The following is a 233,599-nucleotide window of genomic DNA, read 5'->3' as shown; positions in this document are numbered from 1 at the left end:
ATCCAAGTTTCTTGAGGACTAATCACTAACACACTATCCGAGGCTTTGCCACTGCAAGCACAGAGACTTATGCTCAGGAATATTTTCAATATTCATATAACACATTCTTGATTATTGCAAAGAAGACCCTTTGCAGAAATAGAAACAACACAAGGAAATAAATTGCAGTGTGAAATCTTTTGCTGCCCAGATGTTAAATCAAAGCACTTATCTTCCTTATTCAACTTTAAAGACATGTTTGCCAGCATGATTAACTGTTTCAGTGCCATGGTGGAGGCCATGTCAGGGACTGCTGAGGAGTGTGGTATTTCCAGTCTGAGGGAGGGAGGACGCCATTTCAAATGACAAAAATATTCTTGTGGAGCCTGCCCTGGGCCATCACTGCTGGCTGGGGAGGGGCTGCCTGCCTGCCAGAGGCACCCATCCCCCAAAGTAAACATGCTGCAAATGGGAACTAGTCACAAAAAGTTTCCACACCCCCCCCTCCAAACGACCTTTCCTCTCTGCCATCAATGGTGCACTGTGACTTTAAATGTCTTTTAATGTATCTGTGGAAGCGTTTGCAGCCATACTGACAAGCCCCCTGAAGGACTTGTCCTCCTAGGTAACTTGGATTTGGAGGATATTAACAAGGCCACTATGTGGGACAAGTCAGCTGTCAGTTTATAGCCATATCTCTTTTAAAAACACCAGAATTACAGGAAATAGTTAAAGAATGTTTCACATCTACTTAACTGTTTATTATCCTTTTCTGTTCTACCCTTTGCATTTCGTTCAGCCAGCACATTTGAAATAGATTAGTCAGTATCAAATTTTGTTCCTTGTCAATTTCACTTTCGACTTTTCATACACTTTCGCAATGTTGCAATGTTTGTGTTAAACTGATGAGGAGTTTTGCTTTGTTTTTTAATCAGCTGGAATTTAGAAAGGAAGAGATTTAGAAAAATAACATGTCCACTAGAATTAGAAAAAAAATGAAATCTTCTCTATTTGGCTTACGTTTTACAAAAGCTGCTCTTTGCCAATATTTGATCTGTCTCTCTTAACACATTGTACAATGGTAAGAATTATATTGGGTACATAATGATTAAACAAGAGAAAGATTTGACACAATGTGTCAGGGGGTAAGTGCATGTTCCTATTCAGTCTATATTATATTATTTCACATTTACCAGGAGCTTTTCAAACTACAGCTCTGCAATGCAGCCACCCCTGGGAAATGATAGCAGCCAACAGCACACAACACTATCCAAAGATGAGGGTGGGGGAATTCTGGCCATGGTATTGGCAGAAGCCTCCACTATTATGAGAAATGCCATGTATAACATACAGTACTGAAAATCTACATACATATTTCATCTGAAGATCTTGCTACTTAAATTAAACCCCTCAACATCCATGTGAAGTAGCAAGAATTGTTGCATTTTGCAGAGTAGTTAATTGTGACACAGGAAGGTAAATGGACGTGCCCGAGGCTACAAATGGAATCAGCAGCAGAGCGATGGGATTAGCGTCTAAATCCCAGTTTTTTGCTCCTCCGTTCAAATCACTTCGCTATAGATTCTGATCCTGGAAAATGTGAATGGTCAGGGATTTTTCCATATGATTGCCTTCTCCAACCTCCTTCATAATCCATATTTATTTGAGGGGAAGGTGCAAACTGTAAAAGGGCCAGAACAAAATGCTGGATCCAGATACCCTCAAAGTTTGGAAGTTCATATTTAATTGATGAAAATTAACACCCTTAACTTAACTGCCACAATGCAAAAATAGGAAGGGCTTCCAAAAAGCAGATATCTACTTCCTCCTCTTCTAAGAGCCTTATGTGACAGCCACAATTTTGGTTGATACATTAGCAATTGAACCTAGCACCTCTAGCACTAAACACCTTAAGTAGCTACAGCTTGAGTGAAAGAGACAGACTTGCCGCCTTTGTGGATTGGGCACAGAAAGAGATACATAACACACTGACCAGTGGATTTCATCTTCACAACCCCTTATCCAAAGTTTAAATTCTGCACTGCAGATTTCGGAATAACTGAATGAATGACAACATTGAATCTGGCTACATGTGATCCAGGAAGGGGGCATGGATTTCTGTATTTCCTGCCTGCTTTCCAGGTGTGGAGCTGGGCAGGGGCATCACATCCTAAGCAGAGAGGATAGAAAAGATGGAATTTCTCTGGCCTCATCTCTGATCTTCTCTCACACACACCAATCCTGTTTTTTTCACCTTTCCTTTTGGCCTAATCCCTTTTGTCCTCTTGCTGTCCAATAATAACCCCTTTTCTTTCTACCTTCAAAACTGTAATGATTTTATAATTCTCTTGCACTACCTCTCTCTCTCTTTTTGCTGAGCTAGCTTGGTTGGAGGCAGCACTTCACCTCCACAAGTGACAGGTGGTGGCAAGTCCTGAGTCAGCAGGTCAGGAAAACAGCAACATTGGAAATGAGAGCATTAACAAATGAGTGTAGGACCAAGCCGGTGGACTCTGGTATTTTACACTGGAATAAGGTGCTTGCTTCTGACTTGTATCAGACTGGTTTATATATGCACACATTGTGCTTTCTCACCACCATTCAACCTATGTTTGGCTGATCTTTAAAAGGTTTTAAATTCTGCAGAGGAAATAGAATCTAATGATTCAAGCATGGGACTAGGAGGTAGGATTCCTGGGTTCTGCTGCCAACTTGCTATCTAAATTTGGTCAAATTATTTGCTTTACCTGTCTGTACAATTCCATATAATATTTACCTATTTGGCAACAGCATTGTGAAACTCGTTTATAAAGCACTAGGAAGAAAGTCACTCTATAAGTGCAAAGTATTATATGCCATGAAGTTAACTCTTACCTTAGCTAAAGATAAGGAACCTTTATATTGGCCTGTTTGTAAAATGGGAGAGAGTAGCTATTAAATAAATTGGTTAATCTCTTTATACAGCCCCCATCACTATAGTGTCTTAGTACCTCACAATCTTTCGGTGTATTTGTCCTCACCACCCATTATCCCCATTTTAGAGATGGAGCACTGAGGCACACAGAGGCTAAGTGACTTGCCCAACGTCACAAAGGAAATCTGTGGTGGAGCAGGATATTCAGCCTAGGTTTCCCATGTTGTGGGCTAATGTCCTAACCGCTGGACCATCCTTCCTTTAAAATGGGGACTGTATTAATGCAAACTCATTAATAATAGTGTTAATTATTACATGAAGTTGTTAACCAAGCTTTGCTCTATTCAGGGATGTATCCCACCAATATTATCTACAACAATAGTTTTTCTCAGGCTCCCTCCCATTTTTGGGTACCTGTTACATCAGCAAGTATAAAAAGAAATCTGTATTTTTAACTCATGTCTGATCCACTAGATTTTGAATAGTGACCAGAACCTAATCTCTTTGGTATTTGTATTTCTAGAGAATAACTGCAATATTCAGGGCAAGTAAAGTTGCTACTGATAGAATCTTTCAGAGCAGTTTATGGACCGGATTCTGCAGAGATTTTCCCACTGGCTTAAACAGAAGCCAAACTCGGTCCTATAACAATGCAAAAACAAAACAGGAGGAGGTGGTCAAACTGCACTTCATGGCTTTCATGCTGGCTAAAAACAACTTCCAGACATTAAAATCAAGTTTATCCTTGCTCAGCATGGACATTAGTGAGAGTAGCATCAGAGTAGTGCCTAGAAGTCAGTGCCCCATTGTATTAGACACTATACAGACAAAGTCAAAAGATAGATTGTATGCTCATTTAGGTTTGGACTAAAAGACCCCGTTCCAGTTTCTGTAAGAGTAGAAATTTGCCCCAAGATCCTTTGTTAAAATCTCCCCTTCCTACTGGTGACTCTGGATCTCAGCACACCACCACCATGTGTGTGAGTCACACAGAAATCTGCTGCACTAAGACCTCCCTACCCCCAACCTCCCTGACTGTAGTAATTGAGTAAGATGATGTGGGTAGTTGGCTTCCAGGAAAATGTTGCCAGGCCACTCATAGCTCCATTACTGGTGGATATTCCCACTCACTGCCGTGCTATGTGTTGTCCATTGTTTGTTTCACCACAGAACCGCTCTCTCTCCATGTCACACATCTATACACAATTCTATACAGCAGTTGGTGCAGAACTTCAGGATCCACAGCACTGTTTAAATTTAAAAAAAAAAAGGGCAAAATGTTAATAATTCATCCATTCCACGCCCCTGAAAAGTTTGGTTTTCAGACAGCAATTAAATAGAATTTTAACTTAAACAGTAATAAACACAAAAAAAAACAAGCAACAAAACTATAAAACCAGCATAGTCACTAGCATCTTTTAATAAAATGAAAATGGTTAATTAAAACAGATTACATTTGATTAGCAACCTAAAAATAAAACTCAGTGGTTTTCCTGTACACTTTTCTTTATTAGTGGCTTAAATTATGACAGGTGCCAAACTAAAGATAAGATCTTTTAGAATGCATTTAAGTTAACTTAAGAGTCCTTCATATTAGTATTTTACCTCTACCTGTAAACATCTAGTAACAGAAGACAATTAAAAGGAAGTCTAGATTTAAAAATAATCACAAATTCCTGTATGGTATTGTTTGTACACCAAGGTGCAGATTTTTGCCAATAACGAATAACTTTCACTACTGGTCTGATCATCTCAAGCACGTGGCCAGCTGTATAAGTTGAGCCAACAGCTTCCTGAGAGTCTCAGGGTGGCCAGGAAATCCTGGCCTCTTTCAGAGGGTGTATCACCTACATGGACATTCAAATCAACAAGTGTTAATCAGCCTAGTCAACTCCAGCCTCTTCAGTGAGAAAGATCCAGAGAGGCTTAGGGTAACCAGACAGCAAATGTGAAAAATCGGGACCGGGGGGGTAGTAGGAGCCTATATAAGAAAAAGACTCAAAAATCAGGACTGTCCCTATAAAATCAGGACATCTGGTCACCCTAGGCTTGTCAGTGCAATGGGTACAACTTGACCAGCCCCAGCTTGAGTCCTGTCCAGAACTTGCACACACATTATGTACAATCCTTCTCTGTGGTCCCAGCTGCTAAACTACATTAAAAGAAGCACTAAAACTACACTAGTATTTTCTTAATGTTACTTGTTCCCTATAAGCCACTGCTGTACTTGCTGCAGAGATGTTACATGGCTGAGTGGGGAACAGAGGGTTTGTCTGTTCAATCACGTGCTCGGAGGGAGTTGTTCCCAAGACAGTCTCTGGTAGATAAACTATCTTTAGTTCAGCTCTGGACAGAATATGCAAGGAAGAGGTTTAATGATTCATCGCTTCATACAGAGACCACAGCTGCCTACGTGCATGAGGCATCAGCGAAACAGACCCCATGACTTCCTGCTCCTGAAAGACAAGCCTCTACCAGTGAACTTACAGAAGCAACTCCACTGATTTCAGGCACAGAAACTGGCTCTTGAGCAGGTCTGATATATTCCATCCAGCACTGAGTAGCTGCCTGCAGGAGGAGCAGCAGGCCCAGCACCTCAGATGGCATTTTATGAATTCCTTCCCTGCTGAGGAATGGGGTGTGGGAAATGAGGCATCACTCCCCGCTACTCTCCATCAGTCCAACCTCCAAGCTGATTGTCTCTCCTGCAAGTTGGAGAGGCCTGGGCTTTCTTATATCCTTTAGAATCTTTCCCACTACTCTGTCCGTATCCGAGCAGTGAATGCTTCAACGCTCCCTATCCACCTCTCAGTGTCAATCTGTGTTCCTCTGCCCCAAAAAATCCACCTGTGCCCCCTCCAAAAATTAATTTAATCTCCCCTTCTTCCCCCTACCCACCACTGAGGGGAAAAAAAACCAAAAAAAAACCAGTCCCCTCACCCTTTTCTCCCAAACTCACCATGTATTTGGTTCTCTAACTGGCCAGTTCCAGATAGGAATCCTGAGATGCAACACTCCCAGCAGCCTAACAGGACTATCCCATTCCTGCCCTTCTGCTGCTTGCACAGTAAGCCTACGGAGGAACTCAAACTCACACTTTTATCCCAGGACAGCAGGTTCTGGGATGGCTGTTAAAACACAAGCTCCCCCTGACCAAACTGGGATAGGAAGGAACCAGGGGAAAGGCTCAGATCTACAAAGGATTTGATGTCAATGGAAGGTAAAAGCCCCAATATATATCCGGGCCTGGCTGACTTACCCAAGACCATACAACCAGTCAATGGCAGAGCTAAGGTTAGAACCAGTAGTACTTAGCCCTATTAAGCAATAAAGCAAACTGTTTCCAGACAGTCATTTATGGGCTGACTGCTGCTCTTAAGAGTAATAACTATTTGACATTCCCCAAATAGTTCCTGTGATGTTCCATAAGGAGCAAAAGAGCGTCACCTCTTCTTTAAAAAAAAAAAAAAAAAAAAAAAAGCCATGGGTCAAATTCCCTGGACCTAGATACTTTCAAGATGTGGAGTTTGTGGTGTTGGTGATTTTCAAACGGGCCCAGTGAAGTCTTTCTTGCTGGTCCACAGAATGAAATATTTTGAGAGCCAAGCAGTGTTGTGGGGAAGGCAACGGGAGAGGGTGTAGGTCCCTGAGAGGATTTCTTCCCTTTACAGGACGGTCCTCAGAATGACAAGATTGGAGAATCCAATTCAGAGATCCAGACCAGGCTGCTTTCTCAAACACACACATTCCTTTTCATTTTAATGAGGTCCTTACCTTATCTGGAGATATGCACTCTAGCCTGTAGGCATGCGCTCTTCCCCACAACAGCATAATGCTCAGATAGCACCATGAGGACACTGTTAAGATTACAGATCTCAGGTCTCTTTACATGCATGCATGTGCACCCACGCACAAGCCAACACGTCTTCATGTTGACCATAAGCTATTAATGAGGCAATCAGATGGGACACATCCTACCCTCTTTCAACCATAAAAGTCTGCAGACCCTCCGTCTAAAGTAATTTAGAAATGAAGCATAGCTTGAGATTGCTAGGAAGAGCTGCCATCTGGTGGCATTACCATCTTTTTTGATTTTCTCCAGTTCAGAACTGTTTTCAAATAAGCATGCCAACAATTACAGTCATTCTGTCAGTGATAGAATAGTTACCTGCCAGCAAAGAACTTTCTCATGGTTCTTCTCCACAGCTAAAGAATTGCCTGGTTTCTATTCCACATAATTACTGTACTGCCTGTTTGCTCTAACTGTGCCAGTTGGGATTCCACCCTTATCTTTTCTGAGTTTCATGATCTGTGATGTAGGTATTTGCACACTTCAGTCCCACATATTGACAATAACTTGCCCCATCCCCAAAGTAGCTCTTTTCTTGGATCTTCCAGCACAGAGTCATTTTTAAACAAGATTTTTCCTGAGTAACTTCAATAGTAAGTGATAAAAACTCATTTATAGAGCCGGTTGTTTTACAAACATAGGCCCAGGTTGGGCAATTGGATCTGATAACACAGCAGCCCTGTGGAGCCCCATTGCCCCAGTTGCAGGATCAGTTCCATGCGTGAGTTCTGTTCCCTGCTTACAGCCCCCAGAAAAAACATACTTGATTTCAGCATTCCACCTAGCAACCCACTTCTCTTTACTCCTTAGCGGCGCAGTGAATCCTGTCATTTGTTCAGGAGCTGTGCTTTAAAAACTTCTGGGTAACCACCCCACTGTGCTTGTGTCTTGAATACAGAGAGTTGAATGATGCTCTCAGACCTTCAGTTCTTATTTAACTTCCTTCACCCACCACTGTTTTGATTGCAAGTTAAAAACATCAGCTGAAGACAAATGGTATGCAGTTAAAAAGGCAGCTTCACACCCCCTAAACCTTCTTGATCCACAAGTAGGTAAACAGTAAACATTCAGGCAACCCAGACTTTGTTCTGTTTTCCTCACCTTTCCAGATAAAAATCAAGAATGCAGCAGCTGCTTTTTATCTTCAAGAGGATGCAAAATTACCTGAGCCCAGAAGAGACCCACTGAGGTGAAGTAATCCCTGGTTTGCAGAATCAAGGCCTATATAGACACCACGGAATCCACTACAAGAATTATCATTACTTGTGGGGTGAATTGTAGGAACAGCAATGCCATAAAAGAGGGCAGGAAGTGAAGAATGATTTGTCTGCTAAGAGCACAAATTTAACAATATTAAATCACCTAATATTCTTGGCTAAGTAGTTTTAGGATACCTCTACACTGCAGTAAAAACAGCTGTGGCTGGCCTATGTCAGCTGACTTGGGAATACGGGGCTATAAAACTGTGGTGTAGATGTTTGGGCTCAGCCCTGGGTCCCAAAGTCCATTCTCGAGCGTGAGCCCGAACATCTACACTGCAATTTGATAGCCCTGCAGCCTGAGCTCAAGTCAGCTGACACAGGCCACCAGAGTGTTTTATCGCAGTGTAGACATACCCTTAGACTGTACATTATGTAGAATAACTGACCCTAGAGTCACAACCACAATGGGAAGAAAATTGGCTGTGTGGCAGTCAGTGTTCAAATTCCTGCTATGTCATAGGCTTCCTATGTGACTTTGGGCATGTACTTTAATCTCCCAGTGCCTCAGTTTCCCAGCTCCAAAATGCTGTCTTTGTGTTGTCTAATGACACTGTAAGCTTCTGGGGGCAGGAGCTGTTTCTTCCTACATGTACAGCACAAAGCACAATGGGTCCTGGTGACATTTAAGGCCTCTAGACACCACCATAATACAAATGATAACAATGCTATAAATTACCAATGTTTTTCCATGCACGGGGATTTGACACTCTGGAACCCTTTGATTGGATAGCTGAGTTTTTGGTAAAGCTTCACGTATCCTGCAATGCTGTATGTGAGGTTCTATTTTGGCAGAGTTAGCTCAGTTATCCACACAGATCTACAGTTCACATTAATATTTAAAAGGTAATGAGAATAGACAGACAACTTATGTAAAAGTCAAATTTAAAAAAAAAAAGATCTGAAATTCCAACAGAGGCACTAGAAGTTATATCTTTAGAAAATTTAAACCATCTTCTTTCTCAATACATTAATTGTAGTGCAGTACTAAATCTCTTACCAGCCAGTTACATACACTGAAATATATGCTGAAGAATATGTACACATTACAGAAAAAAAAAAAAGACAACTTTTTCCACTTAACAAAAATAAGATGGTGTTAATGCAGTCTTTAAAAGAGCAATAAAAGAGTTACTGCCTGTAGACTTCGTATCTTGATATTGTGGTATCCTTCATCCCATGCACTCTTTATTCCATCTATCTAGCAATTAACCTTCATGTGTGGCAGCTTACATACTTAGTTGTTTCAGAAATGATTGATACTTAGGTGCTTCAGAAAATTTTACTCAATGGATTTTCAAAAGCCTCGAACTCCCACTGTTTTAAAAATTTGGCGTACAGCACTTACATAGCTTCTTTCATTAAAGGATTTGAAGGCACTTTCACGCACATTAATTTTAGTACTGAATTTGGCCTCAGCTCAACTCAGGACAGCAATCTAGTTCAGGACAGCACTGAAATATATGCTTAACTTTAGGCATGTGCTTAAATCCCATTGATTTACATTGTCCCAGCTGAATTAAATACAAAAGTAACAGCATAAATAATGAAAAGGGCATTCAAATGTTAAGTAGTCAGTTTTAGCATCTAAGATACTGTAACACACATATTATTTAAAAAGCGTTTTTTTAACCTGATAAGCGTCCCTTTTAGCCTCTTCATTTCCATTAACTGTGAAATATCGAACATATTCTTGGTACTGGACTTTTCAAGGTAAGTTTCCAGTTCAAATTTTATAAAGTAATACATACCTCCCAAGGGATAAAAATTGATTTTAAAAAAAATACCCAACCTATTATGTGTAGTGTTTGGCTCTCCAAATACCTGTGTGCCCAATCTTGGAGTTGTTGCACAGACTTCTAGAAACTGACACTTAAATTTCATCTTTGCTTTTTAGATTCTTCAGAGGCTTCTTTTGGCATCTGGAAAGCCACTCCACCCCTCCTTGTCTCTCTTATGACCAGTTCAAACAAGCAAGTCTCTCTTGTCTGGAATATAATTAAGGCAAAATGAACAGAACAAGAGGGTGGATTTGAAGCATCATCCAAGTTAATTATGTGCTACTGGTGCCATTACAAATTAAAATTCACAACCCAGTTAAATTAAGGAGCTGGCCAATACCCATAAAAGCAAGGCAATTCAGAGCTATGTCTTTGAAATCCAAGCTGCCTTTATAAGATGAGGTGCTGGGTTTAAAACCACTGCAATACTGAAGCACAAAGAAAAATAAAGCATTAGTCTTAAACCTGAATTTCTTGGCTTTTATACAAGTTAGACCTCTGACATATTAAATATTTATCATTGTACGTTACAAATAAAATGCACCACAGTAAAACACTTGCCAAAAATGTCACAGCATACCCCACACATCTTAAAAACAAAAGTAACTCAGTAAAGAAATAAGTGTAGACTTATTTCTCAGGTGGAAAAAGACAAACATCTACAAATTTATAAAAACAACTACTGGGATAAATCACAACACTAATTTTGATAACACAGGCAATACATTTTATTATGTTTTCACCAACTGTAGCAAAAAATGTTTAACAATTAACGGATAATCAAGGGAACTTAATTATCAACAAGACTTCCAAGAGATATTATTCATGTTTTAAGTTTTAGACGGGAGGGTTTGGGTAGGGAGAAAATAAACCAAATATACACTGGGGTAATAGTCTATTACCAAGTTTTAATGCCTTCTTCAAAAGCATTAAGTATACTGAAGTATCTTATTGCAGGTTATGTATCATTTCCTCTTTGGCAATAAGATGTGTGGTTTTGTTAACTAGGGCCATCAGTGAGTTGAGCTTGTGAGACCAGTCATTGAGTAGGTTATTTGGGTCCTTGGGCCTCTGGAAATTGATAATTCCTGCCAACCTGTCTACTTTTGCAAAGATGGTCTTATTTACTACTAGGTTGGACAGGAATTCCTCCGATTCCTGCAAAGGAGACAAACGGCACTGAATCAGGAGAACAGCATTTGTAATTAACAAAATATTTAACTGGAAATTTGGAAAGAACATTAACACAACAGCAGTGTGATTGAGGTATTACCAATACTAACAGTAATACAGTCTATTAGAATTACAGTACTAATAGTGGCCATAATATTTAATATTAATGCCTCTGGCATTGGAATTATGTTGTAGCTGCTGAACTACCTAGGGTCAACAAGCTTCTGATGTTACCCACACTAAACAGCTAACATCTATTTTCAGATCAAGATGCATCTAAAAACTTTAAAACTGCACAAGTCAAATACACCTGAAAGCCTCTTAACGTACATTGGGAGCACTTGGCTAAACAGCTTCCAGAACATGCTTTCTGCTGCTAAATTCCACACCACTGTACAAACACTGGTCAGGTAAATTATGCTTCTGTGAGGTGGTGTTGTGCAGAGCAGGAGCTGCAATTAAACACCTTAAAGCAAATACTCTGAACTAAACAAGCTGTGAATTTGCCCTCCCCATGCTAGATGCTGCTACGAGTGGATCCACTTGGAAAACTTAAAAATGAAAGACCTATGTTCAAGAAGAGTGACAAATCCATAAATCAGAGAGTTCAAAGGTAAGGAAGAAACCCTATATCATTAGTCAGTTTTAACCAAGTATTGCTGAGGGCCTGAACAGTGGAATATACTATCTAGGTACAGTATAGAACCTGATGCTAACACTCCTTCCGATTTGATTTGCCTTGTGTGTTTATTCTTTGCCTTGTAACAACTTGAGTGCTGTTTTGCGATACAAAATTCTGTTCTAAAACCTTGAATAGGCAAGTGTTCAAAGTGTAGCCTATAAACATATTATCAGAGGCAAAATGAAAAATATTCTATTTAACATCTGCATTATTACTCCTGAGGGATTTCAAACAGTTTCTCAATTATAATCATTGAACCAAAATTAAATTTATGTTACCTGAATCTCTCTGAAATTTAATATTGTTTTTTTTCCCATTTAGTTTCTGATGGTAACAGCTGGAAAGCATTGGTTATACCAGGATGGGCATCAGAGACTAAAGGCAATATTATCAGGGCTGTTGTGAGGATAGATACATTAAAATAAAAGGTTGTGAGGCGCTCAGATACTACAGTGATAGGCATAACTATGAGAGAGAGAGAGAGAGAGAGAGAAAAAAAAATTTCTCCAGGTTCTTTATTCAGAGTGGTATATTTCTGTCTCCTCTTTCTGCACTGGATGCATGGCTGTTCCAAAACACTATTTGTGATAGACTTGTAATATATTTTTCATCTTAAAAAAATACCCAATGCAAATAAATGCAAATTAAGTCCAAGTGCTATTTTGTTGAATACTGAGTTCTCTACCACATGGACTCATCTAAGAAGAATGCTGAGGATATCCTGAGCAACACTTACATCAACAGATAGATCCAGGAGCTGTGCCATCCTCTTCATTGTAATTCTGGTATAATATTTTGCCATTATTCTAATATTCTGGAATAAAAGTGTTCAGAATAGAGGGTTATTTGTAAAAAAATAACTGACACAGGCTGCAAAAATATAACAGTCAATGTTAAAAACGGATTAGGATTTGTGTTGGTATAATGGCATATCCAGAGAAAGGTATGCAAATGAATAAGGGGTCTTTTCTTGGACAAATACAATTCTCCTGCATATACCAAGACAAGCTACTGCCTCTCAAACTAATAACTAATGAAGTCAGTCACTAACTACAGATTTTAACAGCAATCTTTTCAAGTTTTTGCCCTAATTTCAGAGGGCCGAGTCTTACAATTTACCTAAACCCTATTTAAATATTATTTGTTTGCACTTGTGCTATTTTGTTTATAATTCCATTGTTTGCTCAAACAAACTGCTATATTCCAATTTGTTAAAGTGAAAGTAAAAATTAGTTTATGATTTCTGAACCGATGTAGTAGAATGTGCATTACTCTCAGAGTGCTGGATCTACTTTTTTGACACAGCATCAGCTGCTAGCCAAGAGACATACCTACAAAATAAACACATCAGGAATGCAAAAGGAGAATTAGAACATTATGGAAAGAAGAAAAGACAACTTATCAGTTTCTCTCATATCTTCTCTCCTGTCGCTCTCTTTATAAATAAAGTAAGCAAAAGGCATTTCTAGCAATTCCATGCTTAATTTATATCGTAAGAATGGTTAAAAAGCCGGCTGTACTTACGTGCTCCACAACTCTGTTCTTTAAGTCTTTCCATCTCTTTTCACCTTCCTCTGTATAACCAAAGACGTCTGTGGCAGGACTGTCAAGACTTCCTTCTCTTAATTCCTTTCCATATTCCTCAACTAGGACGGTCCAGCGCATCAACTCCATAGTGGTAAATAGTTTTAAAAGATCTCTGTAAATGGTTTAATGTAATCAGTTCACAATTCTATACCAATAAAACTTGTATTTTGTATTTAAAATCCTGCCAACAGACAAATACAAGGCAAACATAATTTTATCACTACTAATCATAACTTTTAATTCTACTCAGCACTTTAAAAATTCATAATCCACAAACAGGAAGTTTTTATATTAACATTTCCTACTGACTGACTGATTCACACACACATTCACTTTATGGCCTCAATTTCCACTTCTTCATACCATATGTTATCTTAGAATTTGGCACAATTTTGCACAGGTGGCTATCAAACCATTTTACACCCACTTTACACAGCTGTAGTTGACTATACAAGCCGCATGGTATGGTTTTGGGAGAGTCAGATACTCAGAGCTAAATTTAAAAGGGGTTGTCATCAACTCAGCTTGTCTTGTCTACCTGCAATTCTGCATGCAAAACTTGTATGTACATTCATGGGTGCAAACAACATTTAAGGATATAAAAGTAATTTATGCTTGATTTGTACTCAGTGTGCTTATGCAAAAAGGGTTTGCATATGTAAATTCTATCACATGCATGTAATAACTGCATATGGACCATATTCTGAACATTAGACTCTCAGTATTATTTAGTGAAGTATTATGGAATAGTAGCTGTTCAGATTATGTCCATAATACAGAACTCTCCATCACAGACACACATTTGTGTTAAGTTACTATTTATAATTCTGACTTACACACACTCAAACATCTTTATAGATTTTTTTTCCACACCACATTGATTGTATAGGAAATACTGACAGTAGACCAGTGGTTCTCAACCCGTGGCCTAATCGGCACAGAGCTGCGGCCCATGGGACATCCTCAGGGCCATACAGGTAGTATTGGATCCAGCCTACATAACACACTGTGGGCCACATATGCGGCCCACAATAGTAAATAGTCTACTGCAGTGGTTCTCAACCTAACAGTAGCTGAATCCCCTCTGCCTTCAAAACACTCCTTAAAGGGCTGGGTTTGGTTTTTTTTTGTTTTTGTCAGAGTGGACTATTCAAAAGATACTTACTTATACTTAGGGATTTCTTCTAGTTTTTTGTCACTGCTTATTCTGTGTACCAAATCAGACTGTTCATTGTCATAAGGTGAAAGGATTACATACAGAACAACGTTCTTCAGTTCCTGTTCAAAGGAAAACATGGTTTGTTTTTTTATTACAGAAAAACAGCCAGAGAAAAACAACACAATACTGATATCAAAGTAAAAGCATTTCTCAGAGTATGAATAAAATCTATGTGAGGCTAGTCTACTGTACATATAACAATATACATTCTGTAAGGCTCAAATTTATTAGGAAACTAAGGTAATAAAACAAAATAAAAATAAATTTAATAATTAAATTTGTAGAAACAAAACTTTTACATTTTGATCACACGGCAAGATGATTCAGGTCAAGTTATTTGTTTTTCTCTTAAATGCTATTATTACAACCTTGAGTTTGCAACATTTGCATTGTGCACATGGTTTCAGAGCTAGCTCCATAAATTAAGAAAAATACTGTTCAGAATTTAATTTCACAAGCTGTTTCTAGGCTTTCACTCATGAAATGGAGAAGTTCAGTCATCCTCAGAATTTAAGACAACATACACTATGTCCTTGATACAAATAATGATTACATAAGGACACTGAATTGCTTTTATTATATTCCTCCTTATGTAGACAGTTTGTTAATGTTCATATAGATGGGCTAAAGGATCCATGTTCATCTAATCAATACAGTAAATATAAAGTAAAATGGATATTTGCCACTGTGAACTCCTGCAGTTCCATTTGCAATGCTTTTACCTGCTGCCATTTTTCACTTTCAGCCTGGATACAAGGAGTATCATAAATGGCTCTGTAGTGCTTACAGATTGAGAGGTAGGAACCTTCATGTTGATCCAGTTGAATCATTAAGTTGTAGTATTTCAGCTTTAATTTCTGAAACAATTTCAAACAAATGTCAACATTAAAAACAGATCCACTAATCTCACAAATTACATCCAATTGAATTCCAAAGACTGATTATACAAAAACTCCTGTGCATGAAGAGAATGCATGCCACAGACTGACAGAAGAAAAAAAATCCCTCCATCAACTTTACCTCTGTGTTTTCTTCCTGGAAAAATTTGGTGTTAATTTTTTTGCTGATAATTTGGGTCCGAACATAGTCTTTTACAGCCAAACAGAGTCTCATCTGCTCCAAGATGAATTCCACCCGCTCTTTCTTTTCCATTGAACCATAGGTTTCCACCTAAAAAGGAAATTGAAGTGTTTAACTCCATGGATCTTTATTTAATAATGTTAAGGAGAGAAGCATGCCCTTCTACCAAAGATTTTCATCATACTTCTTTTATGTGCTTATTATAAAATATTTAGCTTTAAACCAAAGCTGCTATATGTATAATTCTACTGCACACACTCACTGAGCATCATATGTATGTTATAACAGAGGACAAATTAATATGGTCTGACCGTATGCATTAAAATCACCCAAAGAGAATACATATAAGATAAAATTCCCCCAAAACTTGCCTTATATACTTGTTTGTGCATGCATAGCCCAACTTATACAACATGCATACACAAACCCCAAGTGACATGCCTCATTTATGCACAGATACATTTAAACATTTGCCCCTTGTTTTCTGGAAAAGTTTCTTAAGAAAAAACAAACGAGGAGTCCTTCTGGCACCTTAGAGACTAACTAATGTATTTGGGCATAAGCTTTCATGGGCTAAAACCCATTTCATCAGATGCATCTCCACTCCAAGTATCTGATGATGAGGGTTTTAGCCCATGAAAGCTTATGCTCAAATAAATTTGTTAGTCTCTAAGGTGCCACAAGGACTCCTCGTTGTTTTTGCTGATACAGACTAACACGGCTACCACTCTGAAACCTTTCTTAAGGCATGAAAATTAGCTGCTTGCTTATACTCAGAAGTCTCTACCTTGGAACAAAGCACCCACATGCTAGATGACAAAATAATGACGTTCATTAGCTCTGAAAGAAGTGTATCCACCCCTTTCAGCAGAAAAAATGGTGGCTGTTATGTGGCAAACAGATGGGAATTCTCAGGCTCTCAAGAAATAGAGATGTGAAAAAAGTGTAGGGTTCTCTTTGGCTATACCCTCACATCCTTAACTCAGCCCAGTCCTAAGGATTCCTTCTACACAAAGGACCCACACACTACTCTTTTAACAGAAGAAAACATGGGAGGGAATTCCTTCCAGACCCATCAACAGCCAATTCCCTGTGCCAAATTCATGTAAAAAAACCCAACAAAGAACAAGTGGATCCAAGAACTCTTCATTTTGAATGACGGCCTGAGAGAGTTTGAACTCTCCGTTCCAGAAGTCAAAAGATTAACTAGGACTAAACCTTCTGTATCAGCTAATACATGGGAACCCCCTTTCCCAAAAGGGAAATATTCCAAGTAATTTTCAGCATCAGCCAAATTAGCAGAGCTAGAGCATTTTAAATCTAATTACAATTTCACTGAAGATAGTTAATTGGTACCTGGGTAGCTATGCTTGATTAAGCCTCAAATCTCGCTACAAACAACTGTCAGTCATTGAGAAATTGTTGATTTTTGTACGTGAAACACTTATGAACCATATGATGCGTTACCTGTAGTTCTTGCAAAATTGAAGCAGCTTCTTTCACATCACCATTTTGTTCTTTTATTGTTGCAAGTGTATTTGTAAGACGAGCACGCTCAATTTCCACGTATATCTGGAATTAAAATAAAATCCAACATTGAAACTTATTTTACTAAGTAAAAGTGTATTACATCTCAGGCTGTGATATACACATCTGCATAATTTTACCCCCACGAGCAGTCTCACTGAAATCTTTCTACTGTTCTTCAAATGAAGTGAACATAATGTGATGACTTTGTGAGTAAAGCATTAATTTATGTTACACCTTTAGGAAATGTTTCCATAGAAGTTCTCTCTGTGCTACAATAAGAGTTTAATATTTGGAAACTCAAATTACATTTAAGAATAGTGTATAGTCTGTATTTAAAAACCATTACAATAGGAAACACTTCTTTTTAATATTTCGTTAGTCAATCTATTGTTCACGACCAGTGCTGTAGCCCTGGAAATATTCAGATAAGAGATACAGCAGGGGCAGTAACACTGTAAAGCTCCCTCTGTTACTGAGTCTCAGCCCTGATCTGGAAGAACAGCATCTAGGAATAAGATAGTTCATTCACCTCTCTACCAAGATTCTCAGTGAAGCAAACTATGATGGTTCATTTTGTGATGGGAACTGTTATCTGCCGCAAACTGGACAGAGACCATCTCCTTTTACAAGCACTTCTGACCAGCCATCAGTTAACAACTTTGGTTACTAGCTATCTAGGCTTGATTTGAACTGGTAACAGGCATAAGAGTAAATAAACACAGACTTTGCTCAATAGAAAGTACATTTTCCAAGAGGAAGGCTAGGACAACTCAGCCATCGACTCAGTATTCTATGTAACACTTCCTATTTTGTTAATTTTCTATCATACCTAATAAGACTAAGAGTAATATACATGTATAACATAATTTTATAAATATACAATTTGTAACATCACACCTCAGCTGCTGAAAACAGGTGTGTTTTATCATTGCAACTGCATAGGTTCTTCCAGACCATCTGGCACACTAGCATCATCCTCAATGACTTGAAGAAGGGTTTTATTTTGCCTTTCATCAAAAAGGGCAGCAAGGCTGAAGGGAGTAACTACCGAGGTATTATACTGTTGGCAGTCCCAGGAAAAGTCTTTGTTTCCATGTTAATGTCTTGAATCCGTGATGCACTTCACAACAAAGTCTGTGCTGTTTGAGACCTGGTCATTCCACTAACAACCAGATCTTTACCTTGAGACAACCTTTTCTTAAAGTATAGGCCTTTACAGGCAGACCTGCATATATATATATCCTAATACCTACTATGTTGTGTTTAACTCCACGGCTAAGATTTTGGTTCTTGAGGTTCTACTGAGTGCATGATGTTACATAAATGGAGGAGGAGGCTTATACATGGAATAAAGCAGTGATATTCTGACCTGTATGAGTTAGCAGTGAACGAAAGAATTGCTTATCACTGTAGAGAGCGATATGAACCAGAAAAACCCATGGATTTTTTTAATATACATTTGGGCAAAAAATTCTGAGATAGATCAAATAATGCCAGCCTTCCATTCCACCTGACTCTGCTTTTTCCATCCTTGTCCACTTCCCTCGGGTCTCTTCCTTCACTTTTATGTCTATTTGTGTATTCTGTTTTTTGTATAATTTTCCTCACCCTAACATGTTACATCTGTGTAAAATTGTCTGATTTTTTATTGTCCAGTCTTGCAGTGTTGACAAGTTGCATAATTGCATAATTTTATTGCAAATCCTGTGAATTGTGCAGTATTTAGTAACATATAAAAGATGTAAGTCATTTACCTTTTTGTATTTTTTGTTGTTTGATTTTGAAAATTAACAGATATGTTAATCACCAAAAAAGGAATGCTGCTACACTGTCGGCAATCTCATTGTCACCAAAAGCTTCAGTAGTGCAGTAAGACTGCCACTGATGGAAACAGACTGGACATCCAACTAAATTGTCTGAAGAATCAAGCCAGAGATCTATCCAGGGGGTATTCGATGTGCAAGGAAGCTATGTCCCTTCCAAATTTGCCTCGATGATGATGATATGTATACAACTTTAAGTCAACAATAAGTACCGAAAATAAATCTTAAAAAGACATTGTTGGGACTAGTTGAACTCAGCATTTGCATTTTTTAAAAGCAAAGTTTACAAAAGCTGAGGCTAATAGAAATGTTTCCATGAATTATATTTTTGTTCCTTGCTTTTTTTAAATTCCTACATCCAGATTTTTTAACAAAAAAATCACATTTCGTGTTTGGAAAAGAAGCATTCGACAGCATGCTAATCCACCAGAATAAGGAAGTAAAACTGACTAGTCTATTTTTATTTCCCAAAAGGAGAAATGTAAAAAATAAACAACCACTACAAATAGTGACAAATAAATTGAATTTTTAAGAATTCTCAGCTTTAATACTTGAAGGTGTCATTAATATAGAGACTTAAAAAAAAGTTAGTATTCCAACAAGCTCCTTAAATGAGCAATATAGGGAAGTAATTTTCCAAGATATTTTGAATAGAAATATACAGATTTCCTTATCATATTAATTTCAAAATGTATTTTGGCTCTCTCTCTAACCAGAAAAAGGAAACGAGACATGCTTTAAAGAAGGCAAATATCCTTTTTATTACACCACTAGACATCAAAGATTCCAGTCTGAAAACAAAAAGTCTTACCTTTCCTTCTGTTACCATACGCAGTGTGTCTATTAATCGCAGTTTGATTGGTAGGTCTGTAATCTCCTCAACATAGGTACAGCACTGCTGGACCATTTTAGCAACTGCCTGGTATAAACAATGGAAAACAAAATATTACTCTATTTTTAGATTTCTAGAAGTGTGCCAAAAATATAATTTTGGGGCATTTGTAATCAAATGTTAAGATATAAGAACTATTAATATCAAAGTAAATGGACTCTCTCCTAAAATAAGCATGGGGGTGTGTTGGAGGGGCTGTTTTCACTCCTACTAGGCATGAACTTAATAGGGTAAAAGAGAAGGATAAAAGACCCATGGCATGACCATGGCTGGCTTGGGGCAACTGACTTGGGCTTGTGAGGTTACGGCTGCAGGGCAAAAAATTGCTGTGTAGATGTTTGGGCCCACCCTCACAGAGCCTGGGCTCCAGCCTGAGTCCAAACATCTACACAGCAATTTTTCAGCCCGAGCTCCAGGAGTTCGGGTTAGCTGACTCGGGTCAGCCACAAGTTATTTATCCCCTGGTATAACCGAAGTGAGCAGACGCCCTTCCATAGGAAGATATTACTGAGATCAGAGGCTGGCTCAAGTCAAACAGGATGTTTCTGTATCACTTCTCTCAAACTTGTTCTCAATTCACTTGAAGAGCAGAATTGACATTTTCTTCTGCCAAATCAAAATGACTACTTAGCAGGCTGGAAAGAGCTTATCTGCTTGCTACCCAATTTCCATAATATAAAAGGAAATGCTCAGTATGCATTTTACCCTGGTCTAAATCAATAGTGGTGTATACTGTCCCTTCCTTTGTGGTATCTGTACATTTCTTGAAAAATACAAAGTTATTTCTGACTGATGTCAGCATACCAGTTTCAAATGTATGCGTTCTCACATAAAGTGTAGACCATGATAAACCACAACAATTCTGTTTAGCATCACACTTTACATGTAAACCAAAAACTATAATATCAATTTCATTATTCATTTTCTTCTGGAAAAAGTCAGTTTTACCATTATAAGCCAATTACTGCTCTGCCGTACTATTATATTTGTATTCCACTATATGCTAAGTATCTTAGTCCTTTTGTTCCTTCTTCTCAACACAAAAGGGTGAAAAAAAAAGTACAACTAAAGTTTTTGCAAACTCAAAATATATCTCCTTCCACACAGCTCAGTTTGCTCTGCTATCAAGCATAAATAAAAATATCCTCTACATTTACAATCACTAAAATAAAATTAGAACATATCAATCTTCTTAAGTCTGAAGGCAAGAGCTGATCACCAGCAAGGGTCAAGTACAAATCCCCCTATGATATAACATTATTGAATAGCTAGGTGCATTTAAAGAGGTGGAGGTTACAACTTCATCGGAAATATCAGACTTTGCAATCCTCATGTACCTTACATCACTATTAACTGATTAGTTAACTAAGCCTTGTTAAGTAAAGAAGAATGGTTGACAACCCAGGATTTAGTGGGGAAACAAAGTCAACCGTTAGATATACATATAAGTGAAAGCCACTAGTAATCCTGTTTCATATGAGCTAGATCATGCTTGACCAGTGCAGATTACTGTCTTTCATGAGACTTGAATAAACTGAAATTGTAGGCAATCCCAAGCATCAGCAGTTCAGAAACACTTGACATACAAGACTAGCATACTAGTTAAGAACAGCTTAATAACACATTATCTTGGACTGAAAAGGAAGCAGACCTCAGTGATCAGGGCTAAGTATCTCTCGCAGACAACACAGCAGAGAATAGGTAGGCAATACACCATGGGTTATACACTTTGAACTGCTTAATGGAATTTTACATTTCAGGCTGTCCCTTGCTCTGCTTCATCACCACCCCACCCAACACTGGTGTATCATTTCCATAATATATCAGTTGGAGCATATGATAGAGTACTTGCTAATGCTAGTGCATGACAGTGGGGTCCTATTCCAGGGTGCACATTGGCAGAGATCCATCCCCACTAACGATAAATGAGAAAGTCTAAAAAAAGAAATTAATATAAGACCTGTATTGGGTCTCGTATTGTTTATTCTTGATATCACCAACAGGTAACAGGGAGGTGCAGAAATATGAACTATGAAATTGAGTAGGAGTGAACAGATACAAAGAGGACCAAAATGGAATGGGCAAACAAGAAGTCTCTTTATCGTACACGGATTTTTGGCATTTCATGAGGCTTGGGGAAAATATAGTATGACCAATGTATTAAAACAAAACCAGATACAGTGTCATGGTGACAACAGGGTTAAAGATAGCTAAATAGACAGATGAAGAAAAAGGAATTGGTGTTGCTAGTCATCAGAGACCTGAAACCTAGGAGTAGCATGAGGTAGCGACCAAGAAGGTTTAACAAATGCTGGAAATGAGCAAGAAATGGAGGAGATTGGAATTGATACAAAAAGCTGCATAGGATGTTTAAATATTGTGTTTAAAGTGAAAGCTACTGAAGAGGCATAAAGGGAGGAGAACAGGAATCTATGATTACAACTAAGAGGCTAGAAAAAAATATATCAGAAATAAGATTCAAAGACAAGAACTAGAAATGAAGAGACAAAGTCAGCAAAGTTTTTTGAATTGATGTTAAGCTACAGAACAAAGTGACTGAAATTTAACAGAATCCCACATTCACAGCAAATTAAAGATGTGTTCACTCAGAGGAATTAGTGAACAGATTACTGTTGATACAGCAGCAGGGCAATTGGAGCTTTAGAAATATATGAAGACAAAGGGTAACATTTTCAAAAGCAGCTCAGGCACTTAGGAGTCGAAGCCCCATTGACTTGCAGTGAAACTCAGAAGCCTAAATCACTTTTTAAAATTTTACACATAGGCACTGTCCCAAGAATTTGCAGACAACCTAACAAAACAAATGAACAGAAGAGAAAAAACAAAAAAAGCAACATGAGTGAAGGCTGCAGTTAAGCATGCACGAGTGTGTGCATATTAGGGATGTAAATACCATTTTTAAAAGTATCAGTTTTAACTATTAAAATTATATTGATTAACTGTTTAATCTTGAACATGATGGGGGCCCCACCCGGCAAGGGTCCAGGGCTGACGCCTGTCCCCACCCGACGCCTGTCCAGCAGGGATCCGGGGCTGCTGCCAATCTGTTTTAAAAATTAACTGTAATATATTAACGGTAAGGCTAATACTTATTGGTTAACCATTTAATTGTTTAGTATTTTACATCCCTAGTGCATTTTTCAGTAGGTTAATGTGGATGACAGCAGGGTGAATTTAGCACACAAGCCTCCTTAAATAAGCCTATCAGAAGCAGCAACAGAAACTGACATTAGTATATACAGAAGGATATTAAAACACAAACAGCACAGGCACTACACAGAAAGGGAATTAGAAAGGTAACATGGTATCTTTCCTTCCTAAACAGCTGCATTTCTTTGTTTAAAAAAATGTAGTCACCTGTTTTAACTGACTTCTTCTCTTTGACAGAATAATAATATTTTCATTAAGAGCATCCCAATCTTTAGCTTCATAACACATTTTTACTACAGCAACCAAGATACGGGATGTGGAAACCATGTCAGAGGCCTGCAACAAACAAAAAGTGCATTAGTGATTACATATAAAACTTAAACTACTGAGCCACTACCACTGCAGAGCCTTGACAATACAAAGACAGGAGCAATCCATTATAACTCCAGACCCACCATCTTCAAAAGAATGGGGAAATATGGCACAGAGCCAGACCCCTACCCCACCCCCCCCAGCTACACCACCATCAAAGGTAAGGGGGAACATGGCAGAGCCAGACACTCTAATTTCCCACTATACCACTATCTGCCAGAAAAAGGGGAACACCCCAGAAATAAATGTGCAGCACAGCATAATCGACTTACCGTTCGTGTCTGTTTTTCCAAAGAGAGTAAGGTTTCAATGACCTCTTGAAGTCTTCCTTCCTAATATCATGGACAAACACTATTAGGACCAACATTGAAAAAAATATAGTATAGTTTAACCCAAGAATAGCTACATCTGTTATAGAAAAAAAAGCATATAGCAAAGTCGGGGTGAAAGACTAATTTCAACGTAGTTTATTTCTTTGACAAGGAAGATAGGAATAAACATTAATACTTAGCATTTACATATCACTTTTCATCTGTATATCTCAAAGTGCCTTACAAAGGTGGATAAGTATCATTACCCCCATTTTTTTTTTTATGGATGGGGAAACACAGAAATTAAGGAACAAAATTACAGAGTGGCCTTTGGTTTTGAGTGCCTAACTTGGGACAGCTTGGGTCTGATGTTCAGAGATCATGACCACACATTGATCTCATTGACATCATTTGGACCGGTCACAGCTCAGCATTCCTAAAAATCAGGACTTTGTGCGTCTGAAACCCAGCATCCAAACACTGAGATGCACAAAATCAAAAGCCACTTCTGAAAGTATCTGTTAAATAATTCACCCAAAATAACACAGCTAGTTAGTGATGGTGCCAGGAATACAACCAGATCACTTGAGTCACAAACCCATTCCCTCTTTCTCATGTAAAATGTGTCTATGCTTTATTTATGTAAATTTTTAAAAATTCCACCTTCAGATACTGCCTCCTGGAAGCCCAAACATCCCAAAAGTATATTTATCAGAAAGGCATGGCATATTTAAAGTTCCCTCATTTTACACATAATTTAGTTGTTGTAGTACAGGGGTTGGCAACCCTTCAGAAACGGTGTGCCGAGTCTTCATTTATTCACTCCAATTTAAGGTTTTGCGTGCCAGTAATAAATTTTAACATTTTTAGAAGGTCTCTTTCTATAAGTCTACAATATATAACTAAACTATCGTTGTATGTAAAGTAAATAAGGTTTTTAAAATGTTTAAGAAGTTTCATTTAAAATTAAATTAAAATGCAGAGCCCCCTGGACCGGTGGCCAGGACCTGGGCAGTGTGAGTGCCACTGAAAATCAGCTCGCGTGCCCCCTTCGGCACACGTGCCATAGGTTGCCTACCCCTCTTATAGTATATCTCAGCTTTCCTTGAAATTCACAGAACCATTGAGAACTCCACACAGAAGTGATACTCAGTTGCAACAGTACACATTTTCACATTAGGAACCTGGTGTTATGAATAATCTCAGGGCTATCAAACTATGACGATTTGAATGAGAGAATTTCGAAAAGCTGCCAGTTTAAACGTATAGCTGACTATAACACAAAATTAAAAAAAAAAAAGAAAAACAGAACACATTCCCTCACCTAGAAAGTTAGCTTAAGTAACAGTATGGCGAAGGCAGGAATGTAACTATCAATTTGAAAAGAATATAAGTATATTCCTCCTCTCCCAGTATACCCATAAGCCTCCATTCTCACATGACACACAGTAAGGCTGTGTCTTGACAAGGAAATGTGGTCAAGCTTGAACACATGCTAGATAAGCCAGACTTAAATTCCTAAACACAACCTTCTTCCGAATGAAGATGAAAGGTAACACCTGTAATTTGATTTAGTCGGCCAAATTCTAGTCTAGGCTAGAACATGACCACCTGCATTAAACTACTTGCATTTACACTAGGAAAAAAAAGTTGAGTTTGGGTCAGGCTTAGGACTGCTTAACCTAGTCAAGACAAAGTCTAAGTAAATATAAATGTAGTTAAATACTGTAACAAAAACCATTGCTGCTACACATCTCTCTCCTGATATTAAACAGAGCAAGCTAGGAGGTAGGTGACACATGCCTGTGCACTTCATATACATCCTAATCATGGTAGTACAATGCCTGCACTCATTGGATACTGTGGACTATATGTCCTATATTTGTCTATGGGATTTAAAGGCCATTGTAAGGAAGTTTAGATCCAAAAACTGAGATTAAATTTCGAAACAAGTATTATAGCAACACTTAATATTAATAGAAATGTTTGTAACAAACATTGCACCACTGGGCTACTTAAGCTTAAAAACTGGAAGAATTTTTAGAAAGCATTAAGGTATCAGTAATACAGATATGGGAATTTGCTTCCAAAAGTTACTTTTATCCTGACCAAGTCCCTTCAAATTGTGTACCACGGCTTATCTAGTATATGTCCACCTACAATCACAGAATTAAAGTGCACACTGACATATATGGCCTGGCTGACTACAATGCAGGGTAATAGCCTTGGTGTCCTAATTCTTGTACATCACAACTGTACACGTGTCATACCTGGTGTTAGTCCACCTCCTACCTATGCAATTTTGCAGGCTACACCTATTGGGAAAGGCCAAGTGCAGCATAAAGGCCTAGATCTGGCTGCTCCAAAGTGTGGGGGGTGGGGTGAGGTGACGGAATGATGCCTCCAGGATCCCAATGTATGCTGCATTGGGCAGTCTGTGTCTGGCTATGCTGAAGTAGAGGGATTACGAGGAGGTGCAGTTTTGTCACTACACACAATCCATAGCTGCTCTCCTGGGATTCTGCTGTATGTAGGGGCAAACTTGACCCGTGCTTATCTATGCAGAGACAGCCCCCTTTCCCGCACACAAAGGCCTTAAAATGTCAGGTATCAAGGGAACACAATTGTTTGCCACAAGCTGGGAGCAGAGGACAGGGAATGGATCACTGGATGATTGCCTGTTCCGTTCATTCCCTCTGAACCACTTGACACTGGCCACTGTAGGCAGCCAGGATACTGGGCTAGGTGGATCATTAGGCTGACCCAGTATGGTCGTTCTTGTATTCTTACATGGTCCCCATCTTCCCGCCGGGATTCCATCACACAGCGCCGTCTGTGCTTGCCTAGAGCTGCACGCTTGTGGGTATTCTCTCTCCCCAGATCCCTTGTGCACCAGTCACCAGGCTGGTGGCCTTGCGCCTCCTGTCCATCCCATAAGCGGCACACGCCCCTGGAAAGCAGGTCTGTCTATCTCACCGGCAACGGAGCAGCCTGCAGCTAGGACGCGCGACGGGGCGCAAGCTAGAGGAGACGGGGGCCTGTGGCTGGATGAAGCGGGGAGGGGCAGGGCTCTGTCAATAGCAGGAGACGGGTCATGACGCAGCTCTATCAGGCCAGGAGCGCTCCCATCCCATCTCATCCCACGCCGCTTCCACACCCCCGCTGTGCCCCCCAGCACATTTGCCCCTCCTCCCCCCCGTTTCCGAAGGGGGGCGGACCCATGGCGTGCCTGCCCCAGCCGGGAATGGGCACTGACCCCCCCGGCCCTGCCCATCCCCCCGCGCCAGAGAGGGGGCTCTCCCCCACGGCGTCCCTCCCTCAGCCCCCTGGCACCGCTCTGGGGCAGGCGAGCGTCCCCGGCCCGGGCCGTCTCCCCCGCGGGCGGCCTAGCCCGGGCCGCGCCATGACTCAGCCCAGCCGCGGCCGCCGGCTCCCCTTTACCTGGGCCAGCCGCTCGCACTCGGGCAGGCGCTGGTCCACCGTGGCGCTGTAATCCACCTCCATCTTCACGATGCGGCCGTCGGACCGCTCCGCGCCGTCGTCCGCCATCCCCCCGGCTGGGCTCCGCGCGGCGTCCCCGGCCCGGCCTCAAACACACACCGGAAACCAGCAGGGACACCCGCTCAGGCAGCGGCGCGGGCAGACGGCTCGCGGAAGGACCCCGCAGGCACTGGCGGAGACACCCCGCAGCAGCTGCAGGGCCCTGCCTGGCAGGGAGGGGGACGCGGGCAGACCTGGGGGAGAGGAAGTAGAGCACTGGCCTGGGGGGAGGCATCAGTAAGGTCCTAGCAGTGGGGGGGGGGCTGTAGCCAGGCCTTGGCTGGAGTGAGGGGAAGGGGGAGCAGGCAAGCGGGAGGGGCAGGAGCAGGGCTTTGGATGTTAGGGAGGGAGCAGGTGTGGGCAGGAGCAGGGCCCTGGGTGGGGGTAGGGAGCAGGTGTGGGGGAGGGGCAAAACGAATCTGGAGGGGCAACGGTCAGTAAGCTTTTAGCTAAAGGCAGGGGAGAGGTGCTGCTGTTTTTAGGCTTCCCTCTCTCTTCCAAGCCCCCCACCCCCACGTACGTTTTTTGAGTTAGGTAAGTAGTGTTGGCCTGCAGCCTCTCCCCCCTTGCTGTTTCAATCTACTTTAATCACTGGTTACAATAATGTTCCAAAGAGATACACACTGAACCTACGAAACAGTATCGTGCTGAGTAGCACATGAATGTAATGTTACCCTTTTATCATGTGGGATCACTTTGGTGTAACATCAGGTCCCAAGCGGAAGGTACCATCTCACCATGGCACAATGATTCTTGAACATTGTGCTGTCATGATGTAGCAGGATGATAGTATTTGAGTGTGGTGTCAGTTTGCTATGATCTCATCACTAAGGTGGCATGCCAATGTAATGATGCTTTGACATTGTTGTATGGCAGCATGTTTCAACATGATAATGCTTTCATGCAGCACTACTCAGACTGAGACTCATGAACCACAAGTGGCTCTTGTTGTTCCTCCTGTAGTTCTTTGCAGCGCATGATACTACAACACTCTGTGATTTGATTATTAACCAGTCAAGATGCTTTTACTATGTTATTAACCAGTTGTAGTTGATAAAATAATAGTTGGTCAGTCATTTTGCTGTGAGAATAATATATATAAACTAAATATTTCCCCTCTCCTACTGTTTAAATGTGAATATATAGTACTATAGTAAATGAAACAATGAATTCACACTACCGTGGCTCTTTTGGGTTATGTTGATCGCTAATTTTGCTCCTGGAACACTGAGATCTGAGTGTCACTGCTTTCATACAACATGACCACATCACGCAATATCTTTGATGAGATGTGATGATGTTTTAACAGGACAAGTTATATCTCGGCCTGTGTTAATGGAACATAAATCATACTGTAAAGTGGCATGTTGATCTAACACAATGACTGTTTAATGCAATACATTGTTGTGCAGTGTGGTGTCACTTAATCCAGTAATGTTTCACTATATGGTAATGAGATGATGTTTCAGAGCACCAGGATGAAGTTTTTATGAAGTGTTGTAGCATGTTCTGATACATTGTAGTGGCATTTTGTTGCAACACGTTGCACTACATCATACTAACATTGGAACATTTTGATGTAGCATTGTCATATGGTGATAGGATGCCATCATATTGCATTGCAATACTCCAAAATAAGTTTCCACTGTAAACATTGTGTTGTCATACTTTGATCCAGTAGAGAAACTCACAGAATGTGAAGTGTGCGGCCAAACAACAGAGAAAGATCCTGAGTTAAACAATTCCTCATGATTTTGGGTCTTTATTAAGTAGTCCAGGAACAAATAAAAACTAAAAAGTCTATTACTACACAAAATAACAATCTTTATTATAAATCAAGGACAACATTTAGCTGAAAGATACTCTATGCCACATATGTGATAAACTGATAATAAAGGGAAACTTGTATTATTTTCCAATCCTTTGTGACATAAAGCCAGATTTTTATCTCACGTACACTGATGTAAATCCAGAGTTACTCTATTGATTTAATGTGAGTTAATTCAGAATAACACCATCGTATCTTGAGATCAGAACCTGACCCATGCTGTCTTGATAGAAATATAGATTCATATATTATAAAGCTAAAAGGGACATTGTGACCATCTAGTCTGACTCCCTGCATAACACAGGCCATAGGACTTCCCTGAATTAATTCCTGTTTGAACTAGAGCATTTATTTTATAAAATAAAACAAAAAAATCCAAGTTTGATTTAAAAATTTCCTGTAATGGAGAATCCATTACAATCGTTGATAAATTGTTCCAATGGTTGGTTACCCTCACTGTTAAAAATTTTGCCTTATTTCTAGTCTCAATTTGTCAAGCTTAAACTTTCATCTATTGGATAATGTTATACCTTTGTCTGCTAGATTAAAAATCCCTCTATTATAAAATTTCTGCTCCCCATATAGGAGGATATAGCCTGTGATTAAGCCACCCCTTAACCTTTTCTTTGTTAAACAAAACAGATTGAGCTTCTTGAGTCTTTCACTATAATGACATGTTTTCCAATTCTTTAAGCATTCTCGTGGTCCTCACTCAACCCTCTCCAATTTATTAACATCTGTCTTCAATTGTGGACACCCCAACTGAACACAGCCTCATATGCCCTTAAATAAACAGCTATGTTAATTTCAACTCCATCAAAAACAAAATAGTGATTGGCAGTGATTTTAACTAATTCCACAACTTATTTTTATTAATTTATTTGAATTTGTGACTCCAAGTATCTTGAAGCACTAGCACTCCATGGAGGTGCTTTCCACAGGAGAGAAAAAAAATTGATGTTAGTAATGTTGTTCAGTGCTTTAAACTCAAGTTTTTAGGGATAATGTGACATAATGTTTTCCTTTTAATTATTCCTTTCCCTTGCCTTCCTATCAGACAGGCGTATTATCACATTTCCTTCCCCCCCGCACCCCACATTTATGGAAGGATAAGGATTAAAGGGGAACATGAGTACCAAAAGTTGCAAATGTTTGAAAATACATTTTTTAATTTAATCATTGTCTTAGGCTATGTCTACAGTAGAGAGTTTATAATGGTGCAGGTGTACTGATGCAGCTGTGCCGCTATAAGATCTCTTGTGTAGCTGCTCTATGCCGACAGGAGAGAGCTCTTCCATCGACATGATTAAGCTACCCTCAATGAATGGTAGATGAGTAGCTATGTTGGTGGGAGAAGCTCTCCTGCAGACATAGCGTGGGTCACACAAGTGTTTATGATGGCATAATTTATGTCAGTCATCATGGGGGTAGAATATTCACACTCCTGAGTGACATAGGTCTAGTCAACATTAGTGGTAGTGTGGACATAGCCAAAGACTCAATAGATAGGGAGAGAGAGCTTTCAGGGAACCAAGATCCTCATCTAAAGCTAATTAAGTAAATGGAACAGCTCCTATTGACTTCAGGGGCTTTGGATCAGGCCCTAAAGAGGAGAGGGAAGAAAATTAATTCATACTATCAATATCTTCCTCTAGCACAGGGATCGGCAACCTTTGGCATGGGGCCTGCCAGGGTAAGCACCCTAGCAGGCCAGGCCGGCTTGTTTACATGTCACGTCCACAGGTTTGGCTGATCGCAGCTCCCACCTGCTGTGGTTCGCTGCTCCAGACCAATTGGAGCTCCGAGAAGCATTGTGAGCCGAGGGATGTGCTCGCTGCCGCTTCCCGCTACCCCCATTGGCCTGGAGCGGCGAACCACGGCCAGTGGGAGTGGCAAACCATGGCCAGTAGGAGCCACAATTGGCTGAACCCGCGGACACAGCAGGTAAACAAACCAGCCCGGCTTGCCAGGGTGCTTGCTCGGCCCACCAGGATGCTTACCCTGGTGGTTCGTGTGCCAAAGGTTGCCAATCCCTGCTCTAGCACTTGAGGAAGATATCCTATAAAACCTGCAATCCTGAAACCAGAGGATGCAGCTTTTGTCTCCAAATTTGATTGCTTGCATGGATCCAGCAGGCCAGTCCCTTAATTCAGTATTTATTAAACAATAAAATATCTGAAAAGATGGTTTGACTTTTATTGTTAGTTCCATAAGTCCTGGCTGTGTTTGGCATTCAGCAGATTTAACCAATATTTTTTTTTCCTAGAGCATAAATGGAAAATTATGAGGATAAGAAGTTCTTCTCTTATCACACACAGCATGCTGTATTTCAGGATGTGGTTGGTGAACTTAGAGGTAAGTCTGAGTAATATATTTTGACAGCCTGCAAAAAATAAGGGACCAGATTCAGGCTGACACTGCTTCCCAGAAATCGCTGCCCAGTTTCAGGTAGAAGTTTTCTCAGGCCCTCAGAGACAGTAGCAGTAGAGATGTGTTCTGGGGTGGGGCTAGTGGTCAGTAGGTGTGGTTTGTGTGTTTATGTGTAAACATCACATGATCTGAAAATAGTCCTGGCAAAAAGATCTGTTGCTGGCACTAAGCTGAGTATGAGGCTTCTGCTCTCCAGAATATAGGTGTACATTAATGCTACGTTTGCAGTGCGCATGTAGGCCCATGTTGGGGACCGCTTGACATAGTTTTTGAATTTGGCTTACTAAATTGTGAGAATGATTTTCGCTATGGTATATTAAAAGGGACTATAATGTTTGGTTGGTTTGTGGTGGAAGCTAGTAAATTAATTTAGGGCTTGAGCCTAAGGTCATTGAAATCAATGATAAAACTCCCATTGACTGTAGTGGTGCAAGATCAGGGCTTTATGCAGAAACAGCATGTGGTTTTCAATGGGAAACCAGTCTTAACCTAATTTTCCAGCTGGGTCTGAAACACAAAAAGTTTAGGAGCTTAATTCTGCTCCAATTGACACTAATAGCAGAACTTCGATTAACTTCAAAAGGGGTAGGATGCAACCCTAGTTTTAAGATTACATAGTGAGTCTCTTCCAAATTAGAGGTGATGTCCCAGATACTGTCCCCCTGCTCACTGCTCTGCATGCAGTCTTTCTTTGGTTGTTTTGTGTCACATTATGTTTTTCTTTCTGGTATTCTGCAACTTTATAATGCATTTATTTTTATATGACTGGATCCTTTAAACCCATCACTCCGACCCCTCATCCTCTAGGCAATAGGGTTCAGAGTTTGAGGACTGAGCTCTTACTTACTGAAACTTGAAATTGGATGATATGTCTTTGGAACAATCTTCCCTGGGTGTACAATACCAAGGATATAAATAATGACTACAGCCTGATATTTGCACATGGTTTGTTACCAGGTTTGCAATAGCGGACTCATTTGATATGGAGGAAATGCAGTGCATTGTTCATATGTTTAAGCTGAGAATCCAAAGTACTGAGACACAACTCTATGTAAAATTCCTAGAGCCTTGATTCTCCATTGCCTTAAGGCCTTGGCTACACTGACGCTTTACAGTGCTGCAACTTTCTCGCTCAGGGGCGTGAAAAAAACACACCCCTGAGCGCAGCAAGTTACAGCCCTGCAAAACGCCAGTGTAAACAGTGCCCCAGCACTGGGAGCGCGGCTCCCAGCACTGCAAGCTAATCCTCATGGGTAGGTGGAATACCTGCAGCGCTGGGAGAGCTCTCTCCTAGTGCTGGCACTGCGACCACACTCGCACTTCAAAGCGCTGCTGCGGGAGCGCTCCCATGCAGTGCTTTGGAGTTTTGAGTGTAGCCAAGCCCTTAGTTATTTACAACTGTGTGAAGGGAGGGCAAAGTGGATGTATAACTCTATCATCAATGCAAGCAAATAAAGAAGTGTTTTGTTTGCTCCAGTAGATGGCACTATGTTCCCCTTGGGCTAAGTTTACCGATAGGTTCATTGCCAAAAAGGAACTGAGATTTTTCACTCTCTCTCATTATGGCATACCTATTTCATTTTCGAGCTAAATTTATATCCATCCCTATAAACCTGATGTTGCAACACTTTTAAAAATATTGTAAATTATTTAAATTAAAATGCAGAATTGCAGGAATATTACAGTACTATTTACCATTTATACAGCACTTTATATTTTCAAATTATTCTCACAGATAGGTAAGTATTATTATTCCTATTTTAGGGGTGGGGAAACTGAGGTACAGAATTTAAGGCCACACAGTATTTCAGTTTCACAGCCAGCATTAAAAGTCAAGAGATTCTTGTGCATACTAACAACAAGGAGTCTGGTGGCACCTTAAAGACCAACCGGTTTATTTGGCCATAAGCTTTTGTGGGTAAAAGATCACTTCTGAAGACGTATTGGAGTCTGGTGGCACCTTAAATAAATCCGTTAGTCTTTAAGGTGCCACTGGACTCCTTGTTGTTTTTCTGGATACAGACTAACATGGCTACCTCCGATACTTGTGCATACTAACACTATTGTTAATATTAACATATTAATTAATATATTAACATTAGCTTTACACCCTTAAATGTCACTGAAAAACACATTTAAAAAAACCAGGCAAATTAAAGGCTTAACCAGCTGATTGCTGCTTCCCAAGCCTTGGAAAAATTTGCCTATTAAAATTGGATCTGCTATTATGGCTAAAGTAGTACAGAGGCACATGTTTTCACTGACGTTTCTATGCGACTGTTTTAAGTTTGATGACTGACGTGAAAAACTGTTGTAGCCAAGTTGAAAAGCCTGCAAACATATAATGAAGGACTAACCGAAAGGGAAGTAGGTGAGGCTACTACATCCTGTGTTTATTATATCTCCTTTGTGCTCATTGCACCAATTCCTGAAGGCCATCTTGTAGTTCCTTTGATAATAATAGGACCTGATCCTGCAAACCATCATTCAGCAAAGGCAAGGCTGGGCAGTCTCAGTGAAGTCAGGATCCTATGTCTGAAAAGTGTTTTGAAGTTTAAAAAATGCTACGAAAAGGTAAAATGGAATTATTCCATATTTCCGTAACAATACTATGTAAAGCCTAGGAGTTAGAGATTGAACAGATCTTTTAGATAATCATTACTGTTTCCCTGCCAGTGCAGGACTCTACTTACAGAACATTTTCCAGTGTTTTGTACAGTCTTATTTTTAAATATGACAAGCAAAGGGATTTCCTTCACTCCCCTTGGGAGACAATTCCACAGCCTAAATAGCTTTTGCTGATGGGAAATTCCTCCCGATTTCCCAAAGTTCAGTTTCATCCCACTACTCCTAGTTACACATTCCTATGTGACCCAAAATTATTCTGCAATAAAATAAAACCAGTCGTGCCTTTGGATTTCCTTTCTCTCTGCTGTCCACTTGCAAGCTTCCTTCACTTTCCTTGCTGGCTGCTGGCACTCTGGGAGAGACATGCTGTTTTGTTTAAATCCTCCACATTCTTTGCTGTGCCATTTCCCCATTGGCCGGATGGGGCCATCCTTCCTGTTGTGGCTGCTGATGTCAGACACACACTCGGACGGAGCTGAGGCTGCTGCTGCTGCTGCTGCTGCTGCTGCAGAGACTCCTCAGCTCTGCTAGCTACAACTCACACACACTGAGCTGTGGTGGGGGAAACGCAAGCTCCAGGAAGGATCAAAGGTGTGTGTGTGGGGGGAAATATCAGGCAGCAGATCCAGTGTCTCCCCCACAGTGCAGAACTGGTGCGTGCATAATAGCAGCTGTAATACAGAGAGGAAGAGGGAGCCTTGTTTATCAGCCTGTAAAGGAAACGTTATAAAGCCTTTGTCTTGGAAGTAAGCATCTCATCCTTGCTGCTGCCACTGCTCCAATGTGCTGCTGCTGGTGACATTAATATTTTAGTCTGGTTGGTTTTGGGTTTTTTCTTGGTTTCTCCAGGCATGTCTTGATATAGCTGAAAAGGAACTGTCGTTTTAATACATTTCCAGCGGATGTCTTTGACTTTAAAGATCGCATTTGATGTTTGAGACTTCTTTGTGTGTATGTATGTGTGTGAAATTCACATGATCTCAGTTTGAAGGAGGAAGTACTGGAAGAAAGGAGCAGTTGTATTGGTTTTTCTTCTTGCTGGGTCATCTCTCCTGGATGATAGTGTTGGGGTCTTTTGAACACATTGTCACACACTTGACCAGGGGCTTAATTCATTTTTCTGTGGTTTTGTTCTTGCCGTGATCAGAGTGCAGAAATAACCACTCTTCTCTAGCTTTGCTGGTTTGCAGCAGAAATATGCTCTTGAAGGAGTACCGGATCTGTATGCCTTTGACAGTTGAAGAGGTAGGTGCATTCACTAATAATGCTTATAGTACATCAGCTTATTTGTCCTTCCCCACCCTCCTTCGAATGATGGCTTAGAAAAACATTAGTTATTTTGTGTTTATTTTACTGTCATTTTAATCTGTACAGTAAACTCTTTCCTGTTGTGATTGGTGTAGAGAAGCATGTTTCCATTGCAAAATAAGGAAATCTTATGTAAGTGAAAGTAAGTGTAGTGAATTCACTGCCATAGCTGTAATAATTTAGAAATCAAACTTTTTGAAAGGGTCGATGTGTGTTGAGATCTAGAATCTAATAAAGCATTTGTCCAGTAAACCCAACTTCTAAATACATGAAAACCTTCCTTCTTTAGACTTAAAAATCTCCCTTACATTATTGTTAATAAATGGCCTTAAACTTCACAATTGTAGTGTGTAGCTCTCTGATAAAATTATTAATCAATACGCTTTTAGTATTGAAAAAGGTATGTTAAAGTCACGTTGCTTTCTGTCAACCAGACTAAACTCTCTGGGTCATGGACATTGTGTTTTTTATTTGCCTGCAAAATATCATACACATTTATGGCAAGGTATACATATCAAAATATGTATATGTAATAGATTACTTATACCTACATATATAGATACAAACATACACTAACTATATAAGTGTAATAAATAGCTAGACAGCTAAAGGCCGGCTAATGCATACATATATGAGTATATTGGTGATGGAGCTTTCTGTTGCACAATGCCACACACAAATAAAAGGATTAGATGCTGCTTTATTAGTTCTTTATGTTGCTGAGGTCGAAGCTAAAAGAAGAGAGGAAATACTGTTTTGGAAATAGACAATCCTTTGCCTAACAGCCCCAGACATTTGATGGTGCCTCTTCAGGTCAGTCAAAATCTGAATGTGCATAACATATTTCTTTTGCAAACAACCACACTCAGAAAAGTTTCTACTTTTGCTTTTCGTCAGTGTGGCAGATCATTTGGTTTCTAAGACCTTTCAGGGCCACAGGAGGGCGCTTTGAATATGTTTCTTTTCCTGCAGCCTTTCTTTCCCCCATCCCCCTCTCTCCTTGGTGCAGAAATGTATATAAAGGCAATGGGAATACTAATACTATAGTGATTTTATTGCAGTGAATTTGTATTGCATAGTTTAAATGTAGCACTGCATTGTCTCTACATTTCTGGAAATCTGCTAAACTTCAATGATGTATAATGTTTGTGCTTTTGGTATTATGCAGTAAAATGTACAGACAATAGCACATTTGTAGCTAGTCCTGCATTTCTTGCACTCTACAAACTCCCATTGCAGTCAATGAGAGCTTGGGGTAGTCTAGGAATGTAGAATTTAGCCCTTAAAGATAATACCTCTTCGATATCTGAATGCAATATTTGACTATTAAATACTATTACATACAAAGTGTTTTCAAAAAGTATTGTAAGCATTCCATGTTAAAATATAAAAGATGGTCACAAAATACATTTACTTTACAGATCAAGGTGTCCATTATGTTGTTTGTTTAAATGGTTACTTTTAGATGAGTATTTTGCTACCCATTGTATATAACCTTTTTTCCCCAGTGTATACAACTGTGGAGTCCTTGTTATCATGTCAGTAAATACACACATCTGTATACAGGCACTTGGAGATACTCCTATGGATCTACGTAATTGGCAAATTAACGTAATATTTTAAAACTGCTGAATTTCAGATCTGGTTTTTTCATAGGAGTCCAGTCCTGCGCCCATAGAAGTCAGTGGCCAAACTGACTTCTGTGGGACCAGGATCATCAGAAAGCCATATGTATATGTTCCAAGGTAATAATTTTCCTGTTCTCACATACGTGTGTCAGCTGCAACAACTGTTTCAAAGAAGAAATTGATAGAATAAGCTATGATGTTGTACTGTAGCTCTTAACTTGTCCAATCTATTATTTTATTGGAAGAAGCAGTTTGTCAAAGCCAAATTTCTTTGAACTCAAGCTGCCCTCAAAGTGAATCACAGTGAAGTAATAGCAGTTAGTTATGTGTTCAAAAAGGAAACAAGTTCCTTTTCCTTTTAAAAATTAATATTACATAGCATTCTAGGGTGGTGAGAAAATCCAAACCCCTGGTAAAGTTTGTACAGCACATAGCACAAAGGGGTCCTCGTCCATAACTAAGGCTCCTTGGAGCTATGGTAATACAAATAATTAATATAATAAAAATAAGGACGGATCACATTCTGTAGCGGGAGACTCAGATGAGCAAGATTAGGTTGAAATTCTTTTGTCCTCTATAATATGCACAGAATTATTTAGGATGCTCACCCTTGCTGCAGATTATTCTCTGGTGTTAAGTCATCCATTATTTCATCTGATAACCACAGCTGACAGATGTCAGTGACAGAGAAGGGAGATGGGTATGATCTATAGTATTTCACTTGTTAATTACACAATGAACTAGAGCAGTGGTTCCCAAAGTTGGGACGCCACTTGTGCAGGGAAAGCCCCTGGTGCGTCAGGATGGTTTGTTTACCTGCCACATCCTCAGGTTCGGCTGATCGCGGCTCCCAGTGGCCGTGGTTCACTGCTCCAGGCCAATGTGAGCTGCTGGAAACAGTGACCAGTACGTCCTTTCGCCCACACTGCTTCCTGCAGCTCCCATTGGCCTGGAGCAGTGAACATTTCCTTATTCACTTTCTCCACACCATTCATGACTTCTATCAAATTCTGCACCCCGAGCCCCGCATCATCTCTTTTCCAAGCTGAACAGTCCCAGTCTTTTTAATCTCTCCTCATATGGAGATGTTGGAAATGAGAGTTTAGTTGTACGCACACTTAATATTACCATTGTCCATATACATTACTGACAGCATGTCTACTTCCAAACTGATGCATTGTGGATAGGGGCACTCATCTTTTGAGAGCTAAGAAACATCTTGGAGCTAGATTCAGAGAGGTCAAACTACCTTCTGCAAGGTGTTTTTTGCCCTCAAATCCTGTGGGATTCAGTGGAAATTGAGGGAGTGCAGCACCTTGTAGGATTAGGATAACTAATAACTGGTTGAAAAATTAAGCATTTCTTTCTTACACAAAGAGTTTGGTTTTCTCTTTTCTATTCTGTATAGGTTCTTACACCTCTCTCATTACCATAGTATCTGAGCACCATCCTGTAGCATATTAAGCAGTGTGACTGACATCTTTCATGTGTTCATTCTCATAGCCTCTCTCTAGGAAGAGAAGTATGTGCAGTAGAGTGTCTTGTTTTGGTAGGGCTATGTTTTGTTTTGTTTTGTTTTTGTGCCTTTTCCTTACTAAGAATCCTATTGCACTGTTCCTTCCCCCATTTGAAAGTTCTGGCTATGAGGCTGTGCACTTTATACATGAAATCATGAAATGCTCCGTCTCCAAAGAGACTTTTCCGTGGCTGTTATTTTGTTTTGAGGGGGTTTTTTTGTACTGACCTACTAATTATCCATGCATAAAACTCTCACATAACATGAATGAAAAAGAAGACTCCTTCCTTACTATTCAGTGAGGTGTTGGGGTTCGTCTGAGATCTTTTCTACTCAGTTCCCAAGAACCCAGTTCGACTCCAGTCTCGTCACTCAGTTTCCTTTTTTGTCACACAGCAAAGTTACACTGAGTAGATCAAGCACAAGCATAGGAGATGGGTATAAGGCATACCACACGTTCAAAGGTACACAGCAAACCTCTTCCTTTATATAGATTTACACATTGCATTGCATTTAATATACCATTGCTTTACATTTTGAAATTGCCTTGGTTGCTTTGTAGGAGCCAATCCCTATACAGCATGCTTTGTCCATGCATAATTTACTCTTTACGTTGTCTTTGCATTACCATCTTATCATGTCCATTGTAATCTTATCCATTGTAAATGGTTCCCCCTTACTGTAGCTAGTACAGACATTTTGTTTCCAGCCTGCTGATCCATTTACCTTCCTAATCCCGTCTCCCAGAAAATAAAGCCTCACTTATGACAATTACTCATGTCAAGCCAGGCCTACATGTTGTATTGTGGTGATCTCCGAAAAGTGAATTATTCCATAACCATATGTATGGAAAAACCCAGGCACAATAGGTAAATTAAGGGCTGGGTTTTATCCATATTATGTAACCAATTTAATTCAAATGACTTAGAGTCAGATTTTCAAAAACAGCTTCTGCAATCATGTGCATAATTTTGTATGTGCAAATAATTATAATTTGTGTGTGAAAATGGAATTGTATGTTTAAATCAAGTAGTTAAATGTCTATCTGATTTGTACAGAAGTAAATCTGCACAGACGAATGCAGCAGCTCTCTTGATCAGATCAATGCTCTCTTGATCATTAGGTCCTGGATATTATTTCAAGGGAAAATGTCATTTAGACTCAAAAATTGATACATCTCAAAATAACAGGGCAGTGCTAATTTCAGGTTTAGACCTTCTGGTATCAGGTGTGCTGGGGCCAACTCCTGTTGTCCTTTAAAAGGCAAATCTTCCATTGAAGGAACAGTAGTTTCACCAAAGTATAGAATGTAAGAGTTAGCCCCTGAAATTTTATTTTGGAGTCTGAGCCACTGACTGAGTCATGCTGTGTCATATCTAGGTCCTTATGAAGAATGTATTCTGGAAGGACTCTGCCATACAGAGTAGCTTCCCCATAACTACTCCAGCTAGTCTACTTAGACAGTCAGTTGTGTATTGATGCCATTGAAGATTGATGCCCTGGTTCAAAGCAGGTTGAGGTTCATCCTTATGCAAGAAAAAAACACACAGTAATGTCAATGGGAGTTTTTTCTATACATCTGTAGCATTAGTTCCTTAATATTTCTTAGCAATTAAAACATTCCCAAGGATACAATTTAATATTGGTTAATATTGCCATTAACTGAAAGATTACCAAGTATATATTTTGCCTTAAGGGCCAGATTATTCCTGGCTTTTGTGCAAAGATACAAGGTAAAGTCCAGGAGCGAGAAATAGGATGACCAGACAGCAGATGTGAAAAATCGGGACAGAGGGTGGGGGTAATAGGAGCCTATATAAGAAAAAGACCCCAAAATCGTGACTGTCCCTATAAAATCAGGACATCTGGTCACCCTAGAGAGAAGTACATCTTTGCACATTTGCTCTGTATACCACGAAGCTCAATCCTTCCCTGAGTTCTTGCTAGGATACCGTTGCTCCATGCCCTCCTCCACCTTTAAGGCTGTCCGTCGCTAAATGTCACAGTCAAGTCATTACAGGACATGTCCACACTGCAGTTAAACACCTGTGGCTGACCTATGTCAGCTGACACAGACTGGGGCTGCAAAATTGCAGTTTAGATGTTTGGGCTTGGGCTGAAGCCTGGGCTCTGGGACCCTCCCCCTTGTGGTGTCCCAGAGCTTGGGCTCCTGCCTGAGCCCAAATGTCTACATTGCAGTTTTACAGCGCCACAGCCCAAGCCTGAGTCAGCTGAGAAGGACCAATCACGGGTATTTAATTGCAGACATACCCACAGAGAGAACTGCATGTCAGTTGCCATGAGTCTAGGATTGTTTTCAGATATTTCATTGGAAACTGTCTAATTACCTAAGTAATAGTCTGGGAAATGTCTCTTGGACTGCTTTCCCAGGATAAACACAACTACAGGCAAGACTTTGCAAATTTAACCAAAATATAAATGATGTCTGACTAGCCCTCATAATGCAGTTGCCCACCACATGCCAATTCTGTCATCCTGGTTCCTCATCTTGTAGTGCTTGCATGAGGAATTCAAAACCCGTCCCTCTGTTGACAGTCTTAAACCTTGCAAATTACAAAAGTAGTTTCTTTTCAGTAGTACATAAGGAAACTAAAGTCTCATGAAGTAATTGCTTTGAACATATTTCCAATCTTAAAACCAGGCTACAATTAACAAAGCATTCCAGCTCTCAATTTTCTTTCCCATTACATTTTAATTTGTTCATTTTAACTAATAGGAATGTTTATATTACATCATATGAGAAAATACTACAGGATCCTACATAATTTTTTGAAGTACCAAAGTCACTTAGAAAACTGTTGCTAAACAGCTGAAGAGTGTTTTGCCTGCAGATAGTAAAAAGATTCAGAAAGGTTTGTGCTCCATACCAGATCATAGTTCCTGTCTTCTTTCTGTGTAGAAAATATCATGTGACTTTAATACCTTCCAGCTACATTATCTGAAAATGTTGAGCAAACTGGACAATATGGTGGAGGTATGTGTGTGAACATGCATATTGTGAGGAGCTGGGCCAACAGGTGAAGCCTAGGATCTCTGTGATAATTCTCTGAGCGATGTCTGGGGAGAGATTACTCTGCAGGGAAATGGGAGCCAGCAACCATTTCCTTCCAGTTTGGAAGATTGAGTTATTAATTGTATAAAATAATATTAGAAAAATATGATGTCATATCTCGCCAACATTTTGAAGCCAAATGTAAAAAAAATTAAGTCATCCTCAGTATTTTCCAGAGAATGGGCCGACTATCACCAGATCTTAAACTTATTTTGAAGAAACTTCCAGTGAATAAAATAGCACAAATTCTGCTTTTATTTATTCTGGTGCCAATCAAGAATATCTCCACTGAAGTCAGTGGATTTATTCCCTGTTTACCCTGGAATAAATAAGAGCTGAATTTGGCCCTTGCAAAGTATTTTGGAGCAGCCCCATAGTCACAAATACAAACAAGCAATGATTGGCAAGATACTCTCAAATACAACCTGAATTTTTTTTAAGTTTTAGTGAGTCAGGATTTTAGAGCTTCCAAATAGGAGTAATGATGAAAAGTGTCTGTTGTGTTTCAGACATCCAAATATTAGGTCCTCCCTCCCCAAATATGGAGTATTTACATAGAAATATTTGAACAACCAGTTTTGTTTGGTGACATCTAACCCTGAAGAGCAGGCCCGCTGACGGGGGGGCAAAGGGGGCAATTGCTCAGGGGCCTGGGCAATTTAAAAGGGCCTGGGGGCGGCCACTGCTGGCAGTGTAGCAGGGCTAAGGCAGGCTTCCTGTCCTCTCTCGCTCTGCACAGCTCCCAGAAGCAGCCAGCATGTCCCTGCAGCATGCATCCGTGCACTGCCCCCGCCCTGAGTGCCAACTCCACAGCTCCTATTGGCCAGGAACTGTGGCCAATGGGAGCTGTGGGGGAGATGCCTGTGGGCAGCAGTGTGCGGAGACCTCCTGGTTCCCTGCCTAGGAGCCGCTGCTAGAGGGGTGTGCAGGTTGCTTTCGGGAGCTGCCAGAGGTAAGCACTGGTCCCCTACTCCCTCCTGCACCCCAACCCTCTGCCCCAGCTTAGAACCCACATCCCGCACCCAAACTCCCTCCCAGAGCCTGCATCCCCTCCTGCACCCAAATTGCCTCCCAGAGCCCACATCCTGCACCCCCTCCCACATCCAAACTCCCTCCTAGAGCCTGCACTCACACTCCCTCCCACACCCCAACCTCCTGCCCCAACCTGGGGAAAGTGAGTAAGGGTGGAGAAGAGCGAGTGACAGAGGGAGAGGGGATGGAGTGAGCAGGGGTGGGCCCTTGGAGAAGGAGTGAGACAGGGGCATGGTCTCAGGGAAGGGGTGGGACAGAGGCAGAGCAAGGGTCTTTGGGTTTGCATAATTAGACAGTTGGCAACCCTACCGAGCAGGCATGTGGAAGCCCTGGCTGTGCTGGAAGAGGGAGCCCAGCAGCACAGCCAGCAGCTCGCTGGGCACCAGCAGCACAGCCAGCAGCTCGCTGGGCACCAGCAGCGCAGGTGCAGCACCACCCAAATGTCAGGCGGACCATGTCTGTGGCTTGTGCATGCATGTGGGCCCATTGACTGTTCTGCCCTGGGGTCGGAACTGCTATCAGCGGGCCTGCTGAAGAGATTTCCTAGCCTGCTGATTGCTCTGTATACAAAGAGCAAGGGTTTTTTTAGCATGTCAGAGAGAGAGATTTAAGGCTGTAAGAAACTATTTGAGGATGTGTTCGTATGCACAGAGAAGTAGCTGACAGTACTTATGTACGTGCATAATTATTTGCTGGATTGGGAACTTTAGCTCCAAAACCACTGGCTTCTTTCTATTACATGATCTTTCTAAAGGAAAATCTCTTGTTATGATAGTGAAGTACTGTATAGAAGGACACTTTCTTTTTCTCTAAACTACAATCACCCACCAGGGGGCAATACTGTAATCATTACTAATGAATAAAATAATAATTGTTTCGGGGTTTTTTTCAAATATAACATATGCATATGTTTTCAAAGAGACGTAATTAAATAGAACATTTGAATGGATAGCAACAAGTTGTTTGTAAGCAAGAAGAGAGCAAATAAACATTAGATACATGTCAGATTTCCAAATTAGGTTCATTTTTAATGACCTGTAACTCAAAAACAGTCTGACCACATTCTTCAGACTTTGCAGAAAAATTATTCTGATCCTACACAGTAAGACTGGCAGTTTTCATACCAAGTTATAGGGGGCAGAAATCTTGCAGCAGTTTTCGAACTGAAATGGGAAGAGATTTGTTCCCCATCGTTGCTCAACAGAACCTGGCTCACAATTGTTATCTTCTTTCTGCAAATTAATCTGCTGAAGTACTGATGTGCTTGGCAGAAATGAATTAATGGCCAATTACTGATCTAGAAACTCTCCTGGCCTTCACTTTATACATCTTTTTATTCTCCAAAAGAAAGAATTGTAAAAGAATCATTTGGACAAGCAGATCCGATCTGATATTTCATGGTCAGTTATATCTGCCTACATCACAAGGCCTTCATTAGAACATGACCTCTAATTGACCTTAAAGATTACAAGTTAGGGAGAACAGTTGTAACCATATAACATCTAAAGCATGTGAAGCTACTACTATGTAGGTCCTGGAAAAAGCCTGAAATAAATTGACTTCTAGTAATAGCTATAGATGTTTTTGTTATATTTTTATTTATAGTCTAGTAGTTTAGAAGAAATGATTGGAAGCCAGGAGGGATGTGTTTTAAAGGGAGAAGAGAATGACTGGCCTGCTTTATACTGAGCTCTTTATAGCCTCACTCAAGCCACCTATAGAACTGGGGAAAAGTAGAGCAGTGCGGAGCAGATGTCATATTTGAGCTGAACTCTTCTGCAAATAGAAGATCAAAAATAATTCTTCTTTTACACTTCAGCCCCATTTCACACTTCAACCCAATACTGTAAAAGAAAACAAAAGTGTTATTGGAAAATTCTGTGATGATTAATTGAAAAATGTATTCAGGTAAAAAGAACTTGTCATTGGAAAAGATTAGATGTTAGCTGAGCAGCTCTCCCTGTAAACACACACATGTAAATTACAGTAAAAATACACTTGGGATTGACAGAGGACAATGGGTATTTCTTTCAGTGTTGAAGTCCTTTAGCTTTAAAAAGCAAGAAGTTAACACTTACACTTTTGATTGGAAGATCTGATCTGTCATAATTTAGAGCCCAATCCTGCAGTCCCTACACAGGAAGAGCTGCCAATTAATACATTACACTTATAGTACCTTTTATTCACAGAGCTCTAGACCACTCTATACATTTTGGTTTTCTCAAGAGCTTTGTGAGGTAGGTTAGTATTTATTAGACCTGTGTTACAGATGGGGAAACTAAGGCACGGAGAGGGTAAGGACTATATTTTCAAAAGTAGCCTCTAATTTTGAGTGCCTTAATTTAAGGGTTTTAGCCCCTTAGCCCAATTTTCAGAGTGCTGAGCACAGGCAGCTCCTATCTAAGTTAATGGGAATGGCCAATGACCAACACCTCTGAAAATCAGGCCACTCTTATTTAGGTTTCTACCTATGGATGGATGTAGATGCCTAACTTTAAGCTCTGAAGTTTGAAAATTTTGGCCTTGATAAGTACATTCTCTCTTGCTACAGTCTAATTTCCTAATCTGGTTTTGAGCTGTAATGCTGGAAATACCCCACTTTTGGATGCATTTTGTCAGACTCTAGATGATAATCTCAATTCAAAAATAAAATATTAGGCAATTGTAGGCCTTAAAGTGGAGTAAGATCTTTAAGTTTTTGGAGGGAAAAGATTTCTGCAATAGCCATATGAACAGGTTTGCTCCTGGAAACGCTGGCTGGTAAGCCTCTGGGTGAATTAACCAGCACAGAGAGTCCACCGAAGTACCTTCACCGAATGTCTTTATTATTGTTTGTGCACCAGGTACATCACAATATAGCAGCAGATCTGTGAAGCCCTTTTCTGCTCCCCGGATCAGCCTTGTTTTCTTCCCTGGGTTCTCCAGCTGGTAAAGAAAATACCTCATTAGCTCATCAGGTTCTGTAGAGCTGTAAGTGATCCCTTCTGTCCTTCCAAACCCAATCATGCTTCCTAAATCCCTCCTAGTCTTAACTACACCCAGTGCCTGGGCTGATAAGTGACTAGGGTGCTGGCCTCCAAAGGGCTGAGATAGTTGTTTGAAAATTAGCACCTCAGCCTGTATAAGAGAATGTATCCAAGTTGGTCTGGCAGGTTTTAATACAGATAACATCTGTTAGGAATTGTCTTCTCCTTGACAAAATATTCTGCCTAGATGATCATATACCCCTATAACCAATGGTTTTGTCATTGACTGATTCATCCAGCATCCTCTCTGTGACTGGTGGACTGACAAACATGTTCCCCAAGCTGTCTTTCTATAGCTGAGTCAGTTGGGGTTGCTGGAATACATGCAGACATTATAATTAGCTATTCTATCCTGAATATCTGAACACTTAAAACAAAGATTTAGCTCTCATGCTAGACACTAATATACTGTTGGCATGGGAATAGTTGATCTGCATATGCAAACTGGCTCTTTAGTTATATTCCATAATTTTGGATGAGGCACGAACCTTGGCTTTACATCCTTATGCGTGGAAAAGAGAAACTCATTTATTACTATAAGGAAAAAACAAAACAAAAAAAGCAGTAAGCTATTATTTGCAATTTCTCTAGCCCTTTGGGCGTTTACTTTCCTGGTTTACACACAACTCAGCAGCGTTCACGTTGACAAACAGTACAGTTTGTAACATTTGCCACCTTGATCTTGACATTGAGCATCCTTCTTATATCAATGTAAAAAGTCCTATAGAGCAGAATGTGTCATCCATTGCAACTTTGCTGTGATCTAATGGCCCCTTCAGTGTAGACTTAAGAATTCTGTATTAGTTATTGCCCTAAAGCTGTGAAACTGTTTCTCACTGATGTACGCACTGTTGAGACATATTGTCATCTAATTTACATCAGTGTAAAAATCCTGAGTAGCTTCACTTACAGAGAACAGAATACAGCCCCTTTCATTTGACTACAAATGCAATCCATGATAACAACTGTCTTTAGCTGAAGTTAACAGTGCCTACTTAGAGCTAGCCCAGCAGATGGTGAAAGCTGACCATTTTATTGTTTGCTGTACAATGTATTATCGAATTGGGGACACTGGGCCACATCCTCAACTGGTTTAAATCAATGCCTCTTCACTGAACCCAGTGGAGCTATGCTGATTTACACCACTGAATATCTGACTCAGTGTTTTCCAGGATGCCAGTGGAACTATTGTTACTGTCAAGATAAAATAAACTATACAGTGTGTGAACTGGCACGTAACTAGATTTAAATTAGGGATTAACTAGTTAGCAGCTGTTGTACTGGGAGGTTATTTGCCAAGGTATCATATTCTGTATGATTGCTGAAGCCCAGACATATCACGTGAGAGAATAATGTGGTCTAGGCTCAGAACTATAAGCCAGCAGCTCTTTGCTTCTGACCGTAGCTCTGACACTGTCTCTCAGTCTGGCCTTGGACAAATCTCTCAATTTCTCTGTGCCTCACTTTCCCCAACTATAGAATGGGAAGAATAATACTTACAGTGTCCCTGTGAAGTAGGTGACATTTACTTATCAAAGTTTGCAATGGGCTGTTAAGGTGAAAGTTACAATGCAGATGCTAATTATTATTGTGATTAGGACCATCATCTGATCTGAAGTATGTTAAATCTGATTTTTATTTCTAAAATGCTCTTCAATATTTCAGTATAGATGCAGATAAGCACCAAAATACACAAATTTAACTTGGAGCTGTGTCCTCCAGAAAGTTACAAACTCTTACCTCATTTTTATATAGAAGAATTTTCATAAATACTGTGTCAAATCCCCAAATATCTTAAATGCTCAGTCACAGTTTGTTTGGGGGTGGTAGAAAAGCAAAATTCAGTCAGACATATCAACAAAATTTGAAGAAATACAGCAAACATTTAAGGCCTGATTCAAATCCAGTTGAAGTCACTTAAAAGACCCATTTACCTTAGTGGGCTTTGGATCACATTTTTAGAGGCAACATACACCTAATTTCTACTGCAATAAATTTTATAGACAGAACTCTTAATCCAACACTAGATTTCATTCCTTTAAGTCGTCGTCTTGTTTCATTTTTCTCCTTGGTTTCAGTTAACAGGTGACTGACCAATTCTGAATTCCCAGAAATGTACAAAAATGTTGTCTCTACATTTAGAGCATATTCTGAATTTTGCAGGGTACAAAATTACAGAACTGCAGTTTCAGTGATTTTATTAGAAAATCTTTCTCACTTCCTCCAGATCTCTCCTGTGGGATTGTGGCTGAACTTTATTTTTTTATTTTATTTTATTTTATTTTATTTTGTTTTATTTGCATTGCAGCAGCCTCAAAGACCTCAATCAGGAAAATTAAAATTGTTTCCTTCAGATGTTGTCTTTTTTTCCCTTTTCCTTATTCTTGCTAAGATTTTCTTTCTCTCTGATCTGAAACCCTAACAATTGCCATATTTCCTATTTTGTTGTTGTAGCTGAGCCTTTTGTGGGAATCCTATAGAATTTGCCCAACTTTAAGCACGAGTGGCCCATTTGAGGCAAATGGGATTATTCAAGTGCATAAATGTATGCAGGATTGGGGCCTTAATCTAGCAAGAGGTTCATACATATTATCTGCAGAACAATCAAAAGTCTCTAGATGTTTTCCTCTGTTTGTTTTAAGATTGATTGCTCCTCCGTACTGTAATTTGAGAACATTTAGGCCCTATGAAAGTACAGATTGTTTTCTGTACTTAGAAGCAATAATGTAGTAACGCTGAATGTCTTTTGTTTCATTTCCATCATATTAGTTCTTGGTTTTGTTTCAGTATAGGCTAAATGATATTGCACAACTGATGACCTTATGTTGTTGGCTTTGAATAATTATTTTTCACAATACATAACAAAATAATTATCTGACAATGCCAGGTTTTTTAGCCAACATTGTACTCAGTTGCCTGATTGACACTCATTCAGTGAAGACCAGTACATACAGGACTCAGCACTGTGTGTTGTTACACCTATTTTGTTTACATTTTTATATCAACGTTATTTGGAAGTGTCATATTAATCTAAGTTTGAATATACCGCCTTATTTGAAACACTATTACCATGCCACAGTGAAACAAAACATGTTTGCCAGAAATTTTAAAACAATGATAATTGTAGTGTTAAGAATGTTACCTGGTATCATTCTGGGTAACAAACACCTAATCAGATTTTTTGTTGATAATTTGTGAATACAAATCACTTTAAGAACTCAGGTACATTTAAAATAATCTTTCTTGTAGTTAGGCACAGTGAATTGTGTGGTGTGGATATATGTAACCTGACTCGTTCTCAAAGGCACCTTATCATTTATCTTTAATATTGTACTTGATATTGATACTTTAAAAAGTTCCACTGACTTTAATGTCATTTACTTTAATTGGAGCAAGGTCAGACCCACTGTATTAATTTTTTAAGTTAGTTTATTTCCAAGACTTCATGGGCTATACATTGCTATTTATAATTTAACTTTCTCAAGCAACTACACTGTTTATGTTACCATGGTGTTACTTGGGGATGGATATCAGTGTAAAGGCTATTACTGAAAATAGAAACACTCTCCTCCAAATAACAGCGTAACAGGTGGTTACGTTTTTATGAAGTCATAAGACTAGTTAGATACAAGTGAGTTATAGTCTGATACCTCTGACCTGGCCTTTTCACTAGGCAATATTCATGTATCCTTGTACTGCTGTTTTATCTTTTGGTTTTAAGTGCTGTGTAATCTTTCAGTTACAGAAGGACAGAAAGTTCTTGAGCCCAGAATTATTGCGAAGTTGTTGGAGTTGGATTTAGTTCATTCACTGGTGGAATAAAGAACATCAGTGATTTGTGCTGATTTGGTTCAGGGGATGGCAATGGTAATATTGCTGCCTGTTCTCCTTCCCTTGGCAGCAGCTGCCCTGGAAATGCAAGGAAGTACAAATTTCAACAAATTGCACAAGTAGGGATGAATCCAAGAAATAACCCTTCAACCAAGTCAAATCCACACTGACATTTGTATAACACTGTTTGAAATTTAGATGTACAGTAAATTCATTGCAGTTTGTCCAAAAACTTGGAGAAGAGGCATAGGAGAGAGGATGTGACAGGTAGAATTGGACCCCAAAGCCTGGCTTCATTCTACCCCCATGGTCACTAACCCACCAAACTGGACGACAGGGCTGCAGAGGTTAATTCACTGTACTGCTCAGAGATTCAGAACTGGGAGCTAGTCAATTGTAGCTGAGCCTGTTTAGTTTAAAGGGGTTGTGCCAATAGGGAGAGAGATGAGAGTTGTGTTTACCGGGAGCTTGGGAAACTAGTGAAACATAGGTGTGTGTGTATGGTTTGTACTTTCTTTCTTTCTTTCTTTCTTTCTTTCTTTCTTTCTTTCTTTCTTTCTTTTCTGAGTTTACTGCTTGTAAAACTGTGTGCAAGAAATGTACATCCAGAATTTTTTACCAGGCCTGTGTCAGTTTCGGTTAAACTGGAACCCAAGATTTCACAATTCAGGGCGACTGCACCTGTATTTTCCTTCTGTGGCCCAGCAAGTGCACCTACTTTTATGCTCCTGGCTCTTTAGCTGTTAACTCTTTTGGGCAGGGGTGATCCAACCTGCCCAGTTCCCTGCCTCTACTATGACTTCCCCAGCAAATCAGACTAACTAAGGAGGCCTGCTTTGCTTTCCCCTCAGAGGCTATAAACAGCATAATTACTTAGTTATAAGGTACCGTCCAGCTTTCCTAAGCAAACAAGTTTATTCTTAAGGTGAAAGTATTACAGAGAAAACATTAAAACAAAAAAAGAACCTACACTCATCTAATAAGCTTAACAGAGATCACCCCAACTCCCGCAAGGGCCCTGGTAGGAGTCAGTCCTTCAAACCCCAGACAGGGGTTCTTCTCTGGTTACAAGTTCATAACACTTTTTTTCTCAGAACAAGAACACTCATGAATTTATGAGCCCCTCCTTTATACAGATTGGGCCTTTGATCTTATCTTCATATAACAGATAATCATCAGCCAAAGGTTCCTTCCTCACTGTGAAACTTTGAAAGGCTGAGTTGTTGCATAACTGGAGAGGCTACATTTGCATAAACCTTCCCCTAGAGATTTCCTGGAAAACCCGCTTAACTTTAAAAGTTCATGCTTGTCTGGAACATTGTTTAAAATAGTCCTTTGACTCTCATAACACTTCCCCAGGTTTATATTAGTCATGTCTTCCCCTAGAATTGTTACATACAATCCCACAATAAACATAAACATTTGTATCTTTAATACAGTGAACACCTAAGGGCTTGTCTACACTTAAAACTCTAAAGTGGCACAGCTGTACTGCTGTAGTACTTCACTGTAAACACTCTGTATGCCAACAGGAGGGATTCTCCTATCAGCACAGGTAAATCATCTCCCCATGCACTGTCTGCACAGGGACTAAGGTTGGCTTAACTACACCATGAATTTTGCACACCGCTGGTGGACATAATTAAACTGACCTAATTTTCTAGTGTAGGCCAGGTCTGTGATAATTAAGCTTCATTCATCAAAGTTTTGTCAAGGATGTTGTAGGAAATTGTGATATCTGTCACACAAGTAGTAAAGACCTACCGGGAGAAGGGTTTGTGTTCAAACTTGAGCCTCTGCTGGCCTTACTCTTGTCTCCCCTGCCCTAATATATGTGCATGTATGCGCACAGACACACACAGATTTCACTACAGAGGGCAAAATATTTTTGTAGATCCTTATCTTAAGTTCAGGCTTGACAAAGCCCTGGCTGGGATGATTTAGTTGGGATTGGTCCTGCTTTGAGCAGGGGGTTGGACTAGATGACCTCCTGAGGTCCCTTCCAACCCTGATGTTCTATGATCTAATGGATCCTGACAGATCTCATTCGTTTATAATCCCTCATAACAACTTTTCCCTCCTATCTTTTCTTCCTCTTTTTTAATGTTTTCTCCTATAGCTCAGTGGTTTGAGCATTGGCCTGCTAAACCGAGGGTTGTGCGCTCAATCCCTGAGGGAGCCATTTAGGGATCTGGGGCAAAAATCTGTCTGGGGATTGGTTCTGCATTGAGCAGGGGGTTGGACTAGATGATCTCCTGAGGTCCCTTCCAACCCTGATATCTATGATTCCTCCCTCTCTGTCATTCTCTTCCTCCAACCCAAACAGCTTCTCCGTCTATTTTTTTTTCAAGTTCTTCCTCTAAGTCCCAGCTTGATCATGTGCTGCCCTGGGTTCCTGCTGACTTCAAGGATCAGGCATCCAGGGTGTATTCCTACAGACTGCAGTTGCCCTTAGCTCCCATTAAAGTCAGTAAGAGTTTGGGTATGTCTACACTACGGGATTATTCCGATTTTACATAAACCGGTTTTATAAAACAGATTGTATAAAGTCGAGTGCACACGGCCACACTGAGCACATTAATTCGGCGGTGTGCGTCCATGGTCCGAGGCTAGCGTCGATTTCCGGAGCGTTGCACTGTGGGTAGCTATTCCATAGCTATCCCATAGTTCCCGCCCCTTAGAATTCTGGGTTGAGAGCCCAGTGGCTGATGGGGCAAAAATCATTATCGCGGGTGGTTCTGGGTAAATGTCGTCATTTCTTCCTTCCTCCGGGAAAGCAATGGCAGACAATTATTTCGCGCCCTTTTTCCTTGGATTGCCCTGGCAGACGCCATAGCACGGCAACCATGGAGCCCGTTCAGCTTTTTTTTTTTTTACAGTCACCGTATGTGTACTGGATGCCACTGACAGAGGCGATACTCCAGCGCTACAGAGCAGCATTCATTTGCTTTTGCATGATAGCAGAGACGGTTACCAGTCGTTCTGTACCATCTGCTGCCAGTGTAATTTGGCAATGAGATGACGGTTATCTGTCCTTCTGTGCTGTCTGCTCCTATCATGGGTGCCCCTGGCTGAGATCGGCCGGGGGCGCAAAAGCAAAACTGGGAATGACTCCCCGAGTCAATCCCTCCTTTATGGTTTCTAAAAATAGAGTCAGTCCTGCCTAGAATATGGGGCAAATGTACTAGAGAAGCAGTGTATCAGAGAGTACAGTTGCTCTGTGTCAGATCCCGCAGAAATGATGAGCTACATGCCATTCACGGGGGGTGCCCCTGCAACACCCCCACCCGTTGCTTCCCTCCTCCTCCAACCTTCCTGGGCTACCGTGGCAGTGTCCCCCCCATTTGTGTCATGAAGTAATAAAGAATGCAGGAATAAGAAACACTGAGTTTTTAGTGACATAAAATGAGGGGGAGGCAGCCTCCTGGTGCTATGATAGTCCAGGCAGGACATTAAGCAGTGTGGGGGAGAGGAGCCCAGCATCCCACTGCTATGATAGTCCAGGCAGTACAGAATCTTTTCTTTTCACATGAAAGGGAGGGGGCTGATTGAAGCTCTGCCCCCAGTTGCTATGATGAAGACGGTTACCAGCCATTCTGTAACATCTACTGGGAATGACTGGGAGTTCCTATTTTCACCCAGGCGCCCCCGGCCAGCCTCACCTGAAGCCAGCCAGGAGCACTCACGGGTTGATAAGAAGGACGGTTACCAGTCCTACTGCACCATCTGCCACCGGGGAGGGGAGAGGAGAGGAGCGGATACTGCTCTTCACTGCTGCAGCATCGCGTCTACCAGCAGCATTCAGTAGACATAGGGTGACATTGAAAGAAGTCAAGAAACGATTTCTTTCCCTTTTCTTTCACATGATAGGGGGAGGGAGTAAATTGACGAGCTATTTCCTGAGCCACGCCGGACAATATTTTTGAACCTACCGGCATTGGGAGCTCAGCCAAGAATGCAAATACTTTTCAGAGACTGCTGGGGACTGTTGGATAGCTGGAGTCCTCAGTACCCCCTCCCTCCCTCCATGAGCATCCGTTTGAGTCTCTGGCTTCCCGTTACACTTGTCACGCAGCACTGTGTAGCCTGTAGATTTTTTTTTCAAACGCGTTGGCATTTCGTCTTCTGTAATGGAGCTCTGATAGAACAGATTTGTTTCCCTATACAGTGATCAGATTCAGTATCTCCCGTATGGTCCATGCTGGAGCTCTTTTTGGATTTGAGACTGCATTGCCACCTGTGCTGATCAGAGCTCCACGCTGGGCAAACAGGAAATGAAAATCAAAATTTCACGGGGCTTTTCCTGTTTACCTGGCCACTGCATCCGAGCTGAGATTGCTGTCCAGAGCGGTCACAGTGGAGCACTGTGGGATACCGCCCAGAGGCCAATACCGTCGATTTGCGGCCACACTAACCCCAATCCGATATGGTAATACCGATTTTAGCGCTACTCCTCTCGTTGGGGAGGAGTACAGAAATCGATATAAAGAGACCTTTATATCGATATAAAGGGCTCGTAGTGTGGACGGTACAGCGTTAAATTGGTTTAACGCTGCTAAAATCGATTTAAACGTGTAGTGTAGACCAGACCTTTGTTATGTACACAATGGCTGTGGAATCAGCCCTTAACATTGTTTCTACAAACAAATGAAGGGAAGGGTGTAGGCAAGAGGGAAGAGGTAGCTGACCTTTGCTGTAATATCTATAAAACACTTCTTTACTGAAATGAGTTCGCAAGTCTATTATAGTGCTGGCTGCTATGTTTAGCAGGTGGCAATGTAACATTTTAGCAGATTTCTGGAGCCAAACCTTGATTCCATTTCATTTGGCACAGCAGTGAAATTTGTAGAAAGTAAGGGTGCCCTGGAGATATTTCTCATATGTTTGTTTTGAGCTACATAGAGTTGGCTTGATCAAAACTAGTAGGGAAAGTATTTGGTACAGCTTATAATTATAAAATTTGTGGTTTTAAAACATTCTACTGCTGACATCACATTTGGTTTGGAAACCAATTTCTTAAATTCATCACTTCAAGAAATATACAAACATTTAATTGTTGATGAGTGCCTCTACTCAGCCCCTCTTATGCTGTGAGTTCTGATATTTGAGAAATTAATTTGATTTAAGAGTAGTTAACTAGTACCATGAAAAACAGAATGGGGTTTAACCATGTGACTATAGGAATCATATGTTAAAATCCTGCATGGTGCTTCAAAAATCTGAGAGTAAAAGTTTTTTGTTTCTCAGTAGAAGTCTTGCATGCACAATGACTGCAGAGCCTGGCCATCTATGTGGTGGTAGTGACATCCTCAAGTATGCTGCGTAGGACAGGAGAACCTTGCAGGTGAGGCTGTAGTTGGAAAACAGGTTCAGATCTGGCTTCCTGATAATCATTTAGACAGTGGGAGCTCTGCAAGGGCAAAGGGGGGAAATCCCATCTCTCACTTGCACGCTCATAAGCACACACACAGCCAGGATACCAGGGACACTATATGTGGGCTGTGTAGGAAGGAATGGATGATCTGTGTAGTGACTGATAGATCCTCCAGCCCCATTTTGTCTCCAAAGAGTGCTGACCATGATCATGTTAGTAGCTCTAATGAGAGTAAGGACAACATAGTGTACAAGGTTTATGGAATCCCTGAATATGTTCATGGCATCCTGCCTCTCCTAGCGTAGCATTGCTGCAGTGGTTCAGCCATGTCAAACAACCTCTGTGTCTGCAAAGGAGGAATGGGAGTTTGGTCTAGGTGTCCTCTGTCTCTGGTTATTGGTGTAGCTGTTTTGGAAGTCCAAAGTTTTTGCACTAGTGCAGAGAATGATGAAAGAGAATGAATTTCTGTTGTCCCAACCCCAACATCACGCTTAGGGTGATGTGATTTGCATGTTTATTTTTGCATTAAACCCCTTTTCCTATTTTTCTCTTTGTTCCATTATCAGCGATGTTCAGACCACAAGACAGCAAATTTAATTGTAGATTTTTCAGGCACAGATTTGCTAGTATGTGAGATATTAAATCATTCAAACTATCAGTGTTCTCTTCCTCTCCTTGCCGGCAATGAAGAAACATATTCCAGAGTCTAAACTAGCTGTGTAGAGGCACTCAGAAAAGCTAGCTCCACAGGTGAGAAGTCCAGTTATAGGCTGGCTTGAAAGGCATTTGTAAAATATATTTAAATAAAATGAAACAAAACATAATTAATTGACAGGGTTGTGCATACAATAAAATTGACGCAGCGACTCTTGAACAAGTTCTATATATTATTATATGTTTCTGATGGTTTTAGCTTATGACCATCTCTCAGGCTTCAGTATATTCCTTCTGCTGGAATTTTGCCTTAATCAGAGGCTAAGTCAATCTTTTGATTGGCTTTTTTCTTTTTATATGAAGCTCTAGGGTGTAGACTATTGACAGATCTTTGCCACAAGGATAACTTTGTGTGTGTTTATAGCCTTCCTCCTAAATTCACTTCCAGATTATTTCTCATTGCTCCTCCTCTCCATTCTGCCCCCACCCTCTCCGAAAAGCCAACATACTCCTATCTTGACATGCACACTTATATTCAGGCTTTGTCTGAAATTTGTTTTTTAAACTGGTTTTGTTAAACTGGTGCAAAAGGCTGTGTGGGCCCTTTTATTTTGGTTTAAACGAGGGACCAGGTTTATTTCTGATTGGATTTAAACTACAATGAAATTATTGTCCCCACAGCATTGGTTTAACTAACTCCATTTGAAATATTATTACTCTGTATTATTTGTACTAACACTTTGCATTAAAGTAGTGTAATTTTATGACATAGGCAAGGCTGAGGGCCAAGTGAATTGCTAGGAGGTTTTTAAACCTTCTCACAAGGCTGCAGCTACTGCCCTCCTTTCATTGGGTTGCTGTACAATGGTATACGTAGTACACAGTTCCAGAGCCCTTCTGCAGGGGGGAACAGTGTCAGATGTAAGGTGGGATCCTTTATCTTTCTAAGGCTTCCCATCCTGCTGGTCATCATACATGTATATACAAGATCAACTTTATACAAGATCAACTTTACTGTTACAGCAAAGCTCACCCTGTTCCCTGAGGCTGCTAACAAACTGCTAAGTAAGGAGCTGAGCACTAGTTTTGAAATAGTCATGCATATTTAATGATAGGAAAGGAAAGACAATTCCATGTCTTAGCCTCTCAAGACAAGAATAAGAGTAATTCAGCAAAAGGGAAACAAGTCTGCAAGCTGTTTTTAGCCAGCTGGAGTAGGAATTGCAGCATTCTAGCTGACTAGTGTACAATTGTGGGTTTTATATGTTATGTATCATGTTGTGCACACCTCTCCCTGTAGAGGTGCCTGTGTTTCACTAGTGCTCTGTTTTTAAACATTTGGGAATCCTTTGGTAGAAAGGTGCCATAGACTTGTAAAATATTGTTAGCTTAAGAGCTGCATTGGTGAATCTGAGTACAGCATGTCTAATTTTTCCTCCACTAGAAGAACGTTGGCTCCCCTGGAGGTGTGGGATTGGAGAGGACAGTGTAGAAATAGGGTAGTATCTGTCCTGGACACTATACCATAGTAGTGTAAATTGGGGCAAAAATAGATTTTTCTGAAGGTTCTGAATAGGTCATGGGAGATTCCTCAGAGAAAGATATGTTGAAAGGATATTCAGTCCCTTGTGAAGTGACTGATGAAATTCATGTATTCTGTTTGACAAGGGTAAAGGTTTTCATTATCTTTTTAACTGGAAATATAAAGAACTATGCAGTAAAAAATAAGACTCTGTTGCAAAGTGAATAGTTCTGCCAATGCTTTTAAACTGTTTGGTTGTGTAACCTGTGTCATAAAAATGTGCTGAATCATTTGGTCCAGGGAAGTGGGATTTATCATAAAGAAAAAATATGGTTATTAATTTTTTCTGTTCTGTGTATTGATTTCCCCAAATCTTATTTCCATGCCCATAGCACTCTCCCATATATTTCACTCTCCATTCTTGCCTCAGTACTAGTCTCAAATGCATACTATGGGACTTGATAATATCAGTAACTTGGAGGTAGTTATTTTTCTGGCCTTTATAATAGATGACCATGTAATGATACTTTGTGATTAGTAAGGATGTACTCTCATGGGGACTGAGATAGTACTGGTCTTTAGAACAGGTGACTGTTTGCATGGTTCTCTCTGTGGGGTTGCATCTAAGCAACCCCGTTGAAGTCACTAGTATTTCACAGGTATAAATGAGGATAGAATTTTCCCAGCCTATGTGGTATAAGGCCAGTAAAATTATTCCCATAAATGGTTCTGGAGCTACTGGGTCACAATTTCAGCTATAGTTTCTTATTTTATGTGGCCTTATTTTCCAGTTGTGCTTCTATGGCATCTTTCATACAAGAGTTTCAAAGCTAAAGCAGATGTTCACCCACTTTGCATTTGGGTAATGAACTATTGATTGCCCAGATGCCTGATTTGGATGTACAGCTTGCTATTTGCATACACCAAACACATATACATCATGTTGAATGCAAAGGTGAACATGCAACGGTAGCACCTTTAGCTGAAAATTTGGTCCATTGTGCTCTCCATAGACAATTAATCCGCTATGTGTTACTTTGCTGAGAACATATTGGATAAGAGAAAATGGAAAATGTCTACATTATCCCAGCATTGAAATGCTAAATTTGTCACTGTAGACTGATGGAAAGCTTCTGTGGTGACTTTACCAGTTCTCACAGCTTCATACTGATATGCAGTTAGAAACACTTCTCTCCTAGGCATCAAATAGCAAACATTCCCTTTTATATAATTTTTATGCTGGTGGAATGTAAGGATGTTCAATAATGATGAAGTGAGCAAGTTCTCATTGTGTTTGTTTAATGTTCAGCATTTATGATAAATTGGGAAAGATGTATTGATTCCTCCACAAGTGGGCTCTTGCTGAAAAGCAGTGACTCGGCTTGTCTGCCTAATTAAGTTGTTCAGAAGGTTCTGTGGCAGACTAATGAATAAACTGGAGGAGCTTACTTGATGGAGCTGTTGTCCTGAAAGTGCTAAGATTTTTGTTTGACTTTAAGATCATTCTAACATATTTAATAAGGGCTCCTTTGCAAGTAGTCACGGGGATCCAGAGTGGCTTTAAAAATTAATCCTTTAACCCTAATGTAGATTTGTCAGTGTGGCACGCTAGTGCAATTTGCATTATCACTAAGCTGCGAACAGCTGACTAGCCTGGAACCAAAAGCTTATGCATTAAACTATTTATTTTCCTATTTCCAAGTCAGCTGCTAGGGTGCTATATATTGCTACTGTAATTAAGCATTGTTTCTCCATCATAATTCTAATTTTCGAGAGGCTATTATATCTTGTTAGACTGTCTCAGGTCATGACTGCCATCTGGTATGTGTTCATTTTTGTTATAAATCAAAAGAATAAATACAGGTGTTGCCATATAATATGAGACTGCAATGGTTAAATAGGAAGTAATTTTGGTAATGGATTGGTGACTCATCTTTATCTCTAGAAGTTCATGGTGGATACTAAAATTTCAGAACCAAATTCTGCTCCTTTATCACACTCATAAAATCCCACTGAAGTCTGTGCACTTGCAGTGGGGTGTCTGAAGGGGGAATTTGGACTGCAGAGTTTTACTTTCATTCTCTCTTAGAAAAAGGTCCTGTCAGTTTATTTGTATTTATCTGAGGATGACGATATTTTCAGGGGACCATTTCAGGTGGGTGAATAAAACTTTAGTTCTATGTGGAGAGTGCGATGAAAGAGGGGAATGTCTCTCTTCATCTCGTCCTGTACAATGTAAAACTGGTAGCATCCCTCAGCTATGATGGAAGGTCAGCATATGCAGTGCTATTAGGGGAGGAAATTTCGTCTCTGTGCTAGCTGGTGCATATGTCTGCCCAGCAAACACCACTTCATGCATGTAGGCAAAACAATCATTATCTTGAATACGCTTTTTAAAAATAGCACACACACTTCATTATACATACATTACTGTAACTGCTCTCCTCCAAAGCTTAGATGCATACTGATTATAGTGGTCTTTGCCCTTAATATAGATTCCACCACTCTTAAGTGCTTAAAATTAACAGTTTTAACAGTCAATCATAGCTCATGGGGAAGGGGATATGTAATGTAGGTAGGTAGCATCTTGTGAAATGTTAGCATTTGGATACTGCGTATGAATGTAAAAATTTATGACTGACTTAAATGGCTTTCCTTGTAGATACAAGGTCAGACACAGATCCTAATATTATGGAGAACGCATGTTTATTTGTAATAACAGATACTTGTCCTCCTCTAGGTCTGTGAACCCATTTTCCAAACTTGAACATTTAAGTGAGGCTGTCCAATTCCACCTTTCACCAACAGTTTAATAAATTGGCACTTGTGTCACCTTCTCTGATAAATCTCCATTTTAATAATAATAACAACATCAATACCTAGTGCGCTTCATTCGTAGATCTCTAAGGGTATGTCTACACTATGAAATTAGGTTGAATTTATAGAAGTCGGTTTTTCAGAAATCATTTTTATACAGTCGATTGTGTGTGTCCCCACAAAAAATGCTCTAAGTGCATTAAGTCGGTGGACCACGTCCACAGTACCAAGGCTAGCGTCGACTTCTGGAGCATTGCACTGTGGGTAGCTGTGAGTAGCTATCCCGCAGTTCCTGCAGTCTCCCCCACCCATTGGAATTCTGGGTTGAGATCCCAATGCCTGATGGGGCAAAAACAGTGTCGCAGGTGATTCTGGGTACCTGTTGTAAGCCCCCTCCCACTCCCTCCCTCCGTGAAAGCAACGGCAGACAATCGTTTTGTGCCTTTTTTCCTGGGTTATCTGTGCAGACGCCATACCATGGCAAGCATGGAGCCCACACAGCTCACCGTCACTGTAAGTCTCCTGGTGCTGGCAGACGTGGGACTGCATTGCTACACAGCAGCAACTCATTGCCTTTTGGCAGCAGACCGTGCGTTATGACTGGTAGCCATCGTCGTTGTACTCCTGGGTGCTCTTTTAACTGACCTTGGTGAGGTCAGTCAGGGGTGCCTGGGCAGACATGGGAGTGACTCAGCTAGGTCATTCCCATCTTCTGCTGAGCACCCAGGAGATGACGGTGGCTAGTAGTCCTACTGCACCGTCTTCTGGCGAGCAGCCAGGAGATGATGACTAGCAATCGTAATGCAGCATCTTCTGCCAAGCGCCCAGGAGATGATGATGGGTAGCAGTCGAACTGTATCATCTTCTGCCACCCTAAAGATGTAAAAGATAGATGGAGTGGATCAAAACAAGAAATAGACCTGATTTGTTTTGTATTCATTTGCTTCCTCCCTCCTTCCCTCTATGCAATCAACGGCCTGCTAAACCCAGGATTTGAGTTCAATCGTTGAGTGGGCCATTCTGTGTGACAGTTGTTTGTGTTTCTCCTTGATGCAAAGCCACCCCTTTGTGGACTTTAATTCCCTATAAGCCATGTCATCAGTTGCCCCCCCCTCTGTCAGAGCAGACAATCGTTTCGCGCCTTTATTCAGCCCAGACACCATAGCACTGGGATCATGGAGCCCGCTCAGATCACTGTAGCAATTATGAGCACTGTAAACACTACACACATTATCCTGGAGTATATGCAGAACCAAAACCTGCCAAAGCAAAACCAGACAAGGAGGCGATTGCAGCGTGGTGACGAGAGCGATGAGGACATAGACATGGACATAGACTTCTCACAAAGTACAGACCCTGGCACTGTGCACATCATGGTGTTAATGGGGCAGGTTCATGCTGTGGAACGCTGCTTCTGGGCCCGGGAAACAAGCACAGAGTGTTGGGACCACATAGTGTTGCGGGTCTGGGACAATTCCCAGTGGCTGCGAAACTTTTGTATGCCTAAGGGCACTTTCGTGGAACTTTGTGACTTGCTTTCCCCTGCCCTGAAGTGCCAGAATGCTAAGATGAGAGCAGCCCTCACAGTTGAGAAGCAAGTGGCAATAGCCCTGTGGAAGCTTGCAACGCCAGACAGCTACTGGTCAGTTGGGCATCAGTTTGGAGTGGGCAAATCTGCTCTGGAGTCTGCTGTGATCCAAGTAGCCAACGCAATCAAAGAGCTGCTGATATCAAGGGTAGTGACTCTGGGAAATGTGCAGGTCATAGTGGATGGCTTTGCTGCAATGGGATTCCCTAACTGTGGTGGGGCGATAGACGGAACCCATATCCTATCTTGGCACCGGAGCACCAAGCCAGTGAGTACATAAACCGAAAGGGATACTTTTCAATGCTGCTGCAAGCACTGGTGGATCACAAGGGACGTTTCACCAACATCAGTGTGGGATGGCCGGGAAAGGTACATGACACTCGCATCTTCAGGAACTCTGATCTGTTTCAAAAGCTGCAGGAAGGGACTTTCTTCCCAGACCAGAAAATAACCGTTGGGGATGTTGAAATGCCTATAGTTATCCTTGGGGACCCAGCCTACCCCTTAATGCATGGCTCATGAAGCCATACACAGGCAGCCTGGATAGTAGTCAGGAGCTGTTCAACTACAGGCTGAGCAAGTGCAGAATAGTGGTAGAGTGTGCATTTGGACATTTAAAAGCGTGCTAGCGCAGTTTACTGACTCAGATAGACCTCAGAGAAACCAATATTCCCGTTGTTATTACTGCTTCCTCTGCGCTCCACAGTATCTGTGAGAGTAAGGGGGAGACGTTTGTGGTGGGGTGGGAGGTTGAGCCAAATCGCCTGGCCACTGATTACGCACAGCCAGACACCAGGGCAATTAGAAGAGTACAGGAGGGCACGGTGCGCATCAGAGAAGCTTTGAAAACCAGTTTCATGACTGACCAGGCTACGGTGTGAAAGTTCTGTTTGTTTCTCCTTGATGACACCCCCCCCCAGCCTTGGTTCACTCTATTTCCCTGTAAGGTAGCCACCCTCCCCATCCCCTTCAGTCACTGCTTGCAGAGGTAATAAAGTCATCGTTGCTTCACATTCATGCATTCTTTATTAATTCATCACACAAACAGGGGGATAACTGCCAAGGTAGCCTGGGAGGGGTGGGGGAGGAGGGAAGCACCAGGTTGGGTGGGGGAGTAGGGAAGGACAAGGCCACACTGCACTTTAAAACTTTAAAACTTATTGAAGGCCAGCCTTCTGTTGCTTGGGCAATCCTCTGATGTGGGGTAGCTGGGTGGCCGGAGGCCCCCCCTCCCCCGCATTCTTGGGCATCTGGGTGAGGAAGCTATGGAACTTGGGGAGGAGGGCTGTTGGTTACACAGGGGTTGTAGCGGCGTTCTGTGCTCCTGCTGCCTTTCCTATAGCTCAGCCATACACTGGAGCATATGAGTTTGATCTTCCAGCAGCCTGAGCATCGACTCTTGCCTTCTGTCAGCAAGCTGACACTACCTATCATCTTCAGCCCACCACTTACTCTCTTCAGCCCGCCACATCTCCTCGTGTTCATATTGTGCTTTCCTGCACTCTGACATTGTCTGCCTCCACGCATTCTGCTGTGCTCTGTCAGTGTGGGAGGACAGCAGGAGCTCAGAGAACATTTCATCCCGAGTGCGTTTTTTTCACCTTCTAATCTTCGCTAGCCTCTGCGACGGAGAAACGTTTGTAGCTGGTGGAGGAAAAGGGAGAGTGGTAGTTAAAAAGACACATTTTAGAGAACAATGAGTGCACTCTTTTACGTTAAATCTTGCTGTTCACATTACACAGCACGTGTGCTTTCGTTACAAGGTTGCATTTTGCCTCTTGTCTTGAGGGCCTGTTGGTTTGGTGTGAAAGATCACTCACACTTCACCCCTCCCCCCACCACATGGCTAACAGCGGGGAACATTTCTGTTCAGCCACAGCCAAACAACTGAGCAGGAACGGGCACCTCTGAATGTTCCTTTAATAAGAGCACCCTATTTCAACCAGGTGACCATGAATGATATCATTCTTCTGAGGATAACACAGCGAGATAAAGAACGGATGTTGTTTTGAATGCCAGCAAACACCGGGACCATACGCTGCCATGCTTTGTTATGCAATGATTCCCGATTACATGCTACTGGCCTGGCACAATAAAGTGTCCTACCATGGCGGACAGAATATGGCTGCCCTCCCCAGAAACCTTTTGCAAAGGCTTTGGGATTACATCCAGGAGAGCTTTATGGAGATGTCCCTGGAGGATTTCCGCTCCATCCCCGTTAACAGACTTTTCCAGTGGCTGTACTGGCTGCGAATGCCAGGCCTAACTAATCAGTAAACATACTTGCTTTTAAACCACGTATAATATTTACAAAGGTACAGTCACCAAAGGTCCCTTCTTCACCTTCAGGGTCCAAGAGCACGCCTCGGGTGGGTTTGGGGGTTACTGGCTCCAGGTCCAGGGTGAGAAACATACCTTTGCTGTTGGAGAAACCGGTTTCTCCACTTCCTTGCTGTGAGCTATCTTCAATCTCTTCATCATCATCATCTTCCTCATCCCCAAAACCTGCTTCCATGTTGCGTGATTCTCCATTGACGCAGTCAAAGCACAGGGTTGGGGTAGTGGTGGCTGCACCCCGTAGCATGACATGCAGCTCATCATAGAAGCAGCATGTTCGAGGCTCTGATTCGGAGTGGTCGTTTGCCTCTCTGGTTTTTTGACAGGCTTGCCTTAGCTCCTTAATTTTCCCGTGGCACTGCTGTGTTATGGCCTTTGTCCTTCATGCCTTTTGAGACTTTTTCTAATGTTTTGGCATTTCGTTTACTGGAACAGAGTTCAGCTAGCACGGATTCATCTCTCCATAGGACGAGCAGATCCCGTACCTCCCGTTCAGTCCATGCTGGAGCTCTTTTGCGATCCTGGGACTCCATCATGGTCACCTCTGCTGATGAGATATGTACTCACCTGCACTTTGCCATGCTGGCCAAACAGGAAATGAGATTGAGAAGTTCTCAGGCCTTTTCCTGTCTACCTGGCCAGTGCATCTGAGTTGAGAGCACTGTCCAGAGCGGTCACAGTGGAGCACTCTGGGATAGCTCCCAGAAACCAATACTGTCAAATTTCGTCCACACTACCCCAAATTCAACCCGGCAAGGCTGATTTCTGTGCTAATCCCCTTATCGGAGGTGGAGTAAAGAAATCGATTTAAAGAGCCCTTTAAATTGAAAAAAAGGGCTTCGTCGTGTGGGCAGGTCCAGGCTTAAATCGAGGTAACGCTGCTAAATTCGACCTAAAATCGTAGTGTAGACCAGGCCTAAGTGTAAAGGAGGTCAGTATCATTACACCCATTTTACAGATGGGGGAAACTGAAGCACAAAGGTCTCTCTCACCTGGAGTCAGGGCCTATACTTGGAGATGGGGAAGAAGCAGCAATTGAAGCTGTCAGTGTCCAGCACATACCAAAGCAGGGATGGCAGCTCTTCCAGGGGCTCTGGCCCCCAGGACTCCCTGGAACCAGCTCCCCGTTTTCCTAGAATGCCAGGCCACCATCTCTTCTTACTGCTTCCTCCACCTCCTCCACTTCCAGGCCTGCTCTGCATGGAGAAGTGAGGTAATTGGCAGGTAACCCAATCCCCCTCCTTAGGAAGATTCTAGTTGAACCCCAAAGCATTTGCTGGAGAGATGAGAATGGAATAATCACATTATACATGCTGTAGAGATCATTCGATAACTTCCCATTCATTTGGTTCAAGGTGCAACAATTCAGTTAAATCTGCAATATAAGAATTCAAGTAGTTTATTTGCATATATATGAATGAAAATTTTGGGGGTATTTTCTAACTTGAATTATGATTTTAAATAATAAAGATTCTTTGGTACCGGCCTTACAGATTTAAATAACAAAACCAGCAATTTACAAAAAGGACAATGAGTTGTTTCAGATAGATACGTCTGCCATTTCCTGTTTTTGTAATGGTTGTGCTTTGTTAATATTATAATTTTAGTAGATTTTTAAAGTAGAATTTGCTTTCACAGGATGTCACTTACATACATCACCTTTATACCTTAGCCTAAATTATCAAAAATACCTAGTGATTTGGGGATCTCAAATTTTGGTTGCCCAATTTGATACACATTAAAGAGACCTGATTTTCAGAGGGTGTGAGTTCAGCTCTTCTGTAAAATCCAATCTCTTTAAGATGTCTCAAATTTCCAGTCAAGGAGCCGCTTGTGAATTAGAACACTAGCTGGGTTCAAAATCAAGTCACAAATGAAAATTAATTTGGCCTAATCACAAAGACCCTGCATACAGGTCTACATGATTCAAAACCATATTTTTCTCTCCTTCTCTCTCTTTCTCTCTTCTACATGCCTCCCACGCCTTGTTTTAAATCATAGTTGTAGGAGGGTAATTACAGGAATGTAGCTTTCCACGCTTGTTGGGTTTAAGTCATTCCATGTTCTTTTGTAGAATTATTTATTAGTTTTATGTTGTTAACTGTACAAAAATCTATTGATTTTTATAAACAGAGCTGGATTTAAGACAGTTGAATCCTAGAATGTTAGGAATAGATAAAAGGAATGTTAAAAATGTGGTGGTTTTTAAAATAGCTCTGTTAATTACATAATTATGTTGCAAAACAGACATTCCATCCTGCTTTGATAGATTGTTCCGTAAAACTAAGATATTTTGCAGAATACAAGTACACAGCACACTAAGCAGTAGAGTTCATGCACTGTACTGTATGGGAATTTTTCACCTCTTTTATTTGGGTAACATGAATCACCCTAGAAACTGTTCTTTGTTCTCATTTGTTTTCTGTTCAGTGTATCGAGTTAATGTCGGTACATGAAAACTACCTTGTTAATACAAGTGCTGTCCTGTCTGGTAAAATTGTAGAATCTGCTTCTAATTCCAAGATATTGAGATAAATTCATTGGTAGTGTAATTAGGCACAACTCCAATGACTCAAGATGTTTACCAGTGCAACATGGCTACCTGCCACTCCCATGGACACAACTCTTCTACAAGGATTTTAGACAGCTGGGTATTTACGCTTGTCCACTGAAACCATTGGCTGGCTGGTGACCAGTTCTTAAGGAGAATCAGAGAGGGAGAATGTGCAACCTTTGCTGCTCTTGGTGATGATTGCAATTTCCCTCCATTTTTGGCAAACAATGAGGGGTGTGAAACAGCATTTCCATGTTATATTATCAGTTGTTTTGCCAAGCAATGGTTAGCAACATATCACATTCTTCAGCTTTCATTTGATGCTTTGCACATTTATTTTCCTTTATCTCCTAAATGTATTAGCAACATTTGCTGTATTTCAAATACTAGCCCTCTTAGGATGTGTAGCATTTAAGCATAGGATATTATATCATGAGGCATAATTCTTTTGTCTAGACTTTGTCATAATCAGTAGTAAACATTCTGCTGCCATTTCATCGTCACAGTGTTTCTTCATGCCCAATGCACACAGAATTGACGGCCTTGAAAATAAAGGGGGACTCTCCATGTCCATATTTAAATATAATGTCTTCCTTCAGTCTTGCCTACCCCCACTGATTATAAATTAGTAAATGCAAAATACAGTATGTACAATGTCCATCGCCAAACATTTGATTCTGATTTAATTAATTGACTGCATTCCTATAGCATGCTGATAAGCAAGATTAGTGTCTTTCTCAGACCAGATCCTGTTCTTGGTAAAGTCAGTGGCAGTTTTGCTTCTGCCGTGACTGCAGAATTGGAGCCTTAAGGGATAATTCATTCAACAAAAAGCAGTATATGAAATTCAAAACACATTCTATGCTGACTTACGCTCTGGGCATCCCCTTTGACTTCTAGTGCAATGGATGAAAATCCAGTAGTTTTGCTGTAAGGGGAAAAATCAAGGAATCTCTAGAGTTTTGTGAATTTTAACTTTGAAGAGCTTCCTCAGTCATGTTTCCATCTATTCAGAATGGTGCATGCAGTCAGTCTAAAGTGTAATTAATGAACCCATTTATATCAATAATGTTAAAAAAACACTATAACCGACTAGTTAATTTTGTAATAAGAAGACAGTAACCAGAAAAGAGATCTTCTAAGGCAGTATCTATCACAAAAAGGAATTTATTGTTTCTGTGAGTGCCAGCTACAGAAGTGCCATGTGATTTCATAGATCATCACCCTTAATCAACGAAAGCTTCCACGCTAATAGCTTTGTTAAACCAGATTTACCACCTACCCATGCTAAAGTTGCATCTAGGCTCATAGACATATATAGTGGGTATATCTGTGATGCCAGATGATTTTAACAGAGCATATTTGGAAGGGAATAAAAGTGCACGCTCAAAGGCTGGTGGCAACGTTGCAGTTGTTCAGCTTTAAACAGCAATCAGGTACAGCTTTATATTATAGGTTAGAAGAGTTCCCAGAACCCAGAGGAACTCTCTCACTGCTGCTTGTCTAACGCTGTGGCAAAAAATGGCAGGTATGATTTTTCTGACTCAAACAAGTACCAGGCCTTTTCTTTGTCTTTTTCCTTCCATAAAGCATCACAGTGCATCTTAACATGTGGCATTAGCATTCACTGTGTTCTTCTAAGGTCCACATCACTTTGTAACATTCAAACCATTCCTCTGCACAGAATTTCCCTGATTTAAGTCAAATGGTGAAGAAAATGGTGTTCTAAAATAGAAGTAATAAAGACAAAATGGTATTAAGTCATCAGAGATCTTTCATCTAGCAATATGTGGCCAAATTCTTCCTTAGTGTAACTATGTTAAAGACAGTAGACTTACACCAGAAATGAGTCTTGGCCACTAAGCCTAATACACCTCTACCCCGATATAACGCAACCCGCTATAACACCAATTCAGATATAATGTGGTAAAGCAGCACTCCGGGGGGCCAGGGCTGCGCACTCTGGTGGATCAAAGCAAGTTCGATATAACACGGTTTCACCTTTAATGTGCATGAGCAGGGTCTACAATTAATGTGCAGCATGTTATTGCGCTTTAGAAATCACAGCCCTGTAATCTGCATTACTGCTCCATGTAGACAAGCCCTAGATACAAGTAACCATTTCTGGTGTTTTTCTGGTGTTTATTGGATAAACACCAGTTTTGTTTTGTTTTTTTTAATTGGGGTTGTTTTATCATATTTGGGTAAAACCTAAAATCAGAACCCCTAAATATAATAATATTCTAAACTGCTGTAACACATTATTGTAGCCTTTGGTGGGACAGAGTTACAAAATCATGAAAGCACATTTGTGTGAGTGACAGACAGAGTGTGTCACTGTATTTAAATAGGGCATTGCTCAAAATAGTACTATTCTGACTTTCCATGGGAAAGTACTTTCTGTTCAGAGTGAAATATTTTATTTCTCTACCTTCTCTCTGAGAGAATCATTTCCAGCTAAGCAAATCTCTGTGGAACATGAAACCTGTCTTTTTTTACCTTGTTGGAGTTACATACCTTGCTTTCTACTCTGTGAAACCCATTTTCCAAGCTGAAATGTTTCGTGTTTGAAAAAGATCTAATTTTAGGACTGTTTAGCCAAAAAATAATGTTTCTCTAGTTGGTTGCAGGAAAGGTAGACTTTCCATGCCTATTTATTTTGGAGCAACATACTTCAGGGAAGAAAATAAAAATAAATGAGTCTGTTTATTAGCCATGAAATAGAATTCATAATTACAAATAATTCAAAGTTAACCTCCTTCCAATGTTTCTACATGTGTTCTTTGAAATTAATAGAGGATATTATGCAGTGTAATGTTATGATGCAAGTTCAGACATTTATATACTACAATAAAAGCAACAATATGATCATGTTAACAAACTATGAAATAATAGTTATTGAAGTATGACTACTATATTCTTACAACCATGCAAACGTGAATTTCGTGGGGTTAAATTAGTGTAACTGAGCAGAATTAAATCTCCATATACTCGGCCGACTCATGATTTACGGATTAGTTTGCCAAGTGGTGGACCCAATTCTCCTCTCATATCTGGACAGTGAATTTTCCCTTCTCTACATGCCCAGAATTCTCATGGATATTGAAAATCTATGTAGGTAGGTAGAATCAACTTCTTTAAGATGAGCCATTGTGTATAGCTGAGTGGAAAACTTTGCCTTCAGAAGCATTCAAAAGCGTAATCCTCACTTAAATATAGTGTTGCTGTAACACATGCAAAATATTACAACTGTGTTATATAAACCCAACATTTATAATTGTACAGTCTATTCCATATATAGTTTAACATGCACTTTTCTATCTTCTCTTTCTCCAGTTTTTCCTGTAAAATGAAATGTTTGTGTTCTTCTCTACACATTGCTATTTACGTTGCTTCTTTTTTTTATTTAGACCAGACTTTAATGCTGCCAAATCAGTATTAAAAAGACATTCACTAGGATTCTTAGAATGTGTATGTCTTAGTGCATGTGTCCTTCTGAACACCAAATTAGGAGTTTGAGTCAGTGAGACTAAAATGAATTTTAACTGTTGCTCTTAATTAGAACAGACACTAGCATCTTCTGATGCCTCATATCATATTTAAGTAGTGTCCCCATCTATGTTGTGTTATCGCAGTACTCGCTACTGCCTCCGTAATTATGGGCCTGTCAGCATTTCCATTACAAACCCCTATTTTACTGCTGGAAATTTCACTCCTGGGTGAAGTTTGGTATAAAAGCTTTCTGCCTCAAAGCAAGAAGGTTTCAGAAGCTATTCTGTGCTCCTTTAATGTAAAACATGAAGTTTTGAAGCTGCTCACCCAAGTTGTTATTTTCAGAGAATACTATCAAACGGTCAAAATATCGATCCACTTTTCTTACACTGTGAAATGAATTTGACAAGTGCAGGATTGACAGCCCTGCAGGCTGAAGTCCTTGTATTTATACGCAGAACAGGTACAGCACAGGCAGAGAAAGTATCTACTTCTGCAAACTGCCATTCAGAGTGAATACCATTAGATTCTTGACTTGTCTACTGAGATTCCTGACAATATGCCAGTTGCAATGTGTGCATTTGTCTGCTAGAACCTGGACTAAGACCATTTCACAAAGGCTACCAAATAGCCATCAGATGATAATTTCAGCTGCTATCACCTTAGGCTGGCTTTGAACTAACTTTCTAAAAGGGAAAGGTTGCATCTCTTACTAGTGAAGCTATTCAGTCCCCCATCACTCAAAAATACAGTAAAACCTGCCTTAGAGACTATCTCTGAAGAGAGACCACTTGTCACAAGTGACTACTTGCAGAAACCATGGTACACCACCGCTCTCTGTTGTGCAAACCTTTGAAGAGAGACCACCTCTTACAAGAGACGACTTTTGCTAACTTCCGGGAGTGGTCGTGCTTGGCAGATTTTAATGTATTAAGGCCTGAAATATGATGTTGTGTGTGTAATATTCAATTCGTCCTAGATTTTTCACTTTGAAGCCAATATACTGTGTTGTGTGAACAAAGATTAAGTATAGTATAATTGCTTATAATGATACCAAACCCATAGGCAACAAGAAGAAATACTTAGTTTCTTTACTGTATAAGTAACGGGGAATGACATGATTTTGCTTGATAGTTCTGAACCATCACACCCACATGGTATAGGAACTCCTTACATCACACACTTTCATCACAGAGCTTTAAAAAAACAATAGTGCTCACTAATATCAAACACTGTTATCGTTCTTTATCCATAAGTCCAAATGATTGATTCTAAAGGTTAGCATTATTTCTACTGTAAATTGTAAACATAATTCCAGTAACTTAAAAATGTTACTACTTATATACACAATTGTCTGCCTATGTCAATGCTAAAATAAATAGTTGATGGTAACATAAGTTTTGTTTTTGCGTTGCTGGTAATGACCTGCTACAATATCAACAAAATTGCTAGCAATATAAACAGTACAGCTACCAAAATACACAAAACATTCACTAATGTAGTTTCAGTTGGCTTATTGCTAGAGGAGTAATGTTGTTGCTAAAAGTAATATGGTCACTAACTCAATTGAATTGGCAGCAGCTCATGAGATGTTGGGCCTGATTCACCAAGGTGTTGGGCACCTTCAGTTACAATGAAGTCAATGGCAGTTTACGGCATTCAGTACCTTTATGGATCAGGCCTGTTGTAAAGTGGGAAATCCACAGTAGGAAATCAGTTATGTCATTCCAGCTGTGAGCTGGCACTAGGGTGACCACATGTCCTGATTTTCTAGGGACAGTCCCAATAATCGGAGCTATTTCTTATGTAGGTGCGTATTACCCCTCCACCTCCTGTCCTGATTTTTCACACTTGCTATCCGGTCACCCTAGCTGGCACTGGCTGCAGTTTCCTTAGTTCCTAAAAAATAGTAAAACAAATGTAAGCAGGAATTCAGATAGACATAAAAGGGAAGAAAAGGCTTAGGAAAAATATGTTACATCTTCAACGTGAGTTACAGACACTAGCTAATGAATCCATTCACATAGCAATGAGATGGGGTAAATGTTATTATCCCTACTTTAGAGGTAAGGCAATTTGAGACAGGAAATTTTGTCCTAGGCTGCAGAGAGGAGGGGTCAGTTTCAATGCCAGAAGAATTAAAGCTCAGAAGATCCTGATGTCCAGTTCCATGCCCAGACCTCAACCATGTCTCTTTCTTTATTTTTAAAATGATGGATGGTTATGGTCCTTAAATTACTGGGATACTTAGCAGTTTTACTAGTATACCTCTCCAATTATTCATGTAGATCTTGTCAGTCTCTCTCTATATGGTTTTAAATGTATTTAGATTGCAGTAGGACTCACAATATGTTAGGTGCTTTCAAACACATAGGAAGACTCAGTTATTATCTGCAACAGCTTACAACTAAGGCCCCAATCCTGCAATCCATTGCCCATAGGCAGATTGGTGCAACCGCGCAGAGCTTCATTAAAGTCAATCAGTGGGACTCTTCATAGAGGCAACAGTCTGCCCATATACAGCAAATTGCAGGACAGGGCCCTAGGTAGACAGGACATGTGAAGGGAGCAGATATGACATACAGCATATGAGCAAAGTAATCCAGGATGATAATGTTCACATATCTTATCTTTGTTTTGTTTTTTAAAATATCAGCTATCCCCTGGTGTCTTTCTAGTGAGATGTTGTTAGTTTTTCACCAATCTTTGTCCACAAACCCACATGGCTTTAATTTTTATATTTCAAACTCATTAAAGTCCTAGGTAAACACTCTCCAGGCCCAGAACTCCCATCTTCACTCACTGCTCTCTTTCTTTCTATATATCCTTTTCTTTTCTAAATCTAACTTTTCATTTCAAAAGAGTGTAAGATTGTTCCACTTCTTTGAGCTTCTACCATAATAGTTATTCATACCGGTATTTAAACTGATTGTGTCCTCTGAATGTCCTCCCATTTAAGATGGGCTTCATTTATATTTCAGTGACTTTGTGAAAAGGAAAAGTAGAACATAATTCCTTTGATTAATTCATTGGTTTCCCATTCCTGAGGGGCTAATACGCAATTGGAAGCCTAAGAATTTTGCAGGCTAGAAAACGAAGGGACCTAATCTGAACAGTGGTAAAGTGAAACAAGAAAATAATACATCTTTAAAGAGGGATGGGAGATTTGTATTTAGGTATGGATGATGTCTGCAGGATTTTAGATGAATGCTGTGTATTATTTATTATGTGGTAGAGCTCAGGAGAATGAAATGACTTTCCCTAGTCACTTCTACTTGGCACAGTCACAGTTCACAATAGGCATGACCAAGAACACCTTTTTCCTTCCGCCTCTCTATAGAGTGAGGCATCTGTCATCCTCAGTTCAGTTGGCCAGATTCTCTCCACTGCTTCAGAAGCACAAAGGAGCCCCAGACTGGCTGGATCTCCATAACAGTGCTCTAAAGTACACTGGGACCAGTGTCAAACTGGCCCCAATATCAACAAACCACACTGTGGCCTCTTTTGTGGCCTCCTCCCCACACTGTGCCCTGTACACACTGAGGTGCAAAAAAGAATCGTTTTTGAAGCAATTGGAGGAGAGGAAGGTGATCGGGAACAGTCAACATGGATTCACCGCTCTTCCCAACCAACCCCCAAGTGAGGCCTATTACAATCACACTACATTTTCCTAGTGATTTTTGTCTATTTTAAACATTCCAAGCAATTATCCTCATTTTCTCTTCCACAGTGAGAAAGATTCTCCCAAAGGGACACATGAGGGTTACCATTTTATGTGACCATTTTAGGAATTTTCCCAACTTTCTTGGGGCAGTTCCAGAAGTCATCAAATGACTTTTGAGACCACTGTGTAATTTTGACAGGTTGCAGTGTGCTGATGATGTTGTGCAATGCAATTATATATTTTTTAAATGTATATAAAGTCTGCATCATAATGTTATCTTTTCACATAACAGGATGGTATTGCATTGAAATCTTACAGTATGTCATGATATGCTGACTCAGAGGGATGTCTACATTTCAAAGTAAGGTATAATTATAGAGCAGGTAGACATACGCACCCTAGCTTTAATCTAGGTACTATCGGTAGTATAAAAGTGGCATCACAGGCTTCAGAGCAGGCTATATATATTCTAGTACGAGTTACCAAGAACCCAGCTTGATAGCCCACGCTAAAATCTGTGCCACCAATTTTCACTACTACTGTTAACACGACCATGTTGCTGCAGTGCTTAAATTACAGGGTAGACTTGGGGGTGGGAGTGCAGGCCCTCATACTACTTCAATTCTGATTTCCCCCTTGTCATAAACAGATAGCTAAGGGTTAATGTCTCTTTCACCTAAAGCACCTGACCAGAGGACCAATCAGGAAACCGGATTTTTTCAACTTTGGGTGGAGGGAATTGTGTGTCTGAGGTCTTTGTTTTCTGGCTGCCTGCTTTCTCTGAGCTTTGGAGAAGTAGTTCTGTTTTCTAATCTTCTGTTTCTAAGTGTAAGGACCAAGAGATCAGATAGTAAGTTATATGGTTTCTTTTCTTTGGTATTTGCATGAATATAAGTGCTGGAGTGCTTTGATTTGTATTCTTTTTGAATAAGGCTGTTTATTCATATTTCTTTTAAGCAATTGACCCTGTATTGTATCATCTTAATACAGAGAGACCATTTGTATTTTTTCTTTCTTTTTTATATAAAGCTTTCTTTTAAGACCTGTTGGAGTTTTTCTTTACTTCAGGGAAATTGAGTCTGTAATCACCAGGGAATTGGTGGGAGGAAGAAATCAGGGGAGATCGGTGTGTGTTGAATTGGCTAGCCTGATTTTGCATTCCCTCTGGGGGAATAGGAAAGTCCTTTTTGTTCCAGGACCGGGAACGGAGAGGGGGAGTCACTCTGTTTGGATTCACAGAGCTTGTGTCTGTGTATCTCTCCAGGAGCACCTGGAGGGGGGGGGGGAGGGAAAAAGGATTATTTCCCTTTGTTGTGAGACTCAAGGGATTTGGGTCTTGGGGTCCCCAGGGAAGGTTTTTCAGTGGGACCAGAGTGCCCCAAAACACTCTAATTTTTTGGGTGGTGGCAGCAAGTACCAGGTCCAAGCTGGTAGCTAAGCTTGGAGGTTTTCATGCTAACCCCCATATTTTGGACGCTAAGGTCCAAATCTGGGACTAAGGTTATAACACCCCTTATTTCTCATTACTACTGAAATTAAATCAAGCCACTAGAGAGTCATAGCCCTCCCTATTTTTTCCCCATAATTTGAGTCCTGAGTGCTGGCTAAATTAAAGATAACATGGGAATGCCTACCTGTGCTACCATTACACCTTGTTTTGTGGTATAGACATACCCAAAATCACAATGTTATGATAGCCACATTTTTGACACTGGGACATAAGCAACAAATATATCTTAAGTACCATATATACTTGTTCTTAAGCCGAATATTTTTGGTAAAAAAGTGACGCATCGAAAAACAGGGGTTGGCTTATAAACAGGTCTACACCAAAATTTGATGATTTAAAACTCTATGAAATAATTGAATTGAGTATCTAATACATTTTTGTCATTTTGTTTACCTGGAGCATCTGCAGGCATGGAGCCCCTTGGCTCCCTATGGCAGTGGTTCACTATTCCCAGCCAATGGGAGCTGCGGGAAATGGTGCACCACTTCCGGCAGCTCCCATAGGCTGGGAATGGCAAACCGCGGACACTGGGAGCTGAGGGGCTCTGTGCCTGTGAACACTCCAGGTAAACAAAACATCCAGGCCCACTAGCAGCTTACCCTAACAGGCCAGGAGCCAAAGTTTGCCAACCCCTGAAATATAGGGTCGGCTTATGAAAGGGCCATACAGTTTTTGCTATTTTTACCTAACCATCTTGGGGGGTTGGCTTATAAATGAATGGGCTAATGAACGAGTATATATGGTATATTCCTATATATTTATACCCTAGATATATTCCCTCCTAAATTAAATTAAACATGCCATGCAAAATCCCTGTGGTAGGATAATTGGAATTCTTCCAGTGTTATATAGTAGGAGTGTTCTTCTCATCCCAAAGCAACTTTACAGACATGGGTACCAGTACAGCATCTCCATTCATTCCTTCAGTCTGGGTTGTTGCCTGGTCTACTGATTACTTAGGAGCTCCAAATTAGCACACTGAGGTTTGGTGGGTTCTTATCCCAAGATCAGGCCCAGTATTATTAAAATTACCGTTCAGTTGGGAACCCTGCTGTGCATGTTTGCAACACTCAAACCTGCTGTGTTTGTAATAGTTTTATTAACACAGTTAGCAAAGTTGCAACACTCCAACCTAGCAAGGTAGATAGAGATAACACAGAATGTGCATCTGAGCGGCCATATATTCGCACCATCCCTTGCAAAAGACCCGAATCGGTGTTCCCTCATCATCACAGTAGTCATCATCCTGGCATGTCCCAAGGCACACAGGTTGGGATACTACTTTTATAATGTGTTACCCTGATGCCACTATGCCTAATGCTTATTCAGCAGGCATTTCATCCCCTTTTCCTCATTTGTATTTCCTCACCCTGCTACTTTGGGGATCTCCTTCTCCCATAAGTTACTAATCCTCTTAAGCTCAAGTTCATGAGCATATACATCCATTAGTTACCATATTATCCTTGTGGTTGGACATCTGCTGGTGTTCCTAGTTTTAAAATATCTGAAACTGGTATAGACTAGAATCCTGTGGTTACCTCTCAGCAGTTTAGTAATACTTGTGTATGACAGCATTCTATCTTGCGATACCTTATAATCTAGGGTTGTTCTTGGTTATCGCCTTATGCTAAGTCTTTTTGGGCTTTATGCCTTGATTATTTTAGCTAGGCAATAGCTTACAGGTCTTGAGACTTGTAGGCTTATTGCATTACCACCTTGACTCAGGGCCACCGAGAGGATTCAGGGGGCCTAGGGCAAAGCAGGGGAGCGGACATAAAGATGCCACCTGCTGCGGCACTTGTACTCACTGGGCGGCACTCCGAGTCTTTGGCGGCGGCAGGTCCTTCACTCGCTCAGCGAGACCCAGAGCGAGTGAAGGGCCTGCCACTGAAGTGCCGCTGAAGACCTGGACCGCTGCCAGGGGAGTAAAAATTAAAAAGGCACCTCTAGCCAGGGAAGGGATTCTTGGCCAGAGCTCGCGGGGCCCCTGTGGGGCCCAGGGCCTGGGGCAAATTGCCCCACTTGCTCTCCCCACCTCCCCCGGGCGGCCCTGCCTTGACTTATATGGTGCCTTACTTGTAGTCTGCAGGTTTGCTGTACTGTTGCTATAACAAGTGAGTTTCAGATGTAATGGATTGTTAGGCCAGAAGTGGTGGTAGCTCTGAGGCTTAAATCTTTGCCAAAGGAATAAATTTTAAAAGGAACTAAAATGCTGTGAAATCGGAAAGGTTTAAAAAAAAGTTCAAAATCATTGAGTTCCATATTTCTGTTTTATCTTGTTACTTTTAATAAAAAGTGGAAAATCAGCACTCTTGAGCAATCTGCACGGTGCAATGAGTTACTGAATCAGCTTTTCACATCTACAGATCTAAGATCAAATCTTAGCATAAGTGCACAGAGAAAATGATTGGCATTGAGGGTTGGTGAGTATGCATCCTGGTCCCTAGCAGGCACTTGTCCATATGAGAAAATCCATAGACAACTGGTGTTTTCGGCCATCCCCGTTGAAAGGAAACCCTTTAGTGGAATAGCTGTGGGCACATTGCAGGACAAGACAGACGTGTGTTGGCAGGGCCATCTGGGAGACCCAGGATATGAATACCAAAGGGTGTTGAAGATCCAGAATTTGAAAACAGGTCTTCTGTGGTGCAAGCCCAATAACCCATTGTATTTGTTTGATCTTTCTGCATGTTAAGCCCTAGATCTTGAAAAACAATAGGCCCTTTTAAGAAAAGAATGTGGCCACATTAAGACACTGTACAGTGATCCCAATTTTCCTCTCTGTCTGGATTTTGCTTGGAACAGGGGAGCAAGGGGGCCTTCACACAGTCTGTTAGAGCTGTCTGCTCCTGAACCAGCCCAATCCCAGCATCAGAGCAACCTAGAAGGTGCTCTAACTTGTGTTAGTGGAGGATCACCATGATAGAGGTCCAGGCCATCATGCTCCCATCTGACCCCCTATACATCCTTTCCCATCTTAGCATGCACCGTATATTGGGTGTGGGGGGAGCCTGATGCAGGAGCCACTCTGCCAGGTTTATGGTAGCAGGGACCTCTTCTCTCCCAGAGGAATTCTTTCCTGACCATTTACGGTTGGAACCTGGCCCAAGCTGTGCAAAGCAGATAGATGGTATGGGAATATCTGTCCCATACCATCTAAAGCCGATACTCTGACTTCTCCTCTCCTCCAACCGCTAGCCTAAAATGTTATGGTTCTAGATGCTGTAAGGTGAAATGTAAACAGTGTCATGGGTTCTTGCGTTCTCATCAGCTCAAGAGGAGGCTGGGCTGTGGAAACCCTCTGAGTTCTAGGAGAAAAGATCTGACGCTGCACTAGGTTAAGTTGAATTTGTTATGACAAAACTTTCTTTGAAAGCCCGGTTATTTGTCAGATCCAAGAATGTCTATATTCTGGGTTGATGGTTCCTGGTATGTGTGGGGTTTAGAAATCAGTGAACAGAATTAAAAAAATAAAACAAGTTGACTTCCCAATTGCTGTCACTTTAATTCTGTAAGTGCCATTGGAAGATGACATGAAAGTATCATGTTAATGGACTGTCATTCAGTTGCCTTGAATGCAGAGGTTTTCATTTTTCCTCTACTTAATAAGCTTTGTTTTGCAACAGTAAATCCTCTTTCATAGCCAGGTTGTTTCAGAGCTCACTTGAAACATCTTAAATCTTTACAAATATGACTTACTTATTTTCAAGTTCAGTTAAAAATAAATTTACAAGAACAAAGGTCATTTTGTCCCATCTTTTATGTTGGCTTCAATATTTAAAAAAACGCTAAAGCTCAATGAATTATCTACTGCCTTCATCATGCCCTATGGTAGCAGTATTGTGGGTATCTTATTGCAATACCTGGTATGTTGATTGCCTTATAATTCGTATATTCAGATATCCTATAGTCGTGTGGTGTGGCTTGCCTAAACACCTACTCAAATCTTACAGCATCAGGTGGCCAGTGAGAGTCTCAAAGGGCAAGTAGATGATTGGATTCAGCTTTTTTTATTTTAAATCTGTTTTTACTTGATTTTTTCCCCCCACTATTCCAACATATTTGTTTCACAGCATGGTTGCCCACAGCAACGCCAACAGTTGGCTTCACATATTGCGAGGATATCACTGCAGGCTTCTCCCAGTGCCAAATAGATAACTATTAATCAGAGATGACTGTGATCACTCAAGGGAGCAAATGTCTCAGTAATATCTTTTTAACCAGAGAGAAGATTTTTTTTTGTTTGTTTTTAAGATCAGCTGAGTTATCTGGCCTGTACAGAACAGAAAGCTCTCAGAGCACTGCAGTGGTGGGGACAAGGGTGAGTCAGACCCTGAGTAAGTGAGATGCAGCTGAAATGAAGTCCTGTAGCAGTAAATGGTACATCTAGTATATTAACCAATCCCTACTTCAGCAGCATTAATGATTTTAGAAGCATTGTCACTATAATTTGTCCATCTCTTTCACTTTTCATCCAGGGATCTCAAAGAACTTCACTACACTCTTGTAAGGCAGTTTAGTCTCCCCTCCCCTCCACCCACCCAAAACTAGCAAAATAAAAACCTGTTAAAAAGTACATAAGTTGCAAAGTCGGGTACTCAGAAGATAGGAAACGTGTGTGCAACCATAAATCTGATAACCTTAATTCTGCCTGCTTTCACATTTACCCTGAGAATGAGGCATGGACCTGTGGAATGAACAGTGTGTGATCATGTAATTAAAGACTGTATAATAATGTAATCTCCCCACAACAGGCTTGAGAGCTTTTCAAAGAATCCTTTAAAACAGAAAGTATGAAGCCACTTAATATAGGGATCCACTGTCAACTCTCCCTACAATCTATTTTGCAAAGGAGCCCTGAAACACAGATGTTAGATGACTTGCCCAGGGACATGTGGAGGGTCAGGGGCAAGGCTGGAAATGGAACGCCATGGATCATGAGCCTACATGCTATCCACTAGATCACGTTAGTTTATTATGTGGTAAATTCTTTAACCCACTACTTTCCTGTGTTTAAATCTTAACGAAATAAGGCAGAAGATACTCATTCCTATTAAGATGCAGCTCAGTGTGGTTAACAAAATGGATACCTAACACTTAGGATAAAACAATTTCTCTCCTGTAAAAAAAAATGAATTTAAATATATCTACTTGGTTGGAGTAAACTTAAATAAGAACTAAAAATAACGTAAAGACAGTATTAGAACTTTCATGTAAAAACTGTAATGTGTATGCTGGATTCTGAATGTTAAGAGTAGTGCATCTGATCATTTAAGTATTGCCCCCTCAAAGATCTTGGCTATTGAACCACGAGTGCAGCTTTATTTTGGGCATTCTCTTTAATAAGGTTCATTAATATTTTAGTGATTGCTACAGTGCATTTCCTTAATTAAAACTGTTTATGCTAACCGATGAATAATTCACAGCCACACAAACAACACATGTCAAAGGACTCTGCATGAAGTTCCGTTGAATTATTTATTTTTATAAAAAGTAACAGGTTTGTTGAACAAGCACTTAGCAATATAGATGAAGATCAAGGTTTGTCAGCATGCAACAAGTTTGTGTTTTTAGTGCCTGCTCTTTGTGCATGCTAATAAAAGGCATGATACGTATTGAACAATGAGCTTTTATGTGGGTTGACATCACTAAGATAACCACTTGGGTATGGGCTATGAACCAAATGACTTGTTTGGAGTTTGTCCTTGTGGTAGCATAAGGGGAAACGTTGATATGCTTTAATTTCATTTTTATTGTTTTATTAAATTGTAACGTATTTTTAGAGTGAATCTGGTTTTCTCTTGCTCAGTCACTCAGGCCTAGAGGAAAGTCCTCTGAATAAATTTCCTGGCTCTGGAGATCTGGCTTTTTCTAATATATGTCTATGTAAAGTATTCAAGTCACTTCCTGCCCATATTATACATGTATCTTTTGGCAGCAGAATATGGCCTAAAGTCTTACACAAATTATAGTCAAATAATTATTACAGAGCACTTTACTGTAGGACTGGATGAGTGTGGAGGACAAAACAAGGTTATCTCTAAAGGTATCAGACCAATTATGTATATATTTGGCTGTTTTATTTTTCAGCTTTATTCCTCTGGTGCTGCCGTATAACATGAACTGCTGTACCCAAAGGATAACCTTAAAATGAGGCAACTGGTTGTCAGACGCTAATGAGGAAGCAGTTAGCCTGAGTAGAATATTGAACCGGTAGGGTGTGTGCTAAGAAGGGAATTCTTTGTTGCTGGAGGGAAATAATCTTCCCCTAGAACATGGAGCTGTACCTACTCCATTCCACTACCTGTGCTTTGGTCTTACCACTGGATTAATTTACACACTGCCTGCTTTCCCTCCTCCCACTAGAACAGTGGCCTATGGAAGTTGTTGATTCTCCTGCCTCAGCCAACCCCCAGCATGGAAAAATAACTGGGGGGCTCTGTAGCACAGGATAATGGTGTAGAAGCTCCCCAAATCACTCCCCCTTTCATCCCAATCAGTATAATCACACTGGTTCTGCTGTAATTAGAAACCTCTTCACCCATCTAAAGTGGGAATATACCCCTTTTATGTATGTGTTCATAAGTATCCATTTTGGGGTATGAAAACTTTCTGGCTGCATATTTGGAAGGCATAAATGTGTGTGTCTTTTTTTTAATGAACTAAACACAGGCTGGTCTTGTCAACCATTGTTCCTCTAAATTTCTTTGGAGTAATTAAGCTTATACAGTACATAAGTGAACCATGATGTACAATATGCCTTAGCCTGATGTCAGCCTTCAGAGTTTTCAATGGACCCTGCAAAGAACATATGATATGTAAAAGGAGACTGGATTATTTTTTAAGGAGCAGGCTGATGGATTTTTAATACACATTCTGATGCACCGTAAAGATAAAATGCTCTTTTAATGGTGACTTATTCTTTTCATCTCCCCATGTGGGGTGAATTAATGCTTCAGAAGTAACTATTAGAACAAGGCATGTGGAACAACGAAAGATCAGATTTTTTGCAGCCTGCCACAAGGATGTTTTAAATGATACAGGTCCATTTTACACTGTTGTCTTCCAAAGTTACAGGATTCCCCTAGGACCTGATGCTGCACAGTGCAGATGCAAAGTATCTCATGAGGAAGATAAGAAGTGATGAGCATTAATGAAAGTGTTGCTATAAAGAATTTGACAAAAGAGGCCAAATTCCTTCCTTTAGACAAACTCAAGAGATAGCTGACATTCATTGCCTTCCTGAGATCCATTCCACACAACACACACAGACACACACACACACAGATTATCTTCTGCAGTCATCTTTGGGCTTCTTGCCTGAAAGTTGACTTGGCTGCAATTTTGATTTTCCATGTCAAAAGAAAGTAAATAAATTTCCACCCACTCTATAGTTATCAGGTTTGTTAAATACCTGATGCATGTCCAGAAGCCAGCAGTGTCAAGAGAGATTGATACAATCTTTGCACATTTGATATGCCTCTATTTGAGCCACTTATATCTTCTAGGGTTATGATTCTCACATGCAGATTTACAGAATAGAATCTTTGTTCTCAAGGGTTTTTTCCTGAACTGAAATGGCCAACTCTTTTCTCCCTTTACTTGTTCTTCAGGATTTCAACATGTTCTTGTCTTGTTTCATCTTACAGTAATTTTTTTTTGCACTTTTAGATAACACCTTTCATCAAATGATCTCAGAGCACTCTAACACACTGACTAGCCTAGTCTGCCAGTGAGGTACTGAGGCATCTACATGACCTGTATTGTACCCTCTAATATTTGCCAGCACAAAATTGCACCTGCAGTTATTTTCACCTGCAGTTCTACAGGCAAAAAAACAGAGCCCATTTAAAGGTGCATTTAAAACAAAACAGCCTTTTGATTCTTTCATTTTAGTAGCACAGGTTAAATGTCTAGACTCCACTAACTTGATTGTTGCAGAGCATCCAAATATTTAATTTCACTATGGATGTGTACTGCAAAATTCTACCTTGATGCCTCAAAGTGGCACAGCAGTGACCCTGTCTGACAGCGAGGATGGCAGAGTGTATTCTTCAGTAGGTTCAACCATGCTATTAAGGTATCAAACTACCAACCAAGGGAGAGGACAGCTGTCCTCCTTGAGGTGAGGTGTTAACTAAGTTGAGGAGGTAAATGTGCCACTGACAGCATAACCAGTGGGTGGATGAAGAAATGGCCAAAACAATATGAATAAACGGGCCCCAACTCCTTGTGCACTCCTTGATCTGTTCTACAATGGTGGTTGGGAGTTCAGTCAAGGAGACACTGTTAAGAATCTCAGGGGCCAGAAAAAGGACTGCCCTCTCAGTGTGCACCTATAACTGCAGGACACTTACAAGAGACAATTCAATCAACATCTAATGGAGGAGAAGGTAAGGACAGTCTGCGACGTCCTTGGTCACTGCAGAACACGATGAAGAACGGAGATGGAAGTGAAGTAGAGAGACAAAAATACCATCATGCTGAGCAAAGGAGAAGGTGAGAGAACCATTGGAAGAATCAGCTTCATCATCAACAGGGAATGGTCTCCAAAAATCATCTCCTGCAAGTTCAAATCATCATGCATCGGAGTGCTACACCTCCAACTGAACAAGAACAGCACCCTGAACAACACTATTCAGATCTGTGCTCCCATAGGCACAAGTGAAGATGACGATGTGGAAGAATTTTATCAGGAGCTCGAGGAAATCCTTGCTCAAAAATCCACATATATGATCATGATGGGAAACTTCAACGCCAAAGTTGGAAGACGGAAAGAAGGTGAAAAGTTCATTGGAAGATATGGCATCAGCAAACGGAATCCACGAGCAGAGCGACTGGCAACTCTGGCAGACACAAAAGAAATGTTCATTGGCTTAAGAAGAAGGCCAAAAGGAGATGGACATGGCTTGTGCCAATGTGAAGAACAAGAACAAGATTGACTGTGTTCTGATCAATAAGCAGCGCATTGTACAAGACATCTCAGCAGTACCATCATTTAACACTGGTAGTGACCATTGCTTGCTCAAAGCATGGCTCAACTTCAGTGAAAAGGTAGAGAAGAAAGCAATACAGATGGCAAATCACACAGCAGCCAAAAATATTCAAAGATACAATCTTGAAAGTGAACATTTCCATGGAAGGCCAGAGTCTTACAGATAGCTGCAATGAGGATTATAAAAACTTCACAGATAATTTGAGGCAATGCATGAAATTAGCCGAGAAAGAAAGACTGAAAAGAGCAAAGGGAAAAATCTTGGAGGAAACACAGAACTAGAGAAGCGGAGGAATATGAAGCAAAATGATGGTGACAAACTTGAGTACACCCTCCTCTGCAAGTTGATAAGAAGAAGACTAAAGGAGGACTTCAAGAAGTACCTAAATGAAAAGCTCTTAAAGACTGCTTAAGATTGCAGAAGCCTCAAAAAATGCAAAAGGGAATTAACACTGTACAGGTCAACAATAATAGTGCTACAGAACAGGGATGGAAGTGGTCTGCAGAGATTTTTACACCGAACTGTTCGCATCTCAGGTAAATATCCCAGTAGCAATACTTCAACAAACATGTACTTCCATCAAAGTTGAATATGCAGTTCACCAAATGAAGGAAGGAAAAGCCCCAAGTAAAGATTCACTGACAATCAAAATAAGAGCTGGAGGCCAATACCTCTGGGAAATGTTTGCTCAGAGGTTTAGCTATTACTTGGAAATGCAGAAGATACCACCTAGCTGGAAGGAGTCCAACACCCTTTTTCTGTTGTATAAGAAGGGTGATCCTGAAGATCTAAAGAACTCTCCTCCAATATGCCTGCTCTCACATGTCTACAGGCTGTTCACCAAAATAATAACAAACTGACTCTCATGGAGTCTGGACGAGCAGCAGCTGAGAGAGCAGGCAGGCTTTCGGAGGAATTTCAGCACACTGGACTATATTTTCACTATAAGTGAGCCATTGGAATGCTAAAGGCAATACAAATTCCCTTTATTTATTGCCTTCGTTGACTATGAAAAAACATTCGACAGAGTAGAGATCAATGCAGTGTTAAAGGCTCTTGCAGAGCATTGACACCAACTATATCAAATTATTAAAGGAAGCAAATTCTGACTGCATTATAGATATAACATGATTTGATACCTTGCCACCTTTGCATCCCAGTTAAGAAAGATGTGATACAAGGAGTCATGGTTTCACCGAAACTCTTCACAGCCTGCCTTAAAATGGTAATGAGATGGATGGATTGGAAGGATGAGCATCAATGGAGAACAGTTAAACCATCTCAGACTCGTGGATGATACTGCTCTGATCGCTGAAAATACTATCAAACTTCAGAAAATGCTGTGAGAACTCAGCACAAAAAGCGGCCAAGTCAGACTGAAAATTAACCGCTCCAAAACAAAATTTATGTGATCTGATTACCTTACCAAAAGCCCAAATAACAATCAAGGGAGAACAAATAGAAGAAGTTGAGCAATATGTCTATTTGGGCCAAGAAATTAACATAAGCCACAATCAGGAAAGTGAACACTCACGAAGAAACAAAGCAGGTGGGTATGCATTCAGTTCTATCAAGGATGTCCTCCAAGGAAAAATCAACAAGGCAACACGTACCAACTTCTTCAACTCAACGGTACTGCCAACAATGTTGTATGGCAGCGAAACATGGGCACTGACGAAGACAGAGGATCAGCAACTATCTGTCACAAAGAGGGCGATGGAAAGAAGACTTCTGGGAATTTCAGTCCACGATCGAGTCCCGAGTGAAGTGATCGGACGGCAGAGTGGAGTGCAGGACATCGTTGTTGAGAGCAGGCATAGTAAAATGCGATGGGCCTGACATATAGTGAGGCTCACTGACAATCGATGGGCTGCAGGTGTCACCGAATGGTACCCATGGGAACTGAAACAATCATTTGGCCAACCTCCAAAGAGATGGGAATATTTTATCATGAAAAGACATAGCCACACATGGATAAGAAAGGCCAGGATATGAGAAGAATGGAAGACGTGTTGTGATCAATGCAATCTATATGAGGGCTGAAGGACCAATTGATCAAAGTGATGCATGTGTAACAAGTACAATGCAGCTTGGAAACAATATAAAAAATTACCCATTTTACACTGTCTTCTGAATTTATTAAATAAAACCTCAAAATTAGTTTGAATTTTCAGTATGTAAAATAGTTAAATATTAAATCCTGATGGTAGTATTTTTTTCAGTTAATTCTTTGACACCCTAAGAAAGTTGCCTCAGATATGTCATAAGGCACTTTCTTATTTGCCACAAAATGTTATAAATATGTTATTGCTCTGTGTGATTCTAACAAAGCTGATGAAACCCCTCTGAGCCACCTTGGTGCTTGAGCTCAAATTCTTACATGGAGTGTTCTTTCTGAAAACATCAATTACTCTGCTCTGGGAAGGTGACATTTTTGGTGTGAAATGGATTTTATAAATTGCAGAGAATTCTTCATAGTTACTGGAGGTAACTTAAGAAAGGTAGTCTGAATGAAAAGAAGTGCTTTCTCATAAATCAGGTAACTATCATTTGTCATGTAGCATGAGGGAAGTCATATCTGTATGTGTGTTTTGTCCGCCTTGTAATTAGAGATGGGCCTAAATCAGAAACCCAGATCTGCACATCCCTGAATGTTGGAGGATTTTAGAGAGACTCTCAGAGCTGAACTTCCCAGCTGGACTCTGTTTCTAATAAAATGAGCTGAACACAAATTCTGGGTCCAAAGACCCCAGGCTTGTTGGAGAAATTAGGCTTCACCTCCAGATTTCAGTTTATGGATTGGGGCTGTTGATGCTTAAAATTATTTTGTGCAGTGTTCAACAGGACTGCTCACTTCTAGACAACAAGGAAATACATCTTAAAAGAAGACTAACAGCTAGTTTTATTTTCTAAATCTGATTTTAGTTTATTGGGAGAACCATACAGGGGTTTTGGTGCCTGGTTTAATCAAGGCAAACTATTAACCTGCGAAAGATGAGATTAAGACATCTAAAGCCGTCAAGTGCCAGATTCCATGATGACTCAGCTCAAGAAGTCTTTAGTGTCCTTCAGCCCTAAGACCATATGCTCTCACAGTGTTGCTGGTATGAGTTTCACCTACTGACAACTTGATTTAGATGAATTTCCAGAAATCAGTCACGTTTGCTTGTGGAAGCTGTTCTCTGTTGGAGAATGTTACTTTCCACTTCAGGAAAAATGGATTCAAGTGTCACCCTATATATAGGGCCAAAACACACTGCTAATGGATTAGCAACAGTGACCGAGGGAAAGCCTACACTTTTTCCACTCTGACTTTTCCTGGGATATCTTGTCTGGAAATAGCTTTTTCCAGGAACCTCAATTAGAGGTTGGGATTATTAAGAAACTTGAGTAAACTCTTCAAAAAGAATTGCATCCATTGGTTTTCCTTCACTGTACAGCATATTAAATTGAAACATAAAGAGATTTAATAAAAAGGTTTTTGACAGCTGTTGCACTAGATCAGGGGTCAGCATCCTTTCAGAAGTGGTGTGCCAAGTCTTCATTTATTCACTCTAATTTAAAGTTTCGCGTGCCAGTAATACATTTTAATGTTTTTAGAAGGTATCTTTCTATAAGTCTATAATATATAACTGAACTATTGTTGTATATAAGTAAACAAGGTTTTTAAAATGTTTAAGAAGCTTCATTTGAAATTAAATTAAAATGCAGAGCCCCCCTGGACCGGTGGCCAGGACCCAGGCAGTGAGAATACGGCTGAAAATCAGCTTGTGTGCTGCCTTTGGCATGAGTGGCATAGGTTGCCTACCCCTGGACTAGATTAATCAAAAAGATTAGTTTAATGGGTAACAGTTTTCTTATTTTTAAAAAACCAAATAAAATACATCTTTATGTATTAAAGCTTGAAAGTAGATCACTGATACTGTTGTGTGATAATTGCCTAACCTTGTTATTCATTGTAATGCAAAGGGTTATGGCAGTGAAAGGTAATGAGCTGAATCTGAAGCTACACCATGTTTGTGGTTTGATTGGGAGACACGTGCACATAAATATAGCACAAAGGGTGTGAAAAGTAGTACAAGGAATGGAGTGGCGTGAATGCAGAATTGTAACCCAAATAGAGGCACACGTCAAGTGTCCCTGTCTGCATTCTACTCTTCTGAAATTTCATAAATGTAAATACAATGTATTTATAAAATGTCGTCGTCCTTTCATAACACTGGATTTTGTTATTATCCTACATATCGTATGAGCAGGGTATTACACGGGAGAGGCTACAGTATTGGAGATTTCATCACTTAGAGGAAAAGACCGACAAAGGGTCTAGGTCTCTGACTTTCGTAGGGTAGTCGTTTCAATAGCAAAGCTCCCATTATTTCAGTGGAACAAGGAATGACACATCAGTGTCCAAGGCCATGTGTGAAATATTGCTGAGAACACAATGGCTGCCATATTTGCCTTCAGAGTCACATCAATTCACTGTTTGTTTGGAATGATTACTGTAAAATGCATTGGGATACTGTCATCACTGTCTGAGATCAAGCTATAGTCTTGCCCTCCTCCATCTGGGGTCTCCTGTGATCTTTATTTCTCTGAAACAAGAGGCACACAACTGGGGGGTTTTATGATTGTCTGCTGTTGGAACAATCCTACTGGGATGCTGTTTGGCCTTCTTTCTGAGGTTTGCTGTCCCTGTCTGAACTCTGAGGCAAAAGTAGAGACAGACCCATGCATTTTTAGACTTCTCTCTTTAATATTAATTTTTCTGTATTTCCAATATGAATTACTGACATCTTGGTTTTAATTGGTCATCATAGCTTAATAGGGCTATCTCCTCTCTAATCTCTAGAAATTTGTGAATGTAGAAATCTTTTGACAGTCTCTTGAAAAATTATCCTTATCCCCCCATGTGGAAATACCAGTAAACAGAACAGTGTAAACTATTCAAATACAGGCAGCTTACTTAGTGAGAGAATTTGTACTGCAGGATACTGCTCATGAACAGCAGCATTTCTTGAAATTTCATGAGATCCTGCACACTCAAGGTACCCTGCAAGCACTTGTCAGCAGGCATAAATATATCAATAGCTAGCATCAAAATAGGGTGTCGGCTACAGCTAAGAAAACATGTTTGCATGTAAGCTAAGAATTTGCAAGCCAGTTTTCATTTCAATGCAAATTAAAATGTCCTGGGTTCTGAACCCATTAACCAAAGGCCCAACACTGTTGACTTCAGAGTAAGCAGGACTTCGGTATAAGCAGTCCCAAGATCTTTAACCTGGAGGATGCCACTACAATATTTAGAATAGATCAGATATCTGAAGTTGAAAACACTGAAGAAGGGCCCCATTCCTCCTCGATAACCTGATTTCTGGTTTCCATTGATTGAATACACAGGAACCTTAGCAGAATTATGAAATGTACTAATGCTTATTTTCTTCAAGAAAGGCAAAGCAAGCAGCTTCACAGCATGTGAAAGCCAGCTACTCCTGCTGCAACTGTTTATTCATTATGCTAAAAAAAAACATGTTCCCATGAATCTAGGCAATACTAAAGAATGCTGATGATGTAACAAAAAGCCACCAGATGTGTAATGCAGCACAAATTACAGAGGCATGCAGGAATTCATTGAAAAGAAACATTTTGAAGGTCAACTCAAACGTTAAACTAGTCAGGTTCTTTGTTCATGGTCGGGGCAGGTGGTATTTCTGTAGGCTGTTGTAGCAGTAGCCAGAATCCCTGCATTTATGTCAGGATTTCCACTTTAAATCTCAGAGTTCAGGTGTTTATAACTCTGAAATTTTAATATTCTTTGAACTAAAACTTCATGTAAAAATTGTTTATCCAGATGCTTTTTTCCCTCACAAAATGTTACGTTAAGCAGATTGTTTTATGCAAGTTCAGAAAGAGACATTGCTGTCTCAATTATTCATTCTAGATCTCCTACCAGTCATGTAAATTCAATCTTACACCACCTTCCCCCTCATTTAAAGCTTAACTTTACACCAGGGGCTGGATGGTTGAAAATGGGATAGCTATGATCAGCCCCCGCTTTCCAGTGTGCACAAGTAATGGTCTTCCTGTAACTGATTGCTCAATCATTTGCCAAGATTAAGCATTGTATTCTATACAGTCCAGTCTATGTGGGAGGAATTTATACAGCTAACTCTCATCAGCACTAACAGGAGCTACATCCTTGTAAATCATCTGTGCTTCAGAAGAAAAACTAGATCCTCTGAAATCCTCTACTCTCACTCTCACAAATCTTCCACTCCCTGCAGCTCTCCTCCTTCCCCCTCCCTGTAACTGAGAGTGACCTCTATCCTGGTTTCCACATCATGCCTCACATCCACAAATCCTTTTGTCATCTCTGGGTTCTCCTGTGCCTCCTTCTCCTTCAGTCTGGACTCTGGCTACATCCCCATTCTCAATTTCATAGAATCATAGACTATCAGGGTTGGAAGGAACCTCAGGAGGTCATCTAGTCCAACCCCCTGCTCAAAGCAGGACCATCCCCAACTAAATCATCCCAGCCAGGACTTTGTCAAGCCAGCCCTTTAAAACTTCTAAAGATGGAGTTTCTACCACCTCCCTAGGTAACCCATTCCAGTGCTTCACCACCCTCCTAGTGAAAAGGTTTTTCCTAATATCCAACCTAAATCTCCCTCACTGCAACTTGAGACCATTACTCCTTGTTCTGTCACACTATCTTCCACACTATCGCTCCTAACTTTTGCAACTGCATCTCCTTGCCCCTTCTCAATTCCCCTTTTCCCTGGAGATTGGGACTCAGGAATCCATCTAGATAAGAGGTTCTCAAACTGGGGGTTGTGACCCCTGAATGGGTCTAAAGGTTATTACATGAGGTGTTGCGAGTTGTTAGCCTCCACCCCCAAACCCTGCTTTGCCTCCAGCATTTATAATAGTGTTAAATATAAAAATGTTTTTAATGTATAAAGGGGTCACATTTATAGGCTTGCTGTGTGAAAGGGGTCACCAATACAAAGGTTTGAGAACCACTGAAATACGTTCTATTTCTGACTCTGCCTCTGATTTTGTCTTGTGACCATAAGTAAATTGCTGAGACCTGAATTTTCAGAAGTGCTCTCTAACTTGCTTACTTCAGATGTTATGTGCCCAACTTGAGAAACCATCCTGGCATCTGAGATCTGTTGGGATGGTCTGGCACAAAGTTTCCAGGTTTAAACTTTGGTGGTTGGAGACCAATTGTTCTCAAGGGAGTGCCCTCCAGCTGGTACTGCAAACCCTATATTTGTTTAACCTAGAGTATATGTTCCAAGGCCCTTCCAAAGCTAGTGGGTTGAGGATCTTTTGTAAGTTTTTATTTTAGAGTTGATTTTTGTCCTTTTTTGTATAACGCTTTAATATTGTCAGTACACCTTGCAATTATTGATGGGCACATTGGACAAACAAACGTTATCCTGCAAGGTGAGACTACTTAAGATAACAGTATAATTATGTTTCTTTTTTGCACACCATTGGATCCTCTCTGCAGTTGCTTTTGCAAACATGCATGGATTTTGTTCAGAGATTAGGATATGATGATATCTTTGATAAGTGGATTTGATCTTTTAGCTTGTTTTTTTCTGAAGACTGCTTCTCTAATAGGATTCAACCCAAAGATAACCATGTGTGAGACATAAATACACTTCGAACAAATTTAAAAAGCAGCGTAAATAGGAATTATGGTAGGGAGGGATAGAAAATATTTTACATATAATTAACTTCGAGGATTTAACTATGGCATGTCTCACTAATAATCTGTAATTAGATAAAGTCAGACTTGTAGAAAATTTAGTGTTTCTAGATCTTTCTTTTAATGAGTCAATTTCTTGTGCAGTTTCATAAGATTGAGTTTTTTGTGTAGGCAGAAACACCTTTTCTTTCGGAGGGCAGTATTTTGGTAATGTGTTCTTTTTTGTGGAATCTCTTCTTCCTACCTGTGCTATGAGAACAGCCATTCCAAAATAGTCCAACAGCTAATAAGGACTTCTCTGCACATAGTCTTCAGTAGTCTCTGCGCTCTATCCTCACTTTACGTTTTTCCAGCAGCACTCTTCTCACGTCACCTCAATCAATCCACTATGTAGCTTTAGCAACCAAGCATCTAGTTCAGGAGTGTAACTGTTTCTTCCAGGCTGGTAGCTCCCACAGTGTAAGATAGACATCAGAGCTCCCAGTTATGGTGAGAGACTTTGTATTCTGTTCCTCCAAACAGCTATCCAAACAAGGAGACGGCCATGTATTCCAGGGGTAGAAAATAGTCCAGTTGTGCAATGATTTTTGAATGTTTGAATCTGATTTGTGTGTAAAATTTCAGAATTTGAATGTTTTTATTTGCTGGCTATTCTTGCAAATGGAAGATAATATAGAGCTGACTCGGATTCCCACTCGTAAACAATGTCTTTTAATAAAACCTTGAGATGATGAGTAAAGTACCTATTAAAGCTAGTGACAGGTTTGATTTGGTGCCTGTTGGGTGTTTTGGTTCAGAAGTTTTCCGTGGAAATAGATAGTTGAAATTGTTCTGGCACAAAAGGTGGGTCAGGTAGTAGCCAGTGGAAATCTGCCTTTACACAGTGCTCTAAATACTAGTATATTGCACATTCTTCTCTACTAGTTGAGTCCAGTCAGGGAATGTTAATAACAAGGAAAACAGACAGCTCTGTCAGAAGCTGGAGGTCTTGTGTCATGACACATATTTTCCTAAATTATTCTTAATTGCTATGAATCACCATCTACACAAACTGCCCAGATTAGAGTGCACAGCCTATATGCTGTATGAGCCGATGTTACCCTTGCTGACATGTGAGGCTCTGTATTAACCTACAGATGAGTATAGTGCATTTGGCTTTGTCATTTCAGAAGACAGATGGGGGGAAGATGTCCTTTCACAATAATAGTGCTGTTGGATTTAAAATAAGTGGGTAGAAATGAAAGGCCATTTCTGTTCAGGTAATAAATGAGATGAGAAGAAGAAAATCCATCCGGTTGGCCTTGTGGTTAAAGAACTGAACTGGGACTTCAAGGCTCTGGGTTAAATTCTCAGCTCTATCACAGACATCTTGTTTGACCCTGAGCAAGTCACTTAATCTCTCTGTGTCTTAGTTCCCTTTCCCTAAAATAGACATAACTGTTTCTTTTATCTGTCTCATATTTAGATTGTAGATTGGTCTTTAGGGAAGGGACTGTCTTTAATTATGTATATGTACAGCACCTGGCACAATTAGGCCCTGATCTTGGCTGGGGCTTCTAGGTGCTATTGTAATACAAATAACAGGAAACTTCCATACATCCTGCTGGATAAACATATATGCCTGGACGTCTACTTAAGTAACTGCTTCCGGCCACAAAATATCTTAATACAATTTGTGTTGAGAGAAATGTCAACTGGGAACCACCAACTGCTGAGTACTATTCTGAGTTCTGGGACCAACTCCATCTGCGTGTTTGGACATGTAACTTACCTGGGGATGACAATCCTTTCCTGCATCATAGTGCTGTTTTGAGGAATAGTTAGGTGCTTGTAAAGTGTCATGAACATGGAAGTCACTATATAAGTGCTAAATACCTATTCCTTTCCTATACCCGCAATAAAATATAACATTGAGTCATTATTAATGTAAGTACAGGGGGGATATGACAGGATTTTTGTGTAATTACCCCAGACCTACAGCAGTATTACCAAGAGCAAACTCTGGGACCTAGAGAGCTGAATATGATATTGACTTGTCTGTTTTATTTGTCAGAGTTTAACTAAGATTTAGAAATAGTTTTTGTACCATCATGATTCTGCCTGAATGAATATCCAGAAGTGTATTAACCAGGAGATCTTCAGTGATCTGAAACTCAAAAAGAATTCCACAAGAAGTGGAAACTAGGTCAAAATACAAAGGATGGATATAAACAAATAACACAAGTATGTATGGATAAAATTAGAAAGGTCAAGGTACAAAACAAGATTAAACTAGCTAGAGACATAAAGGGTACAGAAAAATTCTACAAATACATTAGAAGCAATAGGAAAACCAGGTAAGCTCGTTACTCATTGCGGGGTGAGGGGAGACAATACAGAAAATGTGAAAATGGCAGAAATGCTAAATGACTTTTTTGTTTCAGTTTTCACCAAAAAGTTTAGTAGCAATTGGACATCTAACCTAATGAATGCCAGTGAAAATGAGGTGGTAGGATCAGAGGCTAAAATAGGGAAAGAACAAATTAAAAATTACTTGAAAACACCTGAGGCAAAACGTCATAGAATACGCAAGGAGCTGACTGAGGAGATATCTGAGCCATTAGCAATTATATTCGAAAAGTTGTGGAAGACATGAAATTCCCTAGGATTGGGAAAGGGCAAATATAGTGCCCATCTATAAAAAGAGGAATAAGGACAACCCAGGGAATTACAGATCAGACTTAGGGTATGTCTACACTACCCGCCAAATCGGCGGGTAGTGATCGATCTATTGGGGATTGATTTATCGTGTCTAGTGTAGACGCGATAAAATCGATCCCCGATCGCTCTGCCATCAACTCTGGAACTCCACCACACACGAGAAGCAAAAGTGGAGTCGATGGGGGAGTGGCAGCCATCGATTCGCCGCCGTCCTCATGGCCAGGTAAATCGACCTAAGATACGCCGACTTCAGCTACACTATTCGATAGCTGAAGTTGCGTATCTTCGGTCAACTCCCCTCCTCCCCCAGTGTAGACCTAGCCTTTGTCCTGGCTTGAATGCAAGGGACTGGACTAGAAGACCTCTCGAGGTCCCTTCCAGTCCTATGATTCTATGTTCATAGAAAGCTTTAGAAGATTGCACTTTTAAAATAAGAGTCAGAACTATTTGCTATTTATAACCAAAAGTTTGTTGCAATTGTGTGTCTTGCCATAAATCTAAAACCTCTGGGGTAACTGCCTACTATCAGTTCCGTTGGGTGCCCACTGCATTGATGTCAATGTAGTTGCATGGGTGTAACTGAGAGGGTGGGGGAGGTCAGGGGTTTTTTTGTGACCTTGGGTGAAATTCTGACCTCGCTGACATCAATGGCAAAACTCCCTGGGAGTTCCCTAAGGCCAGGATTTCACCCTTTGGTTCTAATTCAGTCTTCAAATGAAATACTCAAGTGACTCATTTGCTCCAGTTTTGATGCTGCGTTTGATTTTTGCTTCTACATCCACCTGTTGTCACTTCCTGAGAATAGGACTGGAAGCTATTGACTTGTTTCAGCATGAATTCTTGCATGAGAAATGTTTGATATAGTCAGTCTTAAACGTATGAGGTTCCAAGTGCCTTCAACAACCATTAATTCTAACAGGCCTAGAGGGTGCTCAGCACTTTCCAGGATCAGGATCTTACTTGCAGGGAGGGATCTAATTGCTTGGAGCAGTTAGTTGCATATCATGAAATAATGGTGTGATGGCTTCTCTCTTCACCAGCACATTGGGGATTGAACCAAGGACCATTGGAGCTGCTAAAGCTTGAGCTAAAGAAGCCGACTAGCTGGAGGTCATGATGACTCATATCCTCTGTGGATCAGCAAATGTAGGCAGGGACTAAAACACTCGCTTACCAGTGTGTTATAATAGCCTGGGATAAGTCCCAAGTGCTTTGCTCTGGTTATATAAAAGCAAATATATACGTAAGGATGCACCCCGAGTTTAATCTTTATTTGGCTTATAAGAATTGCGCTACCAGATGGAGCCAATGGTCCATCTAATATCCTGTCTCTGCCAGCTTTCAAAACCAGATGCTTCATAGGAAGGTGCAAGAACCTAGAATTGGACAACACTGGAAAGGGAAAGTTCCTTCCCAACCCTCTCAATCAGTAGTTGGCGTAGGCCCAGAGAGTTTCTAGCATTCCAAGCTATTTCATTGTTGCAGAGGTGTCGTCTTTATACAATTGAACTGTGCTTTATAGAACAGCTAATATTTTTCTTTTCTTTTTTTAGTTTAAATAAGTTCAATTTTATGGTACCTAAGATGTAGTTGGCATTTCAAGATTTGATTCATTTTTGAAAACTAGGTATTCATTTAAAATTCACAATTGAAAAATAAATTGTAGACGTTCAGTCAGCTGCCTCAATAACTCTGGTTCTGCCACCAGTAAAGTGCAGTTGTTCCCAAGGCATTGTTCTTTTTTCCTCAAATAGAAATTATGTTGATTAATATAACTAAGTGGAAACTGGTGGCTCACATTTAATTATATAGCAGACATACAATGTGCAATCTTATTCATTGGTCAATATATCTGACTTAAATAAAGCCATTTGAAATGCACAGCATAGCTCCAGAGTTCCCTGGCTTAGGAACCAAGGACTTAGTTGAAAGAGCATGTCCATGATATTTTATTTTTGCGTTAGACAGTCTAGTTCCTGAATCTGAAAATTACCCTAACAACTTGGGGCTCCATTCCATTATTTAATTTAAATAGGAGTGTTCTTAGAGTAAGGACTTCAGGATTGAACCCGTAGCAAAACTAAAGTCACTAGAGCAAATCTTTTCCTTATTTACACCTTGGGTAATCCCATAGAAATCAGTAGGCTTCCACAGTGTATAGAATCAGGGCGAAATATGATCATTATTTATAGTCTTGACAAGAGAAAATAAACCTGAACTTGGCTCATAAATCAGGAAGCTGTACCATACTAGCTGTACTCTGACCGTGAAGAAAGAACAAAACTTTGAAAGGTGAGAATATTATTGATGGGTTAGGAGGCAGTATGATTTTTCAGCTGGAGTTTGAACTCAAAAACAAATCTGGGCTACAGTTCAGACTCAGTGGCACCAAAATTTCACAAGCTATCCTAGCAAGATTCAGCTCCAAATAGCGCCTGTCTCACAAAGTTGCCTGTGTTGGTGAAACTTCCAGCACCTAAGTTCAATATCTCAAGAGTAGCTATCTTGTGACATTTTGGCTGCTTCTGGGAAACAGGCCCAGATTCCTGGATGGACCTGAATCTCAAAATTCCCAGTTCTGGATCTGGATATTGAATCCTCTTTTCCTCCTCCTCCTCCCTACCCCTCAAATGAGGTTCATCACATACAAAAATAGGCCTGTTGAGAAATGTGGCAGTTAGTTCAGATTCAGGAGAACAGGAAATGATACAGTTCTGAGGGTATTGGAAACCAGTGTGTGGGTTTGGACCCTTCTCTACAGAGAACTCAAGCCACCTGGGCGAGTTTTGAATCTGTAACTTAACATTCCAATTCAAGTTGCCTGAAATTTGAACAGGTTCAGTTTTGTATCTCTAATTTTATCCCATTTCTGTTCCTGACTAAATCAAGACATAGGGTACGTCTGTACTACCGAATCAGCAGGTAGTGTTTGAGGTATTGGGGATCAATTTATTGCATCTCGTCTGGCCGCGATAAATCGATACGCTAATCGACGCCCATACTCCACCTCAGCAGGAGGAGTAAGCAAAGTCGACGGGGGAGCCGCAGCAGTCGACTCGCTGCCATGAGGATGGCCAGGTAAGTAGAACTAAGATACTTTGACTTCAGATACGCGAATAGCGTAGCTGAAGTTGCGTATGTTAGTTCAAACCCCCTGCTAGTGTAGCCCAGGCCTCAGGAAGAAATTCCAGTCTATAAAACATTTTATGTCTTGTAGGTAACAAGTGTAAATTCCTGTCATTATTCAGTTTATTAAATGATGGGAATGTCATTGCCATGTTGCTATCTCCTGCTTTTAAAGAGTGAACATATAATAATGTCTAACAGAGAATTAACTCCTTAATGGTTTAGAATTCATTTCTCTTGAGTGAAGTAATGTGCACCAGGGAATTGAAAGCAAATGACCAGACTGCTTCACTATAGAAAGTGAAATAATTTATAAATCTTTGTTTTCACTGAAAGAGATTTAGTTTTTGGCAGTGGAAGCTGCTTGTTTGTATTAAACTTCTGCTACATGACATCAGTTGAATAAAAGCCACTGTGCAAAATGTGACCCTGTTGGGAATGGTAGTGTGCACTACTTCAGATAGATTATTTTATGCTGAACCACTGCATGTCATATCTTTGAACATCTTTTGGGCCAGATTTGAAGAGGTGCTGAATACCTCTAACTCCCATTAGCTTTACTGGCAGTGACAGTTGCTCAGCAATTCTCAGTATCAAGCTCTGTATTCTAACCCACATTTGCATATGAGTTCAAGGATGCAGGTATTCTAGTGCAGAAATGATGTAACAGATTTTCTGTTGTAAGTAAACAAATCCCGCTGTGTAGAGTCTTATCCTCATTACTACAAACACCCCAGTCTCTCAATAAAAACGTGACAAAAACTATTTGAAGTGTGGGCAGGGTGTGTGTGTGTGTGTATGTGAGTGAATACTTAGGTCTTTAGTCTGTAGTAGTTGAAAAGGTTGATACCACCTGCTGTTCTGGTAAGCAGAGAAATGAGAAATTTAGTTTTGGAATACAATGCTGTCACTTTAAGGTCTTGGTCTTGCTGTCCCTACTCAGTCCCACTGACTTCAGTGACAACATTGCCTGAGTAAGAACTACAGAATGAGACTCTGCAATTGCAGCCTTTTCATAATGCCCTTGTGATCTGACATCTTGGTAGCTGCAAATGCCTGCATGCACCCTTTGCTTTAGCCATCTTGCACTTAGCTCACTTGAGTGGGTCTTCTATAGCCACTTCTGAAGACACGTCTTTAATTTTAAATAATTGGTTATGTTTAAATAGACAAAAAACAGAAGTGTGAAGTGCTGCTGGGATGGACTAGAATGCAGGTCTGGGGTATAGTTGACATCTCCATGTTGCTACCAGAAAACCATGGTAGGGCTGTATGCAGTACCTCATAGACCCTGTGGAGATAAACACCACAGGAAGTACCACCTCAGAAAGCCAGTCTGACACCTTCCTTTGTGCCCTTCCCCCCATTGGTCCAGACAGAAGGTTCAGGAAGTGTCCATTCATGTAGTGACAGGTCTGCAGTTTGGCTTGCCCTTGGCTTCCGCCCTTGAACTCCAACTCCAGTTCCGACTCCTGGCGTTGGTACTTGGATTCTGAGTCCAGCTTTGGCCCTGGCTTCGATATTGAGAATCCAGCTTTGGCTCTCGAGCCCTGATTTTGGTACTTGGGCTCCAACACCAGCTTTGACCTCAGGCTTCAGCGCTTGAGCTCTGACTCTGGCTATGGACCCTGGCTTTCCCCTTTGAGCTCAGCTCCATTCCCACCCCCTGGCATCAGTACTAGTATCCTGACCCCAGTCTGAAGCCCAGGCCACTGCCCTTAGGCTCTGGCCACCATTCTGATCCCTGACCTAGGCCGTGGACTCTGGCACTGACCACTAGGCCTGACCTCCCAAGCCCCAGGTGTGACAGAGAGCCTCAAATGGATGGAATCAATTTTACAGGCAAAAAACCAACTCACTGTTTTTGGCTCCACTGCATTAACTTGCCAAAATCTGCAGTAAACCCAATGTGGCAAAATAAACCAAGGCTCAGTTTGTCCCAAAGAGACATCCTGCTTCCTGAGTGACAGTGTGAAGGTGTCTCTTTCAAAACCAATTACAGTTATCAGGGAGCCTATCCACCTCCTAATGCAAACTGGGAAGTGTAGGAGAAACTGCATGAGCGGTGCTGGCTGAGTACCAAGTAACAAAGATTTTGCTTTAGTGGCCATATTGTAGTCTCACTGCTCTCGCTCTTGCACCCGTGCACAAGAATCATGGCTTTTGAAGAGGCATGCCTATCCAGTCATACTGCTGTATCTAGTACCTACAGTTAGGGTGACCAGATGAGAGGGAGAAAATATTAGGACACATGGGTGGGGGTTCCCTGGCGGAGGACAAAAAAAGGGGGAGGGGGCTGCTGCTGGCGGAGCGAAAAAGCAAACAAAAAAAGGCAAGTGCTGGCGGGGCAGAGCGAAATATCAGGACAAGTTGCATCCCGACCGATCTTAGGACAAACACCTGAATATCGGTACGGTCCCGATTTTATCGGGACATCTGGTCACTCTACCTACAGTTCTACTACTAAGCTTATCCACTTCAGCAAATAGCATGTCAATAGCACAAGGATGTCTGCTATTTCACCACTGCAATGAGATAAGATGAATTGGCAGGGACTGGAAGTGGTGCTTGCAGTATAACGTTTTTTGACTCCCACCCCTATCCCAGCTGTCACAGGTGCCACCCCAAGTCAATGAGTTGAATATCCTGGATTTTTGAATGTTATTAAATCCAGCAGAAGATCTGGAGGGAGTCTATCCTGTGCTGGAATGAACTTGATCCTTCCTGTCTATTCCTGTCTTCCTCCCCACTTTAGCTTTAAAAATTCCCCCCCCCCCCCCCCCCCCCGGTTTGCCCACCTAGACTCAGTTAATGAAAGGCTCCTATAGTTCCTGCCACTTGACTGTAACTGAGAAGTGCTGTTTCTGGTGGGATGGATTTCCTTTATCTGCCTCTTCCTCTCACTCTAGCTCTTCAGGTCAAACGTTTCATCCACCAGTTTTGCTCTTCTTCTCCAGAAAAAACTGCATCTGTACCCACTGTGGCTTCAAAATCTGTGTTTGCATTTGCAATTGGGCAGTTAGACACGTGGCTACACAATGTATTTGTGCAAATGCTCATTTGCACTCACACCGTGGGTTCCACTGGTGCATTCATGTTTGGGCAGAGGCAGTTTTTTGCCCTCTTTGTAAAATTCAGCCCTCAATTCCCACTTCTTATTGAGCATACAGGGAAGAAGGGAACTTTTACAGTTCTCTTCCATGCCATTTCAGTGTCTCTGATACCAGTCACCTCACCTCACCTTCCTTCCTTCCCTGACTGTCTTGTGAGTTATTGCAGAAGTCCCCTGCCAGGCTCAGACCTGTCGACTCCATAACAGCCATTGTAATAATTGAGTTTTTCTGCAGCATCTCCTTTAAGCTACTGTAGAGATAGGAAGTGCTGTAATGAAAATTATTTTCTGTACTTGATGCTGTGAGGCTGCTCATTGAACATTAGTCTTATCTGAACGTTAGCCTTGTCAGAAATCCTGTGCAATGCTGCTGCTGCTGCAGACCTCCCAGTGGAGTCCGTCAGAGCTGATGTAATTTTTTTTTTTTTTAAGTATTTGTTGCAAATGCTGGTTTACTCATGGAATAGGCAACCAACCGTATGAGGGAAATACCTGGCTTTGTGGCAGCCCTAATCAGTAATCCACAAGGAGCTGGAGACAAAAGAATAGAACAAGATTCTGGTCTCTGGAGAGAACTTACACTCATTAACAAAGGGAAGACCTTGGAAGCATTTTCTGACAACACACCCATGCTGGAGTCTCACATGCCATTTTTATTGTCCTCCACTGATTTGCTTTAGAACTCTTCAGAGCGCTAATTTTGTTCTCAGCATGAATTGTGTAATGACTGTAGATGAGACCAACATTAGGTCAAAAAAACAGGGCAACAATCAAGCAATCAGGTGGTGTTCCTGGTCTGGCAAGGATGCTGGGTTTTATTAGTGTGGTTTGGATTCTAATGTAGTTTGTCTCTGACTGCAGTGTACTAGAATTCTTAAATGAATTTGTGAGATATAAAAAGTATTGTATTATGTTATATATGGCAAATGGAATCCTGTTATTTATAATAGTTAATGACTAAATCAGATGTTGCTGAACAAAGATTAACTTGTTGTTTTAACCACATTTATACTGCAATTTAAATATTATTGTACAGCTTCTCCAACAGCCATTCACATAATCTAATAACTATACTTGGTATTCATCTAATGCCTTCCAACCAAGGATCTCAAAGAGCTTTACATTTGTTAATGAAGCAATCTTCATTAAACCCCCCTTACAGTTATCCCAATTTTTCAGGTGGAGGAACTGAGGCACACATGTGAATTGACTACATTGACCCTACCATTTAGCAAGGAATCAAACCCAGTTCTCCTGATTCTCAGCCCTTTGCTTTAACTACAAGGAATGTTATTAAGAGATGCTGACCTGTGCACAAATGATAAATGACTTGGCACAAGTCATTGAGGGTATGTCTACACTGCAATGGTAGACCAGGATTAGTAGAACTTCAGTTAGAAGATCCTTAGTTTGTTAACCTAGGGTTTGAATGTCTCTACTCATTTGTAACTCCAGATTAGGAATTGTTGAACCCTTGGTCTCAACCTAGAGATCCAGCACCTCACACTGCGTTATGAGGGTCTGAATGCAGCCACCCGTACCCCCAGATTTCCTAGTGATCTCCCCAAATGTGGTTGCTCTAGCTCCTTGTTCGGGGTGTGGTTTGGGAAAACCTGATTGTCCACCAAATGACTGTCCAGGGGACACAGAAAGTCGGCCTGTGGGATTGTGAAATACTTTTGATGGCCTCTCCAAGCCTGAGTCCAGTGGGGCTGCATCTACGCTGTAAAGAAACAGAGCATGAACACTGGGTCCTGCCTTCACTGAGGCTTGGACCCTGGGTCCGAGCTCTGGATTAGCATGATTTGTGTGTAGAAAAGAGGCGGGGCAGGCTTGAGCCTGAATTTGGAGTCTTGGCTTACATGGCAGTGTAGACATACTCTTAGGGATAGTGTCCTAACTCTGTACCTTGGATCATTAATTTCCCAGGAAAACATGCATGTTGTTGGGGGGGTTTTAAAGTATACCTCTATCTCGATATAATGCTGTCCTCTGGAGCCAAAAAATTTTATCGCGTTATAGGTGAAACCGCGTTATATCGAACTTGCTTTGATCCACCGGAGTGCGCAGCCCCGCCTCCCCGGAGCACCGCTTTACCGCGTTATATCCAAATTCTTGTTATATCGGGTCGCATTATATCGAGGTAGAGGTGTACATTTTCTGTACAAAAGTTTCCAACTAGGTGCCTCTTTCCCAGCTGACAGGGGTTGGGATCTTTGCAGAAGCTGTGTTTGAAGTTCTGGAAGAAAGGGAGGTATTGGTGTTACTTAGGGTGACCAGGTGTCTGGTTTTCAAAAAGGGACCCTGGCGACTCGGGTCAGCACCGTCAACCGGGCCGTTAAAAGTCCAGTCAGGAGTGGCGCGGCACTAAGGCAGGCTAGTTCCTACCTGTCCTGGCTGGCACCGCACTGCGCTCCCCTGCCCCAAGCACCGGCTGTGGGGGCGCAGTGTCTGCAGGCCAGAGCGGCGCATAGAGCCTCCTGGCCCCCCCTGCTTAGGACTCAGAACTGCTGGCTGTTCCAGGGCGCACGCAGCATGGTGCCAGGACAGGCAGGCAGCCTGCCTTAGCCTTGCCCTGATTGGGAACCACCCGACCCATGCCCCAACTCTGAGCCCCAATTCCTGCCCCAGCCCATAGCTCCCCCACCAAAGCTGGAGCACCCTGCTGCACTCCAAAGGCATCCCAGGCCCCACCCCAGAACCCACACACCCAACCCAGAACCCTCACTCCCCCGCAGCCCAACCCCAGCCCAGAGCCCCCTCCCACACCCTGAACCCCTCATCCCTGGCCCCACCCCAGAGCCCTCGCCCCCTCCTGGACCCCAACCTCCTGCCTCAACCCACAGCCACCTCCCACACTCCAAATCCTTCGGCCCCAGCCTGGAGCCTGCTCTTGTACCCCAAACCCCTCATTCCTGGCCCAACCCCTGAGCCTGAACCCCCTGTTAGAGCCCTCATCCCCTCCTGCACCCTTGCCCCAGCCCAGTCAAAGTGAAGGAAGGTGGGGGAGAGCAAGCCACCGAGTAAGGGGGAATGTAGTGAGCAACGGGGCAGGACCTCAGGGCAGGGGTGGGACCTCAGGGAAGGGACAGGGCTAGGGTGTTCGGTTTTGTGAGACTAGAAAGTTGGCAACCCTAGTGTTACTGCGTAATTGGTGGGACCTTCTGACTGAGGATTAGAAGTGACTTGAGATCCTTCCTGGTGTCTTCTGAGCTAAAGGTGTAGAGATGGAATGTTGCTTGGCCTGCCTAAGTAGACACATGCCCATTGAAGAACCACTGTTGGACCTGGTCATGCCGGAAAGGCCCTCCATATGAGTGTGATGCGAATCCGTTGCCTACCTTGTTACTTTCATACAGGATTCACATTCCTGACAGGATCTGCATCTGCTGTGGCCACATATAATGTGGGCAGGCAAGCCAAGGAAGTGCATGATAACTGTGAAATTAGAGAGATTTTATACCATAAATGGACATGGATCATCTCCTTATTTAAAAAAAATCAGCTCATTTTGGAGAGAATAAAATAGGACAAAATTGCTCACCATCTTTTTGTTACTATTTCAGAGGGTTTTTGTTTTTACTTTGCTGCAAACTTCCTGCACACACACATCCCAAGATGACAGTTTTAAAAGCTGCAGGGCCAGATCTCCAACTTGTGTAAATTGTGATAACTCAATTTCAAGGGGAGCTATGCCAATTTACGTCAGCTGAGCTTCTGGCCTACAGCATATAACTAATTCTGTGTCCAAAAGGAGCATGCAATTTGTGTGCTTGGTTACACTGGTGCAGTCATATTGACCTCAGAGGGTATATGACCCATAAAATCCCTGAGCAGTTACATAATAATTAACTTATTACTAACATAACATTACCAGAAATGACAAATGAGCACATTTGTATTGTAAAGTTATCAATTTACATGTCTTGTTTAATTACTTTCATTCTGTCTACAATCCAGACACCAAAACCATCTGGCTGTTTTCCCTCAATCAAGACAACCTTTTTTTAAGATTTTCAGCTTCGGAGGTAGTTCACAGTGCATTAAGCAGCTACCTAGAATTTAATTACTTGATACTCTTATTTACCCTTTTCTACATTTTTGCAGATAGGCAGGGCCAGAGTTTCAGTTCCAAATGGCCTTTGCACATGCAATTGGTTGTGCATCCAGCGTAAAACCCACAGAGGGGTAAAAGAGATGGAGCTAAAAGGAAAGGAAATAAAAGGGAGACATAAATGTGAGCTGGGGGCCCAAGACTTTCTACTGGGCACGGAAATTATTTGCTATCCCTATTTTCAATAAAATGGGCTCAAAGACTTTTGAGTTAAGTGCATAATGGTTGCTTCCTTTGCCTACAGAGTATTGGCACTGCTAGCTTATAATTGTTTATTTGATATGGGCAAATATTTCACAGCCAATATCTGATTTGATTTAGCTGATGAATTTAATTTTGTTTCCTCTGGTGGGACATCAGTAAGCAGATCACGATTTCCTCAGTTTTATTTAGTATTCAGTTATTTTTATGAAACTGTTTTAAACTTTGGACTGACTCCTGAAAGTCCTGAAAATTTGCTATTCAGGTCATATTGGTTAGCTGTGATCAGTCAAACGACTCTCAAGCACATTTGGTGCAAAGACTTGCGTGTGTCAATCTACAGTTCAGTTTCCACACATGGGACTTTGACTTTTCTGTTAATTGTACCAGCAAAACACAGTAACAAATGGCTATGGAAAGTGAACACACAAATAAAAGCACAACCTCAGTGAAATGCACCTAGTTCATGTATTTGCATAAAACTGTTTACAGCATTTTCCCAGCTCTGTTCTTCATTAGTATTAATTATTTGTATTAAAGTGGAGCTTAGAGGCCACACCTAAGATCATGGCCCAGTTGTGCTAGGTGCTGTGTATATATACATAGTGAGAAACAGTAGACACTCCAAAAAGCTTACAAGCTATAGTAATTAGGCAAAACAAAGGTTAGAAGTATTATCACTAGTTTAGAAAGGAGGAGTTAAGACATAGAGAGATTTAAGACCTGGTCCAAAGTCCATTGAAGCCAATGGAAAGAACTCCAATGACTTCAAAGGAGAATGAATCAGGCTCTCAGGGTATGTCTACATTGCATTGTAAGCCCAGGGTTTGAACTCAGGCTCAAACCTAGCACCCCTCCTGTCTACACACAAAGTGTGCTAATCCAAGACTCTGAACCAAGGGCCTGGCATCCCATGGGGGTGGAAGGTCTGAGCCTGAGTCAAGGCCAGGACCCAGGGTTCAAGCCCCATTGCTTTGCAATCTTGATGCAGCCCCACTGGATTTATGCTCTGGAAGTCCACTAAAAATATTTCACAATCCCACAGGTCAGCTTTTTTTGTCCTCTGGACAGTCAGATTTTCCACACTGCACCACAAACAAAGGGCTAAAGCAGCCACATTTTGGGAGGCCGCCAGGAAATCTGGTATACGGGTGGTTGAACTCAGGCCTCCATAATGCAGTATAGATGCTGGAACTCTAGCCTGAAACCTGAGGGTTCAACAATTTCTAATCTGGGGTTACAAATGAGTGTAGACATTTAAGCTCCTAGGTTAACAAACCCAGGGTCTGCTAACTCAAGTTCTACTAACCTTAGGCTTACATTGCAGTGTAGACATAACCAGGGTGACTTGCCCAAGATCACACAAAATTTGTGGCAGAACTGGAAATTCACCTCATATCCCCAGAATCCCAGTCCGGTGTTTAACCACATAACCATCCTTCCTCTGCTGATCATTATGGTAAAATACTTTAGGAAGGACTTATGTTAAGACTAGTTTAGTTTTGTTCTCTGCTGTGGTGCTAAAGTGCCCAAATATATTTTGTAAAGACTTTATAGCACAAAGTAGAAGCTATCACTTAGAGCCCATTTGTGCAAGTCTGCTCACCCAGAGTACCTGCTGAAGACAGAAGTGTGCACCTATACGAAGAATACTTCTAAAAAATTCTGGTCTGACTTCTAATTTTAGACAAGAATCAGACTGACCTTCATTATGCTGTTGCTAACAGAAGCCCTGTTACCTGGGTGACTAGATTATGTCACTATGCAAATACCATCTGCCCATTTAGGGAAAAGAAAATTCCTCACTGAGACAACATCTAACCACTAGGAGTTAAGACACATCAGTGAGTCCAGCCTAAAAGCTGCATTTCAACATTCTTAAAAAACCCCAAGGCCTGGAATCAGTGAGGACTGGTCTTTGAAATAATCGTATGAAAGCTCTTCTTTTGATGTAGTAGAAAATGTTTCGAAGCCTGCCCCACCTAGGGGATCTTTACAAGTTGAAAGTGTACAGTCATAGGCAGATCTCTGTTCCTGAAGTCCCAGCAACCCCATCGCATGAACTTGAGAATGAAGTCCTAATATTATACTTATTTTTATTTCTTTGGCACTTCTGATTTTAGCTGGTGGTTTTATCAGACTGGGATTTGTATTCTGCTGTTATATTGGTTTCATCATATATTATTAATTACTATACAGTTCCTGTTGCTCTATTATGCACTTTGCTAATATTTCCTTCTCTTTTTTTGTATTATAGGCATAGTAATATGTACAGGCCAACATTTTCAAACTTGAGTGCCTAAATATAGGTACCCAACTTATTTAGGTTCCACTGACTTCAGTCAGAGCTATCTTTGCTTTGAAAATCAGGCCACGTTTACTTGATTTTACTGGGCTTGGGGCAGGTTGATTGAGGGTAAAACCTTAGAGTCATGCTATAAGGACAATGGGAAGACTGACTATGAATAATTTCACACACCTCTGCAACCAGTTCAGGGCATAATAGTTCCAAGTAGGCAGGAAGAACATTGGAGTCACACTTTGTTACTCCTTTAAACAAAGCAGCAACATGCACCCTCTAGCTAGGATGACCACCCGTCCTGAATTGGGCAGGACAGTCCCGAAAGGCAGAGTTCATGTTTTGGTTCTGGGCTGAATGACTCTGGGACAGCATCTTTTCTGGATTCCCTGTGGCGCCGCCCCATACCTGCCCGAGGCTCTGGGGCAGCGCCAGCCTCTTCCCAGCCCACTATGAGGCCGTTTCCCCTGCTCCTCCTCTACCCTCTGAGGCCCCGCCCCTCACCAGGCCAGAAGCCAGAGCCGGGCAGTATTAAGAGCCACCCAGGGATCCCAGACCCCCCACTTGCCCTGGGTGGCGCTCCCCGGGGAGTGGTGACACAAGCTGGGCAGGGGTGCTGGAACAATTTGTATAATGGGGGTGCTGAGAGATATTGAACCAAACTGTAAACCCTGTACATGATAGAAACCACTTGAAAGCAGGGAGTGGTGCAGCACCCCTAGTTCTGGCACCTATGGGCCCCCGCCCTGGGCAAATGGAAGGTCAAGGACTCCCCAAAGCAGCCTGGGCTCCCTGGGCAGCTCTGACCACAGCCTGGCTCTGGCTTCTGGAAAAAGAGGAGCAGGGGGCAGGGCTACAGGTTCAGGGCTCCTGCATGTGACCGGCTTTTGCCTTTTGAAAAACTGGTCACCCTACTGCTTAGCACATGCTTCGCCCTGCTGCATCTATCCTATGTACTTGGAGCTGTAGAGTGTGAGCAGGCTCCCTAACCAACAGATTGTACCAAAGGGTACAAGCTGGATCAGAGGGTCCCAAGGCACAGTGCTCTTGCATGCACATAAGATGGCTAGATGCACTAGCATGCCTGAGTGGCAGGTAGGAATCCTGCCACTGTTGGACTGGTGTACTAGGGAGGGAGGCATTGTGCATCACAACTCCTGTCCTAAGCCCTTTTTCTCCCTGAGTGCACCTCTACAGCAGATGGCAGCATTTTGCCCAGCACATCAGGGCAAATAAATGCAAAGTTATTTTAATTCAGGCCATTTCTTGCCTCTGTCATATGCATGGACCAATGACAACATATGGCTCTTCACTGTGGTATTATTGTCTTACAGTTGCCAGCTGCTAGCAAAGAAGGGAGTTGAGAATGTTTCACAGATTTAGAAATATGGCACAATTTAGCATTGTTGCTGGCTGTTTTATTGATGTTGTGTCCACATGAACTGCTAGAGCACCACGTAAAAACTCTGGTCCTGATTTAAAAGCCTATTGCCAGCTCACTGCATCAGTTTTGCTTGACTTGGGCACATGGACTTTTGGCATTACTCTAATGTTAATTAAATGAAAGTTCTAGAGTGTGGAAATTAAGGAGGTTGATCAAAGCTATTAAACTGCTACCAGCCTGTAAAATGCCTACTCCTGAAGGATTTTCAACTGATTTCTTTGTTCATCGCAGACTTTTAGTAGAGCTGTCAAAGCCCTTTAAAAAAAAAAAAAAGTCCACCTTCAAACCTTTTTAGAATTCTCACCTGACCCTATAAAATCTCAAGGCAAACTGTTTGTTACTCAGATTTTTATGGCTTAGACTATTAGTGTATTGCAACCATACTTTTGATTTTTGTTTGCTGAGCTTTAAAAAAGTGATATATTTTCACATTGTGTTCCACAGTGCCATTTTGGGCATTTTTCCAAACAAAATGGATACACAGCACTTGCAAATTGTTTTGTGAATGTTTTATGGGAATACATTTGAAAAATTCAAATCAGAAAGAAATAAGGTCTTTTAAGGAATCTTCTCAACTGATAGACATGGTAGCAGTCAGGCAAATAAATCTCTATATTTTTAATTTAGTTCTTACAATTGATTTTTTATTTTTATATCTTTACTGTTAGAGCAGGGGACTGGCAATCAACAATCGTGGATTCTGTTGGTGGCTCTGCCATGGTGGACCTTGGTTCAAGTTCCCTAAAACTATGCCCTCGTCTCTTTCCCCAGTATACTATCCCTTAACATATAAGCATATGCTGTGAAAAGCACATCTGTAAATGCCATGTCTATTGCCCCAAGATGACTTCCATAACAAATTTGCTAAATTTGCAAGCAAAACAATGATATTCCTAAAAGCTCGCTGGGCAGATCAGATTGGAAAAAGTCAAACTGTGTTCTGTCTGGCTCCCAGATCATTAGTGATAAATGTTCTGCCTGTGGAATTTGGGGCTTGTCTACATGGGGACACTCAGGAAAATTAAACCAAATTATCTGAAAATGTGAATTCAAAGTGGATTAGTTAAACTGCATTTAACCCTGTGTGGACACTCTCATTTAGCAGTAAAGTGGCCTTAATTCAGTCTATTTTAGTTAAGAGTTCTTACTCAAGTGTGAGCTGGAATAAAATCCAACACACACTCTTCCATAGCTGTGCTGGCTCTGGAGAGCTGTCGGGGTAAGAAGTAATAGCTTATTGTACTCAGAAAATGTGATTCTGGCTACACACAAGGAGCAGACCTGTTGAGTAAAAAGATGCTAGTGTTACACAATCACTTTTCTGATCATAACCACAAGTTAATTACCACACAGAAGTATTGTGAGATTTAACAAATAGAGCTGGATGAAAAATGGCTGGTTTTTTTCCTGCTGAAAATTTCAGTGACAACTTCTTGGTCAAAATCAAAAGTCAAAACATTTTGGCCAAAAAACATTTAGTTCCAAATCAATTTTTTTTTATTTGGAAATGCCTCTGTGGTACCTTATGAGTGTTGTATTTTGGGGGGTCTCACATTCCCATTGTCCTCTGTAGACCAAACTTCTTTGCTGGACTATATCTCCCATGATGCACCATGATCTTCCCTTTTGCTTAGCAACCACATGCATCCTGGGTGTCCCTGGCTGTGGTGCATCATGGGAGATGTTATCTAGCTTTTTATCTTTCCTAACTACAGTGCCTGAGCTATGCCGACATTATTCCTCCACCATTGCTACCACCAAAAATTATGGCTACAAAGTTCATTAGTATGGAAGCAGCCTCCAAATGAGTGCAACTTCTCAAAGATTGACATAAGAGGTTCTCAGTTAATATTGCATAGCATTGCCATTACACATTGCGGGCTCTTATTGCTGTCACTTATCCCAGTTCTGTGACAGTAATTTACTTATGCAATGAACTGTGTCTATCTTCATGTCAGAAATACTGCTGGGGAATGAGAGAAAACTACTACTAATTTTAAATTAGAGCCAGCATCCAAGAATGTAGGAAACAGTTTCAACTAGAATAAATATAAGACACATTGCTTCTCTAAAGGCTTGATTCTGCTCCCATTCAGGATACTCGAAAAAACTTCCATTACTTGAATGGTGCAGAATCAAGCCCTCTGGCTGTATCTTTTTAATTGTATAGTTGAGTACTTGTCATTTTAGAAGTGTGTTTTTGCTAAAACATAGACGAGTCTGCAAACTGAAGGTTTTCAGATATCACCAAAATAACAAGCATAGGGTGACCAGATGTGCCGAGTTTATAGGGACAGTCCCAATTTTTCACCCCTGTCACGATTTTTCACATTTGCTGTCTGGTCACCCTAAACAAGCAGGGATTTTTCAGAGCCAAATGCAGACCCAGGGCAAGCAGATAAAGTTCCACAGACTTCCCTCATGTCTGAATTTGGCCCCCAAACTCTTTCTATATGGAAAATTATGCCAGAGCGTGACACAAGTTCACGGACTGACCGAACAACAACAATAATAGCACATCGTTGTATCCTAGCAACAATAATATCTATTCATTGCCATAAAATTTTGCTTTACATAATGTATTTCTGTACAGTAATGATGGAAACTTTAAAAATCTGCAAAGGAGGATTTCAGACTCTTAACATTGTAAATAGAATAGGCTTTGAAAATGTGATTCTTTGGTTTGGAATGTATTTGCCAATAAGGAGAAATAGAATAACAAAGTGTTCCTTTCACAAAGCAATGTCACAGGGAAAATCACCTTTAAGTGGCACCTTTTATTGTTTGTGTCTTGATCACAGTGTTAGAATTTTGGAAATTGAATCCTTTGGCATCCTGCCCTAGAACGAGACATTCTGGTATTACAAAAGGATAAGGCTAAAAAGCTATATAAGGTCAAACTGGTGCTACTGAAAGTATAATACATAGTCTTCTTTGTAAAGTAAAAGTACAGACAAAAGTATTTTCTGTTACAAACAATTATGATATTTCAGAAGGACTTTATGGCTCATGAAATAGCAATGAAATGTGTAGATTTTCACGTCTTCTTGACTGGTATGGATTCAAACCAAGCCTATAGGCATAGAAGGTCGTTATCTGATGATATGTGAAATGAGTTACTGGTAGCAGTGCAGTTCCTAGTGAAAGATTGTCCAGAGAGAAATAATAATGACAGTGCATTCAAATAATTACTGAGTTTCTCCTCTGCTGCTTTTGAAAGGCATGTGATTTTGCCATTTAACAAAGGACTAAATGCCCAATTTACAGACCAGTTACTATAGATTAATCTATTGTCAAGAACATCAGGAATTGCTTTAAGAGCACAAATAGAGGAGATTGGGAAAATATAGACTAACTACTGCAGAGAAAGTAGTTTTTCAGAAAAAGTGCAGATCCTATAGTACATATCAGGCAATACAATGGCACAATCCCTATCTTGTTAGAATTCTTTGATGTTGTTGGTTCCAAAGTCAAACTGGTGGATGCATTGGACTTTGAAAAAGCATTTGACACAGCTCCTCTTTGGAATCAAGAAGTAAAATTATTATATAGTAATACATTGTGTGTGTATTATATTTAATTAGAATGAAATTAAGGAAAGTAAGGAATAGCCATCACTTGTAATCTTTAAACTGTAGTCTTAAAATGAGTGTTTCTGTATTTTTAAATGAGTTGTCTATTGGTACAAGACTGCAAGTTTTCACAGGACAAAAAATTGAGAGTTACAGTTATATTAAATTGCAAGTTGGGGAAAATTAAAAAGAGAGATCGAATTTTGGGAAAGAAAGTCAGTAGAGAGGCTACCATATGGAATACCATTGTCTATTCTGGTGGCAATTTGGAAAAATAACTTTGTGAACGTCTCCTAAAGGCTTTGGTTTAATATGTAGTTGCCAAGACCACTAGGATTTCTAGAATTCATTATCAAAGTGCATAGTTCTGCTGTATAAGACTCTGATCCATCCGAGCATTTAAACACGTGTTTAATTTTAATTTTTAATTTATGAGTATTCCCACTGAATTTACACACAATTCACATACTTAAAGCATACCTTGAAATTAAGCATGTGTGTAAGTGCTTTGCTGGACCAAGGCCTATAAAATGCATCTAAATTACTTCATCCTGTATAGTCATCCCTCTCCTCTGCCACCACCTCAGATTAATCAACTCTTTCTCAGCAAATGCTCAATGCTCAGAAATTGTCATTTGCTTATGATATTTTTAATTCCCATCCCCTTACTTAGCAAAATAAGAACATAAGAACTGCCATACTGGGTCAAACCAAAGGTCCATCAAGCCCAGTATCTTGTCCTCTGACAGTGGCCAGTGGCAGGTGCCCCAAAGGGAATGAACAGACAGGTTATCATCAAGTGATCAATGCCCTGTCACCCAATCCCAGCTTCTGGCAAACAAAGGCTAGGGACACCATTCCTGCCCATCCTGGCTAATAGCCATTGATGGACCTACCTTCCATGAATCTATTTAGCTCTTTTTTGAACCCTGTTATAGTACTGGCCTTCACAACACCCTCTGGCAAGGAGTTCCAGAGGTTGACAGTGCGTTGTGTGAAAAAAATACTTCCTTGTGTTTGTTTTAAACCTTCTACCTATTGATTTCATTTGGTGACTCCTTGTTCTTGTATTTTGAGGAGTAAATAACACTTCCTTATTTACTTTCTCTATACCACTCATGATTTTATAGACCTCTATCATATCCCCCCTTAGTCGCCTCTTTTCCACGCTGAAAAGTCCCCTCTCCTCATACAGAAGCTGTTCTATACTCCTAATAATTTTTGTTTCTCTATACCACTCATGATTTTATAGACCTCTATCATATCCCCCCTTAGTCGCCTCTTTTCCAAGCTGAAAAGTCCCCTCTCCTCATACAGAAGCTGTTCTATACTCCTAATAATTTTTGTTTCTCTATACCACTCATGATTTTATAGACCTCTATCATATCCCCCCTTAGTCGCCTCTTTTCCAAGCTGAAAAGTCCCCTCTCCTCATACAGAAGCTGTTCTATACTCCTAATAATTTTTGTTGCCCTTTTCTGAACCATTTCCAATTCCAATATATCTTTTTTGAGATGGGGTGACCACATCTACACACAGTATTCAAGGTTTGGGCATACCATGGATTTATATAGAGGCAATATGATATTTTCTGTCGTCTTATCTATCCCTTTCTTAATTCCCAACATTCTGTTCGCTTTTTTGACTGCTGCTGCACATTGAGTGGATAATTTTAGAGAACTATCCACAATGACTCCAAGATCTCTTTATTGAGTGATAACAGCTAATTTAGACCCCATCATTGTATATGTATAGTTAGAATTATGTTTTCCAGTGTGCATTACTTTGCATTTATCAACATTAAATTTCATCTGCCATTTTGTTGTCCAGTCACTCAATTTTATGAGATCCTTTTGTAGCTTTTCACAGTCTGCCTGGGACTTAACTATCTTAAATATTTTTGTATCATCTGAAAATTTTGCTACCTCAGTTTACCCCTTCCAGATCGTTTATGAGTATGTTAAATAGAACTGGGCCTTCTTCACGTAAGAACTATTTGCATATAAAGAACTATTAGCCATTCACATGTTGTTTGAGTTATTGGTGAGGGAAAATATCTTAATGCTGAAGAAGTTTGGGTTTCTTTCTTTTTTTATTTCCCCACTGTCCAGTCATTCAAAAATAGCGGAAGTAAGTTTTCTCAAACTTTCAAGGGAAAAAGAAAAGAAAGACAAAAAATACATATGGACTGAGAGCCAGAGTATAATATATCTGGTGGTAAGTAGTCTGTGAAAACAGAGGATTATCATGAAAATGAAACCAAAAACTTAACTATGGTGCTCCGTACAAGCAACTTCTATCCATCTGTCTATCCATCCAATGTATCTACTGTTTTCCTCTTCAAACTGTATCTAAATCAGCAGGCCATTTAAAAAGATTGTGACTTTAATAAAAAAATAAACAGCAGAAAAATTACTTAGCCAATTATCTTTCTACAACAATCCAAATGGCATATTACATGAATATTATTGTAAACATAATTGGAAGTCTAAATAGAAGGCTATTTTTAATAGCTGTGGTGACTTAATATCCAACTCCAAACCTTTTGGAAGACCTAACTTCATTATGTCCTAATCTCGAGAGAGAGGAAGAAAGCACATACCAGGCATTCTGCATATTCACCCAGAGAGAGGACTTTGTATAACTAATAGGCACATATAAAATAAAAACACAGCATAATTAAGAACTCGTCCATGGATGATGATGTGGATATAATGAATGCACTTGCAGCACAATATAAGCAATGATTAAGTGTGTGTGAGGGGAAGGGGGAATAATAATAATTCCTCTGAATGTACAGTATTCATTATATTTAGCTAGATTCATTGAAACACTGGGCCCAGCTCTGCCCTCAGTTATCTCAGAGCAATTCCATTGAATGCAATGGGATAGCACTGATATATTGAAAGGGAGAGCATGAGTCAGCCCAGACCATTTACCTTCATTAAATTCATTTTTGTAAATATGATTTGGGACTAGATTGCCCTCCATGCATATCGAGGCAAAGGGCAGCCACAGTCTTGGTCTTTGCAGTTCTAGATCCACTGTCAACACTGGACATCCCAAAGGAGGGTGAAATGGGGAAGGGACCATCCTTCCTCAGTCCTGTCCAAGCGTGGCACAGCACAGACTGCATTCTTTCAAAATCCACCACAATAGTAGTATGGCCAGACCAGAGAGATGGTGAGCCAGAATGCTTCAAAGGAATGCTGCTAGGGCAAAACACCTCAATTCTATACTGCAGATCTCCTGCTGGATTACTGTCTCCAGTAAGTAGACCAGGGGTAGGCAATCTATGGCACGAGTGCCAAAGGCGGCACCCGAGCTGATTTTCAATGGCACTCACACTGCCCAGGTCCTGGCCACTGGTCCAAGGGGCTCTGCATTTTAATTTAATTTCAAATGAATCTTCTTAAACATTTTAAAAACCTTATTTACTTTACATACAACAGTAGTTTAGTTATATATTATAGATTTATAGAAAGAGACCTTCTAAAAATTATAGAATGTATTACTGGCACGCAAAACCTTAAATTAGAGTGAATAAATGAAAACTTGGCACACTACTTCTGAAAGGTTGCCAACCCCTGAACTAAACTGTTTTGAGCCACAGAATTCAAAAAATAAATTACTTTTCTGCTGTTTTGTTTACTCTGGGTGGAGTGAGTCCTAGCCTCAGCATTCAGCCACAGAAGCCAGGTTGGGAGATGGATAAATACACAGGGGGAAAAGCTGCTCACCCCCCACAAGCTGCAGAGCCTCTGCACTCTTCACAATCCCCCAAATTCTGCCCACTTCTTGTGCCGCGGGAAGGACTAGATGTGTTGTCTGAGGTGCATTCCATGAGACTACTAGGGCAGAAATTGCCCTGTGTGATTCTGAGATTCAAAACAGATAGTATGCAACTGGATGTATCAGAGAGACCCCTTCTCAGCACTGATTGTGCAACTTCTTTTTTGCATTGGGGGGGGGGCGCAAGGGGTTTGAGCATTGGCCTACTAAATCCAGGGTTGTGAGTTCAGTCCTCAAAGGGGCCATTTAGGGAACTGGGGTAAATATCTATCTGAGGATTTGTCCGGCTTTGAGCAGGGGGTTGGACTAGATGACCTCCTGAGGTCCCTCCCAACCCTGATACTCTACAATTCTATGATTTATGGAGGAAACTCTAAAGAGCTACCATTTTGTTCAGTGAGTATGTGCAGATTGGGAATTCACAAGATGTGTCTGGGTCTGATTGATGTTCTCTGTGATTTGATGTTCTGCCAAGGGATTTCTACAGTATGAGAATCAATGAAAAAGTGATGATCAGTATCAGCACAACACATGGTTTTATTACTGGGTAACATATCATATCATATATTACAAATTATTGCCTGAGTAGAGCCTACTTGCTCATTGTCCATGTTAATGTACATCCATCTCTTGGTGTTTTGGAGCAGATGGATACGGAGGAGAACAGCCTATATTTCACTGTGTGAAAATGAATAAAAATGTGAAGGACTAAATGGAAATAGCAGTTCCTACAATACACTGTCAAGTGCAATCACTGTGACAGCTTATGAATTTACCTTCATTAGTGAAACTGAGGAGGCAAGTATGGACATGAGTCATATATGGAAGAGAATTGTGTAGAGTCTTGAAGATGAGGACAAGAAATGTAAATATGATGAAGTGGAGATAGAAGATCCAGTGGAGACTGGGATTTGAAGAGGCCTGTGACGTAGCCAGATTAGCAAGGAAGATACTTTTAGTGAGCACATCTGGAAGGGGGCATGTTATGCGTCTAGGGGATGTCAGATAGAGGGAGTGGAAAGGGGTCAATATATGTGCCTTTTGTTTGTTTTGTGCTTGATGTGACATTGTGCTGGTCGTTGTCTTAACGTTTGGTGTGTGTCTTAGGAATCTTTCCAAGTAGTGAAAGGGTGATGTCTCCAAGGGGATGTAGGATGTAAAAAAGGAAGAATGATGGGTCTAATAAAAGAGGAGGTTACAGCTATTATTCTCTGCAATTATGGGCAGTGTGTGTGTGTGTGTAAAACATTGCATAAATTAAACAAATCCCCAGGCAGCTTTAAGTTGCACAACCAGCACTTATGCAGATGTCTCACTCATTAGGCTAACCTCACACTTGGTAAGGCAATTCACGTCTTTTCATGTATTTATACCTGCTCCTGTATTTTCCACTCCCTGCGTCTGATGTAATGGGTTCTAGCCCACAAAAGCTTATACCCAAATAAATGTGTTGTCTGTAAGGTGCCACAAGGACTCTTTGTTGTTTTTGCTGACCTAAAATGTTACAAATGTCATATTTTCACACAGATGAACTTTGACCAGTTTCTCTAGTATGTTACATGATTTCTCTCCTGCAGAGGAATGAAGTGATGTTTTAAGTGACTAAGTTCCATTGGAATGAGAGCACTTGAGTGAGGCTGTAAGGACAGTACTGGAGGTGCATTGTGACTTAGGCCATGTCTACATCTAAAATTTTGCAGTGCTGGTTGTTACAGCTGTATTAGTACAGCTGTATAGGGCCAGCGCTGCAGAGTGGCCACACTTACAGCAACCAGCGCTGCAAGTGGTGTTAGATGTGGCCACACTGCAGCGCTGTTGGGCGGCTTCAAGGGGGGTTCGGGGAATGCGAGAGCAAACCGGGAAAGGAGACCAGCTTCGCCGCGGTTTGCTCTCGCGTTCCCCGAACCCCCCTGCAAACCGCAGGGAAGGAGACCTGCTTGCTCGGGGGTTCGGGGAACAAGAGAGCAAACCGGGAAAGGAGACCAGCTTCGCCGCGGTTTGCTCTCGCGTTCCCCGAACCACTCTGCAAACCGCAGGGAAGGAGACCTGCTTGTTCGGGGAACGCGAGAGCAAACCGGGAAAGGAGACCAGCTTCACCGTGGTTTGCTCTCGCGTTCCCCGAACCACCCAGCAAACCGCAGGGAAGGAGACCTGCTTGCTCGGGGGTTCGGGGAACGAGAGAGCAAACCGGGAAAGGAGACCAGCTTCGCCGTGGTTTGCTCTCGCGTTCCCGGAACCACCCAGCAAACCTCAGGGAAGGAGACCTGCTTGCTCGAGGTTCGGGGAACGCGAGAGCAAGCTGGGGAAGGAGACCAGTTTGATTACCAGAGGCTTCCTCAGGTATGCTGGGATACCTGCTTATTCCACGGAGGTCAAGAAAAGCGCTGGTAAGTGTCTATACTTGATTACCAGCGCTGGATCACCAGCGCTGGATCCTCTATACCCGAGACAAAACGGGAGTACGGCCAGCGCTGCAAACAGGGAGTTGCAGCGCTGGTGGTGCCCTGCAGATGTGTACACCTCCTAAGTTGCAGCGCTGTAACTCCCTCACCAGCGCTGCAACTTTCTGATGTAGACAAGCCCTTATATACCTGGTACACTGAATAGCACTGCAGCAGTTTTCGGCTGGGTTTCCACAGGTTGGCCACCTCTGTCCTAAGATTTCTATACGGGCCAAAGCCCTAGTATAGGCAGGTGGCACCAGCAGAAGAGTGCCTTTGCTGGAGAACTGGTATAAGCTAGGTGTACTGACAAAAGAACTCTTTTGCTTGTGTAATCTCTGCCTATATTAGGAAGGTTTGATGATATGGCTATACTGGAGTACAGCAAAACTTTATTAGTGCAAATAAGGCTTAAGTCCTGATCTTTCAAATGCCTCTATATGTGAATATTCTTGCTGGTTTGGTGGAAGTACTCAAGTGAGTAATGGTACACTCAGCATAAGTGTTTCATGAATCAGAACATAAATTGAGATAAGAACAACAAGCAGGTGACAAAGGCAGGTAGGGTAACAACAACCAGCCTATAGAGTTGCTTAGGATACACACTTTGTTCACCTAGGATTCCCCAAAATCAGGATATCATTTGGGAGGTACTCAAGTGAATGCCCAAGACAAATTGAGCTGTTGAATATCTGTCCAGCTCTGCCTGTCTGTACCTTCAAGAAGTTAAGTACACTATTTGTGAATGAATGGACCAAATTAGTCTGTTAATTACATCTGAGCAATGATATTGCACACATTTCAGTTGAGTTCAATGGGTTTGCACAGATATAAATGAGAAAATATGGTCCATCAGCTTGTACCTGAAGATGTGCTTTTGTGTTAAATATTTATACAGTATATTAAACAATTTAATCTATCACTACTTGCAAACTCTCCAACATACTCTCACTGCAATCAGCTTATATTAACAGGAACCTGCAGGGGTTGTTGTGACAGATGGGTTTTAATCTGTGTTTAATTTATATTTGCTATAGAGCAGAATTTATCTTGAGAGAAGTCTAAGAACTGCGAGACCTAGCTCTTTAAATTCAGAGGAAAAGCAGACAATGGGCTGTCTGCTAGTTTAACACCGTTCCATCAGGGACAGTATAAAGCAGCTTAATTACTATCCTGAAAAGGACTTCTTCCAGCAATAGACAATCACCAGAGGAAAGTGGGATTATGGTGTAGGCAGCCAATTTTCAAACCAGAAAGGGGGCTACATTATTTGAATAAATTATTCACTCTGAATTACTCAGTTTCAGTAAATATCTCTTCTCCCATCTTGACCCTGTCCCCTCAGGAGCGTTTTCTGAAATATTCCATGTTAGCACGTTTGTTTCTGCTCCCACAAGAATATACTTCATCTTCCAGAACTGTTACAACATGAATATTAAAATCAATTCTGTTTGCATAACAATTTAAATGAAAGTGGGCCTCGATTTTGGTTCAGTATTTTTATTTATACATGGTAGGTAATAACTCTTTTGATGCCTCTATCTGGGTAATGAAGTTGAAAAGGACACTGTCATCCTGGGTTAGAATGAGATTTATGACTGGTTAAAAATAGGATTTTACACATTCTAAAATGAACAGAAATAAGACAACAACCAAACTCAGATATCTAGCTATGTTTTTTAATTATTATTTTTTACTAACACCCTTCACCATAGTATTTTACCCTGGTCATCTTCAGCTGTGATTTAGGCCAGAAGGCTAGCATGTTACACCACCTCGTCCCAACCAAAATTCTTGATAATGAAAGCAGACAACAATGTAAAACCTATTACAGATAAAGGAAGGAACTTGAGGAGCTGTGCAGACCCATAAGTGTGCATGCACCTGCATTTGTTTGCTCAAGTTGTGCATGAACATAGGTAGTTAGAAATGCAGTTAACAGATTGTGCATGCAAGACAGCCTGAGGACATGAGCCAGTGGAACTAGCTCCTTCATAAACTCTGCTGTCAGGAGTGGGCCCTGGGTAGTTGGTGGGCATGGAGTGAGCTGCTCAGGATTAGAGCCAGGCCAGGTCAAAACCACAAAGTCAGAATCCGTTACCAAATTGAGTGTGTGAGATGAGAATCAGGGTCAGGCCAGTCTGGGCCAGGTTTTTTCACCAAGGTCAGGAATGGTCTTCAGTCAGATATAGGATGAAATTCAATAAGGTCAAATGCAAAGTACTCCATTTAGGAAGGAACAATCAGATGCAAACATACAAAATGGGAAATGACTGCCTAGGAAGGAGTACTGTGGAAAGGGATCTGGGGGTCATAGAGGACCACAAGCTAAATGTGAGTCAACAGTGTAACGCTGTTGCAAAAAAAGCTAACGTTGTTATGGGATGTATTAGCAGGAATGCTGTAAGCAAGACCCAAGAAGTAATTCTTCCACTTTACTCTGTGCTGATTAGGCCTCAACTGGAGTATTGTGGCCAGTTCTGGATGCCACATTTCAGGAAGGATGTGGACAAATTGGAGAAAGTCCAGAGAAGAGTGACAAAAATGATTAAAAGATCTAGAAAGCATGACCTATGAGGGAAGATTGAAAAAATTGGATTTGTTTAGTCTGGAAAAGAGAAGACTGAGGGAGGACATGATTTTCAAGTACATAAAAGATTGTTACAAGGAGGAGGGAGAAAAATTGTTTTTCTTAACCTCTGAGAATAGGACAAGAAACAATGGGCTTAAATTTCAGCAAGGGAGGTTTAGGTTGAACATTAGGAAAAACTTCCTAACTATCAAGGTGGTTAAGCACTGGAATAAATTGCCTAGGGGGTTGTGCAATCTCCATCATTGGAGATTAGTTAGGCCTATGAGTCTATGATAGTAAACCAGGATCAGAGTTGGGAGCCGAGCCTAGGTTGAGAGCCAGGAGTTTGGGATCAATAAGAGTTGCAGCAAGCAGGATCTAAGGCAGAAGCATATCAGAGGTTTGCATTGCTCAGGCCATGTCTACATCTAAAATTTTGCAGCGCTGGTTGTTACAGCTGTATTAGTACAGCTGTATAGGGCCAGCGCTGCAGAGTGGCCACACTTACAGCAACCAGCGCTGCAAGTGGTGTTAGATGTGGCCACACTGCAGCGCTGTTGGGCGGCTTCAAGGGGGGTTCCGGGAACGCGAGAGCAAACCGGGAAAGGCGACCAGCTTCGCCGCGGTTTGCTCTCGCGTTCCCGGAGTCACCCAGCAAACCGCAGGGAAGGAGACCTGCTTGCTCGGGGTTCCGGGAACGAGAGAGCAAACCGGGGAAGGAGACCAGCTTCGCCGCGGTTTGCTCTCGCGTTCCCGGAGCCACCCTGCAAACCGCAGGGAAGGAGACCTGCTTGCTCGGGGTTCCGGGAACGAGAGAGCAAACCGGGGAAGGAGACCAGCTTCGCCGCGGTTTGCTCTCACGTTCCCGGAGCCACCCAGCAAACCGCAGAGAAGGAGACCTGCTTGCTTGGGGTTCCGGGAACGAGAGAGCAAACCGGGGAAGGAGACCAGCTTCGCCGCGGTTTGCTCTCGCGTTCCCGGAGCCACCCAGCAAACCGCAGGGAAGGAGACCTGCTTGCTCGGGGTTCCGGGAACGCGAGAGCAAACCGGGGAAGGAGACCAGCTTCGCGCGGTTTGCTCTTGCGTTCCCGGAGCCACCCTGCAAACCGCAGGGAAGGAGACCTGCTTGCTCGGGGTTCCGGGAACGAGAGAGCAAACCGGGGAAGGAGACCAGCTTCGCCGCGGTTTGCTCTCACGTTCCCGGAGCCACCCAGCAAACCGCAGAGAAGGAGACCTGCTTGCTTGGGGTTCCGGGAACGAGAGAGCAAACCGGGGAAGGAGACCAGCTTCGCCGCGGTTTGCTCTCACGTTCCCGGAGCCACCCAGCAAACCGCAGGGAAGGAGACCTGCTTGCTCGGGGTTCCGGGAACGCGAGAGCAAACCGGGGAAGGAGACCAGCTTCGCCGCGGTTTGCTCTCGCGTTCCCGGAGCCACCCAGCAAACCGCAGGGAAGGAGACCTGCTTGCTCGGGGTTCCGGGAACGCGAGAGCAAACCGGGGAAGGAGACCAGCTTCGCGCGGTTTGCTCTTGCGTTCCCGGAGCCACCCAGCAAACCGCAGAGAAGGAGACCTGCTTGCTCGGGGTTCCGGGAACGAGAGAGCAAACCGGGGAAGGAGACCAGCTTCGCCGCGGTTTGCTCTCGCGTTCCCGGAGCCACCCTGCAAACCGCAGGGAAGGAGACCTGCTTGCTCGGGGTTCCGGGAACGAGAGAGCAAACCGGGGAAGGAGACCAGCTTCGCCGCGGTTTGCTCTCGCGTTCCCGGAGCCACCCAGCAAACCGCAGGGAAGGAGACCTGCTTGCTCGGGGTTCCGGGAACGAGAGAGCAAACCGGGGAAGGAGACCAGCTTCGCCGCGGTTTGCTCTCGCGTTCCCGGAGCCACCCAGCAAACCGCAGAGAAGGAGACCTGCTTGCTCGGGGTTCCGGGAACGAGAGAGCAAACCGGGAAAGGAGACCAGCTTGATTACCAGAGGCTTCCTCCTTCCACGGAGGTCAAGAAAAGCGCTGGTAAGTGTCTACATTGGATTACCAGCGCTGGATCACCAGCGCTGGATCCTCTACACCCGAGACAAAACGGGAGTACGGCCAGCGCTGCAAACAGGGAGTTGCAGCGCTGGTGATGCCCTGCAGATGTGTACACCTTCAAAGTTGCAGCGCTGTAACTCCCTCACCAGCGCTGCAACTTTCTGATGTAGACAAGCCCTCAGACAACTCCTAAAAATGGCTTCTCGGTTTATATGAGGAGTGCCAGCCAAACAGAGAATCATGGAGGGCTATCACTCATGCCCTTTAAGGTGGGACTTCCTATAGGGATTAGTCTCTTATTTCCTCAGAGCAGGGCCAAAATTGTGCCTTGTTCAGTGCTGGGAACATTGTCAGCAGGGGTGCAGGACAGCTTGCATAGTGGGGGTGCTGAGAACCATTGAACCAAACTATAAACCCTGTATATAATGGAATCCACTTCAAGCCAGGGGATGTGGTAATACTCCTAGTTCTAGCACCTATGATTTTTGGCACTTAAAAATAACAATGAGTACTAAATGCAGCACTGCCTCCCAGAGAGACCTGGGGAAGGTCTCCACTGGGGCCAGCACACTCAGTCTGTGAGCTTCATTTTGTCCCTTAGGTGATATGGCTGCAAAGAAATGTAATGCAAACAGCAGATACTATCTCTTTTGATATATTTGTTTTGGCCATGACTTAGGCTATTGTATAGGTGTCAGATGAAACAAGAGCCAGAGTAGATTCTCTAAAAGGCTTTGTCTCTGCAATTTAGTTTGGCAGTAAATAATTTCAAATAAGAGATGAACAATGGAAGACCTGAAGTAGCATTCTTGGATTTTTTTTTAGGGCTGTGACTGCTCATTGTGTTTTCTCTTTGTGTCAGAGGGAAATACAAGACTAACAAATGTAACCCTTACCCAGCAGGGGAGATAACAGCTGCATATATTGTTAAATGTCATATAAAGCATTGTAAATGCAGAGCACAACCCGTTTCTTTTCCTTAATTTGATTTTATTTATAATACAAGAGATGCAGATAGGGCCAAATTCTGCTCTAAGTTACAAGGGAGGGGGAAATCAGTGGCCATGGCATCGAAAACTGAGAGCAGAATTTGTCCCAGAAAGGGCAATCCTCCATGTTAGTTATGTGAGGTCTAGTGATTTACATTTTGGCCAGACTCTTGTATTGATTAATTTGTATAAAATTTTATAACACTTTTACGCTGATCTAGCACCTTTCATGAGAAGATCTCAAACTGCTAGCTAAACATTGACCAAGCCTCAATACTCCTGTGAGATATGTATTATTAGGCCAATTTTACTGAGGAGGAAACTGAAGACTAAAGAGAGTGATTTATCTAGGGTTGTTCCACAGAGCCAAGAACAAAACTGTATTCCAGACCAAAGGTACATGTCCTTTCCTCTTGGCGTCTTTTTTGGGAAAGGGCCCAGAATATCCACAGCTACTCGCTGAAATGGGACCTCAATTATGGGGAGTGGTTGGAGAGGGGCCTTGACCTGGTCTTGAGGCTTACCCACTCTTTGGCATACCTCACAAGACCGGACATACTTGGCAACGTCCTTGCCCATCCCCTCCCAGTGGAAGGACTTCCCCAACCGGTCCTTGGTTCTGTTCACCCCAGCATGGCCACTGGGATGATCATGGGCTAAGCTTAAGAGCTTCCCCCGGTACTTAGTTGGAACCACCAACTGTTTTTGCGGCTGCCATTCTTCCCGGTGTCCACCAGAAAGAATTTCCTTGTATAAAAGTCCTTGGTCTATAACAAACCGGGATCGATTTGAAGAGCTGAGAGGCGGTGGGGTGCTCCGTGCCGCCGCCCACGCTTTCTGAAGGCTGTCATCTGCTTCCTGCTCAGCCTGGAACTGTTCCCTTGAGGCTGGGGTCACCAGTTCTTCCTCAGACTGTGGACTTGGGGTTGGTCCCTCTGGAAGCGATGTAGGTGATGGGGTTGTTTCCGTGGCTGGTGAACCGCTCTCCGCTGGTGCACCTGAGGGTATTTCAGGCTCTGGCTGAGCCTTTTGGGTATGGCTGTCTTTTGCTTCTGCCAGTTCTGGCTCGCTGGCGCCCTCTGGCATTGAGTTTGAAGATGTGGTTGCACTTGCTGGTTGCTGTTCCAGTTCCGGACCTGGTACTGGAGATGCTGTGGCTGTTTCAGTGGTAGGCATGGAATCCGGGTCCACTACCTCTGTCTGGGTCTCTGGTAACACAGACAGGGCTTCTGTGGACGGCTCAGGAACAGGAATGGGTCTGGAAGCTTGCCTGGTTTGGCTACAGGTAACCATTCCCACTCTCTTGGCCCACCTCACCTGGTTGGCCAAGTCTTCCCCCAGTAGCATGGGGATAGGATAATTGTCATAGACGGCAAAAGTCCACATTCCTGACCAGCCTTTGTACTGGACAGGCAGTTGAGCTGTAGGCAAGTCTACAGCTTGTGACATGAAGGGGTAAATTGTAACTTTGGCCTTTGGGTTGATGAATTTGGGGTCTACGAAGGATTGGTGGATAGCTGACACTTGTGCCCCCGTGTCTCTCCACGCAGTAACCTTCTTTCCGCCCACTCTCAAATTTTCCCTTTGCTCCACGGGTATTTGAGAGGCATCCGGGCCTGGGGATCTTTGGTGTGATGGTGGTGTAATGAATTGCACTCGCATGGTGTTCTTGGGACAGTTGGCCTTGATATGTCCCAGTTCATTACACTTAAAGCATCTTCCATCTGATGGGTCACTGGGCCGAGGTGAGTTACTGGAGACTGGTGAGGTTGAAGGGTAGGGTATCTGTGGCTTTACTTGGGTGGTATGTGGGGTCTTTGGCTGTCCTCGGTTGTAGGGTTTATGGTCTGTGTGTCCTCTGTGGTAATCGTTCCCCTTGACAGTAGCTTTCTTGCTTTCTGCCAGTTCCATCCATTTGGCTCCAATCTCCCCCGCCTCAGCGATATTTTTGGGATTTCTATCTTGTATGTACCGTGTGATGTCTTCAGGAACACCATCCAAGAACTGCTCCATTTGTATGAGGAGGTTCAGTTCTTCCAGGGTTTGAATGTTGTTTCCTGTTAGCCAGGCCTCATAGTTTTTTGCAATGTAGTAGGCGTGTTTGGGAAATGACACCTCTGGTTTCCACTTTTGGGTTCTGAAGCGCCGACGGGCATGATCTGGGGTTATCCCCATTCTGTATCTGGCCTTGGTTTGAAAAAGTTTATAGTCATTCATTTGCGGCTTAGGCATTTCAGCTGCCACCTCTGCTAAAGGTCCACTGAGTTGTGGCCTTAATTCTACCATGTACTGGTCTTCGGGGATGCTGTACCCAAGACAGGCTCTTTCAAAATTTTCCAAGAAGGCCTCGGTGTCATCACCTGCCTTGTAGGTGGGAAATTTCCTGTGCTGTGGAGCAATAATTGGCGCCGGGTTGTTAGGGTTGGCTGGCACATGCAGCCCAGCTTTTGCCAACTCCAGTTCATGTTTTCTCTGTTTTTCCTTCTCTTCATTTTCTTTTTCCATTTGTTTTTGTTGTTTTTCCATGTCTCTTTGTTGTTTTTCCATTTCTCGGCGGTGGGCCGCCTCTTCTTCTTCTTGCTTCCTTCTGTGGGCCAACTCATCTTCTGCTTGTTTCCTTCGGTAGGCTACCTCTTCTTCTTCTAGTTTTCTTTTGTGTGCTGCCTCTTGGGCTGCCTGTTTGATGCTTTCTTCCTTTTCTTTCAGCTCCATCTCTTTTTGTTTTATTTCTAGTTGTCGCCTGTGTTCAGCTTCTTTGATTTGGTCTTCGGCCTCCATTTTTGCCTTAGAAGTCATGATTCCTGTTTTCTTGTGTTGGGGTGCCCTCCGGTGTTTATCTTCTGCACTGCAGGCTCTGTTCCCTCCTGGAGTCTGCCTAGCAACAGTGCTTTTTTCCCTTTCTCTCTCTAGCTAATGTTCAGTTAAGGGAAACCAGAAAAACCACTTTATTTGCATGCATATAAGTGCTGGTACTTGCCTCCTAATGGGAGGGCTATTGCATGACAAAAGACCCTTAACAGTTTCTTGCTTAACATGCAAGGCACACACTGTCAGAGAGAGCAGAAAAAAAAAATTCTCTCTGGTTCCCTTTTAAACCCAAACTGTTTCTCTCTGCTAAAAAGCCCTTAGCAGAGAAAAGAAAAATATAATATTCCTACTGGCTTCTGGATTCTGTCTAGATCCCACCTACTGCCACCATGTTATAACCTTAGTCCCAGATTTGGACCTTAGCGTCCAAAATATGGGGGTTAGCATGAAAACCTCCAAGCTTAGTTACCAGCTTGGACCTGGTACCTGCTGCCACCACCCAAAAAATTAGAGTGTTTTGGGGCACTCTGGTCCCCCTGAAAAACCTTCCCTGGGGACCCCAAGACCCAAATCCCTTGAGTCTCACAACAAAGGGAAATAATCCTGATTCCCTTCCCCCCTCCAGGTGCTCCTGGAGAGATACACAGACACAAGCTCTGTGAAACTACGCAGAGTGATTCCCCCTCTCCGTTCCCAATCCTGGAACAAAAGCCCTTTCCTCTTCACCCAGAGGAAATGCAAAATCAGGCTAGCAATTCAACACACAGCTCTCCCCTTGATTTCTTCCTCCCACCAATTCCCTGGTGAGTACAGACTTAATTTCCCTGAAGTAAAGAAAAACTCCAACAGGTCTTAAAAGAAAACTTTATATAAAAAAGTAAGAAAAAATACAAATAGTCTCTCTGTATAAGATGATACAACACAGGGTCAATTGCTTAAAAGAATATTGAATAAACAGCCTTATTCAAAAAGAATACAAATCAAAGCACTCCAGCACTTATATTCATGCAAATACCAAAGAAAAGAAACCATATAACTTACTATCTGATCTCTTTGTCCTTACACTTAGAAACAGAAGATTAGAAAATAGAACTACTTCTCCAAAGCTCAGAGACAGCAGGCAGACAGACTCAAAAGACTCAGACACACAATTCCCTCCACCCAAAGTTGAAAAAATCCGGTTTCCTGATTGGTTCTCTGGTCAGGTGTTTCAGGTGAAAGAGACATTAACCCTTAGCTATCTGTTTATGACACCTCTAAACTGCACTTACTCCCACTGTTAGCATTAAGCACTGGAATAAATTGCCCAAGGAGCTTATGGAATCTCCATCCCTGGAGATTTTTCATAGTAGGTTAGACAAACACCTGTCAGGGATGCTCTAGATAATACTTAGTCCTGCCGTGAGTTCAAGGGAGTGGACTAAATGACTTCTCAAGGTCCCTTCCAATCCTACAATTCTATGATTCAATGAATGAATACAAGCCACACTTTAAAGAAACCAGACAGTAGAATTAGAAATGAAAACATCCAGCAGGTCAACAACAATGTCAGTGCTCCCTACTTCATCTGAATTAAAGACATTATCAGTACATTTTTCTAGCTTTAAATACTATAGTCTAGGTAAAAATCTCCCATGTACACAGGACTCTGAGTCTGATCAAAATGGTAGTTTTGCATGAATAAGAGTTGTTGGAGGAGGACCTTCTGCACAGAAGTAGCTTAAAATCAATTATTATGTACAGTGCTAAAGTGAGCCTACTGCAAAACAGATTTTACACCTAAATACCAACACTAATAGTGCATGAGCTTTTATGTGGCTTCAAACAGTAGCAGCACCACAAGTCCTAAAACATAAAATGCACAAAGAAAATTGATAGAATTTGATAACATTTGCAAAAACATGTTTTAAGCCTAATGGCTATATTAAAACTGTGAAGATCTTTCTTTTTTTGCTGTGTAATTTCTCCTCCACTAAAAATCATGCCATGCTTTTCTGAATTGCAGCTGTATGTAGACCTTTTAGGTTTAGATGCCTACTCACTAGCGATTACATTGGATCGTTGTTCTGACAAAAACTGAAGTTCAGTATACATAGCTTTTAAATATAATTGCTTATAATGAGGATTACCTAAACACACTCAATTGTAACAGGTTTTACAAAACTGGCTGGCAATTGCTCTAATGTTGAAAATAGGAACAGAGACAAAACTACATTGATTTTTTTCAAATTATGTAGGACCTTTGTTACCTCTCTGCAAGCAGGTGGCATTCCCACTCTGTCTGAACAGAATAAACACGCTTTGTTTCTAGTCCAAACTAACCTCCCTCCTGAGTTTTGGCTTCTTTGGCAATTTGAGATCTATGGTTGAAAAGAACTATATAAAAGCTAAGCTTGGTGGCTGTTCAGGGCTGTCCATAAATTATGTAATGCACTGGGGGGCAGGGTGAGTCCTTATTGTTGTGCATTTTGTTTCAGTGTTATAAAGGGTGTTGAGTCTTGAAAATCACCTAAAAATGTGTTATGTAATTATGAACAGACCCTTGGGTTTCATGATAAAAGCTCAAATGTCCCAACCTCTCTTAATTAACGGTTGGAATCAACAAAGATGCATGTACTACTATGACTCAGCAGTAATTACCCTGTGTATTTATGGGTAATTGAGGAGTTAATTGCTTGACATCAGGTTGATTAAAGAGGAGTCCTGCAATCCTGTACAGATTATGAGAGTATGATCCCACCTTATTTCATTCTTGTGAACCAATAATCAGAGGCACTGGTTTAAATGCTTCTTGACAATTCAGTAACTTACAGCTTTAAAAATACTCTATCTAAAAGGAATACAGTGAATCTGATTCTCCTCTTGCACCTTTTATTTACACTGGTGTCATTACATTTTCACGGGAGAGCTACCCTGGATTTACACTAATGTAGTGGAGAGAAGAATCAGGCCAAATAAATCTAAATTAGGCTTGGAGTATTTTGGTTGGTTGGGTTTGGGGTTTTTTGTTAGTTTTATACGTTAAAATTAATGTCACTTTCTCATCTTTTACTTTTTACTTTGCTGATATCAAATGCCTTCAATAAGCTTTGACTTGGAAATCTTTCTTGCTGAGTGAGGCCTGTCTGGGTGGAAAAGTTGTCAGAGCTAACGGAAGATTAGAATCTTACCCAGAATTTAGACTGCTGCCCTAGTGACTCCCAGTGTCTTACTAATTCTTTGATTTTAAAATTACATACCATCAGTCAAACCTAGTGGCTACAAGAGAGAGCCCGTGGGGGGGGAGATGGACTCACTGATTCAGTGGGTCTCTCCCACTGCCTGTCCTGTTCTTTTGAAACAAAGACACGCTCCTCTTATCTCATTTGTAATTTCTAATTGGTGGTGAGGCCACTCTTAACCAGTCCCCAGCAGCGTCCTGTACCTTTGGAGCTGTCGCTCTGCCTGCAGGCCTTTCCAACATGTACCTATGAACTCTCCTGTCTGGTGGTTGGTCCTTGAACCCACACTGAAAGAGGCTTTTGGAGACCTAGCCGTGCAGTGCCATGCACGTGATCAAGCCTTCTCTTACCAGCTACCAACACAGTCTCTGGTTTCCTAGAGACAACACACCCTTGTTTCCCTTTCTGCTGATAAAATCAACTGCTCTCTGTTGTGTTAATTTAGATGGCATAAATGGCCCCAAAGACTCAAATGTGTTAACATAACCCAACCACTGCCCAATATTAAACAGTTTTAAAATGAGGTTTGGCGTTTGGTATACAGAGAGCTCAGCCTGCTTAGCACCATGATAAACACCATTAAAAATCCTTTTAACTTTTTATTACAGACCTAGAGAAAGAAAGAATAACAGTTAAAGAATGTGAAATGTGAAGTATTCAGAAAGGCTTTTATTTTAACAACATTCCTTGTTCCAGCAAAAACAATGAGGAGTCCTTGTGGCACCATAGAGACTAACAAATTTATTTGAGCATAAGCTTTCATGGGCTAAAACCCACTTCATCAGATGCATGGAGTGAAAAACACAGGAAGCAATATAAATAGTTTCCCTTTAGTGTAGGGGGTCTACAAAGAAAAAACTCTTGGTTCACAGTCTCTTAGGTGGTATTAAAGATGGTAACTACTGTCCTTTTGGGGAAAAGAGAAGTTAGTCGAGCTGGGCTGGGCATGTAAGAACAAAAATGATAGAAAATGCAGCATCTATCTCTGGTGTTGACTCTCACTTGCAGCCTTGCTGCAGGAAAAATACTGGCACAGCACATCATCTTATCAGCCACTCCAAGACCGGGCAAATTTGTACCAGCATCAGGGGTTTTTTATGGCATTGCTTTTAGTTTCTTCTTTCTGGCAACAGGCTTACGTCAGTGTTGCAAAATATGCAGTCTTGGCCGGCTAGCTAGACTCTTATTAGATAGAAGGAAAAAGAGAGAGGTAAGAAAGAGAAGCAATAAGGTGGGGAAGGAAAAGAACACATAGTGGGGAGGTTTGTGACACAATCTTATATTCCAGGCAATGGTTGGGATTCAAAAAGAGCAGGTAGAGGTGGCAATGTCATCCAAGTGCCTCTCTCTGGTCCAGTCTCTTCAGGATGTCTCTCAGGATCAGGATAACAAAGGTCCAGGATCTCAGGAGTTGGTGGTGGTGGTGGAAGCCATAATGGTGAAGCTTCGTCCAGAAGCTAATTTTTTTCCCAATGTTTCTTCCCTTAATGACCCCAAAATGGAGTTGGGCCTAATATCCAACACACCAATTTTGGTTCAGTGATTTCCAGTTCTACACTTTTTTTGTTTAAACAGCCCTTGACTTATGTCAGGAGGCCGTTTTGTTTGGACTAATTCAGTCTTTCTGTTTCTCTTTTGTATCTTTTCCCATCAGCATTTGTTGTTACAGTTTATTGTGACACCGTATGAACTTACACTAATTTTTTACAGTTGTGCTCACCATTAGAGTAGTTTTGTAGGCACAGTTATTACAACTCCTATTCAGCAGGACAAAGAACTTAGAGCTCTGCTCTCCCCAATTCCTTTCCTTGTTCTCCACCCTGCAGTGAGACATGGAAAAGCCTGAAATCTGCTTCTCAGTTGTCCTGTCCCCCTATCAAAGTTGCTTTCTCTGCAACTTTCTATAAAAGTCAAAACCATTAATATTTTTGGTAGATAATTAGACTGATCAGTCTCCTTCTTAACCAAAATCCAGACAGCCCTGGGACTCAAAACTGCTTTTTCTGCAGCCTGTGCAGACAGAGCTCCCCCTCCCTCCTGTGCTTTGCTCAGAGTCAGCCACAGTGCCTGAAAGCCGTGGTACCTGTGGCACCCATGCACCATGCTGACAGTGCTGAGGGCTTTAGCAATCCCCCTGAAGCCTGAGACTGGGGCTAAAAGCCTTAAGTTAAACAGGTCTCTCCACCCGCACTGGTGCTAGAGCTATACTCTGAAGTCTGCCTGAGCCTTAAGTATGCCACGCCTCATTTTGTACAGCATCCCACAAATGTCTGAGCCAACCTACACTGGCTGTTATGGTTCTTGGAAAAATGCAGTATATTAGTGATTATAATGCTGATTAGACAGTTCATTGTTAATAAATTACGGTCACTGGACACTGTGTTTCTCTTCCACTTGAAGAGATAATGTTTGAAAACTTTCCAGCTGGTTTACTGAATGCCTTTTCATTAAAGCAGTTCCAGCTATGCATTATACCTCCCGATGTCCAGTGCAATATGGTTTGATTAGAAAGCTTCATCCCATGCCAGAACTGCATCTGTACGTGCTATTGAGACACTAACATGCTGTATTTAAAGGGCAGGGTAGCTCCTAAGAGTGAATAGTAACAACACTGGCAGGCCAGATGCTGATCTCATTGACACCAGTAAATTCAGAGTGATTCCACTGAATTCAAAAGTTACATCTGAGATCAGGATCTGGCCCTCTGATATCAAACTTGTTCAGATCAAATTCTGATAAGCTTTGTTGAATTTGTTAGTAGTTTGGAAGATGAAAGAGTCAATGAGGAAAGGTGCTATAAAAATCCAATTCTCTAGGTAGTGTGTTTGAAACTGACATACTGGATATTGTAAAGTCCTGTACCAAGAAAAAGCCTTTCTTTACTTTCAGAAGCATCAAAATATGTATAGTAAATAGTACAGAGTACTGTATAAATGAAGACTGTTTCTCATGGTCGAATAGGATAGCTTGGAGAATCAGTAATAGTTTATAGAAACTTTCACTTATGGATCACTGGCTCAGGTGAGATATGACCAGAATTTACTACTATCCATGGCTGGCACTAGACCAAATGGCATACCAAGCGAGCAGCATCTTTGGAGCTCCTCCCCCTTCATTTGTTAAACTTTTGAATACCTTATTTTTATTGCATTTGTAGCCTATTTCATGACTCTGACATACAATTTGCATGCAGGACTTATCTCTGTCATATAAGATGCTAAATTTGCATGCTAGGATTTGTAAATTTGTATTTATTCAAGCAAATAAAAAAGTTGTTTCCTCTAAGCATATGGAAACTTTTAAATTTTAAGAATAACTGAAATGTACTAACATCAAGAAATTGAGCTGTGCACCAACCTTGGGTGGACCAGTAGTAAATAGTGTTATGGTAGGTGACAGCCTTAGAATGTAAACCCTAGTCCTTTAGTTCAAAAGGTCTGTGGTGTTCTATTTCAGATGTTTTCCCATCAGATTGCAGTGGAGCTTTTTGCTTTCTATACTGAGCTCCTGAAGGCTTCTGTTGGGGCATCTTTTATCTCCCTAATACTATGTTCTGCAGTCTTAGAAAGTCATCAAACGTTACATATTAAGCATGACAAAAGAAGTAACAGTGTTACTTTTATATTTTTGCATAAATAGTGGTTCAATAGATATCTCTAGCATCTCATTAAATATGTCCTTTATTAGTCGCTACTTACACTCTTCAAGTCTTAAAACACAAGTACACTTTCACGATTACACAGTAAAACAAGATTCACAGTATCACAGCTGGGCTTTCAGTTCAGGTCATTCTTATATCTCATTGACTGCCTAGCAATGCCTCACCCCTTATACACCTATGAGGCTATGGCTGACAACATTCTAGGAGGGTCAAGGAAAATATAGTTCTCAAAAAGTCTGGAAAGTTCCATGAGAGTCTGCAAAGATCCAGAAAATTCTAGGAGGCTAGTGAAAAATGAATCCACATATGGAATACCAAGCATGTTACTGCAAACATTTTATTTTCCCTTTTGTCACTAACAACAAAAATAGCACTCCAGGTGGTTGCCTGGGTTGTCTGCCCCCTAAAACTGCCTGCTGCTATGTTATGGTTGGGTGGTGTTGAATATGAAACAAGTTTGGTGGGTGGCCACCCAGCTTCCACACCATCAAAATTAGCAACTTTCTGGCCAGTCTCAGGAGAGAAGCCAATGTCTGATTCACCCTGGAGTAGCCTTTGACTCCTAGAAGTAGTCCTCACAGGTCAGGTTTAAGGTACAGTGCCAGGGTAGTGTGAAGAAGTTTGCACTGCTGCTGCCTCTGCCCAGGATTGTTCTGGGAATAAACCAAAGACTTCAACCGCCAGGCCTGTAAATCTGGCTCCTTTCACCAGCACTAAACCCACCTGAAAATTTTGCCAAAGACAGACACCTCTACCATTCCAACCAGGACATGTTTGCAGGGCTGGGGGCTTGGTAGGACAGAGGCTAAACCCTGGGACCACCCACTTGACCTAGTGGATTGGCCCCCCTTTACAAGGGGCACCTCAGTGAGATAATGGGAACTGGGATTGGCTCCCTGTGGACTTGAGCAGCCTATAAGAGGCCACACAGGCAAGAAGCTGGTCTTCTTACTTCCTCTGCATCACGGCTAAGCACCTTTATCCCTTTTCTTCAAGAAGGCCTTAAACATAGGCTAAGTAGGCAGAAGCTTGGTGTGCTACTTGTAAGGGGACACTGGGAATAAAAAGGTTATTCTGCAATGGGACAGTCCTAAACTGATAAAATATTATATGAAAGCTTCATATTTTTATTATAATAAACTGTTCTCTCCTGGTGACAAACCCCGTCTCATCCTTCCTAAAGGGTCTCCCTGTTTCTGCCCAGTCATATACTGCAGAATCCTTTGCTGTCATTGCCACAGCAGCTCCTTTAAAGCAGTGGTGCCCATTTTTTTAAATAAGGTGGCCTACCAACTGCAATTTGTCTTTTTTTGAGATCTCCCCATTACATATATTCACCTTCTGCCCTGGCCTCCACCCTAATCCCAGCCCAGTGCAGAGGGGAGGCTTGGAGGTGAGGAGGGGGTTGAAGAATAAGCCCATCCTATACTCACGCCACAGCAGTGGCTCCTGTCCCATGGGGCTGGGTCCACTCCCCGCCCCAAGCATTGCACCTGGTACCCAGGATTGCTTCACCACTCAGGTTTGGCCCAGCCACCCTCCATCAGGTCCAGTGATAGGTTAGTCTGGCCCCCGATGTGATGACCCATCTAGAACCCATTGGTGGGTTGGGACCCACTGTTAGGGAAACACTGTTTTAAAGCACTCTGGTATCGAGCGACACTGGGACCACGGAACAGAAACTGGGATTGGGTTTGGGAAGGATGAAATTCTATAGGTGGGGGCAAGTTCTATCCTTTCCAAAAACAGGAAGATAGGAGGATTGCTGACCTGGGTTGACAGGTGCAAGAGAGGCAGCAAAGAATGATGATACAGAATAAAGGAGGCACTAAATCCTATCTTCACTTAGGGAATTATTGCACGTACACCTGACTCTGCCAGACATTTCTGAATCCATACATTTTAAATTTAGTACAGTTTGTACTTGGAAAGCCTCCATCAAGGCTCCCCCCAGAACTGCAATATTAGCATCTTCCTTCCTCCTCTCTTTTGGCTGCTGTTTTAAATTGTTCTCAGGACCCAGTTCTGCTCCTGTTGAAAATAAAAGGCAGAACTCCCACTGATTCCCACAGGAGCAGGAGCAGACCTTTAATTTGCAGTTCTCCATGACAGAAAGTAGTCCAGGGGAACAGAGTTAATATCTCCAGTACTGCACAGTAATGTAATTTCTATTGTGCATAGTGTCTCAGAAACCGATATCTCAGTGGACCATGGTAGGCACTGTTTGAAATAATAATAGAATAGTTTGTACACAAGTACTAAACACTACCCTGCTATTTAGCACTTGAGTATATCAGACACATACTGTAGCACTTAATTGTTAGTAATGAAAGCACTTCAATTAGTGTATCAACAACCTGGCACAAACATCATTTAAAAATCTGTCTTTCACAATACATCGGAATTCTTTGTCAGACATCTGATGTGTTTCTTATTGGGGATTAGTCCTCCCATCACAGCTATCCTAAAGAAAGACTTAACCAAGTTAAAAAAAATCCTTTAAACAATAAAATCAAGGGAGAGCTGTTGGTTCTTAACTATTCTCTTATGCTCCAAAATGTACAAATACAGAGACAGAAAAATATGGGGAAAACTAAATAAAAACAAATTATAAAACTCAGTGAAATAAGAATGAATCTGTCAGTTGTGCAAGACATTTTTTTAAAACTCAGAGCAGAATCATGAAACTTGTTCAGAAAATACCAGTTTAGAGGTTGATAATAAAAAATATCTTTTCATTCAAAAAATCAGTGAGTTCTTAACCTACTTTAGTGAATTTCTGGAGCTGGTAGAATTGACAAACTTGAATAATAAAGTGCTGGATTGACAAACTTGAATAATAAAGTCCTTGATTCATTCATAGACCAGAGGCAGGGTGGCAGTGCAGGCTTCCCCAAACTGACTGTCCAGAGTGACCTTCAAGGACCTCTAGCAGAAAGAGTGGAGGCCAGTCATCAGGACCCATTTAGTTCTTGGCTTCTCTGAGGAGTCTAATAAGGGTGTCAGCTGTGGTGGCGATATTGTGATGTGGACATTTATCCACTAGAAGCTGAGCAGAAACCACCAGCTTGCTTCACACAGACCATCATGAGGCCATTCGATGTCTTATGGTCACAATTGATCATGGCTAGGTCATCGTTTCCTGTCAGGTATATGTGTCCATATAATTTTTTACCAGGCTGCCATTTCTGGCACCTCTACAATCACAGCTGTCTAGTCCTGTTTAAAAAGAGTGCCTTGCATATCTCTCCACTTATAAGCAAAAAACGTGGGTGTCTCCTCGGCATAGGACTAGAGATGACCTTCTGAGGTCCCTTCCAACCCTAATAATCTATGATTCTATGATTCTAAGTGAACTCATTTAACTTCAGTGGAGCTACCTTGAATTACACCAGCTGAGGACCTGGCTCTATAGCTACAGATCCTTAAAGAGGTATGCCTACGGCTTTCAAAGACCAAGTCTCCTTCACGAACTTCTTCATGACTCCTTGCACCTCCAGAAACTTCCATCTTTCAAGAACACTGAGGCCTTTATTCTGATCCATATCACCTATGGTTTAAACCCATTTACATTTTTAAGGTCCCCAAGATGTAATTTACCTATGTCACAGTGATCATGTGCCATGTGACTGATCTTGGTAAAGTACTTTGAGTAAAGTACTATCTTCCCTGGGTAGAAGACACTATGGATGTATCACTATTATTTAGTAATTTATTTATTAGTAATAGTGTTTATTATGATCATTCTAACAGTTCTCAATGCAGTAATTCCCTCTCCCCTCACTACCTTTAAATTGTAATTTTTTCTGTATAACCCTTTGACATTTGGCTTCTGGATATTCATGCGTTGTATATGGCTAATACATTTGCTCCTGTTTTTGTTTTGCAGTACAGAATTGGACAGCTGTACATGATCAGTAAGCATAGCCACGAGCAGAGTGATCGAGGGGAGGGCGTGGAAGTCGTGCAGAATGAACCCTATGAAGATCCAAATCATGGCAATGGTCAACTAACAGAAAAACGGGTCTATCTCAACAGGCAAGTGCTATGCAGCTGTTTCCTTGGACAGCATGCTGCTGTAACCTCCAGTCATGCACAATGTTGAAGATTTGCAGGGCCTAACATCTTTCTCAGGAAATAGCCTTCGTGTTTCAAATGTAATGTGTTCTATTGATTACAGTTACTAGAAGCTTCAAGGAAAGGGACACAGTGGAAGAGCACATTTTCCATGGCAAAAAATTATGGCCTGAAGGCAGGGTTGTGTTGAAAATCAGCACAGTTCTCTATTTTCTTTCACGCTTCCCCAGTTTTCAAAATAGGTAAAACAAAAAGGGGATCTGTTTAAAAGAAACGTAGTGTGCCAGATGGACTGGGAGTCACTAGATCTGGGTTCTGTTCCTCACTCTATCCCATGCTTGCTGTGTGATCTTGTGAAAGTCCAGGAGAGTCTGATTTCCCAATAACTCCCATTGACTTTAATTAAGGTTGTGGATGCCCTTAATCGCTGTGTGCTTCCATTCTTCTCTCCTGCACAGAGGTGTTTGAAGATTAATTCATTAATGTTTGTAATGTGCTGTGAGAGCCTCTGACGGCAAGTGCTATAGAAGTGCAAAAAAATGTAACACACTGAAGTTCTTCTTTAAAACAAAGTTATTTTCTTTTCAAAACCTAGATCAAAGGTAGATTTTTTTCTAACACCCCAAATCAGCATCTTCAGCTAAAATCAAATAGGTGCATTAAAATTAATCCTGCCTGAAATGGCACAGAGGTTAATCATGTCTCCTCTGTTTAACATCAGTAGCATGCAGAAAGTCACTCTAGCCCCACACTTAGCAGAGACTTGCTTAGGGTAGCAGTGAGCCCTTGGGGTGCTGATGCAGCAAGATTGAGCATTACTTCATAAGAACTGCACAAGGCTAGTGACCCATTTTGGTAACAAAAGATTTGTCTCAGCAAAGTGAGTTGACATTATGAATGACCACTAGAATTGTACGTCAGTGACCTTCTGCAGCAAAGTGACAGGCTTAAAGACATGATGAGAAAAATTGCTTTTGTTTCCCGACAGCCCCATCATTTCCTAAAGCAGAAAATGTCTTTTCTGCAACTGAAATTAAAGTGTTAGGGGTCAGTGCTTCCACACTGACTTAAAGGCCAGTATTAATTTAAAAACCTCTATATTTCTGTTGTATGAAATATATTCTTTAATCTGCTGCAGTTTTTTATTATTACTGATCTAATTGAATGTTGCTGCTTTTCTAATTCTTCTGTGTTCCCTTAGGCCCATTTTTTTTTATTGAGCTTCTCTGCACTGTGATCCTTAGAAGCAGATACAGCAATATTGTGGCAATTACACCATTGCATGTTGTTCTGGAATCCTGACAGATCTGACCTTTCCCCAACCTAACAACAGAATGACCAGCAATACTCCACGCCTACAAATAATTGTTCTTGTGTAAAAAGTCTGCAGCGGGCCTTATTCACCACTTTAGAAGCTTAATATTTGTCACTGAATAGCAGAGCAGTGCTGGTACAAACGTGCTTGGCATGCACACGTGTTCAAAATGCTGTGCACAGACACAACACATTTTCAAAAACTGTCCTGAGGATTTATATCAAATAAATTCACATGCCTTTGTGGTTAGTTTTATCTCCATTCCATTCAGAGAAAGAATGTGAGATGTTTTCTTCCATCTGAGAAGGAGAAATGGCAAGGACAGATCACGGCACCTTCATGCAGACTCTAGAGATTTCAGGGTAGTTGTCCAGTCTGTCTCCTTCACTTTTCCCCCGTGAGATCCATATTTTTGTGGGGAGGTGAAAGATCATTCTCTCTGAGATATCTTTTTCTGTCAAAAGAAATGTATCTGATCCATTGCAACAAAATGATTCCAATATCTTTCTTGACTATTGGAAAGTGCTCTTGAGAGAGTCAGTGTCTTACTAGAATGCTGCCTGATGGCCAGTGCAGATCTGTTGCTGTGACTGCTCTACTTCTGTTGTCCATAAGTACTTTAGTTTGCAGTTTCCATTATAATGGGGAAAAAAAGCCTTGCCATAAATACCAGTGTATGAATTACATTCATAAAAGACAGTGCTCTGTGGACATGTCATCAGTACTGTGAGTCACAGATACAGGACTGGAGCAAATTTATATATTGCTCAGAAATATCATCTCTTAGATTTTATGGGTGAAATCCTGGCTCCCTGGGCTGGAGCAAAGGCAAACTTCCCATTGACTTTAACAGGGTCAGGATTTTACCCTATATCTTCAAGCGTAAACAATTCCAAAGTCACATTGACTTGGCCTGGCTTTTTATCAAGTACCTGACATTAATCTAGATTAGAAGCTTTGGATGAAAAACAATTTACGTACAATAGCAATAAAAGGATCTTTTTTCTTTTGCCCAGTAGTTGTCTGTTCAGTAATTCAGCATTCAGTAAGTTGTGACATTGTCAGAACACTGAATATAAAGTTTACTTAGGCCAAAAAACTTCAGAAATATATGGATCAGTGTCCAAGATGACTGCCATGTAGGAAAATGTTAGCAGATTCAGCCAGTCTTAAATCCTTTCCTAACTGCTGAACCCACTCACTGCTCCCTCGCCTTCTCCCAGTCCCCCGCTTCCAGCCCTTATTATATCTCCTAGACCTCACTTTTCGGGTGAAATCATATCCCCATTGAAGACGACAGAAAAATACCCATTAAATTTAAGGGGGCAAGGATTTCACTCTCTGTTGGCATTCTAAATGTTTGAGCTGCTCCTACCTAACCACCCAGCACGTCTAGTTTAGTTTACCATTCTAGATTTGCCATCAAATCAATGGGCTTGCAAAAGATGTAAATCTGCTAAATTTGACTCATTCTTTTCGAGCTGGAGCTTTCCTTTGTTCTTTGAAACCTAAATTAACACAGACTCAGCACTTTGTAACATTTCTGGGGTTTCAATGTACCTTGCAAGTTTTGCTTTTAAATTTTTGGGTTTCAAACTCAGTAAAAACTGATGACTTTCACCTGTTTTCGTAGCACAAGTTACCAAGCATGACTGTGATTTTGAGGTGGCTTCAGCTTAAAAGAGATCTCGGTATTCTAAACTAAATGCAGGTTTTCTCTAAATATTCGAGAACTCTAGTCAATTTTGCAATGGAGCTAGTCTAAAACTCAAATTTGTTGCAACACTGGAAAGTAGTCTAGTTTCACCTGACTGTTTCACACAGTCATTCCTGGATAAGTCATTTGATTGCTGTGTTGTAAGTTATCAGCAACAGGAGAGGCAATAATACATTTTAGGGCAACAGAAGCCTTCACTGAGTTTTGATAATATTGTTTTCTGATGGATTAGTACATGTCTGTCAATCTGTAAACTCCATTCTGGTTTGGGAACTCCATTTTGATTGTTAATCTGTGCTGCTGAGTCTTCACTTTGGCAACTTCTGCCTCCATTTGGAGCTGAAACATCCAGGTGGTATCAAGGAAAATCCTTGTATCTAGCAGAGAGCTAACAATGGAGAGCAAACAAGGGTTGTCTGCCTGGATGGTCTTCCATTCAAATGGAAGCACCCTAAAACAAAGACCGTGCTGCAGTCCACAGGAACCAGTCTTACCCAGTCCGGACTTCAAGCAACCAATCACCAGACAAGGGACTTGAAGCCACTCAGGGGGTCACCTGACAGAGAGGACTAGAATTTTTTAAAAGAACAAATTCTGCTCTGAGCTGGCTCTCTCTCACCAGCCATCCATTGGCTGACAACAGGAGGGGGCAGGAGCAGATGCAGAAGAATCCCCACCTCCAGTGGCGGCTCCAGGCACCAACGCAGCAAGCGCATGCCTGGGGTGGCAAGGCGCAGGGGGCGGCCTGCCGGTCACTGTGAGGGTGGCAGTCAGGCTGCCTTCAGCGGCATGCCTGCGGGAGGTCCGCTGGTCCCGCGGCTTCGGTGGCAATTTGGCGGTGGGTACGCCAAAGGCGCGGGACCGGCGGACCTCCCGCAGACATGTTGCTGAAAGCTGCCTGACTGCCGTGCTTGGGGTGGCAAAATACATAGAGCCGCCACTGCCCTCCTCCCTGGAAGACACTGACTAAGAGCCAAAGGGCCCTTAGGAGGTGTCAAGAACTGTGGTGGGGTGTTGGTTGGTTGGTTTTCCGTAGATCTGTATATCTCTTATGCTTAGTCTGTGATTAACTTATATGTGATGTAAAGTGCCTTGGCAAAGTCTGTGTCACCAACTCCCTGAAAGGTGGAACAGTAATCTAGAGTCCTCACAAGGGTGGAGCTCTGGAGGGGATAGGCAAGAGCTACTGCAGAGACTGGGAAAGTCCACAGTGGTCTTGGGGTGCAGGTCAGTGGGGCTCTGGGGCCCCATGACTCAGGAGTGGGTACCAGCGTTGCAGTCTGTATCCCAGTAGTGTGCCTGAAAAGCCAGACACAGGGAGTGGCTGAACACTGGTCAGACTCAATAAGCTTTAAAACTCATGAGAGCCAAAGGTTTGGGTCCAGAATAGCAGCCTGGTGAGCGTCCACAAAGGGGAGCTCAGCTAGGGCCATAACATAAGTGTTTTAAGTCAAACATATTGAATTTAAATAGAACTACAACTATAAACAGCATTGTAACAAGGCGGCTTGCCCCTGATGGGCTGGAGGGCTTGGAGCTAGCCATCCCTGATTTCTAAAGAGGCATGCCTGGGTTGGATCAGGTAATTCCCTATAAAGGGCCGCAGGGAAGAGGGAAATGCAGAAAACAGCAGGAAGTAAGACCTTCTCTAGGGAAAACTAGGATATCGAGGGGTTTGGAAGCCAGAACTGGAAGCCTTAGGTTCTAGCCAGGTAGGCCCTGGGTATGAGACTGCCAAAGCAGGAAAGGCCCCAACCAGGAAGATCTGGGAGCAGGGTGAATTGGAGACTGCTGACAGGGAGCAGGTTCCAGCAGAAAGATCTGAGGCATGGGGTTTCCCTACTGAGACTACAGGCAGGAAAAGCCTGGCAGTGACCTGACAAGAGGTTAAAACCAATGGCCTGTGTTTTGGGACCTTGAGTTTTATTTATGTGAATAAACTCAGAGCCCTGAGAAAGGGTGGTGAATGGACAAGAAAAGCCAGGGTGGGGGTTGTTTAAAAAGCCCTGTGAGGGAGACATTGTTAGTAGGTCTCTGCAGAGGTGCCTCTGGCCTTGAAGAGGTGCATGGGCTGCTGACCCCACTACAAGCACACTGTATTTATTAAAATCTCACAACTTCAGATCAAAAGATTAATCAGTCTGACCTATTAGAATTTTAAAGGTACAAGTGATCATGATCAAATAATTGCAAAATGCCAGAGTTTTGGGAAATACAAGAAATAAAAGGTCAAAATATAGTGCTTAGGCTAATTGAATTGAAAATACAAAAGAATGCTATAGAAACATATCGTGTTCCTTTATCTCTGTTACCTAAAATGAGTCCAACTTATTTGAGCAGAATTTTTATGGAAAGTAAAGGGAAACCTTCTGCTAAATTAGTTCCCTGATAAGTACGTAAAAGGTTGTTACAAGGAGGAGGGGAAAAATTGTTCTCTGTAACCTCTGAGGACAGGACAAGAAGCAATGGGCTCAAATTGCAGCAAGGGAGGTTAAGGTTGGACATTAGGAAAAACTTCCTAACTGTCAGGGTGGGTAAGCACTGGAATAAATTGCCTAGGGAGGTTGTGGAATCTCCATCATTGGATAGTGTAAGAGCAGGTCAGACAAACACCTGTCAGAAATGGTCTACATAATACTTAGTCCTGCCATGAGTGCAGGGGACTGGACTAGATGACTCTCAAGGACCCTTCCAGTCCTATGATTCTATGATTTTATAACTGTCAAGTATCAAATTTAGCATTTGATGTAGCAGCTAATTTTTCAAAGAACAAATTAACTGGTTGTAGAAGTTCCAGTTTTCTGCTGACGAACTAAAATTAAAATCTAAGCAGGATAATTTATAGCTGCACTCTAGGCAGCCAAATCCAAAGCACCAAATTCAACTTTCCATTGAAATCAATGGACATTTTGCCATTGACTTCAGTAGGAGTTGAGTCAGCAATAAAATGAGGCATTCATAATAGCAGTGATAGTGTGTCACGCTTAGTTTTCCATTGTATAAAGCAAACTGTGGAGAAGGCCAAGCCTCTGGCAGAAGTAGTAGCTTTTACCATACTGACGTATTCCAGATATCAGAACAAATGGAAAGTACATTTACATTTAGAATCCCATAACCAAGTTCCCTGAGCCAACAACAAGGCCCATGTTTTCTTCCAAGTGGATTTCAGAGAAATGTCACTCAACTCGCACCACCGCTTCTAAAATGAAATGGAGATGAAGTGGCACTTAGTTGAGGATTTGTTTATAAGATACATCTGTGAGTGTCAAAATGAGGCAGAAAACCAGTTAAAGATCCTGTTCTTGTAGTCTTTTCTCTTGCTGGGAGCAACAGGTGCTTTGCTTGAGCAAGGAATGTAGGTTTCAAGCCATGACTGGACACTTTTAAACAACTTATTCTGATACACAAATACCCTGACTCTGCATCAGACTAAGGTTCACTCAAGCCTGTAGCTGTGGAGCTCCTTTTAAAAAAGAGACCTTCCTTTACTTTCATTCTCTGGAGAGCCCAGACTCACCTCAGTCTGGTGGCCTAGTGGCAAAGTCTAAACAAATACAATGCAGATTTTGTGAGAAAGTTATAAAACCCAACCAAAGGGCCTCTCCCCGGAGTTTCTTCCTCCCTGATATTCCTGCTCGGGTTCCAGACGCTTTCCAGAGATCTGGCAATCAAGTTCAAACAAAGAGATTTGGTCCTGTTTCTGGTAGAGACCGATACCATCCAGTGTTCCCTCTAATTTTTCCCACCCACGTGCAGCATGAATTTTGTAATGTAATTTGTTCTCAAGAACCAATGCTTAGGGCTTTATACAAGAAAAGCATGGGTAAGCAAAAAACAAACCTTTGGACAATGTCATTGAGAAGGCGAAAAAATCAATGCACTTAACTTCTGGTTTACATGAAAACTTGTGGTTTTAGGTGCGGTAACTTCTGCGTTTTGGCTTCCACACAAATGCAAAGATTTATATCGAGCAAAATCTTGATCAAACAATCTTTAATTATCCAAAACCCTCTGATATCCCTGACATGCGGCAGTGGTATTGAAAATTCCCTCAATTAGCCAGCTCACAAACAGTTGAACTTAACTGATTTCCCCCTTATGTTTGGATAATTGAATTCAGAAGCTACTTGCTGTGGTTCAGTTCAGACTCCATCTAAGACCACATGATCTTTGTCATGCCCCTGGTCTGATCAAAACTATTTTAAATGGAGCCCTGAAGAGTATTTCTATTTGTCATCTCCAAACTTCTGCCTCTCTCCTGGTGGCCAGTGCCCCATCATTATCACCACCAGTTCTGGTAGATAAAGCTGATGTCACCCAGGGAATACTTGAGCAGCAAATGTATATAAACTCTCCTTCCCTTTAAAACCAAGGTTTGTCAACTCCATAATAACTCAGGGTTCTCTGAGCTCCACAAATTGGAGATGCTAGTACAAAAATTGACTCCAGCCTGCCAGGGACAGTGCCTAATCATGGTTGTTGTCTTACCATGTGAGTGTTCAAAATAAATTACTCAGCTGTAAGCTTTTTTGGGCAGGGACTGTCTTTTTGTTCAGTGATTGTACAGCACCTAGTGAGCTCTTAAGCATTGCAATAATACAGATAATAGCGACTGAATGCTGCACTAGCTTTTACCTGGTACAACTCCATAGAAGTCATCACTCCAGCTGGGTTTCACTGTGTCAGAGGTATTTTTGCATGGTTGCAGGGGTTTTTTCTTGACCACAAAAGAATCATTCCCCCTCCACCCCGATTATCTAATGGTTTTCTTAGTCTACTAGGATTGTAGCCAGTGTATTGGTAAATTGCCTGGCAGACTGAACCCTGGGCTAGAACTCAAAGGTCCTTCATTCTAACTCTGGCTCTTTATCATTCTGGCTCAGTTTCCCCATTTGCAAAACGGACATAATAATACATACCCACCAACTTCAGAAGTGTGTTAGTGAGGGATAGTTAATTTGAATATAAAACTCTTTATAATTGCTACGTAGTATTATTAGCACACAGAAAATTCTGTCTCACAATCTGTATTTGGAATTAATAGAGTACAAGTATTTATGCATCAGTAGAGAATATGGAGGAAGAAATTCCTTAGGCAGAAGTAACAAAATAAGAATGACTAGGCCAGTTTACTATACTTGCTCACTACTGATAAAGGCTGTCTCCTTATGCTAAGAATACTATAGTTTAAAGTACACACTGCATTTCATTACCTGTGCTGATTCGTTACATGATCAAGGCTGTGAATTCACAAACCCATACTTTGAATCTTCTCTTTAGCTAGAGAAGTGAAAAAGGAAGTTATTCTCCCCAAAAGAATGAATACATGTGTGGCAGTGCAATGGCCAATGGTCAGGAGTTGGCTAACGTGAGATTTCAGTGCAGATTTAAAGGGACACATAACTTACAGACATTACTGTGTGAGGACTTACGGCTTGTCTACACTACTGTGTGGAGTCAATCTAAGATACACAACTTCAGCTACGTGAATAGCATAGCTGAAGTTGATGTACTTAGATGTACTTACTGCGGTGTCCTCACTGTGGTAAGTCGACAGCTGACACTCTCCTATCGACTCAGCTTGCGCTCCTTGTTCTGGTGGAGTACCAGAGTGGACAAGAGAGCCTTCAGCGGACAATTTATTGTGCCTATTGACCCCCGCTGGACCAATCACTGCCCGCCAATCCAGCAGGTAATATAAACAAGCCCTTAGTGTTAGTAGGTCCTGCTTAGTACTTGTCAAATTGTGAGCATGATCAGAAAGTATCTTATAGTTCTCGCAAGTCAATAAATATTCTAATTTGGGATTTCCTTTCTTTGCAGCAAACTACCTAGCTGGGCCAGAGCAGTTGTTCCCAAAATATTTTACATTACAGAGAAGGCTTGGAATTATTACCCATATACAATTACAGGTAACTACTCAAAGCAAACTGAAAACACTGGAAGTTTATTGTGGCTAGTCTTGCGTGTCCTTGAAGGCTGCATGCCACATACCTAGAGACAGACGTTAAAATATTTGAACAATTCCTGTTTAACCACCATGTATTTTTATTTCCTATCAGTTGGTATTACCAAGAAATATGGGTAACATGCAGAAACTGTAGATGGGTAAAAACAAACATTACCTTATGTTACCTTCTCCCTTTTTAAATTTCTGCATTAGATCTTTAGATACTGTATATTAAATATCATGCTGACTTGTATCCCATGCTGTCCCATAGACTCCAGAGGGATTGCACAGTGAAGTCTAAGTCAGTACTTTATTCAACCAATGATTTTGATTATTAATATATCTTGCACTTCGTGAAAATAATTTGCATCATTATTTTATTCTACTTTTTTTTCTCTCTTGCCTTCTCTTACCAATGGACAAACTGGGACAAGAATACACAGTAAGTTTTCCATACTCTTTATTTCTTTAATTCTGAAAATAAGATCACTTCGTAAAATCCAGAGGTAGAATCCAAAGCTGGCGCCTTTACTGCCACACCAATGCTGAGCAGGTTTGATACTGGAACTTTATTTTATGTAATTGTTCAAGAACATTGAAGCTAATTTAAAGTGTTTTATGGAGCACTTATAAATTATTTAACTTATTTTGATAACTTGGTAATGACTGTAGCTATCGCAGAAAAGAAGTTTCTATAAAAAGGCAGGGTTTTGAAAGTCCTGGTTCTTACCTGGAGACAAGAGACAGATTTTGTTTTATTTTTTAACACTTATAAAGTGCTTGTCTCTGGGTATAGGATCTGGGAAACTGTATCATCTGTAGTCAAAATTAAACAAAAACTGGGCCCAATGCCCAGAAAAACCAACCATTCCCTCAAACAGAGCTGGGCAAAAGAACAGGCACATAGAGAGAGACTGAAATGGTCACAGAGGTACTAACCTGCATAGAAAAACCTTTAGTTGAGTCTTGGAGAGAGAAATATTGGTGGATGTCCTCAAGGAGGAAATTCTAGACATAGGGTCCTGTAACTGAGAAGATCCTGCCCTGAGTTAGATTGACCCTCAGAGCAATGATCAAGGATAACCCATCTGTCACAGTCACTTTAAGAGGGAGTGGGGTCCACTGCACCTGGACTAACTAACTGGTGCCCAACAGGGCTTAAGGGAAAGCACCTGGTCCTTATAAAGAGGGAAACAGCTGCAGGTTGTAAGACGATGCCTGCAGACAGTGCAGGAAGTAGGATGGCTCCTGCAGGGCCCTGAGTCAGTGAGGAGGCATGTGGAGAAGGCTAAACTCCAAGCAAGAGGCACTGGAGGGTGGGAAGACAGACCCTCAGGGAGTAGGGGTTGTGCCCAGCTTGGGACTGGGGCAAAAGAAAGGAACTTTAAAAGAGAGGATGGGACCCTCAGGGAAGAGTGGCAAGGTCCAGCTGAAACTGGGGTGAAGAGTGTTGGTCTGAGTCTATTTTGAAAGATTGTGTACAGGACTTAATAAATTGGACCCCAGAAAGGGGAATATTTTGAATATCCGGCTTGTGTGGACCCTTTAAGGAAGTCTGAATTAAGGGGAAACTGAGGCAGGCCTCAGTAGAGCCGCCATACTAGCCATCAGCAGGCACTACAGGGCAAGCATGCCCTTTTACACCATTCCTTCTATATTGACAGTCCAGCATTTAAAATGCTTATGCAACATTTTTCAAATGAGCAAGAGATTAATGTGATGAAACTGGAAAAGAAGAAATCCAGGGACAGTTGGGAGGAGGCTCAGAGCTGACAACATGCAGGAGGTAGGTAAGGTAGATAGTTAAAATTTACTCAAAACTCTACTCACCAGTTTGCCTAGCAGATTTTTTATGTATGTTCTGCATTTGTATCATGCACAATATCCCTATGGCCATTAGTGGTAGTCCACACTTGGAATAAGGGCAGAATCAACAGTAGTGATCTGAGGGCAGATAGTTCATTGCTGTATATTGTCACAGGTCCAGTAACTTCAATGGGCCTGTGACAGTTTACACCAGCTGAGGCTCATCTTGCACTGCGGATTTGGGAGCAGAACTTTTCCGTAAATTGTGTAAGGAAGTTGACATACATCATGATATGTGGCATTGGCATCCATTACCTATGCTCTGTTTTACACTCTGAAAACTTTTCATCAACTTTTCACCTGTTAAAAGTAGATAATTTTAATAGTGGAGAAAACTACCACGAGAACAGCTAATGGTTATGTGCATGTAATGGCTAAATTAAATGTGAGCTTTTGGATCAGTCTTTGTTATAGAGAAAAAGAATCCCTTTTCCATGCAAAAATCTAAACCATGTTCCTAATAGCAGTTGACTAAGGAAGATGTTATGGAGCCAACTGGAGAAAACAACTGCAGTAAATCACCAAGACCTGTGTACACACAAGTGACTGCCTCTGGGGAACAATAACACAAAGCAAAGATACTAATGGGTGGGAAACAGTTGGGAATATTGAAAGTGCCTAAGGAGTGATAGCAGACCGCAAATTATGTATTAATTTGAAATGCAATGCTATAAGGCACCCCAAAAAAAGTAACACAGTATATAAAAGCTAGGTATTATTATTAGTCAGACAGCAAATCTGAATCAGAGACGTTATGGTCGGTCCCTCTTTGCGCAACTCTGGTAAGAACCACAGGTAGGACGTGGATTTCAGTTCTGTAAACCTCCATACAAGAGATACTCACCAACTGGAGACTTCAAAGACGACCAATAAAAAGTGATCAAGGGGCTGGAGAGATTGACTTATGAAGAAAGATTAAAAGGCTTGTAAATGTAAAATTTGGTTAAAAAATAACTTAAGAGTGGAAACAACTGTCTGTGGGGAGGAGGGAGTAATTGTTGTGGGTGATGCAAGGAGACACAGCTTGGAATATTGGGACAAAATTAAGCAAAGAACATTTCAGGCACATATCAACAAAACTTCTCAATGGAACTACTACAAAGTGTCTTCCAAGAAAAGTGAAGAAAACCCCTTGTAGAAGCTTGGGTGCATTAAAACAGGAATGGAAAAAACAGAAAGTGTTATGAGGTTATGTTGAACAATAGTTACCCATTGCCTACATTATTGTGTCCAATTTAGGTGGTCTGCTTAAAGGTATTTGCCCACATTTTCGTAATTAGGTGTCAAGGGTTAAGGACTAAAGACATTTTAGACACCTAGATGAAAAGTGACTGAGCACCCACAACACTCAAGTTTGAGAATTTTGTAAGGGAAAAATATTAAATATTAAAAACTGTCTCAAGCTGCAGGGGTAATTGTGTAAACTTAATAGGCCTTTGTCTGCCAGAGTAAAAAATGCAGAAATCCAGAGGGGATTTTTCTTTTCTGGATTTGTCCAGCTGGATCAAAAAGAATTAATGGAAAAGCAACCTCTCTCTCTCTCTCTCTCTCTCTCTCTCTCTCTCTCTCTCTGAGAAACCAAGTGAAAATGGCTTCTAGAGCAGGGCTGCTGTACTGTTAGCCAATAAGGAGCACAGAAAAACTACTCATGTGACCTGTTCAAAGTGAAAGCTGAGATTGTGGAGAAGAAGACAGAAGCTTCAAAATAAACAAATAATCAACCTGGTCACCAATACTGAAAGACTCAATCCTGGTCCAAGCAAATCAGTCTCATGTTCAAAATACACTGAAAATCAGTCTCAAAACGTTTGCAGATACCCACATAGAGGGAAGGGGGAAAAAATAACAAAAAGCTAATGTAAGCAGAATTCAAGCCGATCTTTTGCTGGTTCACATATACAGTCCAATCACACACTAAGGCTAATTTCAAAAACTTCTGCGGTCAATTTTCACAGTACAAGCAATATTTAAATACTGGGTCTGCAATTTTAAAACCAGCTGGAAAACTTTTTGACCACATCATGATCAAATTGGACCACTGATACATTTTTTGACCATAGTTATAAGTATGGAAGCTAACATAATATGGGTCATTAAATAGCATGCTTAAGTGGTATAATTTGATCAACCTGCAGAGATCAGAAAAGAATTGTCCTCCATCTGCCACTGACTTCAATGAGAATAGAATCTAAGTGTGGAAGTGTTTGTGAAAAACAGTTATTGAAGAGAAAGCAGGAGACAGTAATCCTGTACTGATGATCTATCATATTGACTCTATTTTTCCTATAGCAAGTGATTAATGGAGAATATAATACTTCAGATAACAAGTAGCAGGGCACCGGAGTGATAGTTGTTAAATGTCCCATTATTAACCTACTAGTTTTGAGAACAGACCAGTTATGAACTTCACTTAATCAGCTGCTAATTAATCCATAAAATAAGTTATCAAGAAGTACAGTGATTACCTTGATAAACAGACAGTAGAGTTAAGCAAGGGAGCAGAATTTTTGTTTCAGATAAAATTTCAAAGAATCTGAGGGGAGGGGTATCTCTCTTTTTCCCCTATCTGAATGCCACTGCTTGAATTTTGGATGCATTTTATTGATATGCTTTTAATGAACATGCTAATAGGCTCTATTAGTCATGCAAGCAGCAGCAGCTATCAATTGCAGCACTGGGGCCTAATACAAGTTAATGAGCAAACCGCTTTATTTCAGAATTCTCAAATACTTATCCCAACTGACAACTGCCAGACTTCCTCTGAATTTATTATGTGAAAATTCAGCTGTAATTGGCTAGTTAGACCCCTAAAGATCTAAGAGCTGCGCTTGCCCAACTAAAACTCACCATGAAGTGAATGGCAATTGTAGTTGTACATGAGTTACAGGTACAAGACCCAGGTTAGCTAGTAACAATTCCAAAATCTTTGGGGAACTCAGAATTCTCGTGAATTCTAAAGCTGTTTTCCATCTTTAAGAGCTTAATCCTATTGAATCTTCCCCTTATAGGTTATAGCAGGATGCCTATGAGAATTCCTTTATTCTTCTACTTGGTTATTATGAATCAGTCAACATCAAATATTCCCCGATTTAGGAAACACAACTGCTTTCATTATCAGTGCTGCCGCTTCTCACTTCTGGCCCTCTTTTTTTCTCAGCAAGCTACTGTTCCAGCATGTCAGAGAACAAGAAAAGCCTGAATCAATGATTGAACAGAGTCATCAATGTCAGGCTCAGAGTGGTTAGAGGCAGCTTATTCCTTCACTCTTTCATCCCCTAGAGTCTGCAGCTGTGATGTAAACAGCCGTTTTCCTACTGAACTTGGCTGTTTGTGCTGAACTTCTCTTCATAGTTTCCTTGCACTTTTTCTTCATGTCTCTGCTACTCTCTGCTCCCTACAGCACTGTTCCCATCTTTGCCACTTTCCTACCCCTTATCTTGTCTTCCATACTCCACTCCTCATCTCTTGCTCTCCTTTGTCTCATCCTCCCAGATGTGCCCTACTCTTCACATCATTGCCTTTCTCTGTTTGACTTCTCGGACTTTTAGGCATGCATCAGGGCTGGCCATGAAGTTTCCCTCTCTTCCAAGTTTGGGCAATCTAGCAGGGAGAGTTGTTTGATGACTGAGGTTATATGGATCATCCTCCTAACGGAGGAAGGAAGAAGAACCTGGCACCAATCCCAGTGCAGATTTCACCAAAGAATCCACACATAGTTTTTCTAGGGTTGAGAAATAGCTGGAAAGTTGCAGCATTTATGACATTGCCAAGTCATCCATTTTCCAGTCATCATGATCATAACTTCTTATAAAATCACATACTTGTCATCCTGATTGACACCAGCTTGTGCTGTAAACAGTTGGTACTGAATGGCACTACTGTGTGTTCACACTCCTGTGCAGTGCACGGTATCCTGAGAGTAGGCAGTAATATGGGGGCTATTTATGAAACAAGACTGAAAATTCCACGAGACTATATCTAGATGCTGTACGAGGCAGAAGGAAACCGTGTCATGTGTACAACTTCCACTTGAGTTTGGTTTTGCAAAACATTGCAGTCATCGAGCCAGCGATGCCTGTTGACTTCCATGAGGTCCAGAATGAGGAGAGCCAGCTGCTTTAAGGAATAGACATAAGTGGTTTCTTGATCTACCAGGCTCAGCAACTGCCACCCAGTGTTTTCGCAGCAAGATTTTTTTCCCCAGAGTTAAACTTTCTCTTGCTTCATTTTTGGATGAATTGGGCTAAGTTTTATATATTGATAAGATAAAATCTTGGCAATAATTTAAAAAGCTGCACCGTTATATTTTGTATTTGGTATCAAAATTTTGCTAGGCGCTTAACAGATATTCAGGAAGATAACAAGGAATGCCCCGATCTTGCAATGTGATCTGCATGGGCAGACTGCTATAGCCACACAGAGCCTATTGAAATAAATAGTGCTGTATATAAACTAATGAGATAATAGCTCATGTCAATTGATTGGACTCTTCCAGTTGGTATACGTACTTCCACCTTTTCATGTTCTCTGTATGTATAAATATCTCCTATCTGTGTGTTCCATTTTATGCATCCGAAGAAGTGAGCTGTAGCCCATGAAAGCTTATGCTGAAATAAATTTGTTAGTCTCTAAGGTGCCACAAGTACTCCTGTTCTTTTCGCAGATACGGACTAACACGGCTGCTATTCTGAAATCTATATAAACTAAGCAATCCACCTGCATGGATCACAGCGCAGGATCAGGACCCAAATAGTGTGTTGTCTTTATGCTTAAAAAATCTGTAATTGATTAGTATTTTGTTAACAGGGCAAGATACATTTAATTTACAGAGACTAGCTTTTGCTGAGTACAAACTATACACCAGTGAAAATGAGAGGTTTAAAATGATTTTAAAATCAGGTCATTATTGGCTGTTCACATCCCCTTATGATCCTAGTTCTTTTAGGATCCAAGCCTATAATGGTCTCATTGACATCAGTGGTGGAGGATCAGGCCCAGAGTGCAATAACTTCTCTGCTCTTTTTAGAATTTAGGACACCAATAAAATAGTTGATTTCTTACATATTACAGACCATTTAAAGCCACAGCCAGCAAAAATATAAAACACTGTCAATAATACAGCACCCCCTGGTGCAGAGTGTTTAAATGTTGAGTGCACAGAATATAAAGCAGTGAGTTCCAGCCCAAGGCTAAAAAGTAAAAAGGATCATGTTAGAGACTAGAAAAAACTGGTACATATTTTTTGTCTAATACTACATCTGCCTTTTAACAACCAAAAATGTAGGAATATGCAATGGAAATTGTGTTTGCATATTTGTGTCCCACACTCATTAGCTTCCAACATCCAGTAGCTTTTTTAATCTTTTTAATGAAATCTATTTTCCACCCACCTAGACATTCTGGAGTAAAAATAATGCAGTGTGATGCATGGGGATTTTAGCCCTTCAATTTTACCGTATGTGGGAGCTTTCCTCTCTAAATTAAACATAGCTCTAACCCAGGGAGTTTGGAGCAAAGTGACTGAGTTCATTGATAGGTAGAGTTTCTGTGTCTCTAATCCAGTGTCTATAATGCCTGTGGCGATGGTGTTTGCAGCCTGATTGTGTCTCTAGCATTAGGAGCAGTTTCAGGATTTTGGATGCACAAGCATGCAGAAAATACCGTATTATGACAATAGAGAGTGGGAATCCTCTGCATGACATTTACTTGTTGGTAGAAGGCCACAGCTACAGCACCCCAGCAACATAGAAATGATAAGGAGGAAACAGCAACTTGTGCAGGGTACTTCTTTCTGTACCAGGGTGAAATCCTGGCTCCGCTGAAATTGATGGCAAAACTCCCATGGACTTCTGTGCAGCCAGGATTTCACCCTGTGCCTCAAGGGAGCAAGCTTCAGGCTCCTTCTGAACATATCAGGATGGGCTGGGGAAGGGGACTGACTGTCTTTATTGAAAAAAAAAATCTATTTTTATCTGGGATGCTGTAACTATCGTTATTTGAAAAATAGATTTTAACCCCAAGTGGGACAGGAATAGGCCATAGGTAGGAAACCTTTCCTACCCACTTGAGCTTATTTTTTATTTCTTTTCCCTTGTAATGATCACTTGAGATGAGATTCACTGTTCATAAATTATTAGTGCAACATTTCCAGAGATCTATCTGTCTCATATTAAAAGTGGTTCAGAGAACGTGAGGGTTGGCAGGAAACTGGATGAGCTTTTCATTCATTTTAAGCTTAATTAAAGTTAACGCAACTTCAAACATGTATTGGCTGAAGTGGTGAATCCTGCAAATTGAACAGTTATAAAGATCTACATATCTGGGCCAAATTCTTGTCTCCTTTACATTGGTGTAAATACAGTGAAACTGTTGAAGTCAGAGGAGTTACTCCAGAATGACACCGGTATAAGTGAGAGCAAAATTAGGCCATGACTGACCAAATATAACCTCCACATTCCTGCACACTGTCCTTTTCACTCACTTTGGAAGACATCGTCTCCCATTAGGATCTGAACCGTTATCCTCAACTTGTGAAAATGAATAAGAACAGCCTATATTTAGACAGTGCTTTTTTATCTTGAAAGACCCCAGAGCACCTGACAAACGAATGGGCCCGCTTCTGCTCTTGTGTAAATCAAGAGTTGCTTCAATGAAGTCACCTCAGTGTAAATCCCCATATCAGTGAGATCAGAATCAAGCCCTCCCTCTGTGGGAATCACGCTGTGAAGTGCAGCCATTCTGCGCTGAAAACAAGAAGCAGGGGTTTAGACAATGAAGTGGAGAGTACATTTTCCAGGTGAAGCTACAGGAGTTTTTAGGCAGGTGGAAGGAGATTACCTCAGGCTAGTCCAGCTCTTCACACCTCTCTCTCTCTCTCTCTCTCCATACGTCTAGATCAAGGGACTGTAACGAAGTGGCAACAAGAGCAAAGCCTGAGTGGTTTGTAATGTAATGCGGGTTCTGCAGTATGGGCACAGCCTTGTGCAGTTTTTCTCCATCATTGTTCTTAAAAATCTGTTACACCACAGCAGATTTACAAACCTGTGGCTAAATCATCCTTTTTGTGGGCTCTTCTCATACAGAGGCAAGCACTAAAATATGTGCTATAGGGAACAATCCTTCATTGGCCAGTGATGGACAAGTAAACCAATAGGCCTTTCCCATGTTTTACTTCTATAATCAAGGCTAGTTTAGGGCATAAGCTTGTTTCAGGGCTTCAGCCTTTGGAGTCATGTGACTACACCAGACACTGAGCTCTTGTAATAGAGTAGGAAGATGCTGAGGGGATATTATGTACAGCTCAGTTATGCTCCCCTTCTTCCTGCACCTCAGCTAACTCTCTACTGAAGCACAGGCCAGATTTCTTCTTTTCAGGACTTTTCTGAAAGCATTAAGCAGAGTTAAACCTCAGGGCTCTTGCATGCAAAACCCTGGTAATAGGTGTTAATGATTCCCAGTATGAGACAGTACCATACCGTTTCTCAGTAAAGAACCATTTAATGCACACACAAAACATTACAAATCATCCTGTACATTGCAAATAGTATTTGGAATACTTATGAATACCATAAACATGAGCTATTAGGCAGCAGATCTGTTGGTATTCTTCATACAGATTTCCCCCTTTGCTGCTGTTACATATATTTTTAACATAACATTTACACTTCCATGTCTTGGTACATACATATAAACATATTCTCCAATTTCTCAGTCTCAACAATGTGTATTGACTCATCAGAGCTCATAAACAAAGGCAGTTCCTTTCCAAATACTTCAGAACCAAGTCAGCAAATAGTCTGGGGCCTCCACAGTTGACTGGACCTCAGTTGCTTGTGAAACAGAAATCTGTAGCCTGTATCTGAAGTGGTACATGTATTGGGATCAGCATATGAAATGTCCATTCTCTGGATTTTTAGAAGGCACTAGCTTTTCCTTGTGAGCCCAGTTAAATCAGGTCTGATGTACACCTCTCTCACTGAGCTCTGGCCAGTTCTCTCTTTAACTGAGCTAGAATCCCAGTTTCAAGCCATTAACTAATGGCTAAATGTAAGTCCTGTAGCCTCCCGGCTCTCCCTCTAGATCCATGATACACACAACAGTGGACCAAACATTATCCTAATGGAGAGCTTCTCTAATAAGGAAAGCTGGACTAGCACTTACCTATATCCAAAATGGTACAGGTATTGGGACGCAGCTCTCACAGCAGACACATCTGCATGCATCAGCCACTGACTCCACAGGACTGTCTACAACTCCTATATTTATTACCTTCCTTACCTACTGTGCTCTGATTGGCTGAGCTTTCAGAGGATGAGTGGCTGTGACCTGCCAAGTGGCTAGCCTACAATGGAAACCTTCATAAACAGCATCCAGTAACTGCCATGCCCTACTTTTGGATGTTCTGGTCCCTTCTGGCTGAGTTGCTCTACCCAGTCTTCTACACATCTGCAGAGATATAAAGTATTCATATCTCCTCCCCATTGCTTCTCTGCCTTTCTTTGGACTTCAGAGCAAATGCTGCAGTATAAAGCATGTGGGTTACATTTCTATTTTTTTAAAAAAAAGTTTCTAACCCTCATGGCAGTGAAGAAAAGCTTGAAAATGTGACCTGGATGTGTAGAGTTTCCATCTGATCAGTTCTTCAGAGAACAGGTTTTATCTCTCTCAGGGACAGAAAAAAAGGTTCAAATTCTGCAAGAACCCCCAGAGGCTGAATGGAGGCCCTGCACATCTCTCTCAGACCCCCCGGTTCCCACAGTGACATAGTCAGCTGAGAGAAGCAATGGGTCCATGAAGTAAGACATGTTCAGATGAACCCTTTGAGTTTGGTTTAGGTTTGCTCCAGTAAGCCTAGCTGCACCCTAAGGGCTGTTGTGTGGCTTTTAGTCACAGCTTTGGGTTGGAAGTAGTGCAGCTTTGTGCCTCATGGTGTTCCTAAGCCTCAAGGGGGAGCATGCCTGCTGCTACACCTGTTCAGGGCATGTAGCACACACTTCCCTTGGTGGCTGGCCAGCTCCACTGGCTGGTTCAGGAGAAGGGGATTGGGTCTATGGCCTTGATTCCGCCCTGCCCTTCCCCCTCCAGTGCCCTTAGTGATGCTGGCAGGAAACACTCCTTAAACTCCCCATTTCTCCCCCCGCCCCCATTCTTATTTATTTCTGTCTGGGAGATAAGTCGTTCAGGGTATCAGCATCTTAATAGAGCAGAGATGAAGGTGGAAGGTGTTCATGGCTGCCATCAACAGGTTCTTTGATCTATCAATGTAAATTTTTAATTGTGAGAGTTGTTAATTATTGGAACAATTTACCAAGGGTTTGTGGTGCATTTTCTATCACTGACAGTTTTTAAATCAAGATTGGATGTTTTTCTAAAAGATCTGTCCTAGGAATTATTTTGGGGAAGTTCTATGGACTGTGTTTATACAGGAGGTCAGACTAGATGATCACAATCTGGCTTTAGAATCTGTGAATCTATAGACAATTACAGAGATGGTTGAAGCTGCTGGGTCTGCTAACCAGATGTCAGGGGCTCTGTGTGTCCCCATTTCCCGCTTCTGGTTTTCTGATGTTCACCAAAATCAAGAGTTCTGTCCATTGATGCCTAGAACATTCCCTGAAATTTTGGAATTGATTGGCTATGGGCAGGGCCGGTGCAATCTATTAGGCGACCTAGGCGGTCGCCTAAGGCACTAGGATTTGGGGGGTGGCATTTTCTTCGGCAGCGATCGTGGCGGCCGGATCTTTGGCCGCCTCACTTGCCGCCGGCATTTAGGCAGAGGGAGCTGTGCAGGGGGGCGCGGGGAGGGCCGCCTGCAGAGCGCCTCAGGGCAGAGGGAGGGAGCTGCTATGGGGGGTGGGGGGACGCAGGGACGCCTCAGGATGGGGGAGGGTGCAAAGATTTTGCCTAGGGTGCGAAACATCCTTGCACCGGCCCTGGCTGTGGGGTTCGAAAGTTATTGCATTACAGACAGAGAAAAGTCATCAAGTCGAGCATAAGACATCGCTTCACTTGGCCAATCTCACTTCACTCAGTCAAACACCTTGTCCATAAGTCTCAGTCCTAGCATATGCTCTTCAATGGGAGTCAAAGGCACTTTGCTCCTTGCAGGATCTGACTTCATTGCCAGGAAAACATATATGTGACCATAAGACAGCACAAAGCCTGAAAAGTGAGAGATGGCCAGACTGAGCATTGACATGAAATGACTGCTGCCCCTTAGCTAAGATTTAAGAGAATATGCCTCAGCCACTCTAGCAAAGAGCAGGATTAACTCTGACAATCCAAAAATAGTTTCCAAGGCTTCAGGATTAATATTTATGAGGCGTATAGAGAGGTACAGTGCACTGATGAAGTCTCCAGCAGCTCACTGGATTTTCTGCAGAAGGTCCCCCAATGGGTAATGAAACTAGCTAAAATACTGTTATCCTTCATTGGTAGAGCAGCTTCCTGAATAGGTTACAAAGGGCAAAGGAACCCTTTTCTCCGACCTTCTGCCCAATAGTTTTATTGCAAACCATTGTAATCCCTTCATCCACCTCAGATGTACAGTAATCGCTATGAAAGGATTATTTTTACAGCCCTATCCATAGATTGACTGTAAAATGCCATATGTGATTGACTCTGTCCCTTTAAGGCTTTGGTACTGGTTTTGGCTTGCCTACATTTTATCCTGTTCCTGTAAGTGTTTCTTATTGCTATGGCAACACTAATCAATCATCATGCTAAAAATAGCCCTTTCATTTTGAAGAGAGTGTCTGTAGTGAATTGAAAATCCAACTGTGGTATGTATTTTCCATATACTGCTTTCACTTCCTCCTTCTTTAGTCTGGGAATACTCATGCTTAAATCTGGTAATTACTCTTACAGATAGATGCATTTGTTTCACTACTCACTCTCTTCTGCTGTGAAATCTCCCCGCCGCCTCAGAAAGCAAAATCTTAGTGTATTTCAACTTTTTGTGCATTGCATTCTCCCTGCACATCTGATTGCAGGTATCCCAGGTTTGCAGGATACTTGAGATAGTCAAACTGAGTTTATAATGCAATTTCCGTGGATTTGATAGCCATGATATAGAAGTCAGCTATCAAAACAGTTGTATCAAAAGGAAACTTAGGACTAAGGGTCATAAAAGACCAGGGGAATCCTGCAAATGTAGACACGTTCTGCAGAATTTAAGATGTAATGAAAAAATTATGTAAAAATGTGATAGCCTGGAATTGCTACTTGTTTTTTTCTCTGAGAGGCACTTTGCAAACCCTAGAGATGTTGAAATGGAAAATTGGAAATGGAATTGCCCAGTAAGTTCCAGTGCATGCCCTGTGTATCAATCAGCTGCCAGGTTTGTACTAGAATACATCCCCGGGGGAGGCAGCGCAGGAAGGGGTAGTGCCTTGAAGAGTAATACACTAACAAAATCATTGCCTAGCTTTCCCTGTTGTGTCTGATTTTAATTCTTGCCTAGTTCTTGTTCTTTAAGGGAAAAAAAATTCTTTGTGCGTGATGAATAAGAAAGCCTTTTGAGTGCTGCATAAACAGTTCCCTGGTTCTGCCAGAGCTCTGTGCCAGTTACTCAGAGAGCATCTGATGAATCACAAAATACATTCTGTGACTTGTACAAAAATTTGGACCTTGCCTAAGTGTTGCTGAAAGCCGATGTTACTACAACAGCAGGTGCCAATAACTTCAATGATTTTAAGAGTTATATTTGCAATCCAGTAACTGTGGGTGGAGTTTAGTATTCTGGGGGGGCTTTTTTAAGTTCCCATTGCCATTTTTAGTTTCAGCAAGATTTGTTACAGCCCAGCAACTGTACTACACATGCATTTAGATTGGAACCTGGTCAGGACATATGGTTTCCTGGTTCCTTTCCCATTATACCATATGAGGCAAATGGCACTCAAATTCTCAGTCTTTAATCTTCCCTTAATGTTTCTTTGGGGGAAACAAACTGTTAAACGAGGGCTCAGCCAGGTGACAAAGACATTATTCTTGTAGCTCTCATACCGCATATGCAGTTGCTGAAGCTAATTTTTCAGGAAAATGCTGGCATTCTATGGGGATTTTCTTTTCTTTTAAGACTTGGTATTTCACTAACGGATTATTTATCAAAGGGATGTCCTAGCTCATTGGGGTTTATAGAGAGCAAAGGTTGTGAGTTGCTAGCGGTTGACGAGTGGCCTCCTTCCAGGCACCCCATTGAGGCCTTGGGGCAGCCCTGCATGTTGTTCCTCACGGCTTCCTCAATAAACTCAAATAAGAAGCTTTCACAAGGCCTGATGAGGGTCTAGTGTATTAACTTAAAGTTCAAAATTAAACACAAGAAAATCTTCCTTCCAGCCTCAAACTCCCTGGGTGTCTGAGGGCTTCCCTCTGTAAGCAGGCTGCTCCCAGCCCTTTCTAGCTGGGGCAACTCCCTGGGTTTCAGGTAAGTGGTGCTGGCTTGAAGTAGTAATAAGAGCATCCCCACTATGAAAATTGTTCCAGCACCCCTACTCAAGGTCTTCCCTGCAGCTTCTCTCACTCACTGTAGTCTCTCCCCCTGAGTCTCCTCCCTTTTCCCTGCAGCTTCCTGCTTCTCTTTGAGGAATCATTTGATCCAGCTCAGATGTGATTCTTTAGTAGTCAGGTTTGGCTAGCACCAGATCCTCCAGCCTTCGAAGGTATGTCTACACAGCATGTTGGAGTGATCAGGAGCAAGCCTCCCAGCCCGAGTCTGCAGACTTGGGCTAGCAGGGCTCATGCTGGTGCTCTAAAAATAATTGTATAGCTTCAGAGCCCAAGCTGCAGCCCAAGCCACAACTTCAAAGCACTGTCTACACAGCCATTTTCAGAGCACTAGCATGAGCCCCACCAGCCCAAGTCTGGAGACCCGGGCTGGGAGGCTCACTCGTGACTGGTCCAAAATGTTCTGTAGGCATCGGCATGCCCTAAGAGGCAAGCCACCCTGCTACACTTGCTAAAACAGCTTTAGTGAAATATACCAGCATTTCCATGCCAGCTTATTGCTAGGCAATCAAACAGGATAGCTAGTGGCAAAATACAGCATGATGAAGAGCCATTAATGTAGTCAAGGTTCGATCTAGGGGGAGAAAATAAATGATGCTGTTCTCCCTATCTTTTCTCAGTACTGATGCCAACATGAGATGGCACTCATTCTAGATTGTGCAAATCGTTATAATGTCACTCTCTGTTCTCATGTGCTTTGATCCTCAGTGAAATAGTTTAAAATCTTGAAAGTCAGAGTGGCATTTCCAAATGTGTTCAGTGTTGGCCTAACTCTGCTCCCACTGAAATCAAGAAGACTGCCATTGACTTGGATGGGGGCAGAGTTAGGCCAACACTGAGCATTTTAAAAATACCACCCTTAAAGGACAATCAGTAGGCTGCAGAGTTACTGCCCCATTGAAATGAGTGGGAGGAGGTCACACCTTTCATAGCTAATGTTTCAGGCTGTGTGCAAACTCAGGCAGAGCATCACTCCCATTAGTTACATATAAATAGTATTTTGGAAATTTTTCTTTGTATCCTGGGGGTTGGACTTTAAAGAGAGTCTAGACTCTGGAGCACAGGAAACAACCACCTCATTAAAGTAGTGGCTTGTCAAGCTGCTGCAAGATGGGCCAATTCATTCTGGAGCATAGCATGTAAAATGGCTGGGCTCTGTGTTAAGAAGCATCCTGATCTGCCTCATTGCTGACAGACAACTGCTTAGCTCAGAATATCTGATACCTATGGGTAGAGAGGAAAAGTGAAAACTGATATGGACTTTTTTCCAAACTGCAATGATGTTGTGGAAATTATCATCTAAACAGACATGTCATAACAAGAATCAGTCTGTATACACAGCAGTAAGCATTCCCTAGGCCCCTATCACAGCTGACTTTTAAAATACTTGAGGTGAATTTTGCCCTTGGGCAGAAGACCAAAGCATCACTTATGCAGGACTTAAATTTGGGGTTTGCCATTTACTAAGAAGCTTGCTATGGTGTCGCCTGATTTATCCAATACTGTTATATAAAATAGGGTCATATCCCATATATCTATATATTTAAAAATCCTATCAGTTACCTGTGTTTATTCAGGAGTCATAATTGTACCGAACCTGCAGCTTTGCTTTAGCCCACTAAGGCAGAGAGAATGATTTTGATTGCTATCCTCTATTAATTGTGAGGTTGCAGTGATTTCAGGGGCATATCTACACTGAAGTCCTGGGGTGTGATTGCAGCTCCAGTGGATATACCCAAGCTAGCTTTAATCTGTACCTACATCTATACGAGCTGCAATCATAGGATGATTGCAATGTAGATGTACCCAACGGCAACAGTTTCAATAAATGAAGAAAAAAGATTTATATTGTGGAAAATATGTTCCATCCAACACCCCCAGGGACTTGACAGTCAGATCATAGCACATGGATACTTTTGCTGATTCAAGGGAAGAGGAATCGTTGGCGGGCAGGGTCTACATAGCAACCAGAAACAGAAAAGTGGATGTGACAAAACCACTTCTGCCAACAAGAGGGTTTTCAGTGACAACCTAGCAATGAAGGTTAAGATGGCAGCACCACTTCCTGTGGCAAGCAGGGTAATTGAGGATATGGGAGCAGCTGCACTGTCGGCAGCCATTAGAGCCAGAGTGGTAAGTGTCATTTACATAACTGTTGAGGCTTTGGACAAAGCACCAGGCTTGTGCTGTGTAATTTAAGAAATCAGCTTTGTGGCTTCTCAAGTTGGCCAGACCTGGATCTCTCTGCTCAGACAGTACATGCTTTGATGACTCTCCGCCAACTGGCTGCTCATATATTTCATCTACAGCTTCTTCTATTTGCTAGATTTGACTTTACTTGGTTTTGTTTTCTTAAAAGTTGTATAAAAGAGAGAATTAAATCTGCCCCCTCAGACCAGAAGAACTGGTGTCTAAAACACGTTAACAGATGGTGACACAGAGCTATAGCCTGAAGAGATGCACGCAGAACACCAGTCAACTGTGTTTTCCTACCAAATGCTCCAAACATTTAGCAACTCATGAAGCAACCACTTTTTAAAAAAAATTGGTGAAATTTTTAGTGAACCCAATAATTCAAAACTAAACACGGACCCCGAGTAAAGGCAGGCATACCCAGACTCCACCCACACAAAACCACACGTGCCAGAAGCCATCTCTAAAATGCAACAAGTTGCAACTGCCCTCGTCTCTTACATGGTGCTTCCTGGCAGAAGTCTCAGCATGCAAAATTCCAGCTTGAATCTAGTTGGAGCATTACGTGCTCAGACCTGTAGTCTCTGCAGGCTACACGCCATCCTATTAAAAATCACAGCTGCCATGGGCAGCAGTAGAACTCTACATGCTTTTTTGGCCACCTTATTTTCTAGCTGTTCCAAAAATTCTGCACGGCAGTATGTATGTGATGAGTCTCTATTTCTTTTTTATTTAAAAAAATCTGCAGTATATAGCCTACTTTCTATAGCAGTTTGCTTTATCCACCATTCACCTGCCCATGCACACAAAACAGCTAGGGTAAAACAGCAAGCATACCCTTGATGCTGTGGTTCTTTACTGTTTATAAGCTGAATCCTTCTGGAACCATCAAGTGTTGCTTCGGGCATAAACAGGATGCTGCAACCCTTCCCCATCCTGGGCCACTCTTTGGATGTTCTCTCTGTTGTTAAGTCCCATATTCCCCCTCACACTCCTAGCTTAGTACTATTTGACAGAGGAGTTCTTTCAGTCAGCCCCTTACACATGTTCCTCTAGCTACCCAATAGCACACCTGCCACAACAGATGCTCTGGCTTCATTCTTAACGTGTCCCAAATATTTCCATCTTCTTTTCTGGATAACTTTGGAGATAAGCTATTGAACTCTCTGATGAAACTCGGTATTTGTGATATACGTTTGCTTTCGAAGGCATTTTAGACATCTGTCTGTACCTCTGATGGATTTCCAGCTTTCACATCCATATATAAAGGTGGAAGGAACACTGTTTGTAATGGATTGAAAAAAATATTGAAATCTCTTTCATGCTCAGACCAGCTAGCAACTAATCAGCAAAGCATCTTGAGAGTCTCGTGTTGTCCATCTGCTCTGTCTTTTCGTCGTCTTGCTTTTATGTGTAATAGCCTTCCCAGTAGGCACCAGCAAACTTTTCACTGTAATTCTCTCCCACAATCCTAACCCATCCCTGGCAATCTGATGCCTTCCCCCACATGAGAGCATGCGCTGTGCTGTGGCAGGGTTCGTGTAGCCCAACAGAAGTGGGCAGCCCAGTCATAATACGTTGAGTAGATCTTTAATGCAGAATGTGGAAAAAACAACCCTTTTGCTTGACCCTCTTTGAGAAGTTATGACTGAAGCTCTGCAGCTGCCTTTAGAATTTGGGGAAATAAAATAGAGATGCTTTTGGCAGATTGGAAGAGCTGGGACAGGAATAAAATGTACTGTACGTTGAGGTCAGCTGAGACTCTTCTGGTCAAACCTAAGTTGGAAGATTGTCTGGGTTTCTGATCTGTTAGCCTACGTTGCATTAGCTCCATCTCTATCTGGTTGCTTATGAATAATGAATACACTCACCTAGCCTTTTGAGATGTGTGCATACCAAGTAACAGATGGCCCCAAAGATAGGGGTAATTAGAACCTACTGGGCTATCTCTGAAAGTGTTCCATCCTCCACTGCACACACCACTGATTTTTTTCTTGCACCACATTATCACCAGTCTACTACTAATATCATAAATAAAGTGCGTAGTGCATGGCCTAGATATTTTCATAGCTGGTAAGTATTGTGTTAAATGTTTGGTAAAAATTGTTCTGTAAATCCATTGAAGGGCCCTGTTCTGGCATAAACATCTCACTCTTTTTTGCACAAAGGTTTGAGTGGTCCATGCTTATTGCTCAGCTGCTGCTAATGAATAGTAGGTGTTCTGTGGCCAAAATTAGAAGCTCAATCAATGGCTTCTTTTCATATAGTCCAGGGAATAGAAAACAGTAAATTCTCTAGTCTCCGGAAGAACCTGCTTCCCCTTTCAGCTTTGCTCCACAGCAGCTGACTCTCCAAGCTACCTCCCTTCCTGTTGGAAGAACAAAATCAACTCTGATCAAGTCCAAATTTGGACCAGTAGCAACGTGAGCACGGAAGCATAAGACTTTCTTCATTGTGTAACCTCAATACATAACATTTGAAATAGTCACAAGCAATTCAAAGACTCTTTGCCATCGGGCATCAATTAAATGTCTTGCAAAGAACTGGCATGTCAGTGTCACTGACAGTTAATGCAAGAAAAGACTTGATGCCTTTATAGTAAAGTGGCTGAACTAGAATCATTCAAGGACTGCTGGCCATCGACTCTGGAGGTATGTCTTCACTACCGGCTGGATTGGCGGGCAGCGATCAATCCAGCAGGGATCGATTTATCACGTCTAGCCTAGACGTGATAAATCCATCCCCGAGTGCTTACCCGTCGACTCCTGTACCCCAGCTTAGCGAGAGGCACAGGCAGAGTTGAAGGGGGAGCGGCAGCAGTGTACTCACCATAGTGTAGTGAAGACACCGCTGTAAGTAGATCTAAGTATGTCGACTTCAGCTACATTATTCACATAGCTGAAGTTGCGTAACTTAGATCATTTTCCCCGCCCCCCCCCCCCATTGTAGACAAGGCCTGGCTGCTTAAGAATAGTGAAAAAAAACTGATTTGGGAGCAAGAGTGTGAAACGCTAAAGAGAAGATGCTTGAAATAGTCTCTAAAGGGAAATTGTGTTGTCTAGCACTGCAAATTGCACTCTTAGAAACCGACTGAATGAAACAATCCACAGAGAAAGAAAGCTAGCCTTTGTATAAAATAACACTAATGGATATAACTAGTTGTCCCACAATACTAATATCAGTTTAGTTATAACTTTGTTTTAGTGCTCAACTTTGGGATAGAATCAATTTATCCTTTCAAAAGCATTTAAAAAAAACTTGCAATTGTGGAGTTTCAGTGATTTTGATTCAATTTTTTGCAATAATCAGGAAAAAATAGGAAAGCTGCTAGAAAACAGGATTTGTTGAACATGTGACCTGATGAAGCAACTGACATTTTTAATTGATCGGACACATTTTGCTTTCTTTGCAGTGCTCATTTTTGCCTAAATTCTCCATTCACATAGAAACAAAATATGAGGACAACAAAGGAAGCAATGACAATGTAAGTATGATCTCTTTTGAAAAATAAATGTTTAAACCCATGCAAGGGCATTGTTAATCATGAAATATTCCTGGGGCTTGCATGGCTTACAAACTGAAAAAGAATGCTCAGCAGTCCTTAATCTTTGCACCTGGATAGCCAACTCATCAGCGTGAAGGGATGGACTTAGCTGACCTCTTGAGGGCCCGGTCCAGCCCTGCATTTCTATGAAGGCTGTGCAACGTGCAAAAGAATTATGTAAACCATTATGGTATAAAGAATTTGTGCCTCTTATCTTACCTCCAGGCTCCTCCTCTAATCTCAACATAATTCATGAGTGTGAATTTAGTGCTCATGAAGGATTGTGTAGAATGAGGGAGCTATCTATATTATGTGTGTATGTATCGTGACAAAGTTCCTCCTCTACCTTGATGGGTCCTGCACTTATTGGCGGATTTGCTCACCTCAGAGATTCACCATTTGGGTCAGGAAACAGCCCAGAGACCTTCCCCTTTGGTAAAAGCCACAGTCCAGATCAGTTCCTCCTGTGTCTGACCAGGAGTAGTGAGATTTGGGGGGAACCTGGGCCCACCCTCTACTCCAGGTTCCAGCCCAGGGCTCTGTGGACTGCAGCTGTCTAGAGTGCCTCCTAGTACAGCTGCGCGACAGCTACAACTCCCTGGGCTACTTCCCCATGGCCTCCTCCCAACACCTTCTTTATCCTCACCACAGGACCTTTCTCCTGGTGTCTGATAATGCTTGTACTCCTCAGTCTTCCAGCAATATGTCTTCTCACTCTCAGCTCCTAGTGCCTCTTGCTCCCAGCTCCTCATGTGCACGCTACAAACTGAAGTGAGGTCCTTTTTAACTCAGGTGCCCTGATTAGCCAGCCTGTCCTAACTGATTCTTGCAGTTTCTTCTTAATTGGCTCCAGGTGTCCTAATTAGCCTGCCTGCCTTAGTTGGTTCCAGCAAGTTTCTGCTTGTTCTGGAACTGCCCCTGTTACCTTACCCAAGGAAAAGGGATCTACTTAATCTGGGACTAATATGCCTTCTAACATTCTCCTGTAGGCTTGAACAGAGACTGGGAATGGCTGAACCATTACACACATTGAATCTATTTCCCCATGTTAAGTGTCCTCACACCTTCTTGTCAAACTGTCTGAAATGGGCTATCTTGATTATCACTACAAAAGTTTTTTCTCTTAATTAATTATCCTCTGAGAGTTGATAGGGCAACACCCACCTTTTCATGTTCTCTGTATTTGTATGTATATCTCCTTACTATATGTTCCATTCTATGCATCCGATGAAGTGGGCTGTAGCTCACAAAAGCTTATGCTCAAATAAATGTGTTAGTCTCTAAGGTGCCACAAGTACTCCTGTTCTTTTTGCGGATACAGACTAACACGGCTGCTACTCTGAAACCTATATTATATGTATGTCGGTTTACCTGCTTGGTATTATCTATGACTATATGGAGCTGAATTAAAAGGGGTTGATAGGAAGAACAGGAAACAAACCAAGGGTCAGAGATAAGACAGCTCTGGGTAAACAACTTCAAGAGAACAATGGCTGGGCCATTAATTCGGAAGATTCTCTTCCCAGGCACCAGTCAAAAGTTACACAGCTGTTTCCTCAAGACCAGAGCCTAGAAATCAAAAGAGCCATAAACAGTTAAAAAGTATCTGTCTAAAGAAGGAGCAGGTAAGTGGCCAGTAGCAACTGAAGGAGAGACACTGACACAGAGACCCTGCTAGAGGCAGAGAATGAAGGAGGTCACTCTATCTATCCCATGGGGGTTTCTGGGTTAAGTGAACCTTCCTAGGCTTGCAAGGAAAGGGTAAAGTTTAGATAAGACCAGATGCATGTAGATTTTTGTTATTTTAACTCAGTTCTCTGATTGCTGTGAATCTTTGGGTGAATAAACAATATGTTTATTTGGAAAAAGCTGTTTCCAGTCACTTTAATCAGCTGCTGGACACAGGCTGGGAAGTTTCTGGAGGAAAGTTTCTTGCAAGTGCCAAAAATACACTTGAGCTGGTTTTGTTAACAGTGTTGGAAAACAGGGTGGCTGCAGCCCAGTTATTCAAAGTGATTGAACTGTGGGGGTCCACCCTTGTTGAAGGAAGTAAATCCTGTCACGAGGGGTGCATTTGAGAGGGGCTGCAAAGGGTCTACAACATAGGTCACCCTATTACAATTACATGGGTGCTGGGTGGCATTTCTGGAGACTGACATCCTTTATTTACTCACACATTGTCCCAACCCTGACCTGGTGGAACCTCCTATAGTGGTGAGAGAATAGGTCAAGCAGCCCTGCTAAATTGCTGAGTTGATGGGTGCATAATAATTGCACATTAGATAACTATAGTCTTGGTTTTAATCGTGACTTTTGTGACGCAGACACTTTTCCACTGAGAACTGTACTGAGGCCACCAAGCAACCATTGGATGATGATAACTTTTAGTCACTAGTTAACCTGAGCTAGATTCAAACCAGTGACTTAGAAGGAGAGAGGCTGTATATTCCATTGCCAATTGTCTTAGTCTTCCACTATGTCCAGTTTCATACAGTTATTAAATTCTCTCTCCCCCTTTTTGGCCTTAACTCAGAGAAAGCCCATGGCTTATGATCAAGCATTTGTGACAGATGGGAAGGACACATAGTGTCCTAGCACAGTCAGACTGCAATGGCAGTTGGCAGTAAGAAGACGTGCTCTTCACTGGTAGCATGGAATGAGGAAAGTTGGAAAGTCAGTTTTCCACTCCGTTCATTAGCCAAGCAGCGGATGCTCAAAATATTTTCAGGATGTCAACTCTCTGGAGCAAAAATGTTACTGAGTCAAGCCCTGAATAAGTGTCAAATCAGTGAACTTAAGGCAAACTGGACATGGGTGGGATCCTCAGCTGGTGTGAACTGATGTACCACTGCTGAAATCAAGCTCTTTATAAAGGTTAATTCTGACAACATTCCCCATTGAGGTAGGTATTATAGTCAATTTTACAGCTGAGGAGCAAAGGTTAAGTCACTTGCCAAGTGTTACACAATAAATCAAGGGCAAATCTTGGGACTATAACCCATGAATCTTGACGCTGACCACTGACGAGGATGTAACTGGGTGTTGTGCTGAAATGATGGAAGTTAAATAAACATGGGCCTTCTGCTGTTGAAAAGAATAAAGGACCTGGTTCAAAGCCCACTGGAGTCTGTAGAAAGACTCCCGGTGACTTAACGGGCTTTGGACCTGGTTCCAGGCGCATTAGTGCACTCAGAACTAAGTGAGTAGGTTTAAAACACAGTTTTCACTGGGGTCAAAGTATTCTTTTATGGCAAAATTTGCAGCCAGACTCAGGCTAAATATAAAAAATTTTGCTCAGTCAGGTAACAGCAGAAAGAAAAATTTTGCTAATTTTTCCTTTTAGTGCTCAACTTTTCATTTGACTCCATTTAAATATGCAAGTTAAAATAATTATATTTTTGTATTTTCTCCTCCACCCCTTCCCCTGCCCTCTTTGACAAAAGGCAAATACACTTTTAACTGAACTGTACCCATAGCATTTTCACCTCTAGTGCTCTGGTGAATTAGCAGCATCAGGTTGCATTCAAAGATATTCTGTATTTCCCTTCACTTTAACTGCCAACCGCTGATGTGGAAATAACTAACCGTAGGAGATGCTTTCATACATTTTGCCATTTCAGTACAGAGTATGTTGAATCATGCCTAATAATAGAGTAGAATGAGGAATAAATTTATTGTCCTAATAATGCATGAGTGACTTTAGCTAGGCTGTTTCTAGGCTTTCCTTGAGATTGTGCAGATCTTTTTTTTTTAATTATTCTCTGAACTCTGATCCCTTCTTCAATTGCATGTGATTTAATGAAATAGATATTGATTGTAAAAAGCAATAATTAAATTGAAGAAAGCTAAAGATAATTATATTGATTAGTGGATGAAAGCAACGTAAGTGCTTTCAGGCTCCTGTTATTGTTTAGTGAGCTAGTAAATTAATATTCCTTCTTCACTTAACATGATGCATTATCTGGTAGCATTCGGTCTAATTCCAGTAACCCATCTAGATATAAATGTCTTCCTGACTTTTCTTCTTAAAATAAAGCTAATAGTCTTGAAAGCAGAAACTAATCAAAGACAACAATATTAACAAGAACTGTAATTAAATTGTACCCAGGACCCAATTCTCCTCTGCCTTACACCTTGTGTCATCATCAGGGTGGCAGGTTTGTCACAGTGGGAAAAATATAATGGATACTGTGGTTTTCCCATTTGTCTGTGACTTGTCTTTGTGTCCATGATTTTAATAAACTTACCTGGCAGTGGCAGCTCCTGCGGCTCCAGTTCTGGGTGACGGGCTGGAGCTGCCTCTCTGCTCCAGACATTGCAGCTTAGCACATGGGGTCTTGACAGAATGCGGGGTTGGGCAAATGTGAGTGTGTTGAACTGTGACCTGGTGCATGGGTGTCACAGCACTGCTTAGGTTTGGCCCAGCTGCTCCTCTGTCGTCGTGAAGAGGGGAGCCAGGCCAAACCTGAGCAGCACTGTAACCCCATGCTCCAGAGTGGGGAACAGAGCCCAGCCCTGCAAGGCAGGAGTTGCAGGCGCCACTGCTGTGGGCCGCCTCCTGATGTGTCATGGTATTTTTAAATCAGAAATCACAAAACCCATGACTTACCATTATGCTCCATTATCTTGGATAAAAAATCTGCAGCCCTAATGATCATTTACCTTTGTGAAAAATGGGAGTAAAATGGTACCATTCTGTAGCTTTGCATTTGCTTTGCACAAGTTGTAAACGATGACATAAAGGGCAAAGCAGTGGAGATTGAAGCTCCTTATTTAGATAACACACTAATGAGGCTTGCATACATGATAGTGGTGCAGTACCATAAATCCAGCCACTTGTGATTTCTAGTGCTACAGCACAGCTGAAGTAACTAGCTGTTCACATGGCAACTCTCCCTTTGGAAAAACAGAGTCAATGTTGGATGAACATGTTAGTACAGCAAATATTGTCACTGTTCTGCTGTAGTTTTACGGGATCATTAATGGTATTTGAAACTGGGCTAATGAGGCAAGCCATTCAGCATTGCTCCTTAAGGGTCGTTTTAGAAAGTAGAATTTTTATTTTAAATTAGAAGGTAATATTTTTTTTTAAATGTGAATGTCTTATAAAATATGAATAGCCCCAAATTGGCATCTCTCAACTCATCACAAATATTGCCTCCCTCATGTGTCTTTAAGTCAACTGCAACATCTGCTGCTTTTAGCTTTTCTGAGGCAGAAAACAAAACAGAAAAGACCCTGCTGGGAAGAGAGGAAATATATCTCTACATCATCTAGTGCAATGAGGTCCTACTTCATGACTGGGACTCCTAATATTAATATTAATATTAATAATAATAACAATAACAATAACAATGCCTACAATAAGGGCTCCATTCATGAACATTGACAGATGATACAAGTACAGGCCTGTCTCTCTGAGTTCCATCTTTTCTCACTGATTGCATGAAAAATAATGCATAATGTGCATATTTCATTTTTATTTTGTCCATAAGATAAAATCAGCAAAATAAGAGATTGCTATGTGCATATATAAAAGCCTTATTTTGAATTCCCGCTCTGCATTGGTTAATAACAGATATGATGGAAGGGAATTTTGAAAGTTTTCTAATGCCTTAAATGGTATAAATTCACAGGTATGAGTGGTATGACTTGCTGCTTGCTCTGTATGATTGGATTGTCCTGGCCTCCATGAAAAGGCATGTGTTCATTAATTGTTGACTTCACTTCTTAGTACAGGCAGATATTTGTTTCTTCCTTTAGTCCTGTACCCATTCAGCATTTATTATCTCATATTAGATAAATTTCACTCCAGAAAAGGTTAAGTAGAGAGTAGTCTGGATTTTCCCAATCAGTACTCCCCAAATTCTGCTCCGTTCCCGCCACAGATACTGAGACTTTGTTTATTTTGTCCTTTTTGGGGATTGTGGCCAGACACAGTTTAGCTGTCGGTCACAAATAGTATCCGCCGCAGTCCTCCAGCTGGTAATAGGATCCATCCAAGGAGGACCACATGTACTGTAGATTTGTTATTATAAAAGTCATCCAGACTTGCAATGATCATTGGTCCTTACAATATAATGATATTTATAGGACAGCCAAATGATAAAGTATTTGCTAGGCTATTTCTAAAGTGCTGCACATAAGAATGTACACTACATTTAATTTATGAACTGAGAGTGTGCTTGAATTTTAAAAAGCAGACACCCTAAAAATGAAAAAAACTATGTTTATTCAAACTCAATTGTCTAGTCCTTAAATAGCCTATAATGGAGGATTACAGGAAAAAAAAGAAAGCATTTATTTTATTTGTAGCCAGGAGTTCTACAGGCTTTGGTTTTTATAGTTCTGTTTTCAAATTCAGATTAGTAAAGCAGCTGTCTACAATAGCTGTGATTTACCTTAATAAATAGCAATCCCTGTAAGAAAGATGTCTTGAAACGTCGTCTTGACGGTCCTCTCATTTACACTTCAAAAGAGATAGAGCCAGAGTTAGACACTGAAAAGATGATAATATACCAGGTCTGTGAACTGTAAAGTAGGTATAAATATTAAGTATTGTGACTGGATTTATCAGCTTTGGGCCGTAAAATGATAATTTTCTTCAATCCTCTTCTGATGTTTGTCACTTAATTTACAGTCATTAAGGCCAGCTATATTGTTCTGATATTTCAGACAGTGAGGGGACTCCATCTCAGAGACTCTTAAGGTAAACACGCTGTTTTCTCCACCCTCCGTTCCCCCATGCCAAAATAAATATAAATAGGGAATTGCACAGCTTGCCTCTCATTATACAGAAGGAGGGCCCAGTGGTTTGAGCACTAGCCGAGAACTTTGGAGATCATGGTTCAAATCCTTGCTCTGCCACAATCTTTCCACATGATCTTGGGTAATCTCTCTGTGCCTCAGTTGTCTATCTGTAAAATGGGGATGATACTTCTGTGCCTCACAGGCGTGTTGTGAGGATAAATATATGAAAGATTATGAGGCACAACAAAGATACTGTGGTGATGGGGACCTGTGACAGAGTTTGAATAGCCTCAGGCTGACTCACTTCTCTGTGTACTTGATAAGGGTCCCCACATGAGCGAAAGTGATGAGATAATTAAGTACCAAGTGATATGATAATTAAATACCAGTCAACAAGGAGATTCAGCTGAGGACAGTTAAAAGAGAGAGCAGAAGGAAGGGCCAGAGATGTCCAGGATCTCAGGGAGGTGAAATCTCTCCCTGCCCTGTGGCTAGGGAGAAGGCAAAAGCCTTATGTTGTGGGGGAACAAGGACTTGTGTAGCACACTGTAAATGAAGCATTTGGTGTTAGACTTGTCAGTGATGTACATGAGGACTATATGCAGTAAGGAGTGTGGAGTGAGGGGGAATCCTGCCCTGTGACAGGCCTAAACAATAGATAGATAAAATGCAAAACCTTAGTTTCTGAAGGTCTAGATGTCTTTCTGCTTTGGTAGAGGATTTCATCAAACCAAAATTGAAATGGATTCCTTGTCTTCTCCCAGCCCTTCATCTGATATAGTACAGGAAATATTTTCTGTGCACATAAAAAACCCCTTTGAGCCAAATTCTTCATTTGGAGATAGAGTTCTCATTGACTCTGATGGTAACAATTAGTTCTTTCTAACAGATGATCATATCCACTCCATTTTGTGCCTTGGGTTAGCACATGATCTCTCCGAATGGGACATATGTTTGAAGATATTGATTGACCTTAAGCAATTTTAGTCTGAGGGAAATGACGGTGGTTGCTGTCCACTCCTGAATCCTGTAAATCCAATAAGTGGAGTGGATTCTCCAGGTTTGAATAACTGATATGTCAGAACTTGGGACACTCCCCCTAAGGGCTTTTGCTTCTTAGAAGAGTTGACATGAGTTGAACTCTTTGTGTGGGGATGAGTATTCGTTTAAGCATGCCCCTTGCTCCTGCTCTGTCAATAAAAAGTGATGTGGTAAGTGAACATTCAGGGAATGACACACATTTCCTCAGGCACTTAGCTCTGACACAGATATCCATAAGGTTTGCTTACGTTTTTAGAGTTCATGTGGTGATAGATTCTCTTTAAGGACAGCTGGATGGGCCCTCATGGTAAAGGAGCAGTGACATCATGACAGCCAAGGAAGAGAATAAAAAAAGTCCAGGGAAAATATTTGACACTTGTTCTTCCCCCAATCATCATCATCATCATCATCATCATCATCATCATATTTTCTTATTTAAAACTGGTAGGATCAGGGTCAATCAGATCGCTGAGGTATTTATATGTACAAAAGCATATGGATCTTAGAGACAATGCCTTTAGTTAGCTCAGTCAAAATATTCCTGAATAAAGTGAATAGGAGGTATATCTAAATATTATTTGATTTTATTTGATTTAGGCAAACTGGGAAAATAGGATTTGGGGCCTAATTTATTCTAGGGTTACATAGGTTAACATCAGTGTACCCTGTCGTGGTGCAAACTCCACCAGCAGATAAGATTACAGTAGCACAAGGCAGCTGCAACCTCAGTTTGGTGGGGCTAGAGGTGTAAAGAGTCAGTACAGCCCCAAAAGTGGATGAGCGGCTGGAAAGAGGGTATGGCCAAGGTTGCTGCTTAAGCTTCTCCCCCAGCACCTAGAGCCCCACCTCTCACAGCAGTTTCGCTTATAGAACTTTGACAGGAATTATAGCTGCCCTACCAACCTGCAAAGGGAGTAAGAGATAAGAGAACAAATTGTGGCTGGGACTACTCTGCCCTTGAAGTAACAGGGCCTGACTAGCATAAGTTACCCATCTAATTTCAAAATGGACTATATATTTGTCTTTACTGAAGTTTCCATTTTGAAGATAGTCTGAATGGAACAAGGTTATCATTGCTGATATGATGTCCTGGGGCATTTAATCTATAGGAAATTTTTCAAGTATTAACAGTGATGAACAAAATACCTGCAAAAAATACAAAGGCAAAATTACTCAAAATCTGAGAAATCTTTTCACATTTCACTACGAATGAGAAAATGGGCCCATCTCGGCAAAAAATTCCACAGTCCACCAATTTGTCACTCAAAAATGAGCCAGGAAAGTTTGGATTTTCTGAATTTTTCAGTACAAAAATAACCTTTTTGTAAAATGTCACTGAAAAATCAAACCCGCACAAAGCCACCCAAAGTGAAATGGCAAAATCTTTCATGCAAAATATGTTACCTATTTCACACATCTCTCGTTGTTGTGCACCACAGAGGCTATGGGGGAGCCACATCTGTCTGCTCCCTTATTTGTAAAGGAGCTTTGTGTTTTAGAAGCAATGGCAGAGTGAATTCTTTGCTTTGCTGAGACCTGTATCAATTCTGCTGAAATAATATTAAGCCATTAAATCATCTCCACCTCCATAATCCATTTATTAAAAGTCAATTTATATTGCATCCGTTTCTTACAGGCTGTCCAAGGAGTGTATATAAATGAATTAAATCTTGGTCTAGAACAACATTACAAGTTTTCAAGAACAAAATGTTTCACCTTTTTTTACACAGACCTTCAGTGACAGGTCTGTACACAGCTATATGTAATAGTTAGGCTGTTGTAATCTGAAGTTAATATGTTCTCTCCCGAATACAAGTCAAATTATAGCAAGTGGATGTTTCAAGCATGAATCAGATGTCTTAACATTCTCACATGCGCACCCACGCACACATGCAAAGAAAACAGAATTATTGATCCTTTCAGATGTATACTTCTCATTGTTTGTCTGCACATCTTTGCTATCTACCAAAGCTATGTCAGACAGCTACACGAGTCCCTTTGTGGGTGGGTTCAAAGCTGATATTAACCTCGTTATAAATATACACCAGCATTAAATGGTAATAAAAATATATAAAGGGAAGGAAAGAGTGTGCCATGCATAGCTAGCAAAGAGCTGTTTTTAAGCTAGATCTGCATGCCACACACTTTCTGGGCCAGGTGAAAGTTATTGTAGGCTAGGGCAAACTGTAGTTGTAGGTTCAGTGTAGGCAGATGCTATTAAAATTAACGATTCAGTTGCAGATACACATTTCACTTTCCTTGGGCTTTTCATATTGGTTGCAGAATTCTCATTATCTTTGACAGACTTCTCTTTTTATTCAAGAATACATTTCTCCTGATACTTGGTCACTGAATTTTACTGCCTGGTTGGTGATAGTGGGAAGCAAAAGGTACAGAACTTAAAAATAATTGAACAGTTGTCACAATAAAAAAGAATTATTTATAAATCTCTTGCCACCCTCTGCTGCTTGTAGTATAAAACTTATGCCCTTAAGAATATGACTGGTCTGTTACATTGAAGATTACTATGAAAGTTTTTCATATGTGGCATAATAGAACAGGATACGCTTTCTTTTGTTAGAAAGGTGTGGAGCGTTTATTAGCAAGAATACTGTACATACATCCTCTTAACGGCAATACAAGACAGTTGCAAAGATTTAGAGGCATACTCATCTTTAAAAATAACAGGATGTGGTATCTTCACAATGGGCCACGTTTTGTGTGTATAACTGAATAACGCTGTTGCAGTAGGAGCTACAAGCATAAATGTGGACCGAGAGAAGAATACACCTCCAATGTGCTCTTCACTCTCCAACAGAATGCAGTGTCATCAACAGAATTTTGGTCCTACAAAAGATATTACCTCACCCACCTTGTTTCAGAATTGAGCATTTTTCAAATTAAAGCACAGAGGTGACGCTATTGTGCACATAACCTTGATGCAGAAGAATAACAACAGTATGGTTCGATAAATTAGCGCAGTATTGTTTGAAAAATTAATAGTCAGAACATGCTAAAAATAGGTGGCTAGTAGGCAGATATTGCATGATATTTAGCCTCAGAACAGTGGAGTGTCATCATTTAAAGTTAGAAAATCTTTTCCAACTTATAGTTCTGATACTGCAGACCTGGGAAGTGATTGAATGTACAGTGTTACATCATGCTTCAAAAAATATGCTCCTTCCTCTTTAATGTGCAACTTTGCAGTGTCTGTTGCCACATAAAGAAACATGCAGCTGGAGTAAAATTAAGTTGTAGGTATTACCTGAAATACAAGAGTGACAAGCAAAGCTGTTTCTGGTTCTGCTCTTTTATTTTTAGTTTTTTGGTTGCTCTCTTACTTAGTAAAGTGGAACCTAGTTATCGCAAAACCTGATATAGCGCAGTTCCACTAAATCCTGAAATGGAACTCTGGCTAGAGTGAACGTCTGTTCATTTCTGTTGAAGGGAAGTTGTGCCACAAAACATGCTGACTTTAATAGAGAGCGTTCAGTTGTACTCTAATTTAGCCTTGATACACCTTTATAAAATAGAAATATGCTAATTATGAGCACCTCTTATTACATCATTGCAAAATGTGCCTGAATCACATAATAGGTTCTTTTTAGGGACAACTTTATCTGTACTATATTGATATTGTTTGGCAATATTAATTGCACTGTTTACTTGTGTCCTACAGGTTTGCAATGAAATCTCTTCATTGTGAAGAGAGCCCCACCTAACGGCTTTTTTGACAAACACAGGCAAACATGCAGGGAGATTAAGCTCAAAGTCACACGGTATGGAGGGCCCAAACCTTACTGAACCATGGGTGTTGGAAGTAGGGGTGCTACCACGCCCCGTGGCTTGAAGTAGTTTCCATCATACACAGGGTTTATGATTTGGTTCAATGGCTCTCAGCACCCACTATACAAATAGTTCCAGCATCCCGTGCTGAACGCCTTTACAAATAGTCAGTCCCATGCGCATGCACAGACTTCATGGAAAACAGAATTGAGCCCATTATGACAGACGGCTATTAACCAAACAAAATCATCTTACCTCTAACTTCTAAAACTTCAGCAAATAGTAGAGAGGCCGTGCACGGCAAGTCCAGGACCTGGTCCTGCATACAGATGTGATGGCATTCAAAAACTAATCACTGCTCAGTAGTGGTGCACTGTTTGTAAAAATTATCCTTCTTCACCCCAGGACAAATCTAAAAAACTACACTTCATATGAGGGGACTAATAGTGGGGCTTGACACAGAGCTAAAAAGGGGAGAGGAAGGTTATAAATATACAACTACCTTTTGAAGTTCACACCATGGCAGACAAGGTTGTCGCTCATTTTCAATGGGCCAGATTTACAACTGGTATAAATAGGTGCAATTTCATGGTCTTAAATGGGGCTGCCCCTGCTTAAAGACATTGATGGCTATGGTGCAATGTGTCCAGGTAGATAATTATTCTGGGTGAACAGGTATTGCAACATAAACCAAATCCTGCAGTCTCTACTCAGGCAAAATTCCCATTCAAGCAAATTAAAGAGATTTTTTTTTTTATTATTGTAAAATTTGGGCTTGGGTTAACCAACCTTTTTTAAAGCCAAATTACAAACCTCAGAAAACAGAGGTTTATAATGGAAATGCTGACACAAGCTGCTGTCCGATGCTGTGGTATTAAATTGGAAATTAGCCAACAGTTCTGGCTTTATGCCAATCCAAGGAGAGTGAAATCACAAGTTAGAGTGTAGGCTTTGTGCCAGATTTTTAATAAAATATAAAATGCTCATATTTACAATCCTTTTTGCAATGTTACACCACTATTTATACATAAACAAATATCTTTCCTCAATGTACCAAAATAAACCCCACTGTCTTGGGTTTTGTTTCATAAAATTTTTAATTCTCCAGTTAAACATTCTCTCCCCCTCCACCATTTTCCTTACAGGCTTACTTCTGAATTGCCTGGGGATGTTCAGGGACTTCTATAGATCAATAGGCGTATTCTGGACATCTTGGTGAAACGTAGTTCTAATGAAAATAACCAGGATGTGGGAGTGGTGACCAGCAAATAGCTGGTTGTCAAGGTTTTAGAAAGGAAATTCACAAGCAAAAAATTAGAATACTATTTTAAAATGGTGAGGTTTTTTAATTAAACCGACTATCTAATCACCTAATGGGCACCTGAAAAAAACAAAAACCTGGTGGTTTATATAGAGAGGAATGGGATTGTTTTGACTCTTGATACAATCAGGTATTAATAGTTTGTGTGTGCTGTTGGAGTGGCAGGCTGTGATAAAGGATGCACTACAAACACAAATCAGCATACCTCCAGTTCCATATTCAGACTTATTCAAGGCTCACATACGTGTTGGCAATGCACTCCATTGGGGTATGAGAGATTCCCAGGGTCAAAACCAGCCTAGCAATCTTCATTCTCCTCATACACCCGTATAACAGCATTTGTTGAGTGTTAACAAGCACTCATTTAGCTGGTATTCTAAAAATCTGTGTGGCCTCATTTTAGGTTTATGCTTTCTGGGTACAGGCTCTCATTCAGATCAATGGAAGGTCTGTTTGCAGAGCAAACATACGCATAGGACCAAGCCCAAGTGCGAAGAATCAGGAGAGGTGTGTTGGTGTAGCTTCAGTATGGCTGGGGTGGATTTTCATTGCTTTAGAAAGAGGAGTATGTAGTTGTTCAAGGGTGCTCTTGCTGTAGCAGGCATAAGGATAGTAGTGATGAATCAGTTAGGTTCTTCTTAGTGTAAGAAGTTACAAAATAGCAAGCTAGGAAATAGCTCAATATATTTGCTATTAGAAAGGGAGTTTTTTACATCTAGGGCATTCGTTCAATTCTAGCTCAGCTCACAGCCATTAGTCTGGCTGCTTGTAAATCTATGTGAAAGTAGTTTGTGGTCTCAGTTCATTTCCTAATGGACAGGAACCCACATCACAAAATCCACCACACCAACCAGTGCTAATTGATGTATGTTAGTGGTCTCAGGAAAGGGGTTAGGACTAAGCTGGCCATAGAAATTAAATATCCCGTAGAAGTGGTCCTTCTGCTACAGAGTTGGCAGGCAGCTATGCTTGTTTTCTGGATGAATAGGAGACTTGAGCCTTCAAAATTCTGAATCTGGCTCCTTCCTCAAGTACTAAATTCACCTAAAAATGTTAAAATAAAAAAGAAAGAAAACAAAATGGCAAAATTTCAGCAGATACAAAGGCTCTGGAGACGCTTCAGCAAAACACACTACCTATTCAATCCCATTATCAAAGCACTTGCTGTTCCTATTCCAAGGAACACGAAAAACAATAACAAATGTTGAGCCATGAAAAGGATTCTGTAACCAGAGTATCTGAATAAATAAAGAAGAAATTTTCCATTCTAGCAGTTGCTAAGGAATCACCGCCCTGGGAAATGAAGAAAGAGTGCCAATTACAGCGAAAATCCCCCCCAAATGTTGTATTTCAGGGAGGAAAGTTCTATGGCAGGGCTGGTTACAACAGACTGATGAATCTGCAACTGCAGAGGGACCCTGGTTTAAGGGAAAATCTGCCCAGCCAGTGGGCTTACTTCTTTATAAACCTATGGAGGTTAGGTCCCAACATCAGTGCCAGCAGGTCCGTTGCCCTCTGCACAGTTATCCAAATAGTGACCCCTTTGTAGTTTTAAAATATTGAACCTATTGTACGGGGCTGGAATCCCGTCTCCATTATGGGGACCTGGTTTTATGGATGTGAACATCAGGACAAGGGCAGTCAGGCCTAGTGATCAGAGTTGGGAGTCAGAAACCAAAGCAGGGGATCGGAGGCAGAGTCAGGGATCAAATCCCAGGTCAAAGCCAGGGGTTGGCCCTCATTACATTTTGGTAAGTGCTGCTAATTCAATAATCTTCATAAGGATTCAGAAGAGGTGGGGGGAGTGGTAATTGTGAAGAACATCTTGAAAATACATATACGGAAGCTAGCTTGCTTGTTGGTACTTTAGCACATAGCTAGAGCAAGTGAGCCTCGTGAGGGTAGTTAGCGCACATTGTTTTAGAATATATTTAAAAAAACAATACTCGCAGGCAGAGCAAAACCAACTGCTGCATGAGGATGGTACGACTTGTTCCCTTCTTTTTCAATAGTAGACACTAGATACAATCTTCTGCAATTCTTAAGTGGTTTGGGCCTGTGCCCATTTTTTTGTGTCATGGGTAGGAAGCAGAGCCAGTAATTGGCTGTAAGGAGACATGGCTGGTAATACAGTAAGAGAGAGGCCCTGATACACTCATTCTCTGAGCCTGAGGAAACATTGGCTGCAGAACACTTATAATGCCATGTTTGACACTTCACAGAGCAACTTTTTAACAACAATAATTATTATTCCTTTGAAAACACTTACATTAAGAGAATGTTATGGTTGCACAAAGAAGCACTCAAAAGCTAGTAACCTTAACACTGCCCACTTGTTTTATCCATCACAGCCAATGATCATCTATTATTACTCATGTAATACAGCATATTATACTTTTTTCCTGCTGCCTTAGAAATCCTGTCATCGCATCTTGTAGTAATTTGTACTTTTTTGTGTGTGCTTTAGAGTCCTCATAAGTTATTTATAACCAGTAAACCATCTTACACAATGTACTACAGATAAAGCGTAACACATGGTTGGTGGAAATTAGCTGACACATACAGGCCACCTACATTTTCAGCTGAATTAGCTTTGTAGTTAACTGTCTCATCCCTTGAAGTACACTAAAGGAAGGTGGTGCTGCTGACTGAGGAGAAATGTCATGGCTGAGAATAAAATCTGTCTGGGGATTGGTCTCGCTTTGAGCGAGCAGGGGGTTGGACTAGATGACGTCCTGAAGTCCCTTCCAACCCTGATGTTCTATGAAAATACATATCTTAGAAAGAGAACCTAGTTAGCACCAAAACAGCCCATCCCACATCTTATGAGATCCGGAGGCAGGAGCTTCTATGTTGCAAACATATGAGCTGTTCAGCTCTAACATTTCTAGGTGCACAGATAATGAGGCCAGGGCACCTGCAGACATTCACCATGCACCCTCACAGCATTTTTACTGCACAGTATGGTCCAGTGGGTAGAGCAGTAGACCAATAATCAGGAGTTCTATTCCTGACTCTTTCAGCAGCCTGCTGTGTGACCCTGGGCAAGTCACTTTGTTTCTCTGTGCCTCTATTTCCCTTCCCACCCTTTGCCATGACTGTTTAGATGACAAGATCTTCATGACATGGGGCTGTGTCTTACTATGTTTATGTATGACACCCAGCACAATGAAAACGTTAAGCTCTGTTATAATACAAATAAGCATAACTAAGCGAGCCATGCAGACAGATACAATGCATCCTTCCTTCGTGTACACTTTATGAGCAAAAAAACTCTGCGTAAAATGTATTGTGAATGCAAAGAGAGTCATTTGGGTGGGGGGAGGGATAGCTCAGTGGTTTGAGCATTGCCCTGCTAAACCTAGGGTTGTGAGTTCAATCCTTGAGGGGGCCACTTAGGGATTTGGGGATTGGTCCTGCTTTAAGCAGGGGGTTGGACTAGATGATCTCTTGAGGTCCCTTCCAACCCTAATATTCTATGATTTTCAGTGCATTATTAATTGATCAAATCAAAAGCCAGTTTTCACTGGAGTGCTCACTCACACTAATTATCTCAGCCCAATTTCTGTTTTTTTTCCTGATCCATTTTGGTACTAGAACTTGTGTTCTGCAAGATTTCTTTTCCTAACGGGGAATACGTTTATTTTTTGTGCTCCTCATATTAAAAAACTGTGGAACTGCTTTTGCTCAAACTTAAAAAAAAAGAAAAAGTTCAGGCAGATATGAGGCCTGCAATATTTCAGCCTGAACGGAGAAAGTTATAAATGAATGAAAACAGGAATGGAAAGACGTGCAAATGTAGCTGTCTTGTCGAGACCGATGTGCACACCATCATGCTTGTAGTATTTTCCCTTCCAAGGGCTCCGAGTTTTTCATAAACTTCAAGGCCTAATTTTTCAACTGTGGCCACTAATTTTGGGTGCCTCATTTTTTGAGTGCCCAACCTGAGATACCATGGGCCTTATTTACAGATGTGCTGAACAGCCACAGCTCCCATTGACTCCATCGGATATTACAGCTGCTTAGCACATCTGAAAATCAGGCCCTAAATCCTGGTCTACACTGGGGGTGGTGACTGACCTAAGATACACAACTTCAGCTATGAGAATAATGTAGCTGAAGTCGGCATATCTTAGGTGGACTTACCTTGCATCCTCACAACGCAGGATCAACTGCCGCTGCTCCCCCGCCGACTCTGCTTCCACCTCTCGCCATGGTGGAGTACAGGAGTCAACAGAGCGATCGGGGATCGATTTATCGTGTCTACACTAGACACGATAAATCGATCCCCGATAGATCAATCACTACCCGTCGGATCGGCGGGTAGTATAGACCTACCCTAAGTGTTGCACGTTTGGTGCCTCTGAATCTATGAAAATGCAATCTACAATAGCTAAAAGTTGTTCTCTCGTGCTCCTATATGGTGTAGGCTATAGTTATATAAGGTGAAATTCACTCTGTGCAGAGGTCTAGAACAGGGCCAGTGCACCACTTAAATCCCACTTAAATTGAGATCTTAAATGGGACTTAAGTGCTGTGTTGGCCTTATACAGGCCTCCCTGCAAAGGAATGAGTGTCACTCATACAGCATAGTAGATCCTGGGTTCTTCCCTTTCTAAGATAGGGTGACCAGACCTGATTTTATTGGGATTGTCCCAATATTTACTTGTTTGTCCTGCATCCCGACCAATGTTCAGTCGAGACACGAATTGTCCTGATATTTTGCCCTCCGGAACACAGGTGGAGGGGGCTCACGCCCCAACTCCACACTGATTCTGCCCCCTCCCTCCCCCATTGGATCCCTCCCCAAATTCTCACCCTTGCCCCGCCCCCTCACTGTCCCATTGGATCCCTCCCTAAATCCCCGCCTTGGCCCCACCTCTTCCCCAAGCACGCCGCATTCCTCTTCCTCCCCCCTCCCTCCCAGGCTTGTGCGAATCAGCTGTATGGCAGCGCAAGTGCTGGAGGGACGGGGGAGAATCAGGACGTGGCAGGAGGCAGAGCGGAGGCAAGCTGGTGCGGGGGGGCGGGGCGTCGAGCTGCCGGTGGTTGCTCAGCCCCCACCAATTCTTCCTATGCTCTGGTGGCTCTTGGTGTTTTTTGCTTTTGTTTTGGTTTTTTTCCTCCGCCGCCAGCTCATGGGTTTTTTTGTTGTTTGTTTTTTTGCTTCGCCGGCACCCGCACCCCAATATTTCACGTTTCTCATCTGGTCACCTTATTCTAAGAGAAACACTGCCTTACAGTCTAGAAAAGAATTCAGCATCCGTTTATTTTTAGGGGAAAATTATAGTAATTTCCTTGCCTTTAAAATGATCTGGCTCCTGCCCCTAATCCTTCAGTAGTTTCCCAACCAGGGAGTGTATTTGCCCTTTTCCCCCTACGGTTGATTAGTTTGCATTATCACTTGCTGTAAATGAAATGGATGCTGTTTAATTCAATCTGTATAATTTCTCCCGACCCTCTGCTCCCACCCCTAGGGCATATCACACACAATTTACTTGAACTGAGCCATCCTATTGGTAATGATGACTGGCATATCACATCTCCAAACACTTGGGCTCTAGCAAACTCCTGAGTGTCTGTGCCAGTTGCATGGGGAGGACTTGCAGGAAATTGCCCCAGGACTGAGTCTTTAAGGGATAAATCCTGCGCACTCTATGCTATATAATTGATTTGAGTGGGATTATTCAAATGAATCAGGCAAGCAGGGCTTAAACCATAGCCAGGAGCTTTCTGAGTTTATTTAACTTTCAGGGCAAAGCGGAGTTTTCCAAAAGTACCATAACAGGAATGCCTATTCCTGCTTAAGCGTAGTAAAATTCTGTTCTCCATCTTAGAATTGTAAGGGGTAGTAAGGCCTTGTAAAAGAGAACTCATCAATTTGGGTTTAGCTTGCACTAAAATATGCATGTTATTAAGATCGGAGTCTGATATACCACCAAGATTATTTGCTGGTGGAGGGAATTGTCATCAGGCACTGAGGCCAACAACATGATTGCTGCTTGTTGGAAGAGGATCTGCTTGAAATGAAATGTAGGGAAATATTTAATCCCTCAGTTTGCCAATTATCACCATTCTGTCATAGTCCAGGCGACTATCATTATCTCTAGTTAATTTCCTAGCATGCGGCCTTATAATAAGATTCAATTACTTTATTTATATTTAAACAGCAATTTTAAGGAAAGCCTCCATAAAAGCTTGAGGACCTGAAGAGTTAACTAAAATCACAGTCACATAGGGAGAGGTTGTCTCCTGAGTTCCTAAGAGGCACAGCACAGAAAACAGAGCTCAGCGGGAGAGGGGGCTAAGATGGTTTTAAGCCACCTTTGTACCCTCCTGATCCTGAGCTGCTCTGGGGGCCTCAGTGACAGCAGCTTGGGGGCCATAGCGCTGTTCAGAATCTCTACAATGCTGCAGAAGAGGGCCTGTCTGGATTCTGCCATTCCTGTGCTGGGGGAATCTCCCTTGGCGAGATCATGGCTTATCGAACCCCTTTATACTGCTCTGGCTCTTTCACCCAACATAAAGGGGCCAGATTGGAGATGAGGATTGTGCCCATAATCTTTTTTTATTTTTCCATTAATGCAAGGTTATTAGGGAGAATTAAATGCCTAATGGTTAGGAGATGCAACCTTGTCCCCCTTGTGCACAGGTTGTATTATTTATGACGATGTGTGGAGCTGGAGCTAGGATAGGCTTTGCCTATGGTAGGAACATTCAGTTACACAGACTCAGGGCTGTTCATGGAAGGCCTGATTCTCACTTACACTAGGGCTCTTTCACACTACACTGGCAGTGTGAAGGGGCCTTAAAATGGGCATACAGATATACCCACTATAAAGGGGTATCATAACCTTAGTCCCAGATTTGGACCTTAGCGTCCAAAATATGGGGGTTAGCATGAAAACCTCCAAGCTTAGTTACCAGCTTGGACCTGGTACTTGCTGCCACCACCCAAAAAATTAGAGTGTTTTGGGGCACTCTGGTCCCCCTGAAAAACCTTCCCTGGGGACCCCAAGACCCAAATCCCTTGAGTCTCACAACAAAGGGAAATAATCCTTTTTCCCTTCCCCCCTCCAGGTGCTCCTGGAGAGATACACAGACACAAGCTCTGTGAATCCAAACAGAGTGACTCCCCCTCTCCGTTCCCGGTCCTAGAAACCAAAAGGACTTTCCTATTCCCCCAGAGGGAATGCAAAATTAGGCTAGCCAATTCAACACACACAGATCTCCCCTGATTTCTTCCTCCCACCAATTCCCTGGTGAGTACAGACTCAATTTCCCTGAAGTAAAGAAAAACTCCAACAGGTCTTAAAAGAAAGCTTTATATAAAAAAAAAAGAAAAAATACAAATGGTCTCTCTGTATTAAGATGACGAATACAGGGTCAATTGCTTAAAAGAATATTGAATAAACAGCCTTATTCAAAAAGAATACAAATCAAAGCACTCCAGCACTTCTATTCATGCAAATACCAAAGAAAAGAAACCATATAACTTACTATTTGATCTCTTTGTCCTTACACTTAGAAATAGAAGACTAGAAAGTAGAAACTACTTCTCCAAAGCTCAGAGAAAGCAGGCAGCCAGAAAACAAAGACCTCAGACACACAATTCCCTCCACCCAAAGCCGAAAAAATCCGGTTTCCTGACCGGTCCTCCGGTCAGGTGCTTCAGGTGAAAGAGACATTAACCCTTAGCTATCTGTTTATGACAAGGGGTCTAAGTGTTACTGAGAACCATGCCCAGAATCTAATATTTTATCTTAGCACTGAGGGCTTTCTTCAGTATCAGAGGGGTAGCCATGTTAGTCTGGATCTACAAAAAGCGACAAAGAATCCTGTGGCACCTTACTGACTAACAGAAGATTGGAGCATGAGCTTTCATTGGTGAATACGCACTTTGTCAGATGCACCCACAAGGTCAAACAAGTACCCTCACAATTCACTAAGAAAGAATCATAGATTGGCTCTGTTTAAAGCAGCACAAAGAACCATGGGATGTGACCCCAGAAGTCCTACTTCCTCACCTGAGTGAGTGCAGGACCAGTGTGAATGCAATCAAGTGGGTATACTTGAGTATGGTTTTGTGCTCTAGCTGTCACACCCAAATTGGGATAATCCACGTGCCCAGACCCAAGTGTCAGTTGTTCAGGTTAACTCTGCAGTGAACACATACCCTACGTGTTCAGTCAGATGGTGGAAACTGACAGTGACTACGACCTGGGCTAGATTTGAGCCAGAAACCTAGGAGAGAAAAGGGTAGCGAAGCTCGCATTACATAGTAGAAAGAAAAGAAATGGGAGTAAATTGAAAAGCATTTGGTTTTATTTCTATGCCGTGTGATCTTTCTTTAGGCATCAGAAGCTTCTTCTAACGTTGTCCCAGGGCTTTTTTTTTTTTGGCTTTTTATTTGTTCTAAACAAACGACTTTATCTCGATACAAAATAGCTCAATTAAAATCTACTGTCTGTTCTTCTGTTATTTTGTGGGTGATTTAATCTGACTGGGAAACTTCTCTTGAGCAGTTTTCATCCCTCTTGGAAAATGAAAGCACACAGATGTTTGTATATTGTAGTAAAGTGCGCTCGCTCTCTTTCAAATGACTCTTCAGATTTAATAATATTTAACATTCAGCCTTTCTACAATTTCTCCTTTATTAACAAAGCATTCCTGTCATTCACTCTCAGCACACTTGTAAATATAGCTGCACAGATTGGGAGCCTTCCATTTCTTTTTGTGGGCTTTAATCTCTTTTTTTAAAACTTTTTAATTTCTCCAGACTCTTAATTTTGATTGCAAAAGCAATCAAACCATCCCCCCTGTGGGCTTTAAGAATATCCCGAAGTATTTGGCTAGAAGAGGCAATAAGAGAATTAGACCTAAAAAAGAAATCAATCTTGTACTCTAATGACTTCTTATTTTCCACTGCTGATAAAACTAGGGGATTAAATCTCCATCTGCAAATCTTGTGAGGACAGTCTAAGAAAAGAACACGGAGCAATGATTACATGATGACTTGGGCTAGTAATGGGGAGCTGGGACATCATGCAGCCAACTTTTGGAGTTAAGGAAACAGTCTGTGTACTAGTGCCAAACCGGGGTGAGGAGGAGGGGTAATGGAGATGGCGAGGGATGGGATAATAATTTCTTCCTCCTAAATTAACCCTTTGAGGATGGTACATTTTTATGTGCATTTCTAACCATTCACTTGGCTGACAAACTTTCAAAGGCTAGGGATTTAATTGAACAGCCTCCAGACATCTGTCCACCTGACCTCTTTCAAACTTTTTTAAAGGGAGAAAAAAAATTAAATGTGTGTAATTTATAGGTTCTGCTAGAAGATTGAGCCTGCAACATGTCAAGTACACAGCTGAATGGACAGTGTCAGATGAAAATACATATTTTTAAGAAAATTTCTTATCTATGTTACTAATAGCAACCTGTTAAGAATTTACAAACTGGCCTAGCCCAACCTCCTGCCATATATTTGCCCATTTCCAGTCTCTCTTTCATTATGAATGCTGTATATTGAATAATTATGTTTCTTGCAGAAATACCAAACTGGCAGTCTGGCTACTGAGTAACTCTGGCATTTTGTATCCTTATATAAAATTAATTGTCCCACTGGCCTGAAATGAAACGGATTTAGCTTTTTTGTATATTCATTAAATTTATTTTTCAAGCAAGAGAGATATATATTTCCTGAAAATGTTAGCGGTACTACTCAGGTAAAACACACTCTTGTCCAGTTCTTGTCCTTGAATGTGCATGCATGGCTCTCCTGACTTTAGGACCGCCTTAACCTGGCCACCATTTTTGTGCCCACAAAACATTGCAGACACAGCATACATCATTGAGATGCCCATGTAATTGATTTGTGGGCACAGTCAGGTAGGTAGGCATAGAAATTGCCTAAATTGTACATGCAAATAATTGTGGTTCCAAAAGTGCACCCCCAGTATGTAGGTGCAGAAATGGAGCCTGGCCTTTCAAATCTGGTCCTAAAGGATTTAAATCCATAGGAGCTTCATGCACACACCTGAGAGCAGAAATTTATCCTGTGACTTTACAGTTTTCTCAACCTTTTAATCTGTAGGATTCAACCAGAATCCCGAGTCTCAGTATAACAGCAGAGTCAAAGCTTTGTCTTATTTCATACACATGCACAGATACATTTCATCATTGTCCCAAAAGCAGAATAACTCTTCTAGAAAGAACAAAAGAAATTTGAGTCTGGAAAGTCAGCTTTTCCCTTGATGGTGATATCTGGCCTAACAATTAGAGAAGGCAACATAAATAATAATCCTTTGACTAAATATCTGCTTTACCCAGTAGTCACTAGGGGCTGGAGCCTACAAAGGTGTGCACAGTGACATGGAAAGGAGTGGATGGAGCAGAGAAGCAGCAAGGGGCACTGTTAAGTACAGTCCGGTACCTCCTGGCTTGAAGCAGGAGTGATTAAATAGCCCAAAACAATGGCTGCTGCACATTCCTCTTAAGCAGCAGTTGGATCCTGCTTAGGAATGTATTGCTTGTTGTTTGCCTCCTTGGTCACGCCCACTTTCTCCCCTGGGCCTCATTGCATGCTCTGGCACGTGTGCAGGGCCTCTGGATTCTACGGATGGCTTGGTCTTATGTGGAACATTGAGTGCTGCTGCAAGCGTTCCAAGCATGAGGTCAGATTCCTCTGCACTGTGTGCTCTGCTGTTCTACAAGCCATTGGCTCAGTCCCTCACAATGCCTAGTAACCACTATTGCAGCTGGAACTGTCCTGTTGGAAAGTTAAAGTTTCTTTAAATCTTGCAGATTTTTGACAACGAAGCCAAAGATCTTGAGCGAGAAGTCTGCTTTATCGATATTGCCTGTGATGAAATCCCTGAGCGCTATTACAAAGAATCAGAGGTAAGAGTATAGAACAGTGAAGAAGGAATGTAGCCTAGAGTTCATTCGTCACTGGTAGGGTTTTTTTCCACATATTTGACCCCTGTTGCAGAACCCAGATGCTGCTTACGAGGAGCATCAGAGAATCCTCCACTGCAGTGCTAAAATGTTGTCCAGATATGTCTTTGTACTTTCAAAAATAGGTTCTTTTTCTTCAACAGCATCGGAGAAGGCTTTTAAACAATACATGGATTGCTCTGCAGTCTGCTTACAGGGAACAGACATGCTTCTGGTTGATCTTTGTTTGACATGGCATCCATATGCAAAATGTGTGGATCTCTTTTAAGATCATAAGATGTTCATTTGAATTATAAAAGGTCCTTGATGGGACTGTTTCGTGTATATGGAAGGACAGGGCTAGGAAAGGGTTCTTAGGACTCAAACTAGTTTTGTATTTTCAAATAAAATTGTACAGGTCATTAGTCTAAAAATGTGGGCTAGAGCTATAGATTATAGAGGGATCTGGAAGTGACCCCTATATTTAGGTTGCCTAACAATTTCCGTTATAAAAGACACTTGCATTCTTTTCTTTGAGAAGTTCTTAAATCTCCAGTTTACAACAGGCCTTTGATATTTAACAGGGGAAATGTTCTCAGGGTGGAGAAGTGCCTTGTCTTTGTTCTGTGAAATTCTGTTTGACTTGTGTTGTTATAAACTGTTCAAAATCACAATTTTCTTTCTCTTGCTTGCATTCCTCAGAAAGCATTGGCAGCCTGCCTAAATAATAACTAACACCAACATTCTAAGGCTGGGCTGCTGCAGCACATGCTTTATTGAGAACACGTGTGAGCAGTGTTAGGGGAGAGGAAAAAGAGCTGGGCTGGGCTCTTCTCCACCCCTGTGTCCATCATATGACCCCAGTGGACCAGGTCCCCCTCTAGAGGCACTACATTGGGCAGGAACCCCTACCCCCCACCTACCAGGAGCAGCTTCCCCTCCATCCACCCCAGAAATCTCCCCAGACTCATCACCTGGTCCCACTAGGGGGCACCTCATGGGGCAGGAAGTTCCCCAATTCCCACTATGGGGAAGGGGGAGATAGAGTGATTCATGGGCCAGGCTCATCATTCCCTTGGCCATCCCCTAGATCCAGGACTTCAGCCCATTGGTCCACCCGCAGCTGCTGCTGCTGCTAGCTAGTGTAGTTAGTCCTGTAGCTCAGGTGGTAGCAGCATGCGCTGTGGTCCTGAAGGTTCAGGCTGCTGCTGATTCATAGATGTTATAGTCAGAAGTGGCCATTATGATCATCTAGTGTGACCTCCTGCATAACACAGGTCATAGAATTTTGCCAAGTGATTCCTTTATCAAGCTCAAGACTTTTACTTAAGATGCATTCTGAGAAGTTGTTACAATGCACATAATATAATTACATATAAAATAACTATGCTATTCTGCCCTCTTGTGCACTGCATATGCATTATAGTAGAGTCTTTAATTATTTGATAACATACTATTTTTTCCATAGGATCTCTGTTTTGTCTGGGGCACAAGTTCAAAGCACAAAGGGGCTGAATTAAGCTTGCATGAGCAACCACAAATCTGGCATTTCCTAACATTCAAATGCTCAGCGTTATAACCTAAATGCTGTTCTTTTAACATCGTTTTTTCTATGTAATATATAAGGTGAGATTTTCAAAGAAGCTTAGGGGATGTAGGCACCCAAAACTCATTGAAGTTCGATGAAGACTGAGCGCCTAACTCTCTTAATTCAGCCAAAGAAGTGAGCTGAGCCCACGAAAGCTTATGCTCAAATAAATTTGTTAGTCTCTAAGGTGCCACAAGTACTCCTGTTCTTTTAACTCTCTTAAGCTTCTTTGACAATTTCAGCCATGTGTTTCAATAATCTAAAGTGTGCTGAAGGGCTCCCTCCTTTAGGTGGATGCAATTTACAGCTGCAGAATTAACACTCACCCTTCAGTGGCAAGTGTGAGCACGTTAGCCTCACACTACCCAACTGCAGGCTCAAAGCAGGCAGCTAGAGAGAGAACTACTCCGATTCATGCCTGCTGTTCATTCTGGAGGCACAATTTGCTTCTGCAGAAAGGGAGGCTGGACCCAGTAATATCCTCATAGCAGGGGTGGAGCACAGTGGCTGTTTAATAGTGCACAACAAGACTGCACAACCATTTTTAGGATAGAAAATGTAGAACTGCCAGTGAAAATATTTGTATAAGATTGCATTAACAGGTGTGTTGTAAACAAGACACGAGAAGTCATTCTTCCGCTTTACTCTGCGCTGGTTAGGGCTCAACTGGAGTAGTGTGTCCAGTTCTGGGCACTGCATTTCAAGAAAGATGTGGAGAAATTGGAGAAGGTCCAGAGAAGAGCAACAAGAATGATTAAAGGTCTTGAGAACATGACCTATGAAGGAAGGCTGAAGGAATTGGGTTTGTTTAGTTTGGAAAAGAGAAGACTGAGAGGGGACATGATAGCAGTTTTCAGGTATCTAAAAGAGTGTCATCAGGAGGAGGGAGAAAACTTATTCACCTTAGCCTCCAATGATAGAACAAGAAGCAATGGGCTTAAACTGCAGCAAGGGAGATTTAGGTTGGACATTAGGAAAAAGTTCCTAACTGTCAGGGTAGTTAAACACTGGAATAGATTGCCTAGGGAAGTTGTGGAATCTCCATCTCTGGAGATATTTAAGAGTAGGTTAGATAAATGTCTATTAGGGATGGTCTAGACAGTATTTGATCCTGCCATGAGGGCAGGGGACTGGACTTGATGACCTCTCGAGGTACCTTCCAGTCCTAGAGTCTATGAGTCTATAAGATAGGGAATCTGTATTTCATACTGTGAAAGCCATATGTTACGATCTCCTATTTATACTTCCTATTGAAATTTTTATAATACATTACTCATCATAATACAGACGGTGAAAAACTGTATTTCTAAGAGAGTGAAAAATAAGTATATTGTAGAGTAAAAGCCATCTGTTGCGTACTGAAATCCATGCTATATGTCACCTTATGAAATGACTCACCAGCCTCACAATATCTTAACTCTATCCCATGGTCTTCCAGTACCATTTAGGAATAACAGCTGCAGAGAACAGACATGCAGTTAAACTGGCAGTATTTGGCCATGTTTTATGGAAATCAAGTTATATTTTTTCATCTCAATATGCATTTCAAGATACTATAAACATAAAGATAACAAATAGCTTTTAAGCATGTCTTATGGTTCCTTAATACGCAACTATTAAATTTCATTTTGATAAGGTTTATTTTACAATGCAGAAAAACAACTTCATGTTAACTCAGTGAAGAGTTTCAAAGACCATGTGTTATATTTCAAGGACAAATCTATGACTCTGATTCAAGCATATTGAGAGGTTTTTTCATGTTGTTAAACAACAAAAATATCCCAACAACTGTTACGTTTCTCTCAGTGCTTGAACATAATTTATGCAGAGACCATAGACGTTTCTTCAGCAATTAATAAAACACCGAGAGCTAAGATGCCCGTCATTCCAATTTAAGGGAAAAGTAAATATTTAGAGGGAGAGTTTCCTGTACTCATTTAAAAAAAAATACAGTGTGTATTTGGTAGTTGGTAATGAATTTCTAAAAACTGATTCAGTACACTCAGAGGTTTCCAAGCTGTGTTTTCATATTCCCGTATGAAGAATATGGACCAGATTCTCAGTTACACTAAGGCTTTTTAGTCTACTCTGGCAGTGTAAAGGGGCCTTAAAGAAGGTGTATATATAATTTCTGCCCATTTTAAGGCTCCATTAGCATAAAGGGACCATAGTGTCGATGAGAATCTGGTCCTTTGTATTTTTCATAGTACAATTAACAGTGTTTCTACTAAAAACAGAAGGATGTAAAATTTTCAGAGTGGTTCAAAGGGATTTTTCTACACAATTTACAATACACAGACCAGATTCTCCTTTGACTTGACGCAGCGTTGAATCTTCTTGTAATATGTCAGTGTTTATTGATTAGTCTATTTGTATAGGTGGATCATTATTCCTGTGCTAATGTGATCAGAGAAAATTGTACTAACAACATACTTTTTCTTATTAGGCTAATATTTGTGACTCAAATTGTTTATTTTTAGCTCTGAGGCATTCAGCTTTCCTTTCTCTCCCTCCCCCCATCTTTGTAAATTGACTATCAATATCATAAATATTTCAGGGGCCTCTGCATGAAAAGCCACCTTCTGCAATTTGATTGTGACCCTTCTTTGAGTTTCTGTTTATGAACCAATCCACGGATTATGGACCAAATCTTCTCCTGGTGTAAATGCACACAGCTTCACTAACTTTAACAAAGTTCAGAAAAGCTGGACCTATTTGTGTTACACATAAAGATTATATTCTTATTAATATTAATATCAATATTGCAGTAGTACCTAGAGGCCCCAGTGAGAAATCAAGAGTCCTGTTGTGCTAGGCGCTGTACAAACAAAACAGACATTTCCTGCTCCACAGAGCCCACAGTCTAAAAGAGGTATCTTATTCTAATATATTTGTAGGGATGTATGAGTCCGGTTAAAGAGGTTGTATTTTCCCTTCCATTGCACATCACATAGCAGTGATTTTCACATAAACAATAGAGCCAAAGCTACAGAAGACAGGTCTTTCATGTACATAATCTCCAATTGGAGTCTTGTGGCGCACTTTGACTTCTGCTGTAATTGAACAGGGGAAATGTGTTTTGTGAGAACAGGACAAAGATTGAAGCGGGGGGAGGGGAAGTGTAATTCATGTAACATATATTTGCTCTCCTCCTCTTCCAAGGCAACAAACAGAAGCTATAAGTTGAAGAGTCAAAGATATAGTCACCCAGGGGCCACATGTGCTGAAGAGCTGTTATCATTTCAGCCAGGAGCATCCTAGAGGATGTCTACCAATGATTGTTCAGGATAATCTTGAGTGATCTCTTGGCCAGAGCCATCTAAATGACCCTAATCCATTTAAGAGTGACGGTCTCATCCTTCAACGTTTGCAAAAAAGCACTACTGAATCACAGGATTTTATTAATGGTGGCAAGCACAAACATAGGCAGCTCCTCAGGTATAAATTGACTTCAAAGAGGTACAGTGATTGGCACCAGCTGAGGATCTGGCCCTTTCAAAAGGAAAATTTATTTTTATTGCTGTAAAGTACCCATGTATTTTGAGGATAGGTGCAAAAAGAATTTTATAAATAAATAAAACGGCCCAGGTATTAATGGCTTTTGTATATTAGATAACCACTGGATCAGCCAAACCCCACAATCTTCACTTCCTGCCTTTTTTGCACTCATATACTGAGCATTGTAAATGTCCAAGGCATCTGAAAAAGGTTTATCTAAACCCACATGAGCCTTCATTATCACAAGGGCTGGACATGGTCACAGTTCTGTGTATGCAAACATGCTAGCAAAACCACTAAACTTTGCAATGAGAACTTGGGTAATCTCATAGAGTCAGCATAAGAAAATGGGTTGATATCATTCCATATATAACTCTAAATGAGAATCAAAGGGCCAAATTCAGACTGGGTGCAAGTAAGTGCAACTCTGTCTGAATTTGGCCCATACATTTGTTCAAGAACTAATTCAGTTTGGACTTGGGGGTCTAGCTGTTACACTCAGCTCTCTTCACTTGTACCTCAGTGTCTTCCCTGGAGTTCTTCCTATCTACAGTTATTGGTGATGACACTCTGGCTTGGTCTACACTACGCATTTAAACCGATTTTAGCAGCGTTAAACCGATTTAACGCTGTACCCGTCCACACTACGAGGCCCTTTATATCGATATAAGGGCTCTTTAAATTGGTTTCTGTACTCCTCCCCGACGAGAGGAGTAGCGCTTAAATCGGTATTACCATATCGGATTAGGGTTAGTTTGGCTGCAAATCAACGGTATTGGCCTCCGGGCGATATCCCACAGTGCACCACTGTGACCACTCTGGACAGCAATCTGAACTCGGATGCACTGGCCAGGGAAACAGGAAAAGCCCCGCGAATTTTTGATTTTCATTTCCTGTTTGCCCAGCGTGGAGCACTGATCAGCACGGGTGGCAATGCAGTCCCAAATCCAAAAAGAGCTCCAGCATGGACCGTACGGGAGATACTGGATCCAATCGCTGTATGGGGAAACAAATCTGTTCTATCAGAGCTCTGTTACAGAAGACAAAATGCCAAAGCATTTGGAAAAAAAAATCTACAGGCTACACAGTGCTGCGTGACAAGCGTAACGGGAAGCCAGAGACTCAAATGGATGCTCATGGAGGGAGGGAGGGGGTACTGAGGACTCCAGCTATCCCACAGTCCACAGCAGTCTCCGAAAAGTATTTGCATTCTTGGCTGAGCTCCCAGTGCCTGTAGGTTCAGACACATTGTCCGGTGTGGTTCAGGGAATAGTTCGTCAATTTACTCCCTCCCCCTATCACGTGAAAGAAAAGGGAAAGAAATCGTTTCTTGACTTCTTTCAATGTCACCCTATGTCTACTGAATGCTGCTGGTAGACGCGATGCTGCAGCAGTGAAGAGCAGTATCCACTCTGGTGGCAGATGGTGCAGTAGGACTGGTAGCCGTCCTTGTTATCAATCCATGAGTGCTCCTGGCTGGCTTCAGGTGAGGCTGGCTGGGGGTGCCTGGGTGAAAATAGGAATGGTTCTTGGTCATTCCCAGTAGATGGTACAGGACGCCTTGTAACCGTCCTCATCATAGCAACTGGAGGGCTGAGCTCCATCAGCCCCTTCCCTTTCCTGTGTAAAGAAAAGATTCTGTCCTGCTTGGACTGTCATAGCAGCGGTATGCTGGGCTCCTCTCCCCCACACCGCTTAATGTCCTTCCTGGACTGTCATAGCGGCGGGAAGCTGCCTCCCCCTCATTTTATCTCACTAACAAGTCACTGTTTCTTATTCCTGCATTCTTTATAACTTCATGACACAAATGGGGGGGACACGCCACGGTAGCCCAGGAAGGTTGGGGGAGGAGGGAAGCAACAGGTGGGGGTGTTGCAGGGGCACCCCTCGTGAATGGCATGCAGCTCATCATTTCTGCAGGATCTGGCACGGACCAGCTGTGCACTCTGATACACTGCTTCTCAAGTACATTTGCCCCATATTCTAGGCAGGACTGACTCTATTTTTAGAAACCATAAAGGACGGATTGACTCGGGGAGTCATTCCCATTTTTGCCTTTGCGCCCCTGGCCGACCTCAGCCAGGGGCACTCATGATAGCAGCAGACAGCACAGAAGGACAGATAACTGTCATCTCATTGCCAATTTACCCCGGCAGCAGACGGTACAGAACGACTGATAACCATCTCTGCTATCATGCAAAAGCAAATGAATGCTGCTGTGTAGCGCTGGAGTATCGCCTCTGTCAGCAGCATCCAGTACACATACGGTGACTGTAAAAAAAAAAAAAAAGCTGAACAGGCTCCATGGTTGCCATGCTATGGCGTCTGCCAGGGCAATCCAGGGAAAAAGGGCGCGAAATAATTGTCTGCCATTGCTTTCCCGGAGGAAGGAATGACTGACGACATTTACCCAGAACCACCTGCGACAATGATTTTTGCCCCATCAGCCACTGGGCTCTCAACCCAGAATTCTAAGGGGCAGGGGAGACTGCGGGAACTATGGGATAGCTACGGAATAGCTACCCACAGTGCAACGCTCCGGAAATCGACGCTAGTCTCGGACCATGGACGCACACCACCGAATTAATGTGATTAGTGTGGCCGCGTGCACTCGACTTTATACAATCTGTTTTATAAAACCGGTTTATGTAAAATCGGAATAATCCCGTAGTGTAGATGTACCTTCTGTGTGTTTCTCATCATCAAACCTTTTGCTACCACCTTCCTGAGTGACTATGACTCACATTTCGGGGGGCTCAATTTAGAGCAGGGGGTTCCCAAATTTAGTTTGCAGCTTATTCATGGTAAGCCGGTGGCGGGTCATGAGATGCTTTGTTTACCTGAGCGTCCACAGATACGGCCACTTGCAGCCAGTGGGAGCTGTGGGAAGCTGAGCTACTGCTCAAGAATGAGAGCCTCAAGTGAGCAATTCACATAAACAAAAGATTTATCGTAGCTCTGAACTATTATGCAAAGTGTTCTTTACCACCATATTTAAATTCTCAGATTAACAATGTTTCATTTCCTGTTTATAGCAAAGTGGCTGAAGTTGGGGGACAGGGAGTAAGCTTTTTAAATTACCTCCAAATAGAAAGATTTCATGCAGCTGCCACAGTTCTCCTTCAATTTCTGTTTAGTGGGTTTAGTTGGACCCATTAAAACAGCTGTGTTTTAATGGGTCCAACTTGCCACTGTCGGGGTGTTTTTAGAATAACTAAACCCGTATTATACCTCAGGCACAGAGAATGATGACATTTGAAATAATACAGCTTCTTCAGCTCCCATAGTAAAAGTGTGTTAAATTGTCAGTATAGTAATTCAGCTTGGGTTAAGCAGAACCAAGTGAAAATCTCCCTGTAGTTACTAACACCAGTTGAGTAGCTTGTAGAATGCCTGGCTAGATTACCATATGTCCTCCATGTATGCCATAGCTATGTTGTTTTCTGATGATGACTGCTGGGTCTGAGTTTAGGCCCATTCCCATTTTTATCAATCATTTTTGTCATCTCAGCTTGTTAAAGTGTCAAAGTAGAAGAAAGAAAACAAAATGTTCCCTCTATAATGAAAACTGTTCCTTTAAGACTTTCTGATATGGAAAGTTTCATGAAGCATATCAAAGCCTGTGCTCAGTGCTAGAGCAACAAAGGGCCAAATGTCTTTGTTCTGTTCCCAGTTATACCTTGCATTAACTCAAATGGAATCACCCCAGATTTACTATGAAGTATCTTGGAGCAGATGTTGATCTAATGTCCTTAAATCCCTTTTCACTTTGCATATCAATCACTGTGCTTGTCTACTGGAATAAGTATATTGCAATAGCTATTCTGGAATAGTCCCCCTGTGGAGAATCTATTCCTGAATAAAAGTGACTTTGCTTTGTGAGTGGAGTAATTATTCCAGAATAGAGTAATAATTCTGGAATAAAGTCACTTTTATTCCAGAAGAGTGTCTACACAGGTGTTATTCTGGAATAGCTAAACTATGCCAGAATAGTTAGTTATTCTTGTCAATTTCCACTGTGTAGACAAGACCATATATACTAGAGATGGTCTGTGCCACAGAACCGTGTGCTTCTGTGCCACAGAACCGTGTGCTTTTTTTTTTTTAATGTCTTTGCTTTATAGCAGAATTGTCTTGACATTTGGGGTAAAGCAGTATTTATCTAGCAGCCTCAGGGAAATTATTTTTATAAACTTCAAATAAAAACTGAAATATTTAAAAAATGAAATACAGAATTTACAATTAAAATATACTAGTAGGAGTTTGCACTGACATAGCCTTCTGGAGCACTGTACGTACAGTCTGAAATCCAAAGCCTACCCCTCACAGCTGTTGATGAAATGCCAGGTCACACAGTTCAAAATACAGTCACGAAGAATTAGTTCTGAAATGCTAGATGAAACAAATTGATCTTTAGTTTAGGACTAAAAAAAAAATTAACTTCATGTCAAATATCTGTTGGTAGAATGTTCCCTGGTAGGAGTTTAAGAAAAAGAATCTGTGCACCAGAAAGAATCTTTGTCTTGAGGCATCTAAAAAGCCACCTGTAGGAGGATAAAAAGGTGCAGTGTTAGCCCACTGCCCTTTCACTTCTGGAGACTAAAGGCTTGTCTATACTTACATTTTATAGCACTCTAACTTGCTGGCTCAGAGGTGTGAAAAATCACCCTCCTGAGCGCAGCAAGTCTGAGCGCTTTAAAGCACTAGTGTAAACAGGCTGTGCTCCCAGCGCTCAGAGCTAATCCCCGCATGGAGGTGAATCACCAGGAGTGCTGGGAGAGCAATTAATGTTCAAGAGAGCCCCAGGAGTAGACTAGGAGGAGTGCTTCTAGTACAAAGCTGACAAAGTCATATAGGCCCAGCACTGGCTGCTGCAGGTCAGGATTGGTGCATTGGCAAGGGCCAGGGATAATCTTGAACATAAAGACTTGTAGGTAAATAGCAAAACCTAAACTTGATCTGATGTCTTCCTGACAGCCAGTGCAAGAACTTAATTTCAGAGAAGTGTCTTGATTAGATTTCACTGAATTAACCCGTAATCCCTCCCCTGAGCTGTTGCTGATAAGTCACTTTACTCTTGCCTTGGGAACTAAAGGTTAAGAATGTAAGAGGACAGACAAAATTTTAAGCCCTGCTCTGTTACACCAGTGCTACTCAACCGTCTTCAATGGGATTGGAATGGTGGCTTTAAAATGTTGTCTGCCCTTCATATTCCTAACCCTACCATTTAATGTCTCAAGATCAGAATGTAGCCATGTGTGTTTTATTGGGTTGATCTGGCCATGACAACTTTGCGAGTTATGATGAGTGTAAGCTTTGTAACAATATGTCTTTTGAGGTGAACTCCCACAGAAATCTGGGATTTATTTTTTACGAATAGCAAAGTATTCTTTAGTCCAAAAATTGCGAAGTGTACCCTTCAGCACAGCAAAGCCTTTGTATGAGCCTTGTTCCCTTAAACACTGAAGTCATCTAATCATTTAACTTTAGGGCAAACATAGAATTCAGAATTCAGTGCCTCAGTGTGGTCCTTTCTAGAACATTCATCAACCAAAGTATATGGATGGTTTCGAACATCCTTCCCCAACTCTCTCAAAGCTTGTCCGATATAATTTATGAGGCAGACTCATCTGATAAAGTCATTTTGCTAGGGAAAGGCACAAATTGCTCTGTGTTTGCAGTACATTGTATTGCCAAGTACAAAGTGCTCTAAAAACAGCACTTTAGGTATCAAGTGCTAACAAAGCAAAAAGATTGCTGCCTCTGTGCTTGATTTACACTAGATACAAAATACACGGATCCAAGAGTGTAATGATTGTCCCCCTTTCAAGGAGTATTTTAAATTCATTTCGAAAAGAGATTCTCTGTAATGCCCAAAGAAATATTTGGATGAATTCCTGATTTTTCTGAATGAGATGAGCACTTATTTTGGAAAACAGAAAGGTAAGTTGGGGTTCTCAGGACAAAAGTTTTGGTGGCCTCAAAGTGTGGTCACCAGCTCCTGCTGGTGGCTGCTCTCACACTTTTTCCAAAAATACTTAATTAGCTTTAGGAAAAGCAAATAAATATCCACATATACATATCCAAATCATTGTAATTTATGTATTGCTAGCTAGCAGGTCTGTTGTGAAAAGTGATATTAACAAACATACAGGTATCAGTTTTCACAACAGACTTACTCAGCCCAGGCAATCCTGGGGACAAATTAAGCCCTGGATGGGGAGTTGGGGGAGGCAGCGGGGACCGGGTGGGATGTGGGGTCAGGGGTGGCAGCAGGGGGCTGGAGCCCAAAGCCCCGTGGCCACAGCCTGAAGCCCCATGGCTGGGGGACAGGGCCCAGGGATGGAGCCCAAAGCCGTGTGACTGGAGCCTGGGGCCTGCCACTGCACAGCCAGAGTCCAGGGCTGGAGCCCAAAGCCCCACAGACAGAGCCTGCGTCCTGCAACCTCAGGGTTGAAGCCCAAAGCCTGAGCCCCACTGCACCTGGGAAGATGGGGAACTCATTGGCTGCCTGCTCCTACAGGGGGTGTGCACCAGGTATCTCCAGATGGGGGCAGAGCCCAACTCCTGCTGGCGGCCCCAGCAACCAAGACCAAGGCGGTGCATCCAGGAGCAACAGGGAGGGGGAGGGGCTGCTACATTGCCCCACCCCCCAATCAGAGCCCAGGAGGCTGTGGCTGCAAGAAAAGTCCCTGGTGGTTGCATGTGAGAAATGCGAATATTGAGAACACTTAGTGTAGAAGAGTAGGGTGGCGTAACGGCAGAGCCCCGTCCCACCAGGCATGACAAAGGGATGGTTGGGCCAAATTTGAGTGAATGATATTGCGACCTAGCACTCAGGACAATAGTGTCACTCACATTTGGACCTGTCATCCTCCATCAGAATAAGTGGCATTGCAATCTGGCACATGCAGTTGCAGTGCCATTCAAATATGGAGGCCAGGCAGGTCACCTGGGCCCTCCCTCCGTGGCCTCCTTTTATACAAAGAGGTATATTTTTCAAAAGGCCAAACCTGGCCACCTTTCTGCAGATGCAATTTGTGACTGCAAAATGGATTGTGAATGCAAATCAGAATACTTGGCTCTTCTGCTACCTGATTTCTGCTCTCCATCAGGTAGCTGGAGGAGCTGGTCCTCAGATTTAGAAGAGCCACCCAATTGCAGGAACAAACTGCACCCTCAGAATGGAAGCTGCCTTTTTGAAAATTGAATTCAAAGCATCTGGAACAGTACTCAGTACTTGTGGCCTGATTCAAAGCCCACTGAATTCAATAGAAAGATTTCTAATGACTTCAAAGGACTTTGGATCAGGCCCTTAGATACTACAGCGATGGGAGCAACAGAACTACAATCAAAGACAGACAGATACTCTCCTCTGTAAAGTACCTGCACCTTTCCTAGGTGTAAGACCAAAGTCAGCAAACGCTGGGATAAATTTTCAGGGGTATGGACAAAAAATTGGACTCACAATTCTTCCTCTTTTTACTGGAGCTGTGCTCCTTTGGCCACATTACTCAGTTTTCTACTCAGTCCTCAAACAGGCAAAACTCCCACTGAATTGAATACCAGCTTGCCTGAGCAAGGACTGACTAATTGCTGAATAATGTCCTTAGGATTTGACCCTTTATTTTCAATGTACCGTAATGGAAATATACTCCCCACAGTCTTTGCCTTTCCGAGCCCTGATTCGTAAAGGTGCATCATGCGATATCTGTATGTTAATGTTTTCTTAAAGGAAGGATTTACCATAAAAGATTTGGCACTGCTTGAGCTATGCAGGTTGCCTATCCAGGTCTATCACCACTTAGCACCTGTGCTTTAAGCACTCCAGCCAATGTATGACTAGTCCTTCAAAGAGATGGGCGTGATTAAAGAGAACCAAGAGACCATCTGTGAGCATCCAGTGTGGTCACTGTTAAAAGGATTCTCAGCCAGGAGCAATGCAGTAGATATCAGTGGCCTGTTTGTGGACCAACAGCTAAGGAAGAGTCTTCATCACTAATATAGTTGTGTGCTGAGTTAACTTTCCAAAAGAACAAAATGCCTTTTGTAACCTCCTGATAACTGTTATGGTTTGAGCAAAACACAAATCCCAACTGCAATTAGATATTCAAGCAATTTAGATGGTCATTGTTTAGTTTCCTTTGATAAACTATGGAAACTTGGATATTGAGGCACATTCATCGCTGGGGTCATTCTGTTGACTTTGATGGAGTTATCTGGGGTGAATTTGGAACTTTTTATCTAGAGGCTTGCTGCGGTGGGGAAAATATTATACTAGGCACTGTATACACACAAAATGAAAAGATAGCCCCTGCCTTAAGTATATAAAAATAGAATTCTTTAAGGTAACCTCTGGACTCAATAACCCAATGTGGCAGATGAACTTCTAGTTTATCAGACTGACTAATTCTGGACCAGAAGTTTTCAGATAACATCTTATCTGGAAATAAGATGTTATCCAGGTCAGATAGACCCTACCTGAACATTTCATTTAAGAGCAATCATCAATGGTCCACTTTTAGTTGAGTAAGAGCAGGAAGTTACTCACTGATATGAAAGAAACATCCATGCTGCTAATAAGAACCACAGAATACCTGAATTGAAAAAATGTTTAATAAAAGAAAATTGATCATGGATCTACGCATTCTGCAGCTGGAAAATAAGATTTGATGTAGCACAAAGTATACAGTTAAAAACATGAAATAGTAACTGAGAAATCTTCATACGCTGTATCTTCCTCATTAACCAGAATGATCATTGAAGTTTAAAACTATAGATTGCATGTATGGGTCAATGTGACTCTTAGCACTATCTGATATTAGCAGTTATCATCAGTTTATTATAACATTATTCTTCTCCACTAATATAGAACTAGAGATCATCTGAAACCACATGAAAATTCCTTAAAAGAATAAAAGGCAAAAATTTCAAGAGTACATAAGCAATTTGGGCTCCTAAATCCCACTTTCAAAAATTACTTAAGCACTTAGAAATCTAAGTCTCATTTAAAGTTCACAGGAGTGAGGCTCGTAAGAGCCTATGCCACTTTTGAAAATGGGATTTAGGCTCCTAAGTCACATAGGCACTTTTAAATATTTTATCCAATGTTTTTAACAATGTGTGGTGACACTGTGCATAAATGCTCGTATCCTCAAGAGGGAACAGAGAACCTCCACACATGCCTTTTAGCGGTCGGAGGCAACAAGGACGGGGTCTGCTACAGAGTCTTAGTGGCATTGCTGAAAGTTTTAATCAGCGGCAGCATGATATGGAATGGCCCGGGGAGTGGGGGGAGAGGATGTCGACCATCAGATTGGCCTCCTCCACCACCTCCTCAGTTTTGATATTAAGGTTCTGGGCCACCCATCTCAGCAGATGCTGAAGGACCCTAGTGTCCTCTAAGGCCGGAGTTGTTGAGGAACCCGTCACCGCATCATCCAGCGATGAGGAAGATGAGATGGTGGTTGGTACTGGGGCCTGTTCCCTGCCCTTGACCCCTTGTGGTCCCGTGGGGCAAGGAGCAGCTGCACTGCGGTCAGTGCCATGGCCAGAGCCACAGTTGGTGCCGTGGCCGGTGCCATGGTTGGTGACACAGTTGGCATCGGGACGGGTGCCCTCAACAATGTTGCAGTTGGCGTCATGAGTGGTGCTGGTATCGGTGCTGAGGGTGGTGCTGCAAACATCACCCCAGTTGCCAATGGTATGATTGGTGCCGCAGTCATCGATGGTTCCATCGGAGCCAAGATCATTGACATCAGCGGGTGTGTCCCCACCTGGATGCCCAGCCTGAAAGAAGCTGAGGCCACCAATGCCACTCTGGAACCCTAGTTCTGGTGATAGGCCCAGGGTGTCCAGAAGGGCCACTAAGGAGCCTGCCATTGGCCCAGCCACGGTGCCAGGTAGGGTTGTCAGTTGCGGTGGAAGCAGGATCTTTTGCTCCTATTAGAGCACGACAACTCCGCTTCTGACTCTGAGGTCTCTGCTTGTGATGACCATGGAGGAGCGGAGTCGCTTAGTGCTGGATAGCAATGCCAACTGGAGGGCCAGAAGTGGTTCACCCACAAGGGCCACCTGTGCCACAGGCTGATGCAGTGGGGTTGGTGGTCTTATGGACATCATCGCCGGTTTGCCCACGGAATGTATCAGGCCTGGAACCTGTGCTGGCGATCTCTCACCTAGAAAGTGAGGGTGGCACTGTAAGTGCCAAAAGGTCCACTGCTGCCTCGAATGCCTCCAGTGTGGAGGGGAGCTGGAGGCCTTGTGGCGGTGTGCTGGTGAGCGGTGCTGGTCCGGACTCGATTGGACCCATCTCGGGGCAGGAGTCAATGAAATCCCCACCAAATGGGTGCCCGATGGGGGCGTGTTGGCCAACTGGTTGGTGACACAGTTGCCCTGTGTCAGCCTTTTTTCTTTTGTGGGGCACTGGGGAGTGCAACATTTGGGGCCTGTGGGCAGAGCCATGGTGATGCTGAGGGTCTCTAGCAGAGTCCTTCTTTGGCACCGGCTCATGCATGGACAATACTGGAGCACCAAGGGTGTGGCGCTTACGCCCGGCTCTGACTGAGGCCAAAGTGCTGTCTTCATAAGCAATACTCGGAGGCACTGCTTCCTAGCTTTAAGAGTCCAGGGGCAAAAACTTATACAGATTTTGCACCTTTCTCTAAGATGCCCCTTGCTGAGACACTTCAAGCATGAAGTGTGTGGGTCACTTTTTGCATAAACCTGCCACAGTCCGAGCATGGTTTAAAGCCCAGAAACCAAGACATAACCCGGTGCCAGGGAAAAACATTGGTGGGGGAGACCCCCCCCCCCCGAAGGAAAAAACTACTACACTATCTAACATTAACAAACTATATACACAAACACTGCTAACACTTGCTTCTAAGGCAAGAGCAACGGGGAGTTCCAGCTAGCCATTACAGGCAGTAAGAAGGAACTGAGACAGGGTTGGGTTGGCAGGGCCCTATAATGGGCACCATGAAGGCACGACTGCAGAGGGCATCCAGGCTGATCCTATGGATATTGCTAGGGGAAAAATCTTCTGGCTGTCATGCATGTGATGCGCACACACCTGTTTGGAATTGACATGAACAAGCACTCAAAGAAGAATACTTATTTACTGCATGCATATTGTACCAGAATATTTGAAATCAATCTACATTGTTGCTATAAACCGTTTCTAAATTTGTGGATCCAGCTATTAGAATTCCACATCCACATCTTACATTTTTTTATTGAACTGTTTGCTTCAGTCAATTATGAGTTATATAACAGTTCTTTCCAAATACCTAGACCAAGCTGAGGTCAAGTTTTATTGAATGAGAAGACAGGCAAACATTATGTGACTGTGATTTGTGATATGAAGCGGTATGTTACTCTGCCATGTGATGGAGCTGATTTGTTTTTTACAGTGTTGTAGGGTTGAAAGCAGAGTATTTGCACTCACATTTAGAGAAGGATGTGAAAGTAATGATTTTCAGAAAGATGGAAAGAACATCTCTTCATTTGAGCTTAGTAACCAGAAAGGTTCATGGTAGAGCTTCAGTTTATGAATCAAATCACAAGCCAAGTCATTGGGGCTAACTATAAACATTCGAAAAAGAATACCACCAAGTGAGGGAGAAGCTCACAGTGAGTGGCAGGACATAAAAACAGAGTAGTCTCACCACTTTGCCTCTTTCCTAGCTCATCTTTATTCAGCCTCTTATTCAGGACATAACTGAAATTTGTGCTTCAAGTGAAGTGCATATTTAAGTGTTTTTCTGAATAGTCTGGACTTAAGCACAAGCTTTCCTGGATTAAGGTCTCAGGGAGTAAGGAACAGCTGAACTTGATTTTGAGGGTAGATTCAAGGAGTTGCATTGTAAATTCATTATTATTTCCCTGTCCTTATTCATCTGAAAATGAAGATTGACATGGTGCAATTAGCAGGTATAGACATAAGGCTAGATACATAAAAATGAACAAACTAATGCAAATAAACAGCAACTAATCTCTAAGTGTTTCTTGTCTATCCTACCTAAACCTAAACAACCTTTTGTGTTGTTTAAAATAAACCCTGAAAACAAGTTGGCTGTCTTCTCATGACCATATCTCCAAAACATCCCTATTTTTAAAATACAGTTTATTACATGTGCAATGAATTTTGAGAACCTGGAAAGCTGTTTCATTTTAAGAATCAAGACTGGATGGTAATGTCTTTGCTTTCAATAGCAATTGTCTTGGCTTCACTGCCCCATCAAACAGTATATTTAGTATCATACTTCTTGGCTTTCAAATAGCTGATGTTGAAATTACAATCCTGTCAGGGTTTTGTCCAAAGGTACCATGATTGAGCTGTTACTGGAGGTTCCAACTTGGTAAAGTTTCATGCTCAATCTCAAACAGATGATGTAAACTTGTACATTTTACCATCTGCTGATTATATCCATAATGTAGTTATTTCATAGGCTTAAAATGTATCTAACTTGCTTCCTCAACCTCAGAGACAGAGTTCTTTATAATTTTCCAGTGCTCCCAGTTGGTTTGAACATTAGGACCCTGATTCTTCACTGCCCTCATGACCTGTGTTGTCATTGACACTTGCGCAAATGCATGTAAAATGCTATCAAATCAGGATTGTAGCATTTTATGGCTTCTTTGCATTCACTTTGCACAGTTATAAATGAGTACACAAGGTATAAGGCAGTAGATGATAAGGCCTTTGATAAATTCATAAAGGAGCACACAGGTGAGTAACTCTGCTTCCAACACATTGATAATGAAGCTTGGCTGTGTTGGTTTTTTTGTTTGGTTTTTTACCCTTGACTTTTATCTGTTTATTTTCCATCCAAATGATGTGCAGAGACAGTCCCAAAATAAAATGCAGGCAGGATTTATGTATACAGTGTCTTCAAACTGGGGGGGGTGTACTTCCCAAATCGAGGAGATCTAGGCATGCTAACTGATTGAGCTAGCTGCTAAAAATAGAGCATAGCCACGAAGTGAATGGCAGAAGGCACTAGCCAACCTGAGTATGTGCCTAATGTCTCAGCCCACGTCCAGACTACCCCGCCGTATCGGCGGGTTAAAATCGATTGCTCGGGGATCAATATATCGCGTCTAGTCTAGACGCGATATATCGATCCCCGAGTGCGCTTACATCGATTCCGGAACTCCATCAACCCGAACGGAGTTCCGGAATCGACACAGAGAGCCGCGGACATCGATCCCGCGCCGTCTGGACGGGTGAGTAATTCGATCTTAGATATTCGACTTCAGCTACGTTATTCACGTAGCTGAAGTTGCGTATCTAAGATTGATTTTCCTCCCCTAGTCTGGACGAGGCCTCAGACAGGTACATACTTGGGGCAGCTCGCCCCTCCTGCCACTTGCACTGTCACAACTACATATTTTAGTGTTAGCATGCCAGCTCTAAAGTGCAGACATACAGCACAATGGAATCTCTGCTTTCCCTTCTCTAGTTTCTTTATACATGATCTATACGAGAGTTTTAGTATTTTTAAAAAACCACATTGGATATTTTCCCATGCCATTACATTTACTTTAAACTTCCAATAGTTAATTGGTTTATAGCTAAGGATGAGATTCAACAGGAGTCATCCCATCTGGCTCCCTTGCTACTTCAGGTTGAGCAACTCCCTGCATTTTCACTTTAGTGCAGGGGTCGGCAACCTTTCAGAAGTGGTGTGCCAAGTCTTCATCTATTCACTCTGATTTTAGGTTTTGCGTGCCAGTAATATGTTTTAATGTTTTTAGAAGGTCTCATTCTATAAGTCTGTAGGGGACTGCGGAAGACTGTGTCACGGCCTAGCTAGGGTATTTTCACTTTCTCGGCGGCCGGTCACTGTAGGACACGGCACTCCAGTTATAACCCACTCCTAACTGGTTAAAACCAGTTTGCATGGCCCTCAGCCAAAGGGCGTACACCGCCCGTGGAAAGTCCCTGGCCTTTGGCCAAGGGGCGGACATAGCCTGTGGGAAGTCCCTTTTTGCATATGTATGAGTTGCTTTTGTATTGTGTATATATAGCTGTAGGCTCCCGGTCCCGCCCCTGGACTCCGTACCAGGCCGAGCTTTTCGTGCGCTGGGTTCCCCAGCCCCGTGACAGCAACACTTGGAGTCCCCATTGTGGGTGTGTCATGTTACCTTCATTAAAGCCAATTAATTCACCATGTGTGTGTGGGCCTCGTCCTTGCAGAGCATCCAGGCACGTAACAAAGTCTATAATATATAACTAAACTATTGTATGTAAAGTAAATAAGGTTTTAAAAATGTTTAAGAAACTTCATTTAAAATTAAATTAAAATGCAAAGGCCCCCAGAGCAGTGGCCAGGACCCAGGCAGTGTGAGTGCCACTGAAAATCAGCTCGTGCCGCCTTCGGCACGTGTGCCATAGGTTGTCTACCCCTGCTTTAGTGCATTACACTGAACTAACTCCTGCAGTGGGTAGGGAAGAGGAAGAGTGCAGTCAGCCACAGATCTTCACACAAGTAGTGATGCTTGCAAAGGGGCTGTCCAGCTGACACCCTTTGATAACCCACGAGAGTGTGCTGGCAGATCTGCCATGTTCTGTGGGTGTGATATGCCAAAAGAGATATGGTTTTCAGAAATAGGGGTATGGCTGGAGCACAGTCAGGTGTGTATGTATGCTGCCAACTCTAGAATACGCTAGCAGGTCTCATTGGAAATAGACCTGTTGCTCCTTGAGCAATAAACAGTGCCTTATAGTGCATTGTACTAGAATGACCTGTAGCGTCATGCCCTGCCATGCCACAATATCTTTTGTGCCAAATGAGCTTCACAGCATCGCCAAGTTTCTACTGCTCCCATCAGAGCTCTGGCTGTTGGGTAACAGACTAGTATTTGGCCTCATGTATCTTATTATATCCTGCCATTCATTTAAGCAAATTGTGTTATTTTTACTTAGTGTTTATTAGCATGGTTCCATTGTGCCTTAAAACAGACACATTAACAAGCTAACAAATGGGGACTTTTCAGCCAAGGTTTTTCAATTGTGGTTCTCCTTGCTTTGCAGGATCCTAAACATTTCAAGTCAGAGAAGACAGGGAGAGGCCTCTTAAAAGAAGGCTGGAGGGAGACACACCAGCCGATCATGTGCTCCTACAAACTGGTGACTGTGAAATTTGAAGTCTGGGGACTTCAAACTAGAGTAGAACAATTTGTACATAAGGTCAGTGAATGCCTATATGCTGTTATCCTGCACAGGAGAAGAGCTAGAGCCCAAGTGGAACTAGAGAATTATCCTGACCTGCACATGAATAGGACTAGAGATGGGTATGAGCCAGGGAGTTCAGGTTTAGATCTGGTTCCAAACCTCCTTAACATTCACGGGCGACTGGAACTTGGGTTTCGTCTGTCAATTAAAGAGAAGAGGCCCAGCTGTAAAATTAATCTCTGGATACAAACTCCCCCAAAGGCTCGAGTTATTCAGATCCAAGGCTTAGTTTTTTACCCACCTCTGAGTACAGCCAGTAATAACATCTCCAGTGCTGTGATCCTTAAGTAGGCAGAACTAACAACATCCTTTCCCAAGAGACCTCCATTGCTCGTAAAATAATATTTGTGCCAATAACAACAGCTTTATTGTGACAATTCTGAACTGTTAGATGAATACAATACAATGTTTCTAGACTGAAATATTTTTTCCTGTCATTTCTTTACTTGAAGCTTTTAAAGTCTGTATTGCACTTTATCAGCAGTTCATTTAATGTTACCACAATTAAACAAACATTGTGGGTCTGACTCTGACCTCACTCACTCTGATTTTACACCATTGACATCAGTGTAGTTACTCCCAATGTACTGAAAGTGAGAGCAGAATGTGAGGTCAAAGAGTTACTTCAATTTGACAGCTCTGTTGGCTTTAATGGTTATCTATCTGGATGCAGTAAAAGCTCATTAATTCTCATTATGCTAATCTGCCAATTTCATAATACTAAGAACAAAAACCATGGCAGTCTCAGCCCACTCCTTAGATTTAGAGTCTGATTCTAACCTCAGTCTCACTGATGTAAATCAAGAGTATCTCCTCTGAAGTCACAAGAACTACACCAGTAAGGCCTGGTCTACACTGGGGCGGGGTGTCGATGTAAGATATGCAACTTCAGCTACGGGGATGCTGTGGCTGAAGTCAAAGTATCTTATTCCGACTTACCTCCCGTCCTCACAGCACGGGATCGACATCCGTGGCTCCCCCGTCGACTCCACTACCGCCGCTCGCTCCGGTGGAGTTCTGGAATCAATGGGGAGCGCATTCAGGGATCGATATATCGCATCTAGATGAGACGCGATATATCGATCCCCAATCAATCGATCGCTACCCGCCAATACGACGGGTAGTCTGGACGTACCCTAAGAAACCAATGTAAATGAGATCAGAACTGGACCATTAGCGTAATATTAAAATATCACCGAATGACAGTTTCTACACAACTGAGTTTGACTTACTGCAGTAGTTCTGATGCCTTTTGCACCATTCATTTGATTTCCTGAAGTTTAGTATGCTTCGCTCTCAAGTGTATATTACTGTTCATTTTCACTGGATGTGAGATTCCTTCTTCTAAAACCAGACATCTCAGGGCATGTACAGAGTTCCAAGAGGATAAAGTAACAGTTTCAAACACTTCTCCTATTCTGAAAAGTCAATCCCTTTTTTATTGAAAAATGCCTACATTTTTCCATAAAGGTTTTGACTCATGCTTTTTGGATAGGATTTTCTATATACACCTCTACCTCGATATGACGTGACCCGATATAACACAAATTCAGATATAACATGGTAAAGAAGTGCTCCAGGGGGGCAGGGCTGTGCATTCTGGTGGATCAAAGCAAGTTCGATATAACATGGTAAGATTTTTTGGCTCCCGAGGACAGCGTTGTAGTGAGGTAGAGGTGTATTCTCCTGCCAAAGTTTTGTATATTATATTTTTTTAGAAGATTTTTTTTAAATCTGTAATTAGAAATGAGTACCCTTCATAGAATAACAACATCCAGGCTATCTTACAGCTTTCATAAGTGGTCAGAAAATTATCCATTCCACTTGTCCAAATATTAATTAATTAGTGATACAATTATCAAACGGTCTTCTCCAGGTATTTTAATGTCCAGACATTGGTAGGATTTTGGAAGGTTATTGACCTCTCATATGTGAAAAGAACTAATAGGTTCCATTTTAAGATAGAAGGGAAAGGAGTTCCAGTCTACTTGCCCAAATATTAATATATTCATTGTACAGTTCCCAAATGTCCCCTTCTTGTGTATGTCACCATAGAACAGTGTAGAGTCTCAAAGTTCAGGGTGTTTATGTCCTTCTACCCTATAGAGAGACCATGATGTTACTATAGTTTATTTTTCTATAATGTTTTACTACACAAGATACTTTAAACCTCTTTTTTCTTATTTCACAGGTGGTCAGAGATATATTAATGATTGGTCACCGACAGGCTTTTGCATGGGTTGATGAGTGGTATGGTAAGTCTTATTCACAAAATTAACTTACAAAATAGCCTTGGAAAAGGCCTGATGGAAAACCCATTGAAATAAATTGAGACTCCTATTGGCTTTAATGGACTTTGGATGAGGCCCAAAATATATAGGGCCTTATTTCACCCCTCACTCTACACGTAAGCTTATGCCACAATAGCCGCTTGTGGGGAAGATGCATCCAGGAGGTGGGAGCAGGGTGTATGGTCCACGTATTTTAGAGCATATGCCCCAGTTCCAGACACTCCATCTTTGGCAGTTTAGTGCTGCCCATCAAGAATAATCTACATGAAAAACAATGCATAGGTTGGAATACAAGCCCATATTAATGCTGCTTTCATAGCACTAATGTGCAATCATCTCCAACCTCCAAGGTCTTGGCCCATGTTATTTCCAACTCAATTTCAACTTTTCAGGATGGGTTTTAAACTATTAATATAAAATGTAATAAAAACCAGAACTAAAAGTTCCTGTTTGAAAAATAAATATAAATGTCAATAGCTCCAATTGAGAACCCACGGGCTCTGATTCAACAGTGGCTGCATACACAACTCCCATGGAATCCATGCTTCAGCTGTAGAAATGGGCACTTTGAATTTTACATGGTAATTTCAACATCTAGTTGATGACATTTTATTGCACAATAAACACACAGGTATTGTGCCATATACATACTATTTCAATAAAGGGCATGCATTATCCCAGATATTTGTAGATCAGTTTCTAAAACATTCTTGTAATATAGAATTGCAATTTAGAAATGTATTTAAAAGTGACAAAGATAGATAAAACTACCTTGAGGTTCAAGGGAATACTGCCTTAAACTTTTCATGAATAATCTTTAGAGATTCTAAGGCCTGGTCTACACTGAAAAGTTATATCAGCACAGCTACGTCAGTCAGGCAATGTGAAAAAACCACCCCCTGATCAGCATAGATTTCCCCCGTTGTAGATGCAGCTATGTTGATGGAAAAGGGCCTCTGTCAACATAGCTAAGAATTGGGCTTGGTCCACACTACATACTTACTTCAATATAGGTATGTTGCTTAGGGGTGTTGAAAAAATTATAGTGACCACACACGCACGCACACACACGCACACACACACACCCCCTACCTCTCTCGACCATGTAGACAGCACTATGTCAGCAGGAGAGCTTCTCCTGCCGACATACTTACCACCTCTCGTAGAAGTGGAACTTCATCAGACATGCTACAGTGGCACAGCTGCACTGGTGCAGCTGTGCCACTGTAAATCTGTAGCGTAGACCTGTCTCTGGTCTACTGTAGAAAATTAAGTTGGCTTCACTGCATTGCTCAGGAATGTTGCTCAGGAAAAATCCACACCTCTGAGCAGCAAAGTTAAGTCAACCTAACCGCTAGTTTCGACAGCGCTTGGTGATAGGGAGGTGGATTATCTATGCCAATGGGAGAACCCCTCCTGTCAGCATAAGTAGTGTCTATACTGAAGCACTATAGCTGTGCAGCTGCAGCAATTCAGCTGTGGCACTTTAGCGTTTCAAGTGTAGACAAGCCCTAACTTCATTTTGGAAGGTTGTGTTCCTAATCTTCTGTCAGTGTAGGCTGTGTCTACACAATGGGGCTATGCCAGTATAATCTCAATAGAGCAGACGTGATGTCTTCTTCTGTGTTTTTTAATTTAGGGACACATAAACTAGTAAGAGGATTCTGCATCTTTAATCAAATGAGAACAAGCTTTACTTCCTCATACAGTGTATGTCCCACACCTCAACAAATCCTGATGCCATGATCGGTATCCATAATTTTTGTAAAAGACACAGTGTCTGTGTTCAGACAGTGTCCCCTAGCTACAAATGAAAATAACCACTTCCCAATATTAGTTTAGCTTATCTCTGATTTTCAGGTTTCTTTTCTAATGAAATTCATACTCTTTTGTTTCCTTAAGCTACGTTTTATAGTGATCCCATGTGATGCTTTTATCTTGTTTCCTAGATAGATAGATGGATGGATGATAGTAACCAGAAACTTAATGTATATTTTGTTGTTCCTTTGGTAGCTTGGACTGTTGCTTAAAATGTGTAGCGCTGTTTATGCAGTAGGTCCTAATCACAAATACTTTACATAAGCAGATTGGGGAAGACACTGCTGAAACACTTGTGCTGTATTTTTATATGTTTGGCTTAATGTAGACAATTAAACAAAAATTAAGTCATTATTTTCAGCTCCTTGTTTTTCATTTTTGTTCATACACTATGAGGGCATTTCTGTGGACGTTTTTTTGTGCAATCAGACAGGTATGCTCAAGAAGAATATCCAAGATGCATGACCACATAGTTATATCTGCCAGTGTTTGGCTGGTGATGATCTTCAGCACAAATTGCAAATAGAGACTGAGGAATTCCTCTGCTCCCATTACATAAGAGAATGTGAATGGATTCATTTATATGGGAATCAGCTTCATAGAAACAGCTTTAACCAGTGTGTAATGCATCATTTCTGGGGGATTTAACTTATGCCAGGAGAACTACTTCAGAAGAGTCCGCCTATGCTTTGGCTAGTCCTTGCTTCCACATTATGTGTTGTTAGCTCCGCTATATGCTCTTACACCAGGTCAAAATGGGCACAGTTTGACTGTTCAGTTGCCAAGGAGAAGAATATAAATTTTTACATCAAAAAGATACCCCTAGTGATGCAGAAGATTACAAAATATGATCAGTGTCTTGATCTTCAAAAAATGACAACAGTGTGAAATGGGCTTTGGTAGACTATCAATCTGAAGTACTGTACAACGGAATCAATAGAACCTATTCATTTCATGAAAAGGAGTAAGATTTCTCTCCCTGAAGCCATAGAACATGCCTGCTTGAGAAATAAGATTTACTTGACAGATCATGAGTCTATGCATTGGAGGATGAGTCCAGAAGAGGACATGCTAATGAAGATCTTATCCCTGCAGTGCTTCCAAGGGCATAGTTTGCCTGGGTTACCAGCTGTTGTAGGTGTTGAGGTCCTTCATTTTTAGATCTTCCCTAATCATCTTTGGCCAGGGAGGCCTGTGTGTCCCTTTCCTCTACTTCCACCTTCCACAGCACATGTGCCCACAGGGTCCCACTGCACAACAAGAAATCCAAGCTAACAAATGCCAGTTGAATGTAAATTATACAAGAGAGTCCTGTCAAGCTGAAAAGTAGAGGAGTAAAACACTGGTTAAGCCATCATTTAAAAAAGTTGGACCAAATTAATCCTTGATGTAAACTTGCTGGAGTCAGTGGTGTCACACCAGGGATGAATTTAGCTCATTACATTTACAAAGCTGAAAATGAACAAAATCAGATTTTCTAGTATGAATTCACAATGGGACACAGAATTTGCTTCTTATTACTTTTGTTCCAAATGAGGATTCAGAGCTAGCTAAAATCTTGCCTTCCTCTGAATTTTCATGCCTGCACCTTGAGATTTTTTTTCAGATCTCATTTTATAGTTTTCTGGCAAAGAGTGCCTGGAAATAAAGAACCATGCATTTCAATGAAAAGTGCTGGCTAAATCCATATTTATAACTAGGATGGTATTCTATAGTATTGAGTCTAAATTTTCAAGCAAATTGTTTTTCAGTCAATAAATTCATGTTCTTCTACAATATTCAGAAAAGAGGACAGACTCAAAATGAATAAACTATTGCAGCTGTGCTGAAAAAAAGACAATGTACCAATTTGCTTATTGTACTGTAGAACTGATAATAACATACACATCTGCTTTTTCTCATTTCTTACCTATAATGTGGTGCTCTGGTGCTTACTCTTTATTTTACACTGTCTTCCTTCAAGTCAATAGGAAGTACTTGTATGCATTCATGAGAACAAAGACCTTTTATATATACTAGTTCTTTTTGCCCTGCCGAGAACATGCTACTTGTTTCTGAAGTGGAGAAGAACAGCTTAGAACAGAGGTGGGCAAACTACCTGTCCTGCCCAGCCCTTGAGTTCCTGGCCGGGGAGGCAAGCCTCCAGCCCCCCCCCCGATACCCCCCCTCCCCTGTAGCCTCAGCTCACCGTGTTGCCAGCGCTCTGGGTGGCAGGACTGCGAGCTCCTGCTGGACAGCGTGGAGGCGTGGCTGGCTCCAGCCAGGCGGCGCAGCTGCCAGTCCTGCTACTCTGAGCAGCATGGTCAGGGGGCAGGGAGCGAGGGAGTTGGATAAGGGGCAGGGAGTCCAGGAGGGCCTTTCAGGGGGCGGGGGTGTGGATAGGGGGCGGGGCAGACAGGGGACAGGGAACCAGGTGATTGGATAGGCGGTGGGGTGACGGGGGAGCGGTTGGAGTGGGAGGGGGCAGTCAGGGGACAAGGAGCAGGGGGAGTTGGATGGGCTGAGGGTTCTGAGGGGGGCAGTCAGGGGGTGGGAACTGGGGGGGGCAGATATGGGGTGGGGCCTAGGCTGTTTGGGGAGGCACAGCCTTCCCTACCCAGCCCTCCATAGAGTTTTGGAACCCCGATGTGGCCCTCAGGCCAAAACGTTTGCCCACCCCAGACTTAGAAAGTGAGATATTTTCCAGTTCAATGTGTTTTTCAAATCCCAGTCTTTCATTTATTTCTTTGAATTAGTCCACTTGTGTTCATGTTCCTTATATGATTTAACCATTTCCATAACACTGGAGTTCAGTTTACCTTTCATGAGCCTTAATTGATCTTTCTGCATGACTTGATGCATTAATCAAAGGAACAGAAGAAAACTTTGAGCGATAAGAGTTTGAATAAAGATAGAGCAGCCTGAATTCACACAAAGGTCAGGCCTAACAAATTGGATGGTATTCACTGAAGAGTGACACAAAGAAATATCAGTGGGAGGCTGTGATTTACTTGGACATCAAGAAAGCGCTTGATAAAATACCACACACAAGAGTAATATATGAAGTCAAATGTATGGAATAAGGAGGAAGATATCTGAGTCACTATATGTTGGGGGCAAGAGAGGACAATTCAGGAGGGAGAGGAAGGAGACAAGCAGATTGCCACAAAGATCGTAATTAAGATAAGTTGGACACACTTGTATATTAGTGACACAAAAGAAGAAATCACTCCAAAATAAAGGAAGGAATCAGCAAATACAACAGAAGAGAGCTACAAGATTTAGAAGAACTTGGATAACACTGCTTAGAGTTTATAATCTTCAAAGCAAACATTAATCCTCCTAAAAGACTATGAAATTTATCTGCATTTTACAGATCAGACAACGAAGCAGGAGAGGTTAAGTGAGCTGACCACAGGGACAGTCAGTGTCTGAGCCAGAATTAGCACCCATCATTGCCAGGTGCTACAGGGATACTGGTGTGATGGGCCATTAACAATGCATTGATAGCTAGCCAGATCCTGATTCATCATTCTTTGCACAGAACCCCTCTCTTTCTGGAACATGATGACACTCTTAACTGTCAAATTAAATCTGCAGTTTGTGGATTCATTTTTACCTCTCTTCATTGTTCCTGAATCACATTTGGATTATTAGATACTAGGTAAACCCAATTCCCATTGGCAAAACTATAGTTATCTAATGTATGGGATGATGTACTTTTTCAGCTCACAGCACTCAGATTCCATCTCCGGTCTAATCTCAGCTACTGCTGAGATGTGGAAGATGGAGCTACACCATATGATGAAAGGAAGCATCTAGCTTTAAACTCTTGTTCCAGTACTTTTACCTTTGCAGATCCACATATCTCCAGCCCCTCCCCCTGCCAGCCCACATATATGGGATCAGTCCAGTAATTTTTGAATGACCTCTCAAGCCCTGATATAGCAAGACACTTAAATAAATGCTTAGCATTACGCATATGAGTAATCCCATTGACTTCAGTGGGATTACTCATATGCTTAAGGGCTTTTTCAGGATCAGGGCTGGCATGCACAGCAGCTTTCAGGATCAAGCCCACATAGTGATTAGTAGGGCCCTACTAAGGCCAGCCCATCTGTTTCTGTGCTCTCTGAAATTTATCCTCTTTTAAAAAAAAAAAAAAAAAAAAAAAAAAAAGAAGAAGAAGAAAGAAAAGTTAGAATCTGGTTAGCTTTGTTTAAACTACAGCATGCCATTCTAGCACAAGCTCAAAGACTGGTGCACGACAGAAAACAATCTTGCAGTTTTTACACAGCCAGAACTTTCCAGGGCCAGGTCCTTAGTTGGAGTGAATCAGCATAAGTCCATTAATTTTAATGGCGCAACATCAGTATACACCCTCTGAGGATGTGGGTTTTTTACTTCAAAAGGAGCTTTAAGCCTAAATTAGGACTTCAGAATCAGGCATAGCACAGGATCCATATCAGAAACCATGCTTGAAGGATTGACGTTATAAGTGGAAAATTTGTATTTATGTTGGTTCAGCTGCACCCACCGTTGTGGGTGAATGTGGGTGAGATTGTCACTGAGAGTTTCTATCAATAGGAATCGGAAAACACCAGCTTTGGTGCCCTAGTTCAGGTAAACGTGTAAGTGTGTGCATTAAGTATGTGAGTAATCCCTTCCTGTTCAGCAAAGTACTTAAGCACATTCTCAAAAGTTAAAAAAGAAAAACCAAGGGGAAAAAATGTAACCACATATTTCCATACTCTACCCCCAAAACCACCCTGTCAAAAAAAGACTGTTTGCACAAATAAGCAAATTATTAATGTACATGGTTATCATTTAGGTTTTCACTTTCGGTACCAGAGCTTTTATGATACTATGTGGTATGTTTTTAAAGGGACTCTGTCAGGCAGGTTAGGTCAAAAATCTAGGATATTAGTAGGAAAGTTTTATTTTAAAAAAATTAAATAAGCCTGGAGGAGAATGTATATATTCCCCTGCACTATTTGCAATCCAAGTATTGCAGAATTGTACTAAAGCATGAGAATCTGCAAGTGAAATTGACTGGAGAGTGACTAGTTCACTGACCAAACTGAGTAAAATGCACAAGTAAATAATCATACAAAATGGTAAAAAGTACATTTAAATTTTTTATGTTACTAGTAATAGTGAAAGAACTTAAGGAAGGAAAAGTTTTTCAAAAATATAAATTTTAAACTGACAGTGTCCCTTCAATGCATGTGTTAATTTTAAAGCTAAAACCTTTGGGCTAGATCCTCAAATGGTATAAGTTAGTTCAAAAGAGACAAATGAGTTTGATGGAGCTACACCAATTTATACCAGCTGAGGATTTGGCCCACTGTTTATAAGACTCAACTGCTAAAAAGGAAAATAGCAGATTTTACTGACTCTAGTATTAATGTGTGTTATCACTGATTTTACTGAAATGTATTTAGTTTTATCATGAATTAAAACTAATTTCTTCACTGTATTGTTAACTCAAAGCTTTACTAATAAAGAGCATATCCTTTCCTTGGCAAAAATGCTTTTTAGCATGCTATTTACATTGTTTATTAATTTCTTTTTCATTTCTGTTAATAGGAAAAAGATTAGGTTAAATGAATGGGTCATTTAAAGTTATTCCATATGTTTCATTTTGATCAGTGCTAAGCAGTCCTTCATTCTCACTGAGAAAGGATCCACTAGTAATAAAGTATTGTATTCTGATGCTGATATGACAGCATAAGTGATGCATCTCCTTAAAAGCATGCTCTCGTTAAATGAAGCAAGAGTCTTGTACCAAATGGCAAGTCATAAATCCAAATGACACACAAAACACTTGAGAAGAATTTGAGCAGCAAGAGTCCAAACCCAATTTCTGCTCAAGTTAATTACTGACCAGGTGATAAATTGCTACATTCTCTGTAACTCCTGTCTGAACTTCAGTGATCATCTCTTTATTGGAAATGGTACATATGGAAATATGAAAGTATAGTGTTCTAATAAAGTAGAATTTAAATCATATAAGTTGGGCAGAAAACGTTCAACAGTATTGCAATTCCATCCCACACCATTTTATTTCATAGCTGTATGCTAACAATGTCAGACATGCCCGCACAACTATATCTTTTCCTGACATTCAGGAGTGGCCTGAATCGTCAGACTTATATAATCTTTCCAAGGGTCTGAGGCTACAAAATTATGACTGGTATTGACTGGTAAACCATTCAGCGTGGTGATTGTATGTTAGCTTCTGAAACTGCAGCTGTATGCTTCAGCAATGAAGGTTTCTTTTTATTTTGAAACATACCATGCAATATTAAAGATAATGCTATAGAATTCTCTTAGAAAGTTCCTAGAAAGGTAAGTAAATCCTTATATTTCTTAATATCTGTCAGTTAGTGCAGAGGATCCTCTAAAGTCATTTTAGAAGATCTTTCTTGTAGAAAAGCCTGCACTCCAACACTTTTTGCCTAACTCACTTCACACAGATACTCCTAAACATTTTCCACTCCTCCCTGTTCTATGACTCCCTTTGACATAACCTTCCTACACCTTCCTTGGCTGGTTTAATTACCTTTATGAGTCAGCTTTCATAAAGGTAGTTGGCTCCCTGCTTTTTTTTTTTAAACCTTCTTTGGCTTCTGCTGAAAGACCATCTATCCCTCGCACCCTCCTTTTTATTAAAGTTTGCAGTGAATTAATGGAAAATGCCAACATTTTGAACTTTTTGCAGATATGACTATGGATGATGTTCGAGAATTCGAGAAAAATATGCATGAAAAAACCAACATTAAAGTTTGCAATCAACATTCATCTACTGTGGATGAAATAGAGAGCCATGCCCAATCAAGTGTATGTAGTTTTTTAAAACATATTGCCCACCCTCGCCTAATGTGCACTCACAAATCAAAGAAGAATGGTCTTCTTTAAGCATGATCCTGCTGCCACTGAAGTTAATGGGAGGTTTGACATTCAGTGGAATCAAAATCACTCCCTGTAGAGAGTAATCCTGCATTTTTTGTATCCCAAACTCCCACTGAGCTATGAGAGGATAGGGTCAGGTTCATAACTCCATCTTCCAAGAGAACAAGATCCTCAAAGTTCTGTTGGGTGCACAAAGAGGAATATGAGTAGGAGAAAGATCAAGCTATGTCAGGTTTGGCATCCAGTTATTCTGATTGTTTCAAAGCCATGTCAGTGTTCAAGTGTAATTTGTCAAACAGCCAGGAACATGGGGAGTGGAAAAGTTCTGTGGGGCTTCTGAAATTGTCCCACTAAGAAAAAGGCTAACTGAGTTTTTCACTTGTCTTCAAGATCATTTGCAGCGTTGCCCTTGATAAGCTACAAACTAGAAGCCTGAAAAGAGATACAGTGACATTTCTGTTTTAAAATGTTGGTATTTCTGGCATCTCTAGTCAGGCCAAAATCCCATGGGAATGACTGAAAACTTTGCCCAATAACGTCAGGGCTAATCGTTAAGGGCTATATCCTGAAGTCCTTACTCAGTCCTTATTCAGTCAAAGCTTCCAATGACTTCAGAAGGACTTTCTCTCAGTAAATAGTGAGGGCCTGATTCTTACATCAGATTTGCACAGGCACAACTCTAGATTTACGTTGGTGAATTCTCATTGACTTTTCAGAGTTATTCCTGATGCCTACACCAGTAAGTGAGATTAGAATCAGTTCGGAATAAAGACCTCAGGATTTGGCCCTATGGGCTTTTAGTAAAAAGCCTGTGGTCCTTATTCAGCCCTTACTTAGGCAAAACTGCCATTATCATCAGGGCAGGATTTGGCCTTTATTAATAAAAAGAAAATGACAGAATGGAGTCATGTATTTCTGAGTCCTTTGCAGCTCTGGGTAAGAATTAGTTTTACCTGAGTGCATATCAGCATGGGGTAAGGTAACCAGATGTCCCGATTTTACAGGGACAGTACCAACATTCAGGGCTTTGTCTTATATAGATGCCCTATTACTCCCGTCCCAGTTTTTCACACTTGCTATCTGGTTACCCTAGCATGGGGTTGGATTTGAGGCAAGCATAGACTATAAACCAAATATTAAGTTCAGGCAGGGTGAATACTCCCTTTCTGCCTCTGAAATTGCCAGTATTGGGAAGGGCACATGGTAGGACTTTCATTGGTCTGCCTTCCACTCTGATGGCATGTTACTGGGGAGTCTTCCTCTCTACATCTCTCCCCACACTCAAGCCGTTTTATTTTATTTTTCATTATTAAAGGCCTGATCCAAAGCCCACTGAAGTCAATGAAAGAACACCTATTAACTTCAGTAGGCTTTGGATCAGGCCCTAAGTGCAGAAACACTACTCGCAACATAACGCAAGTAAAGCAAAATGTAAATCAGCAAAACAGGGCCAAATTCATCTCTGGTGTAAATGGATGGGCTCCCTTGAACTCATTAGCTTACTTCACCCATTTACCTCAAGGATGAATATGGCTAAAATATCCTCCCCTCCCAGTAACAGGAGCTGCCTGTAGACTGAAAAAGCACCTGGAACAGTAAAGTCAGTTCAGAGGGGAGCAGGCAAATTGGCACTGAATGGGGGCTTTGATTATTTCATAGGATTCTACAATACAGCATAAAGCCTATTTCACACAACAGCGTCATGAAACATTCTACAGTCAAGGCTACATACACACGACTGTGTCACATTAAAATAAGGGGGTCACAGTGTATAGCTAGTATGTGGGGTTTTTTTCATTTTAACCAGATGGCATCCAACCATAAGGAGAAAATGAAGTAGGGTAGCTTATATCTCCTCCACTGTAGAAATACAATAAACTTCATTACAACATCCCTGGGTTATATAACTATGGGTATAACAGAGAGTGTATTTAGCCCCATAGCTCCATCCTCACATGGCGATGAAGAGTGTTTTCCTCTCTCCTCCTGTGTGGGTTTTGAGTATCACATGGCATGTCGTTAATGTGCTGTTTAGTGTATGTCTACATAGCAGCTGGGAAGTGTAGTTCCCAGCTTGGGTAGATGTACATGTGGCAGCTCTGCTTGAGCTAGAACGCTAAAAAGATTGTGGCCACAATGGCATGGGCAGCAGCTTTGGCCAGTTGCCGGAATACAAACCTTGTGGGGTCAGGTGAGATTGTATCATGCAGCTAGCCCAAGTCACCACCCACACTGCCACAGCCACACTGCTGTTTTTAGCACAAGAGCTCGAGCAAAGCAGGCACATGTGCTTCTACATTAGCTAGGAATTACACCTCGCAGCTGCTGTGTGGACATACCCTGTGTGAAGGAGCATAGGAGGCCAGAAGTAGTAATATAGACAAACATCATAGCAGTGCAAACAAACCCCTCTCCTGAGCTTTCTTTAAATATGCATCCTATCGATCTATCATCATCACTTATAATAGAACCTCTCACAGAATGTTTATAAGGAAGTTTTACAGTACTTGAAACATTTTTTACTGACAACATATGTTATAGTGCTGGAGACAGGAGCTGTTCAAAACTCAGACATTTTGGTTTACAGGAGCTTTGTGTGAGCCTGTTTTCTGTGCTGATTCTGGTGGGTTTACATCCGCTGAGTTTCTTGCTGAGATTCCTTCAAATGAACCTACAAACTCAAAGTGAAACTCATCTGAAACAACTGAATTTTGCTTTGAGTTGTAGCAATAAACCCTGCATGACACTCCAAATGCAATGCTAGGTTTGAAAAAAGATTTGCTGAACTTTTGCTGAACCTGCCCTGATTTCTCAGTTTGTACAGAAAAACTAGATGAGTTACACCTGGTTTAGGATTTTATTAGAAAATTTTTGTGTTGCTATGTTTGGAACATGTTATTCTGGGCTTACTCTGCCCTCTTGTGGATTTATGCAGTAGTGTCTATGTGACAGATACATTTGCTCACCTCCGCATGAGAAGGCTTTCTCTAGTAACGGGGAAGCATTCTTTGAGCCTGATTCTCCATTACGTTGCACCTTATGTAATCATTTACACTTGGACAAAGTAGGTGTGTAATGCTACCAATTCTAATCTCATAATTCCACAGGTGTAAACAACTTCACAGAATTCAAAGCAGTGGAGAATGAGGCTTTTTGTGTGGGGAAGACCTTCCACACGAGCCTACATTTTCAGAAGCGGCCCTTCATTCTGGGTGCTTTCATTTTTGGATACCCAATTTGAGACATCTAGCTCCTGTTGAAAGACATGAAACACTCTCTTCTACCTAAGGACTCAATATGCTATGGGTGTCCAGCACCTCTAAAAATCAGGCCTAATGGTGTGTCAAAACAGGCACCTAAAATCAGTGACCTCTTATGAAAACTTTGGCCAGAGCTCCTATTAACTCTAGTGGAATTCCAATACATGAATCCTCACACTGGTTTAGATTTTGATGGCAATCGCTGCAATGGTGCTACTGAAATCATCTTTGAAATGGTTCTAACTTTCCATTTGTCTTTCTTTTCTTCTCATTAAAGACATGACAATGGATGAAGTCCGAGAATTTGAACGTGCAACTCAGGAAGCCACCAACGAGAAAATTGGGATTTTCCCGCCTGCAATATCTATCTCTAACATTTCCCTGCCTTCATCAACCCGTAGTGCTCCTTCTAGTGCTCCATCCACTCCTCTATCCTCAGATGCTCCTGAATTCCTATCAGTTCCCAAAGACCGACCTCGGAAAAAATCTGCTCCAGAAACCCTCACACTTCCAGACCCAGAGAAAAAAGCACTTTAAATTTAACCTAGCATGTTTCCTTCTGACAAGCCATGTCTGCCAGAACAAGAGTAACTTAACATTTACAAAGCTCGGTGTGGTTGTTTGTTTGGATTTTTTAAACGATTTTACCGATCTAGAAAGATGATTTCTTTAACTCAGACTTGTTCCTTAAAATCCTTAAATAAGTGCATGTGAGAGAACATAGTTCATATATTCTGATTCCCAAAGTAAAGCTCAAAGCCATATGGCACATGCTATTAATGTGAAATTAAATTGTCTGAGAATAGCCTGCAATTGTGATTGGAAATGCTGTAGGTATTTAATAAAGCTGGCAAGGATTTCTGAAGGGAACTAGTGTCAATTTAGGTGCAGGGTTAAGTTAAAGAGTTAAAAATCCAATTTTCTCCTATTATCTCGGAATTTCTAAAATTTTTCTACTCAGGCTTATCATGTCTAATCATAAAGCTTTGAACTGCTACTCATTGATACTTGAACACCAACAGCAATTATTCAAATTCAGATGTTGCTTAATATGACTCAGGATTTGGGGCCTAGCTAACACAAACTTTAAACTTTTTAAAACTAAATAACCAATGCACCAAGGCTCCATTTGTAATTAATAATACTGACTTTAAGGCCATTGAACTATTTATACCTTGCACAGAATTTATAAAAGATTCCACCCATTTCTTGTTTATATTGTATTTTACTAGTTCTCCCCAGTCCTCTTGTGATCAATCAAGTTATGTGCTGATGTTTGTAACCCCTGCTCCAGATATAAAAATGATGGAAACACAAGCAGATAAATAGTTTAAAGAGTCCAAATAATGCAAGGGTCTTCTCCCAGTGAAGCTGGGATCATAGCATTCCTGTCATTCATTTAAGTCCTCTGAGCTCCTGGCTAATCACAATGAAACCAGCTTTCAGAGTCTGATCCAAATCCCATTGAAGCCAGTGAGTAGACTCCCATTGCCTTAAATGGGTTTGGCTCAGGCCCTAAATAACCACTCGAGTTATTTATGTAAAAAAATCTGGAGTTTAATGAGGGAGGTCTTCTACTAAAGGTGGGGAAGAATGGTCCTTAGTACATTTGGGGATACTTTAGGACAGTCTCTTAAGACAGGTGGGTGCCTAATAAGGGTAGCCTCCTGTACAGATTTCACTGTACTAATCAGCACTGAATGTATATTATGCTATGGTGTTTTACCAGATGCAGAATAGTTGTTGGTTGAGCATGGATAGTGAATAACTAGGCCATGATGCTTTAGAACAGCACCTGGGAGTAAAGATTCTGAAAAGAAACATTTTTTATATGTCCACCATTGGAAAGTTCTTTAAAGATCTTCAGCCATGACCTTTGCTCTGCCCTGATGTGTTACGTATTCAGATTCAATTTCAGATCCCAGTCTAGGTTTCTTGCTTCATGGGCTAATGGGATAATAATGTTGTAGATGCAGCATATTCAGCCCTCAAACAAAAATAAGTCATTCAGCAGTGGCCACTTTAGTCAATTAAGGAGCAGATTTGATGAGTTCTATCCTGTCCTCACTGTACAGAAGGATTGTGATTGTGATAGGAGACCTCATAAGTGATGAGGGGGGAAATATGGGGATCCTCTGGGCTTACTGAAGGAGAAAGAGGACTTACCCTTACTATATCCCTGTCCTTTCATGCTAAGTGCGGTCTCCAGTAGCAGGAAGCAGATTTCAGACTTTGCCATTGATCTCTAAAAGGGGAGAGTAATGAAAGACATGACTTACAAAATATAAAGGGTTCATCTGGCAACTCAGTAACATGTAATGTAACGTGGGAAAGGAGAGCAACATCCCTGGCCTGTTAGTGAAAATCACCCTTCAGTCTCAGGAATAAAAATCAGAAAAGGGATTTTCTCCCCAAGGCAGGAGTAAAAAAAAAAAATAGGGAAATAAGGAGCCACTTCCTTTCTAAAATTCAGCCTTATGGAGAAACCTTTCCTACTGATGTCCAGTCACAGGACTCGTTGTTGACGTTCATATAATCGGTTTCGTCCTCTGCAATGCTACCATTGTGTATAGTCCTCTGTGATGATATTTAAGTAATGTCAGCATCTACCACCATTGTTGTTGTAGTAGACTTTAAAATGCCCAGTGAAAGGTGGATATTATCTGAATCACATATTCATATTGAGATGGTATCTTGTACTGTCAGTTATAACAAACATGGTGAAGCAGAGAGACGGACCTCATGGATTAAAGTATCACTGAATGATGAAGAATCAGTTTGTGGATAGAATTCCCTGGGGGCGGGATATGTTTGTACTGTCTTCCCAGCATGGTAGCATGATTTTTGCTTGTAGAAAAGTTTAACTGACTTAAACTTTTTGACCTTCTGAACAGCTCCATGTCCAGTAGTAGATGCTAAGGTGAATGTGTGATTTTGATGGGCTAGTTTTAGTAATGTGAGAGGGAGGGGAAGAATACCACTGTCAGATGACATTGAAAATGTGTGTGTATTTGAAAGTTAAAAGCCCATGGCTAATAAAATCCAGTAGCTCTTTGTAGGTTAGCCTATGGTTTTACTTCATCCATTATCTCATATATTGTCCATGTTCTGCTTTCCTTTCATCTCAAGGCCAGCAATTCCATGTGCTTAGTAAATTAACTGGTGATTGATATTTGTGATTTTTTTTAGCCAGTGTAATGCCACAGGTATCAAATGCTAAAGTACCCCACATCGGCTTATGACTTTAATTAACAGATGGGTGTACTAATTAAATATTCATAACTTCTGCATGTATACAAATGTTGATATTCTTTTATTTGCTTCTGAATGTTTACCACAGATTAGGACAAAGCATACATAGCTTTACTCATTTGTTTACTTTAGTTAAGTCTCAAATTTCCTATCCTCTGTGGATAAGATCATTATCATATGTAGGTTTGGGGATCAGGCATTTATGAACATTATTAACATATCTTAAGAGGATTCAAGTTAATTAGCTACATGGTGGATATTTAGAAAAGAGAAAAGCATTGATTGAGCATGCACTGGAGAAATAATGAATCCTTAATGCTATGCCTCTGCATGCAATTCTATAACTCTGAGCTCCATTCATGAATACTGTATTACAGAAGTATAATATTTACTGAACAGACAACTCATTTTTCTAATTCACTGCTAGCCAAAATGGGGATCAGTACAATCCATACCTGCCTTCAATGTGGGTGCTAATGGAGGCAAATAAAAAGATCCATAGAATGGCACTGCTTTGGATGAGAAAGAACTATAGCCTACATCATGCTTTTCACACGTTACACAAGCATCCTATGCTATGTTCTGCTCTGTTTTACCCCAGTGTTTCTACCATTAAATATGTTCTCAAAAATAATCTTTCAATGTCATTTTATTTTCTTTTTGTCATGGCAGGATATCTGTTTTCTACTGTGTTCCTTATACACATACACAAAAATAAAAATAAAAATAAAAAAAGTAATCTAGAATATTGTTCTGGCAACATGTTTTGAGAAAATGTTTTGTTTATTTTCATTGCTGACGTGAGTGGATTTTGTAAAAATACCTTCTGTAGAATTTTCAGACATGTTTGTGGGGAGGGGAAGGAAATAGAGTATTTTGCACATGTTGATTTCTTTTATGGAAAAAAAACTACTATGCACATCTTTAAAGTATGATGCAACGCAGCAAAACTGAAGTTACTTAATAATTCGGTAGCCTCCTTATTCCCTGCTGCCATGACTCTAGAATTAAATAATACAACCATAGTGAGGCTCTACAAACAAATTATCATCAAGAAGAGCACAATGAAGCTGATAAAGCAATTGGCTTATGATTTTTTTTTAAATGCTTCTCCCCACTCTGCTCCTACTTTTATATGTATTTCCTCCAGAATAATCACACCTTGCAGAATGATGCTGGCAATTGAGGGCCCAGTCCTGACACAGGTAAAACACGTACTGAATTAAAAAGAGAGATTTCTCGGAATAAGAATTTGCAAGGGCCTGGTCCTGCCACTCTTATTTGTGTGAATAGTCTTTAGTAATAGACTTCAATGAGATTATTCACTACAGTAATGATTGGTCACACAGGTAAGAGTTGCAAAATAATCCAACAAAAAGGCATAGTTTGAGCTTATTCTGTTGCTTTTTGATCGTACCAAGATTTTGGGAGATGATTTTGCTCCATTGAGCGCACAATTCACATTCATTAGTAGTAGTATACAAATTCATTAAAGAACATAAGGCACTCAAATAGATATTTTGAAACTGGACTATTTGTCTAGTGATTTTAATTTGGTAATAAAACAGCAACAATCTTTAATAACGCATTGGGATTTGCTGCACTATAACTTAACATTCTCTTATTTAAAATAGGCCAAACATACATGCTTTTATGAGTTAGTAAGTGCAATAAGAGAAAATACATGAATTTGTCAATAGGAACTTTTCAGCTGCCATTATTCAGACTTAATTTAGTTGTCTAAATTCCAAAATGCTTGAGGTTAACTGAGTCTAACAATGTTTTTGCTTTAAACGGACAGCATAGTCATTGAATTACAGTCTCCTCTAGTTTTTGGGTGTCACTAATACCGATTAATTCTTTTGATTTCATTTCTCTGAAAGTTCCATGTGACTTTGAATGTCCTGTAATCCTTAGTGTCTAGCTTTAGGTTTAGAGTTATGACATTTAACATTAGAGAATGTACCACTGCCATCAGAGAAGGACCAAGCTTTGAAATGTGCCGTATGTTAAACCATGCAAGGCTAAGCAGAAGAATTTTATTCTCATATCTGTCATCCATATCACTGAGTTGCTGTTTTTTGAGTTATTTATTATTGTTAATAACTTACTTTTCCTTACATTCTGTTGTAAATAAACTACCAAGCAATCTTCTTTACAAGTGTGGCTATTTTCTTCTGGTCAATATCATGTGACGAGGTTCAGATTTATATAATTTCTGTGGTATTTGTTCACTGACCAAAGCAATTTCCCCATATCATTTGCACATAAGCCTGAAATACATAGGATAACACAAGGAAATAACATGGTAGCTGGACACTCAGCGCTCATCATACCCAATAAAGATGCTCACCAGTGCTTTGGTGCGACACAGTATCGCTATTATTATGGCTGAGGTAATTAAGCACATATCACTCTCAGGTTCACCTTTTCATCTGTAAATTGTGACCATTTAAGTTACAATGCAGACCGTCAGCAGAGATTCTTCATTTCCTAATTCTCAATTTAAAGCTTGGCAACCTAGTGTGCATATATAGTTACAAAGGGAGACTGAAAACATTTACATGGTGTTTATTGGAACTGGTTTCCCCTAGGATGCTGCAGTTACTCTTTTGTTCTCCCCAGGTAAGACCTAGTCAGGTGATGATAGTCCTTAGGGATTGTCTGTTGTTCATGGTCTGGGAGGAATGCGCATAAAAGCTTATCAGCAATGGTGAATATGCTGACCTAGACACATTTCCTGATACAGCAATTTGTATAGTACCAATTTCATAATATCAACCAGAATTAGTAAGTTGTATAGACAGCTAGTCCAAGTTATCTTAATACTAATTGTCCATCTAGTTTCAAGGATAATTCTTCAGTGATCCTCTTCTAGACTATCTTTCTCCTCACTACATGGAATATCATCTGCAAACAATGTGCACCAAGGTGCTTTCTTTTGAATGTTCCTTTTGTGGGTATCCAGGACAAGGATAAATAAAAAAGGTCTCAGTGTTGATCCCTGATGCACTCCCCACTTTACCCATCGTTCATCTGCTGCACCATTAAAAGTTCTGACTGTTGATGTTGTGCATACATACATGGCTTGAACAAGCTACACAGAAAGTTCTGGTATCATTTTCTCCCTCAGACACACCAGATGATTTCTCTTGGAACTTGGTCAAAGGCCTTTTCCAGATCCAATAAATACCATGTGAATATTTTTCATCTCCAGTTCTGACTATATATGTACAGTATTAAAACCACTAGATTGCCAAGCTTTTACACTGAGAATTAGGAAATGCAGAGTCTCTGTTTTTCATTCAAATACCTTATGAATTGATTGCCAGTCTTGATCCTGTTCCGCTCCCATTAAAGTCAATGGGACTGGGCTGCACTTTTGAAAAAGGAAACAAATTTACTGCCTCTTTCTTTATGAAAAGCCTATATAACAAGAATTATCTGGTAGGGAAGCAGATTTAAGTCAAGCATTCTTACAAATAGCAACCTATTATTGCATGGATGCAAAATATCAAGAGCCTTTTCTTTTATCTGATGTACTAGTGCTAATCTGCATATAAATTAAACCTCTTTAGCATGATCAACCATCCATAAGACCACATGAATGGCTGTAGAAATGGTCTGATAGATAATATGCGTAAGTTGTAATGGAAACAAGACTATGAATAGTCTTAAATGTTAATTGCACCTACCTTTAAATTTCCAAACAGGAAATTCTTAAAGATTCTTTTTAAAACTATAATATTGAGAACTTGCATAATGCTCCACATTTTCAACACACTTCGCAAACATTAATTAGTTAAGCCTTATTTCAATCTCTATGAAGTAAATAGGCAAGAATTATTATGGCCACTGCCTTTCTGTAAGTAGTGTTGTGATTGATACATGGTTTTAGGTATTAGTTCTGAAATCTATTATCATTCCTCAGCACAGTTCCAATGCTGCACATAAAATACCTTTAAAAGGCAAAGGATTGTCTTGTGATTTACAGCATAAGATTAGGAGACAAACCAAGAGGCTTTGTTAAAATCTGAATTTGGGTGAGATTATTAGGGTTTATTAGGTGATTCACAAAGGCGATCTAGGTCCAACATTTAGGGCCCACTGATGTTCACAAAACCTCTGCTCAGATGTCCCCAATCCTGTAGGTGCCTATATTTCAAATGGCACAGTCCCCTAGGTGCCTACTTGTGCACAGCTGCCTCTGTCCTGACACCACCCAACAGCTCTGCTTATAATTCACCTTTGAGGTGGAAAATCTAGGTTCACGCACTTGCTCCACATCAGGCAGAATGGGGATTTGGACCTGGATTCATGCACCCTGTACTAGTGCTCTACCCATTGGGCTACTGAGTAAAAGGGGCATGGTAGCAGCACTTTCTCCTCTGTTTTTCTTGAAAAAGGGCCAGTCTGGGTTAGGCCCTTAACTTCAGGAATCGGTTCACAGCTGGGAATCGCCAATGGAGGGTGGCACCTATCTCTCTTCAACCTGCCTAACTCCCTATGAGGTGTGAGGCTTAGGCCACAACCCTCTCCTTGGCATCGCCTACTGGCTATATTAGACAGCTCAGTGTGCTGTCTTTTGTGAATCCCTTTTCTGGCACCTGACTCTCACCGAGCATTGTATAAAGAGCCTGGAGGCCTAGCTCATGGCTGTGAATTCGATTTGACAACATTGCACATAAACAGTAGGTGCTGTAATGCTCAGCCTGGATTTCCTTTTTGAATCTAGCCTTTAGAACCTCCGAATCTTTTGAAATGCACTTCAGGGACAATAGTAAACTTTTATGGATTTTTATTCCTGTGTAGAACCAACCCAGCTCTAGGAGAGTAAACTGAATCATGTCTGCTTGCACATACATAACAGAGTTGTCATCTAATTTCTGGTAACTGGGCCACCTGTGTAAACGCATTGTATTCAAGAACATAATAATGGCCATACTGGGTCAGTCTACAGGTCCATCAAGCCCAGTATCCCGCCTTCTGAC

The 233,599-nt window shown here is 41.4% G+C and overlaps 2 protein-coding genes and 1 long non-coding RNA gene across 8 annotated transcripts; 1 reads left to right on the top strand and 2 right to left on the bottom strand.

Annotated features, from left to right (window-relative positions):
- Positions 1–10,487: 10,487 nt before the first annotated feature.
- Positions 10,488–27,233, bottom strand: PSMD12 (proteasome 26S subunit, non-ATPase 12). 2 transcript variants are annotated; one of them, XM_030533984.1, is made up of 11 exons: positions 27,065–27,233; positions 23,585–23,644; positions 23,148–23,276; positions 19,689–19,796; positions 16,992–17,096; positions 15,465–15,614; positions 15,167–15,301; positions 14,391–14,503; positions 13,163–13,337; positions 12,375–12,452; positions 10,488–10,941 (listed from the first exon to the last, which is right to left on the bottom strand). In XM_030533984.1, exons 1-11 carry the CDS (start codon positions 27,170–27,172, stop codon positions 10,732–10,734), a joined length of 1,371 nt encoding a protein of 456 aa, XP_030389844.1. In that variant the 5' UTR covers positions 27,173–27,233; the 3' UTR covers positions 10,488–10,731. The 2 variants fall into 2 exon arrangements, with proteins under 2 accessions (XP_030389844.1, XP_030389845.1); XM_030533985.1 differs by having other exon boundaries at positions 23,585–23,663; positions 27,065–27,129.
- Positions 27,234–27,511: 278 nt separating this feature from the next.
- PITPNC1 (phosphatidylinositol transfer protein cytoplasmic 1) lies at positions 27,512–230,762 on the top strand. Of its 5 annotated transcripts, XM_030533991.1 has the most exons (11): positions 27,512–27,697; positions 31,258–31,346; positions 137,654–137,802; positions 146,697–146,785; positions 147,258–147,265; positions 166,799–166,870; positions 190,635–190,730; positions 210,893–211,048; positions 213,285–213,348; positions 221,906–222,024; positions 225,634–225,716. In XM_030533991.1, exons 2-11 carry the CDS (start codon positions 31,275–31,277, stop codon positions 225,637–225,639), a joined length of 831 nt encoding a protein of 276 aa, XP_030389851.1. In that variant the 5' UTR covers positions 27,512–27,697; positions 31,258–31,274; the 3' UTR covers positions 225,640–225,716. The 5 variants fall into 5 exon arrangements, with proteins under 5 accessions (XP_030389851.1, XP_030389849.1, XP_030389846.1 ...); XM_030533986.1 differs by lacking the exon at positions 221,906–222,024 and having other exon boundaries at positions 27,525–27,697; positions 225,634–230,762; XM_030533989.1 differs by lacking the exons at positions 166,799–166,870; positions 221,906–222,024 and having other exon boundaries at positions 27,522–27,697; positions 225,634–230,762.
- On the bottom strand, positions 206,038–212,073 carry LOC115635380. Its single transcript, XR_003996576.1, has 3 exons — positions 212,033–212,073; positions 211,127–211,231; positions 206,038–207,752 (listed from the first exon to the last, which is right to left on the bottom strand). It is a non-coding gene; the product is annotated as an uncharacterized LOC115635380 (long non-coding RNA).
- Positions 230,763–233,599: the final 2,837 nt, after the last annotated feature.

The sequence above is a fragment of the Gopherus evgoodei genome, chromosome 15 (assembly GCF_007399415.2).
Source record: "Gopherus evgoodei ecotype Sinaloan lineage chromosome 15, rGopEvg1_v1.p, whole genome shotgun sequence".
Classification (NCBI taxonomy): Eukaryota; Metazoa; Chordata; order Testudines; family Testudinidae; genus Gopherus; species Gopherus evgoodei.
Note: the sequence above shows the minus strand (reverse complement) of the source record. Positions and strands in the feature narration are given on the sequence as shown.

What these genes read in the sequence shown, in the direction of transcription:
- PSMD12 (XM_030533984.1), bottom strand. Translation starts at nt 27,172, where the DNA reads ATGGCGGACGACGGCGCGGAGCGGTCCGACGGCCGCATCGTGAAGATG. An exon ending in GAAGAAGTCAGTTAAAACAG is followed by an intron (nt 19,797 to 23,147) that starts GTGACTACATTT and finishes TGTTTATACCAG; the next exon opens with GCAGTTGCTAAAATGGTCCA. An exon ending in AGAACAGAGTTGTGGAGCAC is followed by an intron (nt 12,453 to 13,162) that starts GTAAGTACAGCC and finishes CTTTTATTCCAG; the next exon opens with AATATTAGAATAATGGCAAA.
- PITPNC1 (XM_030533986.1), top strand. Translation starts at nt 31,275, where the DNA reads ATGAGGATAAGAAGTTCTTCTCTTATCACACACAGCATGCTGTATTTC. An exon ending in TGTGGTTGGTGAACTTAGAG is followed by an intron (nt 31,347 to 137,653) that starts GTAAGTCTGAGT and finishes TTTGTTTTGCAG; the next exon opens with TACAGAATTGGACAGCTGTA. An exon ending in ACAAAGGAAGCAATGACAAT is followed by an intron (nt 166,871 to 190,634) that starts GTAAGTATGATC and finishes TAAATCTTGCAG; the next exon opens with ATTTTTGACAACGAAGCCAA.